The sequence below is a fragment of the Carettochelys insculpta genome, chromosome 19 (assembly GCF_033958435.1).
Source record: "Carettochelys insculpta isolate YL-2023 chromosome 19, ASM3395843v1, whole genome shotgun sequence".
In the NCBI taxonomy this organism is placed as follows: Eukaryota; Metazoa; Chordata; order Testudines; family Carettochelyidae; genus Carettochelys; species Carettochelys insculpta.
Window position 1 is genome coordinate 13,539,895 of NC_134155.1, and position 260,000 is coordinate 13,799,894.

Here is a 260,000-nt window from a genome sequence, read left to right on the forward strand (position 1 = left end):
GGAACTGGAGCTTGCAAGGCACTTTAAGGAACATTTAGTAAGTCATCCTCCCAGCCCCCTATGAAGTAGGCAGTTATCCCTTTCTTTACACACAGAACACAAGACACAGAAAAGTCAAGTTTCCCAAGCTCCGGCAGCAGGGTAGCCAGGAAGGGAATTCCAGAGTCCTCAGTGCCTGGTCCTCTGCTCTGATCACAACACCACATTGACTTCTATTCGCTGGTGTGTCACCATCTGGCACAGTGTAGGAGAAAAGCCTGACATGAGACAGAAAACAACAGCACAGGGAGCATTAGATGTTAATACGCTGCTCTCCAACAAGAACTTCAAAGCTCTTTGCAAACCTGGATGTGTCCCACTTTTGGTAAAAAATTAATTAATAGGCAGTTTAATAAGTGGTTAACTGGTTGTTACAAAGGCCAATATAGTTGCTTATCACCAGCTCTAGAACATTTTCTGCTGATGGGCTAATGACCATCTGCAGCGCATGCGGCCGTGTCTGTGACGTGGGTAGAACACCTGTGCACATTTATTAAATGTGACCTCAATAGAAAAGAGGATCCATGAATGAAGTGAGCCGCACGAAGAGTTGTTTCCTAAACCTATATGGCATTGTGCTAGAGCAGTGGCTCCCAACTTTTCGGCTTCACACCCCGCTTTTGATTTTTAAGAAACCTTCACGCCTCCCCCACCTCTTCTGTACCATCATCCAACCCCCTTTTAAGGAAAAATTCAATTGTCAATTTACAATAAACACAAAAACTTGCTATAAAAATTATATTCAAAATTAAAAATAAGGACAAATAGTTTTTCTTGGCCCCTTACAGGTGCTTGGTGCAGCCCCAGTTGGGCAGCTGCCTGAGCCTCGTGCCAGCCACCCACCAGCCTGCCAGATGCCCGAGACCCATGCTGCTAGGGCCAGCCACCCAAGCCCCACAGGCTAACTGCCCAAGTTGCCCACCTGAGCTCTGCACCACTGGGGCCAGCCGCCTGCCAGCCAGCCACCCCAGTCACCCGCCCAAGCCGTGGGCTAGCCGCCTGAGCCGCCTGCCTGAGCCCCGCACTGCCAGGGCCAGCCAGCCACCTGCCAGAGCCCAGTGGTGCTGGATCAGCCACCTGTCCACCAGCCACCCAAGCCCTGTGCTGCCGGGGTCAACCGCCCGAGCTGCCCACCTCAGCCCCACGCTGCCAGAGCCAGCCAGCCACCCACCAGCCTGAGCTGCCTGAGCTCCGTGATGCCAGAGCCAGCTGCCCAAGTCCTGCAAGACCCATGAGCTGCCCAGCTGAGCCCCACAAGTTGCCCGTCTGAGCCCCTCCTCTCTCCCAAAGCCAGACACCACCAGCCCCCAGCTCTTACCCCATCCCCCTTCCCCAAGCCAAGTACCCCCATTCCCTCATCTAACCCCATCCTCATCCTGCCCCCCAACCCACACTCACTCCCCTTTGCCGGAGACAGCTAGCTCCACGTGGATCTTCGCCGGCTGCCTGCTTTTTATGTCGGCTGCGCCAGGTCGCCCACACAAAATGGCAGGGGCTGAGAACAGGAAGCAAAGGGCAGCTCTTTCCTGGGGTGGGGGAATGATGGGGTGGGCTGGATTGCCCTGTGCGCCCCCCAAAGTTCTTCACACACCCCCGGGGGGGCACACCCTCCCCTATGGGAAACAATGTGCTAGAGTTTGCTCTCCTTTCCCTTGGGTAAAGCTGAAGTAACTCCTTTGCACTAGAGCCATATCTCCAACAGCATAGCTCAGAACTGAGTTTGGCCTATCCCCATAGACGCCAAGGCCAGAAGGGATAATGTAGTCCAACGTCTTGCTTGTTTGCCTTCCTCAGCCCAGAACCCTAGCCTCTGGCTGAGTCACTGAATCTGCCATAAAGCATGGTTCAAAGACTTCAAGTCACAGAGACTTCCCCATTTACACTCATTTCCTCATTCAGGCTCTGAGGTAATAATTTACTGTGCTCTGATTCTGAGGTAAACTCCCTGCGTGGGTGAAGCTCCGAAAGAAGGGATGATGAACGGAGGGATGAATGATGATGAACGGAGGGATGAAAGAAGGGATGATGAACGGAGGGATGAACGAAGGGATGATGAACGGAGGGATGAAAGAAGGGATGATGAACGGAGGGATGAACGAAGGGATGATGAACGGAGGGATGAAAGAAGGGATGATGAATGGAGCAGAGGCAGGGTAGGAGAATGGTCAAGAAGGAAACAGGTGTCCCAGTTCTGCAGCCTTGACTCTGCAGCGCTAGTCTGCCACACTACCCCTTGATGTAAAGGGACTAAAGCTTTACTCAGGCAAAACTCTCCCTGAAGCATTGCATGAGTGGCTCAGAGTTTGACCCAAAGGTTGTATTCAAGTGGGTAAGGATCACTCCTGGGAATAAGTTCGCAGGGTATGGGCATCCAGATTGGTTCATTTCTCATACACCAGCTGCTGCCACCTTGCACGGGTGAATGACAGGAGACACCATCTCAGAGACTAGAACTGAGTGCACCAAGAAGCACACAGTGTTTTTCTCACTTTGCCCCTGGAGCACAGGGGGTTTGTTCCAAGCACTCAGACACAGCTAGGGCTGGCTGGGGGATGCAGGGAAAGTGCTGGTAATGCCCAGCCCCAGGAAGGACCACAGGCTGGACTCCCACCTGAGACAAGGTACAGCAGAATGCCAGGGCAGGTGTGTGTCTATATTTACCTTGGTCAGTTGCTTCTGGCTATTTGGTTCCACAGCTAATGTGGGTCCTTCACCTGTGAGACTGAGCGGGATGAGTAAGGAGCTCATGGTGGAGGATTATTTCTTGGGATGTGGATGAGAAGTTGGTTTTTTTTGGACCCTTGTAGTTAATCAGTGACTAGATCTTCAGCAGCTGTAAAAGAGGCTTTAACCCAGCTCAGGACCTGGCTCTGTACGACAATTAAGACAGATTATTGAAACTCAGAGCCCGACTTCCCTCTCACCTGCTGAGGAGGATCCAGGTCTCACTTGCTGCACTAACAACAAGAAGTCCTGTGGCACCTTATAGACTAACAGAAAGCTCATACTCCAAAATATCTGCTAGTCTATAAGGTGTCACAAGACTTCTTGTCGTTTCTGAAGATACAGACTAACTCGGCTACCCCTCTGATACTTGCTGCACTGTAACTCCTCGGACTTCCTTGGAGCAGCACCTGTGTACTATCATTGTAAGTGTAAAATACACTAGGCTGAAGGTGGGGAGAGAGTTAGCTGACTGGTTGGCATGTAAGTCTACTAAACCCAGAGTTGTATGTTCCTCCCTTCGGGAGGCCATCTAGAGCAAATAAACTTAAAAAAAAAACCCATCAGGGTGGTGATAGACCCTGCTAGGAACACAGGGGACTGAACTCATGACCTTTGACAGTTCCATCCGGTTCTGTGAGATAGGTATATTTCCCTGCATTCATTTAGGCTCTTGGCCTTGATAGCCTGTTTTAATCCCCATGCCATTTTTTAATGTGAGTTGAGGAGCATTGATAACTGTTGCTGATCAGTATTAAAAGCTTCTTTGGTGTTTTACTCTTTTCTGCTGTAGTCAGTAGGTTTTACTGGGATTCTTCAGGCCATGCACAAAACTTTTTGTAAATTACAGGCTGGTTAGACTCCAAACTTCTTGGGTCAGGGACCATCTCTTTGCCCTGTGTTTGTGCAGCACCGAGCACTATGAGGCCCTGGTTTGTGATGGGCTCCTAGTTGCTAATGAGGAAATACAATTAATAATGGAGCGAGATCCATGTCCTGTTTCTCCAATGTTCTGCACATTCAGAAAGGCTTCAGCCCCAAAGAAGATATTTAACCCATCTTCTCCACCTGTGTTTTCTTGAGTTTCCTTGTCACTTGTATTCCTTTCGGCAAATGACACAAATAACAATGCAGGACTTGGAAAGTAGGCTTGTCTGCTTAAATAACCCACTGTCTGAAGGCCCCTTCTCTCCCGCCCCCCATTGTTTGGGGCCTTGTGTCTGCTGCTTTAGGTCTCAGCTCCATGCCCCCAGGGCAGTATTTGAAGGTGCCAAAAGGCAGACTCTCCGTCTAGGGCTCCAGGGCCTCCGTCTGCTGTCCCTGCACACCAAGGATGTAAATGGGTAGTAACACGGCTGTGAAACTGGAAGAGGGTCGGGAGTGCAGCTGCCTGGGGGGAGCCAGACCCTGCCGTGGCCAAAGCATCAAGTGGAGAGGCTGCAGCTTTGACTGATCTACCGCGATTGCTCCCCGTGGAGCTGTTCTGAGCTCAGGGAGCGCTCACCAGAGCCGATATGCGGCGCCCATCGACCGCCGCGCCGCGCCGCGCCTCTGGCTTTGTTGCACTCCGGCGCCCCACCGTAGAGCAACACCCCAGAGTGGCATCCCTCGACGGCAAAGCCAGGCAGCTGCTCAGTCTCTCGCCAACACCCAATCACAGCAGCCCGACCACGCCCCTTACCGCTCTCCCTTTTCTGATAGGCCAGCGAGCTGTAAGTGACGCAGCGCCCCCCCCCCCCCCCCCCCCCCACTGGTGAATGGGTTGCAGCGCGGGGCTGTGCCCGGTTCCCAGGCGCTCCAGTAACTCGCGCTCCCCACCCTCCCCGCGGCGGCGCCCTGCAGCCGGGCCGAGCTCGGCGCTGCACGCACGGTGCAGCCAGACGCGGCGTCCCGCAATGGCCAAGCGCACTTCCTTGTTCTTGCGGATAGTGGAGGGGAAGAACTTGCCGGCTAAGGACATGTAAGTGGAGGGCGGGGGGCTGCTTTGCTGTCACGCGTGGGCTCCGGGGTCGCCGTAGCGAGGGGTGTGGGCGAGGAAGGCGGACGCCCTGCTCCCCCCAGCTGCTGGGTATTCACCAGCTGTGTGGCCGCTCCCCGGGCGGCCGGTGCATGGAGCGATCGCCCTTGCCCCGGCCCCGCGTGGTCGCAGGATAGGGCCGCTCAGGCACAGCCCCCCGGTGCAGTGGGGTTTGGGGGACCCCCTCCCAGCGGGGCTCCCGCACTCCTCCCCAGACCGGGCCCCTCCACGCGAAGCCACCTGCTCTGCGGGGAGAGTCCCCGACACACCCACCTCTCCGAGCAAGCCAGGGTGCGGGGTGAGTCCCCAGCTCACGCCCGCTCCAGGGGTTATTTCCCTGCGATGCCCCGCTGCCTGGGCGGTGCACTCCTGGTTTTAGGGTTACCCTCCCACCGGAGTATGCCGGTGCGGGGGCTCTGGGAGGTGGGAGCCAGGTGCGGCGTCCCTGCCCTTTCCCTTGCTTTGCTCTCCCAGACGCGGGGCTCAAACCCAAACCCCGAAGGTAACCAAAAGAGGCGTTTTTCCCTCCCTGATTGACTTCTGCCCCACGGGGGGAAGAGGACAAGCCCGGGGCTTTTCAGTTTCCCGGGCGAGGGGAGAGAAAGTGGCATGAGTGAGGAAAAGGGTTAGAAAATGAAACAGACAGAAATTACACCCGGGTTCCCAGTGCAAACCCTGGACCGCTCCGCATAGCAAGGACAGCCATCTCTGGAGGCTGCTCCTGCTGAGGAATCAGCCTGCAGCTTGCCGGGGCTGAAAGGCTGCAAAAAAGAACATCCTAACAATTCTCACGGGAGAAGACTAGAGAGGAGGAAAGGGACGGGGGTCGGGTTCAGACCCCTGTTTAGGTCCGTGTAAGGATGCAGGAGGACGAGCGAGAGAACTGGGGGTGCAGTAGAGAGTGTACGAATGGTAGGAAATAGAAAAAGGAAACGTGATGCCCCCAGCCTGTCTGTTCGGGGGCAGGGACCGCACAAGCTGGTGTCTTACCAGGGTGGCTGTGTAGCCTAGGGGTTAGGGCTCTTACTCGGGGAATGAGAGATCTGGGTGACCCTCGGTGCAAAGAGGTTGTCTTTGTCTTCTGTGCAAAGTGCCTCTTTCTGTGGGTGGAAAACTCTGGATTAGAGACCACAGTTCTTCTGTCTTTAGCTTGGCCAGATGCTGCTCAGATTTATCCCCTCTGCCGAGCCGGCCGCACAGCCCTCAAGCGCACGCTGCGGCAGCAGGGCGGAGGGGTGCTGGAGGTGTAGGGATGCAGGCTCTGGGCACTGGGGGGCCTCTCCATATGGGCTGCTGGAGCAGGAGGGTTTGAAGTCGTGCTGTAGTTCTGAGGCTCCGGGGCAGGGGGGCACAGCCTAGACTGGCAGGTGAGGAAGTGTCCCCAGCGCAGTCTCTTTGGGCAACACGTTTTCTGATTCGTGTCCCAGACTCTGTTTGAGTGACGGCCACGGCTTGCCCAGCGGCTCTAGAGGCGACGGGCGGGGGGTGGGGAATCTGTGCTTGACCTCTCTGGCTGGAGACCCCATGGTGAGGGAATCTCCTCCACCATTCCTGCTCCAGCTGACTCAGCAGCTCCCAGGCACTGTGTGGAGATACACCCAGGCACTAGGGCTGATGCAGGGTGCTTAGCAATGCGAGGAAAGGACAAATGGGGTGATTCCAGAGGATCCCCTCCAAAAAGTTGGGCCTAATTCAGAGGAGGGCTTGTCCAGTGCTTAGGACACCAGCCTACCAGATGGGTGCAATTCCCTGCTCTGCACCAGACTTGCAGTGTGGCCCATGTCACGCAGTCTGGGCATCGTAGTGGCACAGCTGTGAAACTCGGGTGAGTGTGATGCCTAGTATCACTGGTGGTAGTCATAGTACTAAGCTGCTTGCACTCCTACATCATGGAGCAGAGGCTGTTGACAACCCTTCACCAGCATCCCCTGTCCTGGGCAATCTTTTCCAGTTCTGACCAGGTGTATCCCATCTTTTAGTGTCTGCCTTGAGGTCTGAGCACCAGGTGTTTCTGGGCGCCCTCTTTGCCTTTCCCCTTGTGGGTTCCAACTTTAGGCTTGCCTTCCGATGTCGGTTGGTTTTCATTGCCATCTTCTCTTCCTGATTCCTTCTTCAGCAGGAAGTTGGTGAGTCAATTGTCACAGGTCGTCTTGTTAATAGTGGCCGGTGGGTCCGGTGGATATTACGGGGGCAGTTATTGATGAGCGTCTGGATTTTTTTGACGGTTGTCTATGTTGTTTTCCAAGTTTCTGCTCCATACAGTAGGACTGATTTGATGTTGGAGTTGAATAACTGGATCTTAGCCTGAGTTCTGAGCTGCTTGGAATTCCCAGTGGTTCTCATGAGAAGAAAAACTGTTCTTGCTTTCCCTGTCCTCCCTCTCACATCAGCATCACACATGTGAAGACTGAGATGCCCAGGTAGCTTAGCAATTGGGAGCTAACCAAAGATGAATCTGGCAGAAGCCAGTGGACTTTGCTGCTGTGGTAGGTCAGAATTTGACCCAACCTGCTTTAACCTCGAGGGAGGCACAAAGTGTATCACAGGACAGGAGAGCAGACTGATGCAGGTCCAACTACCTCCTGTGTGTCTCTGCAGCACCACTTTCTCCTTGCAGTGCCAGAGCCCTGGGTTCCAAAGCTAAGGACGGGATCCCAGCCCTTCACCTTGGGTCAGAACCTGCCTCCCAGCGCTTCTGGGGAAATGACTGGGTCTGGGCTGTTTTAAAATCACTCTTCTAATTAAATCCACTGAATTGACACACCAGATCCTGAGCTGGTATAAACCATCATACGGACATAGAATGATACTGCTTTACACCTGCTGAGGGTCTTGCCCATTGAAGTTATGGGTGTTGTGGGTCACCCACTCTGCTGATGTAACTCTGGAGTGACTCCATTTCTTCCAGCTGAGTTACTCTCGAATTACAGCCAACAGGGCTCTGATCCTTGCTGCCAGCTTTTATTCCATGGGCCAAATCTTCAGCTGGTCCAACTCAGCATGTTGTCTCAGAGGGGAAGCTGCGTTAGTCTGTAGCTTCACAAAAAACCAGGCAGTCTGACCCACAAAAGCTCATTACCTAATAAATAAAATTGTTAGTCTCCAAGGTGCTACAGGACTGCTTGTTTGCTGTTGTTTGTTTTGGTAAATCAGCACAGTTGCCAATGACAAGGCCCGGGGACTGCGCTACCTTGTGCCTGCTGAAGATCTGGCCCTGCATCTGTGACACGCCTGTGAACAAATCCAAAGCCTCAGCTGCGCGTACAAACTGAAGAGTGACCCTTCAGGCTGCTGAGAGCCCCAGCTGCGGCAGCAGTGTCCAATTCAGTCCACAGGGCACCCTGACATCTTAGGCAGCCTGTTCTTTAATGTATTAATGTGTTTGCCTTCTCTGATGCCTGGAATGAAATTCACTCCCCAGGCTTCTTGGAGAGAGCTGGGCCCTGGCTGGCCTCCAGCTCCGGGTTGGCTTCACTGGCCTGCTTTGCATTTGTCATCTGTCTGCTTTAGTAAGTGCTTTGAGGAGACACGGATGGGGCTGAGAATCCCCAGGTTTCAAGGCCCTGGACTGCTCAGTGGAGATTCTGAGCTGGTGATTTGCTGTATTCATGGGAAAAGACAGGAAAGAAGCTCTGAACTTGTTACTTGCTGCACTTCAGGGACCCTGGGGAGGTTCTGCCCCAGCCTGTTGTCACTTCTAAGGTTGTAGAAGTCTTACGGCCTGATTTGCCTCTCCCTTCCACCAGCTTTACCCCAGTACAACTCCATCAGCTTCCGTGGGTTTACTGTAGGCTGCCACCAGCGGAAATGCCAGGCGATTCAGGCCCTGCAGGATAAATCCTGCTGTGGGTGAGACAGTTGCAAATCCAGGAGAATGCCATTTAAATCAGTGGATTGCGCTGTATTTACACCAGAGGCACCAAGCTCAGAATCTGGCCTATAGCACGTAGCTCAGGATGGCTACAGTGCCCAGAGAAATTCTGACGAAGTGAGCCTGAGTCTCCTCTCACACTACACTAACACCATAGTTGTGAGCTGATTTCACTCAGTGCGAAGCAAGTGGGAGAGAGGACTTGGATCCCATCGGTGCATGGGTCTGTCTTCCCCAGGAACCGGAATAAACCCAGCTGCTCAAGAGACACTTCAACTTGACCCCAAACTTATGTCTCATTTTGAACAATAGAAAAAGCCATTTTCAAGCAAAAATCTCCCTTTGCAGTGTTTGCAGCCTGGGCTCTGCTGCCAACTAGCTGCATTGGGGGGGGCGGTATTTTTCACACTCCTGAGCCAGAATGCATTAAAATGGCCATTGAGACTTAAATTGGCACTTGACTATGGAGATGAATTTACACAGAGCACCAGGAGAGCTCTCTCCTGTTGCTCCTGCTCTGGCCACACTGCCCCCTTGCATCTGGGGCAGAGCTGTACTTTCATTTTAGAAGTCTGGACAAAGCCTGAGCCAAAGAACTTGAAACTGACCAAACTGGAGGGCACCTGACTCCATTGACTTCCTTTGCCCCCGGTCTGAGCTTAGGGAGCTGTTTTATTTTCTTACCAAGTGCCAGTAACAGCGTCGAGTGAGCTGGGTTTTTGGTATTCTGTCAGTAATCGCAAGTTGTGTTAGGAACGTGGGGGTAGAAGAGGGGGAGAGGGAGACATTTGTAGGGAAACCCCAGCTGGGCTGTCCTGTGTATCTGGTATGCTGTCAATGCCACAGCCGTTCACGTTTATATCCCTGTTTCTGGCTGCCTGTCTGGACTCTCGTCTGGGGCCTGTGAAAAACCCAACCGCTCCCCCCGCCACCCGCTGACTTGGCCGGAGTAGCTGATGCTTGGTGCTGTTCCAAATCAGGCCTGAAAAAGGGGATTCGAACAAAATGCAGCCTGGGCAGCCCTCCAGCTTGTGGAGCGAGCTCCTGCTTCACCAAGGCAGAGCTTTCCTGCTCGGCTGTGCCTGAGTCATGCTTTTCCATCCTGGCTCCAGTTCACTCTGGCTTTGACCTGTATTGGCTCATGAAATAAGTTTCCAAAGGGGGTTGTGCCCAGGGCAGTGTGGCCAGTCGACCGTTCTGGGAAGAATGACTCCACTCATCGGCTGCTCACCCTACAGGGTTTCTTACCTTCAGCGGTTTCTGGGAGCTCACCAGAGAGCCCCCCCAGAAGCTATTTCTAGACCACCTTGTAATCACACGCTGCGTCCATGCCAATGCCTCCTCCCAACCCTGCGGCAATGTCAAGCCTCCTTCTCCCAGGCAGCCCAGCTGCCAGCTGCTTAACTGTGGTCATTGCCGTGGCGTTTGGTCGCGGGGGACTCCTAGCAACCAAACATAGTGCGAACAGGTGGTGTGTGAGCTGCCCCCACCTCTGCGTTGCCCAGGTGAACCACCAGATGCACGGGGCCCCTGGGCAAGGGGGTGGTGGGGGAGTGAGCCTATGCGCCAGAAGGAGTGGGGGGTGGGGCAGCCAGCCCTCCATGCTGTCTGGAGCATGTCATTTCCCCCTCCCACCCTGTGGTGTTAGCAGGGTTCCTGGGCTGGTGGCTGGGAGCCCTTTGAATCATTGGGCTTTGGGACAATTGCCCCCTTTGCATCCTCTGTCAGCCAGCCGCTTCCGCCTCTTCAGTGCTCAGCCGAGCTGCAATTCATCCTTGGTTAATGCAACTCTGGGCCCTTCCCCACGACGCACCTCAGTCTTGATCGGCAAGTACAGGTTCCCAGCTGTCCCCAGTGGAGATGTGGGCTGGCAAGCCTAGTGGTTGGAGCAGGAGCCAGCCTGAGGAACAGAGTAACCAGGGCCAAGAGCCCGAGCTGGATGCGGTAGCGAAGCCAAGGGACAGAGATGGAGTCAGGAAGCCAGCAGGCAAGTAGAGCTGGAGCTGACGTGGAGCCAGGCTGGGAAAGGGGCAGGAGCTGGAGCAAGGCTGGCAGGAGAGATCACAGGTGCTGTGACTGGCCAGAGCTTGGGGAGAGCTGTTGCCCTTACCAGGCCAGTCAAGCAGAGTGGTCGTCCAGCTGAGCTGTGCTCACAGGGGCTGGCTGACTGGGCAAGCGCAGCTGGCTTTACTGGTCCTGCAGATGGCTGGGCATGTGGAGGGCATCCAGGCATTTGCAGGGTTGGGTTTTCAGTCAATGAAGGCAGAAGCAAAATCATTGGCTAGGCCTAGCTCATGACATTTACATGGTTACGTTTCAAACGAAGTTTACATGGGAGGTGCTAGTGGTTTAAAAGGGTTCTTTTAACTACATTGTTTTGTGAGAGGTTTGTAAATACCCGAAAACTGTGATCAACAGCTCATATAAAAATATCCGTGTGTTACTAATAAATACAGTGGCGGTAGTGATAAGCCTCTTCCACTCCTACATCCTGGAGCATAGGCCACTGGCAATGAATACAGGGTAAATGGAAGGACTTTACCATGGATCCTGTTTATGTGTTTGGCCTTTCAGTTAAAGTTGGATTCCAGACAAGAGATTTCGAGGTATTGGAAATCAGGCCAGATCTTTCCTATATAGTGGTGTTCTGGCTTTGGAGACTGTTCCCAGTGTCTGGGAAGTAGCAAGCACTAGCTGTGGTACTTAGGTGCTTTGAAGGCTGAAGCCCCCGTTTGCAAGCAGACCTGCCAAAGGAGGAGTCCCGCGCCCCACTCCCTTTGACCCCTCTGAACGTCCCAGAGATGGGTTTCATTTTCAGACTGCTGTTGTCAGCCTGCAGCTGTGCTGAGGGGTCTGAGCCTGAGCCAGGTGCAGCGTATGTGTGGGGGTATGTGGATCACGTGGCTTTCCATTTCCATCTCTATCCCAGCTTTAGTATTCCCCTTGGGAAACCGGGGGAGATGGCTGTTCTGGAACCTGGGGGCTTTCAGCCTTCTTGGGAAAGGCAGGCAAGCAGATTCCAGGGTTTGGCTAGTCAATTTTTAAAAATAATTTTGCAACACTTCGGCAGCCGTTGCTTTCTCTTGCTTACAGTGGGGTACACACCTGATGGTGTGCAGGGACCTGAGTGTGAGCTCCGAGCAGTGCGTTGCTTTCTCTTGCTTACAGTGGGGTACACACCTGATGGTGTGCAGGGACCTGAGTGTGAGCTCTGAGCAGTGCGTTGCTTTCTCTTGCTTACAGTGGGGTACACACCTGATGGTGTGCAGGGACCTGAGTGTGAGCTCCGAGCAGTGCGTTGCTTTCTCTTGCTTACAGTGGGGTACACACCTGATGGTGTGCAGGGACCTGAGTGTGAGCTCTGAGCAGTGCGTTGCTTTCTCTTGCTTACAGTGGGGTACACACCTGATGGTGTGCAGGGACCTGAGTGTGAGCTCCGAGTCACTTCTGGTTGATTCACTTTTTTCTTTTAATGTGTGGTTTTTCTACATTGAACTCCAGCTTTCCTCTTCCCCGTTCCATCTCTCTGGAAGTCTTCTGTGATTAGCTCTGAGGGGAGAGCGCCCAGTGGGTGAAAGCTGGCTGGGGATGAGCAAAGTGAGGCTTCTTTGAGAGCCAGGACCTGGCTTAGGATTCTGGCTCGACGCAGTGGCTGGGTTGACTAGCCGAGGAGCAGGCAGTCAGTGCGACAGGCAGTAGCTCTTCTGGTGGCTCTTTGAGAACCTCCTGCGGAAGTTCTGGCTGCATTTTCCCCACATTGCCTCAGATTTTCACATGCTATTCTTGGCCCCCACAAAGTCTCACAACCTCTCCGTCAACTTCTCTCCACCGCTAGCCAAGAGGGCTTTTCACGGAGCAACAGCAGAGGAGGAAGCTGGACAAACAGGTTGCTCTGTGGCTATAAAGCCCACTTCTGTTTCCTCATCTCATATCGCTAGGCCATCTGGTTGGGTGGGTGGTGTCCACTGGCTCCTTGGACTGCTTTGAGGAAGCATGGAGGGGACGCTGTGGGGTTCTCTGCTCAGTGAGCCTCTCTAGGTCACTTGTGGGAGCCCCACATCTGCACTTCTGTCCTGGTTTCTGTGGGCCCATAGTCATTAGCATTTGCCAGCTGGGCTTTCTGGTTCCTCCCCATCAGTTGGTGGGGATAAGCATAGGCTCACCTGGGCAGGCCCCCCCAGTAGATAGGCTGGGGCAGGCCTTTGCTACTGGGGACCGCCTGTAAGGAAGGGAGGGGGCTGTAGGCTGAGCCCTGTGGGGCTGGAAACTCTTGTTGCTTGTGGACTCGGACTAAGAGACTCCAACCCTGAAAGGTGTAGGATGCTTTAAAGTAGCTTGGCTGGACAGTCCAGTTGTCTCTACAAAGTAGGACAAAGATTGTTGTGGGGCAAATGAGGAGGTGCCATGATATCAGGTCTCACCGGTGGGGGAGCTCCGAGATGGTGAGTCTTGTAACATGTCTCCACTGCCAGCAAACGTAGGAATGTACTTCAGAAAGAGCTGTCCATGGGAGTGTAAAGATCACCTCCCTCATTCAGTAACAGCCCCACCACCCTCCCTGATCACCCTCTTGTTGCTAACATGACTGTGGAAACCCTTCTTGTTACCCTGCACATCCTTTGCTAGCTGCAACTTCAGTTGCGCTTCTGCCTTCCTGATTGCACCCGTGCATGTTCAAGCGATATATTTATACTCTTCCCTAGCCATCTGTCCAAGTTTCCACTTCCTGTGAGCTGCTTTTTTGTGTTTTAAGCTCACTGTTAAGCTAAGCTGGTTGCTTACCATGTTTGTTTTTTCCACTGCACTTTGGGGTGGTTTGTTCCTGTGCCTTCTGTAGGACTTCTTTAAAATACAGCCAGCCCTCCTGGACTCTTTCCCCCTCATGTTAGCTTCCCTGGGCATCCTGCCCATCAGTTCCCCGAGGGAGTCAAAATCAGCTTTTCTGAAGTCCAGGGTCTGTATTTTGGTGCTCTCCTTTCTTTCTGTGGTCAGGATCTTGAACTCAACCATCTCACGATCACTGCTGCCCAGGTTGCCATCTGCATATACTTCCTCTACCAATTCCTCCCTGTTTGTGAGCAGCAGGTCAGGCTGAGCACAACCCTGGTTGGTTCCTTCAGCCCTTGTTCAAGGAAGTTGTCCCCAACATTCTCCACAAATTTCCTTGATTCTCAGTGTTCTGCTGTATTGGTCTCTCTGCAGATGTCTGGGAGATTGAAGAACCAGGGCCTGTAATCTGGCTGCATCCCTAAATTGTCTGAAGAAAACCTCATCCACCTGATTGAATGGTCTATAGCAGACACCCACCTCAACATCATCCTTGTTACGTCCCCATCTAAATTTAACCCAAAGACACTCAACAGGCTTTTCTTCTGCTTTATACTGGAGCTCTGAGCAATCCTGCTGCTCCCTAGCATATAATATATCTTCTCCTTTCTTCCCCTTCCTGTTCTGCCTGCAAAGTTTAGAACCTTCCGTGCCCAGGCTCCGCTCATAATGGTTATCCCACCAAGTCTCCTTTATTCCAATCACATCATCGTTCCTTGACTATGCCAGGATTTCCAATTCTTTCTGCTTGTTTCCCAGGCTTCTCGCATTCATGTACACACACCTAAGATAACGATCCAATTGCCTTTCTTTCTCAGTAGGATTCAGAGGTCCTCTTCTGTTGCACTTTCCTCCTGTGTTTCTTCTCAATATCCCACTTCTCCACTTACCTCAGGGCTTAGGTCACCGTGCCCCCATCAAACCTAGTTTAAAGCCCTCCTCACTAGGTTTGCAAACCTGTCTGTCAAGCTACACCTCTCTCTTGTCACTGGGTTGATCCCATCTCTTCCTATCTGTCCCTCTGCCCTGAACAGCATCCCATGGAAGAACCCAAAGCCCTCTCTTTGACACCACTGGCCCAACCATGCATTTACTTTCAACATTTGTCACTCTCTATCTGGGCCTTTTCCTTCAACAGGGAGGATGGATGAGAACAAAACTTGTGCCCCAAACTCTTTGATCTTTCTTCCCAGCACCACATCTCACACACACACACACACACACACACACACACACACACACACACACACACACACACACACACACACACACCCAATAGAACTGGAAGGGACCTCGGGAGGTCATAGTGTCCAGTCCCCTGCTCCCTTGGCAGGACCAAGCACCATTCCTGACATATTTTTTTTAATCTATTTGCCCCAGACCCCTAAATGGCCTCCTCAAGGATTGAGCCCACAACCCTGGGTTTAGCGCTGCAGTGACACACTCGAGGTCATTCTTGGCTCTATCATTGGCCACGTGAAGAAGTAGGAGCAGGTAGCGGTCTGAGGGCTTGATCAGTCTCTGAAGGCGCTCAGTCACACCCTGAATGCTGGCTCCCAGCAAGCAGCACACTTCTTGAGATTCCCAGTCAGGATGGCAGGTGGATGACTCCACCCGCCTTAGGCGGGAGACCCTGACCACCCCCACCTGTCTCCTCCTCCTGGAAGTGGTGGTTGTGGAAGCTCCCATCCCTGAGATGATGCATCCCGTGTCTTCTGCTCTGTGGGGCCTCTTGCTGATCCGTTCCCTAAGAGGACTCTTCCAAAGGATTCTCCATCACAGGATCTGTGGAGAGAGCCTGAAAAACTTACTTACCTTTGTCTGGTTTGGCGAGACCTGACTTGTCTGTCATTCTCCTGGAGGTCGCATGCTGGCATTTGTCTTGCTTGTTCTGCACTGCTCTTTCTGGTTCTTCCTCCTGCTGTGCCTGTAGTGTCACCTGATAACGTCCGTCCAGACAGTGCTAATCTTCTCTGATGGAACACAGGGTGGATACCTCGAACCCGAGTTATCTCATCTTCTCTTTCAGTATAGACACCAGCTTGTACTTTATGTAAACAAATTCACTTCTGTCCCCTGGGAGGAAGACAAAGATGGCACTTCCTGTGCAGGACACAACAGATGATATCTCGCTAGCCATCCTGTCTTTGTTCAGAGAGACTCCTCAGTTGTATTCACTGTGCCCTGAAGCAGCACAGGTGAGTGGAAGGACAGCCCTCGGGGCCAGGCAGGCCTTTGGGTAAAGGAAGTGGGAGTGGGGACTCAGATCCTTTTGCTCAGCCATTTCACCAGGGTGGTTCAGAAGCCAGGAGAGTTCCCCTCAACAGCAGGACCATTCCCATTAGCTAAAACAGGGAAGACAAGATTTGACATTGTCAAGGTAAAGAACACACAGAAACTCCCCCTTCCGCTTCGACCTTCTTCATCCATCACAAAGAGGGCAGAGCTTCAGCTCATGGCCCTTGGCAGGTCCTGGCTTCTGCTTCTACGCCCTGGAACCTTGCTTTTAATTGCGTTTTCTTTGTCAGTCAGGAGGGTTTGGAAATAAGACCTCATACAGAAGCCATAACTCTATTTTTAGGACTACTCCTGTGTCCTGTTCAGCAGCCATCCTCCAGGCAGTCAGGAAAACCCCAGCATCCTTGGAGTTAATGGTGAAATCCCGTCAGTGCAAGGAAGCCGGCTGCCACTTTTTTTTTATTTACTGGTGCTTTGTTTCCCAGAATGAGCCAGGAGTCCTGGGTCATTTAGCTTCAGCAATGATTAACAAACCTGGCAACCGGCTGTTTCCAGCACCACAAGTGAGACTCACAAATCAGCCTTGGCATTTCATTATGAACCTGTCAACCTCTCCTGAGGATCTGGGGCTGCCCATAAACAATGGGACATTAAAACCTGCTGGGAGGAAGCAGAGAAATGGCCTCTGCCGGGTTAGGTTAAGTCGGGCACCTCATGTACTGCTTTAACCTGCTGTAACCTTTTTTTATGATAGCTGTGTTGCATTCAGAAGAAATGCCTGTTCAGCCAGAGTCTTTCTAAGGTGCTTCTATGGTTCTGTGACCCTGATATCTGGGCACCTTGCATCTTCTGGGCATTTATCCTCACACCAAGCCTATAAGTCAGGGTTATGGTGTGACTATTCTCCTTCCCCCTTTTCAAGAGGCAGAGAGAGACCAAGCTATTGTACGCACTTCCAACCCTGCTGGGAAGGACTTCTTGCATTGCTGTAGGTAAGCCATGTTACCACGCAGTGGTAGCTTAGGATCAGGCTCCTCTGTGATGTGCGTTGGTGGTGTTAACGTGAACCTGGGAGGGTGGGTGAGGCAGGCAGGGCCCCCCCCCGCAACAGCCAGGTATAGCCCTGTCCATGACTCCACGGCTCCCACTTAGGCTCCCGGGGCTGGGGCCACACTGCCCACCTTCCTGGCATCTGGGGTGGGGATGCGCCTGCGGCAGCACTGCACGGTCTGCCTCCCAGTGCTCCCGGGCTGGGGAGGCTGTGGGCGCTAGCCGGGCTGGAGCAGTGGCTGGTGACTGTGGTGGGGGGGGCGTGAGTTTTGGAGGGGGTGGGCGGTGCCTGGCACCTCATGCTGGCAGTATTCCTGCAGGGCAGTTAAGCTCTGTCTTCTTCACAGCACTTATTTCGGCATAAGCTATTCCGGAATGGCTCATTGCGAAATAACAGCAAGAAGCCCTGGGGGACCTATAGACTAACGGATTTTTCGGAGCATAAGCTTTTGTGGGCAAACACCGGCTTCATCAGATGCACGTCGCAGGACTTCCCGTCGTTTCTACAAATGCAGATTAACAGGGCCTACCCTTCTGATGCTTATTTGGAAATAGCACATCTACACACAACATGCGGATCAAAATAGTGCTCAGCTATTTGGAAATAGAGCGTCCGCACTGATTGGACATGGAATCACCTTTAAGGCCCCCCGGAACCAGAGCAGGAGGTCCCCTGTTTGAAATAGCCCCTCTCCTGAAATCTCTCTTTGGGAATAGGCACTATTCCTTGTGGAATGAGCTTTACAGAAATCAAAATAAGCCATCCACTATTTCAAAATGATTTTGAAGCAGTGGTTGTGCTGTGCTGATGCTCGCAAAGTTATTTCGGAATAGCAGCCATTATTCCAAAATAACTTTGCTGTGTAGACGCACCCTTAGAGAGCACCTGTTTGATGCCTCTTTGGCCTCTGCAATTCATACCTCTGTAGTTCATGGTGTGATGTAGTGCAGACAGCACAGATCAAAAGGAGAATTTTCACCAATGTACCTGTATCTACGTGCGGGACTAGGATAGAATTTTTCACACTCTAACCTCTGTTGGTACCTCAACCTAACTTTGAAATGTAGGCTGTGATTTGCCTAAAATTAGGCAGGGAGTTGAATGCAGATCTCTGGCTAGCACCAGAACCTCTGACCTGTTCTTTGGGGTAATGAACCCAATAGTTCCCAGGACTGTGTGATTTATTAGTTGTTGGCATTGGTTGAGAAACAGTTGGAAAAGGCTGAAATTGGAATGATTAGTGAGAAGTGTTTTGATCCCAACTAAACTTTCAATGGAAAAGAATCGAAATGACGGGTTGAAATGGAAGATTGGATGCCAAGGTTCTTCTGTCATTTAGACTCTTGTTTTCTCTCCGAAATTATGGCTTTTGTTATACAAGCACGTTTTCCCTGGGTTGCTCAAGTCTTTGCCTGAAGTCAGAGAGAGGGTGAAGCTACGGTGCTTTTCTTCGGCCCCAGCAAGAGATGTGGGGCTGGGGCCGGGGCCAGGGCTGCGGTGTCACTGTTTGTTCCTGGCCCCAGCAGGAGGTGCAGGGGTGGGGCCAGGGCTGGGCTGGGCTGCTTCCCCTGGCTCCACAGCCTGAGCTTGTGGGGGACATGGGGTTCCTGGCCCCAGTGTCTCCGGAGAGCCAATTGCAGGGTGGGGAGGTTGGGCGAGGGGCTCTCTCTCTGAGCAGCACTGGGGCTGAGCACTGGTGGGGTGGAAGGTTGGGGCAAGGGAGCACTTACTTACCTGTCTACAGGACAGCGGGGTGGACAGCCCTGTCTCCACGTGGCCACGGTCTTTCCGTTGTGGCTTCCCCCAGCGGTCACTCTACCACATCGCCGCTCCCCTCACTCGCTTCCCCCTAGGGGGCAGTCTGAGGGTAGAGCTACACTATGAAATGAGGTCAAAGTTGTTAAGTTGGATTTTCTAGCACCTAGTTTCATGGGGTCAAGAGTGCATGTCCGCACTGGCGCATAAAGTCATCAGCATGTCCCCGTTAGCATTGCCAGCTCGCTCCCCAGAGGCCCTGCCCCCCCAGTTGCTCCTCTGCACGCTGTCAGCCTTAGATCTATTAAAAAGTGGGCGCACCATAGCCTACCTGCTCCCCAGCACCCCAGCTTTAACATAAAAACCACACTTGAAGGGTTGGAATGTCCCATGGGATGGAAATCCCATTTTCTGACCACCTCTGCTAATCGTGCTGGATGTGTCGGGGGCTGTCTGACGTGGTTTGTTCTTTTCAGGGAAGAAGCAACAATATGGCCTGCAGCTGGGAGGTGTACACATGAGCCTATGGCACAGGCAGTGGGACTGGAGTGTAGTGGTTAGAGGTATGGACTGGGAGTGCGGGGCTTCAGATAGCTCATCTAGTGTATGGAATGGGATTAATATCGCCTACCTTAAGGAGCAGGTGGCCTTCGTTAGTTCAGCGCTCACGTGGCCGTCACCTGTCTGTATTAAGTAAGGAAGCAGTTTGCAGAGACTTGGACTATGAAAAGCAGTCGGCTTTTACTGGACGGAGATTTAGCAACCACAGTGCTGTGGTTGATGGAATGGTTATACCAGAGCATCCCAGGGCCTGTCTGGCAGGGGCCAGCTACAGAATGGAGCTAGCTGAGCCCAGGCAGCTACAAGGTCTCTGGCTTCCCACCTGCAGTGGGGGGAAGAGATTGTAGATGGTGCTGGTTCTGGGATAAAGACTTTGCATCAGGCCTTGCAGCTAGAATTTACCTACCAGCCCTTGTGACGTTCAGGGCTCTGCAACCTGCTGCTCCAGAGCCATGTGTGGTTCTTCAAGGACTTTGTAGCTTCTGATGTTATAATTGCAAAGTTAAAAAAACAATGTGATCTCGAAATGTTGGATAGCTCCCCCTTTAATATGAGCAGTGCATTGTGGGATATGATTCTGTGTCTGTGTTTTGATCGTGTGGCTAATAAAGTCTTGATCCTGAAAAGGAAAGGAAGCTTGCCGCATGCCTGCTGGGAAGGACAATGTAAGAAATAAAACTAAAGTTAACCTCAAGTAAAATTTAACATAATTAAAGGAGGTTCAGGAGTGAAAGTCAGGAAGACAGTGATGCAAACACACACGTGAAGTGTTAGGAAACAGAATATGTAAAAAGTTTTGTGAGTGTCCTGCAGTAAACATGTATCATGTTACAAATCACTGTGTGCTGTTCATAAAATTGGGGTTGCAAAGCGTACGGTTTGATGTTATTAATTAAGGATCTGCTCATATTCACATGCGTTGTGGCTCTTGAATTATTGAGTTTTTTACCGAATTTGGAAAAAAGTGCCTCTTGCTATTTTGGTGGCTGACCCCTGTTTTGGGTTGTGGTGGATAGATAGCAGGTACTAACCAGGCCTTGCAAAGCCTAGAGTGATATGGCTGCAGGAGGTGGGAAGGTATGTTGCTGTAGGTAGCTTCATCTAGTCACATTCTGTCCTTCTGCAGGGATGGCATGTCAAACAGATCAGTTGTTTGAATTTGATAAGGAGCAAATGTTGGACTATTGCCATTTGCAAGGAAATCATTCCACCCAGGGCTCTGCTTGGAGCCCACTAACCCTCGGGAGATTCCTCCTGTCCCTGGGGCTCCTGCACTGGAACTGTTGGATTTGTTAAACACGTAAGTAGAACATCTAGGCTAGAAGTGCTGAAGCCAGGAGACAACATGTTAGCTCATGAGGCTAAGAGATACAGTCATAGGTTCTGGCCTTGTCTCTTCCACTGATGATAGGCAGGCAGTACCATAGCACAAGGATCTCGTTGCACAAAGCACTGTACTAACAAGTCGCTTAATCAGCCATCTCAGATACTAGGGCTTGGGGCCATATAACATTTGCTAGAAAAACCAAACAAACCCGGAGAGATGGTGTTCCCACCTGTGAAATGGGGGCAATGCCAGCCTCTCTCCCAGCTGGGTTGTGCAGTCCGAATGATGTATATTTGAAGATTCTTGGATGGAGAAGGTACCATAATAATGCAGCATGTAGCTACGTGGCATGGATTTAAAAATCCATAGACTCATAGGGTTGAAAGAGACCTCAGGAAGTCATCAAGTCCAATCCCTGCTGAAAGCAGGACCAATTCCAATTAAATCATCCCAGCCAGAGCTTTGTCAAGCTGGGACTTGAAGACCATTAGAGAAGGAGATTCTACCACCCTCCTAGGTAACCCGTCCCAGGTAACCTTGGAAAGTTTTTGTTTTTGTTCGTTTGTTTTTTTTTTTTTAAAACCAGGATTACCAGAGCTACAGTCTCTTGGAGAATTGTCAGGGGTGCATGACCTAGAGCCAGAGGCTGAGGTGATATAAATTGGTTTGGCCTCAATGAAGCTACAATGGTTTATACCAGCAGGGAGCTGGTCCTTAACATCTGTCTTGGAGTCTGTAAAGTAACAATTCACAGATGGGTTTGCCCATATCTGACATCCCTGGGTGTGTTTTCTATCTACTTAGGAGTTTGTCTAAGGTGGGAAATGTTGTCAGCTGTGGCATATATTTAACAACTTGAGCCACTGATTTCATTTTAGAACCTGTCCAGAATGCAGTTGTATCTCATTGAAATGCTGGGAGAAACATATTCTTAGCAACCTGAAATTACTTCCAGCGAGATGCACAGATTCAAATTATCAGTTCCCCATAAAATGAAATTGCTTTGGAAAATGTGTTGTCAAATAACAGAGAATGTAAGTGAGGCAGGAGCAGGGAAAATGGTGCTGATAACAGGACAAAAAGAAGCACTGTTTAGAAGAAGGTTTCTTATTCATTTGAGAGGTCAGCTTTGGCAAGACCATGGGCCTTGCCAGACTGGGTGAGAACTGGGACCCATCCACTCCTATAACCTGTCTCTGACACTGGTCAGCCCCAGAGGCTTCAGAGGAAAGTATAAGACCCCGCAGTAGTGGATGTGGGAAAATCCATCCCGTGTTAGGTCTCATCTTGGTGTAATAATTAGAGACCTAACAAAAGAACTGTGATTCTGGATGCCCAGCGTGCTATCCATGGCACTGTTCAGTCCCTCTGTGAATCTTAATGAAATTCTTGGCCTCCCTTTCATGAGGCAGTGAGTTCCAGTTGAATTATTTTATTCTCCCTTTTTTGGGTTCCCATTTCATTGACTGTTTTCTATGTTGTGAGAGGAGGAGAACAGAAATTCCTGACCTTTCTGGACCTCTCCTGTTGGCAGAGAGAGGAAAAGCAATAGTCCTGTTCGCAGTCTTTTGGCCTCTCTGCCCTGTCCCGTGAAGAATCCAGAGCACTTTGCCATCCAGGAAGGGGTCAGCTTTCAAACCTGAATATCCAAGTGTATGCATCCAAACCTGTATTTAGCCCCCTCGGCAGTGACTTCTTACGTAGCACAGAGGTAGCCAAGCCATGTGTATTTCAGTAGTGATATAGTGCTCCAGCTTTAGGTGAAGTTATGAAAGCTGAGTCCTACTGTGCTCGGTCTCCCTGCCCCACTGTGCAAGGGGGTGAGGTGCCTTAGGTGTTCTACGGCAACGAAACCGCAGCAAGACTAAAGCCATGTCTAGCCGCTAGTGCTCTAGGGCCATGCCCACCCGGCTCTGTGGCATGGCTGTGATGGATGGTGTGTGGGTAGCTCATGCCTATGGTGCTGAAAGTGGCTGCCAGAACCCACGAGCCATCTGCCTTGCAGCGTCCTCCGGGGCTGCTGCCAGCGCTCCTAATCTGACTAGTTAGAGTGCTACCGGGGCCCCCTCCCCGGCCGTGCACCCGTCCCTCCCACCCAAAGCTATTCTGGCGAGGACTGTGCCAGCTGAACGCGGGATAAAAGTGGAGCCCCCAGCCCTGCCTGCAGTGCACAGCCTCGTGATTAATGTTTGTTTTTAGTCTTTCAGTGGCTTAATGCTCGTTGGCAGAATTAACCTTCCCTCTGGCTGGGGAAATTGTTGCTTCTGATGCAAATCATTGAGACGATTCTGCTTAATGCTGCATGTGGGTCCCTCCCCCTGTTCCTTCGATTAATTGGGAGCTTCCTCTGCAGGTATGTCTACACTGTGCATGGAGGTTGAAATGATTCAGGTGGACTTTTCAACATCTGAACTTACAAAGTTGAAGCTGCCCATCCTCACTGGGCGCACGAGATCAACGGGGTGCGGCTCCGGTAGCGTGTACCTTGGACTTTACCAGTGAAGCACTGTGGGTCACTATCCCAGAGTTCCTGCCACCCGTTTGCACTCTGGGTTAGGCTCCCAGTGCCTGATGGAACAAAACCATTGCAGCAGGTGGTTCTGGGTACATGTGGTCAGCCTTCCATAAGGCACTTGCTGCCTCCTTCCCTCCCTGCTCGAAAGCAAAGGCAAACAATCTTTTCATGCCCTTTTCACCCTGGTTCTTCGTGCAGACGTCCTAGCATGGCAAGCCTGGACTCTGCTCAGCTGCCTTCTGCTGTGGCAAGCATGGCAAACCCCTTGCACGTTGTGCTGCGGTTTGTCCAGAGCCCCGCCAGGTTCTTCTGGCACAGGGAAGAATGAGAGGTGTCCACAAACACACAGACGCAGGAATCCAATGAGTGAGGCAATTGCCCTATAGTCAGGCCTGTTGCCAGAGCAGAACACCAGCTGTAGTACGATGAGGCTAGCACAGGCTGGTGGGACGGCATCGTTATGCAGCTATGGGACAACATCCAGTGGCTGCATAGTTTTCACATGGGTAAGACCACTTTCGTGGAACTTTGTGAATTGCTTTCCCTTCCCCAGAAGTGCGGCAGTACCACAATGAGACCCACCCTGACAGCCGAGACGCAAGTGGTAATAGCCCTGAGGGAGCCTGCCACGCCAGACCGAGCCCAGTCAGCTGGGGATCGGTGTGCAGCGGCTAATCAGCAGTGGGCACTGCTGTGATCCAAGTAGCCAGGACAATCAGTACCCTTTTTGCTAGAAGGAATAGTGACTCTGGGAAACATGTAAGACCTTGTGGAGGGCTTCGCCACAAAGGGGATCGCTAATGGAGGGGAGGGAGGCAATAGATGGAACACATCCCTATCTTGGCACCAGACTCACCAGGAGGGGTACTTCTCTATGGTGCTGTTGATGCTGGTGGATCGCAAGAGCTATTTCACTACATCAGTTTGGTGATGATTGGGAAAAGTGCCGACGCGCACACTTGAGGAACAGAAAGCTGCATGTCTTTGTGGCAGTGGGCCTTTGCCTATGAAAGCTTATCCTCCAAAAGTGTGTTAGTCTGTAAGGTGCCGCAGGATTTCTCATGCTTTTAAAAAGGTCCTGGCTGTCAGTTATATCAGATCCTCCACTTGCCTGCTGAGTGTTCGCCTTCTCCTGCTGATCATTGCTCACGGATGTCAAAGGAGTCATTCGCGAGATATCCACGGGCCGTTTTTGGACCATGGTTGGGCAGGATTCCATGCAGCTGATGACAGAAGAGGTTTGCCTCCATTGTCTTGTGGAATCCTTGCCTGAGCTCCTTTATTTTCACATGGTATTGTTGGGGGTCCTGTGAGGTTTTGGGGCTATATATCTGCATTTCTTCATCTGCTTCAGAGATCTGCCGGCACAGATTCCTCTCCCCACACAGCAGTCAGATCCAGTTTCTCTTGCACGCTCCATGCTAGAGCTCATTTGTGACGCTGGGCAATCATGGCCAGGTGTACTGCTGGGCTTGCTACGATGGCAAACATTTCTCGGGGCTTCTTGTGTACCTGGGAGCACAGCAGAGTTGAAAGTGCTGGTCAGAGTGCTCTCATGGGGGTCTGTGGGACACCACCTGGAGGCCAAGAACACTGACCTTAACAGTGCTGTGTCTACATTGTCCCGCAGTCAACCATGCAGTATTGAATTTAACATTACTCCTCTCATCAAGGAGTGCAGGAATTGACTTTAATTTAAAGTTGGTGGCAGCGCTTGGGGGCGTGGATTCATCGGTATAAAATTGGCCGAATACAGCTAACATTGACCTAACCACACACACTAAGGCTGCACTGCATTCCGCTTTCAGAAGTGGAACGCAAATAAGCGAGGTCGGAAGTGCAGATGAGGTGCAGATTTACATGTCTTGTGCCTCATTTGCATATTCTCTAACAATCTTGATTCTGCAAGAGCCTTTTCCAGACGCAAGAGCCACCATGGAGGTGGAGTTCCTTCACAAATAAACCCAGATTTTGAAAGAGTCCTTCTTCCTATTTTGCTTCAGGAAGAAGGTTTTGTTGTTTTTTTTTTTCCAAAAACAAGGTTTGTTTTCAAAGGAACTCCGTCTACACATCTGTCCTTGCTTCTGGAAAAGGTTCTTCCAGAAGCGAGATCGCACGCAAATATGCGAATTATCTGCAAGATATGTAAATCCACACCTCATCTGCATTTCTGATCTCTCTCATTTGCATTCCGATTCTGAAATCGGAAGGCCATGTAGCCACAGCCACTGTGTAGACCAGGCCTGTAAGGCAAAGGTGCTCCGGGTGCTGTATTTACCGATGGTCTAGTGATATAATCCTTTCCTAGCTTGTGGACTGGAGCAGACATGAAGGCTGCATCTACACTAGCAAGTTATTTCGAAAGAATTTTTGAAAAAAGGGGACTCTTTCGCCAGATCCCACAGAGCGTCTACACACAAAAAGTGTTCTTGTGAAAGTAAGCGGAAAGAACACCGTGCTCCTTTCTAAAGCACCGTTCTGCTTCCATTTCAGGAAGCAGGCTTGCTTTGGACAGCTTCTTTTGAAAGAAAACATGTGCAGACCCTCTGCAGGGCCCCTCTTTCAAAAGAGCAGTCCTCATGGCACCTGATTTTTTTTTTTTTTTTTGATCCCGGCCCGTTCTTTTGAAAAGCGGGGGCTGCGTGGACGTTCTCTTTCAAAAGGGCAGGTTGCTCTTTTGATCCACTTTTTTGTGTGTAGACGCACCTCTTTCGAAAGAGGTTCTTTTGGAAGAGATCTTCCGGAAGAGCTTCCTTCAAAAATCTCTGTGGTGTAGACGTAGCTTAAGAGTGTGCGTGCGTGCGCATGAGGCGTTCCTCAGTGTGTGTGCATGTGTCATCCCTCTTTGTGTCAGCCTCTTGCACAGAGCAGGACTGTGACTCTGACCACATCCAGCACACCAGCCCAGGGGGCTATTTTCACCTGGTTTCTCACTACCCGGACCCCGTGATAGGCCTGCTCCAAAGTCCATTGAAGACCATGAGCTTTGGGTCAGGCCCATAGCTTGTGCCTCCTCTGTACATTTATCATCACCCCATAACATCTGGGCACCAGCTCTGGTTTTCTGCAAGCTCCGCCATCCTTGGCTGTGCTACACCCTTATGGGAATCTCTCCTTGTGGCAAAAGTGGTGGGAGCTGCTGTGGCATTTTTTAATCACATTTTCCAGATGTGGTCCCCTCCCTGCTTGGTCAGTGGAAAGGGAACCTGCATGAGGGGCATGTGTGTTCGGGGTGAGAGCTGCCCCAAAGAGGTGCTGTTGTGCTTGGTGCACAGGGTGTTCTCGGAGAAGATGGGTCAGGCTAGGGCACTGGTCTGCTCCACACCCACTTAGCAGGGCTGCAGTCACTGTGCAGAAGGGTTGCGTATCCCCAGGGCTGTGACTAGGATCAAATCCAGATGAAATAGATCAGCCCTGGCAGCCTAGAATAGCTGCTTTGCCTGTCCTGGGTCCTCAGCCTTTGGCGCTTATGTCAGCTCACTGGATTTCAATGCCCAGTAACATGGGGACTCTTTCCTGCCTGGAGAGTGTCAAGGGCAGATACCCTCGCCAGAGCTGCTGGAAGGAGAAGTAAAGGTGTCTGTCGCCAGCAGGTGGCATTACGTTTGTCTGGCCAGGGGAGCTCAGCATAGCTGTGGTCTCATTAGCTTTGCCTTCCCAGGGGTGCCACAAATTCTGTCCAAGGCTGAACCGAGTTCTCCTCAGCCCAGTGCCCCCAAGGTGGTGGGAAACCAGCCCCAATGTGCAGCACATCTCCAAAGGCTCCCTGGGCTGGGTTTTCTTAAGGCCCTCCGAGGGCGCCGCCGCAAAGCGGGCTGTGGCTGAATCCAGCTGGGGCTTCCCCACACAGCTCTGGGCCGGCCAGGCAAGCTAGCAGAATGACTTCTGGATGTGCTTGAGGAATGAAACCCCCCATCCCTGGGTCAAATACAGCCGGCTGAGAGCCCCAGCTCCATCAGAGGGGCCCAGGCAGCTGTCACCCGGGAATGACTGCTCAGTCCTTCTCGTGCCTTCCTGTGAGACAGCAACCTAGGAATAACAGTCTCTCCTCTCCTGCGCCCTCTAAGTTAGGCAGCCTTTTGCTTGCGGGATGTGCAGTTCATGTCTTGTTTCCTAACAAAGAGCACAGAGTTCTTCGCAGATGGGTTGGACTGGATGTCTGCAGCTCAGCTGTGTCCAGGACCTGCCGAAAATCTTGACCCTGGAGGCCACAGAGCTAGAGAAGGACTGATGTAGGATAGAGGGCCTGATCCAAAACCCATTCAAATCAGTGGGAGCCTTTCCATTGTCTCCAGTGACCTTTGGATCAGGTCCATTGTCCCCTGATGGAGAAGGGGCCAGATCCCAAAGTGATGCTACATGTTGATCTTTAGCCGCAGAGCAAGCCTGGCACATCCTGAAGTGGATTGTTTAACTTCTGGTGAACCCAGTCCCAGGCTGGGGGTGCCATAAAAGCTCTGCGGGAAGGAGTGGGAGGAGTGCCCATGGGATGGTTCAAGCCGGTCCCCAGGGAGTAGTGAGGCTCTTGGGAAGGAAAGGTGGTTAGGCCACAAGTTCTGGGGTTTGCAAGCCTTTGTGCTATAAATAAAGCCACACAGCTGATGGACTGAGGTGCTGCAGAAGGAGCCAATGGATTGGTGGGTGGTTTTGGGTTTTTTTTCCCCTCCTGGTAGGAATTCCAGCCATAACGCAAACCTTGGAGGGGGCTGACCAACAGATCCCAGTCTTGCCAGTTTTCTCAGAGCTGCTTGTGCTGGTCTTTGCTCTCCTCCTTTCCCCGGTGAGTCTGTGCCATGGAGACAGAGTGCACCTGCCCAAAGGATCTAGTCTAGTCCTTCACCTAGCAGGTGCTCGCTGGTCCCCACCACTTAACACCAGGCCTTCAGAAGTTATGTCAGCTCGAGGTAACAGTGCTACCCTGGCTGGGAACTAACCCTCAACTCCAGACCATTGGTTGGCCCACTTTGGCTTCCTCTTTTTGGGCACCAGTCGGGGAAAGCATAAAAGATGTGCTGAAAGCCCATCCCCATGGAGTTATGGGAGTTTACGCTGGTGTTAGGAACCTGGGGGCGTGTGTAGAGAAAAGCAGGATGTGCTACATCCCCATGCCGCAGGACCTGGGTGGCATCTGATAGCTCTGGCTATGGCAGCAAGGGGTCTCCTGGAGTTCTCAGAACTGGGTTCAGTGTTGGTGTGTGATAAAGCCCGAGAGATATCGGGCAGTTCGCCCAGTGGGGAAGGAGAAGGAGGACCCGATGGGTGGCATTCTTTGAGCACCCCAGAACTTTGAAGACTGGTGCTGCATTCAACAGGGCTCAATTTGGCTACATGTCTCCTTCTAGCTGCTTTGGCAGTGCAGGAAGCAGCTGCATCCCCTCCAGTCTCCGGCATCACTAAGTTACTCTGGCTCAGGCTGCCCGGGTACAAACAGCTCCTGACAGGGGAAGTGACACGCACTCGGATCCAGTGAGAGACGTTTCTTTCCCTCCCATGTTTTGGAAAAAACAGAACTTGTTGGCAGCCAGGAGACCTGCAAGACTCCCAGCCAGGCACCTCCGTGTGTACAAGGGTTTGAGATTCATTTCTTCCATGCTTGGTGCCTCACACAGATTGTACCCCCCAGGCTGGAGCCGTTCTTGATTCATTTTCATGCCAGACACTCTCAAGTAAAAGTGCTTGCCTTGATTTCTAAGGCCAGAATGGCCCATTGGACCCTGCAGTCTGACCCACACAGGCCAGAGTTTTAAAACAAAAAAGCAGTCAAGTAGCACTTAATAAATTATTTTGTTAGTCTTTTAGGTGGTGAGCTTTCGTGGGACAGACCCACTTCTTCAGACCATAGCCAGACCAGAACAGGCTCAATATTTAAGGCACGGAGAACCAAAAATAGAAATCAAGGTTGACAGATCAGAAAAAAAATCATTGAGATGAGCAAATCAGAGAGCAGAGGGGAGGGGAGGTGAAGTCAAGAATTAGATTAAGCCAACTATGCCAAAGAGCCAGAGTTTTGTGCTTAGTACCTTGTGTTTGACTAGAGCCTCCAGAAAGGCACCAGCCTCGATTTGGAGATCTCTCAACGTGGTGAATCCACCACTTGCTTCTCTTGGTTTACAGAACTCCTCAGTTCATTTTATTCCCTGGTGGGATTAAGGAGCCACCAACTGGAGCCTGGTGGACATGGCCTGCTCTGTTTGGTTCTCAGAGAAATACTCGGTTGGACTGCTGCAAATAGTTTGTTTATTTGCAGTGTAGAACCTAGGCCCTCCTGGCTGAGATCAGGGCAAGAAGAGCTGTTCTGTGGGTGGGAAGGCAGTAAATAAATTTTGCCTCCTAAAAAAGAGCTGATACAATTACACAGCAGGTATCAGCTCTTCCTTAGAGGCCTGGTGCAGCCAACTGAAAACAGTCAAAAATCATGAGTCAGGCCTCAAAAAAATCACAAATGTGACTTAAAAGCCGTGAGATGAGAGAGCCTGCAAAACCCAATGAACATTCCCCTCCCCTGACCTAGCATGCCTCTGCAAGTCTGCTGCTGTCATTTGAAGGGGACTTTTACCATGCAGAATAAGCCACCCATAGCAGCGAATCTGAGCTCTGCGGTCTCCAAGCTCAGGCTTGCACTCAAATACTAAAGACAGCCCTGCAGACCTTCTTGCCTGGGCTCTGACACACTCCCCCAGCCTCTGCTGGGTTTCCAGTTGCAAACGCCTGGCCAGGCAGAAATGTCTGCCCTGCTCTTTTTAGAGCTGTAGCCTGAGTCCAAGCTGTACCCTTGAACGAGTGGGCTGTGGTTTGCGGAGGAGGGAAAGGCCATTGTGACTGAAGGATGAAAGTCGGGTGCATTCTTTCCCTTCTGGAGTCTGTGGTTAGAAAGTCCCTGAGCAGGGAAGTTGGCGCTAACACAGGGCGTTCTGTGTTTTGTTTTCCAGCACGGGCAGCAGTGACCCTTACTGCATCGTGAAAGTCGACAATGAAGCCATCATCCGGTAATTGACTCATCTCCTTGCTCTTTCTCAGTCTCGTTTGCGTGCTCCTGCCCTCTCACAGTGCAGCCCTATCCTTGGTTGGTGCAAATCAACTTCGCTCTGCTGACTGCCCTAGAGTGGGGCCAGTTTACACCCGCCGAGCGTCTGCTCTTGGTTTGCTTTGGTTTTTAGCTCTTGTGGAAGTGCTCCCTGGAACAAACCTAACCCATCTGCTTCTCTAGGAGTGTGTTCCCTGTGATCATCTCGTGTGTTCTGAAACTTGAAAAGGCCCAAGGGGCTAATCCCAAGCTCCATGTATCCTGGCACTGTTTACAATATTTGCCATATGTAAAATAGTTTGCTCTGGTTTTCGGATGTGAGGCGCCAGTGATCAGAGAAATTTTCTTTTCCATGCGGAATGACCCCCTGGGAGGTTATGAATTCCCCCTCTTGTGATTCGAGGTTAAAGTCATGCTGATTTTGGAAGAGCTGGTAGAACTTTGATGACTTTCTATATAAGATGTCGATGTGATTTTTATTTTCAGCCTCCCCTTCCCCCCTCAGCTGACTCTGTAAACAAGGAGCTACCAGAAAACCCATTTCCCGTCTCCTGTTTGTCTCATGTCCTCTCCAGCAAATGCTGACTTTTTATTCTCTGCTGTGTTTTGAACAGTGCTGAAGGGAATGTGATGTTTTATTTCCTAGCATCTCAGGATCTGTGACAAGCCGGTGCTGAAGGCTGAAACGTCCGGCTTTTAATGTGGGATGGCTAACAGAATGCTAGTGGAGGCTGGACAAGTTTAACATACGTTCGCTGGTTGAGCTTAACTCCAACTTGTCTGTTCCAGGCCCTAGTGGGGAGCCAACACACATTAAAGCTACACCGCCCCGTGCGTGCGAGGAGTTTAACCGGGTTGATTGTCTCACGGTTGAAAACACACTGTTTTTACTAGTGTAGACAGGTGGCTGCTGCTAATAGACTCACGCACACACATCCTTTGCTCAAGGTCTTGATGTGAATACCCAGCTCTGAGTTAGCAGCCAGCTGAAAGCTGTTGGCATCAGAGCACGGTTTAGGACAAGAAGTGAGGCAGAAGGTCGTCATCTGGTGGTTCTCAGATGTGTCCAGGCTGGGAATCCCCTACAGCAGAGAGGAGTTTCAGGTTCCTCCTCTGCCCTCCCCCCGAGCTCACCCCACCGCCAAGCCAGAGGCTGGGCGCACACTCTGAAGTGCGGTGGTGGTGCCCGAGAGCCCTTGGTGTATCCAAATGCAGATGCAGGGAAGTGGCAGGAGAATGCCGTCTGTGTGAAACACACTGCTCTAGGGAAGCGCCCTGGGGCTCTGCACGTACATCTGCGCTGCAGAGTGCAGGGTTTGAACACCGCCCCTCATCTCCCTCACCCCCGTCTCTACACAAATCGCACAAACTCAGGGCTCAGAGCCAGGGTCCCAGCCAGTGCCCCCTCTAAGGTTTTATACCTGCGTGGAATTAACTTTAAGTGCACCGGTGTGGAGCCTGGGACACGTCACTTCCATACTGGTGCGCTCAGCCAAGTTCTTCTGCCTGCGGATGATCTGTGGGGGGTGGGGCTGAGGGGTTCAGTGTCCAGGAGGGGGCTGAGGGGTTTGGGGTACAGTTTCACCTGGGAGAGAGGGCTCTCCACAGTCCCTGATTATTGCAAGTCTCCAAGCCAGGCTAGAGGTGCCTCTCTGCTGGCCATGGCAGCTCCGGTGCTGCTGGGCTGGGTCTCGGGAAGGGTACTTCTCCCCCAGCCACGGCAGATCTGTGCTGCTGGGGACATCAGAGGTTGATCTTTGCTGTGGCTGAGGGAGAGGTACCTTCTCAGCCCCCTGCTAGGGCTGGAGGAGCGCACCAGCCCTGAGCCGCTGCGGGAGGCTTGTTAAACAGCTGTGCAGCCGAGAGGGAGCTATGCCCAGGAGGGTGGAGTGTCTGAGCCTGAGTCCAGCTGGGTGCCAGGGTTCAAGCCCTGTGGCTTGACAGGACTCCACTGGACTTGTGGTCTGGGGGTTTGCCAGAGTATCCCCAAACTTCACGGGCCGATGTTCATTGTTCTTTGGCCAGTCAAGCGTGGTGGACAGTCAAGTTTCTCCGAATTGCACCATGAACATCGGGCGAGAGGGGCCGTGTTTTTGGGAGAGCACTGGGAAGTCTGGGCTATGGGTGGCTGGACTCAGGCCCACCTAGGGCACTGCAGAGACCCTGGAGCTCCAGGCTGGGATGCAGCGTTCAACTATTCCTAACCCAGGGTTACAAAGGAATGTTACTGCTCAAATCCAGGGTCTGCAAACATGTGTTCTCCTAATCCTGGGCTGGCACAACAGTGTAGACAAACCCTCAATGACCACGAATGGTCAGGAGAGGTCGGTGGAACGTTTCACATGGGGCTTTTTTACGCGGGGAGGCTGGTGGCTCGGTGTCCCTGTTGGAGCTCAGGTAAGTGCATAGAGGAGGTACATATCCCTGGGAAGTGGAGGGTTGTTTGGGAGGCCCTGGTTCGCCACACTCCTGCTAATGACTTGCAGAATGCATACAGTTAAACCGACCTTCTTCCCTACAGGACGGCCACCGTCTGGAAGACGCTGTCCCCCTTCTGGGGGGAGGAATACGAGGTCCATGTGCCACCCACCTTCCACAGCGTCTCCTTCTACGTTTTGGATGAAGACGCACTCAGGTATGGGGCAGATGCCTTTCCAGCTCTTCTCTTCTCCTCCACCAGTGCTGCTCTGCTGGCTTCAGAGGGGCTAGCCCTGTGTAAGATGAGCCTTGGGCCGTATCCGTGGCAGATATCTCTAGTCGTGAGTATTGACAGTACCCTCACCATGTTAGACCCTGTACTTACCGTCCCTGCTCTACATAGCTTCCACTCCAAACCAGCAAGGCCACAGGAGTGCTGCCACGCCCACGTTCAGAGGGGAAACTGAGGCACAGAGCTTCAGTGACGTGACAAAGGGACTCAGTGACAGGCCAGGGAAATGAACCCCTCTCCCAGGTCTTCACAACACCTGAGCCACAAGAGAGTCTTCAGCTGCATGGGGCGAGGGAAGAGACCACGCTGATTTGTGTGTCTGACTTGGAGGGCTCTGCTGGCCTGCTACTCTCTCCCAGGGACCTGACCCCCCTTGGCGAAGGATGGATGGAAAAGGACCAAAGAAAACGGAAGCCAAAAGAGGCCAGATCCACAGCACCATCAGGGCTCAGCGGAGGAGGGCGAAAAACAATCCCTTCCGTTGCTTACCTGCCAGGCTGCGCCCTGGCAAATGGGGGGCCTTCTTCCAGTTTCAGGGCAGGAGACTCAGCTCGACGAAGTGACTCCTGAACAAGAGCTGCTCCTGAAGGGAAACGCCCTCCTGAGTTGTTCGCAAACTGCTGGCATGTGGCAGCCACAGCCAGGAGGAGCACGTGTAGCCCAGGGAGGTGGCAGCCATGGGGACGTTTGGCGAGTCTGTTCTCTGTGTGTGTGCGCCTGGGCTGTGACCCTCCTGGGTCGCCGTCAGGAGGAGGCCAGTAGGGAGGTGAGAGAGACACAGTCCTGAATGGCGATGCACCTAGAACAGGGCACTTCTGCTGCCGGGATTTCTGGGCGAGATCTGGGCTGGGCTGCCCTGGGACGGCTGCTCATCTCGCTGACTGCAGCGGAGGGAATACGCATGGACTGTTCCACGAATGGAAGGGCTTCCCATGAGCCCCCTGCTTTCAGCTACTGGGTCCTGCAGCTGCTTCGGCATGAAAACCGTCTTTCTCTGCAGGGTCGGTAGGAATTTAAGACCTTCCCTGTCTTGGGCACAACGTGCTCCTGGGCCAGAGAACGTGTGGGCACTCTGGCTGCCTTGGGGTTTTCCCATTGCAGGCCTAAGACTGCCTGGGAGCTGCCCTGCACCTTCTGCTGGCCCAGGAGCTAAGAACTCTGCTCCTCTGGGAGCTCAGCAGCTCCAGAGAGCTCTGCCTACAGAGCACAGCAGCAGGAGAAGGCTGAACAGTGGCATAGCCTGGGCAGCTGGAACTGTGGAGCGGGGTCACTGCTGGGCAAGAGCCGGCCTCTGGCTCCGATTTCTCTCCCCTAGAACCAGAGGGTGGAAGAGGTGGCAGGAGGTCGCTAAGTCCCGCTTTCAGCAGCGGCTGGACCAGTCCCAGCTAAATCATCCTGTCAGGGCTTTGTCAAGCTGGAGCCCTCTCTCCCCGGGGGACCTGCACTCCAAGCCCCTCGTCCCTCACCTGCACCTCTGTGGGAGGAGATTCTGCCGCCTCTCTCAGAGCTGGCAGGGACCCTGAGTGGTCATGGAGCCCAGCCCCCTGCTCCCACAGTAGCACGTGATGGATGGGGGTGTGTGTGTGTGTGGGTGTGTGTGTGTGTGTGTGTATTTTAAACTAACCTTTCCTCAGCCCCTTGGGAGGCCCCCCCAAGGACTGAGCTCACAGCCCTTGGTTTAAGACAGGGCCAAGGCGTAAAGCTCTGAGCTAGCCTTTCACACCCCTCTCAGGCCGTGCCCACCCGGTGACGAGCTCTCCGGAAGATGCTCGTGAGGCACGGATGCGAGTTTTCTGCACCTCATTAGCATGTGGGCTCGTGGTTCGGCGTGCGGAAGAAGCTCTTCTGGGCTCCAAAGTGCATGTGCAGATGCGCTGCTGGTGGGGATCTCCCGGACGGAAATGCCTTCTGCCCTTTCCTCCGTCCTCACTTGCCTTGCACAGGGGGCCGGGGAGCAGCCGAAAGCTCGTCTCCGTCAGCAGGAAGGGGAGGCGACTTGCCCAGGTGACGGGCTGGGCTGCTTGAGCAGCAGTGTCTCTTCAAAAGGGGCCCCCCACAGGCTAAGGGGGAGTCCAGGGGAGCTGCAGAGTTTCAACCCCTCTTGGGAGCTGGGGCTTTAAAGGGGAGCCGGTGTCTCCAAGGAGGCTGCACGCAATGCAGGGGAGGAAACCTGGCCTAGTGAGCAGAGCACAGCGCTGGGCTGCAGGAGATCTGAGTTCTGCTCCCAGCTCTGCTATTGGGTGATATGGGCCTAGTCACCGTGCCTCAGTTTCCCCATCTGCAATGGTGGTAATGCCTCTGGCCTGCGCTGTGAAGCACTCTGAGAGCTGCCGTGGGAAAGTGCTGCTTGAGAAGTGGAGTGAAGGGGGTAGGGGTCTGAAGCCAAAGCAGGGAGATGGCCCCAGGTCAGGCCTGTGCGTAATTTTGCATTTTTGCTCAATGTAAATCATTGGGATTGAATCCTCTGTGGGTCATGCTAAAAACCTTGTCCATGTCTGACTCGGTGTGCCCTGTGGTCAGGCTCCAAGCTGGGGATGTGATGCGAATGTTTGCAGGAGCTCGGCATGTCGAGGTTTGACTTTGCCTCAGACCTGCGCTGTTTTGTTTCCCAGCCGCGATGATGTGATCGGGAAGATCTGCATCGCCCGAGACCTGCTGACCGAGCATCCGAAAGGTAAGGCCGAGTGCCGCTCCGGCAGAGCCGCGCCGAGTGGTGGGTTTCTGTGTGCAGCTGCGCATCCTGCCAGACGCGAACCAGAGCACATGCCCTTTCCCTGGCAGGCAGCAAGGGAAGGGTGCCTAGTAGAGCCACTTCCGGGGGGGCTGCAGTGGAAACGACCCCCCAGCCAAGAGCCAAATGTCTCTTGTGGCATCTCTGCTACGTACGTAGCCCCCTCGAAGGATGGAACTGACGCCTCCAACTGAACCCCTCTGGACCCAGCAATCGGACACGAGTGAAACTGACAGAGCGTGGCAGCCCTGGGGTGTGTCCAGTCCCCTGCAAATCTGTGCAGTCTTTGTTCTACTGGATTCTCTCTGCCGCGTGCTGCTGGGTTCCATTAGCGCTGCATGGAAACCGTCTGCAAGAGGCTGCCCCTTGCTGGTGCAGCCTCCGTCCCCGCCTGCTGTCTCCTCCCAGGACAAAGGCTTTTCGCTTTGTCAGTGGGCGTAATCTGTCCTGGATGCACTGTAGCAACAGCAGCCTTTGCTGGGACTCTGGGAGCAGCATGGGGGGCTAGTTCGCAACACTGCAGTGTAGGTGTTCCTTCCAACGGACTCCCGGGCCCCCACCTCCTCTGTCGGTACAGCCCCCCACTCTGTGCTCAGCCTCGCTGCCGGAGCCCACGGTGATGTCAGCCCTCCATGCCAACATGGGGGTGACGGCCCAGCCCTGGCTCCGGCCAGTGTTGGGAGGAGAACCACATTATAGCCCGGCAGGTTCAGCCCATGATCAGCTGGTGCCTGGCTCAAAGGGGGGGTGGGAGTGTGGTGGTTGGAGGAACAGAGCAAGTTCTGCTAAGCCCCCCTGCGCTGAGCACACTGAGCGCCTGTAGATCCTCCTTGCCTCGAGGAGCCGATCTCCCCCCTGCAGCAGGGCTGAGTCATTCGGCCGAGTCCCCTCAGCCTTGAGGAGGCAGCTCACGTCCCCTGCGTGCTATCACCCGCTGAGCCAGCCGCTAGCTCAGGGCAGAGCGCTGTGTGGGCGGAGGAGGCGGGGAGCTGGGCTCAGCACTGGCCTCCCTCCTACACGTCTGTCTGGGCAGCCGGGCCCAGCCCAGAGGAGCAGCCAAAGGAGCAGCTGCGCAATGGGAGAATCTCTCTGGATTTGTGAGGACTCGGGGTTTAGGCCCCAGAGGCGCTAGCGACTGGGGTAGAGGCCCTGTGTCCCCAGCTGTGCGAGGTTTTGGGTGGCCCAGGGGTCTGGTGATGGGTCCCAGTCCCTTTCCCCGCTAGGCCACCAGTTGGAACCAGTACGAGGCCAGCAGGGGCTGAGGGTCATTGCCCTTTGATGGCTGCCTGGCAGCCGCTCTGCAGACCGAGCTGCTGGCCCCTTCCTTCTGGGGCTGTGTCTGCCTGTCACGGGTCAGCGGCTGTCTCCCGCCGTCCTGGGCACCCGTGTGGGCAGTGGGCAGAGCTGGGTGGGAATGGGCCTGGAGACCTGTCTCTCCTCTCCCTCCGGTGAGGCCCGCTGGTGGGAAGGGCTCAGCAGGGAGACAACGTGCGGCTCGGCACCTGCGGCCTTTTGCCAGCACTAAATTCACAGTCGGCGTGAGGGAACGGTGTCCAGCGCTGTGGTTTGGCACGAGCCTAGCAAGGCCTTGGGACCCACAGTGCAGTCCCTGCTCTGCCACAGCCTCCCTGAGCGCCCCTGGGCTATCACTTAACTGTTCTGTGCCTCCTGGGGACGACAGCCCGGCCCTGCCTCCTGGCGGTGTTGGCAGGAGAACCACATGAAAACTCGGGGGGTGCTTTGAGAGCCCCTGAGGGAAAGTGCCGCCTCAGATCGAGGTGTTACTATCCAGGCCAGGCTGGCGGGGCCTGGGGAGTGCGCACGAAGGGTTAGAGTGACGACTGCGTGACAGGAGGGCCTGGTTTCCGCTGCAGGCCCTATCGTTCCTTCACTGCTCCGTTATCGGTCCATTGCCCACGTTCTCGGTGCCTGCTTTCCTGGGTGGGAGAGGGCCCGAGGAGACCCAGCCGTGGCAGAAAGGTGCACGGCTCCTCTGCCAGCTGTTCCCTCTGCCTCCAGGGTACAGCGGCTGGCTGAACCTGACCGAAATCGATCCTGACGAGGAGGTGCAGGGGGAAATCCACCTGCAGATCGAGCTCCTGGGCAGCAAGGCAGCCAGGAAGCTGCGCTGCCGGGTCTTGGAAGCCAGGTAAGGGCGTGGAGTGGGTTGGAGGTGAGCCCACAGGGAGGAGGTGGCTAACACACCTTCTCTTCTCCAGGGAGGAGCCAGGGCCTGGAAGGGAGGTTTACAGCCCCAGGCTGTGCAATGTACCAGGAAGGGCCTGGGCCAGTGCCCACAGAAGTGGATGGAAGGCTCTTCCTATTGCCTTGAAGAGAGCTCTAAGGAGGGGCAGGGTGAGGGTGGCCGTGTCTCGTGCTGCCCTAGGGAGGGCCCTACAAGAGCTTAACAGGACTCCGAAGAGGATCAGACGTTTATCTGTATATCAAAAAAGTTATGGGGATTAAACCTCCCCTGCTTTGGGTCACGGACCCACTGCTAAGTGCCTGGCCCCGAAGCCAGGTGATTTCATTCTGGGCTCGCTTGTCCCATCCACCAGCCGGGGACGAGGCTGTGAGCAAGGTGGAGGCCATGTCTGTTCCATCCCTGTGCATGGCACACATAGCGCACGGTCTGAGGCCCTGGTGTGGCTGGCCAGAGCGAGGCTGAAGGGCATTTCCCCTGCTGTCTTCCTGCGGCCCAGGTCCCTGTCAAAGGAGTCCCAAGCCCCCTTCTCCTCCGAAGGTGACGCCCCGCAAGCCCTGGGAGGAGCAGGTGCAGGTGGGCGCTGCCTCTGGGCAGTTGCTGTCTTGGCTCTGCCCTACAGCTTGCTTTGGTGGGAGGATGATGCGGGGGGGGGCACCCGCTGCTGCTTGGAGGGGTGCACAGCAGGGCAGAAGGCATCTTTCAGGACACTCGGGGGGGGCGGGGGTTCACCAGCAGGGACAGGGGGCGGGGCAGAGCAGCAGGCAAAGTGTCCTGACTCTGAGCATTAGCGTGTGGAAGAGGGTCCTGGAGAAGTGACAGAGCCCTGTGGGTTCCAGCATCCTCGAACTGGCCTGGCCAAAGGTCCTCCAGCACTGATGGGGCAGAGGGGGCTGGACAGGGTGACTGCAGAGCGTGCCCCTCTCCCAGGGCTGCACTTGGGCGCTGGGACATGGTCCCCACCCCGTGCACACCCAGCCAGTGCTGGGCTGCGCAGCTCTGCAGGTCTGGGGGGGATTCTCGGTCCCCAGCCCCAATCACTGTGGGAAGAGGAGGGTTTACGCCAGGCAGAGCAAAGCAGCTTTAGCTCAGGCGATCGGCTGCAGGTCAGCCTAGCCTGGGTGTGGCAGCCCCATTGCAAAGCCCCGCCTTGGAGGGGTGCTTGCTGGCGCGTGCTGCGTTCCCCGAGGAGGGTCGCTGGGCCTTTGTGAGGCACCTCCCATGGCGTGGGGCACAGCAGTGAGCTGAACCGCTCTCCCAGGGAACTGCGGGGGGACATGGCGGCTGGTCTGGGCCCTGTGGGCATGTGTGGGTGGACTCATAGCCCCCGCGTGGCTTCGCCCAGCCCATTGCCTCGCTGCAGGGGGGAGTGTGCAGGTTACTGGCCCCACAGACCATGGAACCCAGGCTCTCAGCCAAGCCTGGCTTGGCACCACCAAACTCAGGTGGGGGCTGAGGGCACCGCACAGGTGAGAACTGGGTTAACTCGGCGATGAAGACAGCCTGGCAGGGGCGTGGGGAGGGTAATTGCTGCTGTGGCGAGGCTGCCTGGCCACTCAGAAACGCAGGACCGAAGCCCTTCTGCTAGCTCCCTGTGAGAGACCGAGGATGGGCCTCTCCTTGGGGGTGCCAGTCCTGAATCCCCCCGACAAGTCCCGCGTCCCACGTTACTGCAGTTATGTCCCACTGGGCGTGTTTGTGTAAATGGGGGTGCGGGACTTGCCAGGGAAACGCCCTGCCCTGGCCAGGGATCGCACAGCTGGGGCTGCCTGTCCCACACCCTGGCAACCCAACTCTCCTTCCTCATGTTGGCCCCTGTGGAACCATTCCCCCCTGTGCCCAGGAACTGAGAACCCCTGGGCTCCGCTCCATGCTCCTGGGGCGACTTAGGCTCTGGCCCTGATTCTGCCACTGCAGAGCCATGAGGGGCCTGCGGACAGAGCCTGCTGGTGAGGAAGGGGTCCTGTGGCAGCATGGGCGAGCCTGCGCCGGCTGCTGCTGGGTTTTTGTCTCTGCTGCCAGCCTGCCGAGGGGTTATCTGTCTGGCCTGCTGGGTCAGGGCTCTGTGACTCCCACAGCTGCACAGATGGGAAGCCGAGTGCCCTTGAGCTGCCCGTCCGCCCCCTCAGCGCAGCTAAGCCACCTGTGCTGCCAGTCAGGAACCGGGGGGGAGCAGCCCTGGGGACTGCAGGGAATCTGCTCCCCAAGCCAGCCAGCTGCATGGAGTTCCCTTCCCCTTGAGTGGCAGCTCCCCTGGCTCTTGACCTTTCCACTGGCCCCTGCTCTGGGGGAATACCCTGCCTAGAGCAATGCCAAGCCAGTCTCTAACTGCAGTCAGTCTAGTGCTGGGGGGATGGCTCTGGGGAGCCGGGGCAGGGTGCAGCAGGGTGCCTACAGGAGAGACTGGGAGACAGCTCCCTTCGGGTTCCCTGCCACATGGCATGATTATCTCTGCCACTGCCCAGCTCTGAGCCAGGCAGCCTTTGTGCCAGGCTCCTGGCAGCTGAGCAGCCTGCAGCGCATGGCGGGTGTTGTCCGAGCGGCATTCAGGGGGAGTTCGGGAGGAGTTTGGGTTTCTCTTCCCAGAGGCTTTTACTGAACACCAGCGCTCAGGGCTTCTCTCGTCTGAAAGGCAGCACGTCCTGTGTGGCTCGTAACCCCGGGCGGGGTCCGTCTGCTCTGTCGCCGAGAACAAATGCCTGCTGCCGCATGAGCGCAGCTACCCAGAGCTGCAGCAGCCTCCTGAGTGATGGACAATTAATGTTCCCACAGGCCCTGGTGGCAGCTGCAGCCCCATGGGGTGGGTCTAATCCTGCTGTGGCCCGGGCAGGAGAGGAGAAGGCAGCCCCTAGCTTTGCTCTCCTGCCAACTCCAGCCACTCAGCCGCATCAGCACAGAGATGCGGCATCTGCTGATTGCCCAGTTCTTGTTTTACTGGGATTAATCATTTTCCCTGGCTGTTTAACACCCCCCACCCCGTCACTGCCTCCCTTGGATCTCCCTGTTAGCAGGGAAGCGCTGGGTACGAATTCTAGGGGTGATTGCCAGAGCCTGCCGCTTGTTGTGAAACGGACGGGGCCGGTTTGACTCACTCGGGGAAGCGCCGCATTGGCCGGCCCGGCGTGTGGCTTTGACGCTCACATGAGCTGGCGGCAGAGGGTGGCTCTTTCCAACTAGCAGTCGGTGACTCACCCTGCATGCTGACGGGGTCTGTCGCACAGTTCCTATGCCCCGTGCACTCGGGTACTTGGGCTCCCTAACTGAAGAGGGTGATTCTGGTTGAGGTGTGTGGCTATTTTTAGCCTCTGTCCCTCACGATGTAAATTGGCATCCCTCTGGGGAGCTCTGCTGAGTGCATTCACTTATGCTCACCGCGGATCCAGCCTGTGTGAGTCAGAGAGGAGATGGTGTGGAAATCTGCCTTCCCCGCTGGTCTCTGTACCTGCCAGTTCTCAAAGGCAAATAATCACACAGCATCCCTCACAAACTGCCCAGGAGCCTGTGCACGTCAGCCCCAGTAACAGGCAACCTCTCCCAGGGAGTGCTGCCATTTGAATTCTGAGTGGTAGGGTCAGCTGAGCTGTGCCTCATTAATATAGGATAGTGTCGGTGATCAGAAGTGTTGTGACGCAGCTGTGAACGTGTTCAGATCTCAGGGAACAAGGTGGAGCGTGGGCGCCCGAGAGGACTGGGCTGTAATGAGATGAATATGAAGGAGGTATCACGCACACACACTGTGCTCTGCCATTAAGATTTGCTTTCGTTCTTTCTTGGCCTGCTGTTCCTTTATGTTAAGTCATTTGGACTAAAAATACACCATTGCTCTTTGCCGATGGAAGGCCACAAGCCTCTGGTAGCCAGTTTTGCCGCTGTACAGCAAACTTTGCCATAGAAAACCTACATCCGTGGAAATAACCGGTTGGACTCGTTCAAAGCAGATGAGAATTGCCTTGTTAGAGTGCCACAGAGAGAGGGTAATAAATGGGCGAGATGGTTTTCTCAGATGACAAGGGCTCTATTGCACTGCTCTGGAAGGCTGCAGCGGGAGAGGGGGGCAAATGCTACATGTGGAAATAACGTGCCTGCCCACAGTGAGACTTCGCTGGAGTGGGCTTGAATTGCAACTCTGTAAGAAATGACTAGGTGTGGGGATGGGAATAAGAGCACTTGGGTTGTGGGGGGTGAGACTCATAGATTGTAAGGCCAGAAGGCATATAGGTAGAAATATTTCATCAGACAATTCCACAGCAGATTCTTCTGGTATCTGATCAATTTCATGCCTTCCCCTAACACCTTCCTGTGAGCAGCTGGGCTGAGTCAGCAAAGACCCAGCACAGATGCAGTCAGCAAAGGGTTTGCCTTTGAAGTGGATGTCTCCAGCCAGAGAGCAAACCAAGTTACCATAAGCAAAGAGGGGTAGAGAACTGCCTAGGGCCTGGAGTTGAACACCTTCCTGGAAATAAATATTCTCATACTGTTATAGAAATCAGTAGTAGCTGAAAAGCTGCAGTCTTTTTAATCTCTTAGGCTACGTCTACACTAGCCCCAAACTTCAAAATGGCCACGCAAATGGCCATTTTGAAGTTTACTAATGAAGCGCTGAAATGCCTATTCAGCACTTCATTAGCATGCGGGCGGCCGCGGCACTTCGAAATTGACGTGCCTCGCCGCCGCGCGGCTCATCCCAACGGGGCTCCTTTTCGAAAGGACCCCGCCTACTTCGAAGTCCCCTTATTCCCATCAGCTCATGGGAATAAGGGGACTTCGAAATAGGCAGGGTCCTTTCGAAAAGGAGCCCTGTCGGGATGAGCCGCACGGCGGCGAGGCGCGTCAATTTCGAAGTGCCGCGGCCGCCCGCGTGCTAATGAAGTGCTGAATATGCATTTCAGCGCTTCATTAGTAAACTTCAAAATGGCCATTTGTGTGGCCATTTCGAAGTTTGGGGCTAGTGTAGACACGGCCTTAATGTGGCATCTCTTCCAAACCCATAATCATTCTCTTGCCCGTTTTCTGAACCTTTTCCGATGCTAACCCACATCTGTACGCAGTACTCAAGAGGTGGGAGTACCATGGATTTATAGTGTGGCAATAAGATATTTTCCGTCTTATTCTCTAGCCTCTTTTTAATGATTCATCACATTCTGTTTGCTTTTTTGACTGCTGCAGCACATTGAGTAGATGCATTCAGAGAATATCCACAATGACTCTGATTGCTCTCTTAATAGCTAAATTAGTCCCCATGATTTTGTATGTCTAGTTGAGATTATTTTTTCCAGTGTGCGTCACTTCGCATTTATCAACTTTAAAATTCATTTGCCCTTTCATTACCCAGTCACCTAGTTTTGTGAGATCCTTTTAAGGCTCTTCACAGTCTGCTTTGTTCTTAGCTATTTTGAGCAGTTTAGTATCGTCAGCAAATTTTGCCACCTCACTGATTACCTACTTGAATAGGATTGTTCCCAGTACAGACCCTTGGGGAACACCATTTATTGCCTCTCTCCGCTCAGAAAAGTGACCATTTTTTCCTACCCTTTGTTTCCTGTCTTTTAACCAATTATCAGTCCAGGAGAGGACCTTCCTTCTTACCCCATGACAACTAAAGAGGCTTTCAGGAGGGACCTTGTCAAAGGCTTTCTGGAAATACACTGTATTCACTGGATCCCCCTTGTCCACATTCTTGCTGACTCCCACAAAGAACTCCTAACAGATCAGCAAAGCGTGATTTCCCTTTACAGAAACCATGTTGACTTTTTCCCCAACAAATCACATTCGTCTATGTGTCTGACAATTCCGTTTTTTGCTATAGTTTCAACTGATTTGTCCAGTACTGACATTAGATTTACTGGTCTGCATTAGCTATCTTCCAGTCATTAGGTACAGAAGATGGGTGCAAGGATAGGTTACAAGTTACAGTGAATAGTTCTGTAATTTCAGATTTGAGTTATTTTAGAACTCTTGGGTGAATCTCCTCTGGTCCCGGTGACTTATTACTGTTAAAGGTATCAGTTTGTTCCAAACCTCCTCTGACACCTCAATCTGGGACAGTTCCTCAGATTTGTCACTGAAAAAGAATGGCTCAGGTTTGGAAATCTCCCTAACATCCTCAGCTGTGAAGCCCAGACCAAAGAATTTATTTAGTTTCTCTGCAATGACCTTATTGTCTTTGATTGTTTCCTCTAGCATCTCGATCATCCAAGCTTCCTGCTTCTGGTGTACTTAACCAACATTTTGCTATTACTTTTTGAATTTTTGGCTTGCTGTTCTTCAAACTTCTTTTTGGTGTTCCTTATTATATTTTTTACATTTAATTTGACCAAGTTTATTCTCCTTTCTGTTCCTCACTAGGATTTAGCTTCCAGTTTTTAAACTATGCCTTTTTATCTTTCACTGATTCTTTTACCTGGTTGTTAAGCCACCTCTTTTGGTGCTCTTACTGTGTTTTTCCGTTTGGGTGACACATTTAAGTTGAGCCTCTATTATGTTGTCTTGAAAAGTTTCCATGCAGCTTGAAGGAATTTTACTTTTGGCACTGTACCTTTTTAATTTCTGTTTAACTAATCTCGCCATTTTTGTGGAGTTCCCCTTTCTGAAATTAAATGTCGTGTTGTTGGGCTGCTGTGGTATTTTTCCCACCAAAAGAATGTTAAATTTTATTACATTATGGTCACTATTTCCAAGCAGTCCAGTTATATTTACCTCTTGGACCAGATCCTGTGCTCCACTTAGGACTAAATCAAGAATTGCCTCTCCTCCTGTTGCTTGCAGAACCAGCTGCTCCAAGAAACAGTCATTAAAGGTGTTAAGAAACTTTATTTCTGCATCCTGTCATGTGGTGACCTGTAGCCAGTCAATATGGGGTAGTCAAAATTCCCCACTATTGTAGAGTTTTTTATTTTTATAGCCTCTCTAATCTCCCTTTAGCATTTCATAGTCACTATCGCTCTCCTGGTCAGGTGGTTGGTAATATAAAAATACTGCCCAGATGATGGGCAGAGAACGCACGTACAGGTAGGGCTTTTGTTTCTACTGGTGGTGCACATACACATGCCTCAGATGTACATAAAACTTTATTCTGCACATGGATGGGAAAGATTATAGGTGACATTGGCCAAGACCCCCTAATTCTGCTTCTCTCCGCAGGGATTTGGCTCGGAAAGACCGGAACGGCGCCTCCGATCCCTTTGTCAGAGTTCGCTACAACGGCAAGACCCAGGAGAGCTCGGTGAGCCGAGAGAGCAGGTTGGGGCATTGAATCCAGTGTGGGGAAAGGGTGGAAGCAGCCTGTGCTAGAATCAGCTGCCAAGCTCCCTTTTGCCGTTCCCTTCCCCATGGGGCAGGGGGACAATCAGCAGCATGGGCCATGTCCAGGGACAAGCAGAAGGGGGTTGCTCAGGGATGGATCCATCAGCAGTGGGAGGTGTGTGTGAATATCATTGGAACAGAGCGCTAGGAGCTCTATTCTGGGCACGTGTTCTGTTGCAATTAACTGGACGGCTCTGGAAACGTAATGTCGGGCCAGGGTCTGGCCCTTGTGTTTCACTTAAGGAGGCAACCTTCTGCGGGGGCGGAGCTAGGAGCCGTCTCTGTGACATTATTTCAGATCGAAGACAAACTGCCTCTTGCTTTTCTCTCCAGATGGGGCTGGCTGCGCTCCCAAGGCCTGACTGACCCAAGCTTTGGGAGGGTCCTGGGCCACCAGATTGCAGAAACGGTGCAGCGCGGCCCCATTTCTAGAGCCTGCTTGGGGCCAGCCCCGCGGCTTGGCCCTGGGGAACGAGGCTGACGTTGAATGAAAGCGTTTCCTTTATCAGCTGCAGCAGCTGCCATTACGCTGCACTGGGAGAGTTGTGTTGGAGGGCCCGGCCGCCCGGCTGTTCTGAAAAGTGCACCGTCCAGTGCCGGCTGGCGCCATCCATATCCAACCTAGGCCTCTTGGCAGTGACATAGTGCAAGCGAGTAAATTAGCTCCAGACGTGGTGGGCGCAGGGCTCTCTCCAGGTCAGAAACTCCCATCTAGCAGGCCAGGGAAAGTCCAAACGCTCCTTTCTGCTCTCTAGGAGTTCTGCCCAGCTGGGGAAGGGCTCTGACTGCTCCCCAGAACTGCGTCAGGAGGGCAAATGCTGGGAGGGAGAAGAACAGCTGAAACTAAAGGACAGTCTTTGGTACTAGAACAAACGGGGATGAACTGGGGCTGGAAGGGTTTCAGCCCACAAGAGGCGTGAGGTTCTGGAACCCATAGGAGTGGTGGGCACAGGAAACCTAACTGGTTTTGAGGCAGAGCTTGATACGTTTGGGAATGGGATTCTATGGGCTGCCTGCAATAGCAGCCTCCTTGGCTTGCTCCCTGCCAGTTTGGTGTTCCTGGATGGCAGACCGTACGTGCTAGCAACACTAGCAGCCCTCCTGTGGGAAGAAGTTAGCAGACTCGGACGTTGTGTGCCATTCAGGCCCAAAGTTTCTTTTATATTGTTGTGGTTTTTTTTTCCAAGAGAGGTTTTAGCAGAGCTAATAGGAAACAAAATGATTGTGCAGTTACAAATAACGAAAAACATCTGCATTGATGACCACAAATATCCCCTCAAAGATCATGAGATGGGCTTAAAACAATCATGTTCTTTTTATTGGCCTTTGGTGTTCTGAACGTTTGGGACATGTTTTCACCCGTGAGGACTAGAAACCTCATAAAATGAAAGCTGCAATTCCCCTATAATCAGCTGGCTCCAGGAGCTGGGGCTTTCAGTGAAATACCATGTGTGGCAAGACTCACAGTAACAGCAACGAAGGGTCACAGGACCCTTTATTGCTGTTACAGATCCAGACTAAGACGGCTACCCCTCCAATACAAGACTCACAGTGAAATTCCAAGAGTTGGTAACCCCGAGTCATGTAGGGAGTGGGGTTTAATGCTGAAGTTCAGGATCTAAACGTGCTGTGGTGCCTGCGACTCAAAGGCCTGAATTCTCAGTAGTGGTAGGGCCCCATTATACTACTCTCTTTTCCCTGCCAGGAGTTTGAGTGGTCTTAAATCAGGGATTCTTAACCTATGGGTCAGGACTCAAACATGGGTCCCAGTTAGATTTTCTAAGGGTCATGGGCTGGGGGGCTCTGAGTGACACGTGGCTCTTTAAGGAGCCATTTGCAGCTCCCGCCACTGCTGCTGCTCACTCCTCCGGCTCCCAGTCCCTGCCCTGCCATGCTGAAATGGAACTTTGTTTAATTGGTTTACTGGCCAGCGGGAGGGATCTGACTGTTAAACCAATTAAATTTAATCCCATTTCAGCACAGCAGGGCAGGGAAGCCTGCGCTTCAGGCAGGAGGAGGGAGTAGGAAAGCTCAGGGGAGCCACGCCGAGATGGCTGCTTGGTGAAGGAGCAGTAGGAGGCAGCAGAGGTGCTTGTGTGAGGTAGGAGGGCGTTTTGGGGCTGTGAGGGGTTTAAGCCAGAGGGTTGGTGTGGGGGATCAAGAATTATTCAAATAAAGTTCCTGGGGGAGAACCTCCCCACCCCCACCCCCCAGTTTTGAATTGCCTTGGGTCACAAAGTCTTACTGAATTGTCAGAATGGGTCTCCGTCTCGAAAAGGTTTGGAACTGCTGCCTTAAATGTAAGTGTGTGTTCACCTGAGTTACCTTTACACTCTGGGAGTCATTAACAAGACCTCAGTGTAACTAGGAAGCTGGGTCTCCCAAGTGAAACTGATTAGAGAAGCCAGAAGTGAAATTGATAAGCATAATTCCAAGGTCTGAAGAGCAAGAGGGGAATTTACAACAGCCAGGTGACCAATCAAAAGAGATCGGCCCCAAACAGCCCAGACTTCGTTACACAGCTGCATTTGAGTTTTGCATCTGCTGCCTCTTTTTCTGACCGGCTGCACCAAACCCCTCTGTTCTCACCCCTCCTCAGGGCCTTGAGGCCATCTCTGCAAATGCAGGGCCTGATGCTCTCTGCTCTGCACCTGGCTCGGTGTGTGACGTGAGAGGAGATGGGACTCCATCGGCATGGGTGTGCACCGACGCAGGCAGCCATGCAAGGTGCAGAGCCACAGAGAATTGGGTCAGGAATCCAGGCTGAGAAAATCAGATGCTGGGCTTTTAAATTCTTCCCACGTGGATAATCTACAGGGAAAGCTAACAGGATTTTAAATTCTTAGCCTTAATGGCCCTTAATCTGCAGGGTGACTCAGTGAGATGCCGTTCCCTGGTCCTGAGCTGTTGGTGTGGGGATCAGAGCCCGCCAGCGAGTGTGATTAAAGCTGTACTCTTTTTGCCTTTCCCGAAGGTGGTCAAGAAATCCTGCTATCCCCGCTGGAATGAGACCTTTGAGTTTGACCTGGACGAGTCAGCCACAGAGAAGCTCTGCATTGAGGTGTGGGACTGGGATCTCGTCAGCAGGAACGACTTCCTGGGGAAGGTGAGGGGCAACCACCACCAGCCTGGTGTTTATAAAGTCAGTCGGGTTAATATTAAATGAGCTTCTTTGATCAAGTACTGGGTTGTGAGTCAGAAACGTCAGGGTCCAGTTCCAGCTCTGCCACTGACTCTCTCTGTAGTCTCCGGTGAGCCATGTCTCTGTCCTGTGCCTCAGTTTCCCGCATGGATGAAATGGAGGAAGGATGGCCCAGTGGTCAGGGTGCTAGCCTGGGACTCAGCATGCAATGCCCAGTTGTGTCGCAGCCTCGCTGCATGACCTTGAGCAAGTCCCAGAGCATCTCTGTGTCTCCTCTGGGCCATGGTGATGCCAGCAGTCTTCCATCTCACAGAGGTGTTGGGAGGATAAAGGCAGCAAAGGTGGTGATGGCTGTAGATACGGCAGTGGTGGAATGTACCTAAGAGATTCTCGGGTAGAAGCACCTACGTCAGGTTGAAATAATTCTCCCTTCCTCTGTAAAGTGCTGCCAGCCCCTTGGCGAGGGCGGGTAGGAAGGATCGGTGCTTTCATGACTGTTTTCTCCAAAGCGCTGACGTCGTGGGATGGGCGGCGGGGTCAGATAGAAGCGCCTGGTTGTGGTTCTTGAGCTAAGTGCCAGTGCCCTGAGGACAGGCTACTCTAGGAAGGGGACATTCAAGATTTAAGCTCTGCTCTGGGTTTCAGTTCCCTCCTTGGTCACAGCCTGCAGGTGGGACTGAGGGAAGTCACCCAATTTCTCTGGGTCTCCTTTCTCCATCTGTGAAGCCCTTTCTCCAGCCCGTGTTTCTTGTGGGATACGCTGTTAGCCGCCTGGGGGAGGAACTCTCCAACTGTGTGCCCGGACAGCACTGTGGGGTCCCTGACCTCAGTTATCGCTTCTAAGTGCCATTGGAGTACATGCCGTTGGTGATGAGAATGAGCTACTGGTGAGACAAATAGCTGGTGGGACTGGCCAGACCTCTCCCAGGAGCGACTGGAGAGTGAATGTGCCCTGTGGTAAGCAGGTCAGGAGAGGATTCCGGTTGCCTTGTGCCAGCTTTCTTATCTTCTCCTCCTGCCTTCCTCCCTAGGTGGTGTTTCACATCCAGGGTTCACAGACCGTTCAGCAAGAGGAAGGGTGGTTCAGGCTGAGGCCGGATAAAGCCCAGCCCAGAGCAGACGAGTGAGTGTCGATACTCAGTTATGTTCTCGTGCAACGAAATGTACCGAGAATGCCTTGCTGTGCCGGTGATCCAGCAGGGGACACCCTCCTGCCTCGGCAGCGCTGATCCCACCCTCTCCGGGGCTTCCCCAGGAGCAGGGCAGGTGACTCGGAAGGGGGCGCTTTCCACTCTGCGTTTGTATGTCTGTGCTAGCCCTTCCGAAGGGGCGGGTGCTGTCAGAAGGTGCCTGTCCATGGCGTGTCTGCGCACCACGAGCGGACGGGTGTCCTCATGGCTCTGGACGTGCTCGGTATCTCGCCACTCTTTGGTTCTGTGCTCTGTCCCTTCCAGAGGCAACCTGGGCTCCCTGCAGCTGCAGGTGAGGCTTCGAGATGAGACAGTGCTGCCAAGCAGCTTCTACCAGCCTCTCGTCCAGCTGCTGTGCCAGGAAGTGAAAGTAGGGCCCAAGGTGAGCACACAGCTGGGAGGTTACTCTGCAGGGCACATGGCTAATATTTCCTGGCACCCCCTCCCTTCCCCACCCCCATTCAGAGCAGGAGTTCAGAGTCCCAGTTCCCTAAGGCTGTTCTGGCCATCGAATGCAGACCGGAGAACAAACCCAGCGATTGCAGTGTGGAGCCCTGTACCCAGCGATTTGAGCACCGAGTGTAGAGTGATGTCCAGGCTGGACATAGACGCCCAGTGAGGGAGAAGCGGCGGCGGCATCCCTTGGGAAGCTGTGCCAGTGGTTACTGCACGTGCTCACGCAGCACCGGCAAAGTTTTAAGGGCCTGTGTGAGGTACAAGGAAACGACTGAAACCAGCTACAGTCTAAATAACCTGTCACTGTCTGAGCGCTTGGTCAACCTCCCCTTGGCTCCTGCAGTGCTACGCGTGGCTCCTGGACTGGCACCAGGCGATGGAGCCTTTTGTGCCTGGGTTGTAGGGGCCAAATTATCATCCCTCTGAAACAAGCTGATCATCTCAGCCAGTTACATCAGAGATCAGCTCTGGGCACCTCGTCAATACCTCTCCTGCCACAGTGCACAGTCCTGCTGGATGAATTAACAGTAGTCTGTATCGTGGTAGCTCCTGGGAGCCCCCGTTGTGCTAGGTGCTGTACAAACACAGATGGCCCGAGCCAAAGCAGCCTATGGTCTCGCTGATGCCGTAAGGGGGAAGCTAGTATAACCCACACTAAGAGCGTGGTCGTTTTACGTGTCCAGTGGCCAGCCCACATAAGAGGGTAGCAGTCTACTACAGCTGGCAGCCAAGGGAGTGACTCCTGTAGCTCACATTGCAGAGGCACATGCTTTTCCTGCTGATGATACAGGGCTACAGACCCTGCTGTAAGGCCAAGTGGGGTTGGGTTCCTCTGCTCCACTGAAGCCTGTGATGGACAATGGGTTTCAGCAGAGCTGTAGCATCAAGAAAGCCCACTGGAACCCAAAGTGCCCTACCGGGGGGAAGGCCCCTTACTGCCTGGCTCCTGCATCCGCTCGCTGTAGCTCTCCCCTCTCTCCAGCAGGATGGGAAGCTTCACTTAATCACCCTGATCGACGAAACCATCACGGCAGAATGCAGGCAGGAAGTGGCCATCAACCTGGTCAAGCTCTTCCTTGGCCAAGGCTTAGCCAAAGAGTTCCTGGATCTGCTCTTCAAGCTGGAGTTGGATAAAACGGGTGAGGAATGAAGATGTTGGGAGGGGCCTGTGTTGTTACATGCCAGCGGCAAGTGGCCCTGGGAGACTCAGGTGGCCTGGGACCCTCGTGGGTAGAGCAGTGACTGGGATCCAGAAGCTTGGGGTTCTGTTCCTGGTTTTGCTGGAGGGCCTGGGACTAGTCATGTGCCCTTCGTGCCTCAGTTTCCCCTCCTGTAAAGCAGGACAATGCTCTTGGCCTCCTTTGGAAGATGCTGTTGGAAGAGCCAGGTGTTATGTGGCTGTAAAATTATCAGGCATTCACAAACCAGGTCCTCGATCGTGCACAGTGATTTCATTAAACGGCACAAGTGTTTCTAGTCCAGTGGAAGCCTGCTGCATGTGTCTGAGACAGGCAAGCTTCCCAAAAGCCAGGTGCAGGCCCTACAGATGGTCTGTGCTGTGAAGCTGCTTCTCCTCTTACTTATGCCCATGTGAATAAGGTGTCATGCCACCAGCTCTCTCCAGGGACCGTGTGTGTTGACCTGAGTATATGTATCAAAGTAGTGAGTGCAAAGAGCACCACCTTCTGGCCAGTAAAGAAAATGGGACGTTGTTCACACCTAAGATAACATTATTGGATGCTGCTCAAAGCCCAGCCCTGAATGAGTCATATATGGAGATACACATCTCATAGAGCTGGAGGGGACCTTGGGAGGTCATCAAGTCCAGTCCCCTGCCCTCTTGGCAGGGCCAAGCACCATCCCTTGTTTTTTCCACTTACCCCAGACCCCTAAATGGCCTCTTCAAGGACTGAGCTCACAGCCCTGGGGTTAGCAGGCTAATGCTCAAACCAAGCTGTGACCGCACTGGTGAGAAAGTGTGGTCTGGCTAAGGGGCATCTCTGGCCCCTGACACTGGAGGACTCAGCACCCACCATCCGTAATGGAGTCACCCTCACAATAGCCGTGGGCAGCAGGGCAGGGCTTTTATCCCCCTTGTATAGGTGGAGAATCGGGGTGCAGAGAAGCAAAGCGACTTGCCCCCAGTAAAGGAGGAAGCCATGGCAGAGCAAAGGAGCAGGCAGTAATTTTTGATGGGGGCCATTCCAAGAATCCGATAAGTGGCCCAGGGCTGCACTTTTCTGTGGCCGTGTTGGAAGGGGCATGTTAATGAGGCACTTTGGAACAGGTTGGTGAGGTGCTGACGTGAATATTCAGTGCCTCATTAGCATAACGGCAGCCAATTGGCTTTGGGAATAAGGGAATTTTGAAGCGTGGGTTTATTTCGAAGCACCCGTGTCTATAGGGCCAGTCTGCGTGTGGAAAGCAGCACTTTTGAAGTGCAGCTGGCTGCCATTATGCTGATGAGGCACTGCGTATGCATGTCAGCGCCTCGTTGACGTGGCCTTTCTGAAAGGGAAGAGCACACGGGGACATGGCCTGTGAGATTAAGGGAGGCGGTGCAGGGCCATGGATGGAGACTGGGTGCAGGGTCTGAGAGGGTTCGGGGTACAGAAGAGGATTCTGACCTGGGGGAGCAGAGTAGCAGGGAGTTGTGACTGGGGTGGGGGTGCAGGAGGAGTTTCGGGCCAATGGGAGCTGCAAGGCTTGTGCTGGGGGGCAGAGCCCCTCTTCAGGGACACGCAGTGCAACGACACACATGGTACTCACTAGCTGGCTGCTCGGAGTGGCTTGGGGGCAGGGGTGGCAGGCAGGGAGCCTGCCTGAGGGTCCCACTCGGCTGCAGGACATTGGTGGCCCAGGGGATTGTGTCGGGTCAGATCTGAAGGTTTTGTGGAGCAGAACCAGCCCGTGGGCCATAGTTCGCCTGCTGCCGAGTTTAAACCCAGGTCTGCCACACCTTGGGCTGCAGCTCTAACCACTAGACTCCTCCGAGTCAGGGGCGCTGCTCAGCAATTATCAGATTTTTTGCTCTTCCCCACCGCAGCCTTTTTCTCCCCATCGGCCCCCAAGTCTGTCACAAATGCAGGCAGGTCTGAGTCAGGCCTACAAACCTACCACATCTCCCTCCACAAGTCAGGGTGAATCTGAGTCCATTGTGCCAGCTCATAAGCGTTTCATGTGTCCACTGCCAAACATCTGATCATGCACAGAGCCCATGGACAAGGGGCTGGATAGCTCCAGAGTCTGTTAATGGTACTGAAGTGTAAACCAGGCCAAGCCCCCCTGGATCTGACACCTGCCCCCTCTTCAACTCTTGGGGTGTCTCAACTGGCACCAGGTGTCAGGAAGAGGTCTCTTCCCTGGGACAGGGCTTGGGGCCGAGGTCTGTGTATCACCTGGGGAATAGAGCTACCTTGCTAATGTTGTGTTGGGAGAAGGGATCCAGGTCTCCAAGTGGTCCTGACCACCCGAAGGCCCCCGAGGGTTGGCTCAGCTCGGCACTTAAGCTAAGTGGGAATGAGGTATCCGGACTCCCCCAGTGGTTTGTGAGTCTCTTTGTACAAGGCCCTGATGTGCGCATGAGCCACCTCCACTTCCGCTGGGCCCGTGCAGCTGGGCTGGAAGTGCTGGGAGACCTCTGGGAACGCTCTGACACCACAACAGGGATAAGGGCTGGGGAGTGAGGACAGAGAGGCGAGCGGGTAGGAAGCTGCGTCTTTCCAAGGCCCCCGACGAGCCAGTTCAGGTTCGACTTGAACTCAGTGAGGCTTTGGGTCATTTTCTTGGTCATCCAAGCGCCTGGCGGCTGAGCTGCCAGACACACCCTCTGTGCACCATCCGCGCCTAACCAATTGCGCTCCCAGTGACCCAGCCAGGGGCTGCAGCCCCTCCGCGCTCTCACAGGCGGCGCTCTTGTTTTCAGATGAGCCGAACACATTATTCCGGAGCAACTCCCTGGCCTCGAAGTCGATGGAGTCCTTTCTGAAGGTGCTGCCCCGTGCTCAGCGGCTGCGTGGTATACCCCTGAGTGTGCTGTTAGTCTTACAGTATCCCTGGATGCTGGGGAGGGAGATAACCTCCTCAATAATCGAGTCTGGCCCTCTCCTTCTGCCTTGAAACCAGCTCAGGGCTCAGCCCTGGTTGGGAGCAGAGCTGGGTCTGAACTGGAGCCCTGTGGGGGGTGGGAGACCTGGGGCTGCATCTCTGTAGCTGGAATCCACCTGTAAACCTGAGACCTCGTCCTCAGCAGCTTAGTAGGTTGTCCTTGGCCTGAGGGTTGCTGGGGCATGTGTGGAGTGGATCCGGCTGTAGCTTCCAGACTCAGGACTGTGCCCATATGCTGATGGCTGTGAATGCAGATGGGGAGGGAGAGAAAGAGAGGCGTGTGTGTCTGGGAGCCTCAGCTGTCTACTCCTCTGCCTGCCTCACTGGCCGCCCCTCCCCAGGTGGCCGGGATGCAGTATTTGCACAGCGTCCTGGGGCCGACGGTGAATCGAGTCTTTGATGAGAAGAAGTATGTCGAGCTGGATCCCAGCAAAGTGGAGATTAAAGACGTCGGGTAAGAGCCTGTGCCGGGCGTCGGGCAGCCCTGAGGCAGGTGATGAGAATGTCAGAAAGCGAGAGCCACCCAGGAACAAGGAGCTGATGTAGACTGACTGCCCTGGGTTCCACAAGGCGCCAGCCACGCTGCCCAAATCCCCACTGTGGTGCTGGAGCTGGCAGCGGTCCCAGCATGCGGTGGGGTGAGCCTGGTATGCTCCTCTGTTGTAACTCCCCTGTAGACTTCACGCAAGTGAGCTCAGGCCAGGAGCTCTGAGCCAGAGTGTCAGCATACGTCCCCACAGCAACCAGACGCCCAAGGCAGCAAGGCAGCGCTTGGCTCAGCTGACAGGCTCCTGGGGCCTGCGCTGCAGGGCTAAGAGCAGTGTAGGCATTAGGACCCTTTCTTGCTGGGTTTCAGAGCCCGAACATGGGCACAGCTATTGGAAGCCCCACAGTGCGGGCCCAGTCAGCTGACTCAGGCCCTGAAACTCACTGCCAAGGGCTGGGGGTGAGGTTTGCTGTGTAGAGATGGGTCCGAAGGGGCCAGGGCCTCAGCTGGGGTCATGTGCCAGTGCTCCACCGAGGACAAGGGATCTCTGCGGACTGACACCAGCTGAGGCTCAGGCCCTAGAGTCGCAGTGCGGATTACAAGCCTGCCTTGTGCTCCCCCGCAAGCTGAGCGTTCTTGTAAAGCCTGTGCCTCCCCGGCTGCAAGTCTCTCTCTGTTCTGGGCCCCTGGAGGGAAAAGAATGGTAGGGCTAATGAGGAGCCCAAACTGGGCCTCCAGCTCCTACTGCTCACTTGGGGTCTCAGGCCACACAGCTGCCGAGGGATGCACTGACGAGCTAGGAAGAAGGGAGTCTGCGCCCCGCGTGGTGAGGAAGGGCAGCAATCCCTCCTGACCCGAGCCGGGGCCCAGCACGTGTCCTGAAGCATGTGGGCTGGCAGCTCAGTCCCCAGCTGTGTGGCTGCCGAGACCCCTCACACTTATATATATGGTCTCCACCCCATGTGTTCCTGGCCGTGTCCGTGCGGCTTGCCTGCAGGTGCTCTGGGCTGCATAGGTTCCAGACCGAGAGCGAGGTGATCCAACAGAGCACCCAGCACCTCCAGGCCTACCTGACGGACCTACTCATCGCCATTGCCAAGTCGGTGAGAACGTGTCCCACCACCGTCCGCGCCACCTTCCGGCAGCTCTTCAAACGGGTGGAGGAGCGCTTCCCAGAGAACAAACACAAGGTCAGCGACCAGGCCCTCCCCTCTCCTCCCCTCCCCTCCCGTTCTGGCTCTGGCTCTGTGATAACAGGGAGCCCAGGGGAGCCAGCTGATGTCGCCCAGTTAGGAGGCGCTGCAAGAACTGGGATGGCCAATCCCCAGAGCTGGTGGTTATTCCAGTGTTTGTATTTACTTAGCTAGCACAAAGCAGCTTCTGTGTTACCTTATTGACTAATCAGAAACCCAGCTCTGCCAGCCCCAGCAGATGCGACACATTCGCTGCCAGCCTGATGAATATTTCAGACCTTATCCCACATACAAGCTTAGAGGCAATTCTTATTAACTAGACTAAAATGTACTTTAAAAAAAGAGAATTGGTTAAAAGATCAATGTACGTTCAGACATGACTTCAGTTCTTCTGATCCTGTAATCGCAGAAGGATCTTTTCAGACCAGTCCAGAGTTACTAAGTCAATGTCTATTGTAAAGGAACCAGGATCTCCTGGGATCGCATCCTTTATGGCTTGCAGCTTGCCCTGCAAGCATCCAAGCAGAGAAAAGATAAAAAAGGATCCAGTCAAAAGGGACTTTATGCCTTTAGATCACAATAAGCTTTTAATGTAACCTTCCATCTCCCAAACACTTATGGCAATTAGCACAAGGCAATTTAGCCCCTAAACATTTCACATATAGTTACCACAACCTTCCAAGAGACACACAAACTATAATGACACTTCACTCAACTTCCATCATAAATGTTAATAGTCCCGGTCTGATCTTGAATCAAAGCTACAGTACCAGACAAGGGTGGTTTGCTCACATCAGAAGACTTGAGCAAACATGGACCATTTGACCAACAATGCAGGTTTGCATTTCAAAGGTCTACTCTCGCCCAAAAACAAGAGTCCTGTGGCACCTTATAGGCTGGGTCTGCATAGAGCTCTGCTCAGCACCACTGCTGGCACACCTGTGCAAAGTGAGCTTCTCTGGACTGCAAATGGCTGCTTGTTTGCATACTCCCAAAGCTCATTACCAGAGCCACGCGAGAGTTCGGTGCCAGCAGAAGGGGGTGCCGACACTGCAGAAGCCTTGTGGAAGTGCCTCTGCTGGCTAAACGCCCCCCTCTGTCGCCAGTCCCTTATGCCTCAGACTCAGGTGCGGATCCAGACAAACTCAGACTTTGGCCTGGCTGGATCTGCCCTGCTTGCAGTGTTCCTGGGACTGCTGAGACCTCGGACTGCTCTGGCCCAACTGAAGAGACGCACACATGGGGCCGCTGTAAACGGGGCTGCTCCAGCCGGGCCAGAGTGCCCCCAGCTTGCGGTGCTCCCAGGCTGGGCTGCTGCAGACGGGGGTTGCTCTGTCTGCACTGGAGCATCCTCTAACCACAGTGGTGCTGCAGACAGTGATGCTCCCTAGTCCCCAGTGCATCACCAGCAGGGCCACCCCTGCCCCCATGCAATCAGGTAAACCACTAAACTGAGAGTTTAGCTGGCTAACCAATTCCGTGGAATTTTCCATCCCTCGTCTGGGGGGAGGTAGGGTGCTGGAGCAGCCTGGGAGGGGGGCACAGGAGTGGACTGAGGGTGGGGTGCCTGGAAGGGTGCAGGTGTGAGCTGGGGTTGGGGTGTCTGGCCAGGGAGGAGGGGGCAGGAGTAAACTGGAGCTGGGGGGGAGGGGGTTCAGGAGTGCACAGGGCCTGGGAGAGCTGGGCGGAGGGTGCACAGGAGAGGGACGGGGATGCAGGAGCTGGCTATGAAGGGAGTAGGGGGCACTCCCCTAGCTCCCTGCCACTCCCAGGTACCGCCCTTCATTGCTCCTATTGGCCAAAATCTGCCCAATAGGAGCAGTGGGGAAACCCTCCCACAAGCAGTTTCCAGCACCACGTTCCCCCGGCCAGCAGGAGGGGAAGCGGCAATGTGCAGCACTGCATTGCTTCATCCCCACATGCCAGATCTGGCCCGTGAGGCTCTGGGCTCCCTACCCCTGCTGAGATACTGGTTTTGCATGAAAAGATATTGAAGTTGCCTCTTCATTGGCTGGGGCTTTGGGCTTGTGGATTGCTTATTTAAAAAAAACTAGTCACCGCGTGACAACTGGATGCTTTGTGCGCACGGCTGTGCTTCAGCACAAGTGTCGGGGGGGTGAAAGTAGAGCATAACTGAGTGCTTCTGGAAAAGGGAGTGGGGTAAAAAGTACCATATTTTCTTTAAAAATTACCTGGGTAAAGTTAAGGTATCACAAAAATAAAGTGCTTCAGTAAAGTACCAATCCCGGGGAAACGTGCTTGAGTAGTGTAAGTATTTCTATGGAGTTCCTTTCCAGCCCTGAGCACTTAGAAGACTACCAAAATGATTGATTAAGTGCTGAGCTTTCGTGGGACAGACCCACTTCTTCAGATCTGGAAGTTCTGATAAAAGTAAATTGGCACAACGAGAATTTAACAGAACGATAGGAAAAAAAATGAAGTGAAAACTGATGAGTCAGCTACACAGAACAGGAGGGGCCGGGGGCGGGGGGGAGAAAATTACTTCCTGCAAGTGTCTGTTAGATTAAGTGAGTTGTCTGAGGTCACTACGAATATCAACGATGGGAAAACTGTCCTCGTAATGCACAAGGTAATTGCTCTCTTGATCGAGACCCAAGCGTAAAGGGTCAAACTTGAGAATACACTCCAGTTCCGATGTCTCCCTTTGTAATCTGGTGTTAAAGTCTTTGTGTTCTAGGAAGCAGGTTTTCAGGTCGTGGCTGCTCTGGCCTGCTCCACTGAAACGCTTGCTGACGGGTTTGTGTGCATACATAGCAGCACTGTGTATTGGACAGACCGGAGAATCACGTCACCAAAGAATGAATGGACGGAAATCAGGCATTAGGAATCTGACCACACATCAACCCGTGAACGCACAACAGGGGTGTTTGCTGACATTGCCGTACCATCCCCCAGGAGACCTACGTGGCTGCTATCGGTATTTAATTTGCATTTCCTTCTCCATCTCCCTGCTGATATCTCCTCTCCCTGGCCCCTCTCCTCCTGCAGAACGTGAGGTTCATTGCTGTCACCAGCTTCCTCTGCCTCCGTTTCTTCTCTCCTGCCATCATGTCCCCCAAACTCTTCCACCTGCGGGAGAAGCATGCAGATGCCCGCACCAGTCGGACCCTGCTGCTGCTAGCCAAGGTAAGCCCCAAGCTGCCCCACGCTGTGCTCCGTGGTGAGGGGGCCATTCTGTGCCCTTCAGGGACCTTGTCAGCACTTCCCCATGCAGTGTTTCCAGCCCACTGAGGGGCTGGGGTGGGAGCACAGGCAGTATCCCTCAAAGCCGCCTGCTGCTGGATGCAGGCAGCATCTTCTGCCTGCAGACTGAGTATCATGCTCCCGTTGGGGTGCGGGGGGCAGTGGGATTGACCGGCCTTCCTGTGGCTCTTTGATTGAGCCAGGATATTAAGAGTGACTCCAGGCAGCAGGAGGCCACATCAGCCAGTGAGAACCAGCTGCCCAGTCTCTACAGCAGGGGCTGATCGGGGCTCCTGGGTCTGTTCCTGCCTGGACCCCAGACTGGACGGGACTGCGCTGCCCTCCTTGGTACTGTGGGCAGCTCAGGCTTCCCTCTCCTTTGGTGCCAGGCTATCCAGACTGTGGGGAACATGGACGCTGCGACGAGCCGGGCTAAGGAAGGCTGGATGGCCCCTCTGCAGCCCACCCTCCAGCAAGGCATCTCCCAGATGAAGGAGTTCATCACGAAGCTCATAGACGTTGAGGAAAAAGCAGGTGACTGGACCTGCTGGAGCCCCATTTGGGGAGGGATTTGCTGGCCTGGCTTGTGGGCTAGAAGCACAGTGGCTTTTGAGCCCTTAGGAGGACAGTGGGATTCCCTCTCTGTACTTAGCCGAGCGGGATAGAGCCAGGACGATCAGCCTGGGATCAATGCAGTGATCTGTGTCACGGGTCAGGGGACCTGTATTCCAGCCCCATGGTTCTGCAGTGACACCGCTTCCTCGCTTGGGGCCCCAGACATTCCCTTTCTTGAGCAGAGACGCACACATCAGGCTCCCTTTTCTGGGGTTCCCCCCGGCTGCACAGTCCCCCTAGGCTGTCCGAACCCTTGCAAGCCAGGCTGTCCACAGGCCAGTGTGTGCACTTTGCTTCCCCTGCAGAGGCTAGGACAGGAGAGTTCCCCACTGTGCTCAGGGGCCATGTATCGCTCTCTGAGCAAGCACGCGGGTGGAAACTAAAGGAGCCTACGTGCATGCTAGCCTGTTTCCCAGAGACCTTTCCCAGCTGCAGCCAGTCCTCCACCCCCCAGCCAGGGGCTTCTCTGTGCTCACCAGTTCATGGCAGCCTCCGTGCATTTGCAGTGCTGGATTCCTAAGCAACTTCACCCTAACTCAAGAAGGTTTTCCGGGGACAGCTGAGAACTGCCCTGGCTGTCCCTGAGGTCCCTGCCTGCAGGCAGAGTGCTCCACCAGGCAGGGCAGCGCCTTGGGAAGAAGACCTAGGGGCTCAGCCCAGCTGTGCTCTGAGCCCTGGTCAGGAAGTGGGACTAGCCCTGGTGCTCACTGCTCTGAGGGGCTTGGAGGCTAGCGGTGGGCTGGTTCTGAGGGCGACCCTCTTGCTTGCAGAGGTGGACCTGCCGAAGGCCCAGACCCTGATTGTGAAGGAGGGGCCTTTATTCATCCACAAGAGCAAAGGCAAAGGGCCGCTCCTGTCGTCCTCATTTAAGAAACTCTACTTCTCCCTAACAAGCGAGGCCTTCAGCTTTGCCAAGACGCCCAGCTCCAAGGTGAGGGGGATGCGCCTGGCCATTGGCTGGGATGGTTTAGAGGATGTCCCCATGAGGGGCCTGTCTCAGAAAGCAGCTGCTGGTCCCACATCTTGGGTCAGGCTGTGCTGAGCATGGAAGAGAGGGTCCGTGAGGGCCCCAGGTGGAGGCCCTGCTCCACCTGGACTAGGCGGGTAAATGGAAGCTGCTTTTCTGCTCAGTCCCTGTCCCAGCTTCTGCAGCCATCACTCCAGCGTCCCAGCGAGCCCCTGCAGTGCTGTGCTCTAGGAGAAGCCAGGGCTGGGCTGGAGGGGTACCTGTCCCCTGCTGGACCTGGCAGCAGCACACAGCAAAGACTGCTGGTGTGTCTGTGGGGCAGGGTACTCTCACGCTGGTGGGGCTGGGAGCAGGGCTCGGGCCTGTGCTGCCGTTGCCCAGCTGTGAGGTGGTGCTCATCTCCTGGGGGTGGGGTTGGGAATTCCAGAACTTGTGCAAAGGGCCTCGAGTGGGGGCCTGGCCGGGGGGAGAGAACTGCCCAGAGTCATCCCAGAGCCTTGAGGGCTGCTAGAGGGCTGAAGGGAAGAGGGGGGCTGCCCAGATAACCCGGCCTGACCTGCCGAGCGTGGGTCAGCAAAGCACGGCCAGCCATTCCTGCAGCACAGGGATCTGCCAGCGCCGGGATCTGCTCGCATCACTCCTTGGTCATCTCTAGCGCCTGGGGGCCGGTCAGCATGGAGCCAGCATCAGACTGAGTTTTCTCCTGCGAATCCCCCTCCATGGGGTGATGGCGTCTCCCTGGGCATCCCATGGGGGGGAGCTCAGACCTCGGGTTCGCTTAGGGGGCCAGCTCTGCTTGGCTGCTCTACCCCCTCGCCTGCCTGAGGTTTCCATGGTTCTTGCCCACCCCCTTTCAGAAAAGCTCCTTTATCTCCTTGGCCAACATCCGGGCAGCCGAGAAGGTGGAGGAGAAAAGCTTTGGCAGCTCCCATGTGATGCAAATCATCTACACTGACGAGGCGGGACAGCTGGAGACGGCCTATCTGCAGTGCAAGGTGGGAGGATCGTCCAGGCTGGGGGTGGTGGTGTCTGGTCAGGGAGTGGCTGATGCGTCAGACTGTAACCAATGGAGGAAGAGGCTGCTCGGGAGGCTGGAACGCCTGGGCCTGGCAGGGGATGTCAGGGGTTCTCTCCTGTCCCTGCGCTGCAGCGGGACAGGGGAGTCAGGACTCCTGGGTTCCATGCCCGCAGACTGGCCACACAGCTGTGTGGTTCCAGCACAAGGCTGCGAACAAGGGAGCGGTGGGACCCAGAGCAGAAGCCTCGGAGCCACAGGGGTGCCCAGTTCTGGGGCCAGCCGGCAGCAAGAGGGTTGTATGCTGGGCTGCGAGGGGTGGGCACTTCATTTGCCGAATGTTTCGAGGAGGAGACTTTGGCACTGGGTGGTGAAAGCACTCGTGCGACGCACGGCTGGCACTCCACCGCTCAGCCCCTTTGCTGCACTCCCAGCCTGGTGCACTACCGTGAGGGGCAGTGCCAGGGGCGGCGAGGGGGACCCTCTGATCAGTCACTCGCTGAGCATAGGGCAGCCCCCACTGCGTGTCTCTGTTGAAGTGCGTCAATGAGCTGAACCAGTGGCTTTCGGCCCTGCGGAAAGTCTGCGTTAACAACCCAGAGATGCTGTGCTCCTATCATCCCGGAGTGTTCAAGGGAGACAAATGGAGCTGCTGCCACCAGAAGGATAAAACAGGTACTGGGCCTGCCTGGCCTCCTGCCGGCACAGGGAAGGAGTAGTCCAATGATGAGAGCCAAGGGACCCTACAAGCCCGACTCACTCATGGGTCTGTGCTTCTGCCACTGCCTCACTGTGTCACCTTGGGCAAGTCACCTGACCTCTCTGTCCCTCCAGAGCCCCATCTGTGAGACTCACACCTGGCTCAAAAGTGTCAGGTGGGCAGGTGTTATGGGCTCCCTCTTGTGCCTGACCCAGCCGAGAGGTGTGTGTGGTCAGCTTGTGTGTTCAGCTGCAGAGCTCCCTGCTTCTCCGTCCAGAGGGCTCAGAGCACCTTAGCTAAGGGCCTGGCCACACATACAATGTGCAGCTGTGCCCCTGGAGCACTTCAGTGAAGACTTCTACACAGATGAGAGAGCTTCTCCTGGCAGCATAGGTGCTCCACTCCCCGAGAGGTGGTAACTGTGTCTGCAGGAGAAATGCTGTAGCACTGCCTAGGCCAGGAGTTCAGTGGGTAGAACTGCAGGGCTCCGGGGTGCATGATGGCACCAGGCTGACATAGGTCTGTAGGGTAGAGCAGGGCTTCGATGCCAGAAAAAGGCACACCAGGACACTATCCTCTGGGGAAGCCAGAGCAAGGGGAGGAAGATGAGTTCCAGAATGGCTACGAGAGGGTAGTTCAATCCAGGGGCTCCTAGATCCACTGGAGGGCGCCACTCAGATACCAGCAGTCTGCCTCTCCAGTGCACCTCCAAGTAACCTGCTGTGTCCTGGCCGCTCTCGCCTAGGTTTGGGATGTGATAAGACCCGGCACGGAGTCACTCTGCAGGAATGGAATGACCCCCTGGATCCAGATCTAGAGTCTCAGTTAATTTTTAGGCACCTGTCTGGAGTGAGGGAATTAATGAGGTGAGTTGTTTGGTTCATGTGGCATGATGGGGCTGTTTCCCTCCAGGAGTTTGCACCCAGGGATCATCACTGTTTGCGTCTGCAGCTCCATGCACGTTCCCAGGGATTCTGACTAAAGCCAGGGTGACAGCAACACACTGTAGGCCCCTCTGCACTGATTTGCCACCTCCGTGGCACTGCATGGGAACGTTCTTGGGTTCCAATGCAGAAAGAGGTTAGACAATGGAATCTGGGGTAGGTCCCATCTAGCTTATCCCCAGGCCAAGACTGTTCCCTTCAGTCTGTGTACCAGTTCTGTCCAGTCCAATTGAAATGTCCTGGGCAATGGTGAAAGCCCCACCATGTTCCTTGTGAGGTTCTTTCATTATCTTAATGAACCTCAGTGGGAGAGAACTCCTCCAGACACTCCTCATCTGTGTGTGCCCTGTGACCTCCACCTTGTGTCTCCTTGAATGTCCTTTTCTGAGCATCCAGTGGAGCTCCATGATAAAGTGTAGGTGAGTGCAGGGAAAGACATGAGAAGCTCGGATGGGTGCTCAAAGGTCCTTAGAAGAAGCCACCATATGTCCAGGGTTAGCCGAGGGGAGCAGCTACACAGAGCTTAATTTTGCAAGGTCCTGACCATCGCATGAGAAGCTGATGGTCTTAAACTCCTATCAGTAACGTTGTGTAGAATTGTGCCTTCTGGCCTCATGGCTTTGAATATAGGCGGGAGGGCTAACTGGTTAATTGCAGATTGCATCTAAAACCCCATTGTTTTACTTTGCTCTTTTTTAGGGAAAAGTACCTGGAACTGTTGGAAAAAAATGAAAGTGCTCTTCTGAGCCCAAGTGGAGGTACTGCTTTAATGATGATGGTTATTGATTATTAATTGTTCCCAAGTGTCCCTCACTATCACCTGGCCATGTGCTGAGATAGAGTAATACATCTGATACCCAACACTCTCCTCCCTTCTCCCAAACAATGCCATATTACATTTCCAGCCACTCCTTGCTACCATCCTTTGCTCCTGGGGCAGGCTTGAATTTCAGGGTGGTGCTGTCTGCTGTGGAGATCCTTGGAGGCTGGTAGTGTCAGCTGTTGTGCAAGCACCAATCCAGTCAGGGTAATTTTCTCTGCTTCCCCCCCATTCCATAGATCCCCAAGCCATGGATGGACCAATGAGGCTGTTCCAGGTGCTGCAGGACCTCAAAGACGCCCATCACACAGCCCTCTTCAACTCAGGCACCCTAGGGGATCGGGACAAAAACTGCCTCCTGGAGCTGCAGACGTGACTCCCTGAGTGAGCCCCTTTGTGGGGCCAATCCAGCAGCCTCTCGCTGAGCTTACTCAGTCCTGCTATGTCCATAAGCACTGCCAATACTTTACATTGTTAAAGACAGTACTGTCTTTGCAATGGGAACTCCCTCGACACTGTGCTCTCACCATTGCCTTGCTGCTCTAAAAGGCTTGCCAGGGACTTGTGCTAGCTTAGCATGTCTCCACTAGCGTGCGACTTGTCAGTAGCCCTCTCATGCTCTCACTAGTTCCAAGAGTGGGGTGGTTGACCTAGGCCCTATCCAGAAGGTAGAACCAGCTGTTTTGTCAAGCCTGATGTGATGACAAATGGTAGTTCCTCCAAGCAGTCTGACAGCTGAGCTGCTTCACTCGGGGTTTAAGTCAGCAGGGCCAAAATGACTCTGTGGAGCACTGAAGCCAGAAGTAACACACACAAGCCATGTCTACACGTGCACGCTACTTCGAAGTAGCGGCACTAACTTCGAAATAGTGCCCGTCATGGCTACACGTGTTGAGCGCTATTTCGATGTTAACATCGATGTTAGGCGGCGAGACGTTGAAGCCGCTAACCCGATGAGGGGATGGGAATAGTGCCCTACTTCGATGTTCAAGGTCGAAGTAGGGACCGTGTAGTCGTTGCGCGTCCCACAACTTCGAAATAGCGGGGTCCGCCATGACGGCCATCAGCTGAGGGGTTGAGAGACGCTCTCTCTCCAGCCCCTGCGGGGCTCTATGGTCACCGTGTGCAGCAGCCCTTAGCCCAGGGCTTCTGGCTGCTGCTGGGGATCCATACTGCATGCACAGGGTCTGCAACCAGTTGTCGGCTCTGTGGATCTTGTGTTGTTTAGTGCAACTGTGTCTGGGAGGGGCCCTTTAAGGGAGCGGCTTGCTGTTGAGTCCACCCTGTGACCCTGTCTGCAGCTGTGCCTGGCACCCTTATTTCGATGTGTGCTACTTTGGCGTGTAGATGTTCCCTCGCAGCGCCTATTTCGATGTGGTGCTGCGCAATGTCGATGTTGAACATCGACGTTGCCAGCCCTGGAGGACGTGTAGACGTTATTCATCGAAATAGCCTATTTTGATGTCGCCACATCGAAATAGGCTACTTCGATGTAGGTTTCACGTGTAGACGTAGCCAGACTGATGCATCCACAGAAGAGGAGGGGAAATCTGTTAGACTAGGCGACTGGGAGTCAGGTGACCTGCCTGGATTCCACTTGCTCTTCTGCCCCTGCCTGGTAGTGTGAGTTGGTGCAAGTCATTTGACCCTGTTGTGGCCTCAGCTACCCAATCTCTGAAATAGAGGCGATTGAGGGATCCCTTCCTTTGTAAAAACACTGAGATCATCTGATGAAAGGATCAATAGAAGTGCGTAGTATTGATTAACTGGAGATGTTGGCTGGTGCCAGGAATTTATAACCAATGCCACTGAGCTCCACCTCCATCTGTGTCATAGGATTGTAGCTGAGGTAAAAGAATGCAGGTATCACTTATGGTGTCTGTGTGGACAAGCGGTGAGTCAGCATCTCCATGCCCAAGGCATGGGATATTGTGTGAGCTTACTGCCAGCTGCTCCATGACCTTTGTTCACATTGAGGAAGAAGAGCTGGAGAAGTGATTCGTTAGTGCAGGTCACTATGAGCCAGGACTCCTGGGTTTGGTTCCCACCTCTCCTGACCCTGGGTAAATTGCTACAGAGCTTCATTTTTAGAAGCACTGGCATCCCCCTGCAGGAGTTAATGAGAGGGGAGAGCCTCAGCACTGCTAACAATCAGGGCCTTGATGTCTATCTGTTTATTCTATTGGAAAGTGCAGATAAAACTAGGTTTTGGTACAATCCCCCTGGTAAAGTCGCTGAAGGCAGATTTTTTCCCCTCCTATGGCTGTTTCTCAGGGGTCTCACAAAGCTTAGCTACCTGGCAAGTGTTTCTTAATCCCAGGAAACATAAACTGTCTGTATACATGTTCCTGCCTAATAAGTGCTTTCAGATCTCTGGCAAAAGGTGCTATAGAAATTCATGATCGCCACTGCTGCCTGACCCCCATTTCAGTTCCAGCTGAACTGATGCTGAGACAATTGAGCGGGGGTCTGGCTACTGTCCTGCAGTAGCTGTAGCACTGCTTATAAACAGTCTGGTTCATGGCCCTTTGGGGGTCAGAGCAGCATGCCTGCTGGATCACACGCAGCCTCCATTGAACCCTACAGCTAACAATGCCCCAGGTTAAAGCTGTTATTCTGTGCAATATTATAATTTAGCACAGCAGGTGGAGAAACAATTCAGAAGCATGGTGGAAGAGCCCAGTTATCATCCAGTTGCCATTGAAACTGGGTCCTTGTGGCAAATAATAAAGTGCATTGGCAGGAGGGGGTGGCAGCAGCATGGCTAGTGTGTTCACTACAGAAGGAGCTTATCCCTCCTCACCTAAGGAAGTAGACTCCAGAGGAGCCCTGTGTCAGAGGGAGTACCCATGGCCTACGCCTGCTGCGTGCTGTACAGAAGCAAGGCCAGAGACATATCTGTTGATTGAAATGCACAATAAACACATCTTTTACCATCCCCGAGGCCCCGTGTTTGCTTCGCAGCCGCCCTTGGAAATGCCAGTGGCCCTGCCGCATTGAGTTGTGCGGGCGGGGAGCTGGACCCCTTCACTGAATGGAATGCAAGCTGATGCGCAGAGCCACGCGGGGCCCAGCTTGCCGTGGGCTGCCAGGTGCGCGGGGTCACGGGGAGTGGGGTGTGAAGATGCTGCCAGGGGCGTTGCCATTGGCGACCGGCGATGAAGATGTTGCTGAGGGTGTTGCCATGGGCGACCGGGGCTGACGATGTCGTCGGGGGCGTTGCCAGTGGCGGCCGGGCGGGGGCGGGGGCGCTGCTGTTGCTGGTGGCGCGGTCGGAGAGGGACTGCTCTAGAGCCGAGCACCAATAGCGACGTCTCTCCCACCCTGAGGTGCCCCGGAAGCGGAAGCCTGCGGGCACTGGGACTACCGGAAGCGGAAGCTGAGCTCGGCGCCCTAAGCGCCGCAGGATGAACGCGCCGCCGGCCTTCGAGTCCTTCCTGCTCTTTGAGGGGGAGAAGAAGTGAGTGAGAGGGGCCGGGCCGGGCCGGGCCGCCGCCCCGATCCGGGCCCTTCCCGCCGCCGGGACTAGGGGGGTCTGGCCCCTGTTCGCCCCCCCCCCTCCTTGTTGGCCCCCGCCCCTTCCTGCCGCTCGTCGGTAACTCCGCGCGGGACCTGCTCCTCCGCCCGTTTCATCCGTCCCCGGGCCTGGCCGCTGCTCGCCCCCTCGTTGTCCCACGGGAGTTGCTGGCCCCGTCAGCGCTGCGGGCTGAACCCCTTCAGCCCCCAGTGCAGCGCCCGGCTGGGTCTGCGCCTGCGCCTGCGCCTGCTGGCTGCTCCCAGGGGCTCCCCAGCCAGCTGGGCCCGCGGCGGGAGGCGCAAGCAGCAGTCGGCTCGGCTCGGCTCGGCTCTCCGCGGCAGTGAGAAATCCTCCGCAGCCGTAAGAGAGTTGCGCCCTGGGGGAGACCGGGAGGGGAGCTGAGGGACACCCGCCACAGAGGGTTTTTCAGACCCAGATAGGCAAGCGCTGTGCCTGTCTCATGGGCTTGGAAGGAGCGTCGAGAGGTGATCGAGTCCAGTCTCCTGCCCTCGCAGCAGCACCTGTCACCTTCCTGGCAGGCTGTTGTTTTAAATCTGTTTGCCCCAGATCCCTAAATGGTCCCCTCAACGACTGAGCTCACAATCCCGGGCTTAGCAGGCCAATGCTCAAACCACTGAGCTGTCAGGGTTGGCCTTGGGTTACCAAGTCTTGCTTCACTGCAGGAAATGGAGTGAAGTGGGATTTTTCTCAGTTTGTTTCTTTATCAGGTCCCTTCAACAAGTTATAGAAATGTTACTGCAGCCATGTGGCAGTGGCTACACTCAGGCCTTTAACCAGTGGGTTGCGGGGCTGGGCCTTGGGCACAGGCATAGCTTGACTTCCGCTTTGCAGAGCAGGGCTGGGTGAGGTTGGGTCAGTGCTGTGTGATGGGCTGAGGACGGAGCACTACCTCTGCTCACAAGCTCACCTCATCAAGTCACTCAGCCTGTCTTGATTGGGGTCAAAACCAAAGGTAACTGAAAGCCCAGAAAAGCTCAGAAAGTTTGAAAACTGCTCCCAGCGTAGGCAGGAGATAGCTAGGAACTGTGTGCAATGTAGGGGAAATGTAAAGAGGAGATGTGTGGGGGGAGCTCAGAGTGCATGGGGAAGGGTAGCTTGGGGCTGTCTACTTGGATGGCCCCCTGTAGTCACTGCACACCCAGGCTTCTGCTGTCCCCAGGGCATGTGTCTCCATCTGGGTGGCTGTTAGCCAGGATGGGTAAGGAATGGTGTCCCTATCCTCTGTTTGTCCGAAGCTGGGGATGGAGAGCAGGAGAGAGAGAATTACCTGTTTAGTCAACTCCCTCTGGGGCACCTAGTATTGGCCACTGTCAGCAGACAGGATACTAGGCTAGATGGACCTTTGGTCTGACCCAATATAGCCATTCTTATGAGATTGGGAGCAAAGGAGCAGCCACAGCTCTAGGCACCACCAGCAACAGGAAACGGGACAGTGTTTGCAGCTCCATGGCACCAGACAGAGCAGCAGCCACCCCACAGAGTCTGGCTCTGGTTTCCTGCCTCCAGAATGGACGGGGCTAGAGGAGGAGGTACCTGGGCATATAGCTATGCTTCTCTGGTCACCACACTGCTGTTCGCGCGTGTGTGTGTGTATGCGTGTGTGTGTGTGGAGAGAGAAAGAGAGAGAATGCCCCCTCTTTGGGCAGGGGCATGAAGGTTTGAGGCCTGCAGACCCCAGCTTGAGACCCACTATATTAAACTACCTCTTCAGCTTCCTTCCAGCCCTGCATCCCCATTATTGTAAAATCTCCCTAATTGTCAGAGGGACTTCAAATCAGGTGGCTGACCATAAGTACATCTCCATTTTAGAGATGGTGTCAACTGCGACAGTAGGTATGCACAATCCTAGGACGTGCAGTCCAAAGCAGCTGGGTCCCAGTCAGACCTTTTAATTTCTAGCTCTTGCTCTATTCTGCTTTAACATTTGGTATATATGGCAGTGTTCCCTGCAAGGTGTATACATTTGTGGCCACTCAAGAGAGAATCAGATGTCACCTAGCTGACTAACAGATCACCTGTATCTAGATTTTTTTTCTGCTGGTGGTGCACATTTACATATGCCTTAGTGCACATAAAAATGATTCCTCAAAGGGCTGGAAAAATTAAAGGGAATGTTGCATATGACTGTTGTGTTAGCTGCTGTTATCTAAGCAAAAGAACAATCAGTAAGACACAGTGTCTCAATTATACATTGTTGCATTTTGCATTTTTACCTATTCTGCATAACCAATCAAAATTATGAGTTAAGGGAGAAACTTTCAGAAATACAAATTGATTAAAGACAGAAGAAAAATTGACTAGCTAAATCCTCTAAAAACAATGTGAATTGTTAAAGACAGCATCTAGTGAACAGACAATTTGGCAAAGTATAAAATGTTTGTGGGTTTACACTTCATCATAAAGTGACAAGGTATAATTTTTAAAATGGTGGTACTCTGAGGCTGATAAATTATGCTATAATTTACCCACAAAGTTTTTTAAATTATATCTGTGTAGAGTAATTTTTGGTGCATTAAGAAGACTTTTTTTGCCAGTAACGTTACATGGATACAGCTGTGTGGGAAGCAGTTGTTCTGATAGTAATTCCTAAAGAAGGAAACTGTTCTTTTAAAGCCTTTAGTTTTCGTACATCACTATTGTGCTGTGTTACAGGGATTACATGATTACCTAATGCTATAGGGATTACATGATTTATTTTCTGCTGATGAATCAGTGAATTGTTACGATACAGTATTGACTTTGTGACTGTTTATCCAAAACAGGTACAAAAGTAGCTGGTGTGAATCTAAAGAAGACAATTGTGTGAAAGCATAGAATGGCTTGGTTTGATTTTTTTTTAAAGATATCATTTGATATAATACATATTTTTCTGTTACTCAGGATCACAATTAATAAGGATACAAAAGTACCAAATGCCTGTTTGTTTACAATCAACAAGGAAGACCACACACTTGGAAATATTATCAAATCGTAAGTAAAGCCAATTCCTGCAGCAGAGTGACAGGAGTAGAGTGATTGTGCAATAGATTACATTTAGCTGGGGCGGGGGGTGATTGCCACGGTGCCAGAGCCAGCCCAGTGACTCTAACCAAACACCAGATAACTACCCTGCAGTCCATTTCAGGAGCATGTTTGGGGGATGTCTGCAGGCCTGTCTGTGGTAGTTACAAGTATGAAATTATGTTAAACCCATTTCTTGTTGTGACCTTTTGTGTAGAGCTTTGAGCTAGGGGTGCCGTTCCTTTGCTTGTGTGTTGTAATGTGAGTATAAATCGTAGTATGGCTGCAAGTGGCAGCAGCACAGCTGAGCTGTGCCAAGTACCTCATACCTCACCCCTCTTCCCTTGGTTTCAGGCAGGGTTTTACCTCTGTCGTTATGAGAGGTGCCCTGGCTGTATGCATGAACATGGGAATCAAACCTCTAGTGCAGTGATGGGTAACCATGAATCATGAGTGGCCCTCCTTCACCTCAGTGGGCTGCAGCAGCTCAGGGTCCCCCAGGGTTCCACTTGCAGCCCTCCTGCTCCCCCCATGTGTGTCTCACACACCAGAGTGCCACGCTTACCTGCGCCCACCTCCTCCCTCCCAGCAGTTTTGGAGTGCCACGAATCATCTGATTGGTGCTCCATCTCCACGTCTCTCCCTCCCAGCACTGGAAAAGCTGTAAGTAGCTGATTTGCAGCGCTCGGACTAGGGGGCAAGGGAGGTAGGGGTGGAGCACAAATCAGGTGATTTGTGGTAGAGAGGAGTAGGAAGCGCAGGGCCCTGGTGAACAAGAGGCATGTGGAGATGAGGTGCATCCAGGGGTCCATGGGCCACAGGTGGTGTGCAGGGGGCCACAGGTTGCCTATCAGTGCTCTGGAGTGTAGTGCAAGCCTATTGCCTGTTCACTTCGGGATAAGGTTAGTTCTTTGTCACATGGTAAAGTGTCTTCTGCAAGTCAGATGCAGCATATCCTTGGGGTGTTTTTAGTGTGTGGGTTTCTTGCTAGGATTACCTGGTTATACCTCATCATTTCCCTATTATTGCAGGGGCCTGGGCACTCATACACCTCAGTTCCTCCTGTTTTCCGATTGTGGCACATCATAGTCCAGTCTTCTGAGGGCTATAATACATTGGGCTCATTCGGTTGTTGGTATTGGTGCAGGTGCTGGATGGTGGTGATGTGTGATATACAGGAATTCAGAGTAGATGATCCGGGGATCCATTCTGGCCCTAAAACATAACTCATGTGGGAGGGCAAAAATGCCCAGTCACTTTCAGTATGCTGTGACTCCAGCAAAGCGAGGAAGTGTTAATTAACAGTAGGAAATGGAAGCCTCTCCATGGCTGTACCAGGTTGACTTCACATTGTTGGATGTGGCAGGAGCTGGAGATGTGGTATATCTTGTGACCTCAGAACGGCAGCATGTGGCCTCCAGTGGTAGGAGCAAATACTGCTGCCTTTAAACTGGGGCTCTTTGCATCAGATTAGTGACCTGCTGCTTACAAACAGGAAGGAACTAGTAGGAGAAGTAGATGTGGGAGGCAACCTGTCTTGCACTTGGGACAGAAAAATCCCAAGCATTGTTACAGGCTAGGGACCGAATGGCTAAGTAGTAGGGCAGCAGAAAAGGGCCTGGGGATTAAAATGGGTAAGAGGCTGGATATGAGTCAACAGTGTGCTCTTGTAGCCAAGAAGGCTAACGTCATATTGAGGTGCATTTCCAGCACATTTAGAGATGTTCCTAGAGAAGTGTATTTGGCACTGATGAGGCCACAGCTGCAGTATTGTGTCCAGCTCTGGGCCTCACAGTATAGAAAGGATGTGGATGCATTGGAGACGGTCCAGCGGAGGGCAACCAAAATGATTAGGGGGCTGGAGCATATGACCTACAAGGAGCAGCTGAGGGATCTGTGCTTATTTAGTTTGCAGAAGAGAAGAGTGAGGGTCAATTTGATAACACCCTTCAAATTCCTGAAGTGGGTTCTAAAGGGGATGGAGAGAGGCTGTTCTCAGTAGCGACAGATGGCAGAACAAGGAAAAATAGTCTCAAGTTACAGAGTGAGAGGTGTAGGTTGGATATTAGGAAAAACTTGCACTAGGAGGGTGGTGAAGCACTGGAATGCGTTACCTAAAGAGGTGGTGGAATCTCCATCCCTAGAGGATTTTAAATCCCAGCTTGACAAAGTCCTGGGTGAGACGATTTAGTTGGGTTGGTCCTATGTTGGGCAAGGGGCTAGACTTGATGACCTCCTGACATGTTGACATCACCGACATCTTGACAAGAGCCATTATGAGACTGTAAGCGTATGTATACCATGTTTGCGATGAGATTGAGTTCTGTGTTGTGTTTACATGAGAAATTTAGTATTTTACTGATGACTCAAAGAAAATCCAATTTAAATAATTTTTTATCATCAATTTTTATTAATCCTGGATTGGTAATGACCTGTTAGAAAGGTGTATGGTAGACCCAGCTTCATATGTTAGGATCTTACAGAAACTTTCCTGCTATGCTGTTTGTCGTCTGTCTTATATCAACTGAAAGCTTTCCCCCTTCCTATTTCAGGCAATTACTGAAAGACCCTCAGGTGTTGTTCGCAGGATATAAGGTCCCACATCCTCTGGAACATAAAATCATCATTCGAGTTCAGACCACTCCTGATTACAGCCCCCAGGAAGCTTTCACCAATGCTATCACGGACTTGATCAGTGAACTCTCCCTTCTGGAGGAGAGATTCAGGGTAAGCTTGTTAAACTGCAGTGTCAGTAATGAGGGGCTCCCTTCCACAGAGAAATGTTACTGAAACTGTAACCTGGTTTAACAATGACAGTTAACCTTACAGCTGTTGCTGTCATATGAAAAACGTAACTATGCTCAGCCAAATTCAATTCAGAATTACCCACAGGATACTTTTGCACACTACTTGATTTTGTTCAGTTTCTCGCTCTCCATTTCTGTTTAAGTGTCTAGCATTTGCTTTCTCTCCCTTTACACAAGCATACTTGCTGTGACTGTGAAAGCCTGTTGCCTGGAACAGCTTACTGGAAAAATTCTGCCTTTCAGAGCTTTTTTTTTTTAATGCCAAAAGCTCTTTAATTTGGTGTATACTTTCACGTATGTGTCATTCTGTAATTACTCTGTTCCTTGTTGTGCAGTGTCTGTTTAACCTCTAAAATGACTTGAGATGCTTTTGGTCTGAAAAACATTTCAGAACAAAGGCCTATTGAGTTTCATATGTTCCCGTTTGCTAGTTCCTTAACTGAGTCATATCCTTGATTTACCATTAGTTACTGAGATTATCTTATCTCAAAGAATAAAGCAGTTGACACAAGAAATTTTGTGAAAGTTGTTCTCGTCATATAAAAAGAGTAATTAGTAAACTTTGAGGAAAATTTATAAATATGCATTTTCCCTCAGAGTGTAACCTGTTTTCCACCAGATATCAGCAGGAGCATATACTTCTGATAATGATTTAAACTATTTCATTTCTTTGTATAAGAACCTTATGATTAAATATTTTTTAAACCATCTCTTTAATCTCAATTGTAGTTTCTGTAGTGATGACTGTTCAGCTGCTTTGCTCAAATTAATGGTCTTCAAACCCTATTTTGAGAAAAATAAATGAGATCACTTTGATACAGAATTCCTTTAAAACAGGTTATCTATTTCTTTTGTATTACAGGTTGCGATCAAAGATAAACAAGAAGGAATTGAATAGAAACATGAAGCTTAGAGTGGACTATTTTTTTTTAACCTAGATTGTGCTATACAGCGGATGTGACTACTTAGTTGAACAATTTCTTTAAGGATTAGTTCAGCCTTTTTCAGTAAGAATTTCTGTTTCTAGTAAGTATCCCTACATTTACTTATTTTTAGTTACTTTGCTCAGAGAAAGTAGCATGTTGATAAGTTATTTGCAGATAGGCTGGGAAGGTCAGATGAAAAGTCTTGTATCATTAAACTTTTTGTCTTTTGGAGCATGCTAAAGTGGCTGTTGTTTTCATCATGTAGTATTGGACATAGCAAATAATCTTGTTTGAGAAGCACTGCTACCGAGCTGTGATAGCTAATATTCTTTCCCCACTGATGACTGTCCATCCTAGATAATAAGGTAGCATTTCCTCCCATGCCCAGAAGTCCTCTATTCACTGCCAAATTAACAGGTATTACATTTTATTAAGTATCATATTTCTATAAAACAAATACACAAATTGTGAGAACTCAAAGTAAAAGAATTTGGGTCTTATCGATGACAGGATGTGTGACAAATCCCTTTGCATGATAAGGGCTGGTTTAGAAAACTTCACGGTTACTCTTAGAAACAATCACCAATACTTCACTATTTCAAAACATCACGGGAATTAATTTTTCCATAAAGAACAAGCTATGTTTTCTTCCATATAGCTGCTATATTTACGCCAGTTAAAGCAACAAGGTAAGTGAAAGTTGGGTCTGTCACCACGTTGTTTATTAAGACTTCAGTCAGCAGCTCCCCATTTGCACGAAGCTCTGGCCACTCCAGAATCTAGCAAAAAAACAGATTTAGTTCAGCAAAAGCTTATCCTAAATAAGTCGTGGGTTGGGTTTACCACTCTTTAGAAAGAAAAGGTACAGGGAATCAATCAGGAAAGTACATGTCGCCACTGGGGGAGAGGAGGGCATAAAATAGACTGACCATCTGAAAAGGGTTGGACTGAGGAGTCAAACATTCTGTATTAATTCCACTGTCCTGTAGGTAGGGTTGCAGAGTAGCTATTGGCTACCAGAATGCAATCGTCTGGAAGAGTCATCTACGGATACAGCCCTGCAAATCTACGGCTATTCACTTTACATCCAAGACTTGTTTTCGTGGATGCAGATTCGAATTTTATATTTGGAATCCTACAGATCGGCTTTATAGGTGTGGTTATCTGCATTGACAGACACCAATTATGTATCCGCACAGAGCTCTACCTACAGAAAGTACATACTAGCGAGTAAGAGCTGATATACTCCCAACAACTACGTGCTATTATGTAGGACAGTAGACTCATCATACAGGATTATTAGGTGATGTAAGATAAGGTAAACTGCTGTTCATCCACAGATTTTTGAAGTGAAAAGAACAATCAGATTACTTTCCAAGTTAATTAGAAAGTTGTCTGTGCACTTAGAATCTCCTCTTATTTGACAGCTTTAGTCTTAGATACATATTGTCTTAACCCTAAGTTAATGAAGAGAGAAAGTAGGTATTGAGAATTTAAGACCCGTTGACACAGGTAATGGGGAGAGCTCTGTGAAAAAGCAAGATCAACTATAAATGTGTAGTAGCAGGACTAAGCATGTTTGTTCGTGGCAGGTGAGAAGCCAGGAAGTAGGAAGAGTTAAAAATGCTCTCTCCAACGGCACCAAGAGCTTGGTGCGTTCTGGTCAATTTTGTGGTTGTAGGATTTTTAAAATGGAAAATGTCATGCATGACTTCAGCTATTTAAAGCTGAAATGTTACAGTAACGTAAGGGAGTGGACCTGAAAAGGAATTGCAGGCATGGGAGGAAAGTGGTACTGCTACCCTTACTTCTGTAGGCACCAGCTGTGGCTGCTGCCCAGGAGCCCAGCTCTGAAGGCAGAGCCAAAATCAGCAGAAGTATGTCATAGTATTGTATTGCCACTCTTACTTCTGCGCGGCTGCCTACAGAGCTGGGCCCTCTGTGAGCAACTGCTGCTCTCTGGCTGCCCAACTCTTGCAGACAGCAGCACAGAAATAATGGGAAGGGTATAACAAACCTTACTTCTGTTCTGGTGTGATGCTGCCTTCTGAGCTGGGTGCCTGGCCAACAGCCACTGTCCTCTGGCCACCCAATTTGAAAGGCAGCACAGAATGGTGATCACACCACATGCATTTCGGGTCAGGACCCCCCAGTTTGAGAAACGCTGGCTGTCTCCCCCCTCTCTCCCCAGGACATCTAGGTGGTACAGAGTAAATGTGCACACACCACCAGATTCCACAGTTCATGACACATTTTTCATAGCCTGAATGTGGTTGGGCATTAGTCAGTCAATACAAAGCCCAGGGGCCAGGCCTTACCTGTGTGGGAGCTATTCTCTTGTCTGAGCACTTTCCCTTGGAGGTCCTCCAGGCTGCAGAGCGCTTGCTGAGATTGTACATCCACACGCTTCCCTTTTCATCACCACAGAATACGTACTCTGCTGCTGCAAGAGCAAAGGGAGAAGCAGGGAGGGTTGAGATCTCTGCCACTCATTAATCTGGTAACCCCGGCTCTTCCTCTGGTGGCAGCCATAGCTTAAGAAGGAGAGACAAAGCCCAGTGTAACAAATGTCATCTTCTTAGCTAGTATCCCATCCTTAAATGCTGCAGTGGTTTGTAAACCAGCCTTACAAAATTCAAGGTCCAAGTACTGTTATGAGCTACTCCAATGGCATTTGTCTTAGCACAGTAAGGATTAGGGGCTCAATGTTCTTAGGACCATTTTGCAAGGCTGAAATAAAGTAGGTTTAACACGGGTCCAAGCCTGGAAACTACTAGTACAGTTTCTATTACTGGTCTTGCACTGCTAGTGTCCCCATTGTGATGCGCTTCCTGCAAAGACAGCTCCGAGATTTGTATTTTGTTACGAGACCTTCCTTTTAAAGGCAGTGGGTGGGCAGCACAGATGATTGACATTTGTCACCACAAGGAGTAGTTCTACTACCCATTTTAAATGCAGCACAAATTCTAACCTGCTTACACTGAACATATGGGCATTGCTTAAAGCTCATCCTTCACTTCAAAGTCCTTTACAGATGTTCATCAACTTACGTTCCCACCGGCCATCCTGGGTAGGTATTAACATTTTACGGATGCAGCGTCAGAATAGGCTGGGCACAGAATCTAGGCCTCTCACGCCAACCACAGAATTAAAATCCTTACCCTGCCTGAGGAAGCAAGTGCGTAAAGCAGAAATGGCAAGGTCCATTTCACTATCTTATTAAAAGTCTTTCCCCAGAACTAGCTTCTTGCAGCCAGAAATGCAGCCGTCTCCCGTGTTAGCTGCAAAAGAGTGCTTACCTGGACAGGTGCTGAGGGTAAGGTAGGGTAGGTCTGTTGTGGACCATTCCAGTTCAGCTAGAATAACCGCAGGTAGTGCCTTCTGAGACTGTCTCTTCTCCCGTGCTTCCAAAGACTGGCTCCAGCTCCATAAGTATATTGAGCCTGACTTAGAACTCTTAGAAACTGGGGGTGGGAGAGAAAAAAACCAGCATACTGGGAGCGAACATCCTTCTAAAATATTCAGGCAGGTTTATTTCAAACTAATACTGGGGCCAGTATGGGGTTTCTCACAATAACATGCTCCCCTTGAAAGAAGCAGCATAGTTGTATGTGTGGTGAATTGAGGGACCTTTCAAGCCACCCTGGTCTTAAGCAGACTGCTAGTGACTTAAGAGAAGTAAAGACACTTGATTTCCCACCTCAGGATGCAGGAGCTAGTGTCTTAGCCAATATAAAAGCTGGAGCTAGGGGGCCTGGGAAGTTGGTGTGCACTTTTGCTATTCAGTGTAGCATGAGCACACACACAGGGAGTTAGTGCCATCTGCTTTCAATAGCTACACTGGGAAAGGCTCCTCCTATCAGGAGTGTCACATTGTCACTGTGTAGCTCCAGTCCCACAGCTGCCCCAACCCAAATATAAAACCTGCTAAAGTATCCACTGCCTCAGATGGGCTAGTACAAAATTAAAGCTGTTCCAGTCTGCCTGAGAACAGGGGAGCACAACCTAGCTCAGGGATTCCCAGCATAGGGGTTGGGACCCAAACATTGGTCAAGATTAGATTTCTTAAGGGTTCCTAGGGGCTCAGAGCTGCATGTGGCTCTTAAAGGTGCTATTTGCAGCTCCTTAATGTGTCCACATCCAGCAGCTCTATCAATAGAGAGGCAATTATGCATTACAGAAACAGCTTCTCCACCTTTAATATTCATAGCCATTCCAGGCAAGCTACTTAAAAGACACTTGCCATAAGTAATTCCTCCCTGCGCCCCCTGCTTCTATGTAGCTGAGCTGTCAGTTTTCATTTTTTGTTTGTATCTCCCCTCCAGCCTCTGAATGGGACCCTCCCAGCTCCACCAGCCTGACTGTGACTTCTCCGGGCTCTGAGTGTGCCCTATGACCCCTGTGTGACCCCCCAGCCCCTGAGTGTGATCCCAACCCCCCCAGCCCTGGGGTGTGACCTCCCCTGCCACTGAGTGTGACTCTCCCAGCCCTTCCAGCCCCTGAGTGTGACTCCTCCCAGCCTCTGAGTGAGGGGTTTAAGCTGGGGGAGGGGAGTGGTTTGGGGTTGAGGGTCTTTCCCCTACTGCAACTCAGATCAACTATAATAATAAACTACAATAAACACTTATTTTATTATTAATGTATTTTCCATTTTTTGATAAAATAACTTCTATGATTATATAAACATGAGACGTGCAATTTTATAGTCTTGCCTCAGGCACAAAGTTAGCTGGTTACGGCACTGCTCCCCCCCTGGCCATTTTTTAACTACCTTGGGTCACCAAAAGTCTTCCTGAATTGGCAAAATGGGTCCCTGTCTGGAAAAGGTTGGGAACCGCTGACCTAGACTGAGTGCAGGAAGTAACTGCCTTTATGGTAATCTGCCCCCAACTCTCAACGTTCATGTTTACCCACAACATCCTTGTTCAGAAAAGCCAATCCATCTACACGGTGGGAAGATGTCTCTTCTCCCTCCTCGTTGGGAAACTGGAACGCCACTTCAAAAGGCCTGAAAAAAAAATCAAGAAATTAAAGAATGGTCCGCTACTGAGTGACCAGAACAGCTCCAACCACCACAGGCCCCATTAAACAAAAAGCACGGTCACAGAATTTAGTCATGGAATCAGCATGTTGTCTAGCCTTTCTCAGTGCCTAGTTAGGATCATGCCCAAATGCTATCTCATTTTAGCTGGGCCAAAAAACAGGCCTCTGGTTATAATGTGAGACTCAGAGCCTGACACTCCGAGGAAAGAAGAGAGGTAAATCCCCCCAAATGAGCAGCTGAACCAACTGATTGTGTACTGTATTATTGTATAGGAATAGAGAGGGTGCTGTGTTAGGCTGTACTCCAACAAAACAAAACCACAGCAGTGTAGCACTTTAAAGACTAATGAAATAATTTACTCTGTGATGAGCTTTCGTGGCACAGACTTGATGAAGTGGGTCTGTCCCACGACAGCTCATCACCAAATAAATAATTTTGTTAGAGTTTGAAGTGTTACACTTCTGTGGTTTTGTATTATTGTACTGTAACAGTCTATCAAGTAAAGTCTTCTATGAAAACCTGTCATGTTCTGAACTTGCTGGTCCCTGAGATGGGTATGCACCTGCACTACAGTTTCGACTCTTATTTCCCAGCAGGGAGAGGCAGCTCCTAAACTAGGTTATTTCAAGAAATTGACTCCAACCCATTGTCCAGTCAGGAAGAGACAAACGGTGGATCCTTAGCAGTAATGGAAAAACCATCCACGCACTCCAGCGCTCACGTGGGGAGTTACACAATGAAAAATAAATATGAATCAGCCTGGACCAAGGAAAAAAGGGAGAGGCAAGGGAGATGGAGTGTTTTAAAAGCAAACTTGGGTTTGAGGGGTATTTTAAAAATCTGGAAACAGGCAAATTGTCTCGGCAAAAACCTGTGCAACGTGCATTCCCCTAGAAGAGGGGACTTCACCCTGCAGCGCCAGAGCCACAGGTGGCTCTTTAAGGATGTCTTTGTGGCTCCCAACAATACACTTGCAAAGTAAATCAAAAATCCCTCGTGATTATTTTCAATATTTTGGTGAACACGTAAAAGCCAAAATTGAACAACTCATATCTAAATAGCAAATGATGGGTGATCTCAAAATGTTGGATAATGCCTCCTTTAATATGTGCAGTGCATTCTGGGATATATGTGCACTGTTCTTGAACTAGGGGTTACAAAAAGTATGGGCTGAGGTTATTTGTTAAGGGATGTCTCGTGTTCCCATGCATTACGGCTCTTGCATTAATGAGGTTTTAACAGAATTTGAAAAAAATGGCTCGTCTTGCTCTCGTGGTTGCCAATCCCTGCCCTCGAGCCATAGGGTGCTGGAGGAACTTGTATTTAGCCCAGGCAGCTCTCTGTTGTGCCAGGAAGGTGGGTGCAAACTGAATTAATAACTGGGGACCGGTTTCATGCTTTGGGGATGACAAACTAGAGAGGAGCAGGTTGAGTGTCTCGGAGTTAAGAACCCAGGGAGGACAGGCTGGGGAAGACTCCATGCTGAAAGGGCTGTTCGTGTAACCCTCCAAGGACCAATGAGCCTGGTGACAGCCAGGTGGAACAGTGCTGAAGGCAGGTGACTGGTGTCAGGGATCTGACCATCATACATGCTCAATAGCTACTCTCTGTATCTCCTGCTGGGGTCCCTACTCATGTAAGAACTGGGGAATTATATCCAAATCTGACGGACTTTTCCTTATCAAACCCCGAAAAGTCCTCAGAACACTTGTGGTTGTGGAAAGTGAATGTGGGTCCCAGGCACATGGTTCCTACCTGCTCTTCTGTGGCTTGTCCAGTCTGATATCCCAAGCAAAGCAACCTTCCTCACAACCAGCCAGCAGAAACTGATCTGGGCAGGATGGGACCAGGGCAATCCGTAATGGAATAGAGGCAACTTCCAGGGCCATCAGTTGGCTGGCAGAGAAAACAGACACTTAGTTCAACCTTCTGTAGCAGTTGCTTCTCAGGCATGTTTACCGGAGAGCATCTTGTTTCTGAATGGTTACCTTGCTTTGAAGTTGTAGTCAGAATCCGGAACCCCGATATCCCAGAGAGCAATTCTTTTGTCATAAGACGCAGCTGTGGGGACAAGAAAAGTAGCAGGCAGTTACAGAGCATTATTTGCCAACCCTATGTCCTACCTAAAAAGTCCACCCCACATGATACTGGATGGCTGTGTAATTTGGCAGCCAGAACCACAGCACTAGTCAGCTGGGCTTTGAGCCCACTAATGAAGCACCGAAACCATTGAAAACAAGGGGTCTGAAATATTTTTAAACTCTGAAAAGAAAAATCTTATCATGTGGGAGTTTCCTGCTGGAAATGCAGGCCAGGTTGCTAGCTGTGGGGCAGTGCACGCTTCCCCTGAGACCCAATCGGTCTTCTCAAGTGAGCACTTTGAAAGATGAAAGGGACGTGTGTTCTCCATGGTTCATCCCGTCTTTGACCTCTAAGAAGGCCAATAAGAGCATTAATTAGTACCACTTCCAGCCAGCATTGTTATGGGCATTTGTCTCAATGGACTGCAGTCTACCAATGATGCTCACATAACTTTCATTACACCACCTCCCACTGTGCATGTAAGGCAGCAAGTATAATAGAATTTAAAATCTGCTTTGGCACTAAGAGCTAAAGGTACTTTGCCAATAGCTTATCCAGAAAAGAAATCAGTGACAAATCAAATAACCACCCTCAACCTTCCACTACCTGACCGTCAGCCAGGGCTTCAAGGAACAATGTTACCCGCTGCAAAAACGCTACACCTGGTTGGTTAATGCTAGCTACTCACTGTGCCCCAAACCATGCGCCCTCTGCCAAGACAAAACCCTGCTCTGGCCCCGAATAAGGTAACGTGTAAGAGTAAGTAAAATCAGAGGTCGCAAATTTGTTCAGCAAGAAAAGGCACAAACTGTCATGGACGTGAAAGAAATCACACTGGGTAAGCTCTCTCATTTCACCTGGGCACTGAGGCACAACATCAAAACCTCAAGCTGCAGCAGTGTCACCTTCTTTGCACCTTAGCATGGAATGGTTGTGTGGTTGCTGTGCAAGCTGCTGTGGACCTCTGTGGTCAAAAGCCTGAGCTGCAACCACTTGAGCACACAGCTAAGGCCCTGTAGCCACTCGCCTGGCACCAAAGGGGGGCTTACACTACGTGCTCCAAGGGCAGGTCACAACACTCCTCCACGCGTCCATTCCACCAGGACCTGCTGTGGTGACCACAAAGTGCCTCCTAATTTGGAAGCAAGGCCTGATGCACAACTGGAGACTTACTAAAGAGATGAGTCTCGCAGGTTGGGCTGAAGCAGGCTGTAGCAATGGGCTTTTTGTGAGCCTTGATCTCGCCGTAGCAAAAATCAGCTGAGATATGGATCAGCTTTACAATTCCTCTTCTTCCAGCTGCGGCCAGGATATTATGTTTTTTTTTCCGCCCATCGTTAGTGACCATCGTCAGAGTTGTCCATGCGACAGTGAAGAACTCCTAGGACAGAGAGGTAAGAGGCTGTGAAACGTAACATAGGCGGATGGCTCTGAAAACAGAGTTTAGAGAGCAAGCTAGAGTAATGCTGTAATTTGCCATAACATACATTTTCAAACAGGGGCCATACACATCAGCTCAAACAAAGGGAAGAAACACAGATAGTACAAAGCGGACAGGGACCTTTCCAAGCTATGAAGCAGGGTAGAGTGATTTAACTCTCCAAGAAAAAAAAATTATTGATGGAAATCGAGTCTCCCACTGACACAAATGTCTTAAACAACGATGCAAAGCGGATCACTAAAAATGAGTTAATTTACCACTCAGTACAGCACAGTGCAAACTCCAAGATCGCCTACACTGTGTATTTTATTAGCTAATATTAATTTAGGACCTAATAAATATCTGTGTCCAGCTGCAGCTGCAGCAACATTACATTAGGAATGATAGACACTAAATCACCTATGCAAGCACAATACCACTTATATGTTATTAAACTAAATACTACATTTACATTTCATGTTTGCAGTTACACCAGTCTCCTGCATTGCCGGCTGGCCTTTTCTTTTTCCAAAGCTTACTGATTCTAACAGGCTTATCCTTGGAAATCTTACCATACATAACAGTTCTCATCTCCCCGCCCCCCTGCCACTGGCATTTGGAGTCAGAGACTGACTGGAAAATATGAGTGTTCCAGGTTCCCCCCCGCTCCCACCTCCCAGTCAATTCCTTAGCTTTGCGTGAGTACTACCAAATGGTGAAACTATTTGCTCTGTGCCTGCAGAGGCAGCTGTGGCTGTGACAAATTGGCTTAGCAAATAAAGGAAAGCTGTTTCCAGGTGTCTGGCTAGTGATTCCCAGCAGTTCAGGGAATGATGCTGCTCAATGCATCAATAAAGTACTGAGTATATGGTTTCTGCCCCCCCCCCGCCTTGAAGTTAATGAAAGTAACACCTGAGGCGTGGTTCTGCGATGCCTATGCTGTGGTAGCACCATCATTATCATCAGGAGCGAGGCAGCTACCTTTATAGCTGCAATTCAGAATGGTCACAAGAAAATGAGGCGGCACCTTTATTACCTGACCGTTAACATTCTGGTGCGGGATGGCTTTCATCAATGGCACTCGACACACCTTCCAAATTTCGACAACAGGGCAGCGCAGTGGCAATGGCTCCAAAGCTTGTTTAAGGCTTTGGATAAGAGGGTTCAGTATACTCATCATACTCCTCCTCAAGCCCATGTTAGACACCTTGGCTGAGCCATGTCCATCTAGTACAGTTTTTGTCACAAAACTTTATGAGCATGGGCCTAGGCTTAATAAATGGCTCCTGCCCTCGTCAGTAACGCAAAATGGTTGTTCTGGAAGTGTTTCATGGCATGCACCAGTTTCTTTTATTCCCTGAGAAGATGCAAGTAACTTTTTGGCTAAGAGATGCATTGAATGGGCACTGCAGCCATATGTTGTTAAGGCGCATATGGTCGTTTCTTGTTTAAGGAGCGTTTCATCTTTGCCACATATGCAGCATTGTCTGTGATAAAACTGCGCATATGACAGGTGACCTTTGGTTCTCAGTTTGTTACAGCTTTCACGGCCAGCCACGTCTTTTAAATACTTGGGTATGTGGGCATGTCCTGCTTTAGCTATTCTTTCTGAAAATATGCCTCCCATCTTCTGTTGTCATAGGGGCCCATATTTATAGTGTTCCACCCTTCAAGGCTTAAACTGGCAAGTTTCCCATTAGTATTTCTTGCACAGTGTGAGTTTCTGTTCATACATTGCATCTCGCAACCGTCCACCAATGTCTCCTCTACCAGGTGGAATGTAGTCTGGTCATAAGACCTCACCCATGTTAATGAAGGCTGTTCATTAATAATGTAAGAAGGAGAATTTGTGGCACAAATAAACTGAGCAATCTTTTCATCTCTGGTATCTTGTTGGTCCTTACTACAAACCGCTCCATGATGGTGGTTTTACTGAATGATTGTGTGGTACTGATACGCTGTTGTCTGAAATAATGTTTAGGTGCTGCTAAAACTACTGATGGAACGCTGAAGTGGATAAAGTGACACAGAGATTGCCCAGCTTATGCTTAAATGGGATCCTGAAACAAAATTTTAAAATTATTTTTGAATCGTTGTTCTTCTCATTGCATCTCTTGCTATTATTCAGTTGATGATTTACATATTTCCCCCGCAAGGGTGCAGATATGACTTTAAGTTATCAAAAAAGCCAAGTCTGACTGTACTTAAAATGCACTTAATTTTGGAGTAAGCCCCATTGAACTTGCTGGCACCTCTGTCTTTTGAGAAAGCAAGTACAGCACAGCATTCCCTCTGGAAAGCTGAGTTATGTGCAAATAAAATAAGGCATACACTTATGGCATCATTGTTGTGGTCTGTAGCCATGACGTTCCAAAATAAGCAGCAGCATTATGTAATAGCAAATAAGAAAATGACACTCGGTGGCAACTGGCAACTCTAGATTTCTCTTACTGCAGTTTTCTGTAAACTTGGGTACTAGATTCTAAAACTAGTTTAATTAAACAAGCTATAAGGCTTAGCTAAGCTAACCTCTTTCCTAGCCACGTCCAACACAGCAAACAGCTTGGGAATTTACTTGTTAAACGACACCTATCCTAAAAGGCTTAAAGACAGTCTTAAAGAATGATGCATTGCAAAGGGAATTATTTAAGTTTCTAACCACATGATCCACAGTGTTCTTCAGATGCATACACATCGTTTTCTCCCAATAAGCAGTTTTCCTTATGATGGTTCATACTTTTAACTAAGCCCCAACTCCTCCTCTTGCACTGTTACAACTGACACGCTTTCCTTTTTTACCCAAGGAACAAATTCTTCAAATTAGTCCCAGACAGGGTCGCTGTTACACCCAGAAGCCATGGCAGCTTTTCTATGGCAAAAGTGTGGGGAATATAGGAAGTTCTGTATGTGCTGAATGTCTTCCTTTTGTCTTTCCAGTGCACTCCACTGTTTCTTTCTCTGTAGCATCCGTCTTTTCCTATATATTTGGCTTGCTGTCTTTAAGACAATGTCTTAACTCACTCCTTTACTGTGCTTGGCCCAGATCCACCGCCACGTAAGCACAGAATTAAAAACAATCCTAGCTGGCCTGTGTCTTTCTTTGTACATTCCTTTAATGTGCTGAGAAACAGAAATTGAAAGCTCAGAACTTTAAGGACCAAGAGCTGGTATTTAGGCTGGACAGCATATAGGCATTCATTCAATGTTGTGAGGCTGTAAGTACAGATGTTGGATGTTTGTGATGAGATTTAATTGTAACTGTTATTTTTAAATGAGAAATTTAGTATTTTATTGATTTTAAAAAATCTTACTCTGATTTAAATAAAAAAAATGATTTAAAAAAAAGTCAATGTTTATGCACCCTCCTGGAGCAGTTTTAGCAGTCAACAAGCGGGGTAGCCAAGTTTTTAGCCCATATATTATTTTCAGGATTGACAACTGACATTTGCCACCTCTACCCATCATTTCAAGGCCCATCCACCCTTGGAGCAATTGTTTCAGGCAGGTTTTGTAACACAGTTATAGTCCTTTACTCCACAAGGAATGCTGCACCAAGTCATTTAAAAAATCAGCGCACAGTATTTTAAAACTCTGCGAAGTCCTGCAAATTTTATTGTCAGTAAATACATGTGGCTCCAGCCTGGTAATGGAGAGCACAGGCCAATGGCTGCACCGAGCTGGGAGACCACCCTGAGACCCCCCCATCTCCACTGGTACAGGGACTCACCACTGAGGCTGTGCCTGGCTCTGATGGATGGGTCTGCCCCAGAAACACTCCAGGTCCTTGCCAGTCTGCACCAGGTGCACCCCTGTGAGCAATCCAGTGCACCAGGTGGAGGGGGGCTTAGTGTGGGGTGGGAAATCTGGGTGGCTCACTGGAGGATCTGGATGCACAGGGTCTTGTGAGGATCTGAGTCCAAGGCCATGGGACTGCAGCTGATCCAGGTGAAGGTGGTTGGGGACCAGCAGGGGATCTGGGTGCAGGGGGCTTGCGGAGCTGGAGGTCCAGGTGCAGCTGCTTGGGGATCAGTGAGGTCTGGGTGTGGAGGCCTCATTACTGAGGTCTGGGTGTAGGGGATAGGGCTTGTCAGGGTGAGGATTCAATTGGCCTGCTGAACAGAGAAGCCCCAGGTGCTGTCATGCGGGGTGACACATGCCAGGCTCCCACTCCCTGACCCCGCAACTCTCCTTTTCTTTTCCATCCCCATCCCCACAACCCCTCCTCCATGACCTCTGCCAAACGTCCCCCCACTCCCCCTTAAGCAGCCCCAGCTTGAACTTGCACATAACGAGAGAACAACAGGCGCTAGGATCCAGCGGTGACATTCAGTTGCAGACACTCTTCAGCTGGCCAGACCTGTGCTTCCAGAAATGGGGGTGGGAGGCGGGGTATAGTGGCAGGTAATCCTGTCTGCTCGCCCCTCCCCCTCCCCGCTGTCTGTGGGGTGGGTAATGGCATTCCCAAAAGCTCTGCCCAGGGTCAATTCCTCATACAGCTTCCCTACTGTTTCCTACAGGGGAGCCCATGAATTTGCAGAGGCGCCATGTTTAGCAGGCACACAGGAATGCACCAGCCCCCAGAAATAGTCAGTGTACTCATGCCCCTACCTCCGCAGCCACTTTGTACTTTTTCAGCACTATTCCAGTCTCGCAGTCAATCAGACAGACAGCCTCCCCGCCACACGTGGCCATGGTTCTGGAGGTGCTCATCACAGGGTCTGAAAGGTGGAAAGAAAACCAAGGTCTGGTCGTTCAACTGCTGCTTATTGTACTAGTCATAATTATCTCTCTGTTACCTTACGGCGCCCCCCTCCCCCCCCCCCGGTCTGTGCAGCAAGGAAACTATTCCATGGGCTGGCATCTTTAGAAGTTCATTGGACAGGAAACCGACGCATGCAAACTCCCAGAGAATACTGAGCTATTTCATAGTCAGATTGTAAACAGGCAGCAGTAGAAACTACTGGCTGAAAGTGGAGTGAGCTAACATGTGAGTCAGTTGGGCACCATGCCCCCCCCCGCCCCCAGACCACTAGTCATTCTGTGAAGCCTGCCAACCCATAGTAAGATGGGTGAACTAAAGTGCCTTGTATTAAAGGAGGATCTTGATACAACAGGCATCACAAAAACTTGGAAGAATGAACATAATCTATGGGACACAGTCATACCAGGGTATAAATATATCAGAAGGACAGACCAGGTTGTGCCAGTGGGAGAGTGGCACTACACATAAAAGGTAAAATCAAATGAAGTAAAAACCTTGAATGATCAAAAATGTGCCACAGAATCTCTATGAATAGTAATTCCATGTTCTAATAATGCAGTAGGGATATATTATCAACCATCTACCCGAATAGTGACAGTGACTATGAAATGCTCAAGGAGCTTCGAGAGGCTATTAAAATAAAAAGCTCAGTAATAGTAGGGGATTTCAACTATCCCCAGATTGACTGAGAACATGTCACCTCAGGACGGGATGCAGAGATAATGTTTCTTGACACCCTATATGACTGCTTCTTGGAGCACCTGATTTAGCACACACAAGAGGAGAGGCAATGCTTGATTTAGTCCTAAGTGGAGCATACGAACTGGTCCAAGAGGCAAATAAAATGGACTGCTTGGAAATAGTGACCATAATGTAACAAACTTTAACATCCCTGTGGTGGGAAAAACACCTCAGCAGCTGATCTCTGTGGCATTTAATTTCAAAAAGGGGCACTCCACAAAAATGAGGGGGTTAGTTAAACAGAAATTAAAAGGTACAGTGACAAAAATAAAATAGCTGCATGGAAACTTTTCAACGACACCGTAAGAGAAGCCCAACTTAAACATATACCCAAATTAAACAAACAAAGCGAGAGAACCAAAAAAGTGCTACTGTAGCTTAAGAACCAAGTAAAAGAAGTGGTGAAAGATAAAAAGGCATCATTTAAGAAGTGGAAGTTAGATCCTAGTGAGGAAAATAGAAAGGAGAATAAACACTGTCAAATTAAATGTAAAAATATAATACAGAAAGCCAAAAAGAAGTCTGAAGAACAGCTAGCCAAAAGTTCAAAAGGTAACGGCAAAACGTTTTTAAGTACATCACAGGAAGCTTGCTAATCAACCTGTGGGGACACTAGATGATTGAGATGCTAAAGAAATGTGTGGGAGCTAGTGGTGTCCCCCAAGGGTCGGTACTGGGCCCAATCCTATTTAACAGATTTTAAAATGATTTGGAAAAGGGGGTAAAAAGTGTGGTGGCAAAATCTGCTGATGGCACTAAACTGCTCAAAATAGTTAAGAACAAAACAGGCTGTGAAGAGCTTCAAAAGGATCTCACAAAACTGGGCGACTGGGTAACACAAACTGGCAAGTGCGTTTTAATGTTGATAAATGCAGAGTAATGCACACTGGAAAAAATAAGCCCAACCATACATACAGAATGATAGGGCCTAATTTAGCCATAACCACTTGAGACAGAGCTGAGAGTCACTGTGGATAGTTCTGTGAAAACATCCACGCAGTGTGCAGTCAAAAAAAGAGACCGAATGTTAGGAATCGTTTAAAAAGGGACAGAGCCTAAGACAAATAAGCTGTGGCCACACAAATCCAAAATGCACATGGTTACTTCAAAGTTTACTACTAAAGCGCTGAAATACATATTCAGCGCCTCACTAGCATGCCAGCAGCCGAGGCACTTCGCAATTGCCGCGGCTCGACCAGACAGGGCTCCTTTTCAAAAGGACCCCAACAACTTCAAAATCCCCTTATTCCTATCTGCTGTTAGGAACAAGGGGATTTCGAAGCTGCCAGGGTCCTTTCAAAAAGAAGCCCCATCTGGATGAGCTGTGTCAATTTCGAAGTGCCTCGGCGGCCGGCATTCAAATGAGGCGCTGAATATGTATTTCAGCACTTCATTAGTAAACTTTTAAATGGCCATTTGCATGGCCATTTCGAAACTTTGGGCTAGTGTAAACATAGCCATAATATCTTATTGCCTCTGTATAGAGCCCTGGTGCACCCACAATTTGAATACTGCATACAGATGTGGTCGCCTCATCTCAGAAAACATACATTGACACTGGAAAAGGTTCAGAAAAAGGCAACAAAAATTATTAGGGGTTTGGAACAGGTGCCATATGAAGAGGAATTAAAAAGACTGGGACTTTTCAGCTTAGGAAAAAGGAGACTGGAGGGGAGATATGATAGAGGTCTATAAAATCATGACAGGTACGGAAAGAGCAAATAAGGAAAAGTTATTTACTTGCTTGCATAATATAAGAATTAGGGGTCAACAGATAGATAGCAGGTTTAAAACAAACCAAGGGAAGCTTCTCTTCACACAGTGCACAGCCAACCTGTGGAAGTCCGGGCCAGAGGATGTTGTGACCAATACTTTACCAGGGTTCAAAAAAAAACTAGATTAATTCATGAAGGATGGGTCCATCAGTGGCTGATGGGCAGGAATGGTGTCCCTGGCCTCTGTTTTCAGAGGCTGGAAATGGATGACACGAGAAGGATCACTTGATGATTACCTGCTCTTTTCACTCCCTCTCGGGTATCTGGTATTGGCCTCTGTTGGAAGACAGGATACTGGGCAAAATGGGGCTTTCGTCTATGGCTGGTCTTATTTTCTCATGCTGCCCACGTGCTGTTGAACAAACTCACCTTTCCTCGTCCCACAATCCAGTGGTGGCTCGAAGACACAAGACCAGAGCTGTGTTTTAAAATCCTCTCGGCTGTTGCCTTTACTGTGACACTGAAGAAAGTGTAATGGCTCCAAAGCGACAACATCCTGCGATAAAACTCACAGTTACAGAACACACGCTAGTGACAGGATTAGACGATAAGAAGACTCTAACTTCACAGGCCTATTTAAACAAGATTCCAGTGACTAGATCACGGGACAGGCAGATCTTTTATTCTACTCCCCTCTTCTAGGATGTCCTACAGCCTCAGATCCAGATGCTAACCCTCTCTCTCTGGGCCACTCAAATTCCCACATCCTTAAGTGTCTAGGCATGAGTGTTCCAGTCTGCATGGCATAATCTTAGGTAGCTGGGCTACAGTCCATCAGGGTTTTGAAGAAAAGGGCTCCAATTCTGTCCTATAGCTAAGATGGCTTTATGCCACAGTTATGCTCCCCTGATCCAGGGACTGGCTAAGAAATGGCCCATTTCCTGCTGTATGTTAGGGTTGCTTTAGTTTCAGATGCCTACAGCCCCAGCGGGTTCCTTTGCTAGGCAAGGATCAGTGGTGCATATACAAAATCCAGCTCTGCCTTCTTCCTCTCCAGGAGGCTCCAACACCAGGAGCAGGGGGGGTATCGGAGCACCCCATGCTGACAGTCCTCCCTTGCTGAGCTAAGCCAGCACCACTTGCTGCAGCTGCTTGCTTGTGCTTCAGCATGAGCGAAAACTGAAGTAAGGTGAAACCTGGGGCCAGGTCCTCTGGACAAGAGCCATCCTAAACCAGTCAAGGGTTCACCAAGCAAGGCTCTGTCTCACACAATGCCTCTCGCTCATTTAGAGGGACTAATCTGCCCACTCTGTGGTAACTTGAGAAAAGGAAATCACGACGCGTTCACACAACTGGCACAGGGATTTCGTCCCTCTGGCTGACTGTCCTCCACATCCCTGGGAGCTGAGCGCACAGACGGAGCCCCAAACTGGAAGGAAGCAGCATTCAGAGAGTTTAAGGCCAGAAGGACCCATCTGATCATCTAGTCCAGGAGTCAGCAACCTGAGGCTCTTTACAGAGCCACTTGCGGCTCTGGGCACTGCCGTGGCTGACTCCTCTTGGGGCTCCCTGCCCTGCCCCCGCTGAAATAATGGAACTAAACTGAATTGGTTTAATTGGTTGTACTACCTCAGAGCACTGCGTCGCTCCGTCCAGAAGGGATATTAATGTGTAACCAGTTACAATTAATTGGTAGCTGCTGGAGCAACCACAGGCACAGGGCTGACAAGCCCTGCATGTCCCATTGTGACTGGGTGGCATTGCAGCATGGCCAGAGCAGCCCTGTCGGCAGCAGGCCTAGCCTGGGAACACTACAGGCAGGGGCAGCACTCTGGCCCAACTGGAGCAGTCCCGGTCCACAGAGGCCCCAGGTGCACCGTGGACAGGGGCAGCCCAGCCCAGCTGGACTGAAGTGGCCTCCTCATCCCCATTTCATCAGTTAACCCGCTGAACTTCATTAAATGGGATTTTACATACAGTGCCCCATCCCCAGCTGTGGCCAAACCCTCATGTTTCAGAGACTGGCAACACAGCCCCTGAATACATAGTCAACTGGGGATGAGGGAAACGGAGGGAGTTATTAAAATGCCTTGAAAGGGCAGAACCTTCCTGCCCCCACTCCCCATAGGAAAGGTATGCCCACGAGGCCAAAAGCCCAACAGAGGCCGATCAACGTACCTTGTCATCCAGGTCCTTGATCGGAGTTATGCTCAGCACCCGTTTGTCCTGCTCCTGGCTTTTCTGCTCCTCTGCCAGCTGGCTGGCTCTCCTGTGGCTCTGACCTTTTCCAAGCTGCTCTCCATTCCTGTGACTTTCTTCAGCCACCTTTGCCTGCTGGTTCAATGCTCTTGGTTTATCAGGAGTCGGCTCATCCTGTGACTGACTGGACTTTTTGGGGCTAAGCACTACTTCCTCCTCAGTGGTACACTGGGAGCGGGGCCTTTTGCTTGCAGATCCCGCTGTTGAGTGGTGCCCTCTTCTCTTGCTGGGGATTAACGTGACCTACAAAACACACTGGCAATGTACTGGGGTGTTTTCTTTCCCCCCCCAGCACACCGCCAGGGTATGATTCAGAGAAAGTCTTCAGCCAAAATCAGATTCCCTTAAATGCCAAGAGATTGGGCTCCTAAATCAGACAGATCCCCTCCTGCAGAGCACCTCCAGACCAGCAAGCTACAGATGACCAAAAAACTCTCCACAGAAAGAGCCTTGCTCTTCTCTCCCTTCACCTGTGTCACTCTGCTGCTTCCAGTGGCGCTACTGCCAATTCACAGATGGTGAAAAAGAGTAGAATTGTGCCTACAGAGCTTAACACCAAGTCAAAGAAGCCAAGTGCATTGATGGGGAAACCTCAAAACAACCCCAACATCTTGGGCATCTGCCTCCTTGGTTATAGTCATTAAAAACATTCTTCCTCCAAGGAAGGTGGAAGACATTATCCAGCTATTATTCTGGATCTCCTGTGAGACTCAGCCCCCTGTATCTGAGATAATGACCCAACCTTCCCATTCCTGGGAAAGTTTAAAGCTGCCACCCGATGAAGGTGCCACCAGCTTGCAAGGCTTGTTAAAACAGCATAAAACCAAAGATGCTCCCTGAATTACGGAGTGATAAGTTTTAACGAGAGATAGCCATGTTAGTCTGTATATTAACAAACAAAACATCAGCCCTGTAGCACTTTAACAAAATAACTTATTAGGTGATGAGCTTTCATGGGAAAGACCCACTTCTTCAGATCTGAAGATAGTGCTGCACTGGAAATTCACAATGATAAGCTGTGAATGCAACTGATGAGTACTGTTGACTTTCTAAGAAAATCAATTTTTAATAAATTAACAAAATCAACCCTCCACTTCTGTTAGTTCGGATTTTCAAAAGCCAGCCTGCAACTGCTGCCAGTCAGCCCACACATGGCTGCCTTTTAGTGGTGGGTGAAACAATCCGCATACCAAGCAACCTGGTCTATTGTCTTAGGTACTGCATTAGGAGTCAGAGTTCCTGGGGTCTGTTCCTGCTACTGAGCCTTTATTTGCCCTTGTGTCTTTGCCTTGTTACTTTAGGTTGTAAGCTCCTTGGCGCATGGACATTCACCCTATACGCATACATCAGAATCACCAGGGGCTCTTGATTGCTGGGGCATTACCCTAATACAAATTGTTCATAGCAGCAATAATCTTGTACTGGACTTCGCAGAGATCCTTCTGGACAAAAATAAAAACATGTCTGGAATGAGCTGTTCTTACTTCTTTGATGAGGCTGCAAATGATCCTGCTAAGATCTCCTGGCTGTGGAATCCTGAGTAGAGAAACCCGCTACCTGCATGCAGTTTTGTTAAATCAAGATCAGAAAGGTGACCTCCGTGCAATGTGTAAAAGCCAGCGGGAAAAGCAGTAGTGCATGGTCCCTACTCGTTAACACTCTATTCTTCTTTAAAAAACATGAGTGTTTTACCTAGAAGAATCCCTGGAGAGACCTTACCTGTGCAATATCCTCTCCCACCTCCCTGGGGTTTTCTGTTGTCTCCTCCTCATTAGCTTCCACCCTTTCTTGTGGTTCAGGATTTGTGTTTTCTTCCTGTCCCAGCAAGGATGCCAACAACTCCTCTGCAATCATTTTCACCTAACATTGCACGGATATTTTTAAAAGGCATGAATTCAAAGAGAACAAAAAAGGAACATCCCAACTCAAATCTGCAACCACAGGGTTTGGCGGCTGGGCTTTTAGGGGGAGTGTTTTGTTTTTAACATTTGTTTCCATTAGATATTTTGTGTGTACTGGTGCAAGGACCCTGGGCTGACAAGTGGGGAGACTGAAGCCCTCTCTGTTGTCACAGAATTCGTCCAGCATGTGAAGCACCAGTGCAAGATGCCACATGCTGCCATCCTCCTGGGCCTCATTTCTGACACACAGAGACCACAGCTAAGAGGTTAGAATTTGACCTCATTCCGTCTACAACTTCTCTTCTGCGGCCAGCAACTAGGGTCAGTCATGGTAGTTTAAAAAGCGCTCTTTTCAGAATCAGAGAACTGACCATAGTGAGCCTAGAAGAAAACTGGTGAGATAATGAAAGGATAGCCAGTTGAAACCAGTTATTAGCCAAACACCGGTGCATCTGAGCAACAATTCCGACTCATCTATCAAGTGGAGTACATGGATACTGTGAATAGCAAGTGACCTGAGAGACCAAAGTATGCAGGCAGAAATGAGAGATTAAGTGAATTTTCTGCATTAGCACAGCAGAGTTCTGCACTGTGTGGTGAAATACAAGCCTGTTTGACTGCAATCTTAACCTCCACGTAGGAATTCTGCCAATATGGCCGTGTCTACACTACAAAAATAACTTGAAAGGTGCTTAATTTGAAGTACAACTTTGAAGTAAAAAACTTCAACATAGCGCATCTGCACATACCCTACTTCGAAGTTAAACTTTGAAGTAGGACACTACTCCATACCCGGGAATGGAGTAAGGACTTTGAAGTTGGGCTCCCTACTTCGAAGTAAGGGAAAATGTGTGTAGACTCCCTGCTGGCTACTTTGATGTAGTGCCTAACTTGGAAGTTAATTTCAAAGTTAGTTGCTAGTGTAGACACACCCTGACCGTGTCTACACTAGCCCAAAACTTCGGAATGGCCATGCAAATGGCCATTTCGAAGTTTACTAATGAAGCGCTGAAATACATATTCAGCACCTCACTAGAACGCCGGCAGCTGCGGCACTCCGAAATTGCCACAGCTCACCGCCACATGGCTCGTCCGGATTGGGGTCCTTTTTGAAAGGACCCCACCAACTTCGAAATCTTCTTATTCCTATCTGATGTTGGGTCCTTTCCAAAAGAAGCCCCGTCTGGACAAGCCGTGGGGCAGCAAGCCGTGGCAATTTTGAAGTGACACGGCCACTGGCATTCTGATGAGGTGCTGAATATGTATTTCAGCCCTTCATTAGTAAACTTCGAAATGGCCATTTGCATGGCCATTCCGAAGTTTTGGGATAACGTAGACGTAGCCCCTATGTGTTTTGTTTTATTAGGTATGTCTGTGCCATGTGGACCAATCACCCCAATCTGTTACTGATGGCAACGGGGGTCACCCTGAGGAAGGAATGCAGAAGCAATAAACCTAGACAAAGAACAGATGGAGGTCCACGGTGCATGCAATTAAAGCATTCCACATAAATAAATGGGTATACTTTCCTCTGGCGGTACACACACAGTTGCCTTCAGCTTTAATAAGCCGTGAATACACAGTGGCTGCCATTAAAATCATTTGTCACTTGCAATGACTACAACATTTCTAATATTTAATCACTTACTTCGATCACTGTAACTACTGAAGAGTAGAAAACAAAAACAGTAAAGATGGTCGCTGCATTTGGAATGGAATTTATTGCTGATACTTGTATAACAGCCACAGCTATTTAGCAAGGAAACCAAAGACTGATACTATCAGTTGCAGGAGCCCCAGATCACAGATCACCAGAGCAACTTAGGAAATGTAGGTGCAGAATCCTGGCTTTGGACAACTCAGCAAAAGCACTGAAAGTTCAGATACTTACCCTCCATCGGGTAAATTCACTGAGGGAGCTGGGTCCGTATATGACATGAGTTTGTGCAGACTTCAAAAACTTTTTCTTGATGAACTTCACATGCTCTGCCGAAAACTTCTCAGGGAGTTGGCTTCGGAAATTCTTCTCCCAGTGAGCTGTGACCTAAGCAGAGAGATTTGGTTTACTGAAGTACGCCCATTAAATCTTCCAGAAATCGCCAAAGCCTGGGCCCCGACACACTCTGCCTGCCATTTACTCGGTCAGGGGTTTGTATGATGATCTCAGCAACTTTGGATGCGGCAAGAGGATTTGTTGGCATACTTTGTGTTTTTACTTGAAAGGGGCATCCTGGAAGTAGCTGTAAATAAATGATATATTTGCATAGCACCTTTACTAATGAAGGACCTCAAACTGCTTTACAAAGTAAAGGTCCAATCCTGCAGAGGCTTACACACTACTATATTTACTCATGTGAGTAGTCTCAAAGAGTACATTTATAAAGATCCGTATGTGCTGGCAGGGTTGGCCCTGTATGTATTACAGACCATACCAATTATACACATTCAGGAATCAGACCACTCAATGCAGTTGTATCTGAAGTAAGCAGGCAGCAGCTGCAACCACAGTAACCCTACGTCACAGTGGAGGAGAGGATGTTTTGACTTTGGCAATAGAGCAAACTGAGAAACACTGCGAACATTCAGTATCTTTTCAAAGCAGACAGCACCCTCCTCATGGCAATCCTGCCCAGAAAGATGAGGGGCTGAGCAGCGCTCGCCAGCACTGGAACTGCTTGCATCAGGAAGCCTTGGTATTACAAGCCTGCGGTTCAGAGCTTTACTCCCTTCCCAGCGCTGACTCTCTGTGCCAGAGCTATTTTAGGAGAGTGTGCTAAGAGCCAAGTGAGCGTAATGGAAATGGCAAAAAACACTGTCTTTTGCTGTAGAATGTTATCCATACACGTGCTCACAAAATGCCTCACAGGGAGCATCAGCCAAAGGTCTTTTGGAAAGACAGAGAGAGAGAGAGAGAGCGTTCTAAACAAAAGGGAGAGAGCAAACCTAACAGTAAATCCGAGTTCTCTGTGTGTGTGTGTGTGTGTGTGAGAGACAGTAAATCTGAGGTCTCTGTGTGTGTGTGTGTGAGAGCGAGAGAGAGAGAGAGACAGTAAATCTGAGGGGTGTGTGTGTGAGACAGAGAGAGAGAGAGACAGTAAATCTGAGGTCTGTGTGTGTGTGTGAGAGAGAGAGAGAGAGAGAGAGTAAATCTGAGGTCTGTGTGTGTGAGTGTGAGAGAGAGAGAGAACTGGAGAAAATCATGGTGTATGTTAGACGAGCTCTGTTTTAGACCTCAACTGGGCTGTTATGTCAAATTCAGGGGGGTCCTTTAACACAGTGGTTCTTGATGCGGAGTATCCATACAGTAAACCCTTGAAACTGCGCCTGTCAGGGCAGCCACGAGTCAGACTGCCACTCCTGACAGGAGCAGGGAAACCTGACTCAGGGCTGCCATCCCTGACAGGAGCAGTTTCCCACTCCTGTCAGGGGCAGCAGTTGCATTAACACAAGACAGACGTGACTTAGCTGCACATCTCTCAAGGGTTTACTGTACCCCAGAGATACACATAGATCTTTCACAGGGTACATCAACTCATCTAGATAGTTGCCTAGTTTTACACCAGTCTACATCAAAAGCACTAGTGCAGTCAGTCCAAACTAAAATTTCATACAATTTTTATATACTGCTCTGCATACTATACACTGAAATGTAATGGAAATATTTACAGTCCAATTGATTTATTTAACAATTATATGGTAAAATGAATCAAATAGCAATTTCTCAGCACTAGTATCCTGTGACACTTGCATATTTTAGGTCTGATTGTGTACCCAAGTAGTTATTAAGTGAGGCGAAACCTGGGGGTGAGGCTGGAAAAATCAGACTCCTGAAAAGGGTACAGTTGAAAGGCTGAAAGCCACATATTTATGGGTTGTTGCAGGAGCCCAGAACAGTGGAAGACCCCTGAGACACAACACCTCAGCCACATCCATTTACCACCAGCTGTAAAGGAATCTAATAATATCTAATAATATATCTAATCTAATCTCCTCCCCTGCTCCCACAGTGGGAATCCCAAGTGGGAAGATCCTGCAGCTTTGTGGCCCCGATGCACCAGCAGAGTTAGTATACAGCGAACCCCAAAATTGGGGCCCTTGTCTTGTCATGTTGGTTTAAACTGGGGGAACTGGATAGTCATGAAGGCTGGGTGGAGTGAGCATAAGGAAGCTCATGAGGGCAATCATTAAATGCAGAGAACAGGCGACTTGAAGTCTTTACAAGGACTGTTCACATGGCAGCTGAAACGGTGCTACTGTATTTAAATAGGCATGGTTTAGTGAAGGTCAGGGTCTGTGGGGTTAACCTCAATATTGTATCGACTGCAGAGCCTCTGAGTTACCAACTGACCAGTAACACCAGAGTTACCAAGTGACCAGTCCAACCACGCACCTCATTTGGAACCAGTGGTTCACAATCAGGCAGCAAGCAGCAGAGACAAAACAAACAAACAAAAAAAGCAAAGACAGTACCATGTTAAATGAATTTCTTTTTAATAGGGAAGGTTTATAAAAAGATTCAGCAGTAGCCATGTTTGTCTGCTTCAGCAAAAACAACAAAGAATCCTGTGGCACCATAGGGAGCATCTACACACCAAGGTTATTTTGGAGTAACAGCTGCCATTCCAAAATAACTTTTCAAGTGTCTACACAGCACAACTGCTATTTTGAAATAGCGGCCAGCTTAGTACAAATGTTGTAAGCCTCATTGTACGAGAAATAGCGCTTATTTCAAAACAGATATAAATAGATATTATAGATCATTATATATCATATATGTCAGGATTATAGATCATTATAAATAGATATTTCAAAAGAGGGACTTTGTAGACAAGGTATAGAGATTATTTTGAAATAAGCTCTATTGCATCTGATGCTCTATTTTGAAACAGCTAAGTGCTACTTAAATAAATAAACATATGGAGATACACATTTCATAGAGCTGGAAGGGACCTTAGGAGGTCATTGAGTCCAGCCTGCTGCCCTCTTGGCAGGACCAAGCACCATCCCCCTCCCTTTTTTTTTTTTCAAAAAAATAAGAAGTTTTCTTTACCCCCCCATTGACCCCTTCAAGGATTGAACTTGCAACCCTAGGTTTAACAAGCAAATGCACAAACCACTCAGCTACCCCTCCCTCCAGTTTACAATGCATTTTGCATGTATATGCACTATTTCAGAACAAGCTATTCTGAAAAATCACTACCAGAACAGCTTGAGCCCACTTTGTCAGATAAAGTGCCACCAAACTCCTTGCTGGTTTTGATAAAAAAATTTTATTTGACAAATCAGGAAATTGTTTCTGTGCTTCCTTCATTGAAATTGAGACGGTTCAAAGCAGCATTTTCTTCTGCCCAGTAAAGTTTCAAACCTGTACTTAGTCAATGTTCACTTGTAAACTTTTGAAAGAACTAAAATGTTTTGTTCGGAGTTATGAACAACGCTCCCATTCCCTTTGTAACTCTGAGTTTCTGCATGCATGTCTAGGAAACAGTACATGTCTTACCTTGCTGGTCAGCTCTCGGCTGTTGACAACTCTCACATGATTAGCTAATTTGGTTATATCCTTGCCATTGAGCAGCCGAAGATTTTGTAAAAGAAACATGACCTTATAGTCATCATTGGTCTAGAAAACAAATAGAATATTTGCATGATGGCAGCACACGCATGATATCCACTTGAACAAATAATCATTTATTTGTTTGTTCTTAATTACAAATCCACCAGGAAGAAAACTGAGTATGTTTATTCCACTAAGTGCACTTAAAACAATTGAGCACCATTCAAGTCTTCCAGAGCACATGCTCCGTTTACAAGTAAAAGCATGTTCCTGATTGCCAGCCGGGCAAACTCAATCTGCCATCTGAAGGTCAAGTGAGGCTCTTTCCTGTTCCTACAACACCAGGGGTGCGTCTACACTAGCTGGCTACTTCGAAGTAGCTGGCACAACATCGAAATAGCATGCGTCGCATCTACACGTGCTGTGAGCTATTTCGATGTTGAAATCGACGTTAGGTGGCGAGACATCGAAATCGCTATTCCTATCCGAAGATGGGAATAGCGCCCTACTTCGACGTTCAACATCGAAGTAGGGCGTGTGAAGACAATCCACGTCCCGCTACATCAAAATAGTGGGGTCCTCCATGGTGGCCGTCAGCTGAGGGGTTGAGAGATGCTCTGTCCAGCCCCTATGGGGCTCTATGGTTGCCGCATGCAGCAGCCCTTAGCCCAGGGCTTCTGGCTGCTGGGGGTCTATGCTGCGTGCATGGGCTCTGCAACCGGTTGTTGGCTCTGTGGATCTCGTGCTGTGCAGGGCGAGTGTGTCTGGGAGGGGCCCTTTAAGGGAGCGGCTTGGGGCTTTGCTGGCCCCTTATTTCGACAGGGAGCACTTGTGTGTGTGGACGCTCCGCATTTCCTTCTGGGGCGGCTCCTTTCGACGTTCTCCATCGTTACTTTGACGTTAAACGTCGACGGCACCAGCCCTGGAGGACGTGTAGATGATATGTGTCTAAGTAGCCTATTTCGATGTTCTTATGTCAAAATAGGCTACTTCAATGTAGTGTGCTAGTGTAGACGTAGGCCAGGAGTAAAATCTCTGCCAGTAGCTACCCCAGAGGCAGAATTTGCTCCTGCAAGCCGAATTCAGTTAACTCTTCGCTGAGGATTCCCCTTGCTCTCCCGTAGCTGTGGCATGTCTGCAGCATTACACGGAGCACCAAGAGTAGTTGTGTCCCTCTGGTCTTTCTCTCACTTAGCACATCCACAGCACTTTCCATCTTCAAAGCACTGCTCAAAGGAGTCATGTTAGAACAGGCTGCACAAGGGATGGGGTGGAGGGAGAGGACCATTCCTGGAGCTGCCCACATGGTCCAACACACAGGAAACCTGGCTCTGCCACTGGCATGCTGGGTGATCCTCCAAGTGCCCCAGTTTCCTCATCTGTACAACAAGGATCATGCTACTGACCTCCTTTGTAAAGCACTTTGAGCTCTATGGCTGAAGAGTGCTGTACAAAGTACTATTATTATTTACTTCCCATTCAACATGCTGCTTATCACATAAGGATGGAAACTGTATCACTCACGGTCAAGTACACATTATTTTCATAGTTGAGCTCCTCCAGCAGCGGGAACTGCTTCAGGGCAGTCACATCTTCCAGCTGGTTGTTACTGCAGTTTAGGATACGCAGGCCTGGCAAGCTTAGATTAGTTGGTAGCTTTTCCAACGCATTATCAGAGAGATCAAGATTTTGCAGATGTCTTAGACGGGAAAACAATCGTGGGTCTAAGTCTCCAGCCCTTAGCTGTAGTTTGGATAAACTGAAACGAAACCAAAACAAAACAGGTACTGTCTCCAGTAAACCCAAAGGTAAGGACAAAGGTGGACACACATCTGACTTTTAAAGGCTATAAAAACTTGCTGAGCAAATCTGTCAGACCCAAACTTTGAGTTTAGCACTACAGTTTTGAAGCACAAATCTGAAGACAACGAGGAGAGAACTGTTATGTGTAATTTCCAAGTTTCGTGTGCGGCCATTGCTGAGGCAAAACCTCCATCTGTTAGTTACTGAGAAAATATGATATTCCCAATTCACTGATACTAAACAGTGGAATGACTGTATCTTAATTCCCAGGCTGTGCACTCATTGTCTCAGTACACAAGTTCTTGTTCCTATGAAAACCTACCACCCACACTATTCCATATCCTATAATAACAATTATTATTGTAATTGTATCGTACTTTGATGCTGAGTTCTTTGAATTCACTTCTTTCAGGGTTTGCATTCTACTTCTGGAACACTACTTCCAAAAGAGAACTAACATAACAGAGCTGCTTTCTCATCAGGCTGTGTCTACTTTATCTATTTACACTACATACATGGCAGCCATACTTATCAGATACACTGTATTTTTCATGCATCTCATACCACTATGCTAAATCTTGCATGAAGTTCCTTTCGACATTCCCCATCCCTGAGCAGTTTTTAAATGACTGACTCGCTCCCCCGCCCCAGAAAAATAATGTTTACGTCCAATAAATAAATCTATAAATAAATAAATAAGTGCTACAAAAGGGTTCTCCTGCCCAACATGGAATTCTGCCTCCAGGTCTATGACAGCCTGAGGCACAGAAAGGGCAGACTCCTCTTCTGGAACAAGCAGAGGTTTAAAGACGTTGTGAACAACTGGTCCTAAGGTGATCCATGCCACTGGAGAAATGGGAAATTCTCTTTCTAAGGGGATGCAAGTCCTTTCCCACCTGACATATCATGAGAATTAGGGTCAGACTGGTCTGATTAAACTAAGGATGTAAAACACCGTTTAATTAGTTCACCAGCTAAATGTTAAATTTAATCAGTTATCCCACTAAACGGGGAGGGCTGCTCCTGGCTGCCCGGGTTGGCATCCAGCCACCTCATCCAGGTTGGCATGACCTCCCCTTCCCCATGGCACCCCCACGTGGTTGAGCAGACCTCCGCTCACAATGGGTAAGGGGCTGCTCCACCCCTCCCCCCCAGTTAACCCACCAGTTAAGCATAATCAGTAAGCCTCATCCATTTAGGTAGAGGTTTTTCCATTAACAATTAACATCCCTTGATTAAACTTTTCACCACGCCCCACAAGATAGGAACTGCTTCCTGGCGGTTCACGCCTTGTGCTAGAGCAGCTACACTTTCATTTTTTAAAGGACTGTAGATCCAGCAGCTCTGATTATAAAGACATGAACCCAGGGTGAGTAACTAGAAGAACAACCTGCTCCCATTTATCTCCAGAGCTGTCACCACTGAAGCCCAATGAGGTCAGCACTGTAGCTGATCAATGCATGTGCTCAGCCTGCGTGACAATCAGAGTCCAGGCCCTACAAGTGGAGAACAAGAGGTTGGAACTGAACAGAATAAGTAGCAGAATCAATGGACTGTACATAAAGTTATTGTGTCATAAAAACACACTAAGTTGGTCTTTTACGAACGCTTGACATGTTCTAAACTTAATAATCGTTATGAGATATGCATGCAAGTTATGATTGTGTGTACATAAGGAACTGTGCTCATAAACGTCTCCTCCATCTCAGAGAACAATGAATGGCCAGACAGGAAGAGGTACCTCCCAATCAAAGAATTTCACATAACCAATAATGATCCTTTTACAGTGGAAGGGTCTGAAGCAGTGTTCCTTCTCATTTTTATGCCCATATGCAGAATAAATTTTATGTGTGCCAGTATGGAGGTGATGTGTGGACACATAATGTCCAGATTGTTGCACCTCACAAAACTCACTGTACACATGGACGGTGTGTGACGAGGGTGGGTAGAGAGGTTAAGACTGTGGAAGGGGGCTCAAGGCTGCAGCAGAGGGTTGCAGTGTATGTGGGGTTGGGGGTGGAAATGAGGATTCTGGCTGGGGATGTAGGCTCTCAGGCAGGTGAGAAGTTTGGAGGGGGTGCAGGCTGCTCCAGGGAAAGAGGACTGCCTTCAGCCCAGTCTCACCGCAGAAGCTCAGGGACAGGTGAGACGTGCATCTCCTGGTTGCTGTAACTCCAGCAAGGCCTGGCCAGGGAGGTTGCTACTCCATGGCCCTGGTATCTCCAGGCTAGACTTGGGGGGTGGACCAGCAAGCACAGACAACCCTCCCCTGGCCACAGCAGGTCTGTACTGAGGCTAGCAGGAAGAGGTGCCTCTTTCTTCTGAAGCTGGTCCAGGACATCTCTCCCCATCACAGCCCTGAGCCCCTGAACAGGACTTAACAGACAGCTACATGGCTGCACAGCTTAGAGAGACCCGTGGTCTGAAGTGAAAGATGTTCAAAAACTGAGGGACAGCCTTGAGACACAGGGCTGTCCCTAAAACACCAGAACCAGAGGAAACTGTTCAAAGGCAACAGGTAATTTGTAGCAGAAAAGGGCAGTTGTCCTATAGGGAAGTGTATTAAAGCCTGAAGTTGTGTCTTTACATCGATTTACTGCGTATCATGTCTATGTTTGCTCTCCTTTACAATTTCTCCTCTGACTCTGTAGTTTTGCTATTAAATAAACCTCTGCAGGTCTCTGTTATGCTGTGAAGAGTGCATGCACCAACATAAACTGATACCTGGGGGATGGGTTCATGCATTCAGGAATGACAAACTAAGAAGAAATGGCTGAGCATCTGGTACTTAACTCAGGAAGGACAGATCTGGCAGATTTGGGATTGGAAGGGCAGTCAGCACTGTCCTGCAAGGAGTAACTAGGGTGATGAAAAGTCAGGGTGAGAGCTTGGGGGCAGGCAACTGGTGTCTGGAGAGCCATAACTGCATAGCACTAAAGCACCTGGAAGTAACTGGACCAGTGTGACAGAACCCCTTGCTGTTTGGGGTGATCCCCACAACATCACAGAATATGATAATCTGCTGGGAATAGCATCTTATTTTGGCTTCATGGCTGGGTAGTATTTGGCTTATAGGCCAGCCTTGGAAGAATACCAATACATAACCTTTTCCTATCTGTCCTCTTAGGAAATAACATTCCGTAAAATCATGAAATTATTTAGTTGCCCGCAATAGTGGATGACTGGACTGGACCACCCAAGAGGCGCCTTCCTGTCCTACCTTCCAGTGAAAAAGCTATTTTAGCTACTTTAAAATATATTTAGTTTAGACATTCACTGCAGCATCTGTGCAATGAAATCATTTTAGAGTTTCTATAGATGCTCTCTCTCTGAACCCTGGATAGTCAAACTCCAGGTACTAGGACAGTCTGGCTTAGAGCAGATGGAATTATGGAAAAATATAGTACCATAAACCACTTTTATGACTTTCTGAAACATTACAGTCCAGATTCTGATTCCCTTACTCACAGCTTGTTGCACCTTCCTCCATTCCCATTAAAGACAATGGAGGAAAGTGCTAGGTAACGTAAGGTAGTCAAAAACCAGCCCTCCTTTAATAGTTTTGCAGTAATGTACATGGTGGCAAAGATCTTACAACTGCACATAAAGTTACTATCTAATTCTTGCCTGTTCAACCCTATAATGCTCAAAAAGCCCCTGAGCCCACCACAAAATCAAGCATGCCCTCTTTTATAATGTACACGTGCTTTATTTCATATTCCAGTAATACTATCCAAAGGAGGAAAGCAGGTGGGGAGCAGTAACTTGGGCTGGATTCAACCGGAATTTGATTAGTGTCTGGTTTGCACTTACTTCAGAGTCTCAATCTTTCGTAGCCTAGTAGATCTTGGAACTGCTCTTTCCAAAAGAAGCTCTGTTGTAACTTTTGACATGTTTAGTTTCTGCCCCTTTCCTGGAAGCACAAGATCACCAGCTGTAGAATGTCTTCTTGGAACTTTCCTGATGAGAGAAACAAGAATAAGGGAGAGTCCTTTAAAACCGTGTCCCAGCAGGAAAGAGGGAAAAAAAAAAGTTATGGTGTGACTATCCCCTTTTTTTGTCGATAAATCTGATATTGCTGGGTATTATGAGTACCCCAGCCTTGCAAACCCACTATGACCATTTACCAAACTGGACACAAATTCCATTTCACCTGCCCTGACCACTGTGGTGATAATAAAAACACTAGTAATACTTCATTCACTCATTAAAAGAAGTTACTCGTTATGGGTGAGTTGTATCCTAGATTGTAAACTGAAGCAAGGACCACCTTTCAGGTCTGTGTTTGCACAGTGCCTAGAATCGGGTCCCAGTCCAAGACCAGGGTTCTGAGGCACTACCACAATACAAATAATGAACAATACCTACCAAATGCAAGGGCTCTTCCCCGGAAGCAAGTGTTACTGGTCACTGGATCAGATACTAGACTACTAAAGCTGATTCCCCTGTATAAAGGGAGAGAAGATAGAAATGACCTTCTGATTGGGACTAACTTCTCACAGAGAAAAGAAATGTTCATAGCAATATTGTAGGTTATTGGGAAACAGAGTTATTGCATAGCTGTGGAAAGGGTCAGCTACACATACTTGCTTATTAAGGAATACAGTGTATAGTGCCAGAATGGCCTTATGGAATTGCAGTTGGAGTACTGGGCTTTGGCTTACCTTTCCTTCCAGCCCAAAATCTACGGGAGGGGAGAATGAGAAGAGAGGGCTATTAGGCCATGATCATGACCTCAACACTGGAATGGAAATTAGGCTGTGAGCTGGTAAGTGTATGAGACCCTGAGCAGTCACTTGTCTTGCTTAAGATTTGCTACAATCAATTGACTGGGAGTTCTATTTGGAACTGACAGTAGCATTGTCTCATTTGTTAAAAAAGCTTTGCAGGCTCAATAGCCAGGAGAATCCCTCATTTCAAAGAACATTTTTCCCATTTGTTCCCAGAATGAAAAGCATTAAACCTGGCAAACAATTACACAGTGATCATGGAGGGCCTGATCTGGCAAGCTGCAGGCCCCTCTTCCTCTCCCCAGGCAGTAGTGGGAGTTGAGTTACAGGATCAGACCCCTACATACTGATCTCACCAAACTCACTATATTCAAATCAGCCATGAACCCCTGCATCAATCAAGAATGTCCAAATGGTTAGGAGCTAAAATTGTACAGGTGTAGCTGAGTTATGAGACATAACACAATGTTAGAAACTGTGATCTCACAAGCCCATCTGTGTCACAGTGTCGTGGGCCATGGTACAGGTCACACTGGGGCCATATCATGGACCCTCTCACATACTGGGCTCTGTCACTACTGAGCAAGAGATCACATTGCAGTGACTGTATCACAGCCTTTCTCATGTTAAAAACCACGTCACTGTCATGGTTCATGCAGCCATATTCTGGACTAGCACTCACTCTGGGACACATCTTTGGCCTTTTCTGGCTCAAACATGCCAACACAACGTTATGACCCAAGTCACCATTAGTAGGCCAGTTATGCATCAGGGCTGTGTCACAGTGTAAAGGGCTGTATTACTGTGTTCTAAGTAGCTTCTAGATCAGGACAGCAGCAATAAGGGACATATCACCAAATTCTCCTCCAGTCCAGGCTCAGTGCCACATCAATGGTATGGACTGGTCAGTCTATGACAGAATCACTATGTCCATAACGCCAAGTTCTGGTCAAGTTTGTATTACTAGGCTACAGGCCATGTGACTGTGATTGCATCACCCTGTCCTGATACGGTTCTGGCTCAAAACTGTTATCACATTATGGATTCCCTAAGTGTGGCTGCGTCGCCACCTTGTGGTCCAGCTCCAGTGCGGCACTGTGTTGCTGTGTTAAGGGTTGCATGGCTGTAATCCTGTCACTGTATTTTGGACCAGTACCATCAAAGGGTTGCATTGCCATGTTGTTGGTCATGTGGCTGTGACCAGATTGGGGTGTTCCAGTTCAGTTCTAGCACAGTGTTAAGTTGCCATGCTTTGATCCCATTCCAGTGTGGGGTCATGTTCCTGTTTTATGGGATGCATGGCTGTGACTGGGCTGCTGTATTCCAGTTCAGCTCTGGATCAGGATTGCAATGTCACAGTAAGGGTCGTGTGGTTGTACCTGAGTCACCCTGTTTCACTCCAGTTCTGACCTGGGAGTTCCATTGTTATGTTAGGGCTGTGATCATGTCACCCTCTTTCACGACAACTCCAGTCCAGTGTGCTGTGGTCATATGGCTGTGACCAGACCATTGTATTCTGGTCCAGTGGCAGCAGTGCTGCTATGTTAGCAGTTGCACAGTTGTGACTGGCTTTAGTTCTGGTGTGGATTTGCATTGCCATATTATGGGTTACATGGCTAGGATCTCGTTCCAGTCCAGTTCTTATCATGAGCTGCATGGCCCCAAGCAGGTCACCCTTCCCCTAGGTCAGGGTTACACTGCTGTATTTTGTCATCTTGCTGTGTCCTGGTCAAGTTCCAATGAGATGTGTCACTGTCCTGTTCTGGACCATATGGCTGCGTCTGAAATGGCACGCTAAGGTCCAGCCACAGTGCCGTCTTCTGTGACCTAGGGCTGCATCTGGAAAAACGATCCCTCTGATTTTTCTCCATTTGCGTATGGAATAAATGTCGTTACATGCAAGGAGGCGTGTGTGGATGTCCACCACCAACTGAAGCACGTGATGCCAGCTGTGGCTGTGAGCAGCACCTGAAGCTCTCCTGATGGCTGTCCATGCGCACTGGTTACAGGGAACACTGCTCTGGGTCCTTGTGTTCTGGTCCAGCTGCAGAGCAGGCCCCGCTACTGCACCATGTCCACATCGCCGTGACTGAGCTGTGTTCTGGTCCAGCCCAGCCCAGTTCCAGGGCTGGTCTGGGCGCAAGGCCACCCTGGGCACAGCCCCAAGTTCCAGCTCAAGCCTGATTTACACCCTGCCTGAAGTATGGGCGCCTGAAGAGACCACAACCCATGTTTCAGGCTGGCCCTGGCTGGGGGCCCTGCCCGTGCGGAGTGCGGAGAGCGCAGCCCCGTGTCCCGAACCGACCTGGCTCGGGCCCTGCCGTGGGCAATGAGCAGAGCGGAGCCCCGGCCATGTCGCAGGCCGGCGCTGCCCGAGCTGGGGTTGGGTAGAGCGGAGAGCGGTGCCTGGGCCAGGGCCTTTGGGAGCAGGCCGGGGATAGCGGCACAGGGACGGTTAAGGCCGGAAACGGTGGGGACTACAACTCCCAGCGTCCCCCGGGCTGGAGCCGGGCCCTCTCGCTTGGCCGGCCGCCCCGCAGACTGCTGGGAAAGCGAGTTCCGCGTGGTGGCGGCCGGAGCCGCTCCGGGCCTGCCGCAGTCGGGCCGGGGAGCGCGGCTGCCCCTCCCCGCGCAGCGGTCCCCTCCCCCGGCACCCGCTCCCCACCCACTCACCTGCAGCCCGCGCTGCGCGCGCCGCCCTGGGCACCTGCCGCCGCCGGGCCGCCCAGCCAGCCTCGCCGCGATCCGGAGCCGGGCGGGGGGCCGGGTGGCGCCTCTCCCCGCGGGATGGAGGCGCGGGGGCCCGGAGGCGGCGTGGGAGCGAGGCCAACCTGCGGCTGCAAGGGGATCCGCTCCTGCCTGCTCTGCGAGGGGCCCGCGCCGGCCGCTCCGCCCCCGCAGGTAGCGAGGGGAGGGACCGGGAGGGGGCGCCAAGGGATGGGACAAAGGGCGCCGATGGGGGGGGGCGGGGAGGGGGCTGCTGGGGGGCGGTGGGTTGGGGGGTAAGGGCGGACAGGGCAGATGGGGGAATTAGGGGGAGGGGCTTGGAGGGGGCGGGCAGACACAAGGCTCGTGGAGCCGGGAGGGGAAGGGAAAGCAGCTGAATTAATATTCTCCCTCTCCCCCCAACACACACATCCATCCGCTCCCTTCGGGTAGGGGAGGCAGACAGCAGCACACCCCTCCGGCATTCCCTCACCCTCTAGGGCAGCCCGGGCACAAGAAGCACTCGTGCCACGTGGAGGAAGCCCCCAAGGACAGCCAAAGCGTGGGGTGAGGGTAGTGAGCTTCGGAGGACATCAGGGTGCGTTGAGTGAGGCTGTATCTGCACGTGCAACTGAGCAACAAAACTTTTGTCGTTCATATGTGCTACCTTCCTCTCCTCCGAAGGACAAAAGTTTTGTGATGGCAAGTGACACCGTGAACAGTGCCTTGGTGGAAGGAGCACTCTCAGCAGCAACACAGTTGCCACAATGTGCTGAAAGCCACTGGCTATGTGGTGTGACTTCTAGAGACAGGGCTGTGGCGCTGAAAGTTGTAGTCTAGAGGGTGCATTAGATGTTGGGATGTTGTCAAACCCTGAGCTGCGTCACATGTATCTTTGCCCACAAAAGCTTATGCTCCCAAAAATCTTTTAGTCTATAAGGTGCCACAGGACTTGTTTTTGTCCATACAGACTAATGCTGATACTTGTCAACCTGATCTTTCTCTCTTCCCCTTTAGGCTTGTGTCAAAGGCATCAAGAAAGGTGTTAGCCATATAATTGGAACACCCCAGTTGGCAAAACACTGCTTATTTGAGAATCAGTTTCTCACATCTCAACTAGAGTTAGAAGCAGGAAAGACATATAAAATAGCTCATTATTAGGGCATGCCCCTTGGCTAGTCCACCAGACAGAGCTTCCTGTTTAAAGCATAGGATTCTGTTACAGCAAACCCTCAAAAGGTATGACCCAAAGCCACTCTGAGGCTGTCTGTTCCCAAGCTGGGGCAAGCCAGGCAGACAGCTGCCCAGGCTGGGAGCCAGGAAACTGACCAGCCTGGTTCCCTCTGCCCACCACTCTGAGCCAGGAAATTAACCAGCCCTGCTGGGCGGGTCAGTTTCCCAGCTTCTGCAACCAACCCAGGGGAGTCAGGAACCAGGCTGCTGCCTGGTTCCCATTTACCCCAATTCACACAAAATTTGAGTTATGTGGGGGTTGTGAGGAATGCAACCCCTGTGTAACTTGAGGGGCTACTGTATTCTACCCAGTAGCACTGGTAGAGGTGCCTCTGGTTTTGTAGAAAATTTTCTAGGGACTCTATGGCCCTATGAAGTTGACTGCAACCTGGAACACAGAGGGATGGGAGTGAGGTAATAACCCCTTCAATATACACTGTGGTTTAAGAATCCATAGCTGCTATTTTTTTCCTCCAGTGGCAGCTTGTGCAATAAAGATACTACCATTAAAGATAGTTTGTCAATCTGCATTGCAAAGATGCAGCAGTACAAGGAGGATGACATTTCCATAAAGACAAGCAGTATAACTGTTCAACTTTGTGTATCTTACCTCGAAGAAGAGATACAGTGGCAATGTCTCATCTTGCTGTGTCCCTTTTTATTTCCACAGGAAAAGGGTAACTTCACTTATTGCCCAGCAGAAGGTCTAGCTGTAGGAAATGAATGCTCAGAGTTTGCTGGCTGGGCTTTTCCATTTCCAGGAGTATTCTTGCTGGATGACTTCATAAGCCAAGATGAGGAATCTAAGATGGTTCAGCTGATGGATCAAGATGACTGGAAACTATCACAGTCTGGCCGAAGGAAGCAGGTCTGATTCCAGAAATATGCTTATTTCAAACTCCCTTGGTGGAAGGAGATTATTTCTTCCATTAACAAAAATCATGCTTTAGGTTTAATGTTTTCATTAAATTGATTCTTTCTGAAACAGAAACTTAATTGTATTTTGAAATTAGTTTCTCTCAAGGGTGCATTTGTGATAGCTATAATGTATCACACTTGATATTGCACTTTCAGACAACCTCATACCACATTGGTGTCCACAAGCAGGAAAACTGAATACAAGAGTGTTATATGCCTTTCATGGGGTCATGTTAGCAGAATATGACTTTCACCAGTAAGACACTGGTAAAGGTGGGAACAGAACCCATGATGCCCTGAGTTTCCCATTTTGTCCAGAGGACAGTCCCAGATTTTTTATTTATCATCACCATCTGGTTTTCCTTTTCAACAGGATTATGGACCCAAAGTGAATTTTAAGAAAAAGAAGTTGAAAGCTGGTGCTTTCACTGGCTTGCCCAATTTTAGCCAGGAGATTGTACAGCGAATGAAGGCTCATTGTGTGCTGGAGGATTTCTTTCCTGTTGAGCAGTGTAACCTGGACTATCTACCTGAAAGGGGGTCTGCCATTGACCCACACTTTGATGACTGGTGGCTTTGGGGGGAGCGGCTGGTTAGCTTAAACTTACTCTCAAAAACTGTGTTGTCCCTGACTTGTGACTCAGAGGATAGGCTCCAGTTATTTGCCACTCACAAGCAAGCAATGGGGGAAGCAAATCATTCTGCCTCACCTCAAGCTTCTCAGTGCCAGAAATCGAACTACCTTACGTCTGCATCAGTAGGTGAACATTTAGACAGTTGGGATATTAACCTATCTCCCCCAAGACTTATTCCGTACAAAGAAGCTATTGTAGACATTTACTTACCTAGGAGATGCCTGATTGTATTGTATGGAGATGCACGCTATAAGTGGAAACATGCAATTTACCGCAAAAATATAGAACATCGCCGGATCTGTGTCACCTTCAGGGAGCTGTCTGCAGAGTTCAGTTTGGGAGGAAAGCAGGAGAGACTGGGTAAAGAGCTCCTAGGAACAGCCATGACATTTCAAGGAAAACCAGTGTGAACGTCCGAGGGAGAAAAGTGGAATTAAGAATTGTTTTGATATTTAAAAATTAAATTGCAAAAACTCTGAACTTTATTACCATCTTATTTGGAGGTTGTTTAGAGGACCAAATTATGCAAAATACAAAAGTTCGATCTCATGGAAAAGTTGCAACATTGCAGCAGACTGAAGATGCTTGGTGTTTTTTAAAATAAGCCTTCCCTGGCTGTATCACAACCCAAACATTGTAGAATTAGCTGCTAGATGAGAATCAGAAATTGGCTATTATACTCTTGTCCTTACAGTTATGAAATGCCAAGTAACCAATAAGCCACTTTAATCACTTAAACCTTATGTGTAAAAATAAGGAAGGAAACCTGGTATGTAAGCGATTTTCAATTTGACAGTCAACATAGTCTAAACCAGTGGCTCCTAACCTTTCCAGACTACAGAATCTCCTTTCAGGCATTTGATTTGAAACAAACGCTTAAGTTTCACCTCACCTGAACTACTTGATTGCAGTATCAGACGTAAAAAAAAAAAATCAACAAAATGTCACAGCTCACTGTTACTGAAAAATTGCTTATTTTTACCAAATACAGTAAACTCTCTCTTAACCAGCATTCAAACAACCAGACCTCTCTATTAACAGGCATTCTGTCACAACTGGCAGCTCCTCTGCTGTCCCGCCCACAAAAGCTCCCTGTGCAGTGTGGCCATTCACTAAGTTGCCCAGAGACATTCCTGTGCGGCACGGCGCCCTGCTCGGAGTGGCCTAGCAACATCCCTGACAATTTTTTCTTCACCCTAAGCAGACTCTCGCCCCTGCCCCCACCAAGGGTTGGGCTCACAACTTGGGGCTTGTAAGGCCAATGCTTGAACCACTGACCTGTCCCTCCCACAATATAAGTGTACAGGTATATATACCCCAGTCTAAACATTATTGTAAGATGATCTATGTTTATATTGATATTTTAAATTACAAAAAGGTCTTGTTGTTGAAACTTTTCAGATCATTTCACTCCCTTGACTTTTGTTTAGGGCTCTGTTTCAAGAATGCACATGCTCTGCCTAAAGTAACAGTGAATGAAAAATAAATTTTCCTTCCCATGGGACAAAATGTTTCATGATACTCATATGAGCCAACCACTAACCTAGCTTTCAAGCAATGGAACAGTTTCAACTTTTACTGGTCCAGGCTCAGTGCTGAGGGCTTTTAGAGCACACTCTTCCTGAGCAATGTACCTATCTTCTTGTTTGCATCATAGTTCCTTAGGCCAGCTCTCTAAGGGAGGAGCAGATGGTTGGTGTCTACCCAAAGATAATATTACACACACAAAGCTAATTAAAGTAATTTTCCTTTTACTGAAAATATAAACTGTGACAGTGAGAATTAATCATAAATGTAGTGTATGACATATCTGCTGGGACTTTAGCACAACTGAGCTGCATTTGCAGTGGATTGGTGTAGGCTGTTTTCAAAGACAACTCAGTTCAGATACTAAAGACGTCTAAATAGGTTTTGTTCTTTTCTGATCTGTAATCTTTGCACCCTGCCATTAATTCACAACAGTAAAAGTGTGTTTTTAAGAATAAGCAAAGAGAGACTACAGCACAAGTCCTTTCCTGTAACTTCCAACAGGAAGACTCAGGTTTGTCTCACTCCAGGTATCATAAGTCAGCTTTGTTGGAAGGTAGCTTCTTCATGTTGAAAGTCTGAGGCTTCAGCTGCCTGTGAAAAAAATCTACTTACCACAAATAATTGACACATCAATAGAAAAAGCACTAAGTTATCTGATATTTTAATCACATTGAGTTTTGCATACACAAACACAATTCTGTTCATAGTTGCAGACAAAAAACCAGTTTCAGTTTAGTCAAATATATAAATGCAAATGCACAATAGCTGCATATTAATTCTTACATTGATTAGCAAGTGTTCAATGTACATCATGTCACATATGTGACTTCCACATAAGTTTTGAAACCATGAACTGCTATTCAGATTTGCTGGCAGCAAAGCATTTGCTTCACGTGTCCTGTGATTGCAGATTGTGAAGAGGACACCTGTCACCACAGGTCAATCCTTTGCAGCTGATACTACTGTAAAAATGCATTGTGCACAAGACCCAGTCACTACAGCCAAATGTAGTTCATTTAAAACAAAAACCTCTCCCATAGGCTACCTTTCTGGTCCACTCAGAAAGCGGAATTGTGTAACTTGTGCTTTTAAACTAGAGGCCCTCGACTTTTTCTGCTATATGTACCAGTCCATACTAATCTCTTTGGTACTGCTAGCACATACTTCCTACCTCTCAACTGAATAGAGACTTCTATCACAAGATGAATTTTGGGGTGCTCCCTGTTCCATTTCAAGTCAGTGCATGACCAGTTAATGATAAGAAAGGCAGTGACAATATCCTGGAGTGCAGTACAATGATTCAGTAAGTTAGGAAGCCTTGAGTACCATACTTGTATATGTAATACAGCAAGGTTGCGACATTCACTAGTTTAACATTCACGAATTATTCCTGAGCAGCTGCCGCTTCGCCGGGGCTGCACCACTGGTCTCCCCTCCTTCCACTGCTGCCTAGAGCTGCCCAGGAGCCCACCAAGTTCCTCTCCCCCAGCCAGAGTAAAATGATATTCGTGAAATTCAACATTCGCAGGGGTTCTCAACACGGAACCCTCACAAATGTTGCGACCCTACTGTACTACTTTGGAACCATGGTCCTAAATTATCCTGCTTGCTTTTAGTATTTCGCTTCCTTGTTAAATCACAGATGAGCTGCAATAATATGCTGTCAGCTGCAGTAGGCGAGTATTTAAATTAGTGTTTGGTCCTTATATTTCAGTCTTTACATTCTTCCTTTAACATTTGTTCAGTCATTACATTCTTCCTCCATGCGCTAACTCCACTTCCAAAATATTATACCCGTTATTTTAATTTTTTCAAACTATGGTAACAGATAATTTCATAGAGAACATAACTCCATAATAAGAAGATAAATGCTTGTGCACATTTTGGCTCGCATTGTGTGCTGTGTTTTTATGGGTTGTATTTTCAAGCCTTGTGTAATCTAAATGTATAATCCCTACCCTGAGGAGAACAGACTAGAGAGACTTGGAATTAACTTTTTTTTTTTACATGTATGTTATTTTGAATCCTACACTGAAGGGTTTGTTTTGTGTGTTTCAGAGAGGCTGAAGTTTAATTTGGTCACTGTTTGCCTTCTGCTACATCTTAACACATACTCTTCCTAAGTAAACATTGCCATGGACACCAGGTTAAAGAGCTTCTGAATGTAGTACTTGTTAATCTGCCATGCCAGGCTGCTATAGCATCAGTAACACACATGGTGGCTCTCTTTTGATTTGTAAAAGGTATGCACATATTCTCTCCTGAAAAGGCAGAATGGAAGCACTGTAGTTGTTTTGGATTATCTGGTTCTGTGGAGAGCTGTGAAAATTATAAAGAGATTTTAAATCTGTAACTTTGAAGAGTTTTGGGCTTTGCAAATGCAGTTAATCTAATACATTTAAACTATTAGCATTCAGTGCAACAGTTATTCCTATCAAACCAATATATGTTCTTATCCTACATTAGTGCTTGTAAGCACACTCCAAGAACAACATTCCTCTCAAAATTCAAATTCATCAAGTTGACTTGCATCCTATACATTTTATAAAGGGGGAGGCTCAGGCTGTCATACTCAGCCACCATCCTAGTGTGCTGTTATATTTTCTTTGTCCAAACAGGATACTGAGTGACTCAGTCTAGCCTTCAGAAATAGTCTTAAACAGCACAACAGTGTAAAGACCACAATACTTAAGAACATGTTTATCCAGTTTCATATACAAAGTGTTCATATTATTCAAACATATAGACAGGACTGGGACATATATATTTCATCAAATAATCCATGCATAGAAAATCAACACGTAGAATGGGAACTAGACAGAAAAAGAAAAAGACTACAAGAGTTCTCTCCTGGCACTTAAACGATTCAACATTCTGTTCTTGATAACAATTAGAATCAAAGCAAAGGTGAGCTTTGAACTGCATGAACATATATTAATGTAGGTGCTGACTATATACAGATGGTTATCAAATGATTTAGAGTTTTAACTTTGAAGTGGACACAAAGGAGATTGATGGTGAGAAGTTAATTAGAAAATAAATGGGCTGACCTGATTGTGCAGGCTCTTAGAGATCTGATCTTGGGATCCTGGTGGTTTGGTTTTGTTTTGTTTTGTTGGCTTCCCTGGCTGAAAGGAATTGGCAGGGAGGGGCTTCTAGCAGTGGCAGAGAGCTTGGAGAATGGGGAAGGTATGAAATGCAGAGCCTTAAAGGAATAAAATTTAAAAAGTAAGAAGAAGAAGAAGAGAGCGGGAGAGGATAGGATGGGATGGATGTCTGAAATACAAAACAAAAATAATCAGACTAGACACTTAAGCACCTGTCCAGAAATTTATACTATATGTTCCCTATAAAAAGTGAGAACAAAGGCCTCTGCCTCGCTTTCCTACCCTAGCCCTGGACTGTGAATTCTGACCAGGGAAGTTTTTAACAAAAAGACAGAGGCCCAAATCTATTCACGCAACCCAAAAAGACTTATAGGAAGACTTAAGGTCTACTCCAAATCTGAGGAAGTGGGTCTTACCCATGAAAGCTCATTACCTAATAAATAAATGTTAGTCCTTACGGTGCTACAGGACTGTTTGTTATTTGTGAATCCACCAACTAACACAGTGACCCCTCAGTTTATAGAAAATGAGCAGATTTAACATCCCTGCTAAAACTTTGGGCTACATTCTCTGATCCAACAGTAATGTTTTACCTGTCTTAACCCTTTAATTAAAGATTTATTAAGAGAAGAAATGAGCTGTATTAGTTTACTAAGGATTGGCTTCAGTGTTGTTTTTCATGTAAGGTCCTGAGCATCCTTTGACCTGGGTAATTGACACATACAACCTCCCTCTCCCTCCGCCCTCCACTGGCCCCTCAGCCCCACCCACCAGGCTGTAAGAACAGAACACAGTTTTAATAATCTTACATCTCAGACATCCAGTTTGTCTGGGTGGCAATAAAGGGTTGCACTGCCAAGGCACACTGCTTGTAGCACTGAGTGCCAGAAGCTGGGGCTGGAGACACAGGATGGATCGTTCCATAATTTCCCTGCTCTGTTAATTCCTTCTGCAGCATCTGGGTCTGGCCACTGTCTTAAGACAGGATACCAAGCTAGGAGGCCCATTGGTTTGACCCGGTGTTGTCATTCTTAACATCTTAGTTTTCTATGTAGTGTTAATTTAGCTTGAAGGCCATACCTACTTCAGTACTGGAAGAAAGAAAATTCCCACCTGTATGGCTGCCAATGTTTGGGCTGGAAATAACTTTCTTACCGTTTACACTGCAACTGCATTGAAAGTCAGGGGCACTCTAAAATCATGGGCTTCTTGGTTTTCTGTATCTGCACTTCTGCCCACTGCAAAACTCCTTCACTGATGCATTTGCCATCCTAGCACTAGCTGATGCATCTGTCTCAGCCCTCCACAATCCAGGAGAATTTAAGTGACGCTGAAGTGGGAAAGAGTTTCAACAGGCTCTATTAAAATCTTAGCAGATGCCCCATGAGCAAACTCAGATGAGACTTTTTTCCCCCCTCAGTTTTTTTCATGTCTCATCTCTCTGCTCCTCAAAACAAAGGCATGTGTCTTCAAGGAGGATTTATGTCCTGGCCAATTTTCAGACTGCAGCTTTTTTTTTTGGTAGCCAAGTTCAAAAACAGTTTGCTTAGAAAACTGACATTGCACAATATAGTGCACTGGTCACTTTTAAAAAAATCAAACCCACATTTTTTCTTTTTCCCCAGCTTCCATAAGACAGTGCTAAGTGCATTTTGTGCATCTTTCCAAAACATCCCCATCAGAAAGAGCCAAAGAACATCTGTTTAGCAATTCTGTGTCAGATGCTTATAAATACACAAAAACAACACAAAGTCCTGTGGCACCTTATAAACCAACAGATATTTTGGCACATAAGCTTTCGTGGGCAAAGACCTGCTTCGTCAGATGTGTGCGCATGTGTGTGTGTCTATATATATGAGAGAGAGAGACATAAATACACAGTTGAGAAGATGAAGACAAACGCCACTGTACATTCAAGAGCTTTTCTCTATTATGATCTTTGGTCTGGACTACGGTTCTGTCATATGCAAGCCAACGTTGGGTTTAGACTAATTATTTCTTATAATTTTCATGTCCCTAAGAAACATTCAGATTACTGAATTCTGCTTGCATTATTATTTCACCCTCCTATCTGGACACAGCAGCATATTTAAATGTGTACATTCTTATGTCCAACCCATAACATTTAATGAAACGTCTCAAGCTACAACAAAGATGCATAATACATTGCAAGAAACTTCTGTCCACCCAAATGAGTGACTGGGCAGCAAAATGGCAGGTGAAATTCAATGCTGCATATACAAAGTGACACACACTGGAAAACATAATCCTAACTATACATATAAAATAATGGGGTCTAAATTATCTCTTGCCTCCCATGAGAGAGACCTTGGAGTCACTGTGGATAATGCTCTGAAAATATCCACTCAATGTGCAACAAAAGTTAACAGCATGTTGGAAATCATTAGGAAAGGGACAGTGTCCTCCTGTCCATAGGACAGTTCCAGGTGGCCATTCTAGCCTGTGGTATTGCCGGGGGGCTGGACATGGGGTGGCAACAGGTCCCTCTGCACTCACAGTGATGGGAGAAGCAGGAAGCAGACAGATGCAGCAGCCTGTGCTTTTTTGCTGCCATCTGCCAGCCAGCTGTGCACTGCTTCACTGCAGCAGCAAGTGGAGCAACCCAGGCCTAGTCCCAGCTCTCTCCACTCCCCAGGGTGATGCAGGGCTTGAGGAACAGAAGGGTACAAGCCAGAACCAGGGCATGCCACTTCCCACCACTGCAGTGAAGGAGAGTGCAGTGGACTGGGAGATGGGCAGTGGAGTAGAGCAGGCTGCTGGGTCACTCCTGCTCCTGACATCATGGTGAGTGTGGGTGATGGGTGACCCGTGCTGCTGCCCTGCTCACATAGCTTGGCAGGATGGTTTGGGGAAGGGGAGGCGTAGGGGCAGGAAGAGGCACAGTGGACATGAAGCATGGGGGCTTGGGTGGAGTGGGGGCAGGGCAGGAACACAGCAGAAAGAGGCAAGAGCTGGGTGGAGGGAAGGTTGACCTGGGCCCTGCACTTCCCTAGTGTCAGTCCTGGGGATAGACAATAAGAAAATATTATGTTGTCTCCATATAAACCCATGGTATGCCTGACCTTGAATATTGCATACACATTTGGTCATCTCATCTCAAAAACACATATACTGCAACTGGAAAAGTAAAGAAAGAGAGATATGGAACAGCTGCCGTGAGGAGAGATTAGCTTAGAAAAGAGACAATGAGGGGGGATATGGTAGATGTATATAAGATAATTATTAGTGTGGAGAGAGTGAACAATAAAGTGCTGTTTACTCCTCCCAACACAAGAACTAGGGATCACAAAATGAAATTAATAAGATGCTAGTTTAAAACAAATAAAATGAAATGTTTGTTCACATGACACACACTCAGCCTATGGAACTCTTTGCCAGCAGTCCAAAAGTATAACAGGTTTCAAAAAAGAACTAGATAAATCCATGGATGGACCTCTCTCCTCCATTGTGTCCTTAGTCTCTGTTTGCCAGAAGCTGGAAATGAGCAACGGGGGAATCACCTGATCCTCTGTTCTGCTTATTCCCTCTGAAGCATCTGTCACCGGCCACTCTCAGGAGGACAACACTGGGCTAGATCACCATTTGGTCTGACCCAGTATGGCCCGGATAACTCTGGCCCCACACTGCTTTAGCTTCTCAGTGAAGACAGGCCAGGTCAGAGCCACAATCCTGAGTCAAAGTCCTACACATAACTGATGATAAAACTCAGACCATGTATGACAAGGACCTTTCCAAAGAACAATAATACGCACTGCTGAAAAGCAGGTGTAAATTTGTAACTATGGAAGACTGGATCTGGACTAAAAATGTGGAATTCGCTTCCAGAAGAAATCAGAACAGTCACTAAACTTAATGTATTCAGAGCCAAGCCCACATTCTCAGATTCATTCTTTTCAGAAATATTCTAAACCTGATACTTGGTCTGCACTGAGAGAGAGAACATTGTCATCTTTCTGCATAATAAGAGGTGCCCCAACGTAATGAAGAGGAGAGCCTTATAAATACCTAGAGAGCAGCAGAAGACACAGATCTGAGAAGAGCAGCAGCTGGTTGGGAAAATTCATCAGGGACAACTTAGGCCAGGGACTGCACAGTCTCTGGTTAAAAGAGAACCAAGGAAGGAACTGTCTGAGAAGACTCAGTAGTAGTTCTGGGGGAGCTGGGTTCTATAGCAAAACCACTGGTGTGGCAGACAATCAGCAAGAGAGTCCATGAGCAGCTCAGTAAAAGATTACTGGAAGCAGCCAGGGAAAAAGCCTAAACAGAGAGAGAGAGAAGCAGAATGTGGCCCTGGGAGTCATGAAAAAAGCAGTTGGGGGCTAATGACAAACTGTCGCTCCACAATCTGAGATGTCTAAGGTATGAAATCTGGAACAGAGGATCAATAGTAACTAGCTGAGTGAGGGGAAATGCAGTAAACAAAAGACAACCAGTACATTGAGACTACAGAAAATGTAATGGAAGGAAAGGCACTTACAAGCTTCCCGAATGGAAACCAGCAGCTGCTGGAATTTTTGGCACAATGGTTTGATACGCATAGGTGGCCAAGACAGGATCAAATCCATGAAGTCTTAGCAAAAGGCTAATTAAAACAAACTCACACTGCTTCAGACATCTCTTGAGAAATAGCTGAATTCACCATGCTGCCAAACATGCTTTTTTGTATCTATTGCAATTTCTGTAGCCGTGGCCAATAGCACATGCAACTTTTCAGTAGTATGTCAGTGAATCTGTATGTCAGTATGGTCAGGATAAAGACACTTTAGAGGAAGATGAAGAGACAAGAGAAAAAGAACTACTGTTCTTGGGGCAGAAGCTGGAGAAGAACCATGGAAAGAAACTGATGAGAGGGTGCAGGTGTGCCTGGATATCAGACTCCCACAGCCATGCAATAAAAGGACTGCTGATGCAAGGGGGAAGGAGTCAGACTCAAAACACACACTGGGAACAGGTAAGGCCTAAAGAGGAAAAGAGGCACGATCTTGCTTGTTGTTGGTTTGACTTTGTCTCTCATGATAGAGGACAATTTGATTTGGCTGGAGGGCCAAATCGTCCTACTAGCCTGCAGGAGACAGCCTCTAGTGGACAAACTGATCTACACTAAAAACTTAGGTCAACCTAGCTACTTCACCTGGGGTTGTGAAAATTTTCATGGCACTACATTTGAAACTCTGACTTCTATCACTGTGGTCCTAGTCTGATTTTGACATGTGAATACTAATTTTTACTGTGGTGAGATGAAAAAAAAAGAGGTAAGCTGGGACAGAATGCAATCCTAGCCAACCTCCAAATCAGATAATTATATCCTATCTACCTAGCCTATCCCAGCAATCAGTATTAAAGTACTGTCCTATAACTTGCATAGCGTACCTCTGAAATGTCAAATAGTGGTTACAGTTCTATGGCTACGTCTACACTAGCCCCAAACTTCAAAATGGCCACACAAATGGCCATTTCGAAGTTTACTAATGAAGCGCTGAAATGCATGCATATTCAGCGCTTCATTAGCATGCGGGCGGCCGTGGCACTTCGAAATTGACGCGCCTCGCCCCAACGAGGCTCCTTTTCGAAAGGACCCCGCCTACTTCGAAGTCCCCTTATTCACATCAGCTCATGGGAATAAGGGGACTTCGAAGTAGGCGGGGTCCTTTCGAAAAGGAGCCCCATCAGGACGAGCCGCCCGGCAGCGAGGCGCATCAATTTCGAAGTGCTGCGGCCGCCCGCATGCTAATGAAGCGCTGAATATGCATTTCAGCGCTTCATTAGTAAACTTCGAAATGGCCATTTGTGTGGCCATTTCGAAGTCTGGGGCTAGTGTAGACACGGCCAATAACAGATGAAGAAATTACTGTGTGACATTCAAAACACTTTGGGACTCTTAGGCTGAAAGTGCTACATATTAGGAAGTACACTAGCATTTGGTTGGGGGGTTGGAATCACTGAAACTACATTCAGGCGGTCTTGCAGGAATTTTAAAACCCCTCCCTTTCAGAAACAAGATCCTTATAATGTATATTTGTAAAGCAGTAGGGCAATGTCAAGGAGGGCCTACTGCTTTACTAAGAATAACTGATGGAAAAAAAAACAGATGAGCCATATGCCCAGGAATGACTGAATTAAAATGAAAAAGGGGTAGGATTTGGCTTCCCAGGAAATTTGTCAGAGCAAGACATAGTCTCATCTTGCTGAACACAGTACTTCTCACACATTCCAAGCTGGAAATCTCATAGTTAGTATTCTGACATTATATTTCTACTGGTTAAAGGCAGGAGATTAAATAGAAAATTGAAACTTCAATTCTTTTAGAAATATTCAAGAACTGGCAAAAACTGTAAAGTTATTACAGAATGCAAGGGGACAGCGGGCCTGAAATTAGCACTGGCACCATCCTGCAGAATACAGAGCATGATGAGACTGGACAGGACAATTTTGCTTAAATATTTTGAAATACTTCTGTAGCTGAAGTGTAACTTTTCCTTTAAAGCTCAAACTATTGATTGCAGAACAATATTTTGCCTGTGCAGGAATTACTTGTAATTAGTTGTGACCTTATTTATACTTTCACCCTGAAAGATGCTGCAACACTTTACAAATTTGACACATACTATGAGCACAAACAAGAATCGCTTCCTCCCCCGCTGAAATAGAACCAACAAGTGAAATGTGATAGTACTTGAACTGCACACAGTTTTCCATTTCGAATGAGAAAGGCTGGATCTGACTCACCCCAAACTAAAAAATGCAGCTCTGTGTGCCACAAGGTGTATGCACAGGATGAGAAAATGCAAGATGCTTTCTTCCCTAAGGGGTATGAATGCTGACCTCTGTCAAGCACAACTACCACAAAGAAAAAAGGAAAAGCATGGGATCTGAACATCAAGCCCTTCATGGCAAACTAGGACAGCAAAACACACAAAGCATTCTGGTATATACAAAACAAATTTTATAAAAAAGTGTCAGATTTCAGCACTGTGCCATGTGCTATCTGCTTTTTATAGGCCTTCAAAAATCCATTGCAGGTCTTTTTAAATTCCCAGTTAGCTTCCTGCTTTAACAATGTCTTTCTTGTTAAAATGAAAATACCTGTATGCCTTTCCTGGACACATGAACTTTCATCATCAGTAATATGAAAAGCTCTTGGTATGCATTCACTGTAAACGAATGGTTACTAGTGAAGCTGGCAAAACAGAGCTTCTCACCCTCACAACACTCTGAAATTCTCTCGCCCATACTGTAAAGGAGAGTTAAGCAATAGGAAGAGAGCGGACAGTTGTACTAAGACTGCTGATTTCTAACTCGCTGCATCATTCTCATTACCTGTTTCTGGAACATACAAGTTGCAATAAAGGTAACCAACACACAGTGTTCCAGAACATCCTCAGAGTGGTAAGAGATAATGCCACTTATCTCAACCTGGAAACAGTCAATTGTCTGTTTGCTATTGCACAGCCAGCAAGGATCTCTGACATTTAAAAATAACCCAAACACAATAGGTCCTACAAAAACAGTAGCTCTTTTTTGTCATATAGTTTCACTCTTGGCAAAAGAATGTTACATTGTTAAAACACAACAATTTGGAAACAAGCTTCCCGAACATTATGTTAAAGTAGATAAAGTTTTGGGCTTTAACTGTATGCCAGTATAACTTACGTACGCAGTTGTGTAGGACCAGAAATAGGTCAGAGACCCTGTTGTCTGGAAAAGCATGAGAATCCACTGACCTATAAATCAGGCAGTTAGCACTTTAAATTGTTAGACCCTCAGAAATCATTGATTTGGGTTGCTCCTGTTAGCAAAATGTTTATTTTGCTCTTAGCCTCAGCAAAATTATTTGCTTTGAACAGATCCCCGTTCCTCTATGATACTACCTGCAACCCTCTGTCACGTCACACTACCTGCAACCCTCTGTCATGTCCATCTAACTGTACTTTCAGTTTGTGAAGCTCTTCAATCTCCCGGTTATGTCGCTCTGTTTTGTGCCGTACAAGAGAACGGTAGAAGTGAATAGTGAAGACAACAAAAATCAGACCCACGGGAACCATGATGATGGTGGAGACCAGAGCTGCTTGCCAGCCAGCATGACCACTGGGCTTTTGGATAATGGTAGTCTCATTTTTCATAGTGGAGTCCACAGGCAGAAATTTTATCCAGCACAGAAGCACCACTTCAGCAAGGAAAAGGAGGATTCCCAAGACTGTAGAGAAACCCCAGGCCAGCTCTATGTAGACGTGCATGCGTTCATGTGGGGATTCACTGATGGAGTTCAGGTTGTGTATGTTACTCACCGCTTCCACGTTAGGTAAAATGCAGGTGCTGATGAGCAGGGCGAAAAGATGAACTGCTACTAACACTGTTGTGCAGGCACTGAATGCAATCAGCAGCATTTGGGGGTATTTATACTGCATCTCTAATTGCACCTCCACCATCGCAACCTAGGGGGGGAAAAGATGATGATCAGTTGTTAGATTTTCCATATCTCATTTTTCGAGGCTCCAGTTCAGGAAAGCATCCTTCTTCAGAAAGAATGCTTAGGTGCCTTCCTGAACTGAGACCTAATGGATAATTCTTGTTTTCTAAAGATGCAAGCACAGGCCATGTCTTTCCCTTTCTCAAGGTCTAAAGACAAAGTCAGCCCCAAAGCCAAAGGAAATTGTTTACCATGTTTTTTATTTTTTTTTTTAAAGCAGACTCTCCCTTAAACTGTCCCCTATGAATAATAACAAATGAAATGTTCAAAGGGGGGACTTATTAGGAAACAAGTGTAACTTTGGCACAGATGACAGTACAGACAATATGTAGTTCATTGCATATATTCAGTTCTCATCGTTAGTAATCGCATGATAGGAAACAAACGACTGTTGGTGTATTAAGGGTTAAGACAAAAAAAATTGTAATCCTGGGTACTGGGTAAGTGATATTATCTCCGAGCTATTGAATAATTTAATTATTCTCTGGTTAAATAGGTGCCTCCTGTTATTTTACATCTTTTTATCACTATAAATATGGGCAGATACAAGAACTTATTTCCATCCAGAGTCTCTCTCTCAATTTCCAAAACTATTAAATATTCAAGAGAAATGAACCTTAGCTGTGTGGTGCATGCTAAATAACGCTAATAAATGCATTTTTTGTTTCCAGCACACTGTACAGAAATTTGCTTCACAGCTGCTCACTATAAAGTGTATTTGATCATTTTGTACATACACTGTTCAGTTTTACCATTTCATTAAGTAAAGCTCCATGTGAGAAATAGAAATGGCACATGTCCGACAGAGCAAGCGGACTGAGCATCAGGACCCATGCCAGTCCACCTCTACCACTGGCTTGCTGCATGAATTTGGGAAAGTCACACAACTGCATTGTGCCTCAGTTTCCCAATTTATAACACAAGAAAAATACTTAGCATACCCATATCGCAAATTTGCTATGAAATTTAATCTTTGTAAAGCACTTGGAAAATCCTGAGTTAAGTGCAATACATTATAAATACCCTGTATGTCCGTAGTAGTCAGATACTGTCTCCTTTAGTCAATCTTCAGCATATTGTTCAAATTTTTTGCAGCTGTATTTATTGGTTTTACACTGATTTAAGCATGCATGTCAGTAAGCAAAGTAATAAAACCAAACGTGTTGAGGCTTACTCACCCTGATTTTGTATTCCAGTCAGGCCCCATCACAAAGACCCATTAATAAAAAAGGGTCCTATGTGGTTGGGTTTTAGACATGGACATACAGAGGAGCCAAAAGAACTGCCAGGTCCCTGGGCAAAGCTGCAGAGGAGGGAGGCAGCTCTGCATTACTGGAAAGGACAGAGCCTTGCACAGAAGTGGTGGGGCTAGAGGCGGCCAGCTTTCACCACTACTCAGAGTGCTTCCAACCCCACCCACCTCAGCACTACCCAGGGCTCCAGCCACAGGGTTCCAGCAGTGATTTAAAGGGCATAAGCTGCCACCAACATTGCTGCAACAGTGCTTGCAGCAAGGAGCCTCAGGCCCGTTTGAATCATCAGGCCTTGGGGCAGTTGCACCCTCTGCCCCCCACATCAGTGGGCCCACCAGAACCAGATCAGTCCCTGTCAGAAGGAATCTCAATATGTTCACAGGAGTTTAGTGGAAGCAGAACGAACAGTACCCAGAAACCAGCTACTTCAAGATAGGCCCAAAAAGATCAACAACAGAACACCACTTTTCATCACCTATAGCCCACAACTCAAACTCCTGCAATGCATCATTAAGAATCTACAACCTATTCTGGATCAGGATACTACACTCCAGAAGGCTCTAGGTGACAGGCCTGTCCTTTCCTATAGACAACCTCCTTGCCTGAGAAAGATTCTTGCCAGCAATCACAGGCTACGCTACAGTGATACTAATCCTGGAACTTCTGCTTGCAGCAAACCCCACTGCCAACTTTGTCCCCTTATTTATTCTGGGGATACCATCACTGGACTTAACCATGTTAGTTACAAGATCAAAGCCACATTGTCACACACATCCAGCAACATTATAGATGCTATCATGTGCCAACAATGCCCTGACACTATGTACATTGGACAGACTGGGCAAAACCTTCACCAAAGAATAAATGGACACATGGCAGACATCAAGAAACTCAATACACATAAGCTGGTCAGTGAACACTTCAATGGAGTGGGCCATTCTGCTAAGACCTGAGAATTTGTATCCTCGAACGCAGAGAATTTAACTACAGATTAGACTGAGAGATTTGTGAGTTTGAGTACATATTCACATTCAGCACATTAACACGTGGTATGAACAGACACAACAATTACCTCATGCATTACAAGGACTGCTTCCCTTTCTCTGATGCTCGTAATTATCTCGGACAGGACACTTAACATCCCCCCACCCCTTACCCCCTTCCTTCAATCCTATTTGATTTGTCAGTTTTTATTGCAATATTTTTTCAGTCCTCTGTACTTATAAATGTCAGTCTGAATTGGAAATGAAACTGATCTGATGAAATGAGTGTCCCACGAAAGCTCATCACTGAATAAATCATTTTGTTAGTCTTTAAATCACTACATTTCTGCTGCTTTGCTTTGTTGGAGTACAGACTAACACGGCTACCTCTCTATTACTAGTAACCATTGTGTTAGATGAATAGATTTCACTGAACCAGGTGCTCCCACTTTTATAAAGCTTTTATGTGAAACAGCTGTTGTAGGTTCTATACAAGACACCAGCTCAATTATTACATCCTATTAGCACGGCCATTTGAAATAAATTGGGAGTCAGAGATACAAATTCTGTTTCCACTCACATTAATAGTAGCTTTGCAATTCATTTTCGTAGACCAATCCCAACTAAAACTAAACCCAGCCAGGGCACCTCCAGCTGATTCCACCAGCTCTCTAGGTAACCCATTCCAGTGCTTCTCCAGCCTCTTAGTGAAAAGGTTGTTGATAATATTCAACCTAGACATTCCTCACTGCAACTTGAGATCATTGTTCCTCATTCTGTCTTCTCTCTCCATCCTCTTTGGAACATCCCTTCAGGTAGTTGAAGGCTGCTATCAGATCCTCCCTCACTCTTCTGTAAACTAAATAACCTGAAATCCCTCAACCTCTCCTCAGGAGTCATGTGCTCCAAGGACCTAACCATTTTTGTTGCCCTCTGCTGGACTCTCTCCAGCGTGTCCACATTCTCAATATAATGGGGGGGGCCCAGAATTGGACACAGTACTCCAGAAGCTGCCTCACCAGTGCTGAAGAGAGGAAAATAATCACTTCCCTCATCTGCTGGCAAAAAATCCAGAAAAAATCCCATCACACTGTTTAAAAAAAAAAGCAAGCTTAAAAGCAAACCACAGCTCTTCTATGGATGCAGTTTCTCTCTCTCCTCTTCTGAAATCCCTTCCCACCCTTCTCTCTTACCTCACACAACATGCCTCCTTACACAGATATATGCAAAAGACAAGCCCTCAGGAACTAAAAAGCCATGATACCAGGTGTGCATTTGCCTGAGCAGTGTTACTTCCTCTATTTCCTCACCACAACCCACATCTGCTGCATGTGCACAGGGAGAGGAGTTTCCAATTCCAACCACCACCGAGTGAGATCCAGAGGCAAGACAAAGGAAGCTCATCACTTTTATGCAAGTGTTCTATTTACGCCAAACACATTTGCTGGCTGTGAGTTAGCAACAGGCCATCTGATACTTTGGGGCATGGGGTTCAGGGCTCCAATGGACTATTTCTAGGCCACTGATACCACAACACTGCAACAAATGTCTTCATAGAGCTGACCTCGGTGTTAAAAATTTTCAACAGCAGCCAAACAAAAAATACACACATAGATTCCTTACTAACCTAATAAGGAAAGTGTGGAATATTCTATTCCATGTATAGAGAACAGCCCCTATTAACAGAAAGTTTTACAGAACTCAACATTTCACAATCCAGCAACTATAAAAACATACCATAGCAAATCCAGAGAGCAGAGCAGACGTTCTGCTGGAAGCTTTGAGCTTGGCTCGGCTCAGGTAGAGTTTTCTCCATGCGAGGGCCTGAACAGAGTGATGATTTGAAGTGACCAATTCCAGATAGCTGCGTCGGACCCAGTCCCGATAATCCATGCCCTTTGTGCCAGGTTCAGAGCCGCAAGCAGGAGTGGCAGGATCCGTTGGGACATTTAACTCAGCACTCATGATGAAACAATTCTAGAGAAATAAAATAATTGTATGTTCAGGATAGCAATGACAGAAAGAACAAGTATGCAATCCCAGAGCCTGTTCTATTAGCCTGATTTGTACGCATAGGAATGGATATGGATAGGAATCCAGAAAAAAAAAGTTACCTGTACCTCCCAAGAAGAATGTTTTTAATGTAAACTGGACTGCATCATATATAGAGCTCTAATCTCTACTCCCTGCTCATAAGTAACTGCTGTGAATGCCTATGGGAGGTACACAGGGAAAGACTACGTAAGTAAGATTATAAACTACTTTCAGCATGAGTGCAGGATGGGCTGGTGATAGTCAAAATTCATATCTCTAGGTTGCTGCCAGTTTGCTTTTCAACTTTAAACCAGCACTTGACTCTGCCCTCCCACTTCTTATTTGCTTGTTTTAAGATGGTTGCCCCTTTTTTCAATCGAACATCTTGCTTGTCCTTTCTACTTTATTTTCAAAGTAATTCCATATGGCATTACGGGCATGTGCCTGAAAAAACTTCTCATTAAAGCACTGCTGTAATATCAGCTACTGCATTCAGTGAGTCAGTTTTAATTATTTTCTAAATTAACGCATCACGGAAGATATAGTAATTTCCTGCAACATTCTTGAAAAATCTTACTGAAATAAATTGAAGTAAGCTTTTGAGTCCATTGTATAAAAGGCAAAGTTTATGTATCAATGCGGGCAAAGACTGCATGTAACCACTTTAGGGATTTGAACCTGGGATGTTTTATGAGCTTCAAATAATTATTTGGAAACATGGGCCTGACAAAAGCGTACTTTTAAACAAAAAGAGCCAAGTGGTTTGACTGGGGAAAATTTTAGGGGAGACAAATGCAAATACCCATCTCCACTTATGCAGAAGTCCAACCCTTAGAAGCTATACTACACCCTGAAAGGAGGACTATTATCTACTGATTACCTGTTCTGGAATCACAATATCAAAGGCCCAAACTGTACAAAGGAAAGACTAACGTATTCTGACCTAAGGCTGGTATTAAATTGTGACGACAGAAAATCTCCTGTATGGGTTTTGAAGGACTGACTCCTACCAAAGTCCTTGTTGGAGCTTGGGGCACGTCTAAGTTCTAGCATGTAATGTGTGTACATTCTTCTGTAGTTTTAATGTTTTCACTGTAGCGCTTTTAATCTTGAGAATAAATGCACTTGCTTGTGAAAAGCTAAGCGGCAACATAACAGTTGACTGTTCAGCTGGTCAGATGCCTCCAAAAAGAAAATCAAGTACAGGTGCGGGCCTGTTTAGGAAGCCTGGTTTGCTGAGAATACTTCAGAGTAAGAGGGAACTGTGCAGCCTGGGGAAAACCCCAGTCATATGGAAAAGAGGAGTCTCTACTCAAGAGAAGTAACAAGTGGAGCTGGAAGCCCAAAAAATAAGTGTCACTGTTGGGCCACAGCAGGGGAACATAGGTGCACTTGCCCTGAACTGTAACAATCACACCACAGATCACAACTGATTTTGCATGGGTTCAGCTTCCTCCCCAGACCTGAGATTGCTCAGATAGGAGCTGAATGCATAGCAATTGAACTTGCTGGCAGCTTGAAAGGGACAGCTGTGGATTTCCTAACCCATTTACCCCATTCCACACTTGTCAGCCAATATTTATGACCAATATTTGTGGTTCTTTACTTCCATCAGCCTCACTTAGTGAAGGGAAAGCTGTGACTCTTAAGAGGAAATCAGGTTTTACTTCTCAACTATGTAGCTTCATAAAAATTCAGACAACTTCAGATTCAAACTACTATATAAAAAGTGAGCTAAACCAGCAAGATTATTTCAAGTGACTCCTTACAATACTGGCCATGACCCAAACATCACCTTCATTAACACTATGAGGCAACCTCTTGAGTTGTGATGACATTGCTACTCATGAATATAGAGCAGAATTTCACTGAGCAGTGTTTGTGAACTCTGGCACATGCTTGTTTGCGATTCATATCCTAATTAGGAGGTTTCAGATAAACAACAAAGACCTTGGTCCTGCAATCAATCCTTATACCAACAAGACTTCCACTGATGTCTATGGGGGTAACACACAAGCTGTTGCAGAACTGGACCACCTCAGCATTTAACACTATAAATATTTATATGCATCTGGAAGGAACAGGTGCATGCATAAGAACACATGTGGTGTGGTACTAATTCATCTCAGCAGCACACTGCAAGGTCAAAAACACCTAGTTTGGCACAAGTTATTTTTTATTGACATCCTTGCAGTACAAATGGGAACCATGCACATAACTACATCAACATTTTCCCCTGGGTTTCAAGCAGTGATGGAGATAAGTGTAACCCAACTGCCGACAATAAGGGAAAACTGCCTGCATTCCATAGGCTATTTTAAAATGGATCCTACTTCTACATGTCATGATGAACCAGGAGTACAACAGGTTACTGTGGAAAAACAAGGGAAAGCTACTCACCAGCAATTTCTACTATTTTGCAGATACCCTGAGAGAGAATCCTCACACTTTATTATTTCAGGTTTGGCCCTCTCACACAGTGGGTCATCTCGCATTAGCAGCTGCTGCCTTTGGCATATCCCTACTCAGTTCCTGAAGTGGGCAAGAGCCAAGAGCTCCCAATTTATTTCCATTTAGAAATAAAATGTCCACAAAAACATCCCAAAGCATGTGACAATAACAACTCAAAGCAAAATGACTCTCTCAGAAACATCCTTGCAAAAAAAGGAGGAGAAGGCTCTAGAACCAGAGAGGCAAGTGAGCCTCCTGCATGATATTTCAAGAAGCAGATTCACAAGTGAATAATCTTTCCTTTTTTAAAAAATATCATTAGTAGAGGACTAAGGAGTGCAAATAGCTGCATGGATTTCCTAAAATAATTGTAAACAGCACTGCAACAGACAAATAAGAAAAATCCAAAGCCTGCCAAGCAACTAGAGATGTTAATGGTTAACCAGTAAGTGTTATCCAAACCAAATGAGGCTTACAGGTTAAGGTTAAACATTAGGGGGCTGGAGTAGAGCTGCTGCCTTTGTGGGGGCTCCAGCACAGACAGAGCAGGCCCATCCATAGGGACAGGGACAGGGACTGAGTCTGCTCTGCCCAGCTAGAGCACCCCTGCCTGTAGCACACTGGGGACAGGGACTGCTCTAGCTATGCTGGAGTGCATCGCTGCCTGCAGAAGCTCCATCCAGGCAAGGTCCCTGGCACGCTACAGGTGAAGGCACTCCAGCCTTGCTGGAGCAACCCTAATCCACAGTGCATCACAAGAAGCAGGGGTGCAGCTGGGGAGGCCACTCCAACCCGGGCTGGAGTGGCCTCCCCAGTCACCCCACTTTAATTGGTTCATTGATTAAACCAACTATTTAACCGGTTAACCAATTAAACAGGATTTTACATCACCACAAGCAACAAAAAAAATTAGTGGGAGCACCTTTGTTGACTGCAATGGGAAATGACTGGATGGTTCTGAGAGCTGAGATAGGAGATCCCTGTACGGATGGTGTCTTTAATAGAACAGTTTTACTGCATGATAACTATAGCCAAGCAACCGAATAGAGAGTCGGAGTTATTTTCAGAATCCCAATCTCCCGCCTTGCAATATGACAGGGACAGAACCACCAGCTGTTGCCTCTCACAGCATGGAAGAAATGGAAGGTAGTGCTCTTCCACATCTGCCACATCAGCATAGTGTTCTCCAGCCTATTTACCAGCATAATGTCATATCTAGTTTTGGACCAAGTGACAAGACAGAGTAAGGAGACTCTTACACAGTCTAATAATCAAACTGGGCCTCGAAAAAGACACAGTAAGTGAGATAACATCTTTTACTGGACCGATGAAGTCACCTACCTTGTTTCTCATATATCCTTGAGCCAACATGTCCATGCAACACTGCAAACTAACTGGGTCAAAGTCATTCCTGGGATAACTACTGACATCAGTGGTCCTGGATTTATAGCTGTCCCCACTATACTTCATTGCAGTGGAGTGTACGGAAGATGGAAAGCTTTCTGCCTGGGCCAGTTAATATTGCTTTTGATCTCACTCTCTCCCACATTTCCCCTGACAGCAGCAAATATTGCAGGGAAAGGCTTTAGATCTCAGCTACCCACACACAATTTGAAATTCACACAGGGATCTCCGCACCGCCAGGTAATGAGGACACTACTCGGGCCCACGGGTGCACTTCCTTCTCCTGTCTCTGATCCACCGTGCAGACTGTGCACGATCATTTGCTGGATGAATCATAGCACTGACTACGCACTTGGGCTTCAGGACCCTGGGTCCCCTCTCAGGTTCCAGACGCTGGGGGGAGGCTCTACCACCCCTTCCCCGGCTCGGGGACTTCAAGCGACCCTCGCAGGGTTTCACCACGTAGGCAACTGGTGCCTGCGGGGGGCAGGGAGGGAGCGCATGGAGCCATCACGCAGACAGACAGACAGACCGACACACACACCCCGAGGGCGACGGCGAGACACTGATGTTCCCCCTTCTCCACCGGCCCCGGCGCGGGCCTGCCCCCTCCTCAGCAGCCGGGGGTCCCTCGCCGGGCAGAGCCCCCAGTCAAGGCCCGAGCCCCCGCCCTGGTCCCCCGGCTGCGCTGCCGCCGCCCCATGCCGCGGGCCACAGCAGAGATGCTGCTCCCCCCACCCCCGGCACCTCCGGGGCGCCCCGTCCCCAGGCCTAGCGCCCGTCCCCAGGCGAGCACGTCACTCACGCAGCCGGCGGGGGCAGCACCCGGGCGCATCCGCTCAGCCGGGACGACTGCGCTGGAGCCTCTGCCGCCTCCGCCGCTGCCAAGGCAACGCCGGACCCCCGGCACGTGACCTGGGGAGTCCTGCGCCACGTGACCTGCTCTCGGGGCGGGTCCCGCGGATCATCCCACTGGAGCTGGCGGGGCGGGGGGATGGGTCACCCCATGGGCGGATAAGGGGAGTTTGGGGGGTCACCCCCCCGGAGCGGGCTGGGGAGGGTGGGGTCATGGTCTGGGGGCGGGAGGAGGATGTTGGGACGGCGGGTGTTGGGCTCACCCCCACAGGGGAGTCTGAGGGAAACTGGAGCCGAGTCCGAGGGCTGGGACGAATGTCCCGTGTAATCATTTCCATCCTCGTGTGCACTGTTCCCACCCCTGTGCAGAGTAAAATGGGTGTGTGCACCAAGGCGGGTGCCTATGCCACCAGTAAAAGCCGGGCTGGCTGTGGGCACTCTGCTAGTCAGCAGGGCAACATTGCAGTCTCCCCTGACTGGATGCCCAAGCACGCAGCTTCGAGCGCTCTGCAGAGGATGGGGGCAGGGGAGAAATCTAGGGGAGGCTGAATGAGAGTGGATGGGACGGGCAGAGTGCAGCTGACCCCCCTCCCCAATGCCTCAATTTACCACAATGCAGGACCTGGGTGCCACAGCTGACACTGCTCATCCCGGCTCTCTAGGGAAATCCCAACAAGTGGGCCTGCTCTTGCAAAAGGCAACCACCCTTCCTCAGAGAGCCCAGCACCTTGCAGCTGCAGAGTATTCCATCAGAGAGAGCAGTGTGGCCCCACTGTATCAGGAGCTGAGCCCACCAGGTCTACACCCCATGTGGTTTACAAGAACCAGATTGGAAAGTACACTGGGCTGCTGCAGTGCCAGGTGCTACCTACAAACCAGAATGAGGAAAGTGACCCAGGAGCTTCCAAGCAGATAAGCATCTTTCCAGGGTCTACAATCTCTGAAGGAGGCTTTTGAAGATCAAAAGGCAAATCCCTTACATCAAAATTTAATCACAAGCCCATTTTAACCTAACTGCTGTTCCTTACACTGAGGTCAGCAGGGACCCAATAGGATGGAAACAACAGACCTTGTTTGTTTTATTGTAGAATAAACACACACCACAGCAATTATCCCTCTGCCTTACAAAAGGTCCCTGTTTGTCATGCTGAGATGAACTCCAAGGCAGCGACCTCTTCCTCTGCGCTGCAGCCACCTCTGGCTGCAGTACAGGAAAGTATCCCTCTGTACATGAGAAACAAAGCCAGAACACAGCACTACAGCACCCTTGGCTGTGTGCTTTCTGTCTACTGAATCAGCAGGAAATCCCATTGGAGCTCATCACAGAGGGAGAAGGGATGGGGACTATACTGCAGGGAAGCGGGAACAGGGGTTCTTAACTTAAAAAGCCAACTAAAGGGACAACACCAAATAACTTCTAGACTTGCAACAATACAAATATGTATTTTAAATTTACTTTTTGCCATTGAGGTGGTTCAGTTTTTGCTTGTGAATATTCAAGAAAAAATGCTGAAAGTTGCTCGGTTTTACTGTTGTAGCCTTTACTTTATCCATCCTCATTTACAACTTCATTGGACTAGAAATCCAGACAGCGGGTGTTTTGCTACTGACCTTTTGTGGAACCCAGAACAAGCCACTTCCTCTTCCGTACTTCAGTTTTCTTTTCTATATTATGATGATGATACTAATTGTCCTTTGTAAGAGCGTACTATGCTCTTACGTGTTGAGGATCCAGACATACTGTATATCTACTTACTCTACAACGTCTGTGTTCTGGAAGAGACCCCCCCATTGAAACATATCCCTGCAGTAGTTTATACACTTCTTTGCAAGATTTCTTGCAGCATACATGAAATAGCCTGAACTGGCATGCATGCTCAGCCCTCCCAGAATTTGCCAGCAAGGAAGACAGCAGGATGCATTTTGTGGTCTTTTGATGGGTTTCACTTAAAAGCTTGGAAAGAGATTTGCATGTATACCCAAGTCACTATATGTACTTTTGGTGCCATAAGGCAACAGAACCAGGCAGCATACATCAGAAAGAATGCATTTGGACCCTAATATTTTGGGACAGACAAGTCCATCCTGACATAAGTCTTTAGCTGACACATTTGCCTTCAGTTGAAGCACAGAGACGCCCTTCTCATGTAGAACTGGAAAGGAACTCAAGAGGTCCTGAGTCCAATCCCCAGCACTCACAGCAGGACCTATCACCATCCCTGGCAGATTTTTTTTTTTTAATCTAACCTCTCCCCCAAGCCCTTGAAATACCACCTCAAAGATTGAGCTCACAACCCTGGGTTTACAAGGCTACTGTTCTAACCACCGAGCTATCCCTCCCTACATAGTTAATGAAAAACCCCATTCATTTCATTTAGTCCAGCAGCCTGATTGCTCAAAAGAGAAGCAATGCCTTCTATTCCTCCCTTCCCTTCCCCCACAGGTATATTCAGGCCAGGAAGCAGCCTATGTTTTAGCTGTTTCCTACAGATCCTAGCGTGGAAAATTCACCCACCCTCTTACATAACTGGAGAAAGCAGAGAGCACCAAGATCCATGGGGAAATACCACTGATTAGCATGTTCACACACATGTAGAGTACCTTCTTCCAGCATACTAAATGACTCAACTACTACATGGGTGACACCAATCACTACACTTTCACATGAGTGCACAGGAAAATGAAAAAAAGATAAATGCCCTGTGAGTGGATGACCTTTCAGTCCTCATCCACGAGGAAATCTGTACAATGTCTTCAGAGGACAAGCCTGGGAATTTAAATAAATTTGTTAAACACTAAAAATCACAGATGGAATAGGGACATTGGATTATGGCTCACCACAACAGCCACTCCGCCCTATTCCCAAATACTTTTTCTTTTTTTCCTTCCCTTGCTTCCTGCTCTTCTCCCATATGATAGGTATCACTTCACATTGAAATATACATGACCTACACACAGTATGTGGTCCCTTGAAACACACTTTTTTTACCATATGTAAATAATCTCTTCCACCTAATATTTAGCTGTGACACCCTGAGTACATGTCCCAGCCCTGAAGAGATCTGTGCAAGCTCAAAAGTTTCTCTTGCTAACAGAAGTTGGTCCAACAAAACATAGTGTCACCCACCTTGTCTCACTGATTATGGAGTCACTCAGTCTCATCAATCCTACTCCTCACATTGGGAGTGGGGTAGAGACAGCATATAAAATAAAAAAGGGCATTGCAGTTTGCTCGAAGCACCACCTCCTGCAGTGATGAGCTCCGTAGAGAATAACAGCTTTCCACACTGAAGGAGAAATTACCTTGCCAACAGGCATTATTTTCAGTCTAGAAAAGAGAAGACTGAGGGGCGATATGATAGAGGTATATAAAAGCATGAATGGTGTGGACAAAGTGAATGCAGAAAAGTTATTTACTTGTTCCCATAATATAAGAACTAGAGGACACCAAATAAAATTAATGGGTAACAGGTTCAAAACTAATAAAAAAAGTTTTTCTTCACGCAGCACACAGTCAACCTGTGGAACTCCTTACCAGAGGACGCTGTGAAGGCCAGGACTTTAACAGAGTTTAAAAAAGAGCTCGATAAATATTTGGAGGTTAAGTCCATAGATGGCTATTAGCAAGGGGTAAGGTATGGTGCCTAGCCTTTTGTTGAAGGCGGGAGATGGATGGCAGGAGACAAATCGCTTGATCATTGTCTTTGGTTCACCTCCTCTGGGGCACCAGGCATTGGCTACTGTTGGCAGACAGGATACGGGGCTAGATGGACCTTTGGTCTGACCCAGTATGGCCATTCTTATGTTCTTATGCTATGTTAAGGAAAGGGAGAACTGGATAAAAACTCAATGCCACTTGCAAGTGACAAAGTCCGTTTTCCAACTATAAAAATAACTGTACAGAGCAGCATTCCATTAACTTGCTGAAAAACCAGAGCCAGTTTCAAGCAGCAAAATCAGGTGCAGAGGGACGATCTAATAACTTTAAAAGAAGGGGAGCCTATTTTAAATAAGTATCAGAGAGGTAGCTGTGTTAGTCTGTAGCTTCGAGAACAACAAGAAGTCTTGTGGCACCTTATAGACTACCATTTTGGATTGCCACCCCCCCCACTCATGCATCTGATGAAGCGGGTCTTTGCTCACAAAAGCTTATGCTCCAAAATATCTGTTAGTCTAAGGTGCCACAAGACTTCTTGTTATTTTAAATAAGCTTTTGCTGATGCTGAATTGACAGAGAAAAGCATCTCCTGGGCTGAAAGCATTAAGAAAAATCATCAGCACTTCCGTGTTAAAATGTAAAAGTTCTTTTCTTCAACCCAGGCTATGGGCAACAGACAAAATGGGTTTCCATTTTAGTTTAACTGGTCAGCACAGATGGAAGGTGCCACATGTTGACAGCTCCTAATACCTGAAGTCCAGTCTCCATAAAACAAGCCCAGCACAAGCAGTGATAGTGCAAGCTGCCCTGCTAGCATGCCTCAACTCTGAGGCTGCATTGACCTGGGCCATTTTGCACAAGCTGCCCCCAAGACAGTCTTCAAGAGAAGGATGTAGGTCCCATGACCGCAAAATATTTAATACAGAAACACTTGGTTCAAAGCATGATAAGGAAGCTGCTCCTCCTCAAGAAATTACTGGCTCTGGTGTCTACAGACCTACTTTTGGAAAAAATGTGACATTCCTCCTATCAGAAAATTAAACACATTGTATACACAGTAGCTCTGTACAATTTCAAATCTGGTATCTCCAAGTTAAGTGTCAATGTCACTACTGAGCTTTTTGTCCCTTTATTCAAACATGGCTGAGATGCTCAGCATTGCCACATAGTGACAAGTATTTCTCCTTTACTTGAACTCCTGGAATGTCACAAGCTCCCCTGCCTCCCACCCTACAATCAACAAAACAAAGATTTCTTCATGGCCTTTAAAAACTCAGTCTGCCTTTAAAATCAGAAAGCAAGAGGTTCTTGTATTAGTTAAATCACACTCAAATAAAAGCAAACAGAAAATCAGACATTCCCTTTTTATTAATAGAAAAATTTTAAAGAAAGTGATAGGGCACATCTGAGCAATAAAAAAGGATCCTCTGTTTAAATATCTATCACACTTGTCTAGCAACAGAAACAGACTGATTTGGGTTAGAGATGGGCCCAATACAAAACCCCAAATTAAAAACACTCACAGTGTGGAGAAGTTTGGGCCCAGACCAATCTTACTTCAGGCTAAATTCTGCCCTCAAAGACATACATTCCATTCCTATTGATTTCAATGGATGTTGTATACATAGCCTGCAGGGTAGAATCTGCCCTAAATGTTGATGGATATGTTTTAGATCTCAGCCAGAAAATGCTTTGGGCCATGCTAGAAAGAACTCTAGGGTAACACAGGCTTGTGGTTGTCTCGTTAGAGCAACCTTATAGCAGACTGCACAGCAGTTATACAAGCAGTTATGAAAATAATTTGGCAGCCTTCTACCAAAAGCCTTTGGGACTCAGATGTGAAGGTCGTACCTCCACCGTCAAGCAGGTACAACATATGCTAATGGATTCTGCCCAGCTGAGATGAAAGCTTCCGTGTTCCTGAACATAAAGCAATGAACATCGTTTCCAGCTGCCACTGCATTAGCATCATCTTCTCATCACAAAGCTGGACTCTTCTGCATCATCCTCCTTCTCTTCCTCCTCCTTAGTGTCTTCATCATCTTCCTCACTGGTCTGTTGTTCTTGAGAATGGTCAGACTCTAAAAGAGTAAACAGAATGCATTGATTACCTGTAACACAGCGTGCGCACCAATGAATTAAACAGCAAGGCAACCTCCGAAATTAGGAAAGATCTAGGTTACCTACTTTGTCCATTCCTAAGAGAACACTGAAGGATTGTTCCCTGCTGTGTATTTACCAATGTTTCCTGTTAAGTTTTAACAGTTCCATGTAATAGGTTTCTGAGTGAAATGATGGGCACACAAGAAAAAAAAAAATCTCATTGTTTGGAATACTCCCTCACCCAATAGTTATACCTTCATTTTCTTAATTTTCTCCCATTGCTTTCAGTTATTACTAGTGCCCCTTGAGCCACTAGGTCACATCCATTCAAGTTCACAGCTATTTTAGAGTTATGCTGGGATCTGTAATAGATCGACAGCTTTGGCCTTGTTCAGTAGTATGCAGAGCTCTTTGGGGTATGGGAAAAGTGTTCCACATTTCAATCTGCTGGAGAAGAAACATTTATCAGAACTCCAGTGAAGAACTTTGTTTGGATAAAATGGATAAAATCCAAAATCCCTCCTGTTTCCTCTCCTTGATTCCTGCACTTCAATTTGGTTTGGGACACAAACATTGCTCAGGCCAAGCAACAACCCCTGCACAGAGCACTTATTTTTCAGTGGTTTGATACCACCAAGTGGTGAAAATGTTTAATACTGCTTTATATCAGGCACCATAATTTTAAAAAGAAGTGAAAGTGACAGACTAGATTCACAGTTCTGGAGACCAAAGTCCCATTAATTCAGAGAAGACGCCTCCCTACACAAGGTAGCCAATATACTTCATCCTCGCTTTGTAAGGACTCTCTCTAAATGACAGAGGAGACTTATCCCTGCTGACGCTTCCTTGATGGTTGCCAGTTACTGACAGCTGTGATGCTTGTTCAAAACAACTTAGATGTGAAAGTCTCCACATCACCAGTGCCTGATGCAGCAATTTCACCCCAACCAATGCGTAAGTTAACTTCAACATGACACCAGTCAAAATAAAGACTCTGAAATTTACCTTGTACTCATGATCAAGCTCTGTAACAAACTAATGTACTGATAACATGGGACCAAATCCACCTGTAACGTCACTTCAATGGAATTATGCCAAACATTAATCAGACTTTGTTTTAGCAAGCTACAGGTTGGCAGATGTCAAGTTCAAATAGATGTGTGTTTTAAAAGCAGAAATATAAATAAAGTCAAAATAAGCTAGAAATGCCAACCAACTCTCGCATCCAGCAACACGGTCAGCATTGCAACAGCCCTCAGTGACTCCCCCAAAAATCATAATACAAAGCCAGAAAGTGCAGTTATTTCTAAGAAAAGAGAGTTATAGTGGGCTCACTGAATTTGTCTATTCAAAAAATGTTTGATTCTCAAGTCAGTAATCTTGACCTACTGAAACACCTAATTTTCTAGATTTAAACAGGATTTTGAAAATTTCTTTCTATACATGTAACACTGATAACACTAGAAGAGATCACTCTCTCACGCACAGTAAGTCAGATTCTTGTAGGCCACACAGCATGCAGTGTTTCCGTCAATGTAGCTCTGATTTTTCTGTACTGTCCTCAATATGTAAGACCATATTTATGTGTATGATTCTTTTTTTATTTTTTAAATGCCTTTTGTAAAATGCTCATATTTTGAAAGTTCTTGGGGTTTGACTGCGCCAAAGTCGTTGGAACCACCTTAGGAAAAACATTAACTTTTCTGTATGTAAGGAACAAACAGAATCAGTAAGCATATTATCACTATTCCGAACATTTTCAGAAGCACCTGTCTGGAGTTGGGAACTTTTTTTGGTGAGGGGGCACTGGCTCACAGGAACAAAAAAAAAAATCAGTTAGAGACCACACACACAAGTGAAAACCAAACAAAAAACAACAGACCCCCCAAACCCCTCTCCATTTTGGGAAGCCAAAAAAATAAAATCTCAAAAGCCAATAAAAAACCTAAACCACCACACCACACTCTCAGTTAACTAGGCATGTGCCATGCTCCAGCCCCACAGGGAAGGGGCAGAGGCTGCTCAGGGCTTCCTTTTGCTGTGCAGCAAGCAGGCACTGCAGGGGAGCATACTCCCAGCTGCTGCACAGACACGCCCAATGTGATTTACCACCTTGGCCTGCATCCTCTGTGAATTTCAATGTGGCTTTTAAAAATTATATTGAAATTTCAAGTTTAACATACTAGCTTTTCTTCCATCACACAGGCACAAACTGCAAAGCTCCGCAGTGGGAAAAAAATAAAATCCGTTTGTGTCTTTATATTGAAAAGCAGAATTAAAACCCATGACGGGAAAAACTTGATTCCACTGACCTTCCTGCTGCTTCTTTTGCTCGAGTTTGCTTTTCTTAGCCAGCAGTTTCTTCTCTTTTAACTTCTGGCTATAAAACAAAAATACACTTGTGACAGTGCAAATGCAAGCATTTTATGTGTTAGATGTGTTGCTATTAAGTTTGGCACTTTATTCTTAACACACAAATTCAGGTCAAATCCAGCTCAAATTTCCATTTAGTGGGAGTGAAGTTTGACAAAACAAGATCAACAAAAACGTTACCAAATTGTTTTTATTCCAACTTAAAACTTTCACTTTTAGCCATTTCCCTGGGGGACTTGCAACCTAAGTGCAAGAAAACCAGAAAATGGAATAGATACAAAACAAAAATGAATGTGACTTATCTATTTTCATTACCCAAGGTAAAAAGCCCCACAAAACCCAAACAAAATGGTGAAGTCAGTTCATTAAAGCTGAATACTAAAAAAAAAAGGAAAAAAAAGGATGGTGTTACTGACAATTTTATATACAAGTTTTTAACATGAAATCACCTTTAAGCACATCTTGAACCTCTCTAATCCAGCACCCTCAGGACCTCACCTGTGCTGAACAAAAGATTTGCTGAATCATGGGAGGTCAGTATTGCCTGGCAGCATTACCAACACCTCCATTGCTTACTGGGCTCTTAGAAGATATCTGGGGTAAATTACACCTACGTAAGAGCACAGAACGCAGCCAAAACTGGTGACTGTAAACAAACTTTATGGAACCACAGGAAATTTGGCCACACCCATGATAGGTGGTAGTTCAGCTAACTAAAAATCAAGACAGATTATGGATACTGTCAGATAAGAGAGGTTCAGCCAGTACACTGCTCTATTACAAACTCATCTCCCCATCAACATGGGGAGCATCTCTAGGCACAGGACAGAATTTCAGACTCCCTGGCTTATTCTCCTTTTGGCCTTTATGTCAATAATGCCAACAAGGTAACAGAGTAAAGGAAAGCAAGGCTGTCGGTGACGTGGATACTTGTACTCAGATACTTTAAGTGAGACCAATGATTAATTTTAGACTTTTTGACAGCTGGTAGCACTTTTCAGTCAGCAGAACCCTGAAAACTGGCCTCCAGTAGAGGTGAACAGAAGCCGTAGGGGATCAACACCTTTGAAAATTCAGTCCTCTAGGTTGGTCTGGTGTTTTAAAAAGACACTAAACAGACTGCAGAATTCACATGCCTCCATAATTCAGTGCGGCTCCTGGAGTACGCTTTTTAACAGGAACTTACCTGAGTGAATTCCATACATGCTGATGGATGGCAGTCAGTTATATATTTGGTATATTTTCAGAGCCACATTTGCTACTGGTATAAGAGAGCACATACAACACTGTTGACTTAAAACAGCTGTGCCCATTTATATAGCAAAAGCCATCTGCAGTCTGACTGAGCATCTGAATGGAACAATGAGCTGAATAAATCATGTTGATTTACACAGAACATTGATTTACAAAGTCAACAGCTTTTTCTTGCTGACTCATACCCTTGCAAATAACCAAGATGCACAGTCATTTTCTGAACTTAAAAGTTCTTGGCTCTAAGTGCTACAGACACTCACTCAAGAAACTTTTTATGGTGACACTTTTGAAAGTGATCTCTGTAGCCAAACATCTGAGCTGAAAGATCTGGACAGTGGAAGAGACAGCAGTTCGCCCAAGTACATAGCTAGAGGCAGGACATAAAGCACTTAGCATTTCTATGGTCAATCTCCCAGGAACATCTGCCTTTACCGCTTCCTTCTGCGTTTTGCTGTTTGCTCCTCTGCAACCATCTTATTCTCCTCCAGTTTCTTCTGGTATTCCTCATCCAGTTTTTGCTGTAATTAATCATGTGACATTTTGGTTACAATCTATACAATACATGATTATATAAATCATATCACGATGTAGGGAAAAGTCTCTTAGATGTGATGGACACATTTGCCAGCAGCTTTTTATATTAAGAAGTGTGACTGATAGAATGTTGTTCTTATGTAAAACTTAACAGTATGGGCCAAATTTCAAGACCCTTACCTGAGGGAGGAGGGGAGAGGGACCTAATGCAGGACACCAGTGGAATCAACAACCTAAAGATTTCACCCTATAAAGTCACACAGCAAAAATGAGACTAATATGGAAGACAGCAGCAGCAACGTATGCCTCAGATGACACTGAAAGATTTGCAGAGAGGAGGAATCAACCAAGGGACAAAAATCCATGGGAGAGTAGTGCTAATGTGTATCTCTCACAGGACTTAACAGCAAGGCCCAGAGTGTGCAATTTTTGATTCCTGACTTTACTGATTTTTGAAAGTCATATTTGGGAACAGGGGCAGAAGCCCTTTGGTTTAGTCCACCTCCTGCAGGATCACCCACTACAGAGAGATGGGTCCGATGCAGAGTTAGTGCTGGTTTTCCCAAACTACACATATCCTATACCAGAAAAACCAGCCAGTCTGAAGCGAATCCAATGTCACACACTCTTAGGAAAACAATGCAATGACCACTGAGTAATTGGACAACTGACTGCAATAAGAGACACATTTACCTTCTCAGCCATGGCATCCATGAAATCCTGCCGCTGGTACTCTCGCCGACGAAGATGCCGGTATACATGGAATTCTCCACTGCCAGCTCCAGCACTGGAACCTGCCAATGGCATAAGGATCATTAGATAGTAAGCTACTCAGAGATCAAAGGGAATGGCCCAAGATGCAGCAGCAGAGTCTGATGTGCTCTGAAAGGACTCAGCAGCCACAGGGCTTGTCTTTGTAGGCACAAAGACAAAACTCCAGTTTTAAAAATGCCCCTGCTCTAAAATGTTACCAAATGTATGCCAATGGGATACAGATGACTGAGGTATTGTAAGAAGTAAAGACCACCACAAGTTGGTAGCAACATATTCACTGTAGGCATGTAAAATCCTGTTTAATTAGCTACTCAGTTAAATGTTAAGTTTAACCAATTACCCAATTAAAAAAGTGGTGGGAAGCAGGGGGATGGCTGGGGGCTGCTCTGACCGGGCTGGAGAACCCCCACCTGCCCACAGCCGGCCCAGTGGGGTAGGAGCCCATAGCAGACTGTTCCAGCCACTACCAGTTAATTGTAACTGGTAAGCCTCATCTATTTAAGGTGATGCTTACCAGTTAAGCGGTTGAACATTAACATCCCTAATTCACTGCACAGTGTGTTACATCCTGTCCTGCTATGCACATGCAGACCAGAAATATCCCTAGGTCTTCTACAAAAGTAGGAAGGGAGAACAAACAGAGGTAATTTAACCTTTGCTCTCTACTCACCAGAAAACTTTACAAGGAAATAATATTATGGATCTACTTGGCATCCTCCCAACCCCTTTAAAAGTGAACCCGGGAGTTCCCTCTTTCATCAACCTGCACCCAGACTCTCACTGGGGCTTCACCTGCAGGATCTGCCCCTTCCCTCTGATTGCTAAACCACTTCAAGGTCCCACTTCATCAAAGCACTTAACAGAGACATGTTCTCAAACAAAGGTCAGCCTTGCATTAAAGGCTTGAGTCTAAGGCTATGTCCACACTACAAAATAAAGTCAAATTTATAGACGTCGACTTTTTACTACTAGATTTTATAATGTTGAAGATGAGTGTCCACAAAAGCCCAGAAAGCTCACCAATACCCATCACGGACAGGGCTGACAGTTCAAAACACTAATTGGTAATTGATCCAGGTGCAGAACAATAATTGGAATTAGTTGAAATCACAGTCTCACCAGCTCATTTACAAAAAATACCTTACAGATACAGACCCAGTTTCAGGATCTGGTCTAAAATGACAGCATGATGGATAGAGATGATCTAATCAAACCACAAGGCATAGGAAGATGGGTGGTATCTAAGTAGCATCACAAGGCGGTAACCTGAAACATCAGCAGTAAAGTGTGCTTTGTTTGTACCTGCATATAACATGATGTCTTGAGGGACCATCTTTGTCTGACCTAGGGGGCAGTGGAATTTGCACTGGCTGTATCAGTCCATTACTGCAGTACAGTATACTATACTTGACAACTGTTGTTTGTATCTTGCTTGGCAATAAACCCTGGCTGGGCGCCTTCAATCCTTATCTGGTCTGTGGTCTTTGGGGAACCTCACAGGTTCTGCTGAGATTATTGGTCCCATATCATTGAACACGCACCCAAGCAGCCTTCTAGTTATCATCAATGGAGCCAAAGACCCATGAGGACACAAAGGCAGTAAATCCGCCGAACTACACACACTAGCATTAATTAGACCTTTTATATTCAAACTTTGTGTTACACCACCTGGGAAGGGTGAGGCGAGGAAGTCAACCTTAGCACCTCTTAAAATTGACCTAATGGTATTTGCGGTGAAGATAGTCTCAATGTAATATTGAGCTAAGTGCCTTAAAACTGACTTTATGCTGAAGTGTAGACAAAGCCTAAGCGTCAAGAGATCCACATTGACTCTGGCATAGATGTTCATTACGTAGCTCAGTTTGCACCTTCTGAGACAGAAGGACTATACACTCACCGAAGGGGCCATGAAGTCTGAATTAGGATCTCTGAAGCACTTTGAGAGGAGGATATAGTTACTACTTACTATCAGTACACAGCACTTGCCTCTACCCAGATGGTCGGAAGAGCAGATGAGCTTTCTGGGGAGGCTTAGGTGCTGTTCACTTTACACTGCAAATAAAGAGCTACAGCACAGACTAATAAAAAGACAAAAGTGGAAAAAAACACCACCAAAAGCACATTCCAGGCTGCTTTTCCTCAACAAAGGTGAACAGCAGAAGAGTGCTCTCCCCTCTTTCTTACACATTCATCTAGGATTGGGCCATTGGCTCTATCGTTAGCTAAAGAATAACACCCTTACCCATAACATCTCTGACAAATTCCGGGGGAGGGCGCGGTGCCCACTCATTTAGTTTTTCGGGAATTGGAACAGTCTTATCCTACAATAAGAAACAAGCCAACCATCAATATGTCTCCTGGACAGAGGCTGAAGTTTTAATGCATTATCAAAACTTGTTATACATACAGTGGTGGAATCTCTCATGTCAGCACAGGCCTTAGTAGAAGTACAACTGTGCTAGCTAGCCTCCCTCAGCGAAAGACCAGGAGTCAGGATATATCCACAGAATGGGGATGGGAGGTGAGTGCCAGCTCTCCCTCCCCCACACTGAATTTGGGACTTCTGCCCCTCAACAGGGTGGAGGGTTACTGTGTCTACCACACACGAGTCAGGAAGCCTCCTCAGGGAGGAGGGATTAGGGTGCCCCAGCAAAAGAGGTTAGGGCAGGGACCAGCAACCTGCAGCTCAGGAGCCACATATGGCTCTTTGAGAAGTCACCTGTGGCTCCGAGCATGCTGCCACTTAAACAAAAATCCTAAATTCAATTGCCCGCCATAAGACCAACTGAATTTAGGTTTTTGTTTAAGTGGCGGCAGGCTCTGGAGCTAATGAGCGGTCAGCTGCAGCAGGGCAGGGAGCTGCGCAGCCGCGCCAAGAAGGTGGAAGGCGCAGCAGGGTAGCCCCGGAGGAGCCGCGCACACTGAGGCAAGTTAATCCTGGGGACGGGCAGGGAGGGGTTAAACCTGAGGGTAGGGTGGAAAGGTTGGGGCTCAGGGAGGGGGTTGTGGGATGGGAGGGTAACACCTGGGGTTAGGGAGCAGATTTGGGGGCTGAGGCAGGTAAAGGCTGGAGATGGGGGTAACAACTTTCTAACTGGTACAAATCATTATGTGGGCGCTGTTCTTAAAACAGGGGTGATAAACACAGTTTGATGTTATTAATTAAGGATGGCCTCATATTCACATGCACTGAGGCTCCTGAAGGACTGATTCTGTAACTGAAATTTAAAAAAAAAAAAAAAAAGGCTCTTCTTACTATTTTGGTTGCAGACCCCTGGGCTGTGGGGGATTAAAGCAGGGATGTGGTTTTGATCCAGGGCCCCTGGCACAAGGAGGGCAGTCAGGTCTGTGGGTGGCCCAGTCCCAGGGAGGTCAGTTTGGGCCCCCAGCACGGGGAACAAGTTCAGTTTGGGGAAAAGGGTTAGGATGCCCTGAGTGGGCGGGGAAAGAATTAGTCCAGAAGTGATTGGGGTGCCCCAGGCAGGGAGAAGGAAACCAGGGAATCAGGGTGCCCCAAGACAGGGATGGTGCAGACAGTATGAGGTGGAACCAATCCTGAGGGAGAGGGGTGCGAGCGAAGCCCCCAGCAGAGAGAGGAGATCAGTCAGGGAAAGGGAGTTTTGCCTGGGGCTGGGAGGTTGTGATGCCCTGTGGCAAGAAGTGGGGACAGGAGATCAGTCCTGGGGTTAAGGTACCTCAGAATAAAGAAGGAAGGCTCAGTTGCCAGAGAGGGAACCAGGATCTTAGAACTCTGGGGGACGAAGGAGCAGTACGAGGGAGGAATCAGTGGGGTAGTGGACATCTGTCATTCTGAGCCCCCAACACAGAGAAGGGGAACATCTAGGGTCAACTCAGGGACTTTGGCTGCCCCTGGATGAGAAAGGGGATCTGTTCCCTAGGGGGAATAAGGGTGCCCAGGATGGACTTGGGGGAGCAGTGCCAGGTTGGCCTGAGACCCCAGCATTGAGGACGCAGTACCGGAGGATTAGTCCGAGGGAGGGTTGAGGGACAGTCCACGAAGAAGGACATGGGACTAGGCAGAGAGCAGAAGGGAGTGGGTGCTGGGGCTGGACCCAGAGGGGCTTGGTTCTGAGGCAGGGAACCAGCTGGGAGCTAGTCCCAAGGGTGGAGCAGGGGAGATAGCAGGGGCCGGTGCCTGGGGCCAGCAGAGCAGTGGTCTAGGACTGGTCCCTGAGGTGAGGCAGAGCACAGGGCGAGGAATGGTGGGGGATCAGTGCGGGGAGGGGTGTTGGCCAGTGCCCGCTGCAGGGGAGGACAGGGGACTAATTGGCAGCGATGGAGCTAGGGGCCTGTCCTGGAGATGGCCCTGAGAGCTCAGTGCTGGGCAGGGGAGTACCGAGCCAGGGGAGCAGAACACACGGGAGGTGCGGGGGCGAGTCCGGGCTCAGGGGGCACCAGGAGCCAGAGGAAACAGCCGCGCGGGGAGCTGATAACTGGTATCCAGGCAGGACCAGTCCGGGGCCGGGGCCGGGGCTCGCGGCACAGAGGAGCAGGACACACCGGGGGAGCGGCTCGGGGCAGGGGGCGTGCAGGGCGGCCGGGGGGGGACGGCGTGGGGAGCGGCGGGGCAGGGCGGGGGCACACGGGGGGAGCGGCTCGAGGTGGTGGGGAGCAGGACGACCGTGGGGGGGACAGCGAGGGGAGCGGCTCGGGGCGCGGCGGGGGCACACGGGGGGAGCGGCTCGGGGTGGTGGGGGGCAGGACCGGCGGGGGCATACGGGGGGAGCGGCTCGGGGTGGTGGGGGGCAGGACCGGCGGGGGCACACGGGGGGAGCGGCTCGGGGTGGTGGGGGGCAGGACCGGCGGGGGCACACGGGGGAAGCGGCTCGGGGTGGTGGGGGGCAGGACGGCCGGCGGGGGGGGGACAGCGAGGGGAGCGGCTCGGGGCGCGGCGGGGGCACACGGGGGGAGCGGCTCGGGGTGGTGGGGGGCAGGACGGCCGGCGGGGGGCGGGGCGGGGGGACCGGCTCGGGGCGCCTCACCGGGTTCTTCATGAGCCGCTCCAGCCGCAGCCGCTGCTCCTCGGCCGCGCTCCGGGGGATGACCAGCGGCTGCGGCTCCTTGCGGGGCCGGGACGGCCGCGGGGCCGAGGGCGCCGCCATCTACGGCCTCTGCCGGCAGCACCTGGGCCCGCCCGGCCCTTGCCGATGACGTCATATCAGCGGCGACGGGCCGCTGCTCATTAGCATATATGAATATTGAGCGGCCCAGGTGGCTCACGCGCGAGCTCCGTGACTAGTGACGGCCGTGCCGAGCTTCCCCGCCGGCCTTGTTATTGTAGGGTCCCCTGGCAGCGTCCCTGGGGCGGGCGATCCCGGGGCGCCCAGGAGCCCCACGGCCCGCGCGGAGAGCGGGCTACGAACACGGGGCCGGTCACCCCCCACCCATAAAACCGGCCCGTAGAGCTGCGTCCCCGAGCGAGGTGCGGCTGCGCACGAGTGAGGGAGCCCGGGGGCCCCAGGGCAACGGCCCCCTGTGGCTCTGCCTCACCCCCTCGCGGCCATTGACAACAGGGAGACGCCTCTGCTGGAGCGGGAAGGGCCCGTAGAGTCCAGCCCCCGCCCTCCCAGCAGCACCTGTCACCCCGACGGACGCCCCAGATCCCTCAGCGCCCCCCCCCCCCCCCCCCCCCGTCCAGGGCTGAGCTCACACCGCTGGGCTACCCCCCCGCAGCCCCACCCCTCGCCATGCTGCTGGCACGTGGGTGTGCTGCGCCCAGGACTCTGACCACGTGCAATGGGTGCTGCGCGGAGGCTGCCAGGCTGCTTCTCCCTCCCTCCGCCAGTCCACAGCCCGGTAGGGACTGGGTTCTGCCTCCCCGCCAGGTGGACCTAGCCGAGGTCACCGGTGTCCTGTATTCAGCCCAGGTTCCCCGGATCGGGGGGCTGTGCAAAAATAAATCCCTGATTATCCAACGAGTGGTCACCAACCTGTCAATCGCAATTGGCAGGTTGATCCTGGAGCCTCTGCCGGTGGATTGAGATCTCCAGGCTGCTGAAAGTGCAGCAGCACAGCAGGGCTCTGCAAGGCTGCTGTGCCCCCCATTGCGCCCAGAAGCAGCTGGGTGGTGGAGCCGCTGGAGGTGGGGAAGGGAGGTGCACAAGGTGACTGTGCTGCTACTGCCCCCAGCACTGTTCCTGGCCAAGCCATGGGAGCGGTGCCTACAGCCACGGAAACATGTCCCCTTCCCGCCAGAGGTACACAGAGACAGGCAAGCCGCCAGCCACTTCTGAGAGCAGTATGGGGCAATGGCATGCAGGCAGCTTGCTGGAGCCTGCACCTCCCACTCCCTCTTGTCCTCAGCCAGTGTTCCCTGTCAGCTGGGTGCTTGTCTGGGGCTTAGGAGAGATTCAAGTGCTTCCCAGCTGGTCAGCGGAGTGCCTGCAGCTAGGCCTTTTGGTTCTGCTGCGGCCATGGCAGCCGCCAGAGCTCTGGGCCCATTTGTAGTGTTGCAGCAGCGCTCCTGTGGCGCTCCACCCGCTGCCCTGGGCCCTGCCCCCTGCTGGGGTCCCAGCCTCAGTGCACATTGAACATTTATCCCGCATGTTGATGGAAAAGATTAGAGGGAACCTGGACCCCGAACTTCTGCCCCAGGTCAGAAACATTCCCGCACCAATCTCCCTCGCACGCCCCTCATCCTCTCCTGCACCCACTCGCTCTGTTCCAGCATGGAGCCTTCACCGGCGCTCTCCGAAAGAAACTAATAGAACATTTACTCTGTGCTCAGTCAGCAGGACGCTCGTTTGAATTAACTATATATGGTTTAAGTTTGAAATGTAACCACAGAACAGGCTCATGTTAATTAAAATGCAAGTTCAGTATAGTATTAACAGCCTCAGTCCCATAACTGTGATCACTTTTTTTTTTAAATGAGCAAAAAGTTTTGTATACAGGGCCTCTGCAAACCCTAATAGCCCCTGGCCACAGGAGAGTGTCACATGTGCCCTGCCGGTATGTAGATTGACCTAACCCGTTTAGTGCCCCCCCCCCACTGCTCAGAATCAGCTTGAGGAACAGAAGTGTTCTCCCCCCCTGCAGCTGAACTAGCTGTGGGGTGGATTTACTGAAACCACTGAAAACCCCATTCATAGCTGTAATGTTAATGCCAGTGCTACAATGCCATATTGCACCTGCTGCAGCTGTAGTGCTGACAGTTTGGACACAGCTTTAGGCAACACCTGGCCAGGAACCCAGGTAATACCAGACCCATTGTCATAGATCCAGCACCAGCAGTGTTAGCGCAGCACACTCGGGGAAGTCCATGCCACTCACAGCCCCAACTGCTCAGCTTGCTCAGGGCCAGTCCAGGCAGAGACGTAAAAACAATACAATGCTGGGGCTCTTTCTACAGCACACTATAGTTCTCACCTTTGCTACTCCTAATACAACCTCATCTACACTGCCAAGAGCAGAAAATGGCAGTAAACACAGCTGAAGAAAGTAAAGAAATACACACATCATGTATCGTACATGAAGAACTACAGCTGCAAAATGTATAGCAATACTATTAGTGCTCGAGGGTGTTTTGGTTTTTTGCTGCTGTATTACAAAGCACTGGCATTTAACTAATGACGATCAGTCATATCACACCCTTCACCCCCAAAGTACTGTGCAGCTGTTATCTCCTTAACCCTCTACAGGGAAAGCAGAATTACCTCCACTGCACGGGCTCAAAGGCATAGAATCTTCATGTGACTTACCCAAACCTACAACAGGAGAAAGGGACAAAGTTGGGGTGATAATTCAGTTGTTCCCAGATCCCAGTCCTGTGGTCCAGCCACTTCTTGCTCTCTTGCTCTCAAAGCTGGGTTTGTTTGCATGTTTCCTTGTGGTCTAAACAGAGTAGTCTTTAACTCTGCTTGAGTAGCAAGGCTGAGCTGAAGTTTGTCCCCAGAGCCCAACAATACATGCCAGCATGAGCTGGCCTCGGTTTGCAAAGTAGGTCAGACTCTGGCAGTATTTCACGGCTGCTTGCAGTTACGTACAGCCTTTGCACAGAGGCTCTGGGATAGAATTCGTTGTGTTTCACACCAGCACGCCTGCCCATGCCAAATTTCTACCCCAGTGCCAATGTGAGCGAGATGGTTACTTCCTAGCACCTTCCTGCGTTGCTGCTTGTGCCATCTGTTGGTGTCACTTCAGTAATTAACCAACACTCTCCGCGCCACCTCAAAGCCTTTTGTGCCAGACAGTGATGGATGACAGCAGCTTGAGGGGTGTTGCTTCCAATAACACAGGCAATCGATATGGAAAGGCAGCACTGAGGCAGCTCACTGCAGGTGAGCCTGTATCATGCACATCCCTTTCACAGCCTTTGCAGGCACAAACCTGGAACCAACAGGGAGGCTGTAAACCTGAGTGGCATTTAGCCAATGCAACAGCAGGAAATCGAGATCTGGAGTCAATACAGAGCGAAGCTCAGACACAAGCTTCATATGCAAGCCACATTTCTTGTCAGCCAGCTGTGTGCTACAGAAATGGCATGACATTCACTCAGGCTGTGTGCATGCCAAAATTAGCTCCTAAAGGCCAGGTGCAGTGGAAGAAGGGTATACTCCTCTTTGTATTTTACATGAAGATTGGCTGAAGCTGCAGAATCGGGATCCAGGGGGCATAAAGTTTTGAGGGATGTGTAAGGAAGGGGCTTTTGGTCAGTTCTGTAAATTTAAGGACCATTTACAAAATCTGGATCTACTACTGAATTCCACCCCAAAAGAGGACCTGGAGCTGGGTTTCTGGTTCAGCCCCCTCTGTGTTTAAATAAGGCTCCTTTTTAGCTCCTCTGAGGCTGATCTGGAAATCACACCGGTTTGTGGGTCCTGTTGGTCTTACAAGACCAATTTTAAGAAGCGCGGTGTGAATTTAGTGCTGGCAGATTGCCCAAATGGCTGACAAGCCCAGAACTTGACATCTTGACAGCCACAGTCCAGACAGGAACAAGACAACACCCCTCCTACACCGACCCCCTGCTGACTGCCCAGCACGCATGGTGCTCAAGCAGCCCTATCCCTGCAGCGTGTTCCATCCTGAGGCCTTCTGCTCACAGTTCCAGAAAAGGATGCCGTGCCAGTTGTGATGATGGGTTCTGTGATGTGGACCCCTGGCCACGGGGCTGGGAGCTAAGCAGAAACCAGTTCATTTCCCACAAGCCATAGAATAACCCTGGGTCCATTTTCAACCAAAAGCAGCCTGGAGATGAAAAGTGCTACATAGGGGATCCACGGAAACTGGCCCAGTCCCATTGCATTGCTTGGTACTTAGACACAATGTCCAACGAGGCATTGCCCTGTTTCTTCGTCACTGCGACTGAGACCCCCTACAAAGCTGTAGTTCAGTATTGGAAGCTGAAGCTTTCGTGGGCAAAGACCCACTTCATCAGATGCATCTTTGCCCATGAAAGCTTATGCTCCAAAATATCTGTGAGTCTATGAGGTGCCACAGGACTTCTTGTTGTTCTCAAAGCTACAGACTAACACGGCTACCTCTCTGATATTGGAAGCTGGAAGCTCAGGGCTTGAGAGCTCTCTCCCCCTGTGGAGGAAGGTGGAATGCCAATCGGGAACATAGAATTATCTGCAAACAAGTGACCTGGCCAGCTGGTTTCTGTAGAGATAGTCCAAAATGTGGTTTCCACCTATCACATGCTAACCAGACCCACTGATGGTGGGGGTGGGGGGTGAGGCAAGGAGACAGTTGGCCCAATGTCTGGTGTTTCAAAGCGGCCCAAGGAGTTCCCTGCTGCTGCTGCTGCTACTTTGGCAGTGATAGCGGCCAGAGCTCTGGCCCCTTTGAAGTGCCACAGCATGCTGCTCTGCCACCCCACTGACTGCCCTGGGTCCTACCCCTTTCAATCTTGGCCCTGCCCCTTCTGGGGGCCAGCTCCCCCCCTTGCTCTGTGGCCTACAGTGGCTGTCAGTCCCACTGCACTTAACATCCCTGCCACCTGGTAGGTCCTCCGAAAGAGCTCATTCACACGGTGTGTGGAAAGAGCCATGAGCACCCTCAAACCAAACACCCCTAGGAAATTGTCTTGAACGTGCAGTGCCATAGTACTTTGCTTGTTATTTATACGATAGCCACTGGAGGTAAAAATAACAACAAAATAGCACATATTCCTTTGCAAAAAAAAAAAAAAATAATCCCCCTTTAATGAGTCATGGGTTTGGGGGATTGGAGGGGGGACGGGTCTTGATCAATGCCAAATTGTGCCGGCGGGATTTCCATCAGAACCAGAAAATGCGTGTTTTAAACAGGGAAAAAAATCCTTAATCCTAAAGCATAAACAAATGCTTTGCTTTCAAAATTCAGCCTTTTGAGGCATTTCCTTAAAAATGGGAGCGTTCCTGAAAGCAACTGCACTTGTTCCTGCATTTGGCTGGGGAGAGGGGCAGAAGTGCCCGTTTCTGAGATTTGAAGTTTTGCAATATCTAAGCAAAATGTGAAAAGCTTCGCTTATTTCTTAGGTGTCTCAGGTTCCTTGCCAATCTCTCCACCCTAATGATCACACGCACTACAGCCGTTCCGATTCCATCCTGCGGAGGGCAGTGGGCGTCCTCCTGATCAGACACTATGCCACTCTCCAGCTGGCTTGTCTTAACATTGGTTCTGCTTCCAGACCTCTGTATTCATTACAAGTGGACAGTGCTGGATGGATTCAGCAAAGGCGAATCATGCCTGACCAACCTTGCCTTTTGATAAAGTAAGGTGCTCTGTGGATATGGGGCAAGCTGTGGTGGATGTGATATATCTGGACATTTGTGAACGTTTTAATATGGTCTCTAACAGTACTCTTGTAAAAGTATGGATTGAATAAATGGGCCACAAAGCAGCTAGACAACTGGCTAGATCCTCAGGCTCAACAGGTTGTGATCTGTCTTGATGTCTGGTTGGCAACCAGTATCAAGCGGCGCCCCCCCCCACAGGTCGATTCTGTTCAACATCTTCATTAATGACCTGGACAAGGGGATGGATTGCACCGTCAGCAAATTCACAGATGACACTAAGCTGGGGGAGAGGTAGATATGCTAGAGAGTAGGGATAGGATCCAAAGTGACCTAGATAAATTGGCAGTGTGGACTAAAAGAAATCTGATTAAGTTTTAAAAAGGACAAGTCCAGAGTCCTGCACTTAGGACATAAGCATTCCAAACACTGCTACAGGTTGGGGGCCGAGTGGCTAAGCAGCAGTTCTGCAGAAAAGGACCTGGGCATTATAGTGGATGAGAAGCTGGACATAACCAACAATGTGCCCTTGTACCCAAGAAGATCAATAGCATACAGGGGCTGCATCAGTAGCACTGCCAGCAGATCTAGGGAAGTGATTATTTCCCTTTATTCAACAGCAGCGAGGCCACATTTGGAATAGTGTGTCCAATGTTGGACCCCCGCCCTTACAAAATGCGTATGGACACATTGGAGAGAGTCAGCAGAGGGCAGCAAAAATGATTTGGGGGCTGGACCACATAACTGATGAGGAGAAGCTGAGGGATTTAATCTTAGTTTGTCTAAAGCAAAGGAGTGAAGGGGGATTTGCCAGCAGCCATCAACTACCTGAACTGGGGTTACAAGGAGGATGGAGAGTCTGTCTTCAGTGGTGACAGATGACAGATTGAGGAGCAACGGCCTCAAGTTGCAGTGAGAGAGGTCTAGGTTGGGTACTAGGGAAAACTATTTTACTAGGAGGGTGGTGAAGCATGGGAATTTGTGGTGTAGAGAGGTGGTGGAATCTCCATCCTTAGAGGTTTTCAAGTCTTGGCTTGACAAAGCCCTGGCTGGGATGATTTAGTTGGGGCTGATCTTGCTTTGAGCAGGGGGGGTTGGACTCAATGACCCCAAGGTCTCTTCCAACCCTAGGATTCTACGAAACTACTCCAAGACAGTCAGTGCTGTCCCACCCCCAGAGCTAAGCACTCTGACCAGCTAATGTGGCAGCCAGCACTCTTACAGCACATCCAGGGATGCAGCGGCTTGGTTCAAGTGGTTTTATTTCAAAACTGGAACTCCATTTTCCCATTTGTTTTACAAATTGCTTAAATAAATTGAGTTATTCTACAGAACATTACACGTTTCCCGACCTCCCTTTATTTACAAATTAACATTTGCTTGTAGCTCATTTGCACCCACCTGCCCTCCCCCGCATGGCGCAACGGGGAAAAGCAGCCAGCCAGGAAAGGTCTTCAAGGCAATGGTTTGCCCTGTCCAGTCAGCTCGCTGAGACTTTTTGGAGCAGGAGAATGGATGCTCCCTGCCAGTTCATTGGGTGTGCAAACAAAGCAGGGCTATCTTCGAACGCGCTCCCTAAGAAAACCCTGCATTTCTCCACTGCACAGGGTGCCACCGATTCGTATCTTGCACAGGTGCCCCTGTGCATCACCCCCAAGGCTGGGCAGCTGCTGCACACACATGAAAAACCCCAGCTGACTCAGATCCCTCTCGCTGCCCCTTTAGATCTTCTGAAAGCAGAACTGGCTGTAAGTGGGAGATGGGCAGCCAGCGGGGAAGGGGCAGTTCGAGAAGGGTCCACTCCCCCATCCTGCCATGCTGCTTCAGAAGCACAGCTGTCATACAGGCATCGTGAAAGGCAGCAGGCAGGCTCAGGGGACCAATTCTTTGCCTTTGCAAGAGGGGCTGGAGGGAGCCAGGAGAGGTGGTGACAGGAAGTGCAGGGATGGGAGGACAGGCTGTGCTGACTCAGGAAAGAAGATAGCAAATAATAACTAGAGATGTGGTGGGAGGTGGGGGTGCTCCACTGGGGAGTTGGGCCAGGCATCGTGCTGGGTGTGGGAGGTGCTGGCATGGTGCCAGGGTGGGGGGGGGGTGCTCTGTTGGGGAGCTGGGCATGGCCCCTGCTGGCTGGGGAAGGGGCTGGGGCTGGCATGGTGTGTGTGGGGGGTGTCCTTTGGAGGGCTGGGTCAGGCCCCACACTGGCCAGGGGAAGGGCTGGGGCTGGCCCAGTGCAGCAGGGGCAAAGGTTGGGGATATGGCTGAACCATTCCCGGACAGACACACTGACAGACACAGCAAAAATAATATACATGATTGCAAAGGAACTGCGACTCAAGGCCTTGTCCACACACACACACATCACACTGCTTTAACAACACTGGTAGGGTTACAACAGTGCAACTCTCCCTACAGCACACGCTGTTAGACTGGTGCTTACGCCCTGTAACTTGTTTCCATATGGGAAGAGAAATAATAGATGGTGGTAAAGGCACCTCTGATCATAGTTAGCTCTTATATAGGGCTTTTATCCAGTAATCGCAAAGCACTACACAAAGATGAGGTCAGTCGCATTATGGTCATTTTACAGATGGGGAAACTGAGGCACAGGGGCCTGTGACTTGCTCAAGATCACCCTGCAGACCAAAATTAGAGCTGGGAACAGAACCCAGGCCTGCAAGATCCCAGGCTAGTGCCCATCCCACTCCATCCCACACACACTAGAGCTGTAGGGGCATAACTATTTCAACTCATAAAAGAGCACACAGCCCAGCCCACCAGTATGAAATCAGCGTGTAGACCTGGCTTCAAGTGCTGTCCCTCTTGCCAGCAGCAGTTTCATCCAGCCCCAAGAACAATTTTTTTTGTTTCTAAATAAAACCAAAAGCAAACCCATGCCACCCTCCGTTCATTTTATCTCTGAACACGGCAGGAAGCAGCCCTCCCTTTCCTCAGCTTGCTCTTCTCAGGCTGTTAGGTTTAATAGGCAAGAGCTTCAAAAGTAGCCCCTGGTTTTCACTGCCTTCATTTTGAGGATCCCAGCCAAGCACCTGGAATTGTCACTGTCTACTAACAGAGCAGAAGGGGCCTGACCCCATTGAAAATGAGGCTCCCTGGTCATTCTCTGTCTGGGGGCCCAGCCAGAGAAGCCCCACCAGAAAAGTTGCCACTTGAAAAGCTGGACCAATGTTGTCATATTTTAAAAGCTTTTTCCCTAGGGACTGGGGTTGATTGAATTTGCCATGTTAGCTAACAGGTGCCTGTGTAATCATTCTCCCCTTAGCAACAACCATAGAATAGACAGGGGCTAGCCAGGACTGGGCTCCAACCAGGAACGTTCACCTTAGTGTATGAGTGTGTCCGAGAGCAAGAGCAAGAGGGAGCGAGAGAGAGAGAGAGAGAGAGAGAGAGAGAGAGAGAGAGAGAGAGAGTGTGTGTGTGTGTGTGTGTGTGTGTGTGTGTGTGTGTGTGTGTGTGTGTGTGTGTGTGTGTGTGTGTGTGTGTGTGTGTGTGAGAGAGAGAGAGAAGACGTAAGACACACGTTTGTGCCTGTTACCAAGATGACGAACTGGGGGAAGCTGAGAGAACAGAAGCACAAATGAGGAGATCTGGGAAGATGGGGTTAGCAGGAAATATTAACAGAACTCCACAGCTACCGGCTGGTTAAAAGCTAACTAAGGCAGGAGGGTTTTATTCCACCTCCTCCAGCAGCCCCAGGACTTTCACAACCAAGAAGCAAAAGGAGTTATGTAGGGTGGGGGCCTGGCTCTAGGTAGGAGCCACAGGGTAAAAGGAAACATGGGCTGGCTAGCAGGAAAATCTTTCAGGGAGTGCGATGCATTAGGCTGTGGAATAATCTCCTCAGGGGACTGCTGGAAGCCCCCTAGTTTGAGACTCCACTGTACACCCGCCCTCAGCTTCCTGCAGCAAACAAACAAACAATTCCGCACTAGCACTGGAGCGGGATCGAGAGGCTGAGGGGTCTTTTCCGTCCCTGCCGGATGTTTGCGTAGGCTCGTGCTCTGTGCTAGTTACAACGAGGTGGGTCTTGTACAAGGTCACCTCAAAGTGTTACTAGCCTGCAGTGTCTTGTTTGCAGAACTCTCGGTAATTATCCCTGAAGAGAAGTAACCCTTTGAGATGACCTTGACTGTGTTCCAACTGTGGCAACGTCTAGTCCTCGCCATCAAGGAAACACCAGGAGATGCTCATATTGTTGCACGCCAGAGGGAAGAAAAATACAAATCAAAGCCAGGGGTTCTGATTACAGGAGAACCACTGCATTGTTACTGGACCCAAGCAGAATGGGGGAAGTCCGGATTAGACAGCAGGCAACAGTGAGTCTAGCAGGCGAGGCTTTGAGGGAGGAAAGGGAATGGACAACAAGCTGAAAAGGACAGAGAGTGACCCTAGCACAGGCATGGTCATCTTTGCCCTTCTGAGCTCAGAGCGCGAGCCGGGTCCAGGGAGCTGTGACTGTGTTTGGCTGGGATGTCCCTGGCTGGTGGACAGCCCATTGTTGAAAGCATTCGCCAAGCTGCCAAGGAGTAAAAGGACAGCCCAGGTCCATTGCTGGTGATGAAGGAGTTGGAGACTGTCAGGTGGCACCAGTGAATTGGACACTGAGGCGAGGGGAATGCCTGAGAGTTGACAAGGGAGTGGGGACAGCCCACGACTTTGGGCCTTGGCGATATGTAAAGATCCATGGGGGGAGGGCGGGCTTGGAGATCGGAGCCAGGGATCTCCACCAATGGCGGGTGCATCCCCATGAGGCTGGCGCTGTTGGCAGGCAGGGACCCCCACCCGGAGGGCTGGCTTCTGCTCCGGGTCTCCTCAGTAGAAAGAATACTGGTTCTCAACCGCCCTGGTCCTGTTGCGCGAGCTGTCACTCTCGTGGTAGTCCTCTGCGCTAACGCTGGGCGACTCCAGCAGCCGCTCAGTGCTGTTGCTGCGGCTCCGGGCACTGAGGGTCCCCTCCATTCGGTGGTACAGGTGGTGGCCAGCAGAGGAGGAAGAAGCGACAGCCCCTTCCATTGGTGACACGGGCTGGAAAGGGCCGGGCACGAAGCTGGAGAAGTAGTGTTGGGAGAGGAGATCGCTCCTGCAGGTGGGCTGTTGGGAGGCAACGGCCTGGGCAGGGCTCGTATCTGCAAGCAGAGCACAAGAGAGTCACGTGCCTGGAGAATGAATGAGGGCGAGCGTCTTACTAGCTGCTTGGTGCTGAACTGACAGCCTTGCAAATAGGAGTTCCCCATCTGCAGGGCACATGCAGCTGAGGAACACCTGTCCCACACAGCCCTGCCAATAACCTCTGCACTCATACGGCACTGGTCATCAGAGGATCACATGGCCTTTCCAGAGGCGTCATTGGCCCCAAGTTACAGGTAGGGAGACTGAGGCACTTGTGGGGTAGTGGAGGAGATCTTGCCCAGGGTCACCTACCAACACAGGACTGTAGATCAGCTGCAAATTGTCCAACTCCCAGACACTAGAAGGTGTGGTCTCATCTCCCCTCAACCAGCTGAAATGTGGAGCCAGGTCCTGTGAGTGGCCATACTGCACTAGACACAAAGGAAGGGCAAAGCAGTTCTGGGCAGGGCTAGTTCATTGTCTCTGTCCATCTCGCAGCGCTTTGCAAACTCCGGCTCAGCCTCACAGTGCTCAGGCCAGACCAGACAGCAGGTAGGATCCCACATCAAGTCAGCTGGAGAGCGGAGACATGACACCTGCTCTCCTGAGCCCCACTCCAGCATTTTAACTGCAGCCCCTCACTGCACATCACACCGTGGTTCTGATTCCAGTGCCCAAATGCCAGGCTGCCCCTCCCAGCCTCTCATGCTGACCTATGGCAGCACATGGACCAAACCTGCTCTCAGTTAGTTTGGGTCTTGGACAATCTGGGGAGAGCAGCCCTTCTGGGTGAAGCCACACAACCCTTATTGCCCGCAAGGTCTGACTGCCCCTAGGCACCCATTCTTGCAGACTTCCAAGGACAGAGGGAGGTCTCCTGTCCAGCCAGGGCTGACTCCTTCAATCACTGAGCACAATCCCTTTGCTTTAGTGGCCATGCCTCAGCCAGCCCCATACATAGCTGGGACAGCACCGGGCTGGGTAGGCCTCATCTTGGGATCCCGATGTGTTGCTAACACAGCAGGGGATTGAGAAGCTGGTGAAGCTGATATGCTTCCAGGGCGAAAGGGAGACCTGATAATCTACGGTGCCAGGAGGTGAGCAGGGAGGGCAGAAAGCGCCACAGCTGTGGCATTGTCCCTTCTCCCTCCAACTGCGCCGGCGCTCTGTGGGTCTGGACAGGACGTGTGGCCTGTCACCCCATCTCCGCCCATCCACCCTGTATGGGGACCTACAACAAGATCAGGGCCACCACATTGAGTAGATCCCCCCCATCACTGCTGCAGAGCCCCTCCTAGCAGGTGTGCAGAGGACGGCAGCTGGTGTGGGGACTCCTGGCCGTATGTCCCCATCTGAGGGGCTCAGAGGCATGAGCAGTATCGATGACAACCCAGTGGCTGGGAGACGCTGCCCGGACCTGGTGTCTCTCCAGAAAACCACACGGGTCGTAGGAAAAAATCAAGGGCCTTGGCTGACTCGACTGCCTGCCACTCCCTTCGCAGATGGCAGGGAGCCCATTTCCCTGCGTAAGACCTGGGAGACAAACCCTGGGCTTCGTATTAAGGCTACATAGGGGAGTACTGGCCTCTGTATCACACTGGGGCCCCCCTTTGCTGCCTGACTTTGCTCACTTAACATGCAGCCACCCTATGTCCCTCTCTTTGGCCCCTCAAGGTCTCCTGATCTGACCCCTGAACACACTGCCCCTGATGAGCTGCACCTCAGCCCATCAAGTTTACAGGTAACAAAATCCTTCCACAAGGTGCCACCGAACTGCACCTCAAGTGGCTGCACTCCCCCCCGCCTCAGCAAGTCTGCACAATAGGCCGTTCAGCAGCTGCCACATCACCAGAGCAGCAAATACACAGCTCTTCCTAAAGCTCATGGGATGGACACGCACACTGAGCTCATTGAGAGCTGCTCCAGAGGAGGCAGCACCTCTAGTGGTTAGAGCAGGGCACTGGGGGTCGGTAAGGCCCACTATGTGGATGGCTGGTTACTAGCAGGGACAACTCTTATATCCTTAAGCCTGCACCGCGATGGGCTCAGCTAAAGGAACTGGCTCTCTTAGCCAGGGCTGTTGCAGGCTTACCAGCCTCTCTATACTGCCTGGCCCCACTAGAAGGGCCTGAGTGGGTTGCAAATCCAGAATGCTGGGTTTCACTTGCTGCATGAGCCTGAGCAAGGCGTAATCACGCTGACTCTCAGTAAAGTGGGTTAATAGTCACAGCCCCTTTCATAAATTGCTTTGAGATCCCTGGGTGAGGAGTAACAGATGTTACGTTGTGAAAGTTCTCCGGAAATCCATCCCGGCCATGTCAGAGGGGGCCAGCCTGTAAGGTCAGCTTGGTTCTAACCAGCGTATCTTGGACGTGGTTCCTTCTGGAGCTAGATGCCATCAGTCCTGAGCTGGCCAGGGGTCTGAAGTGCTCCTAGTCCCACTCCCCACAAAGTGGCACGAGGGCAACACTTCAGAGTAAGCTGCACAGCTTTTGGGAAATGACACCAAAGGAGGGAGAGTGTTTGTTTCTTTGGGATGTTTCTTCTGGAGGTGGCCCTGCCCCCAAGTCTTAAGGCCATGACCGGAGCAGAGCTCTGACACACCTCCAGCTCTCCTCACGACACCTTAGCCGGGTGACCTACCAGACAGCGGGCCCTGCGCCACGACATAGCTGCGGAGAGTGATGTCAGCTGAGCCGCCAGACTCTAGGGGGATGGGGTGGGTGTGGAAGTGCCGCAGCATATCGAAGATGGTCTGGAACCAGAGGTGCTGCACGTGGCACTGGCCATTCTCGTTCAGGGACAGCCGCAGGTGCTGCAAGAGAGAAGCACAGTGAAGTACATGAGCCGAACACAGGGCAAGTCCACAATAGCAGTGGACACGGACGCAAGTGCACTGCTGCCACAGTCAATGCGCATGTCTTGTGCCCTTCATGTGCTGAGTAGCACATTTAACATTGGCTGCTTATCTCCAAACAAAACTGCCTTTTTCTGCTTGGCTTGCAATTTGGCTCAAAAGAGGAAGATCTCACGTTTCAGAGCATTTCACCAGAAACCGACTGGCTGCCAAGCAACAGTTGCTATGACCCATTCAGAAACCGCCTGGTCAGGGAGGCTGGCTTTTCTGGTTACCGGCAGCAGGGAACAGAAGGGTTCTGTGAGAAGATAGGAAAATAAAAGCCAGGCACCTTCATGTCCAGATCTGCACATACAGCAGAAAGCTTCTGCTCTGTCGCCTCTCATTCCCGCATGCAACCAAAATTTGCCTTATTTACCATGTTCTGTGTGGAGCAGCCAATTGAAATGAACCCCTTCAGACTTCACCCACAGCGCCATTTCGTTTTCACCCGTCAGGCCAGCACGCTGGCCAGCCAGCACCAAAGAGCTAACCTCTCTCTCCATGGGAGATTAACAAGCAGCACCACCAAGGGCAGAACTAATGCCTCTTCACTCGCAAGCAAATGCCATTGGGAGTTATTGCTACCAAGCCACTCAGGTTGTTGAAGTATTTTGGGTGATCAGTGCCACACAGAAACAGGGTAAGACTAAGAGGGAGTGATGTTAATCCAGTGATCTCAAAGCACCTTAGATGGGGAGCTAAGTATCAGCCCAGTTTTACAAAGGAGCTGGGCCGAAGGGGTTCAGTAACCAGCCCATGGTCACGCAGTGAGTCAGTGGCAGAGTAGGAAAGACTGCAGCTCTCCAGCGACAGCCCCCAGTCGAAGTTCTAGACCCAAGTTCTTCTGCTGGGATCTCTTCTCCCACTGGACAATTAAGCCACGTCAGCCTTTCACTGACCTGCAGGCTAGCGACACCATCTCCCTGCTGACCTGCAGCTATGCTGCATGGCATTGGGGTGTTATGTCAGCTGTGTTAGACGGACAGAATGCAATAGGTCCTGGGAAATGTTGTGGGACCGAGTCACATAGCCCCCGTTTAATCTGGGGCACATGAGTCACACTCTGCATAAAAAAGGGTCTGCATTAGACACACAAAACACCAACCAGGCAGCAAGAACAAATAGGCTTTATCTAGAGAGGGAAAAGCAGGCCTTACTCTGATCTTCCTATTACGACGTTCCTGGCAGGCTGGCACCAGGACAGAGCTGCCAGCATTGTTTCTTTTGAAGCCTTCCTGCCTTAGCAGAGCAGCAAGCGCTGCCAAACTTGGGAGATGCATTTCAGTGGTTCAGCACTTCAACTCCCCCAGCTTCTCAGTGGGAGCAGCCAGGCTGAGAGCCCTAGAAAGCAGCTACGTTTCTCCTGGTGGGATGTTAACGCCTGCTTGGGAGCAGAGCCCAGAGAGTGAACTGTGTGGGTTATTGGCAGAGTGGGTGGTTTGGGGTCCCCCAGGGCATTTTACTCTGTTCGTTATAGCTGGTCTGGCAGGGCCCCCTCTGGCAGCATCTTGAGCCAACAGGAAGCTTTCATTTCCTTCCATACAGTAATCCTTCAGGGCTGCTCTCGGTGCACTCCCCCCAGCTGAGCCGCTCAGCCAGTCTCCTCCAGCAGCACTGCTTCCCACTGGCTCTCTGGACTGCTCTCTGTGGCTTACATCCAGCTTCCTTTACAACCCCCTGGATTCCCTACACAAGCCGGGGGGAGGCTGGCAGCCACAGTGCCCTGGGAATTCCAGTTCTGGAAACTCACTTTCAGTTGGATGCAGGACCCTTGCTGCTCTCGAGACATCTGCAGTGCAGACGGAGGTGTACTGCCTAGCCTGTGGTGACACACACACACCAGCTTTGATCAGGGTACATAGCTGCAGCAGTGTAGGCAGCAGAGGGGCCTAGCCTCCTGTCTGTAACCTAGGCCCATATTTGGGCCTTTGACCCATCCTGCCACTCCACAGCAAGGTTGCTATTTTCACCGGGCTAACTCAGACAAAGCTAGTACATGTGTATTTATTCGATGTAGTGACCTGTAGCTCAGTATTTCTGTGTTGGTTATAATGTGTCAGCGTTCCACCCCAGAGACAGCTGCATTTCAGTGATGATGTGCTGACGCCGGCTGAGTTCTCCATCTTACCTTCAGATACAAGCATGCCACTGACATTAATGTCAGCTTTGTCTAGAGAACCTGGGGGCAAAACTGAGCTGTAGTGTTGTAACCCAGTAGACCAGGCACTAGTCTGAGTCTCACAACACCTGGGTTCTATTTCCAACTGTGCCATTGGCCTGCTGGGGGAGCTGAGGCAAGTCACAGCCTGCCCTGTACCTCATTTTCCCCATTTGTAAGCAGGGGGTAATGATACTGACCTTCTCTGCAAAGTGCTTTAAGCTCGAACAATGAAGAGAGCAAGACAGGAGGAACAGTAGTTTGCAGAGTGTGTCCAACAATGGTAACCTCCCCCACCTCTGTACCGAAGGCCTTTTCCTTCCCCCTTACCGAACACAGAATTAAACAGATGGAGAACCAACACTGAGCAGCACTTCTCTTCCTGTCCTGTCCTAATGTGTTAGGCAGGGGAGCTGTGTGGTTCAAACAGATGCTACGTTCCTCTGCAAAGGTGGCCACATTTCAGCCACAGATCGAATGGAGCCTTGTGCATCATTCTGTGATGAAAGAGGGCTTCAAGGGTTGGAAGATAAGGATTACTTGTGTTTGGGGACCCTGGCAACCCCCCAAAAAGGCCAGTCAGTAACACCACTTCTGAGCAAAAAGCAGTCAAGTAGCACTTTAAAGACTAGCAAAATAGTTTATTAGGTGAGCTTTCGTGGGACAGACCCACTTCTTCAGACCCCTTCTTGGTCTGAAGAAGTGGGTCTGTCCCACGAAAGCTCACCTAATAAACTATTTTGCTAATCTTTAAAGTGCTACTTGACTGCTTTTTGTTTTGATAGTGTATAGACTAGCACGGCTCCCTCTCTGTTACACTTCTGAGCAGCTTTTCAGAAGGCAGCAGAATATCTTGTTTCAGAGCCCCATTGTAATCCGATGGGGGTGGGGGGCAGAGAGGCACCAGGCACGGCTGTTCCCTGCAGGCCACATGTTGGAGTGATGCGGGGAGGTGGAAGACATCAGTGGGCGAGTGCTGCTTGTGCTGTTCTAAAACCAACGAAATAATCAGCACCACAATGGCACTTGCCTTTGCTTTCCCCTGGAAGTTAAAAGTCAGCACGTATTCGCCTGGCCGGGTTTCACTCTGCCGAATGACAAACAGACCGTGGCTCCTGGCCCCACCAAAGAGCACCAGCTGGGCGGCCTTGATCCGTGACAGCGTCCCATGGAACCAGGGGAAATCTGAGAGGTTGATCTCCACTTCTGTCTCACCTTCCTCCCCTGCCAGATCAGGAAAAGGGGAAAAGAAAGGCAGTTCAGAATGGGAAATGCACGCTTGTGTTTAGTCAGCGATGGCAGCAGCAGCGAATAGGCTGCAGGGCTCTGGCTAGTCGATCAGGCAGCAGGACTAGGACATTATGCTACACATGCCGGGTAGATGACGTCCAAGTGGAACGCAGGTGACCATGAATGTCTGAAATGCACAGGTGGGTAGCCAAGCAGGCTGGCTCCTGGGTGGCTCAGCTGCTCTGCTCAGTCCCACTGAGAGCGCAGCCGGGCAGAGCAGAAGAATTCTCCATGGGTAGCAAAGGCAGGTTAGGAGAGAGTTTCTGTATTAGACCCATGAGCTCTTCTGGCCGGGAGCAGTGGTGCAAGGTAGAATTGAGTGCACTGCCTGAACATACAACCCCCCCGCCCCACCTCTTCCTCGCCAGCTTTATTCCTGATCCCCCGAGCCCTGGCGTTTTGCCACTAGGCACATCTGCCCTCTGGCCAGGCATCTCACACGTACGCTCACCCGCTAACTCGCCTCTCTTGAATTCCAAAACTCCAGCCCTTGCTCCTCACCCGTCTCTCGCCATGCCGAATGCCAAAGAGCCGCTTTCAATCCCCCTTTCTGCTATCCATTGTGCCATGTGCAGCAAACCAGCTGGAAGGTGGCCCACTGCACTACCTTTCCCTCGCCCCCGCAGAGCCCCGGATGTACCTCCTACATGACTGCTGATGGCTGGCAACTCCAGAGTCTGCAGGAAGTTTTCCAGTGGCACATGGGCCAGGTGCTCCCCAGAGGAGTCTCTGGCCCGGCCATGTGGGGCTGAGATGACAGTGGCAGCGGCTGGGGCGGTGTGGGTGGCAAGGACAACACATCTGTCTGGAGTCCTGTGCACGCCTGAAAGAAACACAGAGGCGAATGAACGAGAGCTCCAGAGTTTCTCTGAAACTCAAACCACGGGCTCCTGTCACAGTCCCCCAGGATCAGTGCTAAGCCTTCAGCTTTGGAACACTCTCTTGGAAGAACCCTGCGATGGGTCAGAAGACCTGTGGGGCTTCCTCTTCCTTCAGGGAGAGCCACACAGACTGCCACGACTGACCCTCAGGGGAGCCACACTCCGGCTTCACCCCACGAGTTTAGTTCAGCCAGTCTAAACTAGAGGAACAACCGGTGGAGGCGTGTGCACCCCTCAGGGATTCAGAGACTTCGGCTCGTGTTCACAGGGCCACTCAGGCAGTGCTGTCCAAACGGACGGGTTTATTAATCACCTCGAACACCACAGAGAACATTCTGCACAGAGGAGCGAGGTTTAAAGCACAGCCTGGCTAGCCCAGAGCCCTGGTCAAGCTGTAGTCAAACTCCATTGTCTGTCTGTCTCACTCCGCCTGCCCTCCTTAGCCCAGTCCTGTGTGAGAGAGCCTCCCAGTTCCTCCCACAGCCAACACCGCATCTCCCCACCTCACACTCCCCAGCCTTTGTTCTCAGGCTGAAGTGCCCCATCTCTCGCCAGGTCACTGCTTATTAGGGGTTAATGGCCTGGCGCGTTGGGGTTTTCCACGGAGACAGGGCTGAGTTTTCCAGCACTCTGGTGTTGGCTTCAGCCAACTGCAAAACAACCCTGTGAACGCACGCTCTTGCTCTCTCTCACTCAGCCCCAGAGACAACTTATGCCTCCTCCTAACCCCACTGGGTCATCGTGCAAAATACAGGGGGCGCTAGAGCAGACAGAGGAGTAAAAGTCATTCAGTAATGAATGACTTGGTGCCCTGAGAGAAACAGGTAGACCTAGGTTAGCATGCAGGGTTAGTTAGTGCTATAGGTGAGCGCTGTCTCCCATTCGCCAGAGAAGGGGTGCAGAGAAGCAGAGCTACTCTGACCCTTTCCCCTGCCGCGGAAGGACAGCCACCAGAAATAAGAGGGCATTTAGTCTCCCACAGGCTGCTCTGCGGTGATGAGGGACAACGGTGCCAGGATGCTCAGTAGGAGCTGGAAAGAGACCCAAATGCACCTGCCATGCAGCAGAGCAGAGAGAGCAATGAGGTTGACAGAAATGGGCCAGACTTGAAGTGGACGCCAGAGGCTCCACGTGCACCATCCGTTTCTGTAGGAATAGGCAGCCAGTGAAGCCTGCTGGGGCCAAGCTAGGATCAGCAGCTGGCTCCAGGGACATGAAGCAGTGTGGCTGGATATGTGGCCTGCATCCCTGGCCTGTCAGATCAGCGTGGCTGCATCATGATGAGAACAGATCCCAAAGGAAAGTGGAGTCACTCTCACATTTTGAGATCTTTTCTTTTGTTGTTGCCTTGAAATCCAGCCAACCTCTCCAGGAAGCCCAACACCCAAACACAACACTGCTGGCGATTTTCTCTGAGCATCCTTACCATCCGCCAGAAATTCACAGCTGCAGGAGGGCATCCTTCCCGGCAGGCAGGTGCCCTGGGCACAGGAGGAAAGTTCAATATCATCTCCGCTGTCCCTGCAAGGTAAAAACAGAGCAGAGCAGCCTGTCACTCTCTGCAGGCACATGCCTGGGTAGGGAAGAATTTTAACTCTCAGGTAAGAACTGTGGTTCATTTGACTGAGCTTATACTTCTGAGTAAATTTGAACTCTGTGCCCTCCTGTGTGCATGCTCAGAAAGGAGAGTGACTCACATTTTTAGGGCTCATTGTTTGTTCCTGGAGGACGAGCAGAATATACTCATGCAAGGAGGCATATTAGAGAAACAAGAGGCACTATGATGGACCTCAGGAGCTAGAGATCTGACAGAATTGCAAGCCCAACCTGCCAAGTCTGCCTAGGCTGGCACCCAGGCTGCATTAGCCCTATGCGAGGTAAATGAGAAGGGCAAGGAGACAAGGCCAGCTGAACAGTCTCCATCCACTGTTTTTAGGAGGAAAAATGGTGTGTGCGCGTGCGCAGGAAGGGGTGGGGGGGCATTACTAAATTTTTTTTATTTAAGTTCCTGCAGAAGATTTCATTTTTCTATCCAAGTATTTCAGTTTTTTCGATCCAACCTGTCAGTTTTCAGTGAATGCTTAAAAACTGCTAATGAAACCAAAAGCTTTTTTTTCCTTCTTTCTTTCTTTCCCCGAGGGGGAAAATATAATTTGGCCCAAGTGTGGACAAAGCGTGCCTCCGAAGGAGACTCAGACCTTGGCGCAGGAGGTGCTGCAGAGAAAACTTTGGAAACACTGGACATCAGTTTCTCATGTGATCCACATCTTCACCCCCCGTCTCATCTCCCTTTACACCGTCCTCTCCTGGCCAGCTCACTCCACTGTCACCTTCTCCCTTTATGCTCACTTCTGTCCTCCCTGCTTTTGGCTTTGCTTCTTGGGTCTACCCTTCCGGCTTCACTCCCAGCTGGAAGGTGGTCCTTGGCTGCAACTCCTCTTCCATGCTGGCCCTGTTGGTCCTTTTGCTAGGAACACTGAGAACTTGGCCTGCCCCACAATCTGCCGCCCCCAGCTGCTGGGCAGGCTACCTGCAGAGGCCAGGTTGTGCTCCCTGGCTCCAGCAGCCCTGAACTTCCCAGCAGTTTGCTGCACTGCTCCCCCACAGAGCTTTGGCTTTCCTTGTATAAGCCATTTCAGCTCCCCAGTGCTCATCCCCAAGGATCCCACAGGCAAATACTAAAGGGCTGCCCTGGCACCAGTATGGGGCTGAGTGCCTGTGCCATGAAATAACTAGCCCCACCTCTGCCAGGCAGCTGCTCTGCCTGGCTTGCCAGTCCCTGCAATGCTGGCCAGGAATGGGGGTGACTTGGAGGCCTTTTGGGTTGGAAGCTGCATTCAGAGGAGCACCCGGGACCAAATGGATGGGGGCAGGTCAGGCAAGCAGAGCAGGCGGGAGAGATGAAGGCTGGCCAGTCCCAGGGCTGGAAGACATCTGTTTGGAGATGGAGCAGCCAATGTTTAGCATCAGGAATGGGAGCAGGACAGGGCTGGTGGACATGGAGACAAGGACTCCTGGGGTGGCAAGCAACAGCCTGCCCAACAGAGAGAATGTCAGACCAAACAATATCCCACCCCATAGGAGCAGTGTGCGTGCACATCCCTGCCAACTGGCCGTCTCCCCCGTCAGTCACAGCTGTGCCCACCCCTTTTTCCTGTTGCCATCATAATGCAAGAAAGCCACATTCTCCTGACATCCTATTTTTAGCCTGGATGCTCCCGATTACCCCATCGTGGTGAAGTGCACACCCCAGTCTCCGTTACTCTGGGAGCAGCAGCCTGCAGTTTGAACAGGAGGAAACGTGCAGCACAGGAAGTGGTTTGTGTTTGTGGTAGTTGGCAGAGAGCTGCTAAATTATTCAGTGATGAGCAACTGAATGTGCAGTCGGAGTCACTCAGCTGCAACCCTTGGGGAAAAAAAAGCCCTGCAGAGAGCACATTGACAGGGCATTTACGAGAAGGTTTCCAACTCTAACTCTTGGCAAAAGGGTCAACCACCGATGAAGGAAAAACCACTCTTGGTGCTCACCAGGTATGCCCCTGTGTCAAGTATCCCAGAGCACTAGACAAACCTGTGTCCTGATGCTACAAACACATGGGCCCATGATTAGCTTCAAGCCCAAGCACAGTCCCAGGGATGGCAGCAGGGCTGGAAGTGAAGCACATGCATGCCCGTTTGCTGGATCTTGGCCCTTACTCCAGTGAGGGAGGCACAGTAATTACGCACTTATTGCATACGGGAAGGCAGGCAGAGCTGTCATGCTGTTTGCTCGTAGCCACAGAGCATGAGAGGGGCAGAGCCAGGAGTGCCCATCCTTTGCCTCAGACCCTGAATACCACACTAGGCAAGCTACAGAGCAGGGCTCAGAGCACGCCACCGTGTTCCTCCAGACTCCAGAACAGCCCTTGGACACCAGAACTCTACAGCTCCACCACTCAGCGGCCTGGGCGCTCTCAGCTGAAGAACATAAGGACGGCCATAGCGAGTCAGACCAAAGGCCCGTCTAGCCCAGTGTCCTGTCTTCCAACAGTGGCCAATGCCAGACGCCCCAGAGCAGGGCCCGGCAACCTGCAGCTCTTTAAGCAGTCACTTGCTGCTCCAGAGGCTGCTGCAGCGGCTGCCTCCTCTGCAGCTCCCTGCCCTGCTGCCACTGACACAATAGGACACAACTCAGTTGATTTAACAGCCGGCGGGGCAGTGGGAGGGATCCGGCCACGTCCTGCGCCAAGCGCCAGGGCTGCTGCACTCCATCCCTCGCAGGCACAGGGGAGTGTGTCGGTAACGGGGTGCCTTGCGCTGCAGGCGGGTTCCCCCCCGAGGTGGGGGGCTGGGGTGGGTGAGGCTCACACAAAAAGTGCTGGGAGGGGTACAGCAGAGCAGGGAGCCATGCGGCAGCCCAGTGGCGCAGTGCACGGAGGACCCCACCTTCCCCCCTGCTAGCTCAGCTCAGCAAGCAGCCAGGAGTGTGCGGGGCGGGGGGAGCCCCAGGCATCATCTCCCCAGCAGGTGTCACACAACCAGCCGAGCGCCCCAAGGCAGGAGCTGCGCACAGCTGGGCCAGCTGCCTGGGGGTTGGGGTGGGGTCTCCCTGGCACGCTGCCCTGTGGTGCCTCTAGCATGATCTGATGTTACTTGTGAAGGACCGTCTCGGATTCACAGACACTGCGGCTCCTGAAGGACTCATTTTGTAACTGAATTTGAAAAAATGGCTCTTCTTCCTATTTTGCTTGTAGGCCCCTGCCCCAGAGAGAGTGAAGAGGCCAGGCAATCATTACCTACACTATGCAGCTGCGGTCCACTCGTGCGACAGTGACTCCAGCCACGGGGCGGCTCCAGTGAGTAATCCCGGGGGGGGGGGGGGGGCAGTGCCTGGCTTGGGAGGGACAGGGGACACAGCACCTGATTGGGTTGGAGGAGGTGGCACCTAGCTTGTTGTGGGGGATGTGGAGATCCAATCAATCTCTTTTAGACACTGCATTAAGTAATTCCTTCCCTGTCACCATTTCTAGGCCAGGGACACCATTCCTACCTAGCCTGGGTAATAGGTATTGATGGACCTAGCCTCCATGAATTCATCTAGTTCTTTTTTGAACCCTGTTAAAGTCCTGGTCTTCACAACATCCTCTGGCCAGGAGCTCCCCAGGGTGGCTGTGTGATAAAAGTCTTCCCTTTGTTTGTTTTAAACCTGATACCTATTAATTTCATTTGGTGTCCCCCAATTCTTATATTATGCAATCAAGTAAATAACTTTTCCTTATTCGCTTTCTCTGTACCAGTCCTGATTTTATAGACCTCTGTCATATCCCCCCCTCAGCCTAAGGTGAAAAGTCCCAGTCATTTTAATCTCTCTTCACACGGCACCTGCTCCAAACCCCTCATCATTTCTGTTGCCCTTTTCTGAACTTTTTCCAATGCCAAGATGTCTCCTCTGAGATGAGATGACCACAGCTGTACACCATATTCTGAAGGCTCCTGAATGTTCTCTCCAGCAAAGTAGAGCATGTACAACGTGCTCCCACAGCACTGAGTCAATAAAAGCCAACAGACCCCCTCTTTTCACAATTCCTTCCTTCTCATCTGAGCCACAAGGGGATTATTTCCCCCTGCGGACAGCTTAGTATTTCAGACATGTTTGGAATGAGAATGGAGCCTTGTGCTGCAGAAAGGCAGCTGAAGCCAAAGCAAATAAGTCTGTTTGCTACTGTGAGATATTTGTTGAGGTATTGTGACCTTTTCCATGATCTTTGGAGTCCACCCTTTTATTCCGCTTCTAAGCCCTCCATAAGACTAAGACAATAGCTTACATTTCTATAGCGTCTTGCACCCTAAGGGATACCACGCCAAGCTGGGTTTAGGCTGCTTGCACAGGAATCACAGCCTGCCAGCGAAACCCAACCACCTCTGGGGTGGAACACAGCAGCTGTGTAAAGAGTGGCACTCCACAACAGCACAGGAGAGGATGTGAAGGCAAACACTGTGTCTACTTGTAACTGTAGGAAGACCAAGCCTACAACACAGAGGTTAGTGTGTGCAAAACATCTGTGATTCTGGGCACCAATAAGCCCCATTTATATGATGTCCACCATATCAGCTGACACACTGGGGATTTCAAATGGGGACTCCAAACACAAGCTGCTTCAGCTGAAGAGCCAGGCCACTAAAGCTGCTGGCTGGAAGGGACTCAGGAACTCAACCCCTGGAAGATTCACACACTGCTCGTTGGAAGGGACTCACATCCCCATGTCTCAGGCACAGAGTGAGACACACACTAAGCCAGGGGTCACACAAGTACTGGGAGAGCAGATGAACATGAGAACAGCCATACTGGGTCAGACCAAAGGTCGATCTGGCCCAGTATCCTGTCTGCCGACAGTGGCCAATGCCAGGTGCCCCAGAGAGACCGAACAGAACAGGTGATCATCAAGTGATCCTGCTACTGTCATCCATTTTCAGCCTCTGGCAAACTGAGGCTACAGACACCATTCCTGCCCATCCTGGCTAATAGCAAAGCTAATAGCAAATAGCAGGTGGAGTGTAAGGGGCCCCGTTTTATCCCAGGTAACTGCTGGCTAGATTCTCTTCCAGGCGGCTGTGTTTGAAAGCTGCTCTTGGCTTACAGAGGCAGTAGACTGGCAGGTCGCTTGATGCTGAGAGCTAACCAACATTTTAAGAATGAAAAAATTCTTGTTAAAAATGGGTTTTTTAAAAACATTTTGGTGAAAAAAAATTGCAGACTTTTTTCCATTTTTCGTTCTCTCACACCCCCAGCCCACTTGACCCCCACAGCAGCATAACCTTTAAAAAAAAAAATCAAATCCAGCAACCTTTTCGGTTGCTGAAAAACTACACTTCCATAAACAGCGAGAAGTGCTGCTAGTCATTCTGGCGCTGCTCTTCATACAAATGATTAAATAGTTCATGAAGCAATTGGAAGAAGGAGACACAAGAGCGCCGCTCCAAGCCTTTCAAAACAAAACTCGCTCTAATGTTGCAATGTTTTTTGCAAAACTCATTTGACGTTTTCCTACCAGAGCTGGAATCTGGCTGAGATACTGGGACCAGCTTCACATTCCCTAGTGCTTAGGGGTTGGGCTTTTGGGCAGATGGCATCTGCAGGCACCCAGCACCCTTAAAACATAAGCAGGGCCCTGTTTCAATTCTGACCATCTCTGTATTAGCACAACTGGCTCTAACCCTAATAAGGAGTGTGGCCCAGGGGACTGGGACTCAAGAGATGTGCGTTTTATTCTCAGCTCTGCCTCTGGCCTGCTGTGTGACCTTGAGCAAGTCCCTTCCCTGCCCTGTGCCTCAGCTTCTCCATCTGTAAAATGGTAATATTGACAGTGACCTCCTCTGGAAAGCACTTGACGATCTGCTGATGAAAAGCACTAGGCATTATCATCACTATGCCCTCTTTGTCAAAGTGCACAGAAAGCACCTTCACCTCTCGTCTTAGGTCCTGCATTTGCCAGGCGCTTAGGTTCTTATGGCCAGCTGATTCTTAACAAAATTATGCACTGATCTGAACTAATGTCCCACAGAACATAACACAGTTCAACCAATAGTGCAGCAGACTGGGAATCAGGGCTCCTACGTCTATACTGGGCTCTGCCATCAACTTGCTGTCTGGCCAGGGGCATGTCATTCAGCCTTGACAGGCCAATTTCTCCCTCTTCTGTGAATGGGGATGAGACTCATCTATCTCTGTGGGGGCTTGTGAGGGATTAGTCAATGTTTGCAATTGAATCTCCTCAAATAAAAGCACCAAAGCCAGCACACAGAGGGAAGCCCCTTTCCACCTGTACGGCTGTCAATGTCACAAAACCAATGAGATTCAGACTGGAGCCGCGCCCATACTGCAGAAAACCCCCTGCAGAGTAGCCACCCGGCGGCTCCCTCCTTCTCCCAGTGAGTCGTAGATTTCTAAGGTCAGAAAATCATCGAGTCTGACCTTCTGTACACAACCGGCCATCAAATTTCAGCCAGTTATATCTGTACTGAGCCTGACTTGTGTCAAGCTCCAGCGAGGAGGATCAGAACGTGTTGTTCATGTCCCAGGCGTTCAATGGGCAGGGTTTGTTCTTTCACGCCACCATGTGAATTCAATAAAGGGAGACAAAGGGTTTTAATTCACCAGCACAGAGCAAGGCATATGCCCACACTGCACATGTCCGGTAAGGAGTTTTGCAAAGCAGTTTTCTTCCCAGATCGGCCAAAGCCTTGGGCTCTGGGTGACTCCCATGTGGTTTTTGCCCTCTCTGGATTTTTCCATTCTTGTGAGGGGCACTTCTTCGCTGGCGTGTTGCTGCCCTGCCTTCACAGCTAACAGCCAAATAAACATCTCGTTAGAGCCTGCCTGCTCTTGCCTACCAGCCTTTGGGAGGTGCTCAGGCAGATGCCCGATCTAACACTTCAGTGACCAATTCTCCATCCAAAATAATATGCCAGTTTTCAACTCCAGGAGCAAAGAACTGGTCTTGGGGTAAATGTTACCCCTCCCTGTGGGATGCCAGCCCCTAGGCATATGCTGTAAGTGTGGGGCGCGAGGGCAGGATGAACAGATCACCCCCCAGCTGTCCCTCTAAGATCATGGTCTTTGGGTGCCTGGGAGAAGACAGATGAGAGGCAGGGCCTGCAGCTTTCATTTGGTGGTTCTCACCTTTGGAGCCCTGAATGTGGAATAAATTACCAGGCACTCAACTCACGGGATTGATTCTCAGCAATGAGCCCCCAGCCTCCATGGTCCCCACACAGCCAGAACACCTGACGCAAGGCTGCTAATGTCCAAATGCCACAGGCCAGAGAACTGAACTGTTGGCAGCTGAGCCAGTGTGAGAGGTCTGGTCTAAGCATTCATCCTAAACAGCCTGGTGGGATTTGCCTTCTATGTCCACACTAATTCTGAACTACACGGTTGCAGTGACACCACCCTTCCCCGTCCCTGCAGCTGCTCCGGGAGCACGGTCTAGGCAGTATGGGCAAGCCTGTGGAGAGCCCTGGGAGTTGTCCAGAATGTTCCCCACAAGCGAATTTTGTTAAGACCTTATGATGAACCTGGATGATCGGTCCAGACAAAAAAAAAAAAAAAAATCGCAGAGGAAATCCATGCCGAGCCCAACCCGAGTGGGAAAGGAGCCCCTCTGCTGACTGGGTACTGTGGGAAGGGAAGGCAGTGCACCCCAAAACTCTAACTCTGGGGAATGAGTTTGTATTTTGGGGCTTTCTTGGTTGATCAGATGCCCATGTAGCCTAAGCACTTTTGGGGAGCACAAGATAAGCATATAATACACAGGAGGATATGCCAGAAAACAAAGGAGAGCATGGTTAGGTTTGAAACCTAGTCACCCCCAAATTGATAAGCAAGGGGCCTTCAAACAGCAGTAAGCAGTGCAATGCACTTGGATATCACAGACACAATTGCCTTAGTTGAGAAGACAGACAGGAACCTGGCAGCCTATTCAGAACCCTTCCTTATGGAGCCTAAAAAGAGGAGAAACCAGATGCCAGCTGTAGGACTGACCCTGTCCCATCAGTCTATCCATGAGAACAGGAATGGGAGGGCTGCAATCCAATTTGCCCAGCATTACAGGAGTGCCAGCAGAACAGCTAGCAACCTCGCTCTCAGCCGACGCCTCGGTCTGCATTACTTACAACAGTAACAGGGACAAGGTATCTGCACGCCCCACAGTCTTTGCAATGGATTTACCCCCACAATGTGTCCTCAAGTGAGCCTTACCCGGGATCTGTGCAGTCCTGGATATCTGCCACCCAGGAGTGTTTCTGGAGGGAGTCGATGGTTTCCAGGATATACTCAGCACCATTCTCCACCTAGATGGGGAGAAGAGGGGGATGCCATCAACGTACAATTCCTTTACCTGTTTGAAATGCTCTTCCTCACTTTGTCACTCTCCCCAGAGCTGTGACAGGAGAGGGAAAATGAACTGCATAGCCTCTGCTCATCAATCAGAGTGGATTGTGGAAGTAAGTAAACACGTGTATCACACCTTCGCCCACCAAGGTCATGCAACCACCTCTCTGGTGCATGCTACAGCTGTGCAATACCTCACAGCGCATCAGTTCAAAACGAGATGGGAAGGAGCATACCCTGGCCAATCAGAGTTTAGACGGGGAATGAAACGGGGAATTTTAAGGCATTTGACTGTAACCCCCTAATTTGGAACAGTCCATTCCTATTTCTGAGAAATGAGGCACGGGATTTGTGACATGCCATGACTTCAGTTTAAAGGCTCATCTGAAAAAGATACCATACGTCCAACACCACATTACCCCTAACACCACACAGGAACATTTGCTCAAAACTGCCTCAGAGGAGAAAGCCATTTCCTGTATAACCCAGGCTCTCTCTGAAATTCACCTTTCCACATACTGATCAGGCTCAAGGTTTATCAGATCAGATGCCACAGCCAGAGGCTGTAGGGCCAACCTGAACTGCTTGAAAAATCACAAGTCAGCTGTCTCCACACACACACCCCCCATCTAAAAATCATGAGGTTATCTTGAAAATGATAAGTCTTTTAGAAAAAAAAAAGTAATATTTTTCAATGTCATAATTTGCCTTCTGGTTCCCAAGCTTTTGTTTGCAACCAGGTGGGCTAAAAACATACCTGAGAAATAGTAACAGAGAAGGAGCCGTGTCAGTCTATATAATATCAAAACAAAAAAGCAGTCAAGTAGCACTTGAAAGACTAAACAAAATAGTTTATTAGGTGAGCTTTCGTGGGACAGACCCACTTCTTCAGACCATAGCCAGACCAGAACAGACTCAATATTTAAGGCACAGAGAACCAAAAACAGTACTCAAACTTGACAAATCAGAAAAAAAAAATTATCAAGGTGAGCAAATCAGAGAGCAAAGGAGCTGGGGGAGGGGGAAGTTAAGAATTAGATTTAGGTTAACAATTTAACCTAACATTTAGGTTAAGAATTAGATTGGGCTCTTTGGCATACTTGGCTGAATCTGATTCTTAACTCCCCCCGCTCCTCTGCTCTCTGATTTGCTCACCTTGATAATTTTTTGTTTCTGATTTGTCAAGTTTGATTACTGTTTTGGTTCTCTGTGCCTTAAATATTGAGTTTGTTCTGGTCTGGCTATGGTCTGAAGAAGTGGGTCTGTCCCACGAAAGCTCACCTAATAAATTATTTTGTTAGTCTTTAAAGTGCTACTTGACTGCTTTTTTGTTTTGATACCTGAGAAAGTGGCAAGCTGAGGGTTTCATATAGTCACATGATTCTGGGAGCTGGGGCTTTAATTAAAAATACCAACCACTTTGAGAGGTGGCACAGCAGCAGAAGGTAGGGCAGGAAAGGGAATCGTAAGTCACCAAGTAGAAACTCTTGACTCTCTGGTGAGGAGGAATGGGGCAAAGTCTGCCAAAAAGTGTTATATAATCTGTTACCTAACTGGACGAAAGCAGGCCTGCCTCACTCAGGGTATCATGTAGCAAGCCAGGATAACCCGTCAAATGAGCCTAATAACACACAGCTGAATCACTGCACCCAAAATAAACAAGCTGTAGGATGAACTGTCAAAGCTCTGCTCAGGAGCCCCGGTCAGAGCTGGACAGTAGCAGAGGGCATGAATCTGCTTGCAGCCAAGAATCAGATGAGCAAGTGCTGTAAATCAGCAATGCCATTCCCAGCACATACGCTTTGGATGAGCAGGTGATCATTCCATTCTTGTGCTTTACCACTCACAGTAACAGACACCTAAACTTCATAAGAAATAACACAAAATATTCCTGGGAAACTGGGATTTTTAAATAGTCTGAACAAAATGAAGGGGAACACAGCATAGCATTGGGATACCTTGTGAGGCTCTACTTTTCTTCATGATGAAAGGAGATACAAGCATACAAAAGGGGAGCTCAGTTAAAGGCTGTACACCAGACCCTCCTTAGGGTTTATGGGGCCCTATGCAATATTATTAAATGGTGCCCCATGCCCCATAGCAGCTGTCGTGTGTGTGATTTTATAATCTTCAGCAACACACTAATTAAACATTCTTCAAAACAGATTTTAAATTAAGGTCCAGTTGACTCAGACAGTAAATTCTGAAACTGATAGGGGTTGGCAAATGCCTGTTAAATGGCTTCATTACCACTTGAATGGCACTTTCACAGGTTCCACTAATAGCTCTGGCAGGCTTTTGCACTCTTAAGCTAACTAGATCAAGCAGAGCAACTGGAATAGGGAGGGGAAGAGGCGAGTGGGTAAACATTAAGACTCCCCTGGTGCCCCAAGAATTTCAGAAAAACCGCGAAGTCCTGTGGCACCGTACAGACTAACAGAATTTTTGGAGCGTAAGTTTTCACGGGCAAGGACCCACTTCGTCAGATACGCTGGCCAACGCATCTGACGAAGCGGCTCTTTGCCCACGAAAGCTCATGCTCCAAAAATTCTGCTAGTTTATAAGGTGCCACGGCACTTCTGGTTGTTTTTGCAGATACAGACTAACACAGCCACCCCTCTGATACTTGTCAAAATTTTCAGGTGTCCTATGCAGCTGTGTATTCTATGTATGGGTAAGGAGGACTGTGTGTGTATAAATACATTCTGGCTGAATGTGGTGGGGGGGGGGGGAGAGAGAGAGAGTGTGTGTGTGTGACTGCAGGGCCAATTTACAACAGAGGTGCTCTGACTAGACGGGAAGGTTTTCCATTCACAAGTACCACACTTACTCTTCCCTCAGTTGTAAACCCACCAGCCACAATCAGACACTCATGGGAAGCAGAGCGTGGAAGTCCACTGCTTAGCCTTGTCTCAGAGATTACAGAGCTCCTCCGTCAAAGGAAAGCTCCAATAGCCAGAGGAGCTAACAGGACCTGTCTCGTCCCCGTGGGTCCAGGCCCCACATCAGTCACTTCCACGCCTCTTCCAGAATGCAGGAACGATTTATACAGTCTGGGTGCTGGGAGTCACTGAAACAAACTGTAACACCCGTATATGACAGAAGCTACTTCAAGCCAGCAGCAGCATCTATGTTCCAAAATGTCTGTCTCTGTGAAGACCTCAACAGGAGGTGTGGCTACGCTATTGTGAGAGCAGGGCGCTCATCAGGGGCTAGCAGTACTCATTCGTCTGCTCTGCTCAGTGCTCATCAGGCCTCCATTGGAGTGTTGTGTCAAGAAAGAGGTGGAGAAATTGGAAAAGGGCCAGAGAAGAGCAACAAGAATGATTTATGGTTGAGAGAACATGAGTTCGGAGGGAAGACTGAAAGAACTGGGCTTGTTTAGTTTAGAAAAGAGAAGATTTAGAGGGGACCTGATAGCTGTTTTCAAGTACCTCAAAGAGGGTTATAAGGAGGAGGGAGAAAAATTGTTCTCCTTGGCCTCTGAGGATAGGACCAGGAGCAATGGGCTTACACAGCAGCAAGGAAAGTTTAGGTTGGACATTAGGAAAAGCTGCCTAACTGTCAGGGTGGTTAAAACACTGGAATAAGTTACCTAGGGAGGATGTGGAATCTCCATCGCTGGAGATATTTAAAGGCAGGTTAGACAGACACCTGTCAGGGATGATCTAGATGGCGATTGGTCCTGCCAAGAGGGCAGGGAACTGGACTCTATGACCTCGAGTCTCTCCCAGTTCTAGTGTTCTATGAACTGACAATGGGGGCTAATGTACATATGAAGAACTTTGCTGTCTACATTCAGACTAGCAAGTAGGCAATGGCTGATTGCCTAAAAAGGGCAGGGACAGGTGATGCATACAGTAACAATCTCCATCTTGGAGTATCCCTAGTTGCAGCACCTGCGCATCTCTTCCCAAAAATACATCTTTGCACATGTGAATCGTCTGAGCTGAGCTGAATTCACTACACAGTTTACCGCATTTGCTAATTTCTTAGGCAGAAGAGGTGTGAGGAAAGACAGGAGTCTGTGAAGGGGCAGACAGTTCTCACTCTCAGACTTCCCAGGCACTCACTTAGTGGTCAGTGCTATGCCAAGTCCTGAAAAGCCAGTGCTTTAAAAGCCTTATAAATGCTTTCACCCTCTCTCCTCAGAGGTAGAAAGCAGCATCTCCACAAGCAACTATGAGCTTTGAAACTAACAAACCAGATAAACTCCTGGGGAAAAACAGGGACCGAAGCAAAGGAAAGAGCCATTATTGTCAGGGAATTATTGGGAACATTTAGGATAGGAAAGAAAGTGCATTAAACCAGCTGCTAATCCAGGACACAATTCCAACTCGTCCATCACCTGCCTTGCTCACCCAGAGAGAGAGTACAAGGAACACACACACACGCATCCTCACATCAGAACTCCAGATACCAAGCACTGTGCCTCACAAAGCTCCTTTGTCCTCATTGAGAGGAGTGTGGGTGAAGTTTGCATAAGTTAGACTTGTCAAGGAACTGCCATCTACAGGAAGGAACCATTTCCATGGCAACCTCTGTGTGCCATGGGGCATTTAGTCAATTCACAGCTTTGTCTTAAAGGCCTGTCAGGCAGTGGGAAGTGAAGGGCCAGGACTTCAAGAAAATTATGGCAAAGAAAAAAGTGATACCCTACTGTGATGGGGTGCAGGCACAGAAGAACCCTTAGGATGTTCCCTGGTGTGCTGATCAGGCCACTGACACCTGCCTTCCTGCTCTCTGGGACTTCCCACCACCCTGTTCTGCTGAGTGAAATCATCTGGCCTCCCCAAGCCAAGGCACAGAGTTGGGGTTACCTTCTCCCTGCAGAGCAATGAAGACACTGATTAATCACAGCTCTGTGAAGGTGCAGTTATAGGGCACAGCACCCAGGAAATCAACCCCTAGCATGGCTCAAATCCCCACACCAATCAGTCACTTTCTGTGCTAAAAAAGATTTGCACAGAGAGGGTTCACTAGATAAGCCCCCGTTATTAACTAAAGGGAGGTATGTACAATGGTAGTCTTCCCTGGGTAATAATTTACACTAGGCTTGATTATAAACAGAAGAGATGTTATTAAGCAAAGCAGTAGGATTTAAGTGGTTATAAATAAAAACAGGCAGGTCAAAGTGAGTTATCAAATTTAGACAAAGCAAACACATAGTTAATTCTATTCTACTAAGAATCTAGTTACTTGTGAGTCCTTACCCTAAATAGCTGTCCTTATATCAGGTGAAAGTTTCAGGTAAGAAAAGATTCTGTCCTGACCTGGGTCTCTAGAACTTTGTAAAGCTTTTCTGTTTCTCCTTAGAGGGTGTCAGGCAATTTCCAAGGCAGGCTGAAGACAAAGATGGAGGAATCCCAGGGCCTCTTTATACCTTTTTCCCTGTGGAGGGAATTCCATTGTTCTCTTTGTGGAAAAGTATACTCTAAAAGTAAATTCCAAGATGGAGATTGTTACTGAGTGGGTCACCTGTCCCTATCAGCCACTGCCTACATGTTAGTTTGAATGTAGACAGCAAAGCTCTTCAGATGTGGATTGACCCCATTGTCAGTTAAATATTGCTAACCCGACAAGCTGTACTCTCACAATAGCATAGCCATGCCTCCTGTTGAGGTCTTCTCAGAGACAGACATTGGAAAACAAATATGCAGACAATACTTATATGTTCCATCTACAACAACAACAAAAAGATACATTCACAAAAATGGTATTTCCGGATCCAGGAGACTCTACCATTGAAAACGACAGGTTACAAGAGGCATTTTGTCCAAAGCATTCCCGAGTTATGTATATGTATGTTCATAGCCCCCCTCCCATAAAGAATGGGGAGAGGCCCATCACATCTACTACACAGGCAGCTTTCCCCTTGACATTTATGATTGAGAGAGCTTTTAACAGGCTCATCCACACCAGGATACCGGTGCCTACACGATTCCCTTTGAAAACACGCTCTACGCAAACAAAGAGAAAGAGGAACAATTTCCGCAGCAGCGGGATGGGACGTGGGTGCCCTCGGCTGCGGGGGTGAAAATGACGAGCACATCAGGTGTCTAACAAACTCAGATGCAAGCACAAGGGTGGTGTAAGCCAGAGGGGTCCTGCACTGGACCATTAGTTAGTGCTCCTTTCTCCTCCAAAGCTAGTCAACTATCACTCCTCCCCGGTACAATTTGCTGCCAGGCAGGCAGGACCGCAGGGGAAATTCTGCATGCGAACAGTATTTTCATCAGTATTCTACATCCAGTGTGTATGATGGAAACCGCTTCAAACTAGCACAGAGTTCTGGAACCTACGTACCTCTTCCCAAAAGACCTCTGGACCCAGAAGAATTTACCAGATTTGCTAAATCTTTAGACAAAAGAGGTGCGTGGGAAGACACGAGCTCGTAACGCGGAGAAAGGTTCTCACTCTTGGACTTTCCAGGGAGACAGTCATTTTACTTCCCTAATAAATGAAATGCAACAGCCAAAAGGTCACCAAGCAAGACCTGCTGTTAGTCAGGGGGCTAGGACGGGGGCCTCATTTGTTCATGTACTTGGAGTCCCTCTTAATATCCCAGTTTCTCAGTTCTATACTTCTGATGGAGACACATTTAAGGCAGCAGTCATGAAATATGGGCGAGGGTGGATGCTGAGTCAGGGATGAGCCTCTCCTACTGAGTCGCCCTCAGTGCTTGTCTTGGCATACCACCGGGACATTAAGCTGGGTTCTGGTTCAGTCAGTGCCAACAGAAATAAGACATTGCCTTGTTCTCTACTTTCTCCTGCCCCTGATCCCCAAGTGCTTTGCCAGGAGGAGGAGCAAATGCTTTTTAAATGACAAACACATAAGGAAGGAAAACAATTTGTCTCAGCTTATACCAACAAGAGGTCCTGTGGCCCCTTACAGACTAACAGATATTTTGGAGCACAAGCTTTCGTGGGCAGAGACCCGCTTCGTCAGATGCATGTGTGGTGGTTCCAGAGGAGGGTCTAATTTTATAGGCATGTGAAAAGGAGACAGCCCCACTCAAGAGGAAGGCCAAAGCTGACAAGGTCAGTTCAGTCAGGGAGGATGTGGCCTGTACACTCAGCGCAGAGAAGGGAACAGAACCCAGGTCTTCAGCCTCAGCCCACTACCAAAGGTGCACCAGCTTGTGAGTTTGAACTGGGACCAAAACTAAAGGGGCTGTTATATGCGTGGAGAGCTTGGTGTTGGGATAGACCTCTTCCAGTTCTGGGGATCTGTCATCTGAAGAGTTCACGCCAGCAGCCAAGGACCTGGCTGCTCATCCAGACACTTGCCCAGCCTAGACTGTGCACTGAAAACAAGGCTATCTTATCTCCGTGCACTTATGTGTGCTAACCTCCTGCCTGTGGCTGTAAGCACTTCGGATCCAACTTAACGGGAGGTGATAGTCCATTAACACAAACATCTCATGAAGAGCAGCTGATGTGAAGTCGCAGCTGCATGAGCCAGAGCCAAGCACTCACTTAAAAAAAAAAGTGTAATTTTAACTCAGCATTCATTGCATGCTCTCGCGCTGCAGCCCAGCACCAAGCCAGACTGCAGCTCTGTGCTTTGGGTGCAGGAGAAGGATGGGGAACCTGGATGGATGGGAACAAAACTCAGTAGCAAAAAGGCAGAGCTCAGCTCTGGCTGGGGGAAGTTGCCTTCCAGCCCAGCTGGAATGCAGCCATTTTCCACCACTGCTTAGACCAGTGGATGACATCTCTGTTTGTCGGGCAAGATTGTTAGCAGCAGTGGCCACCAGCTTGCTGCTCAGGATACTGCAGTGAGCTAATTAATTGTATGTCATGGAAAACTCTTCTCTTGAGTCTCTGTAGCTAGAGAGAGAGAGAGAGAGAGAGAGAGAGACACACACACACACACACACACACACACAGATGGAGACTCTTAATATCCGCTCTTCCAGATTCCCATCTGCTGCATGTGATTCCTCATCCTTAGAGGTCCTACAGCTTCCAATGCAAGTGAGGCTCCTACAGATCAAACAGCATCTGCCAGCCCCTATTGATAAAACCATTCCTACACTATAACAGCAGCATGTACATACCAGGGGGCCACTCCATGAGAGAGGAGAGGCCGCCTTGGAGACTGCCTCTGAGTTTGGATGCATCTCTCTTTGCCAGCCAAACAGGGAGGTCTACCCGACAAATGCATTTTTCAGAAAAGGGGCCTCTTGTGTGCAACCATGCTATATGCAGAGATGCCCAGAAGAGTGAGAAGACAAAGCAGATAATCTTTAAAGGTACTATTTGTCTAGAGGCCCCACTGTTTCAGGTACAAGGGACAGTGCGTCAGATTACAGGCAAAGCAAACAAATAGTAGGAGGGAAAACAAATTAGAGGGGGAAATTAACTTGCCCAAAGTCCACAGTGCCAAAGCCAGGAGCAAACCTCAGGACTCCTGAGCTTCCTCAGAAGAGTTTTACTGCTGGGTAGGACAAGGAGCAAGCAATTGCTGTTTGTGTACAGTGAGCTGGGCTGTAATTGCCCATTGCCTTTGGCCTTCCTAGCAGCATCTCTGTCCTGATGTCAGTCTTGCAGTTACCAGTTGGTTCTGGCACTGGATGAACTAGCACAGCTTTAGCTTTAGTCCCCTATTTGGTTCCCCAAAGATGAGGGGAAGTCAGCATTTTATCCCGGACAAAGGTGGCTTATGCTTACTTACTCTGCTAATGTGCCTGAGCTGGTCATACAGGATAGACTTGAAGGTTTCTTGCATTACAGCTTAATACTGTGGATAACCATGAATGCCTACCACGACTACCTTATAATGAATACATACTGTGCTTATATCTTGGATAAATAATGAATTAGTATAAAGCAACCCAAGAAAAAACACATTATCTGGTATGGCAGCAAGCAGCTTAAGTTTGTGGGCCACAAGGACCTGCAAGCCAACATCTGGCACTGACGTGGTGCACAGCTGATTATTGTCAGCCTTCTGCAGGGAAGAGAATATGCACCATGCACACAAAGTCTCCTTCCTCCCTCAGTCACCTCACCATGTGATGGGACAGAAGGGCACAGGCAGCTGATCTGTGTGGTCATTGGCTTCTGGGGAGTGAGTAGGGGAAGCCCAGAGCTTTGGTGGGTTCAGTAGAGTATCCCAGCATCCAGGGTGCCTTATCAGCCAAGCAGCCTTACCTTCAGCACAAAGGTGTTGTCTTTGTCTGGCATCTCCAAAGGCTTGGTCGTCCGGACCTCAATGATGGCTGAGAGTGGGATGCTCACCTTAGGTTTGGAGGCCTGGAAGAAATAAAAGGCATGAACAGAGCCTGTATAATAACGGTTCTCTCAGTGGATGATTACAGCCCAGCTCACTGCAAAGCAAGCTCCATCCCCAGTCTGTGCAGTTATTAAAAAAAAAAAATTGATTTCCCTCATGTGCCTGATAATGCCAAGATCTTTTAATTAAACCAAGAGACGCTCCAGTGGAAGGTAAGAATTAGCGTATTTCACTGCCAACCCACTTGCTCATTTCAGTGCCTGCTGACTTCCCAGCTCCACGACTACATTAATGTTATGTTTCTCTCTTTTTTAATCTCTCTCTCTCTCTTTGTTAAGATGTGCTGGAAGGCAATAATGCTATCTGATCATACGTAGCACACACAGAGAGCTAGTCAGAGTCAGAGCCAGAGCAGGGCAGCTGGACAGGGACATGACCATTCATCTGGCAGGGAGATAAGCATTTCAATACGTAAAGGACAATATAAGCATTTTGTCTATTGTAGGGAATTTTGACAAAAAATTTCCCGCTGGGGTTGCTTCTGGCTCAGGTACACCAGTAAGAAGCTTTGTGTGGATGCAGCTCCAGTGACTTCCTGCATTTCAACACGGCACACCAGAGCCTCATCTGCCCTAAGGGCAAAATCCTCCACTACCGTAAGCTGCTGTAGCTTCACTGCAGCATTACCCTGATTCACCCCAAGCAGCTCCAGCTCTTGGGCACATTCTGGAAGAGCTGAACTGGCAGCAGCACAGGGGGAATCTGCTCCTAAAAATGCTTAATGTTGACACAGCCACATCTTTCCTCACCCCGGTTCCTGCAGCCCCCAGAGCTGGGTTTATAAAGCTTGGGAAGAGCAGTTTGCCCAAGGTGGGGAGAGGGTGATGGGCAATTGACGTTGCGCACAAGAGGCTATTCTAGATGTGCTTGACTCTACACAATACAAAAGGCTGCACAGTCCCAGCGCCAGAGGCTTTATGATCTAATCTCTCTGCCTCTTTGTACAGCGGGGAGCAGTACTAAAATGCTATGTGGCCAAGCACTCCTGGGATAGCTGTAGCTTACGTGGCCAAAGATACACCTTTGCTGGTCTTGTAAATTCTGGCCCCTGGGGGGTGAAATTTGTCCTACAGGGCAATATCCCTCTGCGCTGTTGGGCAGCTTATGCGTTCCACCCCAGAAGTGGCTTGTTTTAGTGGACAGGGAAGAGAGTTTCCTATGTCTGTAAAGATGTCTGTGACAAAAGCTCTTAACTAAGCATTGGAAGATGCTTTCGAAGTGAATCTTCTCCTCCCATCCCCACCCTCTGAGGCCCAACAGACAAGAACATGTAATCTCAGAGACATAAATGCTGCTCTCTTTGGGGTCTCTCTCTCAGGGCAATGGGATGGCCTCAATACACCACAATAGCCATGGTAACAGATGTACCACCTGATCCACTCCAAGCACTTTGCACGCTCAAGGGCAGCATAAACAATAAGCTGCTGTGCATCTCAGCTCCAGATTTACGGAGCCTCCTTTTTAATAGGGAAAGGGATCGTGTACCCAGGTTAATAGCAAACTTCAGCCCGCCTTGGAAATTGCCTGACACCCTAAGAAAGACAGAAGATTTTACTGGAGACCCAGGTCAGGTTATTCCTGACCTGACGCTTTCATGTTATATAAAAACAGCTATTTAGGGCAAGAACTCACTGTAGAATTGGAATTCGCTATGCATTTTCTGTTATTTTAATTTGTAACTCACTTTGATCTGCCTATTGTTACTCGCAACTTTTTAAATCCTATTATTTTGCTTAATAAAATCTCTTGTTTACAATCAAGCCTAGTGCAAACTGATACTATCTAGGGAAGTTTACCACTGTGTGTATCTCCCTTTTAGTGCCAAAGGGAACTTATATAATGAGCCCTCACTGTGCAAATCTTTTGCACAGAGAGACAAGTATTCATCTGGGATTTCGATCACTTCTGGGGATTGATTTCCCAGGTGCTGTGCCCTGTAAATGCACCTTCCTTGAGCTGTGATTGACCGGTGTCTGCATTGCTCTGCAGGATGGCAGTGACCCCGTCTCTGTGCTTCTCTTGGGTGAGACCACCCAGAGGATCTGGCTCAGCAGAACAGGGCAGTGGAGAGTCCCAGAGAACCAGAAGGCAGGTGACAGCACCCAGATCATCACACTGGTGAGCATCCCAAGGGGCCTTATCTGACTGTACCCTGTCACACCAGCTTCCACTGATGTTTATTTCAAAGTGCCCAGTCACCCAGTGGTACAGGAGCGGGCCTCAAGTCTGACTTCTGAGAACATTAGTACTTCTTCCCATGAAATCAATGGATCTACTCCCACTAGAAAGCATTGTAACTGGTAGCAACAACATTTACAGGAGTGGGCCCCAAACAGATACAGCTCTTTGGACTGAAAGGTGCTACACAAATGCACTACAATGGTCAGTAAAACCTTGTCTGCTAGCCCATTTGAGGAACAATCCCAGATTTCTAGTAAATTGGCCCCTAAAATTATCACAGCTTGGGACGTAGTGAGAGTTTCTCTTAACTAAACAGGCTGACTGGCTAATCCTCACCAAAGTCGTGCACTGAAATTCAAAGCAAGCCTCTAGATAAGGAGCAGGAAGGCAACATAATCATCAAAAAAACAAGGAGTTACCCCAAGTGCCCCTATAACTGTCCACATACAGACTTGAACCTGGGAACCTCAGCACAGAGGACCTCTATAGCTTGAGCTAACGGCCAGCTGGCTTGGAGCTCAGGCGGTACAGGACACTTATTCTTTCTTTGTGAAGTGGTCTAGGAACCATGACATGGGACAGTTAACCACATGCAGTGTGTGGGTTACACGTCCAGACCCCTCAAGGATAGAAACAGGTTTGTGATTTCAGTACAGGTTAATTCCACGGGCAATTAAAAGGCTGTGTTTTTATTTTGTAAGTCAGCGTTACCGAGAAAGAGGAACCAAGAAGCGGCTTTCCCTTCCCCTACGATTTCATTTGGCAGGGACTGGGAGTCGCGTGCCCAATTCCAACGTGGGACTTTACGACCAAGTTACTTCCATTGCAAGAATCCAAGTGAGTGAGGAACCTGACCTTTAGAGGTGCTGGGCACCCCCAGAACCAAGGGAGCCATGAACCACTGCACCAGCTGAGCTGTCCCCCACAATCGGGTTTCTCATGCTTTGTCTGAAGCAATGAATTTGCAGAAGCCGCTGGGCTAGGGGGGTTATGTTTAACCGGATGCAGATCAGAAAAGAAGCAGCAGCTGTTTAAGGAAGAAAATAAATAGGACACCAGCTCTGAGAGGTAGAAGGAAGAAGAGACTTTCTCTGACTCTTCTCAGGAACAACTGCCAAAAGAGCCACCAGAGCAAGTCTTCACGGAGCTCCCAGCCCTGCAAAACACTGGCACACGCAAGTTGTCCCAAGTCAAATGGGCTCACTCCCCAGCAGAGTAAACTTTCTTCCTGCTTAAGCACTTGGAGGATTAGGCCCTGTGCTTGACGGGTGGCTGTAGGACCCGCTCAGAGACTCCTGGCAGGAATTAATGGGGGCAGGCAAGGGGATTTTTGAACTTTGAATCACACTCAGAACCGCTAGTAGAACACTACAGCAGACTCCTGACTTATGTGGGGGTTGTGTTCTCAAACTCTGCCCGTAAGTCAAATTTCCCACACAATGCGGGGAGCCAGGAAACCGACCAGAGCTGGTGCAAGTGCAGGGGAGCCATGAACCAGGCAGCAGCCTGGCTCCTGGCTCCCCTCTGCTGGCAGGAGCCAGGAAACTGACCAGCACATTGCTAGTCAGTGTCCTGACTCCCCATTACTCAGGGAGCCAGGCACAGCTTCTCCCAGCTGAGGGAAGCTGGGAAGAAGAACTGTTTTTCTCTTGGTCTTCCCACAGCTGGGAGAAGCTGCACCGGGTTAACAGCCATCGAGCAGCTTCAAGTTACACTTACTGTGCGTTAACGCAAGTTAAGTGCAACTTGAAGTCATGCATTACAGGGGTTTACTGTACTGTGCCACACACTTCAAGCACCACATTTAATTCCCCTTAGCATTTTCAATCACTGTTAAAAAGTACAATATACACTGGAGAGAGTTTTCATTTATTTTTTTCCCTGCAAATGAAAACTTAATTGCCTCTATTTTTACAGGACCCACAGAAGAACAAAGTCATGTGTTCTTGTGCACACTCAGGGCAAAAGTTTACATTCTTTTCCCACAGAGGCACAAAAAAAACAAGGTTAGAACCCCAGGGTGAGTTAGAAGTGGTAATAGAGGAATATTTGCCAAATGAAGAAGAAATATCATTTGGAAAGGAAATTTAAGTGAATGACTTCAGCAGGGTGTAACAATAATAAAAAGACAAGACTATTTGTATAAAAACTTAAGAGTACATTTTAACATTTTTTTTTTTTTTTTTTTTTTTAAAAAAAAAAGACAAAGGGAGATATTTAATACCTTAACTGCTGGTGCTGAAAGGGACTCCAGAGGGGACAGGAAGGTAATGCAGCAAAAATTAAGTAATTAATTAAATAAGCAAACTAAACCTCTCGCTCCATCTCCAGTTCTCCAGGGGACATTAGAAAGATTAGACGTCAGTGACTGGAAACCAGATATTTCACTTGTTTGGTGACAACCAGAATTCAGACACTATAAATGGTTTCACCCTAATGGATTTTCCATGTGTTCTGATCTGTTATGTACATGGGTGTTTTTCCTCTAGCTCAATTTCAGGTTAATACACTGTGAGGAACAGTTTATATTTGACGCAAATATCTTCCTGAAGTGTATACACATCTCTCTCTCTCTCTCTCTCTCACACACACACACACAATTTTTATTGAACGTAAACATTCCTCTGCCACCTTGTAACAAGAGTAAGGGTCTGATTTCAAATCGATTTCAGATCAGTGGAAGATTCCCACTGACTCCAATAGGTTTTGGAGTAGGGACTTAACGTGGTAGGACCAGGCTGCAAAAACGACTCATCAATAGGATTCATCCAGTTCCATCATGGAGGATGAATGAAATACAAAAACCAACAGCAAGACAAATGGCACAGAGCACACTCCGAATTAAATATTCTTATTAAATATAACCTTAAATTCATGTCTCGATACAAGTAAGAGCTTAATTTTAAATGTGGCACACGATCTTCTCTTTTGTCCACCGGAAGGTTAGTCCAGCAGCCTGGGTGCTCGCCTGAGACTTACCAGACCGATGGTCAAATTCCTTACTGTTCTACGGACTTCCACACTTTTTGTATGACCTTGGGCAAGTCACTTAGCCCCTTCTGTGCCAAAGTTTCCCCATCTGGGCAACACAGATAATACCGCTTCCCTGCCTTATGGGGGTGCTGGGAGGAAGCATGCATTAAAGGCAGTGAGAGGCCCAGATGTGGTAACAATGGGGACCATGGATGGGCGATCCCATGGCTTGCGGAACCAAGACCCTCTCCCCCACAAGCCCCTTCTGCCTGAGCCCCCCCACTATGGCCACCGGGCCCCACCATGCGTACACACACTCGCACACACACACGCACTGAGGCTGTTGGCCCCCAGCCCATGGAGCTCTGGGGAGCCATTGGTACAGCTGCAGCCATCTCTGGAGCTCCAGGGAGCCAGAGGGTGGTGTGGCTGTGACCACCCCTGGAGGTCCAGGGAGCGAGTAGGCGGTTCGGCTGCAGCCAGTCTGGGAGCTCTGGGGAGCTAGCAGGGGGCGCGGCTGCCTGGGCCCTAGTCTGCCTTCTCCAGCCTCTACTACCCACAAGAGCAAGGTGGGGGAGCGGGCCTGGGGCCCTACGATGCAGCATGGGTGGGGCCAGGTGAGGCAGTGTGGGAAAGCATTGCCTCACCCGACTTATGGATACCCGCCGTCCATGATGGGGCCCATATAAGTTCATTCCATAAAGCAGATCAGGCTTCATCCCTCTGTGTCTCAGCTTCCCCAACTATAAAGTTGGGGTAATAACTCTCTGACACCTGTTTGAGAGATGCTCAGAAACATACAGCAGAAAAGGCGTGACATTGCCTAATGAAGCTACAGTAGCTGGCGCCTTTTTCTGAAACTTTCGTTAGAACCTTACAGAAGGAAAAGAGTGCAGGAAAAAAGAAACGAATGCTCCGAAAGGTATGTAGCAGAGACGATCCTTTGGAGAGGTGTGCTACGAAAGAAAATGCAGGACCAATATGGTTAAGATTCCCCTGGCAAAGGAAACCAAAGTCTTTCTTCTCTCTGACTGAAAGGTTATGGGTGGGGACAGGTTGCCATCTAAATCCTATATTTAAAAAACCCCATAATTACAAAGAAAAAACCCTAAATCCCAGACTCCACAAAACTGCTGATTTGGAATGGGGATTAGTTGCCCACTGAAACTGCAGACGAGCCTAAACGCCAGAGAGGTGATCATCATCTTTCGACATGAATCTCTGTGGTGGAGCCCCAGTCACTCACTCTGGGTCCCACACTTCCTGGTGGCCTTTTAGTGCACCTCAGGGGCTCGCGGTGACCCTCACACGGCCTCTTGTCTTTCCAGAGGGGAGGGATGCTTACCGAGCCACTCTCTCCACAGGCAAGTCTTCAGTGTGAGGCAAAACCCCTGCAGCAGTTCTTGCTCTCCCTTAGGACATGGGGAGGTGTAGTGGGAGCATAGGCCCACCCACTGCTCTGGGCTTGGCCCAGGGACCCTGAATGGAGGCACCTGATGGGGCTTCTCCTTTGCCCCAGTGGCAGCAGCCTTTCCCAGGGCCACTTCTCCACCCCGCTCCCCCTATCACCTTCCCTCAGCGACCTGGTGGGGCTTTCCCCTTTTTCCCAAAGCCCTGCTCTCTCAGTACTTCCGCCGTTCCTGGTCTGCTCCTTCCATCACCTGGAGGATCCATTTTCAGGTGACCCTCCTGGCCTTAACTGGCCACAGGTGTCTAATTAGCCTGCTGCTCTTAGTGAGTCTCAGGTGCCTCCTGTGCAGGAAACAGGCACCCACCTCACCCTGCTGCTCCCTGCATAATTGGCTCTCCATTACGCTCCTGCAGCCCACAGCCTGGGCTCTGCTACACACCTTCCATTTCTCTAGCTCCATACATCCCACAGGATGTGGCAGCATTTTTATAGACTTACCCCCTGCTTCACACAACAACTACTTCTTCCACCTGCTACTGCTGCAACAAACCACGGCAGCTGTTTAACAGTGCCCAGGAACACATCACGCTGCTTGCAGAAAAGATGTGGACAACACTTTTCTGGCTGAACGCTCCCCTGCAGTTCAGGTGAGTAGAACAGAAAGCTGGATTTGCCTAGGGCTCTAGAGGCAGCATAATTATTGTGACAAAGTGCCCAGGGACCTTTACTAATCAAAAGTGTTTAGGACCTTGGCTTTGCTTCTCACCTGAAAGAGAGAGAACAGTTTAAGGATGTACTGGGGTATTGATCCAGTACCCCTTCAGAGAAGAAAGAGGGCCGCCTAATGATTTATCACTACCTGCCTGATGTACGGCACCTTTACAAGTCTCCAGGGGCCCAGGCATCTACTGGCGACAGGCACAAACTCCCTCTTCCCCCAGGATGATGTCACTGATATCTGGCCAACGAAGCTGGACTTGATTAGGGAGAGTTTGGTCTGGGTTCCATTTAATCCGAGCCACCAAGGTTTTCAGATAAATGGATCACAGCAGAGAATCTACAGAAAAGGGGAGGATACACACCAATTTTCACTCCTTCCCAATGCTCCCAATGCCATTTCCTCTACTTTCTGCATACAACTGTGACTGAACCTTAAAACAGGGTTGGATCCGACTGGAAAGGACTAAACAACTTAACTCGGCATCAGAGACAAGCTAAGGAGACTATGTTTGGATCTGGACACCATTTATAATAGGACAGGTGTCAGAGGCCAGATCAGAGACAGGAGTCAGGTAACACAGAAAAAAAAAAAAAAAACCTCTTAAGTGCCTGATTTCATGAGACCTCACCCAAAAATCTCACAAATTTTTAGCAGCATCTGGACCAGTGCTAGAAAAAAAGCCCCTTGTTCTGAGCAGAGGTTAAATTGTAATTCAAGTTAGAAAGGGTCAGGAACCGAGATCCTAATTTTAGTCTGTTTCTAGAGCAAATCTACCACCCCGAGGGCAGAAAGGAGGCGTGGCTGGGGTTTTTTATGCCATTTCAGTTCCTTGTGAAGCTGTCACAAACAGGGGTGCTGGGTTCACAAGTCGCCTTCCCACCTGGAGGTGGACGGGGCTAGGTCAGGCCCTGTATAGTGCATATCCGAAACATGAATGACGGTGCTAATGAGCAGAGGGAACTTGAGACCGCTCAGGCTTGTCACAAGCTATTTTTACACCCCCAACAGCCAACTGGTGAGCAGCACCTGAGAGAACCTTGTTAATCAGAACGCTAACGGGCAGGGAGATGTGGAGGCCCCACCTAGGCTCAGACACGTGAATGTTTCCCCGCTGAAATGAAAGGTTCCTTGGTGCTTGCGGAGGGTCCTGTATGTTAAGAATGGCTTTAGTGGGTCAGACTAAAGGTCCATCCAGCCCAGTATCCTGTCTTCCAGCAGTGGCCTATACCACTGGGAGGGAGTGGACTGAACAGTTAATGATCAAGTGATCGCTCTCCTGCCATTCATGTCGAGCCTCTGACAAAAATCATTTTCTGTACCTAGTGACTGGAAGATAGCCAATGTGACACCAACCATTAAAAAGAGCTCTAAAGGTGATCCTGGCAATTATAGACCAGTAAGTCTAACATCAGTACTGAGCAAATTAGTTGAAATTATAGTAAAGAAGAAAATTGCCAGACACATAAATGAACATAATTTGCTGACGAAAAGCCAACATGGTTTCTTTCTGTAAAGGAAAATCATGCTTCACTAATCTTCTAGAGTTCTTTGAGGGGGTCAACAACCAAGGGGGGCAAGGAGGATCCAGTGGATCCAGCATACTTAGATTTCCAGAAAGCCTTTGACAAGCTCCTTCAGCGAAGGCTCTTCAGTAAAGTAAGTTGTCATGGAACAAGAGGGAAGAGCCTTTCATGGACTGGTAACTGGTTAAAAGACAGGAAACAAAGGGTTGAAATAAATGGTCAGTTTTCAGAATGGAGAGGGATAACTACTGGTGTCCCCCAACGGTCCATACTGGGACCAATCCTATTCAACATATTTATAAATGATCTAGAGAAAGGGGTCAACAGTGAAGTGGCAAAATCTGCTGAGGATACTAAACCGCTCAAGATAGTGAAGAACAAAGAAACAGACTGTGAAGAACTTCAAAAGGATCTCACAAAACTAGGTGATTGGGCAACAAAAATGGCAAAAGAATTTTAATGTTGATAAATGTAAAAGAATGAACATTGGAAAAAATAATCCCAACTATACATACAAAATGATGGGGACTAATTTAGTCATAACCACTCAAGAGAGAGATCTTGGAGTTATTGTGAATAGTTCTCCAAAAACATCCACTTAATGTGCTGTAATAGTCAAAAAAGGAAACAGAATAGTATGACTCATTAAAAAGGGGATAGAGATTAACACAAGGAATATCATTTTGCCGCTTTATAAATCACTGGTATGCCCAGATCTTGAATATTGTGTACAGAGGTGGTTGTCTCATCTCAGAAAAGATATATTTGCACTGGAAAGGGTTTGGAATGTGTGCCATATGAAGAGAGATTAAAAAGACTGACTTTTCATCTTAGAAACAATATGACTCAGTGGGGGAGAGGGATATGATAGAGGTCTATAAAATCATGACAGCTATGGAGGAAGCAAGTAAGAAAAAGTTAGTTATTTACTTGTTCCCATAACATAAGAACTAGGGGTCACAAAACAAAATTAATGGGTAGCAGGTTTAAAACAATAGAAGGAAGTTTTTCGTCACACAGTACAACCTGTGGAACTCCTTGCCAGAGCATGCTCTGAAGACCAGAACTTTAAGAGGGTTCAAAAAAAACTAGATAAATTCATGGAGGTTAGGTACATCAATGCTTATTAGCTAGGATGGATGGAAATGGAGTCCCTAGCCTCTGTTTGTCAGAGGCTGGAAGTGCATGACAGGAGAGGGATCATTCAATGACTGCCTGTTCTGGTTCGCTCCCTCTGGGGCATCTGGCATTGGCTGCTGTCAGAAGACAGTATACTGGGCTAGATGGACCTTTGGGCTGACACGGTATGGGCACTCTTATGTTCTTAAATTCCAAGTCCGGGTCACTGGGCGAGTGCAGAGGGATGCCTTTGGTGTTTCTCACCTTCTCGCTATTTAAAATCAAACCTTCTCCCTAAGATCCAGACAAACTAATGTGCAAAACAAACCACTGGGGTCGCTGAGGGACTGGATGGTTTGGGGCAGGGCGGAGGACTGTGAGAGAGCAGGGAATGGGGCCTGGACCACCCAGCTGCCAGGCTAGAACCCTAACTATTAGGCCAATCTACCTTAGTGATGGGCATGGGAATTTTCACCATCATAAAACGCTTCTTTATGGTCTCAGTAAAAGGCCTCAATGGGCCTGTCCAGGCCTCAATGGGCCCTTTTGCTTTCAGGCCTTGCGGAGAGGTCACTGTGACTGAATGAAGTATGGATATTAAATTCCTTTTTGCTGGATGTTCCAGTTCTAGGGGTGAGTCATACTGGTGCTGGGTAAAAACCAAATCCCCATTCAAACCCATTCAAAGGTAGATAAACATTGGACCTCAGGAAACCTGAGCAGACAGTGACAGTGCTTGTGAGACACTTGATGGAGAGCCAGGCACCAACAAATAAGCAAAAACACTGAATTATGCTTCATGCCGCAGAGGACATTAAAACCAGGAAGCCAAGGCTTGAAAGAGACCATTTGAAACAACAGATGAGCAACACCCATCACCTGCCAGCAACACACCAGCCCAGCAGAGAGCTGTACAACTGCTGCGGCCATCTGGAGTGCTGATGAAGGCAAGCCAGCAGGAATCTATGGCCTCTCGAGGCGTGAAGCATCCATACTCTCTGCATCCTGCAGCCAAAGCAAGTCAATAGAGACAGGAAGCTCAGTGATGGAGAGCCTGTAAGGCCTACCTTGGGGGGAACATAAAACTCCAGCAGGAACCGCTCCCCCTCCATCTTCACAGCCTTCCTGAGCAACAGCCTGCACTTCTGCCACTGAGAGCTGCCCACACAGTTCGCATCATCTGCCACCATGTAGCGGAGAGTGCCCTCCCTCTGAATATCCACCAGTTCCACCTTGGATGACTGGACTTTTGAGAGCCGCAGCTTGTGGGTCCATCTCTCCCTCGTGTCATTGTTCTCCTTGGTCGCAGAAGGGCAGTGCTCTCTCTCCGACCTCCTGCCACTCTGTACGGCCTCCACGCCTGGCTCTGGAGAGGACTTCCTGTGCCACATTTCCTTCATGCCATCCACCACGCAGAGGCTCATGTTCCTCAAGGAGAAGCCTTTCTTGAATTTCGGCTTGGAAGTAGCATGGACAGAGACATCCTCTGAACTCCGAGAGTGGCCATAGGGAGAAACTTTATGAGCCTGAGCCTGATGGGACTGGCTCAGATATCTATTAGAGTTCACGGGGTTATCCATGCTGTCCAGGGATTCTGTGGAGGTCTCCTCTTTCCTCTGGAGGATGTCTCGGCCGTAAGGCATGTGGCAGTTCTGTAGCCCCACAAAGGGCACTATGTTGTATTTGGTAGGAGAATCAGAGATGAACACCCTGCTGACCTCCAAGCTGAAGATGTCCAAGAAATTGGCTGCAAAATGATGGGAGAAGGAGGTTTCAGCCCCAGGGGTATCGTAATGGGGGTTCTCCTTCAGGAACTGGCAGAACTTCTGAGCAAAGTCCACAGCGGCAGCCTGAGCGTGAAGCTCGCAGAATTCCCTCCAGTCAGGAAGCTGGGAGGAAGACTCTTGGCCAAGAGCATCACCATTCATGACTGTCCCATTCCACCTACCAGCAAACTGCAAATGCAAATCAAAGAGAAGGTTAATGTTGGTTCAGTTCAGAAAAGGAAATCTCACACACACACACTTTAAACAGCAAACTGACCCTGCAGTCATTACATTCTGCCATGTCTAAAAAGCACATAAAACCATGGCTAGTGCAACCTTATTTCTGCCTCTATAATCTTGTCACTTCAGACGCTAGCTCATGGCCAACACGTGGCTCACAGGCCAGAATCTGGCCCATGGAGCCATTTCAAAAGCCGGCTGGGCAACTCTGAGCTGCATGTGGCTCTTTAAGGAGCCATTTGCAGCTCCTGCCACTGCTGCTGCTCATTCCTCCTCTGGCTCCCTGCCCTGCTTAATTCAATTGGTTTAACGGCTGGCAGGAGGGATCCAGCTGTTAAACCATTTAAATTGAGTCCCATTATTTCAGTGCGGCAGGGCAGAGAGATGCACACACTACAGGTAGGGGAGAAAGTAGGAGAGCTCAGGGAAGGCAAGCAGCCACGCAGTAGCAGCCATGGCAAAAGAGCAGTGAGAGGGGGCAGCACAGAGTTTGTCATGAGGTAGGTTAATCCTGGACTTGGCGCTGCTGGGGGGCTAAGCCGATTGGGGGGGAGTCAGCCCCCAGACCATGTAAACAATTGCCATGTGACCCCCGATGCAGAAAGACTGGCCACCCCTGCTCTAGCCCTAACACATGCCATCTCTTAAGTTCATTGAGTAATGACGATAATCCCCCAGGGCTTTGCAGGGTGGTGGGACAGTGGGAATCAGATTCTAGAACACTGGTACCTGAGTCAGCACATCCTGTTTCACATCAGGGTGCTCACATCAGCATACTTACAGCTAAAGTACCAATGTGAGAATGCAATATAAGGAATTGGATGCCTTAAACTAAAGGAGTGCAGTTGAAAACCAGGCCTTCTATAGATCTTCTGCACTGCAATGACCTCTTCACTGAAATGCATCCACTTCTGGAGCAGAGAATAACAAGAAATTACAACACTTCCCCTCAGGGCAGAAAGTGAAGAATACCACATCCAACTGAAGCCACAGGAGAGGATTTTTTGATAAGCAAAAGACAAAACACCAAATATGAATTTGGCCAGGACACAATGATCAACAGACTTAAGTCTTTTAAAAAAGTAGCACTGCCATTGCACAATGACAGATGGTTCTCCGTGCCATGCCTGGGACAGAGAGGAGTATGGTACGGTGTGAGACGGAAGAGCGTCATCTCTGGAAACACCAACATTTCCCATTGTGGGAAGGTTTTCCTTAGAAGTCCCTTCCCATCACGCTACACAAGACCCTGCCTTGTTTATCACAAAAGAGCAGACAGCATCCCAGCCAGATGCAGCAAAGCTATGCGGACACACCACTCATATGGAGGAAGTCACAGAATAGATGCTAGGAGAAATAACTCAAAGGCAGGGCACACATACAGAGCCAGCTACCCACAAGCAGCCTTAGAAGCCACACAGTGAACAAGGAAACTGGAAGTCCCAGCCACTCAGCTTTCTAGTGCTCTTCACCATGGCATGAATGCCTTTCAGTGGTGCTTTAAGTAACCCGGCCACACACCTGTTCTCATCCTCTCCCCGAGGGAGACGTGCGTGGAGAGGAATGCCTTGTTTTGGGAGAGTCCTCCTGCAATGCTGCTACTTTCTTGTCCCAGGAGCAGGGATTGTTTAGGGAGATGGAGTCAGTGCACCATGATGGGAGCAGGGAGAGTCTCATCCAAGTGACAAGGGAACCCCACAGCAGGTAATCCAGACTCAGCTGGAAAGGAATAAAAAGCCAGCCTTTGGTTTTGCTTTTAGGCTGGAATAAATTAAAGGAGTCAGCCACCATAGCCAGGCTCTGCCATGGCTGAGGTTGGAGACAGCAGAGTGACACTGAGCCACACTGGTAGCCTGCTGCAGGAATTACATCAGGAGCACTCTTGGCCTTGGAACGCCACACTAAGCATTAAAACCTAGCTGGAAACGGTGGTGCTCATCTGCTCCTGAAGCAGCACAGTGGACTGAGAGGGGCTGCTGCAGTGGTCTCAGCTCCCTCACCCCTTCATCTTGGCTTGGATGTCAAAGTGGCAATACTGAGAGCAAGATCAGAACAATCAGCATGAGGAATTGTTTTGAGGACAAGCAAATGAACTCAGCTGACAAGCCACTGTAATTGCCTTTGGCAGCCATCCATCATGTAATTACACAGATCCCACCTGTTGTGAGACATGACCTGACTTAACCAAACACCACACACATGCACAACCCTATTGTTCTTATCATAGTACAGGAAGCTCATAGACTTTAAGATCAATAGGGACCATAGTGATCATGTAGTCGAGGGGTCAGCAACCTGTGGCTTCGGAGCCCCATGTGGCTCTTTAAGGAGCCACTTGCGGCTCCAAGAGCTGCCATTGCTGACTCACCTTGCAGCTCCAGAGGCGGCCACCACTTAAACAAAAATCTAAACTCATTTGCCCACAATTGAGACAACTGAATGTAGTTTTTTGTTTAAGGGGCGGCAGCTGGAGCCGCTCAGCAGTCAGCTGCGGCAGGGAGTCCAGAAGGGAAAGCTGGCTGGGCAGGCAGCCACCTCATGTGGGGAGAAGTCTAAGCTGGCAGGAGAGCTGGGGGCAGGGCGGCCAAGCCTTCCCCTGCCACAGCCACACAACCAGTCTGAGAAAGAGGAGGAGACAGTGGGAGGAGGCAGCAGCATGTGGAGGCGAGTTAAGCCTAGTGGCAGGGGGAGAGGTTGGAGTTCACGGGGCTTAAGCCAGGGGAGGGGGGTAGGTTTGCAGGATGGCAGGGGGTAAAGCCTGAAGATGGGGGTAACATCTTTCTAACTGGTACAAGTCATTGTGTGGGTGATGTTCTTAAAATAGGGGTAATAAACATGTTGTTTATTAAAAGATGGTCTCATACTCATGTGCACTGAGGCTCTTGAAGGATTGATTTTGCAACTGAATTTGAAAAAAAATGGCTCTTCTCACTATTTTGGTTGCAGACCCCGATATAGTCTGATCTCCAGCACGTTGCAGGCCACTGAACCTTGCACACTCCTGAACTATACCCCAACCTCTGGCTATGTGACTGCAGTCCTCAAATCATTCTTTACAGACTAGAAGCCCTCGCTGAGATCACTGGTCCCAGTGTGCCAGGTGCTGTACATACCCAAGCCTCACAGAGCTCATGTACTAAGTAGAGAAGGCAGATAAAGAATTGGAAAGGAAACAAATGTGCCACTCACACTTGGTTGCTGTGTTCAGCCACTCGGGGACGCTCTAACTTTGGGTGGGCCATGCCTTAAAAGGCAAAGCATGCCTCCCGCTCTGCCCTCCTCCGATCCTGCTGTCCTGCCTCCTCTCCCATTCACAATTGCATAACAGCTCCAAGGGTGCTGCTTGCAAAGGTTCCCATTGAAGAGTCGCCTCAGGAGAAGCTGGGATATTTTTAGCTGCTGTTCTGTGCAATCCAGCAGCTGAAGCCAGAAGGAGCCAGCCAGCCCTACACAGTCAGCAGGTTTGATGCAAACTGCCAGCAACTGTTCTGTTGAACTCTGCTCCATGGGCCATTGGTGGTCAAGAACCTCAGGGTCAGGTCATTGGCTGCAGGAGGGACTAGAGGGAATTGGCCCTTACGGCTTATGCTTCAAAGCTCCTGCAGCTCGCCCATGTCCCCAGCTCTGTCCGTGGGCAAGCACTGCACAGACCAATATGTGAATTGCTCAGGGTGGAGGGGGAAAAAAAACCCAACAACCAAATCTGCTTTATCCTCTGCTCCTCCCCATTACTCACAATTTCTGTTAAAGGCACATTTATAGCATACAAAGGGATAATAAATTATTAATAGGTGTTTTATAATGTTACGAGTAGTTCACCCTAGAGATGGTTATGAGCACAGCAGGAGAGGGAATTATAGACGGCCATAACGTAAGCCACGGTTATAAAGACCCTATTGGGGTCTATAAGAGTTGATTATCCGTTTATTGGAACATCTATGGATGATGCTTAACCTTTTGAACACACATACCAGAGCAGAACGCTAGCTTGCTTTTCATTACAGTTGCTTGGACCCTCCCCAGCATCTGTCCCTGAAGGGGCTTGGTGGAAAACAGTAAGTGTGAAAGAAAAACCACATTCCCCAGGGGAAGCACAGATTCCTTTCAAAACCCCCTGTGGTATCAAGCTTGGAGCAGAGACAGAGTCTAATGAGTGCCAGCTTCCAAAGGGCTTCTGCTGGGATCACAGACAGCCTTCCAAACTCAATCCTTCCCAAGACTGGTCTTGACAATCCCAGTGAAGCCAGAGAGATGCATGCACAGCATCGAGCCTTATAATCACAGGCTTTAACCAAGATTATAAATCCTGCTTGCTCCCAGCCAGCATCAATGGAGCACTAGGTGCAGAGGGGAACCCAGGTGTATTAACAGTGCTCTGATGGGAAACCAAGCCAGCAGGAACAGAGGAGAAAGGGCAAGGGCCTCTGATGATGGTCATGATTGATGGCAGAGACGGTCTGTTTCAAGGGCAGAGAACGTCACATGCACCACAGTAGGAATGCAGGGTCCAACCAGCAGGATTAGAAAGATTTGGAAGTCCCTTCTGCCTGGGTTCTTTGGTAGGGAAGCCAAAAACAAGTGGCCTCACTGGATGCAATTTGGGGCAAGAGTCATCCCCTTCACCCAGGCTTCCAACAGAGCAACACCCACAGTGGAAGGAGATCCAGGCTCATTTGTTCAGCTAGCCTAGCAATTAATTAATGTCCCATCTGGGCTACTCATCCGTCACCTATTGGGCAAGGGAGACAGGGCCATGAAGTGCTGCTCTGGAGCTGCACGGTGGGCAGAGAATTCCTTTTCATTGAGTGGTAGCCTTGCCTCTCGCTTGTTTTCATGAATGTCAGGATCTACGGCAGGACAGCATCCCAAGAAGCCCCTGCAGCTGCTGGGTGGAGGGAGCGGGAGAGAGAGCAGATTACATTGCAAACACACACATGCCCCCACCAAACAACCAGCAAGCAGCCCATTCTGCAGGTGCATTCACCTTTCTGCAGCTGTGCACATCTGGCTTGCAGCTGAGGCAGCCTTCGTTTGACTGCTAGTGGGCTAAAGACGGATTGTTAACATGGGGGGATAAAGTGAGACACCCCCTTGGCATAAACCTACCCCTGCAACTTCCTGGCCATGCAACATCTCCCTATCTGTAGCTAGCCATTGCCACACATGGGTGCGGGACAGCTAGAAAAGAGCCTCTCTTGGCACCTTCAGCCCAAACAGGAATGGATGAGCTCTTTGCTTTACAAGGCTGGAAATCTTCAGCTATTAAACATCCCCCCCCAACCCCCACGCACACTTTGCACTGAAAGCAGGGTCATACGTGAACCTTTTCTTGCCTGTATGCAACAGGGAATGGCATGATCCCCATTTTATAAATGGAGAAAGAGCACAGGGAAGCAGTTTGCCCAGCACATCCATTGCAGAGCTTGGACACAGAAGCTAGAAGCATTTTCCAAGTGCTGTCCCTCCTGAACGGTCTACAGCACTGGTTCTTTTGTGACCAAAGCAGCATCAGACTTGAAGAGCAGAAGGAACCACCAGTGCATCTGATCCGATTTCCTAGCCACGACCACCACCTACCCAATAATGCAACAGCAAAACAAGAGCCACGTATTACAGCCCACAGGAGGGACCAAATTAAACACCTCACTGCAACAATGAAGTGAGACACGCAGATAATTCTGGCAAGTGACCCGCACCCATATGCTGCAGAGGGAGGCAACCCCCTGCCCCCCTGCCCCCGCCCCCCCGCCAATCTGACCCAGGGGAGAATTCCTTTCCCACCCCACGCAGCAATCAGTTAGACCGTGGGCACATACCAGAGAGAATACTCAGGGCTGCCAGGGAGCCCTGCCCTCCCCTTGCTCAGTGTCCCATCTCCACGCTCACAGCCATCCCTAATGCTCCCAAGAAAGGAGGAGATTAAAAAAAAGTAGAATATATTGGGGGTGGGTGGGAATCCCTCTGACCCCTGGGGGTGTCCAGCTGAGAGCACGTGGTGAGTTTGGGGATGGGAGGTGGTGGTCTGTCTCACGTAAAGAAATCTCCAGTATCTACAGACTGGAGAACCCTTTCCATGAGGCCACACACAGGCTCACTTTGAAATGCTGCAGGAGCGCTGTGCACCACTCTGAGAATGGCTGAGAAGGAGCATTGGGGGGAGGGGGCAGGGCTAACTACCCCAAGCCCTGCCCCTTTGCCCTGGGCCCCATCTCTTCTGGGGATGGAGAGCCAGACCCTCCTCCCACCTTGCCACTGGCCACACTCATTGAGAATGCAGATGAAAGAGACAGAAGCAGAGTGAACAGTGGGTAAATATTTAACACTGCCCTCTCCCCCCCGCCCCCACCTACCTCCCAAGAGAAGAGCAGCCACCATTCAGAGACAGAAGCAAGGGAAGGAGCCAATAGCAGCTTGGCAGTTATCCCAGGTGGCTTATTAGTAATTATCACATGTATTTAAGATTCTCTAACAAGTCAAGTGATCTGAGCGAGGAGTGAATTATTCATTGGCTTGGCCCAGTTTTCAGCATTGTTTTGTCTGGGAGGGAGCAGACACAAGTAATTTTACAGGCCGAGATCCCTCAGGATGTTGCCCCTGTCTAGTGGGCTGCTAGGATGCTGGTTGTCACCTTGGGATGTGCGTTCCCAGCTTGCAGACATCTCCAAAGGGTGCACAGCACATTGCTGAGTAACAGCAACAGGCAGCATTGCTCATCAGAGCAGGAGCTGGATGTTTATAGCTTGTTGACGCAGCATCCTGAGGTAAAGGTACTGGGCTGGAACAGAAGCCCTAAGCTCAGCTCCTGACTCTGCCACAGCCTGCCCATGTGACCTTGGGCAACTCACTTCACTGGTCTGTATAGAATGGCCCCTGCCCCAAAGAGCAAATGGAGTCATAGGATACTACTGTAATGTAAATAATAAAATCACTTGGCCTGAAATTCATCAATTCCAAGGCCTGAAGGGACCACTGGGATCATCTAGGCTGACTTCCTGCATGACACAGGCCACATGAGCTGATATCTTGGAGAAAAGTCATTGGCAAGGGAGTGTGGTAAGGCCAGATTCTGCCTGGTAGAAAGACTGTCCCCTCATATGCAAGCATGGGGACATCTTGGGTGTCTCAGTAGCAAAGTCAAGGGCCAAAGGGCCTCAATTCCAAGGAGGCGATCCCTCGAAGCCAGGGATGAGTGGCCCCGGTGGGTGGCCCTGGGGGAACGCTTGCCCTGGGCAGCCTGTGCTGCACCTGGCAGCCAGACACATCTGCAGCAAAGCAAAAAAGTCTGGGAACTTGTCCCACTGACCCAGCTCAGCCCCCAGTATTGTGCCTGGCCTGGTGCAACAAGGGGGCTCAGTTCATGACGCCTGCAAAGTGCTTTGAGATCTCCCGACAGAAGGCCCTACACCGGAGTGGTATTGCTTCCTAGCGACAGGACTGCGGTCCGAGGGCTTTCCCCAGGACTGCTACTCGTACCAAGGGAGGTGCTCTCTTATTCATGCAAGATGAACGGGAGCTGTGATCACAGCAGGATCTCACGCACGGCGGGGGCCTCGCCATACTCCGGACCCACTGCACGCCCTCAAGCAGCGGGAAGAGCACTGCCACTGGGGGTAAAGTCCTGCAGCTAACACTCCTTCAGTGCTCCCACACACCTGCCCTGAAGGTTATTAAGATTTCACAGCGCCACAGGAAGCTTGGAGAGCAGTTTTGCCGAGAGAGCCCAGCGCGCAGGGGCGGGCTAGCAACTCAGCATCTAATGCAGGGAACTCTACTGACTTTGTAAGTTGCTGACAAGTTGGAAGAAGTTCCATTCAGTGGAATAACAGCGGCAGCGTGTAGGAACTGAAAGATGTCAGCAGTTTTGTTTTCAGGAAGCAATAAATACAGCAGCCTTTTATCACCTCCGTTACACACTCCCACTCCTCTGCCCTAGGGAAAGCCAAGTGCCAGACAGAGGATTTAGCCTTAGAGAGAAGCGGGAGAGGTATAAAGGACGGTATTTAACATTATCTACGCAGTGCCAAGGATATGCCTTGGAGGCCGACTCAGCGCCTGTTGATGGAGCCAGTGAGGCGGAACCGGCCAGCAAAGACCCGTCTCAACAAAGGCTTCCAAGAAATCCCTGAACTGCTGCCCTGGGCCTGCCAACCTCAGGAGCGAGGCAAGGACGGCCAGGGTGGGAGAGAAGCACTAGCCCAGCCAGGTTTTACCTGGGGTGTGGGAAGAGGTGGGGTGCCAGGTTCAGGCTCTGGTCAGGAGGCTCCTGCCCAGCAGCCCCATAGGACACTCAGGCAGGCTCCCCACCCGCTGCACCACTGCATCCCAATACACCCCTCAAAGCACCCAGCTGCTGGGGACATGTGCATCTCTGCACACCGCGCACCCCGGGGCGGCCAGGAAGGTGGGCGGGGGGGGCTTCACACTCTACCTAAACTGCAAGCACAGCCTCGGCAGCTCCCATTGGCCGGTTTCCAGCCCATAGGAGCTGGGAGGAATGTGCTGGGTGGGGGGCGGCACATAGATCCCCTCCCCCCATGAGGCACATGGCCCCAGCAGCCAGTCGCTCTGAGCAGCGGGCAGGGTCCCTGCCCGAGGGACCCCACAGCTGCAGGACAACAGTGCCCCAGAGGCTCTCGGTCAGCAGGAGCAGAAGTTTTGCTGGCCGGGATCTGACCCTCGGGCTGTATTTCACCTGCCTCCTGTTCTAGCCAGCGGCGTCCAATAGGGATTCAAAGATCAACACGCTTCTGGGTGTCGTCCTTCCGTATTATATTACGTTACCCAAAACTTTATAGAACCAGCCCCGCCCGAGCCAGGCACCCCCACACCCCCCATTCTAATTCATGCCGACGACACCCGAGCCACCGCGCTGCACTGCCAGGCGCTTCTCCTACCAAGCGGCTGGATGGCGCACTCTGCGTACAGCTCTCAGGAGGAGCCACATTTAATGGCTCCAAGAGCCGCCGGTCAGCCACCCCCACCCCCCACCCCAACGCAGTGTCCTATTCGCCACGTGGCAAGGGGGGGGGACTTACTTGACAGCCCCGGTTACAGACACCTCTGAACCTCAACCCTCCGACTCTCTACTTGGTACCACTGCTGTGATCCGTGGTTTTATCTCTCTCCCTCTATTGGCCATGCCAAGCAGGGAGCAGCTGAACTACTCCTCGTCAGGCTGATTCTTCACCAGGTAGATCCACTGTGTGACCCAGTCCCAAACTGCAAGTGCTCTTTTCCCACCTGTGGCCAGGTCCCACGTGGCCCCAGCAGCCAGTCGCTTTGAGCAGCGTGCGGGGCATGGCAGGAGACCACCGAGCAGACGAGCTCCAATCTGGGGGATGCTGCCCCCTGAAGTCCTAGCCCAGGGACCCTGAACCACGGGTATGGCCCCAATAGCCCAGATTCCCTTTAGCTGGGGTCTTTCAGTGTGTTCCTCTGTTTCCCAGAGCAGCTGCGTGGGGTCATGCGTGCTCCCGAGGCTGCTGAGCAGAGGAGGAGTTCAGTGGAGGAACTACAGCCTGTCTCCTGCATGTCAGCCCCAAAAGCGCCTTGCTTTTCCCCTCCCTCCAGGCCTGGCATTGCTTACAGGTAAAGCGTGGCCGAGCTAGCTGGCCCAAAGGCTCTCTTTAACCCCTGGGACGCCAGGCCCCTCCCTTCACCGACCCCTCACAACACCTCAACAATGGAAGGAGCTTTGTCCAAATTTCTGACCCATTCCTTACGTAGCCACTTCCTGGCTGACAGCTGAAGGCAAACGATAGTCACTTGATTGACTGACTCTGGAGCCATGCAGCAGATCACTGAGCAGCCAGGAGATCACACAGGGAAGCAAGCCATAAATGCTTCAAGCAAGCTGACGAACACAGCGCTGTGCGTGACCCATGGGCACCGGTTCAGATCACCTGTGCTCCCCTGGTCTGAGGCTTTCTGAACAGCAGCAAAGATCACACACCCATTTTGTTCTACCTTCTATTGACTGACCCTAAACACTACACAGAAGAGACTTAGAAGATTACTCAGCCCATCTCTTGGATTATTTCATACGATGCATTTCCCAAGACTCAGCCCTGTTCTGAGACACATCTGGGCAAGTCAGGCAGAGCTCACCTCTAGCAAGAATATTTCCTAATATTCAAATCTACAGGATTGCCTTGTTACTTCCAGATATACCCACCTTAAAGAATTTGATGTCTTTGCATAGTGCTTCCACAAAGACCTGTAAGTGGTGCTCCTTGTCGATGGCTGTCACCTTGGCCGCCTCACCCAGGAGAGAAACAGGGGCCTCAAGAGCTAAAAGCAGAAACTGCTACTGCTTGAGGGCTCCCACGGTGGCACTGAGTTTGATTCCTATTTTCTGTGAATCTGACACGGAGAGCTGAAACCCTCTGCTAAATGTGTATTACAGCATACCCACTCGGCTTTATACAGATGAAGGGGTGGAGAGCAGCCCATTGCACAGGGAAGGTGGTTGGAAGAGAATCTTCAGAAAGGGCTTCTTGGACAGGACTTTGGTGCTAGGAAGAACTGCCTGGTTCTTTATGCCGTCTCCATCACCACAGTCCCAGGATGTTCAATGTCAAGTCAGAATGGTCAAACGGGCTCAGAGGAGAAACAATAAAGCAGAGGTCAGCACCCTTCCCGAGGCAGAGTGCCAAATTTGACTTCTGTGTACAGTCCAAGTGCCAGTGATACTTTCTGAAGCCACTAATAGTTCTACTTACAACAGCTTCATTAATAAATCAATAAAGACGCAGAGCTTTACCGGTTAGGAGGTGGTTAGTAGCATTAGCTGGTCTTTTGTTAATCCACAGACGGCCTGGCTTTAAGCAAGCTTTCAACTGCATGGGGGAGGAGGGCGGGGCTGAGCTCCCGCCTCGCGCACTGATGAAAATTGGCTCACGTGCCACTGTTGGCCCTAGTGCCAGGGGTCGCTGGCTGCTGCAATAAAGCAACAGTATAGAACCAAGTGTTTTAACAGTGATGTGGGGAAAGGAACAGACGACCAAATGCACCCTTGCATCCATCCACAAGGCAGATGGCGAGAAACATCACAAGAGGACTGTGGTGAATTAAGAAACTTGACCTTGGGATAACAAATGCTGTTTGATGCTGCTAAGTCCAGAAAAATGAGCCCAGGGCCAAGAAGCAAAATGCAGACATTTCTAATGTGAGAGGTTATTTAAAGAGCTCCCTTGCAGTGACTGGGAAACAGCCTGGAGCCTAATGAGCAGCTGCACTGAACAATGTAAAACAGGGTGCGAAGCAGCACGGAGGGAGAGAAATGCAAATCATTTAAAGGAGACTGGGGGATTGCTCCTGCCTCCAGGCAATGTTTGCAGTGTGGCCAGAGAGCTGGGGAATGAAAAGAGAACAAGCCAGCTAACTGCTGTGCATCTGACAAAGTGGATCTTTGCCCACGAAAGCTTAAGCTCCACAATAGGTTAGTCCACAAGGGGCCACAGGACTTCTTGTTGTTTTTGAAGATACAGACTGACTTGGCTACCTGTCTGATGCTGTGAATGGGGATTGTTTAGTAGAGGACTATCCAATGGTGTTGGCAACCAAGCCACCTTGTTCCCATGTTCCCAACCTCGTCACACACAGACTGTTGGATGATGGTCAGTGCTCTTCACGAAAGGCTGCACAGGTTGAACCTCTCTAATCCGGCATCCTCAGGACCTGACCGGCGTTGGACGAGAGAATTCTCCAAACCACGGGAGGTCAACATTGTCTAGCACATTACTAATACTTCCACTGCTGACTGGGCTCCTAGACATTCAGGGGTAAATTGCAGCTAAATAGCGACACAGAACACTGACAGCCAGGACTGGTGGCTGGAAAAAACTTTATGGAACCACAGGAAACTTGGCCACACCAATGGTGAATGGTCATCCAGCTAACTACAATCATGCCGGATTACGGATGTGTCAGACGAGAGAGTTTCATACTAGAGCGGTTCAACCTATAGTTAACTCAGCATAGCACAACAGTGGGCTTCAGAAGTCATGGGTTAGCTCTGTTTGGAAGAAGATCAGTTTGTTAATTTGTTCTCTGGGTTCCCCTTATATTTTTGCTGTCCTTCTCCTCAAATGCCCACCCAGGGGGGGCGGGGGCAACTTGAATAACAACATGAGCGGTTTCTTCCGGGGGCCAAGCTAAACTATTAAACTCGTGCAGCACAATCGGCCTGAGGGCCAGCTCTGTATCAGCTATGTGGCAAACAGACAGGTTTGCAGGGAGCCAGGTTTGAATATTGAGCTATGCTGTGTGTTTATAATATGGCCGTTCAAAGAAGTGCAGCCCCGTCTGGGCTGGTACACAGTAGCCATTCTGTGCCAGCATTATGAAATTATCGAGGCTTGCTTTTTGATTGGCAGGTGTCCAACACTACCCTAAGGTGATGCTGATAGGAGAGAAGAGCTAGAAAAGCCAAGAAACCTCCTCCTCCTATCACCTTTCAGCCCTTCTGCTGGAAGGGGAGATACAGTTCAGTTGGTAAGTTTTCCCCAGGACTACAGAAGCACAAGCTGCTGTCCATACTGCCATGGTAGCTGGTCTGCAGCGCTCTCCCCTACTTGTGTTCCCTACTAGGAAAGAGAACACAAGAACCAAAACATCCACATAAGCAGTCAGCTATTCTGTGAGCAAGAGCCAAGTGGGTCCCGTTAAAAGGCAGGCTCAACGCACAAGTCCAGAATCCAGCTGCTCAAGCATTCTCAAAGCCCAAATAAAATGCTCCCGTTTTTCCATCTCTCCACAAGCTTCCCTGGGCTGGAGCAGTGCCACACCCACCCCATGCTGGTCTCCTGAGGAGCAGAAATAGCATAACACTTGCAGCCAACTTGGAAAATGAGCCTGTTTCATCACATTTCTCCTTTATTTCACGATATTCCCTGCTCACAGTCCGTCTTTCTCTGGGAACACAATTATTAACAAAAACCCAGTAGAAGAAGTGATCAATTATTCATGGTTTATCTAATGAACTACATGGTGCATGGAACAGACTGGGGGAAGAGAGGGAAGTACCACTGATTTCAATGGCCCCACACCCACTTGCTGCAGGTCTGCAAAAAGAGGAGTGTTTTAACAGCAGTAACTCTGAGCAGCTCCATTGCTCAGGAAAACAATGATTGTGTGAGAGACAGCCTACAGCATGGGCCATTTTGTACCCACACTCCCACACCTAAGTGCATTTGGCGCTAACCCCATTAGCCTGAATTTCCAGCTTGAATGGAAAGTGCTGGTTACCAAAGAACAATAACATTGCTCAAGGCTTTCAGATGGTTGTTATTGATGGCTAAGTGGGGCCATGTCTGATACTGACTAGAAACCTCTCTTTTCAGACCCCTGTTATTAAACCCACGGCACCGCTCTTGCTTGCGGATGTTCAAGCCAACTGTAGCTGAGACGTCGGCAAGGTCTGACACCTTCTCTTGCATCTGTCAATGGCTGTGCGACAGAAGTGCCAGGTCGCTGGTGAAGTCCAGGTCATACAGCTGAGTCAACAATGTCCACTGGATCCCATTTCTTTTCCCTGCTGTTGTTGTCTTTATGACCCAGCCTATCACCAGAAGAAAGAGGAACAGAAAAACTAAGCTCTTGAAAAATCACACCAGTAGCACAGAGCCAATCGTACTTGGTGGAAGGGCACTGGAAAAAGTTAAGGTCTTCACATACCTGGGCAGCAGCATTGATTAAAATGCGGGGCACCAATGCTGATGCGAGAGCCCAGATTGGGAAAGCAAGAACAATTTTTCTTCTCAGGAGGACGATCAGGAATTCTAAGCAGATCAGAACTCAGACTAAGATCAGGTTGTTCAACTCCAGTGTCAAATCAGTCCTACTGTATGGAGCAGGAACTTGGAGAATAACAAAGATGACTGTCAAAAAAAATCCAGAAGCTCATCAATAGCTGCCGCTGTAAAATCCTCCGGATCCACCGGCCATATACTCTTACAAGACCTGTGGCAACTGATTCACCAACTTCCTGCTGAAGAAGAAATCAAGAAGAGAAGATGGTGATGGATTGAACATACCCTCAGAAAACCAACCGCCACCATTACAAGGCAAGCCTTAAGTTGGAACCCACCAGAAAAGAGGGCACCCAAGAAACACTTGGCATAGAGACCTGATGGCAGACAATCACAAGATGGGATACACCTGGTCAGAACTTGAAAACATCACCCATGACATGGGACGCTGGTGAATGATCATTAATGGCCTATGGACCAAGATGTAGGCATGGGAGAGGCTTCAATCAATGACTCTTGCTCTTGGTGGAGCAATAATGCTCTTTGGCTAAGGACAGGCAGACTAGACTCCCACATCAACAGAGCTGCAGTCAGCCCCATAGGGGGTTGTGAGGAGTTACGCACTTTATCTCTGCACATCTCACATGCCTGAGATCCTTCAGAAGCATAGAAGCCAGGCCAGGCACTGAACTCACATCTCTGCAGCTGCCCCAAGCAGAAAGCTGCAGGGAGAAACAAACAAACAAACAGTCTGGACTTCGAAGTCTAATCAAAAGAGAAAGCCATTACATCCTCAGCTGGAGGTTTGCTCCGCTTGGCTGGAGTCGGAGCTCCTGAAACAAGTGAGGGTTTTGTGGGTAACCACTAAATACCGCGCACGCCAGAACAGGCAGAGGAAAGCTCAGGGGCTCACGAGCCAGCTCGGAATCTGGGTTTGCAGCACACAAACCAAAATTAAATAACTTGATTGGTGTGTTACTACAGATGCAGGAATACCTGCCAAAGAGGAAGCCAACCCCTGTTACGGAACGGCGTGGTGTTAGCCGGATGCAGACTATTGGCCAAATACTCCTATTGCGGTCCATGGCAGAAGTTCCACTCCCCTGGCAGGGGTGGGAGCATGGCAGGGTGGGCGAAGATGTTGCTAAGGGAGGCAAGTGCCCACCCTGTGGTCCCACTCATATTCCAACCCTGCTCTGCCCAGACTCTCCGTCCACTGGCCCACTCCCTTCCCACCATCTCCCTCTTCTTGCTGCTCATCCGTTCCTGCCAAATCCCAGAACCCAAATGTAGCAAATGACATTTAAAAAAAAAAAAAAAAAACACTTAAAATTTCTCTTTCTAAAGACAATGGAACATGTTCTTCACTGGAAGTCAGATTGTGACACCTGGACATGCAGAAGAGACTTAATTAAAAGCACTAAATTTGGGAATAAAAAAATATCCATCACAGATTTTGAGACATACCCTGAAGTTTGTCAGAGATTCATGTGCAAGTCAGCTGTCCAGCTGAACACAACATGAAATACCATGGAATACATGACGCAGCCCTTTTCTGTTTACATTTTCTTCAGCGGTATTTCTGAGCTGATTTTAAAATTTAAATATACTCCTAAAATCTTCACAAAGAACTCTTTCCAGATTACTACATGTTTAAACTTGCTGTAACAAAGACACTATTTTAAATCAATCAGTCAAAACAGTTTAGCGTGTTCATAACAAAGTTCATTGCTTTTAGAAAACAGGAACGTTCATTTATTTTGGGTAATTTTCATAACAAGACACGTTTTTGAAATTTCACCACAGTGGACCCCCCGAGACATGCACACTCGAGTTGCTGCACTGGTCAGATCCCTGAATTTTGCCAGCCCTGACACGAGCGGTTTCCCTGAGAGTCAGTTTCCTGGCTCCTGACAGCAGAGGGGAGCCAGGATCCAGGCTGCTGCCTGGTTCCTGGCTCCCCACCACTCTGGGAGCCAGGAAACTGACCAGTGCACAAGCTCTGGGTCAGTTTCCTGGCTCCAACCTTCACATAACTCGGTGGGTCTACTGTACTCATATTGTGTGCCTAAAAAAAATCCTTCCATAGATATTTAGAGATGTGATTTTTATACACTTCAGCCACAAACTAAATGAAATATTTAAAACAAATTTTAAACTGAGGTCCTGTAGACATAGTAATACACAACCATATGTCAGTAAATTCAGGGTTGATACACACCTATTCGTTTCTGAAGGCTTTCACAGCAGGCTTTTGCAGTTTGCAGACTCACAACTCTTCCCCCAAAGTGGATTTGTTAACATAAAAGGGGAAAAAAGGCTTCCAGCTTGTCAGACCTATTAACATACCATTGAGCCTGTGAAAGAGCCATTAACTGGGTAATAACAAAAAGTCCTGTGATGAAGTGGGTCTTTGCCCACAAAAGCTTATGCTCTAAAATATCTGTTAGCCTATAAGGTGCCACAGGACTTCTTGTTGTCTTTGAAGCTACGGACTAACTCAGCTACCCTCCGATAACTGGGTAATGAAACTGTCAGAATAGGAAGAAGTGAAGTACTAAGGCCCAGGGGAGGCATTGTCTCCCTTTGCCCTCTTATACCAGCCACCCGTGGGTGGGAGAAAACACCAACATTTAGTTTCACCCTGCTAGGAAAAGAAAAGAGGATGCTAGAATACTGACCAATCCCTTGTGCAGCAGAGCAGGAGAGATGGCTAGAAAGACCACGGATATCAGACCAACGTCTCTTTTGCCTATGCATTGTGGCTGCTTTCCAGGGGGAAGCTGTGAGCCCCAACTCTCTTCCAGACAGAATAATCCTAGTGTTCTGGCCATCAGGCCCTCTGGCAAGCAGCAGGTCTGTCCATCCCAGGCCAGGTCTGCATGCACTTTTCTGCCTGCCTCGATAGGCATCACAATGCCAGACCCTGGCTCTTCAGGCCCAGCTATACCACAGCAACTGCCACAGTGCAAAATCCACCAGCACCCCTGCCTCTCCCACAAGGCTCAGTCCTTCTGTATGCCCTACCTTAGCGGGAAGCCGAACCTCACTGGGCCTTAGGTCACTAGGGACACAAGTCCGATGAGTCTGACAGGTGTCTTCAGCTATATGCACAAGTGGGTGCCGGGAAGCGTGCCTGGCACAACTCTGTCCTGATCCATTTAAGAGATCCAGACTGGAAATGCTGGGGGGTGTTGCCATTCACAACTGCAGGGCAACAGCGCAAAGGGGGCTCCCTTTCCTTCACGGATCCCAGCTCCACTGAAGCAATGTCAAAACTTCCAGTTGTCTTCCAAGGTGCCAGGACTCTCCCCCACCACCCCATGCCAGTGGGAACTGAAGGGAGCACTGCCTGCTTAACAGAACACCCTAACGCAGGGGTCTGCAACCTGCAGCTCTTTAAGGGCTTCTCTGTGGCTCCCAAAGCGATAACTGCAAAGTAAAAAACCCTCCTGATCATTCTGGATAAACAGTGACCATCTAAAAAGCCCAACAATGAACAACTTGTATCTAAATAGCTAAGGATACGTGATCTCAAAACACTGGATAACTCGTCCCTTAATATGTGCAGTGCACGGTGGATAAGGTATCGCATCTGTGGTTTGATCGTGCTGCTAGTAAAGGCTTGATTTGGAAGAAGTAAAGGAAGTTTGCGACACTCCTGCTGAGAAGGGCAATGTGCATCGTAAGAAAACTGAAACGTAATGTAAAATTGGCATAATGAAAGTGCATTTGGGAGTGAAAGGCAGGAAGATAGTGGTACAAACACACACATGTAGCGTGACGAAATAGAATACAGTAGATCTCCAACTTACGCGTAGGTTACATTCCTGGGCAACGACATGCAAGTCAAATTTTGCGCAAGTTGGGACCGGGTGAGGGAGGGCCCTGCCGCCTTTGGGTCCCCCGGTCCTAGCTGTGCCTGGTTCCCTGCTCCCATGAGCAGCACGGAGCCAGGATATAGGCAGCAGCCTGGCTCCCAGCTCCCTTCTGCTTGCAGGAGCTGGGAAACTGACTCCTCCCCACCACTCCTGGGAGCTGGGAGCCAGCCTGCTGCCTCGTTCTCGCCTCCTCACGACTTCCACTTGCGTTATTGCAAGAAACACATAAGCTGAAATCGTGTAAGTTGGGGGGGGGTCTCCTGCATGTAAAAAGCTGGTGACCATCCTGCAGTAGGCATGCACTGCACTACAAATCATTGTGTGGGCGCTGCTCTTAAAACAGGGGCTACAAAAAGAACAGTTCGACGTTATTTATTAAAGACCCTCTTGCACTCACGTGCATTGCGGCTCTTGAAGTATTGGGCTTTTCACTGAATTTGGAAAGAAAGGCTCTTCTCGCGCTTTTGGTTGCCAACCCCTGAGCTGACACCTCTGCTCATTGCCACCACACCCCAGTTTTGGTTCGAGAGAACCACTTTCACCCAAATGCTGCAGTGCTGTTGTTTCAAGAACCACATCTGCGCTTTCCCCGAAGGGACGCTAACAGCAGCTGAGTGCAAAACTGGTGTGTCATTGGGCCCGCTAAATATCTACCACTGAGCGGAGCAGCAGAAGGGCCCCGGGAAAGCAAGTGAGGCTGGGGGTGGGGATCTGACTAAATCTGTCTGCCCTCTGCCCCCGAGCCCAGACAAAGAGAGCTACAGCCATTGTCCTATCACACGCTTTGCCACAGAGGATGTGCAGGTCCCAGATCTAGCACTAGGAACCTTCAATGTCCAGGGTGTGGGGGCCCCAGGGAAGGAAGAAGAGGAAAGGGGCAGTGGGGTAGGGGAGGGAGACTGCAGTGCTGGCATTTAACTGATCTGGCTCCTATAAGGCAGAGTTACTAGGGCCTCACGGGAGGGGAGGAAGATGCAGAAGGGACCAAATTAAGGACTTGGCTTGCAGCAGTGCTGAGCCCCCACAGCTACAGCTGAAGTCAGTCAACAAGAGCAGCAGGTGATCCAACCTCTGCAAAAAGACCCCTCGTGTTAACACCAGCAAAAGCATCTTCTTAACCCCTCTCTCCCTCTCCTCCAGCAGCTTCCCCTGCCAAAGGGAACCCCCTGCTCATGCGGCACAGTCGCCAACCCTCCAGGACTGTCCCGGTCTCTCCAGCAATGTAAAAATTCAGCTGTAGTTAAAGATTATGTCATGTGATGACACCTCCAGGAACACATCCAGCTCCAGTTGGCAGCCCGTCCCTGCATAATGAAAGTGCAGAGAGCGCCAGGTTGCAGTCAGAGGCCTCTGCTTTTCACAAGCCTCTTTCTACCCACCCATTCATTACCAGCAGCAACAAGATACGTTTGGGGATGACTGGGCTTTGGTTTTTTGCAGATGCAGAAGGATTCCTGACTAGCTCCCCACCCCCTCCCAGGCACTGCCACCCCACCGCACAGTTGTGTGTGTGTGTCCCCCCATCTGTCTGCCCAGGAGGGAAATTCTCCTTTGCTAGCTAGGGTTATGTGCCCTCTCAAGGAGCTTTAGGAAGTCAAGGGACTGGAGCGTCCCTGTCTCCCCCACCCTGAGTCCCAAAAAGAAGAAAGATGAGGACCTGGGAAATCAGAACAGAGTTTGCCTGGCTGAAAGCTGCCACATGCTCAGGGCATGTTTCCTCCTCAATGAGCCAGATCTGAGCAGCCTCCCTTGGGCAGGGGTCTTCCCCAGCCAGGAACAAAAGGAGGACAGGACCTGTGTCTATCCTTCTTGGACCGCAGTCAATGGGAAGTTGTGCGCACATTATCAGAGAACAGCCGCCTACACATTAAGAATACGGGAAATGGCATATAGTTAAAATGATGCCACCCCCAGTCACTGTGCATGCAGCAACCTGGCTATGTCGGTGTCTGCCCCTTTGCACAATTATTGCTTGGAAACAGACTCTCATCAAATTCTGTTGGCTCTTCAATCCGTAGGGTGTGGCGCAATAGGATGTCTGGTCATCCTACAGACAAGGGAGGGGAGGACTGGACACAGCAGAATAGATCTACATCTACCCTTGGGAGTTTTGCATGGCTCGAGCCGAGCCGATGTACACACATGGGTGTGAAGCACAGCTCATGACAGCGACTTAAGGCAGGGCTCATTTCCTCTGTGTTATTAGCAGGGCAGCCCAGTTGTACAGGATTCCCGGGACGGCCCTAGCCCCGTGTGACGTCAGACAGACAGCAGTGTGGGGCAGGGTGTCAGCTCACCCCCATCGCCACCCTGAAGCTGTCCTCACTAGCAGGGAGCAGGTGGCCAGGCTGGCATGGCAGCTTGGTCTTCAGTACAGCTCCCAGACGTCTGAGGAGACACAGGGCAGCCTTCCTTCACATCCAGCCCCACAGCGGCTGGTGGGAAGTGGGCAGTCAGGCCAGAGCTGCACTGGTGTGGCAGCTCCCAAAAGCGTGTGGTGCTCTTAGAGGTGCAAAGCCCCAGGGAGTTGTCCCAGGTGGCGGGGAGGCCTGAAGTTCAATCACAAACACAAGCCCCACAACAAAGCTGCGCAGCTCAGCGGCAGAACTAAACCCAACACACGTGGAAGAAACCAGCTGCTCTGCTTTCCCAAGCCAGAGCCCTCTGCGAAAGCTGGCACATCAGGCCACAGACTTTCCCCTGCCTGCACCCTCTCACTCACCCCCAGGTGACAATGCGCCCTTCACCCATCGGTCCACAGAGCCAAAGTGACATTTCCTACAGGCCAAAAGCTGCCAGTCGGCAGGCGGCACAGAGGAGGAGGAGGAGAATGACATCAACTCCCAGCCAAGCTCTGACAGCGCCGAGAGAAAACACCAGGCTTCAAAAACACCCACGAGGAGAGAGATTTCAAAAACTCTTCCTGGAGCACAGACGGCAAATTCCTTTCATCGGCACGGGGCGGAAAGGCTTTAAAAGACCCTGTTACAAAAGTGAAGCCTCGCTCAGATATCAGGCAGGTCTGAGGGAAGGGAGAAGAGATTTATTAACAGCACTTTGCATTTCCACGGCCCCTTTCGTGCAAGGAATCCCAGAGCACTCCACACAAGCGAAAGCCTCGAAGCACAGAAGGACCCTGCGTTTCTGAAGCCAGAGCACGAGGGAGACAGGCAAGAGAGGACTTGTACTACGGCTGGGGCTCTAGCCTGTGGGTTTTCCACAGACACACTGGTTTTTGGCCTTGGTGTTGGGCCCCATTAAGGGTTGTCAGGTACCTGCCTCTCAGCCGGGTAGTCTGGTTGAAAAGATGACCTGACAACCCAAAATGGCACTTTAGCCAAAATCCGGTTCCTATGTGGAGGGTGGGGGAGTGTCATTAACTTGCACCGACCCCTGCTGGGCTGGGGGTAGCCTTCTACCTGTAGGCAGGCTCCTTGAGACAATTCAGCAAACAATGGAAGAGAGGAGCAGTGAGGAGGGCAGGACCCTGAAGGCACAGGCAGAGAAGGGAGTCGGGCTTTCGGAGGTCAGTTACCACCAATTAGAAAGGGGACAACCCTACTCTAGCCAAGACTTGGGAAAGCCAGATTCAATCTCTGCCACAAGCTTCTTCTGTGACCTAGGCAAGTCACTTAACTTCCTTTAACTTTTTTTTTTTTGACCACTCAGAATAATTAACAATGGAAGAGCTTCCCAAGAGAGGTGGCAAATTCTCCATGGTTTGGCATCTTTAAATCTAAATGGGGCATCTTTATTAACATACGCTCTAGCTGAGCCACAAGCTTGCGGGCTCTGCACAGGAATTGTTGGGGGACATTCTCTGGAGCGTTGTTAGTTCGGACAGCAGACGATCACATCATACATTTCTAAGGCCAGAAGATGAATTGTCTGCCCATGGCATGTAGAACAGCAGCTGTGAAGTAGTGGTGGACTTGGATTTATTATAATAGCCCCCTAGCCAGGAGTGTCAAAGTGGAGGGTGTAAAATTTTCTAAGGGGGACACAGAGCTAATTGGCCTCCACCGCCACCCCCACAGCCTCCACTGCTGCCCCTGCCAAGAGAGCAGGGGTGTCACTTCTGGGAGACAGCAGCTTGCTGCCAGGGCCATCTGGGGTCTCTCAGAGCAGGGCAGGTCTTCCCTTTGGTGCCATGTGTCAGACCCTCGCCTAGCAAGGGGCCAGCTGGGAGTCAGTTAGTACCTCCTCCCCCACACCCCCCACACTCGACTCAGGCTTGTCCATCTCATTACAAGTGTCAAAACGTGTAAGGTGACCCCATGTCCCGTTTGTACCAGGACGGGCCCGTATTTCAGCTGTCTCACAATGTCCCAATGTTTTCAACAAAATGGCCAAGTTGTCCTATATTCTGCAGGGCTCTTGTCCCCCGGCACCCAGTTGCTCCTCTGCTGCAGGCAACTGCCCGGTTCCCTGGTGCCCTGTGCCTTGAGGTGGCAGCTCCTGCAGCAGGGGAGCTCCTCTGTTGGACAGATGCCCCACTCCCCAGCACGCCCCAGTGGCACCCCCCTCTGCTGGTGAGCTTTGACACAGGATGGCTGCTTCCTTTCCCAGCATCCCATGCCTTGGGAAGGCAGCTCCTGCTGTGCTGAAGCTGCTCCATGGGGCAGCTGCCCCGTTCCCCAGCATGGCAGCCCCTGCTGCCAGAGATCCCTGCCGCATTCCCTGGCACCCCCTGCCAGGAGGCTGCAGAGCCCCTGTTTTCAGGCCCCACCCCCTGCCAGGAGCTTGTGGTGCCCCCATTCTCCACTCCCACTCATTGGAAGCAGGCATAGCCCTCTATCTCCAGTCCCTCACCATGGGACAGCAGCCCCTCCTCCCCGGAGGCTGGTGTCCCGTATTTGCAATGAGGTCACCCTAGAAATGTGACTGTTTTCGTGTGTTCACATTCACATACTGATTAATAAGGATTGTGCATTCTACAGACTTCTTTTCTTACCTATGCCAAAAGGTGGATTTTTCACATGAACAGAACTGAAATTTCCATCGGTTTGGATTACATTAGGCAGGGTGGGGTGACCCGTTAATTGCATGGATGAAAAGTGGGGCCTGATGTAACAAGCTTGCTCACCCCAACTCTACCCGAGCAGCAGAGAGCAGCAGCAGAATGCAATCTCGAACCCCAGAACATGAGCCGAATAAAGCCATAGCCTTAGACGGGAAGAGTTCCAGTTTTAAAAGAAAAGGGACTTCTGGGGACAAGTCAAGTTGAAATCCAGCATTTGCTATTGCAACGCTAGTGTCAACTGCCTATGGTAAGGTTGTAAAAATCTTTGATAAGCTCTGATGGGGTCCTGTGTGCAGCAGGGCTGCATGTCAGCAGAGACAAGTGACAAGAACAGAAAGTCTATTTAAGCTACCAACCTCAAGAAGAAATTAAATGAAAGCTGTCAGTGAAGATGCAGAAAGCAAGAGCCTGTGTCACATTGGGGTCAAGCAGGAGCAAGGAACAGTTACAAATTCAGCAAGATTCACTGAACCGTAGAACCAACTGAGGCTAGAGCTAAGGGGTACCTAACATTCTGTGATCCACTCCTAGCACGGATCCTTGACTTGAGAGACCACAGGGTCTAGTCATCATGGTACTTAGTCCACACGTTTTACATGAAATTAAAACAGAAGTAAAATAAACCTATGCTCCTACGCAATTAGCAACCAGCGCAATTCAGGACGATGCTGCTCAAGAGTGGTGAGGGACACCTCCACTCTACTCCTGGAGCAGAGCCTTTTCTTCACTTGGAGCCTGGAATCATTTTGCAACAACTCCTCTGTAAGCATTGGAGTCACCTTACCCATGTGGACATGCAGTCAGCTCTGGGGTAGAACACACAAGCTCTTTCAGAATGGGAAGTGAAGGAAAACATTGTGTCCAAATGAAACTGCAAAGGTGGAGAAATCTACAGAACTGAATTACACAGATCAGAATTTGACCGGGAGGATGCTACATCTCTCACGAAGAATGACACAGGCACTTTAATGACCCTAAGTGGACAGGACCTCTGGTTCTAGGGGTGACCTTCTTTTCAATGAGGTTTATGCCCATGTTACTCCTTTACCACCAAGCTGTGGAGGCAGTTCAGTGCCCATTCAGAGCAGTGTGCTCAGTATCACTTCCCACAGGTGCTGTTTAACTTGGAGGCATTTCTGCTCTGTTTGTGCTACAAGAGCTAACAGGCAACAGTGTTGTGGCTACAACCACCACAGTTTGGAAGCGAATGCAATGTTCTGCCCAAAGAATGCAGCTCTCAACCTGCAGCTAGGGCATGGCTGACTCATAAGGATCCAACACATTGTGAGACCTCAGTCTGGCAAGGGAAGACTGATACAAATCAGAATTCAAAGGACCAGTCCCTGAGATAACACCACATTGTCCACCAGCTCTCTAAATGCTACAAGAAGAGTCCTTTGGATTGCAAGTCCGGCACCAGCTAATCTGTGCAACAGTCACAGTGCAGTAGTGCACCAGGGATACACACCAAGGAGTTCATGAACTCTTCAGACACTTCCCATTTGCCCAGAGAGCTGGAAAGATCCCAGAATGCTCACAGCTATGCACCTCATCTACAGAATGCAACATCTGCATCTGCGCTCACAGCCAGCTGCGCTAGCTTCAAAAGCGACTGCCCAGTTCCCATGGCCAGGTGAGGGCTGACTGCTTGGATCCAGCTGCTATGGTGATGCCCCTGTGCTGGCAGCTTTAGAGAGAGCGGAGTTATCACCCTCCATGGCTGCGCACAGCCAGATGGTCGCTGAGTGCGAACGTGAGGACTGGAAGAATTCAGTTCATTCCCAAAGACAGTCCTGTTGTTAGCTGGGAGCACTTCCATTATCTCACTGAGCAGAGGGAACCAACACACACACACACACACACACACTACCCAGCAGAGGGCAAGTGCACAGACCCACCAGCAGTGTGTAACCTTTCACACCAATGACACTTTCAAAGAGCTCAAGGGACCACAAGCAAAACTTTGCGATAGCTTCTCTGGCTCACTCCACTCCACGTCCACCACTGTGGCCAGCGGGAAAGAAGCAGATGCCACCCACAAGATCCCTTCTGGGACTTCCTCCAGTGAGAGCAGAGCCCGAGCGGTGCAGGAGGAACGCCCTGTGCAGAGGCTCTGCTGAGCCAGCAGTTGGCGTGTGCTGTGCTCCAGCAATCCTCAGCACCTGTTTCATATCCTGGGAGCCAGAACCAACTGGCTTGAGTTACAGCAACCCCACTGTTGGGGCAGAGAATTGAGAGGGATGCAGCTGGTTATTGGTTCTCAGGTTCTCTTCCTTCCCTGCCCTGGTGGCTGTACGGGGGAGGAGTACTGTCCTACAGGGTTCCCACAGCCTGGCAGAGAAGCAGGCAATTGTAGTGACCCTCCTCCATCTGCAGCAATGCAGTGGCAACTGCTGAACAAGGAAGAGGTCCTGTTGCCAGAGCTGCTCAAAGCAATGCTGCTATCTTGGTCCCCACCAACAGGTCGCAGAAGAAGCTAGTGAGTTTCATCTGAGTAAGTGGTAATCTGGTCCCTTCACTACACACAGGGCAATTAGTGTTCACAGCAGAATGCTGCATCAGGTCCCCCTTTGGTCTCCTGAGTTCTAACTCAGAGCCACGCTGGTCTCTTGGACAAGCCCGCCCGGGCTTTCTACAGGCCTGTCTGCTGAGCCTGGGGAAGTGCCGGGCTGCTGATGTACCCAAGTGGAACGAACAAGCCGGCTCCGCCAGAGCACTGGGTTTGCAAATCTCAGTGGCAAAGGAAGAGCGGTGCTCAGGCGGGAGGGGTTCCACTGGCCCCCCGAATTCAGATCCTCTGCAGGAGCCTAGCTGGAAGGCTGGTGGGAGCACCCCATGTCTGCACAATCAGGGTGGAAGTTCCAGAAGAACAGCCGTGTCTGGTATTTGAGGACTTATTCTTCGTACAGCCGTCAGGCCGACAAAACCTCCACCGCCGCCAGGATCCATGGCACTGGGCACTGTGCAAACAGAACAAAAAGAGGAGCCCTGCCCCAAAACAACTCACCATCCAGAGACAAAGACAAGAGACATTGGATGGGTATGTGCTAAGGAGCACAAGGAAACAATGAGAGAATATTTGGTCAGCATGACAGGCATCACTCTCAGCACACCAGCTCCCTGCGTGTTTGCATGCTGTCTGTGGGCGGGATGGCAGAGGAGAATTTTAAGGAGGGATTTGAAGCAGAAAGGTGAGGCAGGAATTGATCCTGGATTGACAACAAATAAATTAATTCTTCGTGTTGCAGTAGCACCACATTCAGCCAATTGTGCTATGTGCTGGTACAAATACCTAGTGGCTATGTCCATGCTGGAGCTGAAGGTGCAATTCTCAGCTCAAGCAGACATACCCGTGCCAGCTCTGATTCAGCTAGCACGCTACAAATAGCAAGCTAGCATCATGGTGTGAGCAGTAGAAGAGGTGAGCCCCCTTCCCAAGTATGTGCCTAGGGGCTCAGATGGGATCACACATAGGGCTCATTGCCCCTCTTACTGCTTGCGTCCCCACATCTTCTCTTTTTAGCCCTCTAGCTCCACCACGGTACTTCTTGAGTTGGAAATCTCATCTCCAGCACCAAGTGCAGACTGAGCTCATGAGAGGGAGACCCTCAGAGAATTTACAATATAGCTATGCAAGGGGAAGACTAAGAAAAAGAGAGAGGACTGTTAGCCTCACTTTTGGGAAACTGAGGCACAGACACAAAGCAACTTGCCCAAGGACAACAAAGACTGAACCCTACTCTCTTGAGTCCCAGTCCAGTGTCTTAGCCATGACCAGAGCACCAAGGCCAGGGGTTAACAACCAAAACAGCAAGAAAAGCCACTTTTCCAAATTCTTTAAAATACTCAGTAATTCACGTGCTGTAATCCATATGAATACAAGATTGTCCTTAATAAATAATGTCAGACCAGACTTTTTGTAACCCCAGTTTTAAGAACACTACACACACTATGATTTGTAATGTGAAACATGTTTACTGCAGGACATTCACAAACTTCTTACGTACTTCACCCAACATTCTGAGATCACATATCATTTGCTATACAGGTATGAGTTGTTCACTTGAGGGCTTTTAGACATTGACTGTTTATCAAAAATAATTAGGAGAGTGGGTTTTTTTTGTTTTTTGTTTTTAAACTTTGCAATTATATAGCATTGGGAGCAACAAAGAAGTAGGTTGCAGACCCCTGACCTAGACTCTATAACCATCCAAATTCACTGTAATAAGTTCCACTGCACCCCTTTAACTTCTCCAACCCCCTTGGGTGGAATAGAAAAACCTTTTGTTCTGTGAAGACCTTTAAGCTATAAATAAGCACAGTCAGACTGGATGTCTGTTTCCTCTCCTGTCCAAGTCAATCTTCATGCCCCTGTTTTACAGTCTGTCCCACTAAAATATTCATTGAGGAACATTTTGCCCTCCACTTTAACGGTCAAGCTACCTTCCCTGAACCAATCACCTGCTAAATGCAGGCTTTGACTCACTGCCCAGACTCACTAAAGGGCCCTCCTGTCATTTGGAGCTCAGAGAACATTTGTCCACAGAGAAAATGCTGCTCAGTCCTGATCCGCTGCCCTATTAGGAATTCTTCCAGCTGTAGAGTAAGCAAGTTTAGCTTTTAAAGCAGAGGCCTCAAAACCACTGAACAGCCTCCCCACTCCATGCAAGAGGAAGGAGATCAAAATCAGGGCGTGTTGCTCTCCTTCTAACGAAGGTCTTCCTCCCTGCACCCACGTCTCCAAATGGACTTCAGCACTTGCTGAAGCACAGACTCACTGTCTGGCCTTCAGCAAAATGCAAACCACAGAGTCAAGCACAGCAAGGTCTCAGCTTGCTCTTCCATTAGGTGAATGGCAGTATAGCGGCTCTGTAGAGGAGGGAGGAAAAAATGCAGCCATGTGAATGAATCATTAATAAAAACATTACAGATCTGGCTTTGGAAAGCCTTTGATATGTTTGATTCACAGCAATACCTGAGTGCATCCTGTTCTATCAAGGTTATGCAGCCAGAGACCTTGCCGCTAAGATCAGTGAGCCAGATCCTGCTCTGGTACACCAGTTTTAATCAAGAGCAACTTCTATGAACATCTCTAAAAGCAGAATGTGGCCCTGTGTGTTCCTCTTTGAGATGAAGCAGCCCGAAGTGCAGTTGATCAGGCTACTGGTAGTGAAAAAAAAGACCTAGATAAATTCATGGAAGGTAGATCCATCAATAGCTAATAGCCAGGATGAGCAGAGATCGTGTTCCTAGCCTCTGTTTGCAGAGGTGGAAAAAGTACCCAGAAAGTTACTTGACTTAAAGTGCACCTGCTTTCCCTTTGGGATACTTGAGCACAATCAAGGTGTGACATGTGTGTGTCTGTGTGCGCGTATGTGCATGTGTATTTTTATCCAAGTGGTTTCAAAAAAGGACACTGGTGACTTGCACTTAAGTACGCTCCCTCCCACCTCCAAGCAGCTGCATTTTTAGTCATGTAACTTTTTGGGTACTTTTTACACCTCTGTCTGTTTGTCAGAAGCTGGGAATGGGTGATAGGGGAGAGATCACTTGATGGTCACCTCTTCTGTTCATTCCCTCTGGGCCACTTGGCATTGGCCATGGTCAGAAGACAGCATACTGGGCTAGATGGACCTTTGGTCTGGCCCAGAATGGCCGTTCTTATCCTCTTGAGCAGCATGGGATAGGGTTTAAGAGGAGGAGTATCAAAGTTATCTTCTGTGTATATTTCCTCCCAACAACACTGAGATTGAGCAGCGGAATTACCTCCACGGCAATGGGCAGCAGACAGAGACAAAGAGAGAGATCAAATGATACGCCAAGTGACTCACTGTGGCCTTGAAAAATCTCAGGCTAAAACATGATGGGACATGATAGCAGTTTTCAAGTACATTTAAGAGGGTTACAAGGAGGCAGGAGAAAAGTTGTTCTCCTTAGCCTCTGTGGATAGGACCAGGAGCAACAGGCTTAAACTGCAGCAAGGGAGATTTAGGTTGGACATCAGCAAAAACTTCCTAACTGTCAGGGTGGTTAAACACTGGAATAAGTTACCTAGGGAGATTGTGGAATCTCCATTGCTGGAGATATTTAAGAGCAGGTTAGACAGACACTTATCCAGGATGGTCTAGAGGGTGCTTGGTCCTGCCGAGAGGGCAGGGAACTGGACCTCTGGACTTAATGACCTCTTCCAGTTATAGTGTTCTATGATTCTATGAGGTGCTTATCTGCTCAGCTTCTGAAAGCCCAGGTCTGGGGAAAGATAATGCTGGACAAAGACTTCCCTGTAGTGGAGCATCTGAGTGCCACCCAACTAGCAAAAGGAGGCCAGCAGGGGAAAGGAAAGTGAAGGACTTTCTCTGGGGATTTTGCAAAGCCTCATGCTTAATATGAGTGGTGACAGTCAAACTACTACTAACTCTACGGCGGTACCTCTGATCCCCCACTAGGATCATACCAGAGTTCCTTACATGCTTGTGCATCTTTAGCCTCACGACACCCTGTAAGGCACAGCAGTGCCAGGTAGCTTTACAGAGGTGGAACTAAGTGTCTTGTACAAGGAGCTCTGGGGCCAAGCAAGGAACAGAACCCAAGTCTCCCAAATCCCACCCCAGTGAGTACTTCACTAAGCCACTACTCACCACCTACCCCACCACACCAGCCTAGCAGATAATTCCCCAATTCCAGGTTCTGAACTGTTTGAGGCAGACAATAAGCTATGCTGCACCCAGTGGAAAATGGTGTTCTGGCTCTCTTCAAGCTTTGCTTGGAGAGGATTCGCTGTCTGCAGAGATCAAGGGGGAAGATGGGCAAACAAGGATTTCCATTGATAGTCATACCACCGATGTGTCTCAAGGCCTTTCATAAACTAGGGAAACTGAAGCAGAGAGATGACAGGACTAACACAATTAGTGGCCCAGGCACCACATCCCAGCCCTGTTCAGCTAGTCCCACATCTATTTTCCATTATGGTCTAGATCATGGGTGTCCAACCTTTTGGCTTGCCTGGGCCGCATTGAGTGAAGAGGAATTGTCTTGGGCCGCATATAAAATATTGTTAATGTATATAAATCACATAATAATATTAAAAGTTTACATTTACTATCTTGTGGGGCTGCATTACTAGCTGTCCAGGGCCGCATGCGGCCCGCGGGTTGGACACGCCTGGTCTAGATGAACTCCTTTGAATTTAACCTACTTTCCAGCATGGGCTCACACAGCACCGACAGAGCATCTGCTAAGCTTATGATTTAAGAAAAAAAATAAAAAAAGTTTTGAAGCACAGCAGAAGTCCACCGTTCCAAGAACCTCAAAAGGAGGAGGATCTGCCAATTATAGATCATAAGAACAGCTACTCTTCCACCTGTCCCCATGAACAAGAGGTGTATTGTCCAGTACAATAATTCTTGTTATCACAACTTGGAAGAGAAGTGCGTGCTGACCGGAGATCAGCCAAAAGCTGTTGGGTGAACTCCAAACACCTCTGCCTTGGTGACCTGCCACTCAACAAAGCCATTTCAAAATTACACAGCTGCAGCTCTCTCCCTCGCCCCCATCTACAGAAGAGCTCATGAAAGGCTCTCTTGCTGCAAGTCAGTTGCAGGAGGAAGATGTGGCCAGAACCCCTCCATGAAGCTTCGCTGGGAATCTTAAGTGATCTCCCACATTCCGAACAATCACCGGCTAGCTGTGATTCCCAGCAGCTACCCAGGGCGATTGGCCCCTTAGTATTTTTAAGAGGGTGAGAAGACCCAAGAATCCTCTTGGTAGCTCTCCACAGCCCCCAACCTTGTACATGTCCTTCTAATGGCCCTATATTGCCACCCACTCAGGTAACAAGTCCCTACAGCCCGCTTTCTAGTGCGGTGCAGCCAAAGGGTAAGTTCTCAAAGCATTTCAAGGAGCATGCCAGAACACCTACATTTTGATGTAAAATGAACAGGCCTAATTAAGACTGGGCCATAGACTGTGTTTTGCATACTGCAGTTATTACTACTAAATTGCTACCATTCATCCTCACCATGAATGGCAGAGCAGTTCATCTCTTTCTTTCACCTGCTCCAAATCACTTACCACCTGTGACCTTCTCTCATACCGCCCCCTTCTCAAGGGGCAGCATCTTCCTAGGCAAACCCTCCCAACACCACCTCTCTTACAGAGACCAACCCCTGCAAGATTCCCACACCCCAATCAAAGCAGGACTCATGTACCTTGTGTCTGAGGTATGCCTGAGCAGAACAGTAGAGTCCTCGGGCAGGGCCCACACAGAGTTGTTTCTAACCACACTGCAGGCCCTTGGCAAATAGTCAAAAGGATGAGCATTGCAGGATGTGATGGACAAGGGTTCACCATGGCAGGGGGTTCTGTCTGATTAGGTTTTGAAAGAAACCCATTTCCCACTGCAACCTGTGTAGCATGTGCCCTGGTTACCTTAGAACCACATGCCAGACATATCAGTGGGTATAAAAGAAGAGGTCCTGCCTGGCTACTTGGGATGAAGGAGCAGCTATACTGCCTACCAGTGGGATGTGGCTTTCAGGTAACCAAGACATCACAGCTATAGGCTGTCAAAGCCTCTAAATGCCCTCAGAAACCGAACAGTCAAAATAAAGTTTGCTTTTTGAAATAGAGGACTGCAAATTAGGACGGATTCTTGGCAAAACAGGATTGTGTCCTTCCTCTGAATTGGATGATTTGCTAACACAACTAGGAGTAGCAACATCTTTAAGCAAGCAGTTATCCAACTAGGCCTGATTCTCCATCCACTGCAATCAGCTGAAAAGGACTTGCTGAGTTCAGTGCTGTAACATTAAGTGTTTGGGGTCCAATCCTACAAAGCAGTTCAGTGGGGAGGTAGGGGGATGGAGACGTGAGCTCTTCATGCTCTGCTGCTGACTTGGAAAGTTCTTTCACTCAAAAATGTTTCTCTCGCACCAGCAGAAGTTGGCCTGATAAAAGATATTACTTCCCTCACCTTTTCTCTCCAAGTTATGAAGTCACTTTCCTTCTCTGAGCCTCCATTTCCTGTCCCACCTTTTGGCTAGCTGATCTACTTAGACAAGCCCTTCAGGCCAGGACTATCTCTTGCTATGTGTATGTACAGTGCCTGACACCTTGGGGACCTGATCTCTGTTGAGGCCCCTAGGCAATACGGGAATACAAATAATAAACCCACCATGCGTGAAGATTTCGTTGATTGCAGTCAATAGCAGCTCCATCAATTTCTACCATGGGTGTCCAGGCTTCCTGTCAGGACATGGGACAGTCTCTTAGCAAAACTTTGTTTTATATGTTCTTGTCACTGCTAAGAATAAGTGGAGATTTTCATTTCACAGAGCTTCTTCTTGCTAAGAGCTCATCCCAGGGACATCTTCCTTCTCAGCTATGTCTACACTAGCCCCAAACTTCGCAATGGCCATGTAAATGGCCATTTCGAAGTTTACTAATGAAGCGCTGAAATACATATTCAGTGCCTCATTAGCACGCGGGCAGCCGCGGCACTTCGAAATTGACGCGGCTCGCCGCTGCGCACCTCATCCCCACGGGGCTCCTTTTCAAAAGGACCCTGCCTACTTCGAAGTCCCCTTATTCCTATGAGCAGATGGGAATAAGGGGACTTCGAAGTAGGCGGGGTCCTTTCGAAAAGGAGCCCCGTTGGGACAAGCCGCACGGCGGCAAGGCGCATCAATTTCAAAGTGCCGTGGCCACCCGCATGCTAATGAGGCGTTGAATATGTATTTCAGCGCTTCACTAGTAAACTTCAAAATGGCCATTTACATGTCCATTTCGAAGTTTGGGGCTAGTGTAGACACGGCCCTCATGTTTTACTCCCTGTGCCAACAGCTCTTTGAGAAGAAAACCAGCGACTAGACAAGATTTGTAGACTTTCCTCATTATTCTCTTATCTTGCTCTTTATGGTGTAACTGATCAACACATGGAATTCCATCCCGTATGCACAAAGCTAAGTTCACAGTGAGTCAGTGTGCAATTATGTGGACAACTACATAAGCAACCTAAAGGACGCTGGTGATCTTTAGACTGCAGCATAAGCTGTCAGGGGCTTTGAACCTCAGCTTGGCACTTGCTAAGTGCTTTGTAGTTTCAGATCAGAAATGATGCGATTTAGATTACAAAACCAGAAAGAAAAAACCCACCATTGATGATCTTGTTTTGAAAATCTCTAACACACACACACACACACACACACACACACACACCCCATAGGACTTGTCTGAATTAATTTTGGTTTGACCCAAAGCAGATTTTTTTTTTTTACTGTTTACTTCATTATAGTAGGAGGAAAAATTCTAAAACTTATTTTAAACCCCACTATTGCAATGTCACACATAATAAACATGGGATTTAAGATACTGGGGTATAATCACATGGGTTTGTGTTATTTTTTTAAATTGCGGATGTCACAGCAATTCCCAGTTTACATTATTAACATTATCTGCAGGCAGATCTGAGACAAACTGCCATCTAACCACATCGGATCCGGGGAAATTCAATTTGAGACAGCATGTTAACTCGGATTGCTACATTTATTGCTAATTACTTCAATGGCTTATTAAGCAAAACACCTTGCAGAAATTCCAATGATCTTCCAAAAATCCCTTGGGTTAAAGTTACTTCTGTAATCTCTGGTTATGGCTTTCCCCTCAAATGCTCCCCTCCTACTCCGTATCACTAGGCAGCACCATGTTATAAAATAAATTCAATGTACAACAATGCAAGATACAGTAAACCCCCGACTTATGCGGCGGTTGCATCCTCACAACCCCTATGTAAGTCAAATTTCCTGCCCAAAGCGGGGGAGCCAGGAAACTGATGAGAGCAACAGCCCTGGTCAGTTTCCTGGCTCTGTGGGGTGGAGGGAAGCTCGCAATCTGTCTCCAGGCTCCCCTCAGCTTGAGGGAGCTGGGACCTGCCTAGCACAAGTGCTGGTCAGTTTCCTGGTTCCCACAGGGAGGTGGGCAGCCAGGAACCAGGAAACTGACCAGCAATGGAAGAAACCGTGGAGAAGTCACAGCAGTGCAGCAGTGTGTCCGCCCAGCTTCCCGCAGCTGGGGAAAGCCGCAGCCAGAGCCTGGGGGAAGCAGCAGCAGTGCGGCTGTCTTTCTCCCCGGCTCTCCCCAGCTGGGAGAAGCCATGCCGTGCAGATAGCCACAGAGCAGCTTCAAGTTGCATTTAACTCACCTTAGTGCGAGTTAAGTGGAACTTGAAGCCTCATATTTCAGGGGTTTACTGTACAGACTTCCAGCTCAGGCTCAGCTCCTGCTGGTTCAGCAAGGACAGACTCCCATTTGGCCCCCCCAGTAACTTACTTTCTTACAACAGCAACAACCTTAATCAGACTCCTGGATGGGGAGAACACGCAGGACAGGAGAGACATATCATGGTGGGGCAGGCTCGTTCATCAGCACCATTCCCAGGATTTTGAGGCAGACTTAAGTGAAAGGCTGGAGAGGCCTCCAGATTTAGCCAGGCTCTAATAATCCCCAACACACCCCTAATCCAAGCTCTTAGGATCTTTTAGCTCAAACAGCTAGAGCAAGCAAAGGCTCAGGCTGGGACCTGGCTCATACTGTGGCCTGTGTCTCCTTCCTTTTATTTCAGGAGGGTCTGGGTGGTTCCGCCAGTTGGGAACAAGATGCATGATCCTTTGGTCTACAGGTCACCAAACCAAGTGCAGACTCATTGATACCATCAAGCAGATGATACCAGTGGCTGTTCACCAGGCTGCAGGGAGTGAGTGCACTGCACTCAGACCAGTCCCAGGTGTCTCCGTCCCACAAGTGACGATTACATGGACACGGAAGAGAGAGGACACACACTGAAAAGGACATGGAGACAGAACCTCACCTCCATGGCACAGGTGCTCCTTACAAGATGGGAATTTCCTGAGAGGTTCTCAGTTACACGGCCTGTAGTCCATAAGAGAGGAAAGCAAAAGGACTTACTAGGGTCTCACCCTTAGCCCAGCAGTGAAGGAAGACTTCTCCTTGTCCTAAATTCTAGATACCGGAGACGTTAGAAAACAGAGCTCAGGACCATGTCTATATCCTTCCTGTGCAACTCTGTTGTCTTCCCTGAGATCCAGTTGACTGCACAATTGAACACAAACCTCTGCTTGAGTGGAATAAGTACAGTTCAGCCTCATCACCACTGTCCTGCCAACAGATGTGCAGACAGACAATCAATATGCAGGAGCAAGACAGGAGTCTGGCAAGAAGACACTGGTCCCACCTCCTCCCATAAAGGAAAGAAAGCCATTCACTTCACCCCAGGAAGTATCCCCTTCTCTTATTTCTCCATGGCTGCCACCTCCTGCCATACAAGCGGGCTGGCTGGAGCATTCCTTTGAAGCTCAAAAGTCCTGTGCAACCCGCAAGCATAGGAGTTTTTACAGAGGAGAGATCCCGATTTCCAATCTATAAGTAGATAAGAATGGCCATACTAGGTCAAACAAAGGTCCATCTAGCCCAGTATCCTGTCATCCAACAGGGGCCGGTGCAAATGCCCCAGAGGGAGTGAACAGAACAGGCAATCAAAGGTGTTCCTTCTCCTATCATCCATTTCCAGCCTCTGACAAACAGAGGCTAGAGGACACCATTCCCACCTATCCTGGCTAATAACCTTTGATGGACCCAACCTTTTTTGAACCCTGTTAAAGTTTTGGTCTTCACAACCTCCTCTGGCAAGGAGTTCCACAGGCCTACCATGTGCTGTGTGGGAAAAACTTCCTTTTGTTAGTTTTAAACCTGCTACCCATTAATTTCATTTGGTGACCCCCTAGCAGTACACTTGTGAAATGCAGCCACCTCTGGGATGGCCTGAGGCAACCTCCCGAGCTCCCAGCATGTTGCATAGTAGTTAGGAGGAAGGAAAAGGGATAATCAGGAATTTGGGGTAGACGCTTGCTCCCCCCTTCAGTGCTAGGGTCATATAAAAAGCAGAGAGGGCCCCTATCTTTGCTATTTATAATGAACCCAGGGAAAATTAGAAGAAGTCCTTATTTTTTTAAGTTCTTATCTGACAGATACAAAGAAAATTTCCTGGAATGGTTTAAAAAAGATAAAAAGGTTTAAGTGATCCAGTTGAGGTTTGAAGCCTGTGATTTTTGAGAGTCTAAAAATTTCACATCACATGCTGATGCTACTAAACCTTCGCCTTTAGTCGTACTGACCTTCCACTTTCACAATGCTGGAAGAAAGAGGCAAAACACCTAATCAACCAAAGCCAGACCGTAACACCAGCACTATCATTCCTCCCATTTCAGTTCTATTCCCAGCTTCCATGTTGATTGTTTTACTGTAGCACCAGTATCTGAAATACAACTTGCGGTCCAAGACATTAAGGAGCACAGGGCAGCTAGAAAGTACAGCAAACAGCGGGAGATGCAGCAGGCATAACCAAACTGCACAGAATACACATATCCAAGGTTGCTGTTTGTTTCCCCAACAAGGCTTGGACCTCACTCTTCTCCAGAAGCCAGTCTGATGGACAGCTCCCAGGTGGCAAGAGACAGAACACAGCAGCAGAGGGGATGTGCGCATTGGCATGCAGGCCTCTTTAACCTCAGTTCTGTCCACCGCTGGGATCCTCTGTCGTCCTCTTACAGGGTTTCCTCATTTTCTTTAGTGAGGATGAAACTCTGACTTCCATTTCCTTCTCAGCGTTCAACTCGGACAGCTTGATCTGCAGCTGCCTCCTGAAGATACAGGCCGGTATTGGAATGCAACTAACTAAAGCAGACACCAGAGCCACAATATGGACCATTGGAGAAGAAACTATGTGCCCCAAAAGTCTGAATCACACCCCTCCATTAAACAAAACCATAGAGCCTGTATCTACCCAGCATGTCAATGAAGCTAGAATGGGGATGTGAATAAGTAGCTCCAATACAGGCACATGTATTAACCAAACAGATGGGAGAAGACTGCAGAAAGAAGCAGCATGGGCATGTGACCTTCACACATCACGTCAATGGCAATGAACCATCAATGGCGCCAGCACAAGCTCTGTGCCATTTCCCAGGCAAAAGCCAGGTAGCGGGTCAAAGAAGCACAGGATTCAAATTGGCACTAACTTCCTAAATAATATGATCCAAAAAGGGAGCATTAGACAAGATGCTAGCTGGGAAGTTTGTCAGTATCAACTGTTATTAGCAAATTTTTGACACAGGAGGGACTCCAAAGACCAAGGAATGCCAGGAAATTGGATTGGTCTTAGAAAGGGGAAGAGTATCACAACCCCAAGGGATGAGCTGATGAGACCAAAAATGGAGGGAGAGCAGCAGGAAGACAAGTTGGGAGTGCTATCACACTGTCACAAGTAAAATTCATCTAAATCTGCTAATTTACATTAACATAAATGAGCTACCTGAGACCAGGAGTGAAGTAAGGGGAAAATGCCAGGAGAAAGGCACCTGGTGAGATACAGTACAAATGAACAGACATGCAAATACATTGGTTTCTAATTAATAGTGAGATACGCCAGACACCCAGCTGCTCGAGACAGGAAAGGATTAAGTGACTTAAATTAAAGTAAGTTATTTAACTGACATATTTGGGATATGAGGCAGTGTGGTATCAAAAACCCTGAGCACTGCCGAGCAACACACAGGAATACTCCCCACATAAAGGTATGGAGAGCTCTGCAAAGCTCTTAATGAAACCCCAGAACAGCTTCTCCGATGGTTAACAGGAGTGCCGTTTGTGCAGAGACATGAAACCAGGCAGCCCTGAATTTACTAACGGAGAGGAGATTTTCGGGAGAGTGACATAGGAGTACATGACTCACTGATTTGCAGTTTGGGACTAATGCTTCTAAGTCACTCTGATGCACCTGAATGGTCATTCCTTAGGGAACATGAGGCGTTGTTACATGTTCTAGAACAGTGGTTTCCAACCTGGGGTCTATGGATCCAGGGGTATTGCAGGAGGTCCATGAAAAAAAAAAATAGAAACAAAAATGATCATAGAAAATAAGTTTTAAACGAATTGCAAAGTTACAATTATTTTTAAATTAAATATCTTCCAATAATGTTATTAATTGTCGTTTTCTTTTAATGAATGCACATAGCAGCTAGACTTGGCTTTGATGGGGGTCCACAAACAGTTCAGGAGGATGATTGGGAATCCTTACTATTGAAAACGTCGGGATCCGTTGTTCTAGAACAAACAGGTTCATTTTTCTGGACAAGTGAAAGATTGCTATCACAATGGTTTTGAGCAGCAATGGAGAGGCTAGTTTATGTTTGGAATGCAAACTTGGAATGAGCTTAATTATCAGTTTCTGAAGTTCATACATGCCTCCTACAACATTGTCTCAATAAGGATACATTTCAAATTTCCAAAGCATGGATCTATTGTATGCCTTCCAATTTGTTACAAAAACAGCAGCAAGAGAAACTAGAGATAAAACGGAAGAGTCGCAAAGTCCCCGTAATGTGGGTCTGATTCTTTCACTTCCACAAGGCAAAGAAGGAGAAATTTCCCTGAAAGGTACAGAGCTATACCAGAGCAAAATCAGGATAAGCAAGAAAAGAAGCGCGTGGGCCTGATTCAACAGGAGTTGCAGGTGCTCAGTACGTCTCAGGATCAGGCCCGTAGGAGGGGAACAACTTGCTAATAGGAGAATTCAAACTTCTCCAAAGAGGAGAACTTGGTAAGCACCAGGGAAATCCAGGAGGCCCTCGAAAACCTTAATTAAAGAGCTAAGCAAGGTTTTGTATTTTAATCAACACAAACGCATATGCTGGGACCCTGCAAGTTGCTGAGCACCCATTCATTTCTCTGGTCAGCAGCTATGTCCCACACCTTGGTAGCTCGGGAACAAACTGAAGAAAGAGAAATACTGCCAACCTTTTGTATTTACGAGTGATAAAAGCCCACCAAGCAGTCACACAAGTTACACCTTTTACCATGTCCCACACACCCAAAATTTCATCCCTATTGTCTGGGTCCCCCAGCATGGATCTTGAGACTTCAGACAGCTCCCAGGACCACTCAAAGTACTGATCCCACATATTTCAAATAAAGGATGTTTTTAAAATTTATCGTTACAGACCTAGCTGAGAAGCAGTCAGGGCTGTCATCAAGATTTAGTGTCCCTTTAAAACCAAAAAAGGGAAGAGAAAGAGACAGTAAGGGGGAATGTTGAGTTTCCAGCAAGCAAGGACAGCAGTCCACCCCCAGCTTTCAAGGCTGGCAGCAGACTCAGCCTAGGTGTCTGCTACAGCATGTGCTGATCCTTGTTCTGTAACCCTTTCTTCGGCTTAAAAAAGCCAGGCAGGCACCTGAGCAAGAATCTCCAGCAGGAGCCCAAGAGGGGTGGGCGTCCTAGTCTCAGGCTCAGAACAGAACAGAAGGAACAATCAGCAGCTCATCTGTAACCCCGACCAACCATGCAACGAACAGCTTAAAGGGCTGCGGCTCTGGGGAGCGGTCAGTGGGACACTGTCCCCTCTCTCAGCCCTGCTCAAGCCACAGCGCGAGTGGGGCTCCCAGCAGGGACCTTTCATTAAATAACCAGCAGGGATCCTATCACGGACACAACCCTGCCCCACTGTCGCGGAGCCACGAGGGTCTCAGGCTACCCCCCCTCCCCACCCCGCCGCACCATGCCCGGGAACAACAAGGGCGCTCCCTGGCCAGCAGGCGAGGCCGTGGAGGGATCCCCCTTGCCGGCTCGGAGCGGGGGCAAGCAGCACAGCCGGGGGAAGGGGGCTCCGTCCCCCCTCCAAGCAGCGCCCCCCCCCATGCCGCGCCCCACCCCTCCAGCCCTAGCTACCGCGAGCGGAGCGGGAGAGACACTTACCGGGCTCGGAAGCTCATTGCACGGGAGCGGGGCTGACGCCTTCCCCCCGGGCGCTGGCTGCTGCGGGGGCCCCACGGGCGAGCCCAGCCCCACTCTTGCCTGCCGGAGACAGATGCCAGGGAGCCCCGCGCAGCGCGGCGGCCCGGCCAGCCCGGCCCGGCCCCCTGCTCCGCCCCCTGCCCGGCAGGGTTTAAAGGGCCTCGCTCCGCGCGGTGGGGAGGCTGGGCTGGTCCTGTCCCCGGCTGCCGGGCCCGGCAGGGAGCAGCTGCGCGCGAGACTCCGCCCCCCCGCGCCCGGAGCAGCTGCATGGCCCCGGTGGGCGGGGAGGGGGGCAGCGGCGCGCGAGCCCCACTCCCGGGGAGATGCAGGGCGCCCCCCACCCCGCCGGCCGCGTGGAGACAGACTTCAAGCCAGTCCCCGCCCTTGGTGGCGGCGGAGAGGGGCCCTGGCAGGGCAGGCGCTCACCGCCGGCTGCTGCCTGCGCCACGGGCTCACGGTGGGACGCAACCTCGAGGGCGGGGGGCTGCCCGGGGAGTCCCTGCAGCCAGAGCCCCCTCAGCCCTGACGGGCGGCTCTCAGGCCGCAGCTAATGGTCCCAGGGCTTATTGATTGAGATTGCTGATGATTCCGTGACGCATCAAGGAAACCAGAGCCACTGCTGCTGGTTACCAGGAGGTGGGCAAGCTGCAGCCCACATGGAGCAAGAGGAGGAGGGTGTTTGTTTAGCCTACAAGCAGCGACAGCTCTAGGACAAGTTTTGTTTTTTTTTTCCTTTTCTGGGGCGCGTGGGGGGGCTCTGTGATTCACTGCCCAGCTTCCTTTTTATTTATGTGGCCCGTCCCAAATATTTACTTATCCTCACCAGGGAGGAATTACACAGGAAGATGCAGCCGAAAGAGAACCTACTGCAGAAGGTTAAACAGCAGAAGTTGCGGCTATCCGGGCATATCTGCAGAAAGAACTATGAATGAAAAGTTAAGACCCCAGGGTTTGGCATAATGGACAGGTCAAATAGGAGAGGCAGACCCCACAGAGAGTGGGTAGATGAGACTGGTGCGGAGCTAGTCTATAAAAACTAAGCCACTCTGCACTGGACGGGGAAAGATGGAAGGAAATAGCACGGGAGGCATCAGATACCAATGGTTGCTGAGCCCAGGGCTGTTGATGATGGTGACTACACCTCTGCCAGGTCCCCATTTGTAGAGTGGGAAGCAAGACCAGGAGAGATTAAGGCCCATCCCCATAAACAGATGTAGGTATAACCAACACCCACTGCTATGGTTCACGGTCCCATGTAGTGACACCTAGACCATTTACACAGAGTCAAAAAATGGGTGCCTGCTACAGCCTTAACTGAGAGCCAGCTGGCCTTTAGCACCAACTGTAGAAGTTGCTGCACTAAGCTTCAGAGGTCCCAGATCCGAATCTGCCTGTGGGCAGCTACATAGGTACCTAACTCTACTTTGGAGGATGGGCCTAACTGCAGATAGGCAAGTCCTGGAGCAGTGTGTCTTGTTCTGGTTTTTTTTGTGTTTGTTTGTTTGTTTTTTTAAACCTGTAAGTACCCCCAGACTTCTCTCGAGTACCCCTAAGCGTATGGGTACGACATGTTGAGAAACAGTCTTAAAGTAATCTGAGGTCTTGAAACAAGTGCCAATCAACCTTTCCAGATTCCATTTCAGGAATCAGATTTGTTTTGCCTACCACCAAGTTACCCCTCACTTAAGAAATACTTACAAAAATGCAAAAATATCCCAGAAGGCTACTATTGAAAATGGGCTGAATTTCTATCTTATTATCAATAAATGAATTGGAATATAAATATTGCACTTACATTTCAGCGTAAGGCATCTGAAGCAGTAGAAACAAATCATTCTCTGCATGAACTTTTAGATTATACTGACTTTACTAGTATTTTAATGTAGCCTGTTGTAAAAATAGGAAAATATCCAGATGAGTTGATGTACCCTGTGGAAGATCTCGCTGTACCCCAAAGGTTACATGTACACTTGGTTGAGAAACTCTGTCCTAGAGGAAGATTGGAGTTAAGTTCATGGCTCTGCTGGGTGTCCCAGCTCAGTGTCTTGAATACAGGACCTTACTTCCTCTCTGCTCATGATCTGCTCTGCTAGACACTGCCTGTGTAAGGCTTGCTTCCTAGAATGGGGGTTTATGAGGCAAGTCCTAAGGTTTGTAAAGAACCTTTCGGCTTACAAGGGTTGTTACCTAAGCGAGAGGCTGTGGAGTGTTAGCCGATGGCCTGGCTACATGGAGGTAATTAATATCTTGTGTTAGCCAACTTCTGTTAGTGATAAAGATTATTTTGAGCACACAGGTCTCTTCCTCAGCTCTGGGCTCACCCATCCTGTGTCTGATATTATGGGACCAACAGGGTTACATGAGTAGGGTGACTATATTTCCTTGTGTGAAGCTGATGTTGCTGCTCATCTGTGGTCTGACTGCCCCCTCCTCCCAACTAGGCTGGGGCTGGCATCACTGCTCACTTGAGCCCTGCCCATGTGTGGGGCTGGCATTGCTGCTCATCACCATGCATGTTCTTCTGCTCCCTGTTTTTCGGCAAGAGCGAAAGTAGGTGCAGATGCCCACTTTCATCAAAAAAGTCAGAACAGGACAGGACTTGGAAAATGGGACCATTCTGGCCAGAATGGAGCGTATGGTCACTCTATACATAAGATGAATTCAAGGTGATATTTTATAGAGTGTGGGGAGTAAGTGAAATGGGGTTTTTGGTTGAGGTCAGTGACTACAGGGAATTTAAAGTTTTTGTCATATATGCGCCTGGGAGTAGCTAGACTCAGAAGGGAGGTTTCTATTTATTGTTGCCCCACTCTTCTCTCACCAACCAACGCTGATTGCCCAAGCATGCCTTGGTAGGGGGTGGGGTTTGTAAGGCAAAGTACTTGTCTTCAAAAATTGTCATTGCTGAGGCCCAGCTGCCCAAAAGCATTTCAGCTTCTAGTTTTCATTGATGGTAGTGGACATTAATAGTCAAAATAACTATCGGCAAAGATCAGGTCCATAGCTCTAAGCTTTATAGTGATACAAACTAACCCACAGCTTCGCAATGCTCCTATGAAGGCACGAAATATTATTCTCATTCTATAGATAGAGAAACTCAGGTGCTAAGAAACACAGTGTTCACCCAGATCACACATGCTACATCCACACTAGCACTCCTCTTTTGAAAGAAGCATGCAAATAAAAGAAATAAAAAATGCAAATGAGACGTGGATTTACATAGCTGACACCTCATTTGCATATTCTGTTGAAAAAATAGGAAGAAGTGTTCTTTTGAAGATGGGGATGATTTTCAAAAGAGCTGCGTCTACATGGCTTTTCTTGTTTCGAAAAATAGGCAAATGAGGTGCCAGCTGTGTAAATCTGTGCCTCATTTGCATTTTTGATGTCCTTCATTTGCATGCCACTTTCAAAAGAGGAATGCTAGTGTAGATGTATCCACAGTTAATTACTGGAATTAGAATTCAGCAATTTTTAATTTACACTTCCTTTGCAAGCTACACTGAAGCAACACAAGACACAATGACCCAATAGCCTGACAAGTCCTACAGGCCATTTGAACACTGAGTCTTCAATAATATGTATAAACTGAAAATCTCTTTAAAAATCTGTTGCAGACTGGAGCTCTAGGGGCTGTTTACAATGTTTAAATCTTGCTATTCAACTGCCCCTATGTTCTATCATGTGTCTTCAGCCGTCATCACTTTTCCCATTAATTCTTATTTGAGTCATAGAATCATAGAAGAGTAGGACTGGAAGGGACCTCGAGAGGCCATCGAGTCCAGCCCCCTGCCCTCATGGCAGGACCAAGCACCTTCTAGACCATCCCTGAAAGCCATCTAACCTCTTCTTAAATATCTCCAGTGATGGAGATTCTACCACTTCCCTTGGCAATTCGTTCCAGTGTTTGATCACGCTGACAGTTAGGAACTTTTTCCTAATGTCCAACCTGAACTTCCCCTGCTGCAATTTCAGTCCTTTGCCTCTTGTTCTATCCTCAGAGGCAAGGAAGAACAAGTTCCCTCCCTCTGCCTTATGACACCCTTTTAGATACCTGAAAACTGCTATCATGTCCCCCCTCAATCTTCTCTTTTCCAAACTAAACAAGCCCAATTCTTTCAGCCTTTCTTCATAGGTCATGTTCTCTAGACCTTTGATCATTCTCGTTGCTCTCCTCTGGACCTTCTCCAATTTCTCCACATCCTTCCTGAACCGCGGTGCCCAGAACTGCACACAATACTCCAGCTGAGGCCTAACCAGCACAGAGTAGAGCGGGAGAATGACTTCTCGTGTCTTGTTCACAACACACCTGTTAATGCATCCTAGAATCATGTTTGCTTTTTTTGCAACAGCATCACACTGTTGACTCATATTTAGCTTGTGGTCCACTATAACCCCTAGATCCCTTTCTGCTGTGCTCATTCCTAGGCAGTCCTTTCCCATTCTGTATGTGTGACACTGATTGTTCCTTCCTAAGTGGAGCACTTTGCATTTGTCCTTATTAAACTTCATCCTGTTTACCTCAGCCCATTTCTCTCTTAACCTATTCTTCCCCCACTGTGGGCTGCCCACCTGCTTCCCATACTGCATTGCCTAGTGCAGTAGTCTGGGGCTGACCTCCTCTGAGAAGACAGAGGCCAAAAAGCATTGAGTACTTCAGCTTTTCCCACATCATCTGTCATTAGGTTACCTCCCTCACCAGGTAAGGGCCCCACACCCTCCCTGATCACCCTCTTACTGTTAACATGCCTGTAGAAACCCTTCTTGTTTCTCTTCACATCTCTCTCTAGCTGCAGTTCCAGTTGTGCTTTTGTCTGCCTGATTACTTCCTGGCATTCTCAAGCAATATTATTTATACTCCTCCTTAGTCATCTGTCCAAGTTTCCACTTCTTACATGCATCCTTTTTGTGTTCCTTTTGTCTTTGGTTGCCTGGTGTACAACTACCGCTCTCCAGAAGGTCACGCCCATTTCAGCCGCACCCTGAAACCTGAACCCCAATCCTATGTTTACCTCATCCCCATAAGCCCCTCAAACACCAAATGAAAGAAACTTGCCAAACAGCTGAGCGTGAGAGCTGCTCCGATCTGGAAGCCTATGGTGCACAAATCAAAACCTGTCTAAACTGCTCATTAATCATAGAATCATAGAAGAGTAGGACTAGAAGGGACCTCAAGAGCCCATCGAGTCCAGCCCCCTGCCCTCATGGCAGGACCAAGCACTTTCTAGAGCATCCCGAAAGCCATCTATCTAACCTCTTCTTAAATATCTCCAGTGATGGAGATTCTACCACTTCCCTTGGCAATTCGTTCCAGTGTTTGATCACCCTGACAGTTAGGAACTTTTTCCTAATGTCCAATCTGAACCTCCCCTGCTGCAATTTAAGTCCATTGCCTCTTGTTCTATCCTCAGAGGCAAGGAAGAACAAGTTCCCTCCCTCTGCCTTATGACACCCTTTTAGATACCTGAAAACTGCTATCATGTCCCCCCTCAATCTTCTCTTTTCCAAACTAAAAAAGCCCAATTCCTTCAGCCTCTCTTCATAGGTCATGTTCTCTAGACCTTCGATCATTCTCGTTGCTCTCCTCTGGACCCTCTCCAATTTCTCCACATCCTCCCTGAACTGCATTGCCCAGAACTGGACACAATACTCCAGCTGAGGCCTAACCAGTGCAGAGTAGAGCGGGAGAATGACTTCTCGTGTCTTGTTCACAACACACCTGTTAATGCATCCTAGAATCATGTTTGCTTTTTTTGCAACAGCATCACATTGTTGACTCATAGTTAACTTGTGGTCCACGATACCCTCTAGATCCCTTTCTGCTGTGCTCATTCCTAGGCAGTCCTTTCCCATTCTGTATGTGTGACACTGATTGTTCCTTCCTAAGTGGAGCACTTTGCATTTGTCCTTATTAAACTTCATCCTGTTTACCTCAGCCCATTTCTCCAGTTTATCCAGATCCTTTTGAATTATGACCCTATCCTCCAAAGAAGCTGCAACCCCTCCCAGCTTGGTATCATCTGCAAACTTAATAAGTGTACTTTCTATGTCAATATCTAAACCATTAATGAAGATATTGAATAGAACTGGTCCTAAAACAGACCCCTGTGGAACCCCACTAGTTATACTTTTCCAGCAGGATTGAAAGCCATTAATAACTACTCTCTGGGTACGGTTTTCCAGCCAGTTGTTCACCCACCTTATAGTAGCCCCATCTAAGTTGTATTTGAGTAGTTTATTATCAAGTATATTATGTGAGACCGTGTCAAATGCTTTACTGAAGTCTAGGTATATCACATCCACCGCTTCTCCCTTATCCACAAGGCTTGATATTCTATCAAAGAAAGCTATTAGATTGGTTTGACGTGATCTGTTTTTAACAAAACCATGCTGGCTGTTCCCTATCACCTTACTACCTTCCAATTGCTTGCAGATGATTTCTTTAATGACCTGCTCCATTATCTTTCCTGGCACAGAAGTTAAGCTGACTGGCCTGTAGTTTCCTGGGTTATTCTTGTTCCCCTTTTTATAAATGGGTACTATATTTGCCCTTTTCCAGTCTTCTGGAATCTCTCCCGTCTCCCATGATTTTCCAAAAATGATTGCTAAAGGCTCAGATACCTCTTCCATCAGCTCCTTGAGGATTCTAGGATGGCCATAATTAGGATTAAGGATTAAGACTAGGATTAAGGATTAAGACTAGGATGGAGTCATGGCCATAATTAATATATTTAAATGGGCAAATAAAGAATAATGCAGCTTCTATGTTCATCAGTAGCAAACAGTCTCAATAAAAGTCTGGTTACCAGATCAGCATCTGATATGATCCCACACCAAGTATTTCTGCATTGTGGGCAAGACAGCAGAGCCCACATTTGACGTTTCAGCAGTATATCATTGTCCCCTTAAGGGCGGGTAGGTGTGCGTAATCAGGAGTTCTGGGAAGGGAGCTGTAGGGATGTTCTGGGATTTGTCATTCATCTCTAAAGTAGGACCAGTTCACTAGGAGAAGGTTGTTGGTTGGGTTTTGGTTTTTGTTTTTTTTTTGGGCAGCGGGGGCACTATATACTCCTGCAGCTTATCACTTGTAAAAAGTGAAGGGACATCTTGCCTTTTGGGTCTACTACTAGCTTAACAAGTTTATTAAGCTAATAATACACTTGATCTTAGCCAAAAGGTCGTATTAATCCTTGAAGGCCCAAAGGAAGTTGACTTTACATAGGCTCTCTCAGGACTGATATGTAGCACGAGCCTCCTATGGCACTGAGCCATAGGCTGATTGAGACCTGATCTCCTGCCCCTTGTAAAGCCTTTTAGATCCTGTTTCTGTTTGAAGGTTGTTTTTTAAACAGGGAGCTGAGTTAAGTACAGCGATTTAGAGTCCACGTTGTCTCCTGTGCTTGTCAGGTTGTGAAAGATGCGGCTAACTTCTTTATAACTCCGTATACGCCTCTCTCTTCAGGAATTCCAAGATGAGCCCTGTATTTGTGGTTTACAGGTTTTTAACATCCTGCTTCAGGAGAGGAAAAACTACATGGAAACTGCTTCAATTTCTGCCCTCCAGGAATTAAAATCCTCTTGGAAGATGAGGGACCAAAACATTGAAAATTGTCCACCACTTCCTTTTGTGTGTTCAACTACAGCTTGCTTGGGGCTGATTTTCAGAGGTGCTGAAGATCCACAGTTCCATTCACAGTTAATGGGACCTGGGTATACTCAACACCGCTGAAAAGTAGAACCAATGGGCCTTCATTTTGGGAGACAGAACTTCTGAAAGTTTTGGCCCAGGCTTCTGATTTTTCTCAGCTGTATTTAGGTATCAAAAGTGCATGAGGGCCAAATACACAAGTGCAAGAAATACAAACACTACAAGCTGAACATGCTCCTTAATGTCTTTGCCCTGCAATTAGAGGATTATATATGACTGTGCTGCTCTGCACAAATAACTGGCAAGCTGCTGATGGGGTGTGGATTGTGATGTGTTGCGTACCCTGAAGTGGAGGCCAGATCCGTGTAAATCAGCATAGCTTCATTGACTTCAGTGGCATTACGCTGATTAAAAAACAGAGCTTATGCTGATTGACACTGGCTGAAGGGCTATCCCAACATGTCCCTGTCCCCTGTGCCAAGAGCGTGAAGGGAAAACTCAGCAGCAGCATGTTTTTATTGTCTATGATAACAAATAACTTCTCTTTGTCGATCAGGGTGGTCCAAATGCAGCAAATAACCAGGAGTTGGGTGCATTGGGGAGGGACCTTCAAAAAGCACTTGCAAAGGATGTACAGGCATCAGGTGAGCAGTCAGGCCCTTGGTGTAATAAAATACATGTGCTCTTGCTGTGTTTCATGACTGAATTGTTGGGGCAGAAATCAGGGTCCTGGAAACCAAAGACATTTTCCACAAGCTTTATAGACTTGGAGATGTGAGATTTGTTGTCTTCAGGAGACGAATGCTGTATTTTGCAAATGGTTCACACAGGCCAGACAGGAAATCTTGCCCAATGGGATTCTTGCTAGCATTGTGTGTACGTACAAGGTGGAAGACACAGACTCTTCTGCCATAACATGGGAGCTGGCTAGTATCCCATTAGGGAGTACAGGCCCTGCTCTTTGTAAAAGTGGATGCCTGAACAGGAGAGTAGGCATAGGGTTAAGTGAAGGTGGGTCTGTGATTCCCCACTCCTGTCATGCAGGCAAGGCAGGGGAATATCCCACATCTCCTTACGGGGTGGGGGTTTCAGGACAGCAGTGCTAAAGTGAGCAGTCTAGGTATGCCAGGAGAAATTCTGCCTAAATGGATCAGAATTTGGTATACCAGCTACTCTCACCCCTTCTAATAGGCCTTTAAAGAGTGGGGAAATGAAAAGTTTTGTATTTGCATATCCATATCAGTACTTTTTTTAAACATCCCCTTCTGCTTCTTAAAAGGCAACTTTTAAAAGCCAATAATAGAAAATCTAGGACAAAACCCTTGTCTGTACAGTCTAGTCTCCAGAACAAGCAACTGAGCAGGGACTCTTTTGGGTTTTATCTTGATTCACTCTGTGATCTTGGACAAGTGTCTCAGCACCTCCACTGCAGGGCAGTAACCTACTTTCCTCGCAGGAGAGTTTTGATACCTGATTAATGCTTATTAGAAGAATGGAGACCCAGGATTGAATGTTTGTTGCAAAACCTGGCTTACAATGCCAGCAGCATTTCCTTCTCTCCTGCTTGCCTAGGTCACTGATTTCCTCTCCCCGAAAATCTTCCCCATTCATATACCTTTATACAAAGAATATTAGTTTCAGATTTCATTAGCGGTCTCATTGCACTCAGTATTTATTGGCCTGTAAGCACAGGAGTCTGTTGCATGCAGTGGTAACGCACGATGCTGATAGCTGCAAGGAGATAATGCTTTAGCTCCTTTCTCATGCAGGAAAGATCAACTTTCATACACAAAGGATTGACAAGTTATCACTCTGTGGCTAGCCTCATGTTCCTTCCAACAGTGGGAGTTCTCAGCACCAGATTAACCCCTATCCTGATAATCAGAGCAGTGGTATCTCTTAGATAATGATAACTGTAATGGCCCTTGCACTGCCCCTCCACTGTGGTCCTAGAATCCCTTGATCAAATCCCTCAGCAACTGCCTAGGGATGATCTTGCAACACTTCCTACCCTGAATGAGGTCCAAGCTGCCATCAAAGCAATGAAGTACAACAAGGCAACTGTACTGGATGGAATCCCTGCCAAAGTGTTCCAGGAAGGCAGGCCAAAGCTCCACAAACAACTCCACCTCCTGATCTTCAAGATCTAGGATAGGGAGCAGATGCCGTGGGAGTTCAGAGATACACTGATTATCAGTCTCTTCAAGAAGGGCAACAAGGTGGACTGTGGAAACTATCATGGCATCTCCCTCCTGGCAATGGCAGGGAAAATCCTAGCTCAAATCCTGCCACTCTCAGAAGAAATTATCCTAGAATCCCAGTGTGGCTTCCCACCATTCCAAGTGGACATGATCTTTGCCACCTGGCAAATGCAAGAAAAATGTTGTGAACAAAACCAAGCCTTTTATATGAGTTTCATCGATCCGACCAAAGCATTCAACTCAATCAGTTGTAGTGCCCTGTGGACCATCCTTCAAAGATAGGTTTCCCCAAAAACTTCATTAGCATCTTGAGGCTGCTTCACAACATGACTGCCACAGTATTAAGCAACAATGGATCCCAAAGTGACTCTTTTGTGGTCAAAACAGGTCAAACAAGATTGCGTCATTGCCCCATGACTGTTCTGCATCTTCATTACTATGTCCCTTCACGCCACTGATAGCAAGTTTCCAGATGGTGTGAGGATTATCTACAGAATGAACAGGAAGCTTTTCAATCTCAGGAGACTGAAGGCTCAAAGCAAGACTTCCACAACCTCGATCATGGATCTTTGGTATGTGGATGATATATGGTTGCTGCTTGTTCTTCTGCAGCCCTCCAGAACATCTTCAACACCTTTGCCAAAGCATATGAGAATCTTGGCCTCACACTGAACATCAGAAAGACCAAGCTCTACCAATCCTTGCCAACAGGACAATTTCATCTCATGTACCTTCTCTTGAAGTCAACGGAGAACTGCTAGAAGATATGGAAGACACCTTGGGCGTTACCTTTCCACTAAAGTTGACATTGACGCAGAAATCCAACATTGTTTGATCTGTGCAAGCTCTGCTTTTGCATGCCTCAGACAAAGGATCTTTGAGAACTGGGGCATCTATGCCAAGACAAAGCTCCTTGTGTACTGTGCAGTAGTTGTTCCAATGCTACCATATGCATGGGAAACCTGGACAAAATACAAGCATCATTTGAAGGCACTTGAACAATATCATCTATGCTGCCTCAGTAGAATCCTAAATATCTCTTGGGAGAATAGGCGCACGAACATTAGCATCCTGGAAGAATTGCATTGAACGCTAGCATCATCAGCATTGAAGCCATTATCATTCATCAGCAGCTTTATTGGACTGGTCAAATGGTTCAGATAGGTGATCAGCACCTCCCAAAACAGATTCAGTTTTCCATGTTGAAGGATGGATGGAGGAGTGTTGGGGGCCAGAGAAAGCGATATTCGGACGTGCTGGAGGCACACATGAAAAAGTGCAGCACTGGTGTGAACACTTGGGAGAACTTTGCCCAGGACCGTTCCCAGTGGAGAGCAGTAATCCATGAGTGGGTGGCGCAATTTGACAGGTCCTGCCACGGCGCAGAGAAAGAGGGGAAGAGAAGGAGAAAAAAAAAAAACATAAAAAATTGCCACCTGCCCTTCCAATAATTACCAGAACTTGTCCCCCTTCTGTGATAAGACCTGCAGCTCCAGAATCGGGCTGGTCAGCTATCAATGGACTCACAAATAGGAGGGTGACATGAAAATGTCTTACTTGTTATCGAGTGACTGCCAAGAGAGATCTCTTTGATGGTGTGCATGCTGCCTGTGCCCTTTGAAATGGATACAGCAGGGATTTTCAGTCTGTGGTATCAAAAACCTGTATCAAAGAGTTGTGACTGGACCAATCGACATAGAAGTTGGAGGCAAGCATTTGGAGGGGGCGGGGGTACCAGGGAGCTAGTCTGTGTACACATGGCTGGAATGCTATATGCAGTGGTAGTGTGGCTTAATGCACAGAGCCAGTTGAGAGTTCCAAGCGTGGAGACTTCAACCCCTGCTACATGAAACAATGGGCCTCTACTCTTCTATTATTGGTAAGTGGGATTGAAGGGGGGATCCCAGCTAGATGTGAAAGAGGTTTACAGGTAGATCGTGCAGGATCAAGACTTCCTTGTTTGCATGTGTTGTGGAGAGGACCCATTTTCAGCTTCGTGATTGCACAGAGGTCAGAGATGTCTCCAGTGTTTTGAACTATCCACATTTTGGGCTGTCCCAATTTTCACATGCACACAAAGTCCAAATGCCATCTTTATGGTACTCTAGATAATTCCCAAGGTGGATTACTGGAAATTTGGGTCCTGCTGAATATCCTTATGTGCCGCTGTAGATCTGCTCACTGAAGGCCTGATCCCAAATAGCAGATGTCACTGGAAATTGTATTGATCTCAATAGTTATATGAACTCCTTACCAGAATTCTCTTCATAGTCTTTCTCTGTAAAAGTTTCTGTACAGTGCTATTTACTTCAAATAATGCTTCCCCCCATGGGATCCTATCACCATAAGAACTTTAAAAATCTCCAGCTTTTATTAAACACCAGTCAAGAGCAAACTTGGCTTCTTTTAAAGCTTAAAGTAAATACCCTGGATAAAGAATATGCAGCCATGTTGGTTGCAGGATATTAGAAAGACAAGGTGAGGTAATGTCTCCTGGTGGACCAATTTCTGTTCACTCACCCCATTGTGTTTAGCTGTGACACTGTGTACATTTCCCAGACCTGAAGAAGAGGTCTGCATAAGTTTGAAAGTTTCTCTCACCGTCACAAGTTGGTCTAATAAAAAAATATCTCCCCTGCCGTGTCTCTGTGAACAAGAACAGTTTTGAAGCAGCAGATGTGAGACTGGCTGCTGTATAATAGTGAACTCTGGGCTTTCACTCCAAAAAGTTGCTAATAGCGGCTTGCTTACTTAGGTAAATGGGATAATGCACATGCTTCTCCAGTGCCCTCACGCCCCAATCATCAGTGATGTATGCCTCATGGCATCGCATTGAGGTCTGCAGTGAGCTGTTTTTACCTCTCAGAGAGACAATTCAAAGCAAAGAAAGCTTGGGCAAGTGGAAGTAGCAGAGTTGGGTAGGGAGCAGAAATTGAAGTTTATGCTTGTTTTTGTGCCTGGTTTTCTCCAGTTCATAACGAACCCCTCAAATTAAATATTTTTCCTAGCCTTAAATACCATTGGCTGGGAGCATTGCCTCTGCTGGGAGCCCAGGCTCCAGGGCGCAGAGTCTGATGGTTATTTTGCCCTGGGCTGTCGAAGAACTGGAAGTCAGGATCTCCACACAGCTCTCAGAGCCTGGCAGGAAACCCGGCAGATTTCAAAACTTGTCTGATGAGTAGGGTTATATCAAACTCCTGTCTGGCTTCTGGCACAATATCCTCAAAACTGACACAGTCCTGCAGCTGGGTTGTTTATGTGCTTTGCTATAATCAGCAAATTCTGGTTGCTTTTTTCCTGACCAGTTTGAATGGGTGGTCAGCTGAGAGCCCATGTAAGGCCGTAGACAGGAACTGAGGGCAAGGGTATTTTCAAAGCCAGTGTTTGGCTGTATCCAAGATCCCTGAGAGCCTAGTGGCTTGTGACTGCTGAAGGAGCAGGATAGAGCTCCAGGAGGGAAACCCACCCAGTGTCTCTTTCAGAAAAGACCAGGGTTGCCCCAGGGGCTCAGATGCCAGTTGCCTCAGGGACATGAGCATGACTAATCCAGCAGGGGCAGGTTAAGGTGTAGAAACATCAGTCCCTGTAATTTCTGTTCGCTGAAAATGGACAACAGTCAGGAAGGGGACTTCCCACCCTCCGGTCCAAGGGCTGAGCTGTCAGCTATAGAGAACTGGGACTTGCTGAAGGGGGAGAGGAGTTGTGGGGATGAGGTAAACATAGGATTGGGGTTCAGGTTTCAGGGTGCGGCTGAAATGGGCGTGACCTTCTGGAGAGCGGTAGTTGTACACCAGGCAACCAAAGACAAAAGGAACACAAAAAGGATGCATGTAAGAAGTGGAAACTTGGACAGATGACTAAGGAGGAGTATAAATAATATTGCTTGAGAATGCCAGGGAGTAATCAGGCAGACAAAAGCACAACTGGAACTGCAGCTAGAGAGAGATGTGAAGAGTAACAAGAAGGGTTTCTACAGGCATGTTAACAGTAAGAGGGTGATCAGGGAGGATGCGGGGCCCTTACCTGGTGAGGGAGGTAACCTAATGACAGATGATGTGGGAAAAGCTGAAGTACTCAATGCTTTTTGGCCTCTGTCTTCTCAGAGGAGGTCAGCCCCAGACTACTGCACTAGGCAATGCAGTATGGGAAGCAGGTGGGCAGCCCACAGTGGGGGAAGAATAGGTTAAGAGAGAAATGGGCTGAGGTAAACAGGATGAAGTTTAATAAGGACAAATGCAAAGTGCTCCACTTAGGAAGGAACAATCAGTGTCACACATACAGAATGGGAAAGGACTGCCTAGGAATGAGCACAGCAGAAAGGGATCTAGGGGTTATAGTGGACCACAAGCTAAATATGAGTCAACAGTGTGATGCTGTTGCAAAAAAAGCAAACATGATTCTAGGATGCATTAACAGGTGTGTTGTGAACAAGACACGAGAAGTCATTCTCCCGCTCTACTCTGTGCTGGTTAGGCCTCAGCTGGAGTATTGTGTACAGTTCTGGGCACCGTGGTTCAGGAAGGATGTGGAGAAATTGGAGAGGGTCCAGAGGAGAGCAACGAGAATGATCAAAGGTCTAGAGAACATGACCTATGAAGAAAGGCGGAAAGAATTGGGCTTGTTTAGTTTGGAAAAGAGAAGATTGAGGGGGGACATGATAGCAGTTTTCAGGTATCTAAAAGGGTGTCATAAGGCAGAGGGAGGGAACTTGTTCTTCCTTGCCTCTGAGGATAGAACAAGAGGCAAAGGACTGAAATTGCAGCAGGGGAAGTTCAGGTTGGACATTAGGAAAAAGTTCCTAACTGTCAGGGTGATCAAACACTGGAACGAATTGCCAAGGGAAGTGGTAGAATCTCCATCACTGGAGATATTTAAGAAGAGGTTAGATAGATGGCTTTCGGGATGCTCTAGAAAGTGCTTGGTCCTGCCATGAGGGCAGGGGGCTGGACTCGATGGGCTCTTGAGGTCCCTTCTAGTCCTACTCTTCTATGATTCTATGATTAATGAGCAGTTTAGACAGGTTTTGATTTGTGCACCATAGGCTTCCAGATCGGAGCAGCTGTCACGCTCAGCTGTTTGGCAAGTTTCTTTCATTTGGTGTTTGAGGGGCTTATGTAAGTACCTTGCTTCTCGTCATTCCACCAGCTTGTCACTTTGCTTCTATCTCATTCTGTGATGTCTGTTACAGAAAAGTTTAGTAGGATCCGGTTGCACAGTCACGATATATACTCCATCGGCTGAGCCGATCGCAACAATTTTTCCCCTTTGAAGGGCAGCTGTCCACACATGTAGCTGGATACATTGGACTAAGGGGAAGTCCACAGAGATGTGCTGCATTTTGGTTTAAATGCTGCTACTCACACCTGGAATATCTTCTGTAATCAGTGCACCTCCAGAGTGGAAGCATGGCATTGTGGTTAAAGTATGGGATTGAGACAGGCTTCCTTTGTGACCTTGGGCATGTCCCTTCTTTACTGTGTCTCAGTTCCTACTCTGTAAAATTGGGATCAGAATCCTTACTTCCCTGCATCCTTTTGCTGTCTTGCCTGTGTTTAATGTTAAGCTCTTCAGGGCAGGGACTATCTTATTACACATGTGTATGGTGCCTAGACCCAAACTTGCTTGTGGCTTCTTCATGCTACTGTTCTCTATTACAGTAAGTTTACTGTTTTGGATCCTGCCCTAAAGACTCCAGTAGAATTAATCAGTTTTCATCAGAGTTGTTGACAGAAAATGGTTGTTTTGTTGAAATGGAAACTTCCAGGGGAAATGTCCTGCTTCTGACCTCAGACACACAAATTCAATATTTTGACCAACAATTTTTTCTCATGCTTGCAATTTACTATAGGGGTGGGGCTGGTGAAGAACCAGTTGTGTGCTCAGCTCTACTAGCTATGCTTTGTCGGCCTTCCTAGGCTAACTATTACTCCTGTGGTTTTGGGTGGCAGTTGGTTTTTCACCCCGGGTTTCGCTTCTTCAGATTAGAGCAAGCTATTTTTAAAAAAGCAATTGCCAATATGTGAATGCAACAAAGAACTTACCTCTTGACCTGCCCTCGTTTCATGCACAGCTGTAAAAGCACTGATCAGATCTTTGAAAAAATCACATTACTCAGAGCCAAAAAAAAAAAAAAACCCTTTAAAGGGACTAATTTTAGGTCTCTACATTTGGCCTGAGTGCATGCAATCAGCAATGTGGAAGAGCCAGTTTAACTTTTTCCCCGTGATTTTGTTTTCCTCATAGCTTCATTAGGAACTAGGCTCACAGTGGCAGGATACCATTCACAAGTGCCTGCCTTCCCAGATTCCTTTAAGGATTTGTTGAAAAGCTAAGGGCCACACATGAATTGCAATAAGCTGTGTTGGGGGCCCACTGCAAAGCCACTTGGGATTAATGAAAAGCTTCTGCAGGAGGTTTTCATTCAGGTGCTTGGTGCTGGATCTAAAGGTGTTCTGGGCCCACTCTTCCTTTTACCCTCTTTTTATAACTCCACTGATTGTAATGAGCAGTTACTCCTGATAGACACTGGGGTGAGATCAGGATCAGGCCCTCCTACACACTTGGGTAGCATGGCTCATCCAAAGCACACACCAAAGCACTCCTCAGTGTAGCAATACATCACTATCCCGGATTTATAGCTGAACCTTTTAAAGAAATAAACTTATAAGTAGGGCAGAGCAGAGCATGTTGAAACACAGCTCTCTGTTAAATGATTAAAATGGTGGTTGAATAAACTTAACATGTGCTTTCTTCTGCCAATTCTAATTACAGTGGGACTCCCTTAGAGCAGTTAGCTGTCTTATTTATTAAAAAACCAAACCAAAAACTCTACAAGGAATACACTTCATTGTGTAATAAGCCTCTGGAAGAAACTCTGGCTGGACTTTCACTTTGAGCTTGATGTGCACATGAAATCCGTTGTCTGGACCCAAAGGTGCTTTTAGGCGATCCCACCGTCGGCAGCATGTCCGGTGCGTGAGCTCTGGTTGCCACAAAGTTGTGGCTTTATTTTATTCTTCCCTTCTGTGGCTTGGGGTTGGGCTGGTATTTTGTGTCTCTCATTGTTCTTCCCTTTTCTTCTTTAATGGAAGAGACACTTAGGCTGGGTCCAAACTGAAGAGAGAACTTCTTCCTTTCCTACTTGCAAACTTCAGAAGAGCAGTTGACTGAAACTTCAAGAGAGAAGCTGAAGCAGAAGGAAGGATTTGTGTACTTGGTAAACATGATAAGGGCACGTCTGCAATGCAATATAACATGCATGGCTGGTCCAGGTCTGGAGTCTTGGGCCCAGGCTATGAGGCTATAAAATTGCAGTGTAAACATTCAAGCTTGGGTTGGAGCCCAGGTTCTGGGGCCCTCTCCCCTCACAGGATCCCAGAATCTGATCTCCAGCCCAAGTCTTAATGTCTCCGTTGCAATTTCATAGCCCTGCAAGCCTAAGCCGGTTGACATGGCCAGCTGTGAGTGTTTCATTGCAGAGAAGACAGATCCTTGGTGCTATTAGAGAGCTACCTGAAGAATTGAAAAGATCAACCCAATGTGCTTGGGCAGGACTGAAGAGGTCAGGAGTATGGTGAGATCAGCAATAGAATAAAACTGCAAGAAAAAAAGCGTATCGTCCATGTGCTTACCCCTGCCTGCTATATGGTTTGGAAATCGTAGCCGGAAGGTAGGGGGAATATGAACTTGAGACTCTGTGATAGGCTGGAGACACGTTTGAGATGGTCTAGACAGGTGTTCCCTCTAAGATGACAGCTCAGGCAGCTGCCCTGCAGAGATTCAAAGGCCCCCCCCAATTAGCAGAGCCACCGACAGCGGGCAGCATGCGTTTCCATTGGGGGCGCATATCCACATATGCCTTGATGCACATAACAAAATGTATTCTGCCTATGGATGGAAGAAATTAGAGGGAACCCTGACGTGGACATATGATAAGAACGGGAAAAAAATGGTCAGCAAAGAAAGCCTTGTTGGAAGAGGATAGCAAGAAAGGATGTGGAAGACAAACAACAATGGAAAGACTGTCAAGAGAAATCTGGAGAGAAAAGGAGTGTAATGCCAAGTAAATGGTCATATTTTGTTGTTGTTTCTCTCTCTGAGGCTTGGCTTCTCCCTGGATGTTAAACCAGTAACTCTCAACCTTACCAGATGACTGCACCGTTTCTGGAATCTGATTTGTCTGCTGTAGCCCCAAGTTTCACATCTCTTAAAGTCAGGAGAGATTCCAGAAGACTGGAAAAGGACAACCATAATGCACATCTATGAAAAGGGAAATAAGGACAACCCAGGAAATTACAGACCAGTCAGCTTACCTTCAGTACCAGGAAAGATGATGGAACACATAATTAAGGAATCCATCGCACACATCTGGAAGATAATAAAGAAGGTATTAGGTAACAGTCAGCCTGGATTTGTTAGGAACAAATCATGTCAAACCAACGTGATAGCTTTCTTTGATAGGATAACAAGCCTTGTGGGGAAGTGGTGGACATCGTATACTTGGACTTTAGTAAGGTAGTTGATATAGTATCACATGACCTTCTTATCAGTAAACGAGGGAAATGCAACCATGATGGGACTACTATCATGTGGGTGCATAACTGGTTGGATAAGTGTTCTCAGAGATCGGAGGGGTAGCCATGTTAGTCTGGATCTGTAACAGGAACGAAGGAGGCAGACCAGTCCTTGCCCACAGACAGCCTGCCAACCTGAAGCAAATCCTAACCAGCAACTATACACCGCACCCCAGTCACTCTAACTCAGGGACCCATCCATGCAACAAACCTCGTTGCCAGCTCTGCGCACATATCTACACCAGCAATACCATTACAGGACCTAACCAGATCAGCCACACCATCGTGGGTTCATTCAGCCGCACATCTACCAATATAATTTATGTCATCATGTGCCAGCAGTGCCCCTCTGTTATATACATCAGACAAACTGGACAGTCTCTACGTAAAAGAATAAACGCACACAAATCAGATATCAGAAATGGCAATATACAAAAAACCGTAGGAGAGCACTTCAATCTCCCAGGCCACACAGTAGCAGACTTAAAAGTAGCTATCCTACAGCAAAGAAATTTCAGGACCAGACTCCAAAGAAAAATTTCTGAGCTACAATTCATCTGCAAATTCAACGCCCTCAGCTCAGGCTTAAACAAAGACTGCGAATGGCTGGCTAAATACAAAAGCAGCTTCTCCTCCCTTGGTGTTCACACCTCCAGATCAACTGCTGGTAGTAAGCCTCACCCTTGCTGACTGAGCTAACCTTGTTATCCCCACCCTTGCTCTGGCTTATTTATACCTGGCCCTGCAGATTTCCAAGACCAGCATCTGATGAAGTGAGTCTGTGCTCACGAAAGCTCATGCTTAAAACTTTTCTGTTAGTCTATAAGGTGCCACAGGACCCTTTGTTGCTGTTTTCAGAGAGTAGTTATTAAATGGGTTGCAGTCATGCTGGAAGGGCATGACAAGTGAGGTTCCACAGGGATCAATTTTGGGACCATTTCATCGATGATTTAGATATTGGCATAGAGAGTACACTTATCAAGTTTGCAGATGATACCAAGCTGGAAGGGGTTGCAAAATTCAAAACGATCTGGACAGGAGGATAGGGTCAGAATTCAAAATGATTTGGACAAACTGGAGAAATGGCCTGAGAAAAATAGGCTGAAGTTCAATAAGGACAAATACAAAGTACTCACTTTGGGAGGAGCAATCAGTTTCACACATACAGAATGGGAAGGGACTCCCTAGGATGGAATACTGTGGAAAGGGATCTGGGCATCTTAGTGGCCCACAAGCTAAATGAGTCAATAGTGTGACACTGTAGCAAAAAAAGCAAATGATTTGGGGATGCAGTAACAAGAGGGTTGTGAGCAAGGCATGAAAATTTATTCTTCTGGTGTACTGTGCGCTGATCAGGCCTCAATTGGTCTAGGCACCACATTTTAGGAAAGATGTAGAGAAATTAGAGAGGGTCCAGAAAAGAGCAACTAAAATGATTAAATATCTAGAAAATATGATCCATGACAGAAGATTAAAAAAAATGGGTTTGTTTAGCTTGGAAAAGAGACGACTGAGAGGGGACATGATAGCAGCTTTCAAGGACCTAAAATGGTGTTACAAGGAAGAAGGAGAAGGATTATTCTCCTTAACCTCTAAGGATAGGACAAGAAACAATGGGCTCAAATTGCAGCCAGGGAAGTTTAGGTTGGGCATAATGTCTTAACTGTCAAGGTGGTTAAGTACAGGAATAAATTTCCTAGGGTGACTGTACAATCTCCATCACTGGAGATATTTAAGAACAGTTTGGATAAATATCTAACAGGGAACAGCAACGAAGGGTCCTGTGGCACCTTATAGACTAACAGAAAAGTTTTGAGCATGAGCTTTCGTGAGCACAGACTCACTTCATCAGATGCTGGTCTAACAGGGAAGATATAGATGGTGCTTGACCCTCCCTTGAGGGCAGGGGAATGGAGTTGATAACCTCTTGAGGTTTCCTCCAGTTTTACTATTCTATGAGTCTATAAGAACTATTTGCTACAAAACCAGATATAAAAATACAAAAGTGTCCCAGCATACTGTTACTGAGAAATGACTGACTCTCATTTTTACCAAATGTTACAAAGTCTGTCTTATTCCTGGGCCTCTGGCTTCTACTCAGTCCACTGACAATTTGAATAAGTTGTTGATCAGGCCCTAAAATGTTTGTGATTTACTGATTATCATCAGCTGCCATCACCTTTAGCACTTACTTCTGAATGCCAATGGAGGAGAATGTGTCAAAAGGAGCTCCTGTCAGACAAAGAAGCCGTTAACAAACCAAGATGATGAACTGAAGAGGACAGGTCTTGAGAACAGGAGGAGCTCCTGTTATCATGGTGAATCAAAAACAGTTTAATTCTCAATCAACTCTGCAGACTTCAGTTGTAGCCTGACAATAGCAAGCTTGGACAGAGCAGGCTCGCAGCAGAGGTTTTGATGGTATCTTTCCAGTGGTGATTGCCCAGACCATACCAGCAGCTGTGCCAAAAAGCCAATGAATAAATATCGAATGTGCATGTATGTGGGAATTATGCAATTCCACCAATCAGCTTGCAGTATAAAAAATTAATTCCACATCCTCTCCCAACCCCAATGCCTACAGTCAGTTCCTCTGGCGTGTCCCCAGTCCTCCATGTTCTAACATCTGTTAGGGATTGTATTTTGTGACCTTACAGTGTCAGCTCCAGCTGTGAAGAAAGCAGACACGGATTTCTGATTGACTGAGGGGAGCATCTGGCTGCTATGTTTTTTCCACCAATCAGTGAGAGGATTTTTCTCTTAGCCCATCATGACCCTCTTGTTCCATATTGGTGTCTGGGCAAATGGTGATCCATCAGCTGCAGTGTGGGGCTGGGGGAGGGGAGAGGTGGAGTTCTCACTGCGGGATCAATAGACACTTTTAATCATTTTCCACTTCACCTTTTTCATAGTCTGGTGAGTGAACTTGGTGCTGGCAAGGGAGGATCTCTCCCACCAACCTCACACTGGATATTATTGCTCTCCCTCAAAACCTCTTTGAAAATACTAGCCTAGAGGGTCTTCCTACACGGTGAGCCCTGTCGGAAGATAGAGGGAGGAGGTGCAGTAGGGTGCTGACCTTGAGACCTAGATTTCCTGGGGCATGTCCCCTCGGCCCCAGTGAGCCTCTTGCACTAAAAATAAATGGTGTGCCTTAAAAAAAATAAAAACTCCAAACACAGCTTGCATAATTATTTTTAGTGTGGCAGTGGGAGCCCTAGTCTCTTGACCCTGGCTTGGAGGTTCACCATCTCTAGCTATGTAGATGTATTCTGTCTCTATGGCTCAGTTTCCCATGTATGTGAGGGAATGTTAGCATGGCTTGCAGTTCTTTCTTGGGGTGGGAGAAGACACATACACTGATGGGTGGGATGCTCAGATACTGGCATGAGTGAGGGGACAGGACCATAAGTATCTTTTGTAAAGAAATCCTCAAGGGCACCACGGTCAGAAAACACCCAGGTAAGTGAGAGAATGAGCAGCACTATACCCGCTTTTTATTTTACTGACAGCGGCAGCCTTTTTCACAGAGTTTAAGACAGACAGT

The 260,000-nt window shown here is 49.1% G+C and overlaps 7 protein-coding genes and 1 long non-coding RNA gene across 13 annotated transcripts; 3 read left to right on the plus strand and 5 right to left on the minus strand.

The window, feature by feature from the left end:
* Positions 1–4,539: 4,539 nt before the first annotated feature.
* Positions 4,540–66,667, plus strand: LOC142023014 (ras GTPase-activating protein 4-like). 2 transcript variants are annotated; one of them, XM_075013514.1, is made up of 21 exons: positions 4,540–4,723; positions 29,855–29,911; positions 32,471–32,584; positions 35,272–35,333; positions 37,410–37,539; positions 44,734–44,815; positions 47,870–48,001; positions 49,069–49,160; positions 49,492–49,609; positions 50,669–50,822; positions 53,609–53,673; positions 54,132–54,244; positions 55,275–55,467; positions 58,480–58,617; positions 59,064–59,208; positions 60,060–60,220; positions 61,114–61,251; positions 61,811–61,946; positions 62,717–62,837; positions 63,615–63,673; positions 63,975–66,667. In XM_075013514.1, exons 1-21 carry the CDS (start codon positions 4,659–4,661, stop codon positions 64,109–64,111), a joined length of 2,412 nt encoding a protein of 803 aa, XP_074869615.1. In that variant the 5' UTR covers positions 4,540–4,658; the 3' UTR covers positions 64,112–66,667. The 2 variants fall into 2 exon arrangements, with proteins under 2 accessions (XP_074869615.1, XP_074869613.1); XM_075013512.1 differs by lacking the exons at positions 62,717–62,837; positions 63,615–63,673; positions 63,975–66,667 and having other exon boundaries at positions 61,114–61,946.
* A 423-nt stretch (positions 66,668–67,090) lies between these two features.
* POLR2J (RNA polymerase II subunit J) lies at positions 67,091–74,080 on the plus strand. Of its 2 annotated transcripts, XM_075014030.1 has the most exons (4): positions 67,091–67,195; positions 70,154–70,243; positions 72,826–73,000; positions 73,943–74,080. In XM_075014030.1, exons 1-4 carry the CDS (start codon positions 67,143–67,145, stop codon positions 73,976–73,978), a joined length of 354 nt encoding a protein of 117 aa, XP_074870131.1. In that variant the 5' UTR covers positions 67,091–67,142; the 3' UTR covers positions 73,979–74,080. The 2 variants fall into 2 exon arrangements, with proteins under 2 accessions (XP_074870131.1, XP_074870129.1); XM_075014028.1 differs by lacking the exon at positions 73,943–74,080 and having other exon boundaries at positions 72,826–73,936.
* LRWD1 (leucine rich repeats and WD repeat domain containing 1) lies at positions 73,998–108,830 on the minus strand. Of its 2 annotated transcripts, XM_075014023.1 has the most exons (17): positions 108,691–108,830; positions 105,656–105,732; positions 105,101–105,247; positions 101,009–101,243; positions 99,431–99,550; positions 95,822–95,974; positions 93,749–93,889; positions 91,949–92,272; positions 90,200–90,326; positions 87,161–87,270; positions 82,306–82,513; positions 81,039–81,111; positions 80,806–80,946; positions 78,917–79,014; positions 77,306–77,470; positions 76,325–76,449; positions 74,638–74,785 (listed from the first exon to the last, which is right to left on the minus strand). In XM_075014023.1, the coding sequence occupies exons 3-17, from the start codon at positions 105,178–105,180 to the stop codon at positions 74,645–74,647; spliced, it is 2,241 nt and encodes a 746-aa protein (XP_074870124.1). In that variant the 5' UTR covers positions 105,181–105,247; positions 105,656–105,732; positions 108,691–108,830; the 3' UTR covers positions 74,638–74,644. The 2 variants fall into 2 exon arrangements, with proteins under 2 accessions (XP_074870125.1, XP_074870124.1); XM_075014024.1 differs by lacking the exons at positions 105,101–105,247; positions 105,656–105,732; positions 108,691–108,830 and adding an exon at positions 102,678–102,763 and having other exon boundaries at positions 73,998–74,785.
* ALKBH4 (alkB homolog 4, lysine demethylase) lies at positions 108,787–114,209 on the plus strand. The gene is made up of 3 exons (XM_075014025.1): positions 108,787–108,918; positions 110,627–110,824; positions 111,248–114,209. Exons 1-3 carry the CDS (start codon positions 108,805–108,807, stop codon positions 111,917–111,919), a joined length of 984 nt encoding a protein of 327 aa, XP_074870126.1. The 5' UTR covers positions 108,787–108,804; the 3' UTR covers positions 111,920–114,209.
* A 145-nt stretch (positions 114,210–114,354) lies between these two features.
* On the minus strand, positions 114,355–121,621 carry LOC142023258 (uncharacterized). Its single transcript, XR_012648180.1, has 2 exons — positions 116,090–121,621; positions 114,355–115,358 (listed from the first exon to the last, which is right to left on the minus strand). It is a non-coding gene; the product is annotated as an uncharacterized LOC142023258 (long non-coding RNA).
* Positions 121,622–123,347: 1,726 nt separating this feature from the next.
* Positions 123,348–133,620, minus strand: ORAI2 (ORAI calcium release-activated calcium modulator 2). 2 transcript variants are annotated; one of them, XM_075014027.1, is made up of 3 exons: positions 133,565–133,620; positions 128,608–128,847; positions 123,348–124,599 (listed from the first exon to the last, which is right to left on the minus strand). In XM_075014027.1, the coding sequence occupies exons 1-3, from the start codon at positions 133,592–133,594 to the stop codon at positions 124,054–124,056; spliced, it is 816 nt and encodes a 271-aa protein (XP_074870128.1). In that variant the 5' UTR covers positions 133,595–133,620; the 3' UTR covers positions 123,348–124,053. The 2 variants fall into 2 exon arrangements, with proteins under 2 accessions (XP_074870128.1, XP_074870127.1); XM_075014026.1 differs by lacking the exon at positions 133,565–133,620 and adding an exon at positions 132,697–133,212.
* A 4,964-nt stretch (positions 133,621–138,584) lies between these two features.
* Positions 138,585–149,460, minus strand: PRKRIP1 (PRKR interacting protein 1). The gene is made up of 6 exons (XM_075013620.1): positions 149,314–149,460; positions 146,553–146,631; positions 144,230–144,330; positions 143,435–143,520; positions 141,688–141,755; positions 138,585–139,353 (listed from the first exon to the last, which is right to left on the minus strand). Exons 1-6 carry the CDS (start codon positions 149,431–149,433, stop codon positions 139,241–139,243), a joined length of 567 nt encoding a protein of 188 aa, XP_074869721.1. The 5' UTR covers positions 149,434–149,460; the 3' UTR covers positions 138,585–139,240.
* Positions 149,461–156,303: 6,843 nt separating this feature from the next.
* Positions 156,304–238,126, minus strand: SH2B2 (SH2B adaptor protein 2). Of its 2 annotated transcripts, none has more exons than XM_075013932.1 (9): positions 237,993–238,126; positions 197,577–198,464; positions 186,440–186,541; positions 177,147–177,238; positions 168,837–168,931; positions 167,170–167,352; positions 166,270–166,463; positions 162,826–162,997; positions 156,304–160,199 (listed from the first exon to the last, which is right to left on the minus strand). In XM_075013932.1, exons 2-9 carry the CDS (start codon positions 198,435–198,437, stop codon positions 159,886–159,888), a joined length of 2,013 nt encoding a protein of 670 aa, XP_074870033.1. In that variant the 5' UTR covers positions 198,438–198,464; positions 237,993–238,126; the 3' UTR covers positions 156,304–159,885. The 2 variants fall into 2 exon arrangements, with proteins under 2 accessions (XP_074870033.1, XP_074870034.1); XM_075013933.1 differs by lacking the exon at positions 237,993–238,126 and adding an exon at positions 200,037–200,214.
* Between the last annotated feature and the right edge of the window lie 21,874 nt (positions 238,127–260,000).

Excerpts from the sequence above, each read along its gene's own strand:
- LOC142023014 (XM_075013512.1), top strand. The coding sequence starts at position 4,659 with ATGGCCAAGCGCACTTCCTTGTTCTTGCGGATAGTGGAGGGGAAGAAC. Across the intron at positions 49,161-49,491 it reads GCCCAGCCCAGAGCAGACGA|AGGCAACCTGGGCTCCCTGC; the intron begins GTGAGTGTCGAT and ends TGTCCCTTCCAG. Across the intron at positions 59,209-60,059 it reads AGACGTTGAGGAAAAAGCAG|AGGTGGACCTGCCGAAGGCC; the intron begins GTGACTGGACCT and ends TCTTGCTTGCAG.
- POLR2J (XM_075014028.1), top strand. The coding sequence starts at position 67,143 with ATGAACGCGCCGCCGGCCTTCGAGTCCTTCCTGCTCTTTGAGGGGGAG. Across the intron at positions 67,196-70,153 it reads CTCTTTGAGGGGGAGAAGAA|GATCACAATTAATAAGGATA; the intron begins GTGAGTGAGAGG and ends TCTGTTACTCAG. Across the intron at positions 70,244-72,825 it reads CTTGGAAATATTATCAAATC|GCAATTACTGAAAGACCCTC; the intron begins GTAAGTAAAGCC and ends TTCCTATTTCAG.
- LRWD1 (XM_075014023.1), bottom strand. The coding sequence starts at position 105,180 with ATGTCAAAAGTTACAACAGAGCTTCTTTTGGAAAGAGCAGTTCCAAGA. Across the intron at positions 87,271-90,199 it reads GGATTGTGGGACGAGGAAAG|ACCCTGTGATGAGCACCTCC; the intron begins GTGAGTTTGTTC and ends TCCACCTTTCAG. Across the intron at positions 82,514-87,160 it reads AGTACAAAGTGGCTGCGGAG|GAGTTCTTCACTGTCGCATG; the intron begins GTAGGGGCATGA and ends TCTCTGTCCTAG.
- ALKBH4 (XM_075014025.1), top strand. The coding sequence starts at position 108,805 with ATGGAGGCGCGGGGGCCCGGAGGCGGCGTGGGAGCGAGGCCAACCTGC. Across the intron at positions 108,919-110,626 it reads CGGCCGCTCCGCCCCCGCAG|GAAAAGGGTAACTTCACTTA; the intron begins GTAGCGAGGGGA and ends TTATTTCCACAG. Across the intron at positions 110,825-111,247 it reads AGTCTGGCCGAAGGAAGCAG|GATTATGGACCCAAAGTGAA; the intron begins GTCTGATTCCAG and ends CCTTTTCAACAG.
- ORAI2 (XM_075014026.1), bottom strand. The coding sequence starts at position 132,825 with ATGAAGTATAGTGGGGACAGCTATAAATCCAGGACCACTGATGTCAGT. Across the intron at positions 128,848-132,696 it reads AAGGATATATGAGAAACAAG|AATTGTTTCATCATGAGTGC; the intron begins GTAGGTGACTTC and ends TTATTTCTCTAG. Across the intron at positions 124,600-128,607 it reads TGCTCTCTGGATTTGCTATG|GTTGCGATGGTGGAGGTGCA; the intron begins GTATGTTTTTAT and ends TTCCCCCCCTAG.
- PRKRIP1 (XM_075013620.1), bottom strand. The coding sequence starts at position 149,433 with ATGGCGGCGCCCTCGGCCCCGCGGCCGTCCCGGCCCCGCAAGGAGCCG. Across the intron at positions 144,331-146,552 it reads ATTTGTCAGAGATGTTATGG|GTTCCAGTGCTGGAGCTGGC; the intron begins GTAAGGGTGTTA and ends TGCCATTGGCAG. Across the intron at positions 139,354-141,687 it reads GCAAAAGAAGCAGCAGGAAG|AGTCTGACCATTCTCAAGAA; the intron begins GTCAGTGGAATC and ends TTACTCTTTTAG.
- SH2B2 (XM_075013932.1), bottom strand. The coding sequence starts at position 198,437 with ATGAATGGTGATGCTCTTGGCCAAGAGTCTTCCTCCCAGCTTCCTGAC. Across the intron at positions 177,239-186,439 it reads ACAACACCTTTGTGCTGAAG|GTGGAGAATGGTGCTGAGTA; the intron begins GTAAGGCTGCTT and ends CTCCCCATCTAG. Across the intron at positions 166,464-167,169 it reads CATCAGCAGTCATGTAGGAG|GGGAGGAAGGTGAGACAGAA; the intron begins GTACATCCGGGG and ends CTGATCTGGCAG.